General features: G+C 43.5%; 8 protein-coding genes across 11 annotated transcripts; 4 read left to right on the top strand and 4 right to left on the bottom strand.

The window, feature by feature from the left end:
* Positions 1-5,175: 5,175 nt before the first annotated feature.
* On the top strand, positions 5,176-8,846 carry GDF5 (growth differentiation factor 5). The gene is made up of 2 exons (XM_037402648.1): positions 5,176-5,809; positions 7,438-8,846. The coding sequence occupies exons 1-2, from the start codon at positions 5,176-5,178 to the stop codon at positions 8,304-8,306; spliced, it is 1,503 nt and encodes a 500-aa protein (XP_037258545.1). The 3' UTR covers positions 8,307-8,846.
* Positions 8,847-24,138: 15,292 nt separating this feature from the next.
* On the top strand, positions 24,139-71,082 carry LOC119154643 (ubiquinol-cytochrome-c reductase complex assembly factor 1). 2 transcript variants are annotated; one of them, XM_037402473.1, is made up of 10 exons: positions 24,139-24,222; positions 26,841-26,945; positions 28,492-28,596; positions 32,872-32,979; positions 35,865-35,937; positions 40,583-40,640; positions 47,017-47,125; positions 65,466-65,543; positions 66,950-67,063; positions 69,746-71,082. In XM_037402473.1, the coding sequence occupies exons 1-10, from the start codon at positions 24,199-24,201 to the stop codon at positions 69,878-69,880; spliced, it is 909 nt and encodes a 302-aa protein (XP_037258370.1). In that variant the 5' UTR covers positions 24,139-24,198; the 3' UTR covers positions 69,881-71,082. The 2 variants fall into 2 exon arrangements, with proteins under 2 accessions (XP_037258370.1, XP_037258371.1); XM_037402474.1 differs by lacking the exon at positions 28,492-28,596.
* A 7,421-nt stretch (positions 71,083-78,503) lies between these two features.
* Positions 78,504-99,716, top strand: FAM83C (family with sequence similarity 83 member C). Its single transcript, XM_037403315.1, has 4 exons — positions 78,504-79,434; positions 86,518-86,685; positions 91,046-91,170; positions 98,387-99,716. The coding sequence occupies exons 1-4, from the start codon at positions 78,757-78,759 to the stop codon at positions 99,318-99,320; spliced, it is 1,905 nt and encodes a 634-aa protein (XP_037259212.1). The 5' UTR covers positions 78,504-78,756; the 3' UTR covers positions 99,321-99,716.
* A 712-nt stretch (positions 99,717-100,428) lies between these two features.
* EIF6 (eukaryotic translation initiation factor 6) lies at positions 100,429-106,510 on the top strand. Its single transcript, XM_037402555.1, has 6 exons — positions 100,429-100,615; positions 100,689-100,774; positions 101,583-101,758; positions 103,031-103,207; positions 103,820-104,001; positions 105,124-106,510. Exons 1-6 carry the CDS (start codon positions 100,509-100,511, stop codon positions 105,131-105,133), a joined length of 738 nt encoding a protein of 245 aa, XP_037258452.1. The 5' UTR covers positions 100,429-100,508; the 3' UTR covers positions 105,134-106,510.
* A 1,171-nt stretch (positions 106,511-107,681) lies between these two features.
* MMP24 (matrix metallopeptidase 24) lies at positions 107,682-150,353 on the bottom strand. Of its 2 annotated transcripts, none has more exons than XM_037402553.1 (9): positions 150,199-150,353; positions 148,168-148,316; positions 143,119-143,235; positions 140,817-141,121; positions 125,552-125,713; positions 115,007-115,221; positions 113,682-113,820; positions 112,489-112,755; positions 107,682-111,781 (listed from the first exon to the last, which is right to left on the bottom strand). In XM_037402553.1, exons 1-9 carry the CDS (start codon positions 150,295-150,297, stop codon positions 111,444-111,446), a joined length of 1,791 nt encoding a protein of 596 aa, XP_037258450.1. In that variant the 5' UTR covers positions 150,298-150,353; the 3' UTR covers positions 107,682-111,443. The 2 variants fall into 2 exon arrangements, with proteins under 2 accessions (XP_037258450.1, XP_037258451.1); XM_037402554.1 differs by lacking the exon at positions 150,199-150,353 and adding an exon at positions 149,615-149,772.
* A 1,645-nt stretch (positions 150,354-151,998) lies between these two features.
* Positions 151,999-169,608, bottom strand: MAP1LC3A (microtubule associated protein 1 light chain 3 alpha). Its single transcript, XM_037402728.1, is given in 5 exon segments — positions 151,999-153,225; positions 153,755-153,861; positions 159,459-159,481; positions 159,484-159,513; positions 169,569-169,608. Coding segments are annotated over 5 exon segments (363 nt in total). The 3' UTR covers positions 151,999-153,062.
* Positions 169,609-174,689: 5,081 nt separating this feature from the next.
* On the bottom strand, positions 174,690-180,355 carry DYNLRB1 (dynein light chain roadblock-type 1). Its single transcript, XM_037402144.1, has 4 exons — positions 180,233-180,355; positions 177,852-177,927; positions 176,291-176,458; positions 174,690-175,215 (listed from the first exon to the last, which is right to left on the bottom strand). The coding sequence occupies exons 1-4, from the start codon at positions 180,233-180,235 to the stop codon at positions 175,172-175,174; spliced, it is 291 nt and encodes a 96-aa protein (XP_037258041.1). The 5' UTR covers positions 180,236-180,355; the 3' UTR covers positions 174,690-175,171.
* Positions 180,356-181,816: 1,461 nt separating this feature from the next.
* ITCH (itchy E3 ubiquitin protein ligase) lies at positions 181,817-240,723 on the bottom strand. 2 transcript variants are annotated; one of them, XM_037402142.1, is made up of 24 exons: positions 240,630-240,723; positions 216,596-216,686; positions 213,872-214,010; positions 211,296-211,420; positions 209,911-210,048; positions 207,663-207,705; positions 205,456-205,625; positions 204,015-204,249; positions 202,648-202,743; positions 201,190-201,364; positions 200,151-200,217; positions 198,534-198,618; positions 197,016-197,144; positions 196,287-196,359; positions 195,224-195,295; positions 194,200-194,288; positions 193,388-193,547; positions 192,972-193,105; positions 190,293-190,433; positions 188,383-188,503; positions 187,542-187,646; positions 186,380-186,476; positions 185,922-185,994; positions 181,817-185,261 (listed from the first exon to the last, which is right to left on the bottom strand). In XM_037402142.1, exons 2-24 carry the CDS (start codon positions 216,663-216,665, stop codon positions 185,162-185,164), a joined length of 2,637 nt encoding a protein of 878 aa, XP_037258039.1. In that variant the 5' UTR covers positions 216,666-216,686; positions 240,630-240,723; the 3' UTR covers positions 181,817-185,161. The 2 variants fall into 2 exon arrangements, with proteins under 2 accessions (XP_037258039.1, XP_037258040.1); XM_037402143.1 differs by lacking the exon at positions 240,630-240,723 and adding an exon at positions 239,883-239,955.
* Between the last annotated feature and the right edge of the window lie 645 nt (positions 240,724-241,368).

The following is a 241,368-nucleotide window of genomic DNA, read 5'->3' as shown; positions in this document are numbered from 1 at the left end:
CGGTGCTCGGTACCCGCAGAGCCTCCTCCCGCCCGGGGAGACGCACCGGTGCCGACGGCAATTTCTCTGAGGAGGACAGGGGTACTTCTCGGCTTCTCCAGAGAAGCCAGCCCAGCAAATGGCAGCAAAAGCAGCCACAGCTGCCGCAGCCCTCACAGTGCTTCGTGTGCAGGCATTTTCTTGCACACGGCTGGAAGTGTGGCAGCAGGGCAGTGGTGCAAGACAGCGGTGCAGCTGCCAGATCATCACTGTGAGGTGTGACTTTCTACAGGCCCAGTCTGTGTCTTGTTTTCCTCTCTTGACTACTAAGACTGCCTAGGTAATCCTCTCCGGTACTGTGGAAGCCTAAATGTAACTGAGATGGATTCAGCTCCATGTATTGTAACATAGCTGAAGCATCATTAGAAATCTAGGCAAAACCAAAAATATGCAGAACTGAGGGTAACATCTTGTGAAGCAGTGATTGCAAAAAAGGGTTTAGGGAATGAGTTCTAAAAACCTGTTTTATAGGAAGCAGCTGAAGTAGCTCCAGCTTATTGATCAGAATATGAAGAGAGCGGTTAATTTAAAGCTATACATTCCTTTCAAATGAGACAAAGATAGAAAGGAAATAAAATATCTGAAATATAATTTAATTTCTTATATTTAAAAATTATAATATAATTATAAAATAATATAACAAATTCAGTCTAAATACACAGCAGCGTTGGTGGGTGTCCCAGTGTTTTTTTATTTTCTTGAACTAAAATGCTGCTCTGTAAGAGCCCAGAGCCTCTGCTTGTGTCTAAGCACTGAGGACTTGGTCTCCAAAGGGACTCATTGTCAGTCACAGCAAGCAGCTGGATGGCTCCAAAGGTGTGTGCTGTCTCGCACCTCTCCGGGCCTGCTGTGCCTCGGGTGTGGGCCGTGGGGGGGACACCTTGGAGCTCTCTGAGGCTCTTGCGCCCTTGGATCTATCCTGGAAGCAAAGAGTTCTCCAGCCTTGCTAGCAAAATGCTGCAGCCTCAGCTGGGCTGTCATCGTGGGGCTTGATTCCCAGCAGCCTGGCTTTGCTCTTGCCTGTAGTGTTTCAGGTGAACTTCTTGCATAAATGAGCTTCTTTCTCGTACCAGATCTTCACTGTTTTGAGACTACTCAGATCCAAAGACAACTCCCTTTCCACTGATTCCAAGTGACATCCAAAAATGTTGTTTCCTTTTCGGGCTGTGCCTGGCTTTCTGGACCTACCACATAGGCATCATGGCAGCAGACAGGTTCTTTTTAGTACTAGTGTTCTTGAGACAGGACATGCAGTGGATAGTATCCCAGTGCTCTTCTCCAGGCTTGTCCCATCCGTAGCTGACTACTGTTCAGAGGCATAGCCAAGTCTCTTGGTAACCGATGACACAATTCTTTCTTTGGACTTCCAATATTTTATGTATCATCATGACATTGTAGTACAGCCTTTTATTATTATACCACACTTTCCCATGTTAGTAGGAACTTTATGATGTTTGGTTTGCTCTGGCCCAAGACAAGAGCAATTTTTAATTATAGCATCTTGGAATTTTCTGTCATTCTTTCCTTTCAAAAAGCACAGAGCTGTTAAGTTCCTTCCTAAAATTATCTTTTCATGCTTTTAAAAATCAGTCCCCAAAAAGGTATGATGCAGAGGTCTAAGTTCTCACAGAAATAGAATGTTAATTAGTTTCAATTAGCAAAAGCAATGTGACAGAAAATGGCTTAATATATGGAGTTAACTCAATCCTGTAAGTACTTTCTGGAAATCGGTTCACCTGGGAAAGGACAATGAAATAAATTCCTGATAGATCACTAAAATAAAGATTTCCACGTGAAGCTCAAACTTCAAGTTTGCAGCAGTGAACAGATTCTGACTTTTGGCATCACGTATTCAGTGGAGCCTCCTTGGAGCCACGTTGGGGTGACCAACTGTAGATGGTATATTTTAGAGTGCACCCTGGGAGTTCTGGGCTCAGTGGGAAAGCCTGGCATTTTCTGCTCAGCTCAGCCCTTGCCCTTATTCCACAGCATCCTCTGACAGATCAAGCAGGTGATCTGAGCTTTCCGTGAGAAGGACCCCGCTGCTGCCTTGCTGCAGCACTGGGTGGGACTTCAGCTGAGCAGTAGTGCTGCATCCAAATGGCAAACATCTACAGGTAGCAATATGATCACAAGGTGTGTGCTTCAGGGAGCACATCAGGTGTTGCTGTGTGCCTGTGCCCAAGCATTAAAGAAAAGTATAGACAGCATCTGGTATGCTGGAAGGGGCCTATGCACTGTGGCTCCAGGGTCTACTTGTACATGGAACATGCAAATACGTTGACCTGGATAGGACCTTCTATCCTCAGGGAAAGGCAACTTTTCAACACTGTGAAATGTTCCTTCAGGCCCCCAGAGTGATCCCATCCTCTAGCCCACTCTGGATTGTCCAGAGGAGTCACTGAAATTGTCTGTTTGAGAAGGTGGCACAGCTCATACAGGCATAATCTTAGGATCTGGAGAGCAGGAGGCAATGCATTTCCAAGGAGCAGGGACAAGGGTAGCCTTCCATTTTCAAATCCTTACATACACTGTGTGAGGAGCTGCCTTCACAGAAGGGACCAGAAAGGACAAGTGGGCTGTATGAACCAAGCTACTCGAGTGGTACACACAAACTTAGCTGGTGGTGAGAAGTAACAGGCCTCGAACACCTCTTCCACTGTGTCCTATAGCTGATCTAAAGCCTGTACCAGAGTGAGGGTTTCCATCTACATAGTGAAGATACCAGTTGCGTTTGAGCTTAGCCAGCTGGAATGACTCCACAGTAGTGTAGGGCCGTAAGACACCTGAGGCTATGGGTCTTATTCAAGGCCAATGTTTCACTCTGGGGGCCACTGTACTATGTTCCAAGCACCTAGATGGAGAGCTGCTCCAGAGAGCCTCCTTTAAAGACAAATAACAGTTTGCACACCTTGCTTTGCTTGGTTTTGCTCTTTTTTTTCTTTTTTCTCTAGGCCACCCAGCCCATTAAGATATATTAACCTCAGACATGTAAATATCATTTGAACATATGATTGATTGTTAATCTGATTTACTAAGAGACAAGGCCCATTAACCACATTGTCTTACTTCCTGCTTTTTCATGTCCATCTCCTAAATCATTTGTAAATCTGTTTGCAAATCTCAGCCAAGTTTCATAGAGCAACAGAGCTCTTAAAGATAATTAAATTCTTACAAGTGTTGTGAAAACTGGAGCTGGATAGATTAACATTGGGAACTCAATATTTAGCTGCTTCTGTGGCCTACTGGCAAGCTAATCAATACCCCATAGCGCAGAACCAGACACAGCACACCACCTCCTGCCCAGCAGGAAGGTGGGCAATATGAGAAGGATAAAAGGATGGCATGGTGGGGAGGGCCATGGAGACAGCGTGGAGTGACGGCTGGGGGGTGGTTTCATCAGAAGTAAGTCAGCAAAAAGCTGGTTTATTTTGATAGGGAATATTGAAACTACAACTGACATCAGAGGAAGGGCCATTAGGTCAGAATCAGGAGAGTGGGTTTTTGGATCTACTTGATTTGTGACATCTGTGAAATCAGTAAATTCTTCTATCCTTCAGTTCCTCCATCAGAACAAGGTAAAGCATTCAGAGCTCCTCATGCAGAAAGGGCTGCAGGTTATTTATGAAAGTAGTTTGGTAGTCAGGGTGGGAAATGCTACAGCACGCACAAATTGAGCTAAAAAGTTTTGTATCTTTTCCTTTTCTTCTTGCCCTCAGAAATGAGGGAGGAGGACTGGGCTTATTGTCAGTGCAAGATGAGAGAAGGGTCCCATTAATCCCTGTTCAATCCAACCCAGTGCCTCATTTCCCAAAGGCTCATTTTGAACAACAGTTCATTTTTTGCAGCTTATGAAAGACAATGTTTGCTCCACACTCTCTTTGCGGCTAAAAGCTGCAGGATAGCCTTGACATGTAAGTAACAGGGGTTTCTAACTACCAGCCTTCTTGTGGCTGTGCAGTAGGTGGCTCTTGAAAATTTTGCATCTAATTTTAAAACAAAGGCTGTCGTTGAACAGTCTCTGGAGGAAAGACAGGGGTTTCAGGGTGCCCCCAGCTCCCCAGGTGGCTCTGGCCAGGGGAGGCTGGCTGCCTGCAGGGTGCACTGCTGCCCTGCGCTGTGCCACCCCCGCCCCCCCCGCAGGGCATCCCCACCGCCAGAAGCTTCTTCTCCAACTGGGCTTACATGGATTTTTTAAAGCATAGCAATAAATACGCCAAAATACACTGACTGTGGGCACGGCCATGTTGTGTTTGTGAAAAATTAAACTTCATCCTTGTTAAGCGCCTGCGTTACCAGCTCAGCCCTTCAGTCACTGGAGGACAAAGTGAAGCCACTGTTACAGTTCTCTGGAAAAAGAGCTAAATGAATTACACTTAGCTGTTTTAATGTGTCCAGTGGACTGTATGACAGGTCTCAGTTGTTGATCTTGCAGTTTGTCCCGTTTAAACATGAAGTTCATCGAAGGCTAAGGTAGAGGTCGTATTGCCACTTGAAAAGGCATCTTCTGGAGTTTTGAGCCTGTGGAGCTGTTTCACATGAGGCAGAGTATGACTCATGCTAATGAAAAGGGTAAAGAAGATTTTTTTAAAGAAATATATCGCAGTTAAATTAGTTTAGACAGCATGACATCAGAGAGTAATTAAATAGGTTTGTTGGAATTCCGTTTCCAATTCCTGAGTTCAGGTTTGTAAAAGATTTCTGAGCACCTGCAGGTCTCTGTGTGTGAAATATTTTCACTGGAAAGGATTCAAAACTTTAAAAAAACCTTTTAACACAGAGGCAGCATTACGCCATTCTTCCTTCTTGGAAAAAAAACCCCTTGGATTTAAACAGGACTCCTTCAAGTTTTCAGTCAGTTTTACAGAAGAAAACGAGGTGGTAAACTTTCTCTTTTCAAGAACAAGTTCTTTACAGCTGCTAACTGAAGTCAGGGGAGATCATATCTGAGTACATGAGCATTTCCACTATGGGACTGGATACAAGTACTGAACAACGAGATTTGCAATGTTTTAATCTCAAACAAAAAACAATTTTTCTGACTTTCGTTTTTAATTTCTTTCATGTTTTCTTCTGCCAAACTGGAGGAACCTTTTCTGATTTTTTCTTTAGTGGCATTCAGAGGAAGACCAGAGGATGAAAATCCTGCATTTTCTCACTTTACTGCTTTGGCATTTGACTTGGCTGTCTCTGGATCTAGTTCCTGGAGCGCTGAGTAATTCTGAAGCAGGCCAGAGTAATCCAGGATCTAAACTAGGTTTTTTAAAAGCAGAAGGAAAAGAGAGGAATCCCTCAGCACGGGCAGGTACACTGAGGACTGCAAGCCATGGATATAGTACTGGGACCTCAAAGGCTAGGACTAAAAGCAGTGCTGGTCAGGCTGGAGCTCTGCTGCCCAAGAACGATGAATCAAAGAAGGTTCTCTCAAGAACAGCAGCCACGGAGGGCAAGGTAGGACATCTCCCCAGCAGACCTTCTGGAGTAAGGACAGTGACTCCAAAGGTTCAAAATCTTAGCAGCAAGGTGGCTTTGAAAAAAACTGGCACAAGCAGTACTGACACTGATTCTTTCAAAACCAAAAAGACTAAAGAGCCTGTAACCCCGAGGGAAACTAAGGAAACTTTCAGACATCCCCCTATAACGCCACATGAATACATGCTCTCTTTGTACAGGACTCTCTCAGATGCAGAAAGAAAAGGTGTTAATGGAAGTGTAAAACTGGAGGCTGGGCTTGCCAATACAATAACCAGCTTTATAGACAAAGGACAAGGTAAGAAAGCAGCTCGTGTGTGTGGGTGTGGGGGTGTGGGTGTGGGTGTGTGTGGACAGAGAGAGATGTCTGAGTGTCTTTATACATGTAGAGAGTATGAGAAAATAATAATACTTTGTTAAAGTCAAATAGCTCTTTTTAATGTAAATTAAATCATATGATACTGCTGCAGATTTTGTCCTCCTGCCTTATCTTGGAAAATTCATTTACAGGCAGAACAAGATGGTTGTGTGGCAGCCAAACAAAACATTTAGGAAATATTTTAGATGCATATTGTTGAAAATCAATCAGTCTTTGCATGCTTAGGTATTTAAAAACCTTTTAAATGTCTTATTTTCTTTCTGTAACTAGCTCCTGGAAACTGCTAACATTAGCTTTTATTGTACAGTGTATCTAAAAAACACATGATATGCTAAGAACAGGGCTATTCCATGAAAAAAACCACAAGTTTCAGTATCAAAGGGTCAGCCTGGTTTGTTCAGGGTAGAATCATGAGGAACTACACTGTGGACCCAGGAGTCATCATACCATAGGGTGGGTGTATCTGTACTAGCTCAAAGCTCATGCTTTCGGGTACTTCCAACCTTCTGTCCACACAGAAGCCCACAGCTAAGCACAGACTAACAAGAGCAGTAACTTCTGGGACTCCAGAACTTGCAGCTCAACATCCTGGTTCCAAAGTTTTTTGAAAATTTGGAATAGAGTCTGCTTTCATACAAGAAGTAACCAGGCTTCCAAAGAATGATGTTCACCTTACCACTCCGGTTGGAGAGCCCCATGTTGCTGCCAGTGACGTTACTAACAGTTTTGTCATGTACTTAAGGAAGCAACATGTGTGACAGCTGATAAAGTAATGGTGATGGAAGACTCAGCCAGGACTGGATTTGTTTGCCATTTAATTCTGAATAGCTTGGCTTCTGGGAAGAGATGATATGCTGCTCACAAGTGCTGCATTCAGGTTCTCAGCTTACCACTGGCAGGCATTGTTAATGTGATGTCACTAAAATGTTGGCTCAACCATATTCCTTGTTAGTGCTGCTCATGAGCTTAACCAAGAAAATGTAACGTCAGGTTAAAGGGAGGTATGTTTTTCTGCCCAATTTGAAAAAGTTGTGAATCATGTGGAGTTAAGTTAATAAGGCAATTATCCTTGTGTCTGGCAGTTCCTGGGGGATGTTGGTTTTAAAGGACTAATTCACTATTGTATTGTCTAAGGGTAAATTTGCTCATGTTTGGAACCAGCATGAGGCCTGGGCACCACTGAAGCTCTGTTTCAATGATTTAACTACAATATAAGTGGTGAATAGGCCCTGTGAGTGCTCAGCACTGAAAAAGAACTATTTTTCAATTGGTTAATTGTGACTTTGAAGTTAGAAAATGCCCGCCAGCCAAAGAAATGAGATTTCTACAAGGCAAACTCAGAAACTCTTTTCCCTGTTGAGTCACTGAGTTTTTCTGGGTCCCTGCACAGAGCTGATCCCTTTGAAAAAAATTGCTCTTTCTGTTTGGTGGGTTAATTAAGGAATCTTCTAGGCTTATGAGAAAACTTCAGGAAAACCATTAAGAACTGAATAACTGATACTAATCTGTGCTTGATATACATTTAAAAATGTGTGTGCTTTTTTTAGATGAGAGAGCGGCAACTATAAGAAAACAGAAATATATTTTTGACATCAGTGCATTAGAAAAAGATGGTTTGCTGGGAGCAGAGCTTCGAATATTGAGGAAAAAACCTTCTGATACGTGGAAGTCTCATTCTTCTGGAAAAACTTCCCAAGTGAAATTATTTAGTTGCTCTACAAACAGACAAGCAGCAACACTCCTGGACTCTCGTACTGTCAGTATCACAGATACACCAAAGTGGGAAGTGTTTGACATCTGGAAACTTTTCAGGAACTTTAAAAACTTGGTTAACTTGTGTTTTGAACTGGAAACTTTTGACAGGGGGAGAGCTGTTGATCTCAGGAGTGTGGGATTTAATAGAACAGGAAGACAGGTCAATGAAAAGGCTCTCTTCTTGGTATTTGGGAGGACAAAAAAAAGAGACTTATTCTTCAATGAAATCAAAGCTAGGTCTGGCCAAGATGACAAAACTGTTTATGAGTACTTATTCAATCAGAGGCGGAAGAGAAGAGCTCCTCTAGCAACACGGCAAGGGAAGAGGCCCACTAAGAATCTGAAGGCGAGGTGTAGCAGAAAAGCCCTCCATGTGAATTTTAAGGATATGGGCTGGGATGACTGGATAATAGCCCCTCTAGAGTATGAAGCATATCACTGCGAAGGGCTTTGTGAATTCCCCCTACGATCCCATCTGGAGCCCACCAATCACGCAGTTATCCAAACATTAATGAACTCAATGGACCCAGAATCGACACCCCCAACTTGCTGTGTCCCAACCAGGCTGAGTCCTATTAGCATTCTTTTCATTGACTCTGCAAACAACGTGGTCTACAAGCAGTATGAGGACATGGTGGTGGAGTCATGTGGTTGTAGGTAGCAGAACAGTTGCTCACGTGAATATGTTATGAAAGGCAATATGACATATTGAACATAACCTGTCCTCAAACAAGGTTAACTATATTTCTTACCTCCAGGGTAAGTGTGTTTACAAGGATGTAGCAATAAATCCAGAGCTCCTATAGGTATCTCCACCATGGTCATATTTCAGTATAGCATTTGGGTGCTGTCATGCAGCCTGATATAAGGCCTTGTGCTGGCGACATGAGACTGCCTGTAACTGAGGTCCATGATAGACAAGATTATACCTCCACACCTCTAGATTATCTTCTTTTAGCCTCACGGCAGTGGGTAAAGGTGCTGTCGGTGAGCTGTGGATATGACCTGTTTGATCCTTCGAACAATGTTCTTAAGACTGAATTTATGTCTGAGTCCCCTGTGCTTTGACCATTAAGAAATGTAAGGAAAGAATCCTGATGTCTGGAAGAGAACATTGCGTTCTGCTGTGTTCCCATCTTGGTGTAAATAGTTACACTGATATGATTTCTTTCTGATTAGCTCTTGAAACTATGCATATATAAAAAAGGAGTCATTAAATATAATATGTTGATTTAGTTTTAAGTTTTATGTGGAGATAGGTGATACAGGAGGTATTTGCTTCCATGTATGTTTTCCTCCAAGCTACATATCTTTCTTAAGTATCCACCTTTCCATTATTATGTAGCAAGATATATTACTCTGTATAAGGTCCAAGTTGTTCTCAAATGCTCATAGTAAAAGTGTTCAGTTATGGCATAAGATGTAATAAATTATTGACACAGTTCTACATTGTGTCTAGTTGTCCAGCTCTGCATAATTATAATGCTATTAGAAATTGTTTTTAATGTTTTTGTCTAATAAATACAAGCGAAAGGGACTTTTCAGTGCAGCAGAATGCCAGTGGTATGCAAAACACGTCCATGTATTTTGCTTGCCTCTAACTCTACTGCCACAGAGAGAAACTGGAAAGACTGGAAGAAAGATCTGAAAGTATGGCATGGTTTGATCTGGTGGGGAATGACACTATCACTTGATGTATCTAGGGCAAGAATGAGTTATGCAGATGACTGCAAAAGAGCTCTGGTATCCTTTCATTCCACCCTCCAAGGGCTGTGTGTTTGCATATCCCCTTCATCTGTTCCAGACATGGATCATAAATTTATTGTAGGATTATTCTGTGTATATTTCCACCTACAAAACTAGGTACCAGATGTTCAACTGTAGACGAATCAGAAAGGCCATAAGAACCACCAGAAATTGAAGTAGTTTATCAGTAGTATAAAATATTAATATTAAGGTTTGATATTGTTTCCTCACAGTTTAAACCATCAAGTCCCATGTTTTCCTGGATCTGAACTCTCCTCTGCACAGCATCACTGGTGTGGGTAGTGGCAAGGAGCTGAATATGGTCCCTGAGGTCCTCCTGGTCAGTACCCCAGACTGGATGTGCTCTAGCTCACAATAGTGGCAAACCATCCTAAATTCATGGTCAACAGCCATAGATAAACAGTGACAAAAGCTCTTCCCTTCCTCCTGCACTCTTTAGGTGGCTGACCCTTTAACCAGCTTAAATACCTGATTAAGCAGCTTTGCTGCCAGACACTTGGGGATCCCCTGTGCAGGCAGAGTTGTCATGTACCACAACCTACAGCATGGTGGTACAGAAAAAGCACTGCAGGGAGCTTTTGTATGTGTCATCTCTTTGCAATAGCTTAGCACCATGATGTCTCCCTGCAGGAATTGGTATTGCTTGGTGCATGTGGTAACACAAAATGAGGTGGGTCAGAATGCTGTACTTGACAGGAGGGCAAATCACTAACTAGTGTGTGGAGTGACAAGTACTTGAAGCTGCTTCTTAACATGTGCATGACAAATTCTGGCATCTTATGGATCTATTTTGTGGGTCAGGGCTGTCCCCAGAGCTCCTCTGTCTCCCTTCTGGACTCTCAGTGTGTGCACTTCCCAGGTCCTGCTCTTCCTCGTCCTAATGGAGTCTTAGGCCAAGACCAACGGGTTACTGTCCCCTGCACTAACTGCTTATCACCAGCCAGTCTCATACGACTTTCAAAACAAGGAATTTTTAATTCTAAGCTTTAATACAAGCTTATTTAGATATGATTTACCAATGCTACAGTAGGAGAGAAAACATTCTCCTGCCAATTTCACAGCCAAGACGGCATCTCAGGCTTTTTTTTGCCCATTCCGTTCAAAGAGTTCTTTTCTTGCTCCTGGCTGTTTTCTAGGTAACGGGCTTGCAGCTTTTAAGGATCCTTCTCTAGCACCAACCACAGCTACCTTCTGGAGAGGGTGGCTAGATGACCATGACAAAGGGTTGTCTGCTTTCCTCCTTGCATGAAAGCGTGCCATGCATATGCCTGTTTGCACGTTCCCAGCAAAGTCTCTGTTCTCATGTATGACAGACACAGCTGTGCCATGCCATTTATTAACCACATGGGTACAGCCCTCAATGGCTCAGTGTGATCAGTTTAAAATAGAAAATACTGCCTATTTAAATTCACTTGAAGCAAATCTAAGTTATTTTAACAGACGAGTTAACTCCTGGGATTATAAATGCCTGCAAGGGCAGTTTGCTTCAGTTCCAGCTGGATTCATGAGATGCTGCAACAGCTTTGGAGGAAGGTAACACTGGTGTTATTACATGCAATGCATGATAGTTTGGAAATCTGAGGAGGAAAATTGCTATACACTTCACACTGGAGAGCTGTTGATCAGCCTGAGGATCCTGGTGAGGCTGGTCACAATAAAAAGTTTTAAAAACACCTAAATTGAGTATATATCAGCATCTAAATGGAAAAAAATAGCTAAGATGTTACAATTATCGCAAAGCAAACAGTATGAACTGAGAAAAAGTAAAAGAAATACTGACAAACTAGAGTGTTAAAAAACACCCTTTAGTAATGGTTCAAAAACCAAAATTCTGCTAGGTAGTAGTTATACCTTGAAGGAAAAAGAAAAAAAACAACCACTTGTAGACCTTTATTATCAGTTTAAACAAATTTGAAACTACAGACACTAAAATGCTAGAATTATAACAGATTATTACCACATCAAAATTGCCAGATGCTGGGTTTGGTCCAGCTCAAAGTGATAGGTTTATAGTGGTGAGCATAGTAGATGGCAGGATTAGGGGTTTTTTCACTTTTAACTCTCAAATTGAATACACTTTTTAAATAACACTGGTTATAAAACAGTGCTGCGATGTCTACAGTATCCTTTTGCATTTATGTTACTGAAAGTGGTAACTCTGGGAATTCCAGTTCAATGCTGTTTGATCCTGGAGTGCTCTACTGACTTTCACCATGGTGTAAATGCATACCAGCCTATAGGTGCTTTTTGGTGCATTGTTTGAGCCACTGGGATCATCTGATACAGACTTCTGTCTCTGTAATTAATACAAGATATTTCCTGAATGCTTATGTTCACTTAAATCTACAGTGTTGAAGGGAGCAATCTCTTTCCCTGCTCTTCTCAAAACAGTTTCTGTTATTTTTAATTCACCTAAAATTTTCATAGCAACAAAAAGATACTGCCACAGTGAGCTGCCATTTTTTTTCTGAATGCCTCATATCCATTCAATTTCTACTCACAAACCACTGCAAATCTTGTCAAGACTCTACATGGAAATCTGCAGTTTCAGTTATCTCACATGAGAACAGAAACACTTACTGAAACTTCCCAAGATATGTGAATGTTTGCCATTACAAACATTCATTTTCACTGATAAGCACAAAAGCACAACTCAGGTGGACTTCACTCAACTCTCATTCCTATCGGAAAACAGGGGTTTAGGGATAGGGCACAGTCTGGGGCTTACACACAGCGAAGAAACTGGGAAGAAACAGAGGACCTTGAAACTGCAGAAGTTTGGCACTACTTTCTCTAGCCTGGTCATTATATAATGTGCAAAGATAGACACCCTAAATTATTGTTACGGCTTTATTCCCATGGGTGCATTGGTGTTAGCAACTGGATGGTAGAAACGCACAGAAACCTGAGCTGTAAAGCAATACAGGTTAAAAGTTCAGCTTTCCACCTTTATGATGGCAGGTTTCACTCTCTCACTGAGAATGCCTCATTTGTATTTACTTTTTAGGGTCATTATCTGTCCCATGAGAGTCTTTGTGAAGGTCCAAATTTCAAATAAACAGTACACTATAAGACAGGTATGTGTGGATAATTTTTGTTGTATTTGGCTAAAATATGGGTACTAAGCTCAATAGGTAAACATAAAAGTATGCCATTTAAAACAATGCATTCCCATTAGTGTTTGAATATGTGCCTAAACTCCATGTACACTTTTACATGGTTATGTCATTTCCTGTGTAAAATGTGCTTGTTTATACAGCAGCCATATGAAAGATGCAGTAACCCACTATGTGGGCTATTTGAAGCTTTCTTTAAGAAACATAAAAAACCCTTGACCCTTGTATAATAAAAGGTGTTAAAAGATACTGCTTTTATAACATCTTAGCCAAGACTAATAAGAATGTACAAAGCAAACAATTTTTTTTTACTCCATAGTCCTGGTCAATCATGTGTTATTTTATGAATTTACTGTTGCTGTTGGATAGTAAAATGAAATTTAAAAATAAAATTGCATGAGGTTTCATTGCTTCTCAACAAATTTAATAAACAAGGAAATCTTAACATTTTTTGAGAAACAGTAAGTACAGTGCAGTAAATACACTTTGCTGAGTGCTCAAATAGCCCATTTATTCTGTCAGTCCAGGTTCACTGATGTCCCTATTTTGCTGTTGTTGTTTGGTGGGGTTTTTTTTCAGAACTAGTTTCAACTTTCTGCAATGATCTGGCTAGCTGAAGTAATGCAAATGGATTCAGTTTTCCCTGATGTCATTTTGAAGGGCACAGCTGTCAAGAAAAAATGACTCGGTTCATAATAATAGTGATTAATTGGCTGACCCTCAGCTAGGGGACAGAAAATGCTCTTTTCACTGATTTTTCTCTTAAGAGCTTCCTTGCTATTGTATTTTGTGCCAGGCTTTGCCATCCAGGAATCCTGGCTGAGCAGACTCTGCCCATTGTACTGCCAGAGAAATGCTATTAAAATGAGGGTACTGCTTCTGCACATGCAGTTACTGTCTGCCTGTTTTTTAAAAGTAGCCATTTATCATGGCATAAAGTCAGAAAGAAGCCTTTTATTGATAAAACCAGACACATTTCATTTTGCTTATGCAAATGGCTTCAAAACATTAATCTTTCCCCAGCAATGTTGAAAGAGAAATACAACTCGAGTCCTCCACGGGCTTAGAGAAGGGGCTGTATATCTTCACGGGAGCTCTCTTTTCTGCAAAGGTGCAGTAAGACTCATAAACTTTAGATGGCAAAGTCGTCATTAACTCATAGGGTTAGTGATCAGATTACAGGAACCCAGCTAGAGGATAAAAGGCTAATGGCAGCATGGGGAGAAGCACATGCCACAGGAGGAGGTGCTCTAAAGAAACACTCAAGAGAATGTGGCTTGGGAGAAAGGACTGGGGGAGCAGCGGTTTTCAGGGGGAGCCAGATAGGCAGTCCCAGAGCAGTGGAAGACAGCAGGGGCTGAGGACTGGGTGAAAGATTGAATAATAAGATGGACTGAATGCAGGAGCAACTGTGGAGTGAATATACACCCAAATGGACCAAGAGATGGGTTGGGTGGCAGTGCTGCTGGTGCAAATGGACGTGTGTACATGCCTACAAGGAAAAAAACCTTTTTCTGAGCGCTTGGTATGAGTAATTCTTCTTTCCCTGTACTTGCCTGTCCTTTTCATGCTAGTGGTTTTCAGGGCTTTACTCAGACCTCTGGCCCAGAAGCTGCTGAAGGCTTAGTAGCATTGAACGGCCAGAAACAGTGGTAGCTTTAGCACAATACTGACTGTGGCCATGTGTGCTGCTGCGGAAAGTCCAAAGCAGAGCTGAGAAAACGAGTCTGGATAATAAGACACTTTCATTTACAAGATTTTCAGATGGATCACAAATTTCACTTCTGGGCCACAGACAGACAAACAGTCTGTCTTCTCCAAGCTGTTGTGAAGCCTGAGGTTAAAATCATGCAGTTCTGGACAGCTACTCTGAGTGCTTTTTGCAACAGCCCTTGGCTCCAGCAAGCTAATTCAGAGTATTAAAGTGGCTTCCCAGACCATCAGAGGGAAAATCCAGGCCCGGGGAGAACATTCTGAAGCATCTGTGTGCTGAGCGTGGAGCTGAGGAGCAACACCAGGCACAGTGCCCCAGAAGAGCTCCTCTCTGGGGACAGGTACCTGCAGATTAGGTCCCTGTGTCCTTTTGGGATTCAGTGGCAGGCATGTGAGGGTTTTACTGTCTAGGGGAAAAAAAACAACAGTGGAGAGGCTCCTGTTAAACATAATAGTCACTGGTTTTGATTTTTTACTTGCCCAGGGTGTGAAGGGCTTGGGCCCAGGTCCTTCTCCCTGCTGCACTTCTACCTGGCTGGAGACACCAGAACTCTTCATGTCTCCAACTGCGCAGCTACCTTTGGACCGTTCCTTGATAGTTACCTTCCTGCCCGTGCCCTACAATATGAAGCCAAACAGCTTGCAAAGGAGGGCTGAAACAGACATCTCCACAGCACACCTTGCAGGGAGTGTGCCCTTTGGAGAACAGGTGATCCAACTTAGATTTCTGATATAAATCACAGAGAGTAAGGACTTGTCTAAATGCTTCCACATTCAACTGATTCCTTTTACTGCTGGGTCCTTAGATAAACAGCTGTATTACAGACAGCCTGATATTTTAGGTACATTCTGAGAACAGCTGCTGGATGAGTCCTACAGGCAAGAAATACCAACTGTGAGGAGGGAGAGAGGAGAGAAAGAAAGGACTTGAGCAATTGGCAGCATCATCACTGATATTCAGGCTCTGGGCATGCATCCAAACAGCTACTCTCACACATGAATGTGTTTGCAAGAAGGTGTCACTGACACCAGTGATGATACATGTCACAGTATTTTTACAGTTCTTTGAGTTATAGCCTGGTGCCCAGGCTCAGTCAAGGCTGAGATGTTTGAACACCTGGTGTCTACAGTCCACGGATCTTCACTTCATAGCATCTACACTGAAATTTAAACCCACTTAGTAAGGGTCAGCGATAGAAGAAAAATCTCAGATCTACGCAGAAATATTACAGAAATGGGACAAGTTTATTGATAACTTCATTTTTTTTCCTATGGAATAATGTTGCATGAACAATACTTGCTCAATAAGTTCCAGAAAATATAAGCTGGAATCCTTCTGAGGCATACAGACTTTAAAAACAGATGGATTCTTTGGAGTTCTAAGAAAAATGTCTTGCTATTTACCTCAAAATATAAACACAGTGGAGCTATCTGTCTCCTAAAACATTATAATGTTTTTGGTAAAAGAAAAAGCCTTAAGAAATAATTCATTTCTTGCAACAGTAATGAAATATTCCCCATGCCAGTAAGATAAGAAAGTGATGAGGAGCATGTGCTGGCATTGTCAGAGTTCTGAACATTTAACCTGCACCAATAAGCGTACTGATTTTTAATAAATTTTGGAATTCTGGGGAAATTCCAGAGGTTTGGGAGACTCGGGAGAAAAGGAGTTTAATTCAGTACTATAAAGGGTCACTGTGCTGACCTGGCAATTATAAGCAAATTATGGGACTGTTGATACTGGCTGAATCTTATAATGTGATTGAAGGATGGTAGTTTAATTCATAGGCGATAAGAGCAGGAAGAACAATTAAGATCATTTAGCCTGATGAGCCCTGCTTACCCTACGTACAAAATTTTACCTGGGTCCCTGAAATGTCAGATCAGTTTTTACAGCAATCAAGGCAGCAAATGCAACTTTAGGAATGATTGGGAGAGAAGTAGAGAACAAATGAGAAAACATATGTAGGCACTCCAGAGATTTACAAAACTCTTGAACACTACGTGATACCATAGAGCTAGAGAAGGGCGAGAAGAACAACTGAAAGTATGAAACAGCTTCTGTGAGAGGAGTAACTAGACTGGAGCCCTTCAGCGAGAGGTGACTGGGGCAAGAAGTAAAAGTGATGAGGGCTAAGAATGTGAACTGGGAGTAATTTTTCTCCCAAACAAGAACCATAATTGTGCCAAATGAAACTGGCTCAGGACAGGTTTGAAACAAGCAGAAAGATACTGATTCCTACAGTGCAGCCCAGCAGCAGAACTCCTGACCACAGCCTGTTTTGGGTGCTGAAAGTCTACGTAAGTTTAAAAAAACTGAGTAAGTTCAGGGAGGAAAAATCCATGAAAAGCTGCTGAACATGAATGAGCCCATGGGACTTTCTGAGCCACTGGTAGCTGGAAGCTGACCAGTTGTACCAGAAGAACCTCGCTTCTGGTTCTTCTGGTAAAGAAAGAAGAAAGAACATTTTCCCTGTCCTTATTTTCCTTTTAGGGATCTGCTGTTGCCTATAGGAGATGGGCTAGATGGATCCATGGTCTTACTTGGCAAAACCATTCTTATTTTCTGTATGAAGCCCACAACTTGCTGTGAACTGGTACAGTGGGACCTCCTGACTTAATCTGTTGAGTAGGACTTAACAAGCCTTTGGCCCCTGTCCTGTTAGAGAAGCATGGATTTCTGATGTGGTCTCTCTTTCCCCACTAATTTTTCTTAAAAAGGAAGCCTATTTTTAAAGTTCCTTGGAATTAAATGACACTATGTAATAGCTGGGTATTATATATTTGGAAAGAGAAATCTAGGATTGATTTAAAGACCAAAAGTTTTAAAAAGCTCACCACATTTAGCTCTAAGCTAATTCCGCGAATATTAGCACTTCATTTTTTAATAAGCGGCTATTTCTACCTACTGTCCAGTTTCCACTTTGAATCAGTGAATTGGCTTCTTTGTCTGCTATGTGAAAAAACTTACTCCCATGGGCATTGTTCTACCTATGCAGACTGTGGTGAATTTTTTTCTTTTATTTTCTATGAAAGAAGTAGATCAACTTGATTATTCTTTTGCCTTGCACTTACGTAGCAGATTTTTTTCTTCTTGTATTTTTTTTCTTTAGACTCTAACTTCTCCAAATACTTTTTGTAGTGTGAATACCAGAACTCATATAATGTTGTAGGAACAGTCTCATCAATGCCACAGAGACATTACTAACTCTGTACTTTTACTGGATTTTGACTTTCGTTATATGGTCCAGGGTTCAGCTTTACCTCTCAGCTACAGCATCACATTAAGAGTTCAAACTCAGCCTTCTATTATGACCAATGCTGCTTTTCCACTTTCTAATCACTGCTTTCTAATGAAAAACTTTCCATTTTATAAGTTCTTGCCTCATATTTGAAAATCCTTGTTTACAGCTGAGTTAAAAAGCAGCTTAGTTCCAGTAAAAAATTCCTGCTTGAGATAATTTATATAATTCCTGTTACTCATTATGAAGTAAAAGCTACTTTGTCTTTTAGGGTGAGGCTTTGAGACAAGTAAAGGTTCAACCTTATGAGCCCTGTCAGTGCTAGACTTAGGAGCAATGACCTGTGTCCCAGGCTGGTGGGCTCACCACCTTCCTGTGTCTCCAGGAGTGAGCTTTTCAAGAAGTAACAGAAGAAAGATGCTGACAACAGTCTGTACTTCGTGAATGTTGAAGTGCTGGGCCTCAAGAGCTGGGCAGAGGACTGACAGACCCTCACATATTCACTAAATCCCTTTCATTCAGGACATTCTCCAGACATGCTGAGGATGTGAAGATCAAGATGTGCTCTCTCTGGCATGGATTTAAAGGTTACTTGAAAGCTGCTCTGGAGCAGATGCCTGATTCGTACAGATTCATACAGACTGTTGCTCAGTCCCTGAAGGATCCTTCAGAGCAGCAGGAGCCTTTTGCTGCCGCAGGAGAGGGCCACTATTCTGCCCTATTCACAGCATGTGGCCAACTCCCGTGGCTCTTGTTGGGAGCCACGTGAAGGAAGTGAAGAGCGAATGACTGCTGGTGGCGTGAGGGATGATGGGGATATTTCTTAGCGAAAATTGCTCAGTCTGTGGTAAGAGGACTGACAGCATGCTTCTGATAGATTATCCTGGATAGCCAAACCTTGCCCATATTATATGGTTTTCATCACAAACATAAATGTACTTGGTATAAAACAGAAGGTCAGGAAGGTTTAAGACATGGTATATGAGAAAACATTTTCCAGATTTCAGCTTCCTCCAAGGTAATATGCAAGTGTAATTAAAACAGAACCTGGAAATATAGAGTACAGTACCCTATTGAAAGTGTGTTGTATGAGCTGAACTCCCTTCATTGATAGTTTTCCAAAACACACAGCTGCAATAATCTTTATCCAGGAGAAGGGAATAAATTAAGTCTGAACACCTCTGTATATAGTACAGTACAGTGTATAGCACTGCACCCCATATAACCTCTTAGCGGTAATGGAAAGCTGAAGGAGGCGCAAGTGGAAAACCTCTCTGACCAGCAAACACTTTCTTTTTCAGAAAGCATACAGATGGGAAGAAAAGCTCATGAAGCAGAGGTGGCTTAAGTACTGGGATGTCTTGTTTCTGAAGCGGTCTGCTCAAGTCGTTGAGACTCAGCAATGGCAGGGTGCCAAAGCACACTCCAAGTTTGACAGGTGGGGAGGAAAACGTCCTGGGCTTGCCGCAGCAAACAGTGAGTACTGATGGCAAGCTAAAGGGAACAAACAAGAGTTTATCATATTTAGCAGTAGCAGCAGCCACTAGGATATAGAAGCTTGAAAAAAGTAATCGAGTCCTCTTTCTACTTCCCCTGAACAGTTCAGTCATGGAGTTCAGGTTTTGCTTGCTAGGCTTCACCAAACTCAGGGAGGTGCAGCACTGAGGAGCCTGTTCTGCTTCATGTCTGCTTTTCCTCCTGCAGCACTGGTACAGGAGAGGGGCAACTCCTTCCTGGAGACCAGAGCAAGGACCACTCTGCACCCCTAGCCAAGGAATTCCAGATCAGGGAATTATTCTCCATACTTGCCAAACCTTTCAGGGTCTTGTAAGGATTGTGCTTTTTTTGAAAAATTATCTTATTTTCATATTTTTAAATAGCATTTTTCCTGGGAAACAATGGTAGCAAATATATGCACGCTGACACCCCAAACTGAGTATTTGGTCTTACACAAAGGACTAAGCATTTTTAAGTTGCTAAAAATATAATTAGCTTCCATTACAAGTTCTTTTTCAGGTTGTAATGTCATCCTAAGGATGGACTTGGTCTCCACATGTCAATTGGTGCTTCTTATTTCTGAGGGAACTATAACAAGCTACTTCAAAAAAATCCAACCAAACCATCAAAATGGTTTAATTCTCTTTTATTATGAGGAAATATGTGTATAACCATTAACAGGGTGAAAAAAAAGTAATATGCTAAAGGTTGTACAAGAAAAAATTTGCAGAGCTGTGATAGGAAAGCTCATCTCCAGAACAACCAGCCAAGAGTTTCTCCACATCTCTGCAGTGCTTCTCACAGCAAATAGCCTGAGGCTGATTTATTCAAGTATTAGCCAAACTCTGCTCTTACCTAATACCTTTAGGAACTTGACATCAAAGGGAGAAGAATGGAGCTCACACTGAGCATCTTTATGTTAAGTATGAGAAGACTTTCACTGTGAAAGACTGGAAAGAGCTTTAAATGGAAATTAGGAATCCTCTTACTGAAATTTTTAGGTGCAGGTCGGAGAAACATACTCTAAGTACATTTAGTACTGGAAGTGGAAGATGGTCTACATAATCTTTTCAGCCCTATACCTCCAGGATTTGCAAATGTCTGTAATTAATTATGCCAACTAAAGATGTAACAACCCAGAATCAAAGTCTCAGTTAAACTCAAACTGAACCCAAAGCAGGCTCCGACACAGTGTCTGTTCTCGCACAGCTTCAGGAAAGTGTTTGTCATTCTCCGTATCTGGGCTAGAATGACCCCAAAAGGACTTGGGAAAGCATCCTGGGCCAGCCTGGATTCTGTTGTGAAATGCCAGCACAGGAGCTCATCAAGAGCAGTTCAAGTACCCTTGTCTCTCAAAATGGGCACCTGGGGAAAAGGTTTTTCCCTGTGCTTGCTTGTTTGGGGACAGGGCTTCAGGGTGATTTTTACTACCTCTCCCCTTATCCCTTTCTATTACCTGCAGCAAAGCAATCACTGCTGTCACAAAGACTACTGCTGACAGCAGCTGTAGTCAGGATGGCAGTTTGAAGCAACTTGACAATATGGCCAATACCAAAGAGCTGGCTGCTGCCAGACCAGTCAGTTTGCTCTCCCCCATCCTGTCCCCAGATACACATTCCTGGCATTCCTCTGGTCCCAAGGATAGCTGGTTCAGGTAGCTAAGCTCACAGAAAATTAATCCTACTAAATGCAACAAAATGACAATTTTCTGTTGGTCTCGCTCCTTCAACCAGCTCATTGGCTCAGCATTTATTACATGAATGCCAGTGCTACCACAGCCAGGTGCTAGACTTCTCCTTTCAGCAATTAGTAATTTTATCTGCTTAGTTGTACAGTCAAACTGTATTCTTACTTCACCCATCAGCCCCATCAAACCAGATATGCAGGAGCAAAGGGAGGCCTCTTCCACCATCCTGACCTGCACCCATTTGTATGGATGCAGCATGCAGGACTGCGCAGCATGCAGGACTGCACAGCTTGGCCCCAGTCACCAGAAGAAACCATTCCTGCTCTCACCAGGTGTTTCCTCCACCATACATCCTAAAGAGGGCTTTGTTGGTAGATTGTAGCAAGTCATCTCTCCACCTAGCTATCGCTTGCTTTCTGCACCCTGCTTCTCTGCATTAGCACACACTAGTCCCATATCCCTTCTTGGTCACACTTAAAAAATGGTAAACCACCTATTTGGAGGATTCTGCAATTCCTCACTCTCTCCCTTCTATGCCTCCCCAAACTCTGAGTCGGTGCTTATTGCTGTCTCCATGCACTAGTACCTGATTAGTGTTCTCATTCTCCACGCACACACACATCCAGACCCGTCACTGCTGTTCTCCAGCAACTTTTTAGCACATTCAGGGAAGGAAGTTTATCTGTCTTTGTTTTCCATTTGCCCTTCACTTAAACTCCTCTAGACTACTTCCTCTCAGCCCATGATTTGTGGCCCCCTTACCTCCTCCCTCTAACAGCTGCTCCCTCCAGCCACTTGGAACAGCATACTCAAAGCCAGCTGCCAGGCCTGCAAGTAAGAGAGAAGACAGGATTGAGACCAGAGCAGGAGGCCTATTACCTATAATCTTATTAATTATTATAATAATGTGAAACTTACTCTATAACTCATTATATAAATTAAATATAATCATGTCCTTTCTGATTTGTTTGCTGTTCAGTCACTTGGTTGCCAGCACACCCAAGGCCACCATTAATGTTGCCCAGCATGTTTTAGCTCATGAAAGCAAGTTTCTCTGCCACTGTCAGTGGCCTTGGATGAAAGAACACCAGCAGTTAGATAGGAACTTTGCTGCCCTGTCTCCAGGATTCTTGTTGTTGCTGGTTAAATGCTCCTCAGGAATAGTTCCAAACAGAAAATTTATTATGACTGAGATAACACCCACGCAGCTGTAGAGCTGCCCACTAAGCAGAGCTGAACAGTAGGAACTTGAGGACACCAAGGACCGTATACATAAAGGGGAATAAATTGCCAGTGCTCTGAAAGAGGAAATCCGCTTAGAGTTGAAACTGAAATCCAGATACACCTCCAACTCTCCTGCCTCCACGTCCCCTTTGGAGGCAGTCTGATGTGCTGTTCTGTGCCTATGAGGTAGCTGTGCTCAGCTACACTAACATCAAAAAGTCTTAGTGCTACATGGAGAATGACATAACAGTGATTGGCAGAGGAATCTTAGGTAAGAGAGTGATTTTCTCCAGCTGAAATGCGTCAAAATGTTCCTGTGCATCATTAGGTAAGATAACACAAACCCAGGTGAGTGTCAGGAACTGGCATACTCAGCATATTTATCAGACACAAGCTGAGTTACAAAGAATGCACTATGGTGGACAGAATGCTGCACGCGACTGTGAGACTCCTCTGCTACTGACAGAAGTCTTTTCCCTGCACAACTATACACTGTAGGGGTTCTTGAGTTTCATCACTTTTAATGACTCTAACTCATTAATGGCAAACAGGAGACTTCAGAACAGTGTAATCATGCCTTCTCACAAAAAATTTCTGTTAACAATGGTACTTAATATTGCTTTGAGTCTAATACACGGAAAAGAGCTAAGCAAATAGAAAGAAGCACAGCTAGCTAAAGTTTCCTCCCTAGAATTAGCTGCAAGTGTAAGAACGAAATTAAATGCAGCATAGCCCTGAAAGAGACCTGCAGCTGCCTGTGTTGTCTGACATCTAGCCCTGTGTCAGAACAACCTGTTCACTAAACACGTCAGATACAGTGAAAACCTATTTCAGCAGATAGCTGCAGTTAAGTCAGAACATCTCAGAAAAGACTGACTGCAGGCACAGGTATCTGGGATGCCTGTGGAAAGGGAAGTCCAAGCAGGTGATTCCATTGGCCCCTTGAGGCCTGACATTTAAGAACGTATGAAAGATTTCTAAGGACTACTGTGGAGTTGCAGGGCCATTAAAACAGCTGCTACTGCCCTCTTGAGAAGCTGACATCCCAGTAAATGTGGTGGGAAAGAGGGGAGTAGAATATTATAGTTCCCCAAGCCCTTTAAGCCAGTACTGCTGCTGAAAAGAGCAGCCTTGCTCTCTTCCCCAGCTGCTTTTCCTCACATCTGCACCAGCCTCCCATGTACCAGGACTAACATTTGTGAGGTGATGTGGATGTGATCCAGGTTAAGAGTAGCCTGGCAAAACAAGCCAGCTCATTTGAACTTTTCAGGCTGCTGCTTGCGTTCACCCTGCTGTAATAAGTAACTAAGGGTAATTTGCTGATCAAAGGGGTTTTTAACAAAAGGAATGATCTTGCTGCAACAGATCTGAGAATGTTTTGTCTGGTGAGAAAAGTTAACTCTTAACCATGAGGTTGTGAGATGTACCTTCTCAAGGCCAATGTTAAACCATAATCTCATGTTACTATGACAACCTTTGTCTTTGTCTAGACTTTAGTGTAAAAATAGATTAGTTTTGTAATACACAGCTTCTTGCTACGGGACTGAGAGCATAACTGTTTGCTTAAACCGGCCTTGAAGTTGAGAATAAAAGGGCTGTGTTACTTGTCGGAATTTGTGAGCCTGGATGGAGCTGCGACTCCCTGGCCGCCCAGCGCACTGTTTTTGCTTTCCTGCCTTAATAAATACTTAGTGAATTTATTTCGGACTCTAGTTATTTCAATTTCAACTATAACACTGCAGCCTCTGGAAGGCTGGTGCCAGCAGTGGCACGGAGCAGGCAATACGCACCAGGGACAGGTGGGATCGCTCGTGGCAGCAAGTGGCGGGCTCCAAGGCTCGTGGGGATGCTGTCGTGAGGGGCTCTGCCATGTGCTCCTGGCACCGTGAAGCCCCTGTGCTGGCACCTGCACAGGTTCACACAGAAGCTGCCTCCTGCATGGGGCAGCCAGCAGGGCCAGATCAACCTCAGCCTGAGGAAACCTGCTGCTTTTGCGCTGCTCTCCCTGCTGCCAGGCGGCACAGCGGAAGCGCGGCCACCGTCCCCACGTATGGGTCGGGCCTCCTAAGAGCAGAGAACTGACAAGGCCGGACAAGGCAGGGATTTGCCAGCTTTCCCCCTCCCGAAGCAAAGCCCGCCGCAGACCCGGCAGCACGCCCCCGTCCCCGCCTCACAGCCGTGCCTCAGCCGCGCCGCCGCCGCTCCCGCCCACCGCGCGCCGCCCCGCCCCCTGCAGGCCCGCGCATGCGCACGCGCGGGGCGGAAGGGGCCGCGCCGCTCGCCGGAAGCGGCGCTGAGGAGCCACTCATGGCGGCGCTGGGGCGAGCCCTGGTGAGTGGCGGCGGCGGCCACGGCCGTCTTCCCCGCCCCGGCAGCGAGCGGTGTGTGCGGCCGGCAGCGTCCCCGCGGGCTCGACCCAGCGCCGCTCGTGTGGTGCCTGCGCTGTGGCCCCGCCACTCCCTGCGGGCTGCCCTGTGCGCGGCCGGTCTGCGGCGCGGCCTCGCCCTAGTCAGCGGGCACCAGGCCGGGGCCGGGGGTGGGGGGCGAAGCCGTGCGGGCTCTGCGGGGGGTCGCGGCTCCCGCTGGCTGTTCCCGCCCCCACGTGACCCCTGCCCCGGCAGTGGGCCCTGCTGAAGGGGCGGGTCGAGCTTTTCCTTCAGAATTTGTGTCTACATAAGAGTTGTGCGAGGCTGGAGCAGCCCCGACCGGGGCCTGAGGGCGGGTGTTCGGCCTGGTGCTGCTGGTTGCTGAGGGCACGGTGCGTGTGCCCCTGGGCTGGAGGTTGCTGTGGGGTTCCCTCCTCGCTTTGGTGTTTGATAGCAAAGAGAATATAAAGATTCAGTGCTCACCGGAAGAGATCCAGTTCCTGTGAATGGGAGTGGATTGCTAGTGATGCAGCTCCTTTATTCTGTCTCATGCATTCCTGTATGGCGTTTTTCATTCTATTAGACTTTAAATTCTTTTCAGCAGAGTACTGCTTTTTAGCATATAGTCTAGGAAAGGGAAGTTTATGCATGGGTCTGATACTCTGTCAAAACATGAATACAGAGACGGGCAGAGCTGCTGTGTGGAGGTTTGTCAGAAAGATGAAAGACCTTTGGTCATGGGCAATATCCACTTATAAAATTAATCCACCAAATTCTTGGAACTGATGTCTCAGGGTGTGGTTTCTACAAGCACGGTGAGCCCAGCCCTTTCTGCTGTGAAGCTGAAAGCAACTGAGAGCAAGCCTGCCTGGGAGCAACTAAAGTGCAGTGAGCTTGAGTTCCTGCTGCCTCCTCCTGTTCCTGCTCTTTCTCCTTGCTCTTGTCTTTGCACTGTTGTCCACCATTGCTGCCTCCAGCATTTTTTTTGGCCCCCATGTTCCAAATGCTGGAGCAGCAGAACCATGGCGACATAAAAATAGTTACCCACAGTTTTAATGTGTTGAAGAGGAATCACTAGCAAAAAGGGAGGGCGAAACCAGGCAGGAGGGGAGCAGGGAGGGTGGCAGAGAAGCAGTGAGTCACTAGATGGGTTCAGCTGTCAGCGGAGCTGCACTCAGCGTGTGGTTTGCAATGAAAACCTGTGTGCAGAAGGTGAATGACTTGCCTCCTAGGCTCGCCTGTCCCTGGGCACCTCCTCTCCCAGTTGCTTCTGGCATTCATGTGGCAAAGTAAGCTGATTCAACTTTTTAGCCTGGCCAGAAAAAATTATCTTTGGAGTAGAGGAGAGGTAGTTGTTTGCCATTTTTGTGATCTGAAGTGCCTTACTTTGTAATCAGAGACTCACCTGAGCAGTTTCTAAGAACCCAGATCAATTCCCTTAATGGATTAGAATTGCAGCTCTGAGGAGTTGCGGAGGGACAGGCTGAGGAGGCTGTACACTGCCTCTGAGGGACGGCGGTGACTGCAGGTATAAGGAAGGGTGAGCGGAAACCCAGGCTGGTTTTATGTCTGCTGCTCCTAATCCTTGGGCAGATTTGCTAGTCTCATAGTTGTTTTTCTACTAAGGAGAGTTTGACTGTCCACTATAACAGGTATTTATACAAATTGGTAAGATTTCCTTGGAGTCTTCTGTTCTCAAAGCTAAACCTCTCCTCATATGTTGGAAGCTTCAATGTGTTAATTGTCTCTGTGGCCGATTGAAAATGAAGCTATTTTTATTAGAAAAAATCCATATCCATTCTAATAATATATACATTATTTCCAGTATTAATGTAGAACATGGATGAAGGAGGCAAAAATTGTACTAACCTGAATATTGCAGAAAATGAAAGGTGCAAAGAAAGGCCCTTCTCTTTTCTAAGTTACCTGACATTTTTATTACAGAAAATAATTATCTTCACTGAAATTTATTGGGACAATATACGCTTTCAAAATAGTACAATTCTTAGCTGTGTAAGTAAGGCAAAGATGCATAAAAGCTGAGACCTGGATGAGGGCTTTTTAGAGACCACTCAGCTAATTGAAGAATGCTTCTTAAGCATTTGAATTTATTGTATAGATACAAAAATTGTGGTGTAGTTTTATGATGTAGACCAGGGATCCTCAAACTACGGCCCACGCGGATACAGCCCCCCAGGGTCCTCAATCTGGTCCCCCGTATTTACACACACACACACACACACACACACACCCGCTGGGGTTTTTGGGGGGAACCAAGCAGCTGCAGATGACTGCCTGCCACTTCATCCGTGCGCTGCCCCCCTGTTTAAAAAGTTTGAGGACCCCTGATGTAGACAGGCCACCAGTTCCTTTGACTGATCTGTTTCTGCCATCAAACTTACGCTGCATGCTTGTACTGGACAGCACATTTTTTTAAAATCAAAATTTATGCTTCTGTCAAACGCAAGGTGGGAGTTTAATCTGGGGATTGTTGTAGAAATGAATAAAATTTGTGGAAGCAGGAGGACAAACTGTTTCTGAGTATTGGGGTGCTTTTCTCAATTACTAGTCTTTCTGTTCCAGAGCTGCCAGACTGGAGTAACTCAATGGATAGCAGCATGCAGTGGATTATTACGAATAACCTCAGTCCAAGGCCAGTGTAGACGAATGCTCTACAGTATTTTTCAGGTAGGCTATCAGAGTATGTTAAAGTGTGTAAAACGTGGGATAACTTTAAATTAGTAAGAAAAAGTTACAGTTTTTAAAGAAGGAGGCTTCCAAAAGTGTTGTCTTCACTGTCTGTGTATTGCTGAAATATCAAGGCAACTTAAAAGCTTTCTGCTGCTAAAAGGGTGAGCTCTGTCTTTATTACACAATTATCTTCATTCCAGCTATGCAGTCTTTTAATGGATCCAAATGATCTGCTGTGAATAGATTAAATGTAGGAGTCCAAACGTAGGTGTCATTTTTCCAAAGCAAGCTAGTCATGATTGCATGTGATTTCCAGCACTTTATTTTATAGAATGCCTCCACTGTACATTAGCCTTGGACTTTCTAGTTTGTTTACCTGGCACAGTACATTAAGTAGTGTTGTTTCAGTGGAAAGCAGTGCTTTGCAGTTTCCCTTCCAGTTCTGCAATAGCATGCTTAGTGTCAGTTTGTTTCTCCATAGTAAATTAACTAGAACATAATGTAATAGCAATTAATAATGGAGAGGTGGAAAATGGGAATAAATGCAAGCTATCTGAACAGAATTAGAGCGTATCTCTTGGCGTTTTCTTCTTGCATACAATGAAATGAGAGGAGATTAAGCTTCTTTGTCCTCCTACATATTACAGCTTTTATCATAGAGCCATGACTTACAGAATTAGAAACTTACCTGTAAGTTCCTTGGCTTGGATGTGTTCTCTCAGATAAAACATTCTGGACCAGGGAAAATTGCCTGTGATGTTGTGAAAAACCGTATTATTAAAGCACCAGTACATATTAAATAGCCTATGATATTGAGAGTAGAGAGGGAAATGAGCAGTTGCAAAATTGATTGATAGAGTTGGGCTTGCTCTGAGTCACCAGTAGATTCAGCAGACTTCTGGGGTTGACTGCTCTGAGCAAATCAGTATTTTTACTTGTCTGAATTTATTTATAAACAAGTTAGTGCTAATCAGGGTGTGCTGGGAAGCTATGATAGGTGTTCTGTTCAGTGTGCAGCTTCTTGCATGGAGATCCCACTCCTACTTGGTAGTTTTCTTTATTCTGCAGTAGCTTTTGTAATACAAATGTGCTGTGAAGTTGTAGTGGATGTAGTGATAGCTTTTACCCTGTAATTTGTTTTTCTCAGGTCCTGGCCACAGGCAGTTGAATGGACTGTAAAGCTGTAGATCAAAATAGCATACACTCTGTTTCTCTGTAAGGCCTGGAAAAATAATTATTCTTTATTAAGAGACAAAACTTATAATTACAAGTAGTGTTTGAGAAAATCAAAGTGGATAGCCTGAGCCATTCCATCAGTACATTTACAGAACACTAGAAAATGTGTGGTGTAGAGCATTAAGCATAGACAACCATATTGTTTGCAGCAGTTATGATAATAAATTTGTGCTTTTTGTGATACAAAGTTTTTCAGTATTAGACTGAACTGTAATTGACTTGGAAGCAAATTAAGGGTAATTGGTGTAAAGTTAAGTGTTTACTAGTCAGTGGTCTCTTCATGTTTTTCTTTTATCATTTTTACTAGAGACACAAGGCTGGCCAGCTCCGACTGTCTAAATCCTGTGGTGGATTGATTCAAGCCAATGGAGTCATTAGACAGCAAAACAGATCATTTTACAATACAAATAAGGTTAGAAGAGTTTGATGTTTTTATTGTCAGAGGGCACGTTGTTCTAGGGATTATACAGATACAGGTAACAAAACACTTTTCAAAACATGTAGATGATTCAACTTTCAGATACCGTGAACAATGGGTCCAATAATTTGAGTAGTGCTCTCTGTTCCTGTCCAGGAAATGAAATACTAGCATGGGAAGGTGTAGTTCCAGTTGGGTTGTCTGGGGTGAAAGTTCCAATTATAAGCCTGAAGGCATTTTTCCAGTGAGGAAAGAAACTTAAGGAGAGTAGTTATTGTCGTGGGAGGCAGATATTCCTTTCATATCTTTCAAGAAGGAAACACAGAAGTTGCTCATATGTATTAAAAGTGACAAGCTGTTTCTTGATTCTGTAGCTTGGGAATAATGTGTGATGGCAGTTTTGCTATCTACTAAACACTTGACAGTTGTCCTGCAGTCTACTAATAATGACTAATTATTGTGTAATAATTTATTTACTGTTAATCTGTACCATTTTTTTTTAATTTGCGGTCTCTGCATCTCTTACATTTGTTGTTTTTGTCTTGGAATAGATGTTTTCTGGAGTATGAAACATCTTCATAAGATTAGATTAGCACTTAATCCAAGGGAGTCAGTGTCTCTGAACTAATAAATATCCAGATCTTGTTAATGCATTGTGAGGAAAATGGAAAATTGAATGCATGCATGAGAAATGAGAGGACAGAAAGAAAAAGAAAGTTGTGGATTGATGGGTGAAACTTGCATAAAATCAACAATCCCAGTTTGCTGTCTGCCTAATTGTGTATTTTGATGGTGTAGAATTAGGTGTAAATGCTAACTAGCATTTTATATTGGTTGTTTTGACATGGATAGACAAAATGAAGGAAAACAAGGAAATCTGTGGAAGGAAAGAACACCTGGCTGCTGTTTGCATCTAGTGCTTAACTGGAGTTTTTCCTTTGTTTAGTCAATTTCTCAGTGTTTTTCAGCTGGTGAGGTAGACCAAACATTTTGCAGACAAAGAGATTGAGGCGTACAAAATGGCTTGTACAATTTACCATGGCTGGAGCTAAGAATAGAATCCAGATTCTCAAACATGGTGCATACCCCTAGACCCTGTGCCTGCCTGCAGTGCCCCTCTTCTGCCTGCACAGGCATCATTTGCAATGCGGATCTGGGAGAGCAGTGGGTGTGGAGATGGTAGATCTAACAAAACAGGAGTGGCATGAAGATCTTCAAGGCAGAGGTCAGAGACTCGCCTTTGATATATTGGAAAGGGCTAGGAGAGTTGTACAAAGGTTGAAAGAAGAATCGGGAAGCTTCCTGGTTAAAATAGCATTGGTGTAAGAAGCCAGGCAGGATTTATGACCAGAGAAGAAGTAGTTTACAGCAGTGTAGGTAAGGTTTGAGGTAGTTTTTTTGGACTGCAGCCTCATTATTTTGAATAGAGAACTACTTACTGAGCTTGACTATGCACTCCTGGTGGGAAAGTGGTTTAGAATTAATGATGAGCTCCAATTGTTTAATTTTTGTAGTTGGTGTCAAAATTAAGAGGCTTATTCACTTTGAGCACTGAATTTCAGGTATTGAGCAGAAAAGTCAGCCTGAGGTAGGCTTATGTCCCTTTCAGTGTATTGATGAGCTTGAGTGAGTTATAAAACATATTTTTGATGTTTCCTCTATATGTTTTTTATCTAGGTTTTCTACACCTGATTTTATATACACTTATAGGACTGTTTAATTGCATTTGGCTGCAGTCCTAGCATTGGCAGGATGTACTGCATACCTCTATCCATAGGTTGAATCAAACACTCACTGCTTAAATCCCCTCTCCATCTCCTGAGCTAGACCAGGCAGACTTGAAGAAGAATGAAGCAAGAATCATGGCATTTCTTAGAAAAAAGTTTTCCAGTCATTTTCTTGGTGGTGAACTAACAACAGTTGAATTGAGGTAATGTTGGTTTTTAACTTCCTACATATAGTGAAAAATCCATACTGAGGGAGAGTTCATAATGTGTTTGTAGATAAGAGGTATGTAGTAAAATTGATCTCCCTAGATCCTAGGGATTTAGTATGATTTTAATTCCTATGGAGAAGATGAAAGTTGATTTAGTGAGTTTGGTACAGCAGTGGTTATTAGGACACAAGTTCTGCATTGAGCATATCCTGCCATCGCCTGGCTGGAGTGGGGCTTATGGAGTTACCTTCTGATGTAAGGTTAGGTGCCATTTGTAGTGTAGAGAAAAGTGTTGCATGGGATAATCTTGAAGAGAAAGTACTAAAAATTGGTTTAAGTATTTGTGTACGGAAAAATTACTTAAATATTTGTGTCAGTAGACTCTCTGGGTCCATCATGCGTGGCAGAGGGTGGGAAAGTGCCCTTGCAGACTGTAGCCAACATTCAGAGCAAGGATCTGAGTATTAAAGGACGTCCTGAACAGTGTTACGATGTCTTGCTAGGTGACTGACAGTAGAATGGTGCTGAGCGTGTTTCTTCCTATTTTCCTGAATATTAGGCATGATGGGTTTTAAGAAATTAATAGCCATCTATAAGTAGTACACAAATGCAGAGCTTTTTCTCTGAAATGCTAAAGCTTGTGTGTAGATATATATAGGTATTGATTACATCTCAAAGCTACAGTTTTTGTCGCCTTTACAGTTAGTTTTTAGTTAAGTATAGCAACTTGTGGAAGATATGTGTCTGTATTTTAATATGTATTTATTTATCATTCATGCCATTTAAAAAATTACTATACTAGTGATAACAAAGCTATAGAGAATACAGCGAGAATGATCAGAAATATGAAAAGCCTTCAGTAGGAGAAGAGGCTATTTTAAGACCCTTCTAAACTAAGGAGAGGGAACTGATGGGCACATGTATGATATTGGCTATAAAAGACATAAAAGATACTGAAAAAGAGAATAGAGAGGGTTGTTGTGGCTTCTTACAGGCAAAATAGGGAGCATGCAATGAAATGGCAAGGTTGGATTTAAAACAGACACAAGGGAATTTTTTTTACATAACTATGAAGCTCATATACTACAACTCTGTCTGTTACGGAGCTTAAATAGTTTCTGCGAAGGTGCATCCATTTGTAGCTGCCAAAAATGAATGTGTGGATACATTTTCTAGTGCAGGATTGACTGTCAAAAACTGGGTGGGTACACCCCAGGAAGCTGCGGTGTATGTGCCGTATTTCTTTGCTTTTGTGTCTCGTCCAAGTATCTGCTGCTGGTACTTGTTGGAGATGGAGTCCTGGTCTAAGTGTTTGTTCTGGCCATGTATAGCGGTCCTTAAGTTGCTGATTTGCTTCCCTACTAAGAAAATTCTTTTCTTGGTATGTTCATGTCTTTGAAGGAAGTGTTTGGTTCCAGCAACTTAAAGCAATTTAACATTTCTTTGGTCAGGGAACTTTCTCATTATTCCTCAGTTATATGTAGGAGACTCACCTGCATTAATTTTGGTGAGATGGGTTAAAAGTAATGTAATTTGTTGGTAAAGAAATGTTTATACTGCATACTTAATTCATTAGGAATTATTTGCTGGAGTACAAATGGTAATTATTGATGGCTGGTTGCTACTGCCAGGATGCTTAGAGGCAGAATGCCATGAAGATTTCTTATCCATCCAATGGTGTTTAAAATGTGTAATTAATCTGGAAGAGAGCATTTTTCTTCATGTTTGCAGACACTGCAAATCACTGGAGACGATGTAGATTTTCCTGCAAGTACCATTTAACTGTAAGGAGAATAACATTATGGAGGAGCTTTTCAGGAAGAATGATGGGTTCATGTAGCTTCCATTAGTTTTAAGATGGAGCTAATTGATTTATATAATATATAATTACTTTAGAATATGATTCACCTGGGAGAGTAAGAGAGCAAATGTAAAAAGTTAGCTTTATTTACTGTGTTTGCTGTGATTTGTTTGCTCATTTTATCTGCAAATATTTAAGGCCAAGTAAAGACACACATCTAGAAGGAATATGGGAATGTGGAATGGGAGGCATATTTTGGAAAGCAGGTTTCTGTACAAACTATTTGAGCCTGAGCTTCTAATGGGATGCTTTTATCAAAACAGTTATGCAGTGTTTGCATTCATAAACAGAATAATGTCACATAGGAAAAACAGTGTAATAATATTTTGCAGAGACCTAAATATATATTTTTGTTGAACAAAAAGTAAACAGACCCCTTAAGATTCTGTATTTAACTTGCAGCTTTTCTAACTAAAATGATTTGTCAGATTTAATTGCTAAGACTGAAATATGTCATATTTCAATTTTACAGCATCTTTCTTCAAAGGATTCCTTGCAGCCATCTGAAGAGAAAGTGGGTACTTTCACAAGGATAATAGAAGCAATGGGTTTCACAGGACCACTAAAGTATAGCAGATGGGTAAAGCATTAATTTAATAATTCTTTTGGTTGTTTGATACTTTCAGAGTGCTAAAAAGCAAACACCCCCCCTCCCCCTTTTTTTTTCTTATGATAAGAACAGTACTTAGTGGAACAGTTCTAATTACTACCCATGTAAATTTCTCTTTTGTGATGTGAAGCATAATAATCCATAGCTTGAACCTCCCATGATCTATGAATTGGCGTCACTGACATAAGGAATATTGTATTTGGTTTGTAGAGTCTTAAGCCTTCTTGAATTTCTTCAGATATCTCATTTTTAACTTCATTTGTGCACCAAAGAACACAGTAACAGCTTTACTGTCCAAGTCAAACACCCTCATAGACCATCATCTTCTCTAATAATGAACAATTGCAGTTATCTAGATAGAATTTAGTTACAGAAAAAGCATATTATGATACTTGTCTCATATGCTCCTCCAGCCTACAACAGTTGTCTTTTTCAGGACTTTCTGCATGAAACTAGGCATTTTTCTGTAGTATCTACTGATGGTTTTTTCTTCTATGATTTTGTCTGTTTGTACTTTTAACTCTTGTAAGTTTATAGCATCCATAGCATTCAGTATCAGGGAGTTCCATAGCTTGAGTACCAGCTGGGGGAAGTACAGTTATTTTCAGTTGGTGCCTTTTAATTTTGTACATTTTTTTTTTTTTAAAAAAAGGTGATTATTCTTTCCTTGGAGTGTATGTTCACATTCTCCCTTCCACTGATGATATTATAGACTCATATACTCCACAGTATCTTAGTCTTTATCTGGGCTGAGGAGACTTAGTCTAACTCATTTCTGTTATTGAGGCTCTTTCATGTTTTGACTTTTATTGCTCTTCTCTGAACCTGAACAACAGTGTTGTGTATTTCTGTGACAGGAGGGTCTCCCAAACAAACAGTAGTGAGATATGATTACTGTTTGAGTCACTGTGCAGTAGTAGCTGACTAGGGCAGAGTCACAAATAGGTCATCCTCTTTCATATGTTTCAAATAGTCCTTTCATAAGGGAGTTGTTAACGTTGACTAAATGAGAGCAGTTCTGTAAGAGTGACTTTCAGTTCCTTATGCAAAAGGAAAAAGAGATGAAATTCATAATGTCTTTGTTGTGAACTAGGACACAGTATAAAGGAGTGAGAGGAAAAGGCAGCTAAAAGGAGGGGCTGAACCCAACTGTGTAGGAATTAAAATCTGTAAGGTGCTTCAAATATCTGCAAGGCAGAGTGGACCTCCTCTGAGACTAATCCAAAACTGTTGCTGGTTGCATCTGGCTCCTCGGAAAGAAAATACAAAGAAAAGATAATTGATACTTAAGGGAGTTGGGTATTTTGGTTAAAATCAGTTGCTTTTAATCAGGTGATGCTAAACTTTATGAGATGGTAGTGCATGTGTACATACTGTTATAATAAAGATTCTTATTAGCTAAAAGCATTGATTCAGAGTTCTCTTTAATGGCTACTGCCTGCTTTTGGCTAGGAAACTTGGGTTTGGAGAGAGTTATTTTGTGGTTAGGGCCCAAGAGACCTGAGTTCATTTTTGGCCTTGCCAGTGCTCTCTGTGAGATCTCAGGGAAGTTTCTTAATATTTTTCTGCTTTTTTCCATTTTCTTCTCTCTTCTCCCACACCTCTGCTACACCCTAAAACTTCCATGATTAAATTTCACCAGTTTCTCCTGTGTTACCTGCCTTATTTAAGGGCTGGATTGCAGAGAAATGTTCTTTACAATATGTTTTTAATGGCTATTAATGCCTAGTCTGGGGCAGTGGCTTTCACTGGGGAGATCTCTGCTCCCAGGCCAGGCAGCATTTCCTTTAAAAAGGAAACCTTCAGTACTCCAGTAAGCAGCATAAATTATTTTAGTGCAAGAAGCTTAGAGTTATACTTTATTTTTGACAGAAGCCTGAGATTATTGAATAAGAAAAATAATGGCTCCTGTGTTTCCACAGCAGGAGATCAGTTGCAACTTCCTCATTCTTCTTTGGGCTGCCGGAGACACAAATAATTACTTTGGTAATTTAAAGTGCCATTTGACAGGCGTAGTGCTCGTTTCTGTAGTACAGTGAGTACTGAGATGATCCCTAGTATATGTCACTAAAAATAAAAATAATTTTTTTAAAAAAAAACCGAATGCAAACCAAGCCAAGCCCAGTGCTGCTTGCTTCCTGTCTTAGGTAGGGGAGTGAGCTCTGGAGTTTTGAATTTTTTTTATTTTTCTCCCCTTGATATTAGTAAACGTGAGTGGCTAACAGGTCTTCTCTTTAAGATCTTTGCTGTCAGTTAATAGGCTCTTTGAAGCTTCAGCGCATGTTTTTCTGGTGCAGTGGCAGTCCAAGAACAAAATTAGAAGTGCCAAAACACCTGGGTATACTTCCTGTCATTCATCATTTGGGATTTCTTTCTTAGTTGTGAGGCTTAGTTGGTCAATTTTCATTTTTACTGGAAAAAACAGTATTTTAGGACATGTCTGGTATGCCACTTCTTTAGTATTTAAAATTTAGATTATACAAACACTTTGACTGGTGTACATCAATTAAAATTACTGGAGGAAACCGGGAATTATGAATTGGGATCTTTGGAGTCTCTGTAAGGAAAGCAATTTAATTTCTTTTTCTGTGCTGACAATATTATATGAAACTAGATTTGCAAGGGTATTCAAGAAGGCATTTAATCATACTTTTTTTGCCTCAAGGCAAGATTGATAATACTTGTGTCATTCCTGTGAGATAGAAAAGTTTAGTGTCCTCCTGAAAATCTTGAGAGATTGTGATTATGAAAAGAAGTCTTTTCAGAAAATGATAATGTATGTACTTAATAAAACAGTAGTGTTCACTAGCTCTGATGATGAATGTTTTTAACTATTGTCTTTTCTTTTTCTTCAGAAAATTAAGGTAGCAGCTTTGCGCATGTACACATGCTGTGTGGAGAAAACTGACTATGAGGAATTTTTTAACAGTAAGTAATGGACTTGATTGTATTTGGACTACTGCCCTGTTGACAGACCTTATGATAAAAATTCATTTGATATATTTATACCAATAAATACGACCGCAAAAAGACTAGTTAGACCCTAATAATGTGTGGTCAGCTAGAACCTGACTGCATTGCAGCGTTCCCTTATGCTCTGAAGTGGTAAGGGTTCAAGGGTAGACTGGAGCCTGGGAATGTTAAATTTTGACTGCTGCAATGGAGAGCAAGGGTGGCATAGTTAAACCCCAGAATATTCTGGACTTTGAAGGATATTGCCGTTTTTATTACCAGGGGTGGGATAAACTAAGAATCCAGCACTCTCTTCCCTTTTTACTGTCGTCAGATGGTCTCTGTGTCCTACCCTGTCCCATGACCAGTTGTGGGAAGGTCCAGTATAACGGGGATACAGGTATGAGAACCATCTCTGTCCACTGATGCACAATTTTTTTTTTTTATGATACAGGGTCAGTTAGATCACAGGGTCCTTCCTCCCTGTTTCTGTTCCTCATGCTGGGGCAGATTTGGCTAGAACTTGGAGACTTTCTGCATTTTACTGACCATATAGTAGACAGCATTAAACCAGGACACATCTCGACTGGCTAGAGAATATGACGCAAGTCCCTCCTTAAAATATATAGGAATAATATTGGCTTGAATTGGGATGCTTTTTTCATGTTGCACACAGTTTTTTAGCTATTAGCTAAAAAAATCTGTTACTGCTTTTATTAGTATCAAATCTGGCTGGTGAATGGGGAAGATGTGTTTTTGAGTTTGACATGAACTTCAGTAATACTTTATTGTCATGTGAATTATTTCCTATGTCAATGTGATTTAGCTGGTAGTAAACCCATTGTCTGAACATGGCCTGTCACCTGAATTCCTGAGCTGCCAAATGGTTGCTCATGGCTTTACAATGCATTAGCACAGATTGAGGCTTGAGAGATCAGCTGAAGGGACATCTTTGTGTGTTCATCTAGTGCAGAGCTTATTGAGGGTGGTTTGGTACATGGTGCTGCTGCTGGAGTGTTTTCCAGCGGTTTTCAGAAGGTTTTCCAAAACTGTGATGTGGTTTCAGTGGTTGTGGGAGTGAGAGAACTCTGAGCAATACGATTCATTAGCAATCGAAAAATTAGATCCTCTCTTACTGTGCACACATGTCTCCCCAGCTGTATGCCCTCTCAGGCTTTCCCAGGTAAGTTCTCTTCTGTTTGTCATATTTGCCTCTCAGGTAGAGGCTTTGATATTTTTAGCTGGTGTTTCACTATCTCTGCTTAGCATGTTAATTGTGCAAAGATATATTAATGTTGCCCTAGATTAAAATTTAAAGGAATTTCAAAACATGCCTGCAAAAAAGATGCTGGCATAGATTTTCAGGCTCAATACTGAGTATGACTTCAATTGTATTCTTGATATTGTTTTACTTTTTTAAAGAGAAAATCCCAAAGCTCTTCCGCACTTCAAACATATCACAAACAGCAGACAGCCTTTCCTTCCAGTTTCATCATTTTCTTCAGAATGTCTTTGTTGCTCCTTTTGTCCTACTGTCTTTGTAGCCAGTCCACCTCTGAATTGACACACAGGGACACCTGTGTTTGCATTGACTTGAGACCGTTGTTGCGTAAGGAACAAGACAGTTTGTTCTGCTGAGATTGACGGTGCGTGATGCACCTGTTGGTGTAATAGGAACGCATGTGGTGTTGGGGTCTGTGGTTTTGTGGTTCTAGAGAAACTGTTGCTTTCGTATGAAAACAGAGATATGTTTCTATTACTTCTATCTACTTACAGCTGCAGCTGTTTGGGAGATTAGTGCTAAAACTTAACAGGATGTTTAAAAAGTAGTTTCCCTGAAAGACAATATCTGCGGGGTAGGCAGGAACCTTTTAAATGGATACTGCCAATGAAGAAGCTTTAGGCTGTGGTTCCTTGGGCAGCTGAGTTGAAGCAGTGGCCAAAGGGAAAAGGCTCATTTCTCCATCTTCCTCTGCCTGTGTTCTGGACTGGACAGTTATGTCCTCTGGTGAACTGTTTTAGGTCACTGAAAGAAAATTGACCGATTTTTTTACTGACTTACTGTTCTGCTGTGTTAGTGAACTAAGTGGCATGTGGAAGGGTCTGATGGACTGCAGCTGTGGCATAAAGTAGGTGGTGAAGAATACACAATTAAGAGAGGGGAGCCTGACGTGAAGCAAGATACCCAACTTTCAGTTCAGTTCACCATGTCTTCATCAAACTCAGTCAGGAGCTATTTTTCTGTTCTGAATTGCTCATTTTTCAAATGAAGATGGGTGTCGCTTAAGCCAGGACTGCCACTCACTCCCCAAAAAGCAGCCTGGAGGACTAGTAAGAGCAGGAAGCAACTAACTCGTAAGTCATTCCCTCAGTGATGCAGCAAGCAGAGGTGTGCCTGAGACTATGCTGAAGTTGGTACTACACACCCACATGATGAATTGCACTGCTTGGGAATCCTGAGAGTAGAAATGAGGTTGCATGTGGCCCAGCTCAGGTCTGGGTCAGATGTTTTGCATCCCTTACCTGATGAATTTTAAGTGCAGAATATGACTGGAGGAAGAGGTATGTCCTCATAATCCTGAGCATTCATGTCTCTTACCGTACACAGACATGTGAACAGGATGTATTCTGTGGGCAGAATAGATTTATTCCCCAGCTGACAATAATCACAGTAATTTAATAGGTAGCTTCAACATCAGACTTTTTTCTGTATGTAACTGTATTCTGAAGGAGATAGTTTTCTCTTTAATTATAGTATGGCTCTTTCTTTTAGTTTCCCAGAATAAGGTGTTCCACAACCCCAAATTTTAGCATTGAATTCTTTTTAAAAAGCTGATATCTGAGGGCAAGCTTGTTACTTCAAAGGAGCCATCCCTCCTTTAAATTTATGATGTAGACATTCCTAATATAGAAGTTGAAAAATGAATTATAAAAATAGAAGTGCAACACTTGGAAAGTTACAGAAAAAATTCTTCCCTCCTGGGTACTGAAGAGGTCTTTTAAAACCTTTCCGTATTTCCAGTAGTAGAGGTGTTAGCTTTGCTTTCCACTGGAGAGTGATTTCTGTGGTGGCAGACTGATGCGTGGTAACTTCTACCTCAGAAACCTTGACTGTTGAAGTAAGTTTTTTATTCATAATCTTGCCTATGGAACCTTCATTTAATGAAATGGTTTGATTAATGCAAGCATTGTCTACTCTTGCCCTAGTTAGAGATGCCTTGGCCTGCCTTTAGGTCAAAGTAGTCATTTCTAGGCACGTGAACTATTTCTAATAGGAATGAGAGCGCCAAAAGGGGAAAAGGGTGAGGGAAACTTGTGTTTAATCTCCAAACACAGACTGTTAGTGCCTTTATAATATCTTATAGGTGGCATAGGTGATGTGTGGGCACTGATGCTGAAGCTTGGCACCTCCTAGGCACTGATGGAGTCACCTCTGTGAGGAGGGAAGAATCGTGATGATTTGCTTAGTTCTTCTAGTGGTTGCCTGACCATAGTTGGCATATAAAAAGATAGAGGTTTTGAAATTTATTGCTTCATGATCCAGGTGAATTCCTTGGTAATACTTGAGAGCCAAGAAGTATAGGAGTCATGAAGGAATATATTCAACACAGAAAAGATAAGGTTGACTTCCTTGGGGTATGTATGACTGGAGAGCCCATTTCTGAATATTCTCTGGCCTTCTTAAAGCTACATTTGAACAGTCCAGAGGACAAGAGCAAGTGCTGGATGGGCCAAGGTGACTGTCAGATCCTTCTCATTAGATACTCCTCTTAAAAACTTCTCTGGGAAACAGATGTGGAGGCAACTTTTTAGGACGAAGATTTGTGATTGACAGGAACCAAAGGACTTAATGTGCCCATAACCCAGAGGTCCATGCTTTTCAAGCATGAGGAAGAAGAATATGGTTTTCATGCCACACAGCCCAGATCTCCAGCCTCGCATCCTAATGGCCCATGCAGATCCATAACGTGGACATGCATATTGACAAAGCATCTCTGGGAAACCCAGTGGCTATTGGACTAGAGCTAAATCTGGAGACAGAAATTGTTTCTATGGTTGGTTTGTGGGTTTAATCCTAATGAAGAATGGTTAGAGGCAAGACAGACTTAGAGTGCGGTGGGTTGTACAGGCATGTAGTAAATCAGGAGAGTTGGAGCGAAGACCCAGCTAGCACAATATTCCGTCCCTGGCAGGAAGCAACAGCAGATGTTAGAGGAAGAGTGTAAGAACAGAGCAAAGCATCCATTGATACTTCCCTGTTACTCTCTACTGCTATGGGGTTTCCTGAGCTAGAAGCCACATTTGTCTAATTCTCCATTTTGGAATCCCCAGCACCCCACCACCGCCACCCATCCCCCTGGTAAATGTTATCTAAGTGACTTCTAAACACATGAACTCTTTTGGAATCTGTAGCATCCTGTGGCTGCATGTTCTAGAGTTCAAGCACAAGTGTGACAGTAAATGATGTTTGCTTCTGATGTGTGTGTACTGTTTAGGGCCAGAAATTAAATTACTTAAATGTATTTAGATTTTGTTTTTGTGAATTTGTGTTAGGCGCAACATGTGATGAAATTCATATTAATATTTAATTTTGGTTTTGTGTTTTTCCCCCTGCATCAAGGGTGCAAAATGCCTGATACTTTGAATTCATGGTTTCTAGTAGCCCAGCTTCATGTCTGGTAAGTGAAAAGTAAAATAGTAATGTAACTATTTTCAGGAAGTACTGATATGTACCTTATTGTGAGAAAAAGTAGATTTCATGGTTATTGATAATAGTAGTTATATTCAGTTTACTGATTATTAACTTTAGAGTTTTCTACTAAAGAACAGAAAGTCTCATAGAGAAGGTAATAACATCTTTTACATCTCTGAATTCCTCAGTAGTGGAATGATCTTTGCCATGAGTTTTCTAGAAGCCTTGCTCAGCCTGTGTGGAAAAATCTTACTTGAGTGTTTTAGGAAAAACTTAAATTTATGTAAAAGTAATTTAAAATGGGAGAATTTGTGGTGATTGAAGTTGCTGCTCATCAGAAGCATTTAACAAATTATAGCATTGGCATTTATTCTTGCACCTCTGAACCATACGTGCAGGTTAGTGAATGCCAGCTTGGCTACATGTAAAAATATTAAAACCCTTAAACATTATGTTTTTTTCCTTTTTTTTTTTCATTTGTGAAAATAGTAGCCAAAAAAAATCAGGTTTTCATCTAGCTTTACATACTTGTAAAGGTCAGAGGGATGCACAAGGGAGTACAGTAATTTTTGTTAAGTACCAGATCTTTCAGGAAACTGAAGTCCATAGACTTACATTTAGCTATCCAAAGGCTGAAAGGAAGTTTGTACTGAAATAGCTGCACTTTAAGCATAGGCCCCTTATTTCCTTGCCTCCTTTTTTTTCCCCTTGCCTCCTTTTAATTTCCTGTCTCCTCAATATATTGAAAGATGGGGCAGCTCATTTCACTAGAGAATTAATATATTAGTAGAAGCACTGAAATTATAATCAGTTAATGAAATCAGTGGAATCAATTAAGGAAGAACTTCGAAATTTGCAGTTTCTTTCTTACCATTCCCTGTGGAAAAAAGGTTTTAAAAATCAATTGATAAGCTAATCATTCATATAGATATTTGGAAAACTACTGCAATAAATATTCAAAACCAAACTGTTCGTAAGTATCTGGGGAAAACCAAAGAAGGGTGACATGAATCTGCAAAGAACACGCCTTTTTTCCACATCATCTTGATTTTGAATTTACAGGAAAATGTACACTGTGATACACAAAATCACATTCACGATACATAACCTTCTTTCATGACAGGCATAAAAACAAAAGAAGGGACTATGACGGAGATTGAACGAGTATGGGTTACACAGAAATTCTAAGATTAGAGCTACATTGGAGAAGGCCAAGAGTTGCCACACTTTAAGCCAGTGATGTTAAGGAGATATTTAATGAGGGAAATTGAAGTACTCTTAGGATATGGCAGACAGGTGGACAGCAATGTACTACATAATCAGGAAGGAACCAAATCGCCCCACTTCGTGTGACAGCAATGAAAATTCGAGTGTGGAGGTTAACACTAAAGGTTAATATTTCCAGGGTTTATGTGCCTTGCTCCTCCATGTTCCTGGCAGCTTGACCTAAGGAGCACTGTCATTCTGGACCATGAGTGAGAGATCCAGCTTGATATTCCAGGATGCAGAGAAGCTTGCAATGGGCCTACTCGCTACCTGGGTCATTGGGAAATGCTGCAGGCTTTGCTTGTGATTAGCTCAGTGACCAGGATACTGCCATGACATGGTTTTGCTTTAACAGTCAGGTTTATTGCTGTGCTCTCTGTGATTCTCTTTCTTTAATCAGTTTGACCTTGATAAAATGGGAGCAGGGCATTATTGATTCCGTTAGCTCTGGCAGGATCAAGAACATCCTATCCCTGTCTGAAGGCTCAAATACTTCTGTCTTCCCTGCTGGACCTTTTGCCTCAGAGGCTAGAAACCTTCCTGATTTGGTGGCCAATGACCTGACCATGTAGGTTCTGGTCACAGTCTTTCAAAGCGTTGCAGTCTAGATCATGTTTTGGTGTACGCACTTTTTCCTCTTTTCTTGAGAGCTTTAGTTTCAGCTGATGTAGACTGTCTTCTGGAGCTGGAGATGATGAGAATTTTTCCTAGTTTAGTAAACGCTGCCTCCTTTCTTGCTGTTGTTGCCCATTACATTCTAGTTAACTGTGTTTCTGTGCTTTTTGCATCCCACCTTTTATAGACTTAAGGTGCTTGTCAGAGCATACATTACGTTAACACATTCTGGTGGGTCCTCTCTTTGAATCTCTGGCTCTTATTTCTTCTTGTCTGTGAATACAGTTTCCCTACTTACCTCCAGTCAGAAAGGGGGCAAATTCAGGCTCTTGTGTTTAGCCTCTGCTTTTGCTAACTTATTTCAAGATAATGTTCCTTTAGACACATTCCAGTGCCTTCCAATGCAGTGCTAAAATTATATATTAGAAAATCAATCTGTTGGTATTCTTTCTTGAATGTCATGTTTTTATAGGCCATTTCTGTTACTTCACGGCTTTGGTGTCAGGAGGACTTTCTATGTTTTTAGAAGTCCAGACCTTTTAGAAAATCTGAAGCTGTTCATCTCCGCTGCTGGGTTTGCCTTTTTCCTTGCATTGGCAGTCCTAATGGAGTATTGGCTGTGTGCAGAGCTTTTATGCAACTGCCAAAGAGATGACTTTGACTGTACTAAGAAATGTCTTGGTACAGGATGTATCATGTTACATACCTAGAGTTCCCTTCATATTTTCACCACACCAAGTATGGTGACATCTCTAAAGTATTTAAGATTGAAATAGAGAGGTGCTACAATTCCTGTTCTGAAAGGCTCAAAGCTCTGTTGTGAGAATTCATCTGAGTGTTGTTTTTCATAAGGAAGTCTGCACTTGAGAAAGTGTTGATCAGTCTGAGAGAGTCCAGAGGAGAACAAGAACCACCAAGTATGTAGGAAACAGTTCCTGGAGGAAAAGATTTCTCAGGTTTGCATAGAGAAGACTGAGGATACCATACCATTTTGAAATGTGCTGCTTCAGAAGAAGGGGAATAAACTTTCTGTGTTTTGTGACAGAGAGGACAGGGAGAAAGGGGTTTAAATTACATCAGAGGAGTCTTGCTTGAGAGAGGTTTTAAGAGAAAGTTTATATGGAATGTCTCAGGCATCGAGTTGATCCTGCCTTTACATGAGGGAATGGGCTACGTGGCCTAGGCAGAGAGAGGCACCAGGGAAGAGGAAGACTGCACAGCCAGGCTTGCTGTTAGTTTGTGCCCCAGCAAAGACCTGTATGTGGCTGTAAATGCATACAGTACTTGGTGAGCTTGCTAGGCTGGGGCACAGGATAACATGCAGACCTAATTACGAAGAGTTCAGAATTTTGCTTATAACCATTTTTCATAGCATATGTCACAACATACAGCTGATCACAAACTCGATTTCAGAGCTTCCTTCTCCTGTCTCCCAAGTTGCTGGCCATTCATGAATGGGTTAAACAGAATACCCTTCCAAAATTACTGTTGATATAGTGTTGTTAGGCCAGAGTAATTTCTCTGGACAAGTTTAATGTAGCCCCAGTAGCTGGTCTGGAGCAACTGGGGAAGCAGGAATGAGTGGCCAGGTGGAGGCGATAGTGGGAAGCTCTGTGTGGGCTTTGCATTTGTCGTGCTTTAGAAGTATAATGCATCATCATACCTTGATTGCTTGGCACTGAGCTGCCTCACAACGGTTGACAGGGCAGTGTCGACTACTGCTTCTGGTGTTTAAGCCAGTCTTTTGGCACTATGGGAATAATGACAGAAGCATTTGTAGCTAAGGCTGTTGTAGAAAACTGCTACCCCTCATCTAAAATGGGTTGAGTTGATGCTCCTGTTCCTTTTCAGGCATCTTTTCATATAATTTTCTTACCTTAAATACAGCATAAATTATCCAACCCAACCAATGTCAGGTAGACAGCTTTCTAAAGATAGTGTGGAATAATTTTGCTTTCATGGTTTGATGAGGATGAGTCAGTATTTGACTAAACTACAGGACAGATTCTGTAGTGAAACGATAAAATGTTTCACACTGTGTTGATCTAATGAGAAGGCTTATAGTCTTTAAAGAGCCTGTGTCTTTTAAACCTCAGACGGCAGGTGTAGTAACAAACTACCAAATTTTCAAATAAACTGCAAAATTCCATGATCTCACTCGTGGTGCTGCAGAACAGCTCTGTGACAGCACTATGCATCCAAACACAGAGCCACCTTTTAGGCTTCGTGAGTAGCAGTTTTTACTCTGAGCACCACTGTAGTCCTGCTCATCAGTGACCAATTGTTAGTTGTTGGTCTGTGTGCTGCGCTCTCCTCCTGCTTCACCACCGCTGAAGGCAAACTGGATAGGAACCAGTATTTATGCTCAGGAGTAGGTTTTCTTGCCAAGCCACTCTTGAGGTTCCGCCCCCCCCCCCCGCCCCGAGCTTGCATATTCAGCAAGAGAAGCATAAAAATGGTTTTCTTAGCCCAAAATAGGGATACAGTAACTCTTACTAATTAACTTTTTTACGCAGCTGAATTATGTAAATGCACAAGGAACAAAGGTTTTTAAAATTGGTGAAAGTAAGACACAAAAGTTTTATGCTCCTTGTGCATTTGTTTTGTGGAAGGATTGGGAACTGGACAGCTGTTCTCTGGGTTCTGAACCACTGTTGTAGCAGAAAGCTTTGTCATCTTTCTGTGACCAAAATAAGCATTCATTTCTTGATACTGCCTTAATTGTGTTGTTTGCTGGGTCAGTGGTGTTGTTGGACAGATAACGAGTTGTCACTGCCACAGCATAAAGTTCGGGAATCCTTACACAGCTCTGCTTCCTGAGACAGAAATTGCCACCATCTTCCCTCTGTTCCCTTTGCTGACTGTTGCCCCTCTCCTTCTCTACCTGCCTCTGCCCAGATTCTCTGTCACTCCACCCTTTGATCATTGGTCTACTTGTCATGCCTCAGTCCATCTCTCGAGTCTTCTGACCTCGTTCCACCTGGCTTGTGTTGGAGCCTGAGCTGTCTTGTATGGCTGGTGTCATTTTCAGAAACTCTCCATCTAGAAATCAGATTCTGGTCCATGGGCATTTCTTCTTTCAGTTTTGGTGTCTCAGTTGGATGGCCCTTGTATGGGACTCAAATCTATGGTTCTAATCAGAAAAAAGAATATAGAAGTAATGCAGTTTGTTACCTTCAGTTTGTTTTGTCTCTGTGACTCATTGCTACCAATTAGTTTTGCTTCTGAAAAATACCTTTCCTTTACTAATCGGTAGAGAAGATAGAATCCATCATAAAGATTGGCATCTCCTGAGGTCAGCTCACAGTCAGGCTTCAAGTGTTTATGATTGTCCCTGTTGAGCTGGCATTTACACATCACCAAATACTTTGAATGCTTATAGGGAGGCACAAATCTTATGTCCACTGAAGAAACGAATGGACAAAAAAAAAAATAAATTCTAATTTTTAACTCTTGTGGCACATTCACTGTTGTTCGTATGCAGCTGCTTCAAAGTGGCCTCAGTCAGCTCTGCTCTGTTGTTTTTACATAAGCTGGAAGAATAATTTCCTGTGAGCAGTTTCCCATCTGTAGCACGTCTCTATGAAAAGCAGTAACGTCTTTGAGCTCCAGTGTTTGAGCATCACCTCGTCTACAGTAACTCAGTCAGTCATGGACAGGCGCTTCTGACTCGTAACACAGCAGCAGAGCTGATTAGTGAGGTAGAGAAGGTGGGACTGGTGATGGGACTCAGCTTAGTGAGGAATTGCCTGTATTTCAGTTCATGCTGTTTACAGATCTTGTAAAAGAGGCAAAATAAAATTTTTGTTCTGATGATTTATTTTTTAGACAGAACAGCAGCAATGACGTTCAAGTGGCTTCAGTGCTTTAAAAAAACCCTCAACCTGGTATCTCATTAAGATCCCACAGTGAACTTACAAACTTGTGAGTTCTTCTAGCAAGTACTGTGTGTAGGGGATTTTCTGAGTGGTTGGACGTGTATCCAAAGACCCACATAGCTGAAATAATTTAAGACATTGCTAATGCGAATTTGGGTGAAGTCTGTAACTTGCCTAAGCTTTCACAGCTTGGCTACCTCGGACTTTTACAGCACTTCAGTATACCATGCTGAGTTACAGCTAGCTTGTAGCCTAGGATTAGACAAGAGATTTGTTCCTGCTCCAAAGGGTGATATGTTCTTAAGGCTCAGGAATCTAGGTTGCAGTACTGTTTAACTAGATTACAGTACTGTCAGCCAGAATAGCTGTCACTCTTCTATAGCTGGACTGGCCAAAATATCATAGATACTGCTTTTGAGTACAGAATAGAAAAGTTTGTGATAGTTTATTTAAAAAATAAGTTAAAGTCTTTGTGGGTTTTTTTTCTGATCACAAGAATACATACTGTGAGGAGAATCTTAAATGAGCTGAAATATATTTAATTTACTCTTTACATTTGAAGAAAAACTAGAAGCTATGAATTTGATGTTTATTTTTTTGCAGGATGTGTCTGGTACGATTGAAGCAGGAGGGTCGCACAGGCAAATACATGTGTCGCTATATAGTTCACTGTATGTGGGAGGATGTTGAACAGCGTGGTAAGGTGATGGGGGTAAGTCATCTTTGGTGTTGATAATGATGATTTGTATCTTTCAGTGATTTTATAACTTTGCATATCTTAGAATGACTAAGAATCAACCTGTAGCTGCTTGTTTATTTCTTTATTAGCTTAAGCTGGTACATATAACCCTTACTCCTGACCATTCGTTCCTGCAGTTGTACTGTCTGTTGTATTGAGCCACTCACCTCATTTCTGAAATTGCACCATAGCCTGGATGAAGATACTGATTTGTCTGAAAGTAATTAATTTGCCATGTGGTTTGCCATGTGATTGCAGAAGTGGATGCTGCTGTAACAGAATGGGAATTTGTGGGTAGGAATAAGCAGGTGGTAATTTCTGGCTTTTAAGTCTGTAAGTGCGTTTCTCCAGCCTTCTGTTGGTGATAGTCTTCAGAGAAGGCAGTGCAGAAGCAGTGGAAGTAGGAGATAGTTTTCATAACCCCAGTATCACAGTGGTGACAGGAGACTTGATACACTTGAGGATGCCTGTGTTCAAGGAACTTCTATTGGGGGAATAGGGCTGGGGAAGTTTGCCTGTGTTGTAAAAAAAAAAGAAGAGAATTGTTCAGTGATTAAACAGAGGTTCGCCTGTGATTAAAATAAATTAGACTGTTAGAGAAGTGACATTTTTTGTATAGCAATAGTGGTATATTGTCAAGTCTTAGTTGTCAGCAGTATTTGGAGAGGCTGCTAGGGTATTCTTACTGGTGAACAAACAAGGGGAATTAGTGGGTTAGCATTTAGTATGTGATCACATTAGTAATTCAAGAGGCTTCTCTCTGATATTTTGTTTTGTATGTGGCTTTAGACAGTGTTGATTCTGGTGTAACTTCAGTTATTCCATCAGCAATGGTGGGTTTTTTCCCTAGCTGCTGGGAATTTCATAGCTTTACTGTGTTACAGCTTGCTTTTAAAGACAAGTCATCCTCTTAATTTTAGAATCACAGAATAATAAATCTTAATCTTAGAATCATTTAGGTTGGAGAAGACCTTTAAGATCATAAAGTCCAGCCATAAACCTAACACTGCCAAGTCCACAGCTAAACCATGTCCCTAAGCACCACATCTAGATGCCTTTTAAATACTTCCAGGGATGGTGACTCAACCACTTCCCTGGACAGCCTGTTCCAGTGCTTGATAACCCTTTCAGTGAAGAAATTTTTCATAATTTTGGGTTAAAAGTAAATTTGGGCATCTTATAATTTCTTGCTACGTTAATGTGCTTATATAAATTCCAGTATGGGAATCTCCTTTTTCCTGGTCAGATGCCATAAGGCAGTCAGTGTGAGTGAGCCTAGACAAATTAGATGATAGTATCAGAGAAAAAGATTGAATGAAGTAGCTTCTGCATTTTTGTCCTTATCCAGTGCCTTACATCAGTGGTTGATTCTACTTTCTGCAGGCACAGGAGACAGCTCAGACCTTTATTCTGGGTGTAAATTTAAGGCTGCTCTTCTTGAAAAGCAAAAAAAAAAAAACCCAACAAGAACAAAAACCCCAAACAAAACCCCACAAAAAAACATACACACAAAAAAAAAACGCTAACAAAAACAAAACAAACAAAAAAAACCACAAAAAAAACCCCAAATAAACACCATTACCTCCCAAAGCCCCCCAGAATCTCTTCAGATATCTCTTGATTCAGTCTCTGCACAGAGAGAGTGCTGCTTTGGAACAAAATTATTTCTCTGTTCCTTTTGACCCTAATTTTGCCTTAAATGAACTAACCTCAAATGCCATCTTGTAGCTGTCCTTGCAGGATTGGAAGCAGCAGCAAACAGCAAAGGGAAGCAAAGCTAGCTGTTTGCTACCCTTACAATTATGCAGAACTCAAAAGTATAGCATGGTGTAAGTTAGACCTGTATTGAGATCTTTTTTTCAGTGAACTTTAAGAGGATAAAAAACCCCAGTGTTTATAGTCGGTTCTTTGTAAAGGGAAACATGGGGTTTCCATTTCTGCAAACTAAATTATTCCCGGGCTCCCCAAAATTCCCCAGAGTGTAAAAAAAACCTCACCAGTGTCCTTATGTTTTTGTCCAGTCTGGAGTCTCAGGTGTTAATACATGCATATTATTATAATGGTATGGTTGCTGTATGATGCAACTGTAAGGAGGTCTTAAGTTGTTTGAATGCCATTCATTCTCTGCCTTAGCAGGTTAGGCATCTTTTCAGTTTGAATTTAAATTTCATAATCTTTGTTTGTAATAATGATCATGCAACGTAATAATGAGTATGTTTAACTTGCAATAATATGATTCCTATAATATACTTTTGACTGTAACCTAGTGTTAACGTAGCTTTTATGTGGCAATAGCTGATGCTTAAATGAAGTATGTACACATTTAAAAGCTTGATCTCGAAAACAGTTACATCTGTGTGTATATTTAACATAGTTTAGCTGCACAGAGGCCCACTGATTTTAATGAGACTCCTTCTGAGAGAACGTGAACTTTTGAGGTAACTGCTAACTAGACTAGGCACTAAGGGTGTGTAAGCAAGCATAGTGAGCTCTCCTAGATTGTAAACTTGGAGATTAGGACTGCTCTCTTCCCCATAGTGTTTGTGAAAGCATAAGGTTTTCATAATGTTTTAGTGATTTTTTTTTTCTTTCATCTTTTAATTATTCCTGATCTTTCAGTCATTATTTTTTCAAGGTGTATGAACTTTATTTAGCGTCTTCTGCTAGTATTTATTGTATGTTAGATGAAAACAATTTCTGCATTGGTGTCTGAAGAGATTAGCTATTCCCTTGTTCCTTATCATTGCTTTATTTTCCTTCCTTGGTGCTAGTGATGCTAGCTTAATGTACCACTTCACGCATGCCCCTGCATGGGCAGTTTCTGTTTATTCCATGCTCTTCACTTACTTCACATAGATGTGATGGAACTCTTTTTCTCACATCTCACCTTTAGCAATTACAAGGAGTCTTAAGAGTTTTAAGTGATAAGTAAAGGGCAGTTACCGTGCTAGGTTCTACTTACTGTCTTGATGTGTTTATCCCTAATAGTTCTTTAAAAAGGAGGCTGAGGTAATGACAAAGGGCTTATGAGCTGATCGAGGAGTATGTGTAACAGCTATTTCCGTCCAATGCTTTCAAATTTCAGAAGCTGAGCCTTTCTCAGAAGCAAGTTAAGTGAACAGAAACTTTCCTGAATACTTTTAGGGCACTAAAGTTATCATCTGCATAGCTCCTAGGAGGCTAGGAATTTTTTCCCCCTGCTTTTTCTCTCATGCAGGGTATCAAAGGTCAATATTTAATTCCAATCGGTACATTCCTGTATTATGGTATAAGTGACAGAGCACGTGTATGAAATTGCTAGTTGGATGCAATTAGTTTAACTTGTTGACAGACAGAGCTGTGGTTCTTCTACTCGTTTCCATATCTAGCAACAATTCCAACACTTAATGCAGAATATGGATACTATATTCCTGAACTGATATTGATGGTTTATTAAAATATGCCATCTGCCTTTGAATATGCAAGTTCATTGAAGCTGAGAGAATGTGAGGCATTTTAACTACTAATTTACATCAGCTCCCAGCTCCAAATGGAGTTTGTATTATTTCAAAACCTGGTTGTTAAAACTGCTGAGATCTAAATCTCAGCTACAAAGTTTTGGGACCTGTTAGCCTGAGCTCCTTCAGCACTCCCTGAATGTCGGCAAGAGTCAGAAACCAAAACTTGACACAGCTGTAAAAACACACAGAGAGCTTGTGGCCTCAGCAAATTCTACTGGTGCAGGCATATTTCAGATATAAATTTTACTCTGCTGTCCCTAGTACTAATGAAGTCAGTTTCTTTTGGTGGGTTTGCAGCCAGGTGTGTCCAGTTCTGTGGCTAACCAGTGCTCTTTACTTAATTTTTCCACTAGTGACATTTCTATCAAACTTTAAAAACAAACAGAAAAATTGGCTTGATGCAATGGCTCAAAGTGTTAATAGTAACATTAGGCTGGGTAAAAGACTTCCTTTCGATCCTACTTTGCCAGAGATCTCCACCTTGTGGCTTGCAGTGAGTAGATTTATACTATGCAAACTGGCAGCTGCCTAATCAGTTTGTAAGGGGAATTCACTCAGTACTAGAAATTGCTGCTATTTGTTTTCCTAACAGAGTTCTTTAGTAACCTGAATATTAACCTTACTGATCTGAGTGTTCTGTTTTAGTAACTGTGTGTATATAAAAGCAGTTGATACAAGTTTTCAGTGTATCTTAGATGCATCTTAGATGAAGCTGCAGAATTGATCAGAAGGACTTGTAGATGCTGGAGTTCCATGGAATGGGATTTCAGCTGATAAACAGACAATAGATATGAGGTTACAAAAAACCCCACACAAACACCACCCACCCCCACCCAAAAAAAAAAAAACCAAACCAACACACCTTGAACAAAACCCAAACAAACAACAAACTGCCACCAAAAAAAATGTACAGCCCTTACCTGCTTTGCTCCAAGAACCCCATACTAGTACTTCTGGGTGCAAATCACATGTTTTCTTACGAAGATCAATCAGGCTTCATTCAGATACCTGTAAATCGTTGTAGGCTCATTTTAGCAGTTAGTCTTGTGCGGTGTGGTGGCGTTCTGCTTCTGAAATGAGTAAGTAGGGTTTTTTCAGTGCAAAACAACGTTTCATAACCATACATGTTCTGAAAGCTGCAAAAGAGATAAGAATAGGGCTTAAGATAAGGAGGGTCTGTCAAGCCCGGTGTGCCAAATGTGTTTTAATTTATCTTAATCTCACTTTCCTGTTTTCCCACCAGACCACTTAGACCCTTGCCCCCTTTTTTTCCAGGAACACATCTAGGTGTCTTTTGAATTCATTTATTGGCTCTGCTGTGCATAGCACAATACAGTCTTTGTTACACTTTTAGCTAGAGCTGTTTATATACAGTGACCCATAATTTGCTCTCAGTTACGTTGGTGTACATCTGAAGTAATGCCATCAGAATCAATAACGTGGTTCACATCACTGTAACTGAGAGCAGAATTAAGTTCTGTGAACTTGAATGCCATTTTCTGTCTTGATACTATTTTCACAGCGAGAAGACTTCAGATGATTAAAAATGCCATTTTACCTTACAGTAACTACAAAACCTCCTAAACTTGATATAATTTGAGTTTGTTATTTGTATTGTGAAGAAAAAAAAGTCTGATGTTTCTAACTAAAGACTCAGAAATCATGGTCACAGTGAGACAAGTAAGATTCTAGAATTGCTTTAGATGAGAGGATAGGGTGTGTAAAATTGGTAGAATTTTTTAAAATGGAGCTTGATCTTTGTGTGAACTACTGCAGTTGATTCACTTGCAGTGGGAGCTACTGTACTCGAATACGCAGGGGGTCCTTTTCAGGCCTGTCTCTCAAATCTGGTGGGAAGTGGTGGACTCAGTTTGGGATGCACAGAACAGAAGCTGCATTACCATGGGAGAGCAGGATGTGAGCTGGGGCAGAAGGAAATAGTGTGCAGCATTCTGGCAGTGCAGTGGAGTGGGAAGTTGAATGGAGGAAGCGTACTCAAGTGAAATGTAGAGAAGGTAGCGATTTTGTTTGAGGAAACAGATTGGGATATGAGATGGAGGATAGTGTTTAGTATGGTTGAGAGAGGTTTTTGAAAACCTATAAAACTAGAGAGGAAAATACCTAGTTTCAGATGGTCTAGGTATATTTTGAAATGCGTAACTTTCCTAGGACATTTTAAGGACAGAAATGTTACCAGTTTTTAATGACTGTTTAGAAAACATGAGACATGAAATCTTACCAGTTTCTGGTGTTACCTTTTGTAAAAAAAACAAACAACTTGCTTTTGTTTAAAAAAACAAAAACATAGTGAGATACAAAATTGGTGTGTGTGGGTTTTGTGCTTTTTTTAATAGGATAGGCATTGGATACCATTGGATAATAGGATATCAGGCATTGTATATGTTTTAACTGAACTTAGTGTTGTAAGAATATCACAAAAGAAATAGTTTGTCAACCCTTGATCCTTTCTCAAAGAGCTCAAAAGTTCACAGCAAGTTTTCAGTATTTTGTCACTTCCTAAATGAATAATAGTATCAGGTATTGTTCCAGAGTAAATTTAGTAAATTTGATTCTGGAAATCTTAAATATGCAGAAAACGCATGTGTATAGAATGTTACCTGGAAAATATCTTGACTGTGGTGAGATCTGGAACAAACAGTATGCAGTGTGATGCAAATTTAGCTTTACCAGGTCATGGAGTTTTGAAATAGGGATCTCTTTCTCGTGTTGTTTTTAATGTAGTTGTTCTAGAACCAGTGTCTGTGGAATGAACGCACGTGGGTGTCTGAAATATAGGCACGTTTGGGGCATGCCAAAGATACCTGGTGTTGAAATCAAGTTATGATATATGCTTGGGTTCTTTTCAACTGGCCTGCCCTGTTTTTCTGTAGAGTCTGGCATAAAAAAATCAATTTAAATTTCCCAGATGTGTTGGATCTGGTTACTGTAAGGTAGTGTCCTTGGTCTGGTTTGTGCCTCCCTCTGGTGCCTGCAAGAAGTACGCTGGAAGCTGCTTTGTAGCACCTTTTCTAGAAATACCTTTCTCATTATTCCTCACTTTCTGCACCAGTGGGACTCACATGCCAAAATCGATTTTACCATGCAGTGCTCGTAGGTGTTAAGTGCTGCCCTGTGTTCCTCAGACTCTCCAGAACAGAGTGTAGTTGCCAAAATTCGAACGTTGAGCAATGCAGTTACTGCTCACCACAACTGCATAATTTTTATTTTGATAGCGTAGAGATGATTGAAACAGGAAAATGATCCTTACAGAACCTGCCAGTCTCCAGGCTCAGCAGAATGGGTAACACTATGTTGTCACTGTTGCCTGGCTCCTGCCAGTGCTTTGTGTATCACTTGGGATGCAGTTTGTGATTTGCCTGTGGTCAGTGCAGGGTTAAGTAACACGTTGTTATGTGACTCTTGGACATTTAAAGACCACTACCTCTTCTAAATAAGAATAATCAAATGAACCATTGAGAGGTTCTGTGGTTTTCCCGATATGTTTTGATCTTACTGTTGCTTGTGCTTTTTGCTGCCAGTAGAATATCACTAATATCTTATGCTTCCTCTTCAGGAAGGAATAACTAACTTTTCCTTACGTTTGTGCTGCCCGCCTGTCTTGAAGGACAATACCATAAGTATCAGTTAGGGTTCCGATATGGTGCAGGGGTGCTGCAAGGGTTTGAGGCAGTGCCTTCCCTTCCCCTTGCACAACTTGTTTTTGTGTCTCTGGCAGACTCAACAGCACCCGTGTGCTGTGGCTTTGATTAAAACAGTATGCAGTGGTTGTTGGCTCTCCCAGCTCACAAATTACTACTGCCACCTACTGCAGTGTCTCTGGCTGTTCCCTTCCTCCTGTATCAGGAGGCCCTGGTGGCAGTTATCAGATGGTGTTTGGTAACTGCTGCTGACAAGGAGAGGTCGGTTGGTTTTCTGTACGCATCTACCTTCCACTGAATGCTTCCAAATGCTAATTCTGGCTAAACTAAGGAGTGGTTGAAGTGCTTTATTTTGTACAAATTCTGGACTTTTCTTCAGGGGGCACAAATGGCGCATGTGAGGTCTGTTTGGTACTCTTCGTTTCGGAACTCTTCATTAAGCCTTATTTTGGAGAAGGATTAGTAACTTTTATTACTTTGTTTCTGAGAGCAAAATGTGAGTGCAGCTTTACAGACTACAGTGAGTGCTTCCAAGAGGGAGAGGCACAGTATGTGAGAGAAACTCTTTTCTGTTTTCTCTTTGACAGCAATTGCATTCAGGCTAATAGGATCTTCATCAAGCTTGTATCTGTACAACTGTGGTAATTAATCTTACTCTCTCTGTCATGCTAACCAGTTAGAAGAGCATCGTCCTGTTCTCTGGGTTGCCTTCCTTGCTTGTCACTTTTGTTTTGTCAGGTGTGGTGAAAGTTTACTTCCCCATTGGTTGCTGTGCTCTGTGGTGTGCTGACTATTACTGTTTTCATGTATGCCCAATTTTGGCATTTACATAAGCAATTACTTAAGGTCTTAATTCATCGCACCCATTCTGAATGGTTTTTTCCCCCTCCTTGTCCTTGGTCATTTTTCTGTTGCCCTAATGCCTGAACTCACTGGAGCTTGTATCTGATGCCTTTCTCAGGGTATGCACCTGTTTCCACCTTTCCCCCCTCTGTCAGTATGTCACATAGTTATCCCTTCCTACTTCCTATCTTGTAGAGATATTAGTTTATCTCTCTACCTTTTTTGTAAATTCTTTTTGTTTCCTTGCAGGACCCCTTTGTATGTGTCAGGCTGGCACCACCACCTCTCTCCCTCCTCTTGTGTTCCTTCATGTTTAACTAATCCTCTTACAACCATTAGTGCCAGTTGTGCCGGCTCTCCATCCGCGGCATGCTGCTTCACTGCTACAATGGGAGTTTCATGTTGCAAAGGCCCACAGTGGGAGCTCAGGATCTGTCCTCTTGTCTGCTTGCTTCAAACCCACCCTTGCAAGTTGAAGCATCTTCATGACTGCTTCTCTCAACTCGAGATTTGTCTTTTCTTCTCCAATTATTTTATTTCTTTTTCTGAACACTTTCTTTCCCATCCTAAATCCTAGTTGTGTATTTGCCATCATCAGCACTTTCCTCCACTAGTATGCTTGTGCCTCATCTCTTTCTCTCTCTGACCTAGATGTCACTCGTGTCTTCCAAAAACTGGTGCAATGATAATCTCCCTGGCTTGTTGCACACTGTGGCATTACATCTCCTGACTGTCTCCACTAGGGGTGGGGTTTTTTTTTTTTGTTTCAATAGCCTGTAGTATGTACTGGGGAGTGGGTTGTCCATCTGCCAGCACTGGCAGTCTGGATCAGCTTCTCCTGTGGGCAGCTCTATGCCACTTTAATTGTTGAGCTCCTTCGAAGGCCAGTCTTAAATTCTGCTGCAGACATAATGTCTTTATGTTTACAATGCACAGACCACAGTGCCTTGTAGCCTGGCTAGGTAAGTGGGTTGCAAATGTTTGTATTTTCCGGTTCGAACTTTATTTTGTTACTTTGTTTTCTTGACTTCTCTGGCCCATTTTATCCATTGATAAAACTGGCAGCTCTATGAAGCCCTTATTTTTGACTGCTTTTGGTAACAGCTCCCACAGTAGAATAAATGATAATCATCAGCAAGTGCAAATGCAATACATTCAATAATTCCAATGTTTGCTTTCATGCTTGCGTGCTTCTTTGATTTCTTTTGCTACTTTAGCATAAGCAGTGGCATATGATACATTTGTACCTGTCTAGGCAAACTGATGTGTGTGTTGTTTATTTTTTTTTCTATTCTGGTTTGGGAATCTCAGTAGCTTCTTCCTAGTCCCTTTTCTGTCCTCAGTTATTGTGTCTTCCTCTTCTGTTTCTGGTCATACACAGCACTTCTTGTATCTCTGTTGATGTTAACTGGATATTATGCTTCTGTAAGGACTTGAATATTGTTATTTCCATATTCAAAGGGCAGGAAAGAATGCAAAAGGTTAAAAGATTTGACCAACATACCACTGTGTCTGATCTTAGAGATCTCTCTTTGTTGCTAGCAAAGCGTACATCATGTTGATTTTCAAGTTAGTCAGATAGTCTTGGGGCCACAAGAATGACTGCACATGAAAAGTGAGATTCAGCTAGTGGTGTGGAAGTCATGGATGGAAGATGGGTCAATACAATCTTGGTGTGTGTGAAATGAGCCACAGTGATTGGAATTGATTTTCAGATGGCTTGGGCACGGATTCCATAACTCCAAATATATTTGGTAGGTAACAGAAGGATGGCAGGCCTGTGAATGACCAGTGCTTCTAGGGGGTGTCACCTGAACTGTATAGTCATTTGACTTGTTCATGCTAAAAAGCACTAGCAATTCCTTCTATTTGTGGTTGCTGTTTGAAGACTTAATTGTTTAGACATGAGGAAATGGCAGAGACCCTGTAATTGATGGAAGTCCATGGCAAAAGCCCCTGAAGACAGAGCTATGTACTGAGGAGCTTGAAAATAATGTTTCATTGAAAGCATCCTAAATTTGCCCATTTGCATTTCCTTTTTTATTATGTACTTGCAAGAGGGAAGATGGCCCCTATGTAAGTTTAATCTGTGTTATTCAGGAAACCGTGTAAAGAAATTTTTGGCTTCTTGAAATCCTTGCCCATGTTTTTAGGATCTTCTGGAAGTTTATTCACAGCAGCATGAAGTCTGAATGAAGTACAGAAGTAAGATGGAAAACTCACAGTATCTTACCATGCAGCTTTTTCATGGTTCGCTTTCCTCCTTTGCCTTTTACTTGAGGGCAGAACTAGGGTAGAGAAATAATTTTTGTTCGCTTCTGAAAGGTTACAGTAATAAAGAAACTCTTGTTAACATCAGAGTATATGGCAGGCAGGAGTTTTCACAGTCTGGCATTGTTTATTTTACCAGCAATTTGGAACCTTCTGCACTCTTAAAATATTGGCAAGAAAATATTTAGCTGTTAACTATTCTGTGGCATGTGTGTGTTTGAAGCCCTGGGGAGGAGGAGTGCTTGGGGAAATTGGGTTTTTCTCAGCTTATTATTGAAACCAGAAGGTGCAGAATATTGGTAGAAGGTGAAAGCAATGTGACTTCAAATTAGAATTTTACCCAAATGTATAACTGGTGGGAGAATGTCAAACAGGTCACGTATAAACAGGGCTGTGCTGGGAAATAGTGGGAAGTCTGATGGAGCAAATGCAAATAAGCCACTTTGCTAGGCACTACAAAAATTAATTTGGAAGTGAGATAGTGAGTATTTGCATTTGTCCTGGCCTCAATCACTGGATAAAGGTTGTAGCAGTACTAGGTGTTAGCATCGAGAATTAGCCTTGCTGATTGCTTACTAATTGCATGAGCTCTTGCAATTGTCACTCAATTTTTAAATGAAATAAACTCTCCACAAAAAAAGTTTAGGAGAGATGTGACTTGCTGTTCCTACCTGATAGAAACTTCTTCTGGTCCCAAATTCTTGGTGGAAGAATGGGGGTTTTAAATTATTTTTTCCCCTAGGAGAAGATCTATTTGGTGTGAGCAGCATCATTCTTGCTCTTATTTCTACATAAAGTGTAGCCTCTTCCCGTGAGGTTACTATGGTAAAGGTAGCAATATTTTTTTAATTGCACTAGCATACTCCAGGTGAAATTCCTATCAACAAAGTGACCTGATGACTGGCATCCAGGATCATCTAATGGGCTGTGGCTGTCTTGCTGCAAGTCAGGGCTGGAAGAGGTGCACAGACATAAGAGATAGCAGTCAATATCTGCAAAGATAAGCAAAAAATGAACAAAACTGAACATACTCAGAAGTTACTCTTCTAACGTCAGGTGAAGATCCAGTGTACTATTTCTAGCAATGACCAGAGATATTTGGGGAAAAAGTGTAAGAAACTGAATTGTGTATCGGTATTTCTTCAGTACGTTCTCTTGGCATTAACTAATGAGTAATATGAGAGTTGCGTGGGGACGATCACATTTAGTATCTACTAACAGAAATCCTCTGTGGATGTGAAGTCCCTTTTTTACCCTTATATATTTTTTGCTCTTTAATGTCCTGTGGCAATGACTTCTGCCATGTAACTGTGTTGCATGAGAAAGTACTTCTATTTTTGAAGCATTATTTGTTCATTTCGTCAGCTTTTCTACATCTTTTTTATAAGAAACAGTGAACAGTAATTTCTTGTTTACTTGCTCAATATCACTCATGATCCTACTTCTCCATCATCTTCCTCCTCATTTCTTCCTGAATATAACTAGTGTTTTCTCATGTGTCTAACCACCTTAGTCTTTTCTGTGTGTCTTCTAGTTTTTAGATTTGTTCTGAGATTAAAAGGTAATAAATATGTGCATCATTTTATATGTGGGCACACTATGGCTTTATGGCCGAATAGGGTTCCTCTTTTGTTCTGTATTCCTTTCATAAGTCCTCACATTTATTTGTCTTTTTCTTCAATATTGAATTGCTGAGCTGGATTTTTTTTGAGATTTATCCACAAAATCTCTTTATTTCTGGAATTGTAGCTGCTAAATGTATACACATGGTTATATAAACTTTATGTGGTTTGTTGTTTGGTTCTTTTAAACACCTACTACTAGTTCCTTTATCAGCACTGCATGTTACTGGTCATTCTCTGTGATTGTTGTTTCCATTTATTATTGTATTTTCTACTAATTTGTACTTACCTGGTTCTGCTGAAATACTTTTCAATATGGATGCCACCTTTCATGGCTCTGCAGTCCTGTTAAATGTTATTTTGTTTAGTACTTCATGATCCCAGGGATTTTGTTGCTTTTGACTTCTATTAAGTTATCTTAAGTCTTTTTCTACGGGCAGATCGTATCACACGGAGTATGATGGACTCTCAGAATCCTGAGTGCTGCAAGGAGGTGGTGGAGCAGTCTGTATTCACTGTCTCATCCAGTGTTAAAACTCGGCCACCAGATGAAACTAGTAGAAGCTAGTTTCAGAAGAAACAAACAGGAGGTGGTGGTTCTCCTTATGGGTAGTAGACCAGCGTACTTCTTGCTGGAGCGTGCTGTGGGTGCAGAAAGTTTACCAGACAAGTTGCTTGACACAGAGACCTGTTGAAGGTTGCCATATAAACAAACATCAAGGACTGAGAACTGGCCTGAGCTGAAGTTGGTTGGGAGAGTACTTGGAGGAAGCATATATGAGATTTGTAGCCTTTTTACTTTTCTCAGTGTATCTCGCTACTGTTAAGGCAAGACATGCCGTTAACTGGGCTCTTGGTCACATCCAGTGCAGTGTTTCTTGTGTCTTACACCCTCTGACAGTTACTGAGGTCTGGCTCAGTAAAGAGATTGAGTTTTACATGACCTAAGTGCTAATGGTGAATATCTACTTTATTTGCCTTTACTGCTGTCTTCTCCCAGTGTTTCTTTTGAACTTGGTTATGTAACTTCCTTTCCATTTATCAGACTGAATTCTTGATCCTGGTTTTGGTATGTTCAGAAACATGTTCATGATCAGTTTTGGGCAAGTAATTTTTTAAAAGAGGCATTACAGGAAAAACCTTCTACAGCCGCTCACCCTCACAGAAAATCAGCAACTCGACAGAGCCCAGGGATTTGACCTCTTTTCCCTGACCCCTCTTTGGGGAGGTTGTCAATGAGCTCTGCCAGCCACAAACTACAGAGAAAAAGGAATTTGGGACAAGCCACAGTACAATCCTGACTGTATTAAATATATGGGGATCTGCTCTGCATCTTCAGCTGTTACAATGGCAGAATTTTTGAATTGATAGACTGCAAGACAGAAACATATACCTCATTTTCTTGATAGGAGACAGCTAGGGGTGACCTTCTATTTTCGTTGAAATATGTAAATAATGTCTTGAAATAAACAAGCTCTAAGGAGTGTTATTGATGACTATGCAATTGTTACAAAGGTAGCAGAGCATGCAAAAGTCTTTTAACATTAACATGTTTTCATGGATTGAAGATTTTGGCAGGAACTTGTTCTGATGAAGTCTGGCATTCAGCTTTTGTCCAGGTTACTACAGTGTCGAAGTAGCTTGTCAGTGAACATTGAAGAAGGCTTTAAAGACCGTTCTGTGAATCTCTTTATCTACTGAGGCGGGTTACAAAATTACTTAATTTTAATTAGAAAATTAGAGAATTTATCAAAAAAGTTAGTATTTTAAGCTATATGGGAACTCACAGCTGTAGCTAATTATAAGCCAGTAAGCTTGTTTGTAGAGAAAGTAACAGTGATTAATAAAAGACTCAAAAAATCAAGATTGGAAAAATAATTTCTGCAATATCTTTGTCATTTCGCAACTATGTGAGATTGCCTGAAGGAACTGGCCTTTTTGGCTACTTGCTACAGAGATATTTTTAATCTGTTTTATTAATTTAATCATTTTGATCCTAGCTACAGTCTCAGTCATTTTCAAAATTACTGTCCTACGAGTAATAGTTATGTTATTGGAGGAAATAAGAGCCGTTTGCAGGTTTTCCCATTTAATGCCATGTGTGTTTATTAAAAGGGCAGCAAACACTTAAAAAGCTCATATATAACTATATGCAGTTGTAATATATGGTTTACATTAGTTACAAATAATATATAGGTCATTCTTTCCAAACGCAGCTTGGGAGAAAGTGCATAAAAAAGCCTAAATATTTGAGGAGTGACAGTTTTTATCATGAAAGATTTGTGCTGTTATCTCCTTCAGGACCTTCTGTCAATATTGAATGCTCCAGTAATCAATGGGAGTTGTCTGATGTTTATAGCAGTGTGGCTAACAGAAGTCCCCAGAGTAGACTCGGTACAAAAGAGTCTACAGCTCTAGAGTAGGCTGTACAACAAAAGTCTGCGCGTACCTGTGTAACTTGTTTTGCACAAGAGATGGATTAATTTTTACTGTATCAATATAAAACATTACTTTGCTATTACAACTTTGACCACTCCAGGAGTGTGCTGATGATGTAGTATATCCGTGCACCTAGTGTAAACATTGCCTTAAAGAGCCTAATCTTAGTTTGAAAAAATGACTGTGCTGACACATCTACTGTGTACAGGTACAGGACCTAATACATTGTACAGAAGAGGCTTTTTATTCTAGCAGGAATGGTAGAACGATGGGCTGGAAACTTAAGCCAGAAAATTAAAATATGAAATGAGATACACATGTTCAACTGTGAGGGTGATATGCTTTAGCCAAACACAACTTACTGAGCTTAATACAGAGGGAACTCAGTGAAATGTAATGGTCTGTGATACGCAGAGGGTCAGGTTCTATGATCTAATCATTTCTTCTGGCTGAAATCTCTTCATAAAAAAATCTAGCTCAACCATAACTTATGGCCTAAAGAGAGGAATTGCTGCATGAAATTCAATGACTAGTGCTTGTACAAGGTGCGGTTAGAAGTGTCCTTTCTGGCTTTATAGTCTATGGATGGATTAATGTGTTAAAGTAGCTTAAGGGTGCAACACGTGCTGGCAGAAGCTGTAGCAGAAAGAGACTCCTGTTAAAGTGCTCTCAAATAGTGCAGCCCGTGGACATCACAGCTGTGTCTACTCTAGCCTTTAGTGTGGCCTGACAGGGACACACATGTGGAGTTAAACAGTTGATGATCCAGCATCCCTGCTTTGCAGGGGTGATCTTTACACTGTGCTGGTTCTAGCCCGACCCTGTAGGCTGAATGCTTCATAGCAGGTAGGGAGCATGTTAGAGCACATTTTCCAGTTTGTGCGCACTGACACTTCTCTGCAGTGTCAGCCAAAGCATGACAAAGTGGAGATGAGGAGGAGATTCTATGAAAGAATGTTCTCGGTCCAACAAAGGACATTAATATGGACTAATCCTATAGCAGCTTTTGCTTTAAAAGCTGTGCCCATACGTAAGATACTTTCGTACATATTGAGCATACACAGTAAAGCAGTGTGCTCTTACTTTCCTAGGAATTATGTTAGAATTCAAAACCTTACATGAGACTTGATATTACAAATTGTCTGATACAGCAGTAAGCCTCACCAGGTGGCTGTTGAATTATGTATATTGAAGTCCTCGAGACTGAAGATTAGGTTTCTTACTGCAATATAGTAACACAAATGCAGTAGTTGTATGCTGTAGTTGTCTTGCAGGCAGAGCGTTGGGGTCATGGAGTCTTTCAATGAAAAATTGTGACATTTAGCAGGAAGATACATTAGCTCTACATTTCCTTTTTTTAAAGGTTTTGTAAATGTGAGAGATGTACCAAAACTGTATTCCTTGTTTTGAACTAAGATAGCTGTGTGTGTCAATTGAGGCAATGGTTTTTAAATTTATTCTGGTGACAGCTCTGCAGTGGGTTGTTCCAAAAAAGGCAAAGGGGCCAAGTCCCTAGAAGAGCTCCAGATGTTACTGATTTTTTCCTTGTTATTAATAATTGCTCACTTGGAATTGTCTAGCAGTTTTTCTTCATAATAACAAAGTGTGGAAGAGTCAGCAGAATCATGACCAGCCAGATCATGAAACTTGCCAGTGGTGAGAACATGTACAAGTTTAAAAAGAGGAAGCATTTCCAACAAATGCTGATTTACTCATTTTTCTTGTTTTATAAAGAAGGAATTTTTTCCCTACAGTGTTTGTACTTAACCAGTGTTGGTTGTATTCTTCAGAAACTGCAATATTCTTTTAAATGTAATTTTATTGCCTAAGATACAGCTCCATCCCCAAAGTCATATTTTATGTTTTAAACTGTTTGTCTTTTAAGATGTATTTATTGCCGTGTTTGTTTAACTTGGTTATCTCCTTCATCAATCTATTTCTTGCTAACTTAAAGCTGCTGCTCTTTGTTTTTAGTATAGAAAGCTGCTTCCCTAGGGACGTATAGTCCAGGACTTGTCTCTGTAATGGGACTATTTGTTTTCTTTGCCCCTTGCAGTTGCCTGCTGTAACATTTGTAGTATGTGTTAAGTAATCCTTGAGGTAACATTTTTATTATGTCATAAAAAGTGCGTGGCAAATATATAATAACTCATGGAATTTGTTTGTTTAAAATGGAAGGATAATTTATTGAGTGTGTTACATGAGACCTGCTCCCCCTTATTAGAGCTGTAGAAGTGCAGCTTATTTAGAAGTACGTTCTATTGAGAAAAACCACGATCTCTGACATGCATAGAAAGTTTGAGCATGGTTGGGTAGAAATGACATCATAGTTTATGTACTCAGTAAAAATTTAATTAAGTCATTACAGAAGTTGCAGTCATCATTTAACCCTCTGATTTCTTATGTTTAGTTCTTTTTTTAAACATTCAGTAATAACCAGTCTCCAAATCTTGATAGCCTATAAAATATCTGCATGAATTTTAATAGTTTATATTAATGGAAAAATATGAGTAACTGACATAAAAGGAATTTTCCTTGTATTTGCACTATATGCATTTCTATAAAAATCAACAGATGAAAAAAGATAGTGGTTTAATGGAAGACTGTTTGAACTGGGGATTCACTAGTGTGGCAAAAACTAATTAACAGCTTGATAGAAAAGCTGTTGCATAATTGCCAAGGTGAGTACTCTTAAGGATAGTAAGAAAGTATTTAGGACGTGGTTCACACTGTCGTGTGATAAGCTGTATGTCAAAGACAGCAGTGCGTATTCCGTAGTAGAACTGATACCCTGCCCTGCATTCCTGCTTGCAGTTTCCTTTTTTGTAAAACCTGTGTCCAAGATGCAGTCTCATACATAAATGTTCTGCTAGTATGGAATTATGAAGATAATTATCCTTGTCATCTATATTTACATTGGATGTGAGATCTGTGAAAAAAGAAATGCTTAGTACATCTTAGATCTCTCATGAGAGTCGATACAAAGAAGCAGCTTTACCAATTGAAGTGTAGCTTAGCGCTCAGGAGAACTGTTTATTAAATCATTTTGTTGATAGAAGTAAAAAGTACAGGCAAAAGGAATAGGCGTTTTGGATGGAGATGCACATGAGGTATTTCAGCCATCACTCTAGAGCTAGCAGTTGATCTCTTCTGATTTGTCTTAAGCTCACGTGGGATAAGTTCTGCAAGCCGATGGGTGGCTTAGGCCAAACCAGCAAATACTTAAGCAACTGTTAAATTTAGTTGAAAGTTAGTGTGGAACTTGGACCAAGTCACACTTACAGCATAGGGGGAATTAGTTGGATCATCACAAATAATGAAAGAAATTTAGTCATAGCCAAAAACTAGTATGTCTGAGCTTCTAGTGAGATGCTGTGGAAACAGAATCCATGTGATTCCTGAATGAGAAAGTCCGTATTGACAAGTAAGTGAGGAGTAGTGGCAAGGAAGGTGCCTATGTCTTTAGCGTTCCAGTAATAACAGTTACAGTTCTTTACTGTAATAGCATGTCTAGCTCTGGAGTCCATACTTCAGAAAAAATGTTGAAAAAACTGAATTTCTAAAACACCTGTGTGAATGAATCAAGGTCCAGAAAATCTGCTTAACAGTTAAAATACAGAGGAGTCTTCGTTATCTTAGCCTGTGCTGCCACTGAAAGGATAGCCTTGCTTTCACTCTTTTCCCCGGCTGCATTTTTTCCTCTGCTCATGTAGCTGGATGTCAGCACAGTTGGCTGAGGATTTTTCTGCCACTCATATGTTCTGAGCAGCACTGACTTTCATTTGTGTACAAAATTAACAGAGCTGCATTGCATGTTGTTCTAGAATGCCTAACATCGTTGGAGCCAAATCTTAACCTGTGTGGGCCAAGGCGCTGCTACTGCTTTGCCTCCTCAGAGTGAAACTGATAGTATTTTCTCATCACCTCCTCTTTAGAGCCTATGCAGATGGTTTTTCTGTTTTTTGGTTTTTTTTTTTAGGTTAATTCTGTTGTTCTAAAGGAAGATTTAAGAAGTATGGTAGAAAATTTCTATGCAGCTCTATTTGGATATGATGAGGTAAGAAGGGTGCTTTCAGAGAATCTGCAAGAACAAGTATACCATCTAATTCATTAACACAGAATATGCCAGATGAGTAAAATGTTTGCTGTACATGTCTTTGGAGAAATGTTATGTTACAGAAGCAGGCTTCTTAGTCATTGCCATCATCTTATTCCTTGAGTTAAAGTACTTCTAATAAACATGAAAGCACACAGCATATTGATTTAAATGATGGGACATGGAAGGAGGGATAGCCTTTGTACTGCTGCTCCGTCACTGTTTGACCTTCAATAAATCATTTCCTCCCTTTGAATCCCTTTGCACACAGCTGTAGTTCGAAAGCAAAGAGAGTATTTATAGAAAATACCAAATAATATGGGGAGACAAAGGTACCACTGTGCACAAGTGTCTGTAGGACTTTCAAGAAGAAAATACAATTACATCATCTCTTTTAATAGTTATTTTTTTGCTCTAGTGGGTGTTGCTCTTCAACTGCTCTTCTTATTCACACAGTGGGATTATTTTTTGCACAGTGATTTGCATTATTAATATCTTTTAAATTTAAACTTCTTAGAATTGTGGACAGTGTTATGCATGCAGGTCTTTAATCTAGCTTTAAGTATAGCCAGGATGTGTCTGCTTGTGTGTCTGTCTGTTTATTTTTCTTTTCTCTTTTTGTTGACACTCTTTTGGAAACAAAATGTCTAGTTAAATTAAAGACAAATGTTGACATTTTTATTTTTAGCTGAGTATTTTAAAGTCCTCTCTTGCTTTTGGCAAATGTGTCAGCAGAAGACGGGAGTTACGAGACTCTGCTAGTAACACCACATAATAAAAGACAATAAAAGTGGGAGAGAATTTAGACAAAAAGCACTCATGGATGTGGTTTTTTGTATAAGCCAAATTTAATATTAGATGTAACTGGAAAAATCTAAATAGTTCTTGATGAGTTCTCTCTCATTCAGAATGAAAAATGAAAAAGCAAAGGAAAATAGCAAAGTCCTGACTATTTTCTGCAATGTTGTATTAAATATCCTTTAATTTTTCTATTCCAAGTGTCATGGGCTTCACACAATTCTGTGAGGTGGTGCTGTCTTCTCTGTAAGGCCAAAATTTTTGTGGCAAAGATTTCATAATGTAGAAACGCAGTTATCAGCTCCTGCATTAGGAATTCCCTGATCCAGTTGTTTTCCAAATTAACTTGCCAGAATATTTGTTACGGGCTGCTCTGTAAATTAAATTAAGACCAGCGTTGTTTTTGCATTCTGGGAAAGAGTGGTGTTGATACAAACTGTATACGTGAAAAGGTAACAGCTGTGTGCTCTGAGACAGCTAATATTGTCAGTTGCCAAGTAGTGATGTGGTTGTCTTGTGTTCAGACCCTCATCATGTGCAGTTTTTAATCCCCCTTTTACTTCCTTTAGGGAATCTTGTCTGATGATCGTGTTCTGGCAGCAGCTCTTTGGAGAAACCTTTTTAACAGGAACTGTGAGGACCCTCGGCATCTAGAGTTACTCGTAGAATACGTGCGCAAACAGGTATGCTGCAGTTTGTGGTGTGGCTTCTCTTTATTCTGTTATTTAAAATATTAAATATTTATTGCTTGCACACCATATAGCTCAGTTCTCCTCATAAATATAACTGATGTTTATATTCAGTGATTATTTTTAAGGAGAAAAGGGTAAAAATATAAAAACAGGCTGATACTTATTGCAGATTGATGAAAAATGGCTGCAGAGAAATTCATGGAGTATTGAAAGCGATCGTGCTCATCTTTTTCTGGACCTATGCGATGGAGGGGCTTGACAAAATGGGCTACAACTTGTAGAATTACAATTGATGTTGCAGAGTTGGGATCCTCTTCATAATGAAGTAGCATGCAGAGCTTGAAAGTCTCCTGATGATCTTTGTGGGAAAAGTAAAAAAAGGTTACGTTTTCCAGAATTTTTTCTGTTTTGGTTATTAACTGGAGAAAACGATACTAAGTAGTGTTTGTCCTCTCAACCCTTAGGAGATTTGTGAACCAGATTTCTAGGAAATGTTGGTAGGATATAGTGGGTATCAAAGATTTAAAAAGGAGCAAGAGAGGTTCTGGAGGAGTGTAGGCTGTTGGATAGGGAACTGAAGACCAGAACCTCCACAACAGCATTCTCTGTAATGTTTCCAATACTGTATTCAGGACCAGATAGAGATTTGGAGAGACGGTATTTCAGAGTGTGGTCTGAAAAATGGTATGGGAAGCAAATGGCTGAACTTTATAGGAGTCTGAGGATGCTTTTGGAATGCCAAAGGGCTTCTCAGGAGGGACAGGCTTAATTTAATGCTTAAGGTTGCTGATGCTTAACTTCAGTGAGTCTGTAGGAAAGTTTAAAACTGAAGATTGGCAGGGAGCAAACGCATATAAAATGTAATTTGTGACAATTTGCTGCCAAGTGGGGAATTTGTTGCACTTGTGTATGTTCAAGCGAAGGATAGGACAGAAGCTATTAGCAGTTGTAATAGGAAGCAGTGATCACACAGATAAATGTGGCACACTGGGGGAGAATGAGCACAGCCTCTGAAGACAAGTCATTCCTGTAGACAACTCTAAAGTGGTGCACTTGAGGAAAAATATTTCCAGCTTTGCATATATATTGATGAGCTCTAAACTGTCTGTCACCACACAGGAATGAGTCCTTGAGATTATAATTGTATTATTGAAATGTCAGCTCAGCACTCTGTAGTGTTCTAAAAAAGTAAATCAAATACTCAGAACTACTAAGGAGGGAATAGAGAATAAAGTATTGTCAAGCCACTTTTCAAATTTGTGGTACTCTTGTGTTCTTGAATTACATGTGTGGTTTGGGTTCCAACCATCAAGAAAGATAAAAACCAAATGGAAGAAGGCTCAGAGAAGAGCAGTAGGGATGACATGAAACAGCGTTATTACTATCAGTGAGTAGGATCCTCTGTCTGAAAAACAGCTGAGAAAGAATATGAGACAGCTCTTGGGAAATCTTGAAGGCAAAAGGAAAGTGAGCAAGGAAAGGTGGTTCACTGGTACCAGGGTGTGGGGACATAAAGTTGCTACAGATTGTTTGGGATGCTACAGTTGCCCTTGGCTTCCAAAGCTACTGGCAAGGTTTATGGAAGGGAAGTCTGTCCAGGGATATTAAATCCACAACAACCACTTCAGGTTCAAACCTCCTGAACTAACAAATTTTGAGAGGGAGGGAAAATAAACAAGGAAAATAACATTGTATGCATGTGTTGTACTTAACTCCTGGGGCATCTGCTTTGTTGACTGTCAGAAACAGGATGTTGTGCTTAGGTGGCTCCGTGGCCCTTGGTGTATCCCTTTCTTGGTTGAGAAACTCCTTGTCCGGTTATCTTTGTTTCCAGTAAGCATTGTGCATGAGGTCTTTCCCACAACTTCTTGCTAATCCTGTCTTTAACAGTAGCTATTAGTGGATGCCAGAGGAGAATATAGTAACAGAACAAGCAAATGTACTGTGTCTTTGGTCAACTCTCCTTGCAATCTGCGTTCACAGACTTACCTGAGCCAGAGATGGTGTTTCTCACTGTTACTGACTCTTGATGGACTTTCCCTCCTCCACCACACTTACAGTGTCCTGTGGCAGCAAGCTAACACTGTGTTGTGTGACAAGAGTTGGTTGGCTTTTTTGCTTTCATTGCACCTTAAAACTTAATTTGATCCCAAGTATTTCTTGTATTGTGAGAATGAGTGTTCATTCCACGTTCATCTCCTCCAGCTCATGTGCTTTTGTATTATAAATCTCAGGTGTTCCTTGCTGGTCAGGCTTTTTTTCTATAGTGAGAAGCCTTAGTCTATGTGAAACCACTTTTGAGAGCAGTCAGTGTAGATGATGGTACTAGCAGTGTGTCATCTGAATTAACTGCTGAGAAGATAAAATGACTCATGTTAGCTTTGCTGGCTCTTCTTTGTCCTATTGCCAAACGTTCAGAGGAAGCATGAGCTAAGGTGTTAGTAGAAGACCTTACGAAGTTAACTCCAGTGGATCTGCAGATACTTATCTCGTAGCCTTTCCATGACGCTTCAGCAGTCCTCAATTATCTTTTTAGGTCTACCGCATACAAAGAGAGAAGTATGTTCAAATCTCCCTGTTCTGCTTACTTTCCGGAACGCAACGTGTTTGGGTAGCTCTTGAGAAACTTGAGTAGGTGATGGGACAGCTTGCACTAATGTCCTGTCCTTGCAGGTGCAGCACTTGGATGCACTGAGCGGGGAGGACCTGCTGCTGACGGGCGAAGTGAGCTGGCGGCCACTCATGGAGAGCAATGCCCGCAGCATCCTCAAGCCCCTTTCCCCTGTTTACAACGATGAAGGACTCTGAGAGCGCCGGAGCTGACGTGTCTGTCAGTTTGTCAGATCATCTTGGGAAGCATGCCTGAAATTGAACTGGGCTGAGGCTGTGGGTCAGGAAGGAAAATCTGCTGTTGGAAAGAAAATACTTAATTAGATGTCCTGTCTGTGGTGCCTCAGTAGTAGCAAATTGGACAGCCATACTCTTTTGAATATTCACTTGCAAATAAACGCTAGTTGGTTGGAGAACCTCTGTCCTTTTTATGGCACTGAGTGGTCCTTGCTGACAAATTGAAAGACCTGCCTTCTGTCTTTAGGAAACCAGGTATTTTACCATGACTTAGAGTTATCTCAAGAAGACGTTTCTAGACGTTTCTGTCCTTTGCCTCATTTGGAGAGCTGCTACCTAGTGACACAGCAGTGTTCCTCTGCTCACTGAATGGTTGTGAAGGCAAATCTGAGTTTTGCATATTAGATGTTAATGTATTTTAAAAGCTTGATATCAAGATGTAATGGTCTATTTTTGCTGTAGTGGTGTTAAGAATTGCTTTAAAAGATTCTAAAGGGTTTTCTGTGAAAATCCGTTTTAGGAACTCTCTGCTTTGTTGCACAAGGATAGGAGGATGCATAGAATAACGCACAGTCCCAAGTAATGCTCTACGAGTCTAGCCAATTTAATGAGAATAAAGTCCAAAATGTGGCTAGGCTGTCATTAAAGCTGCCTCAGAGTACTTGGTATTTCAGTCTGCCTTGCTGGTATTTCCATATTCTTTTTAGAGTTGTGGTTTAAGAATTTCTTTATGAAAAGAACATTCCTGGTTCTGTCCATGGCTCTTAATGGGACAGGACTATGCTGTCCTCCATCCCCCAAAGCAGTGGTCCAGGGCTTTTTAACAAGACCTGTCAACCCCAGTGAAAACTTTATATGGCTGTGCAGGCAAATTACACCAACATAGTAATTACAGGAGCAAGAGCTCCACTGATTAAATCAGCAGAGGCTGAGGTGTACTACGTAGGTGGATGGTTCGCCAGGCTATTTCCAGGTCAGTGAAAAAACAGTTTTAATTTCTCTCCTGTCTAAAATCTTACTCAATAATAAATGTCAGTCTGGGTAAATGTGATGTGTATGTGTTTTCTGTGCCACTTGTGCTTTTGATAAGAATTAAGCACTATAATATCGGGACTTATTCCTAATGAAACTATTAAATAAAAGTCAAAGGTGATAATCCTTAACTTGTGACATTAATCCTTAATTTGTGAATCCTTAATCTGGTTAAAGTGAGACTGTGCCTGGCTGTGACTATTCTTCCTTCTGAAGTTGTTCTCTTCGTATTGTGTGTTTTGGGAAATATTTGACATCCTTCTCTATGTAAAGAGCAGTGGGATGCAGAATATAGGCTCCCAAACACTGGCTTGCATTTTTTTTCCCCGGTCTTCTCTTAGGGAGCCTTCTGTGTATAAAAAAGGCATTTTGTTATTTTTTTTCCAAGGCGAACTTCCTCAGTTTAACTTGTTATAAAATGAGTCATGTAAAGAAACCCTCTATGTGTGAGGTGTATCCCTTCTCTGTGAAAACATTACAGACCAAACAACTTGCTTGCAGTTTATTTAAGATGCTTTTGTTGAAAGCTGAGCTAAGCAGAGAAACCTCTTATATGTGAAGTATTATACAGTGTGTGTGAGATAATAACACCTTGTAATTCATTACAGCTGGCTTGTATTTACATAAAAGAAGGCTGAGCTGTGTAGGAATTTGCTGATTAATTTATTTTTAATGAGAGTGAAGTATACCAAGTACCAAAATAAACTTTACTTTGTGTATCTTACTGCTCCTGAAATAGGTGGAAAAATTAATGGTAGATATTTTGGCTCAAAGCTACATACATTAATTCATATACAAAACAGTTATTTAAACTTTAACCCCTTTCCTGCTATGTAATTTAAACCTGTACTCATGTTATCCATGCCATGGGAACACAGGACTGCGAGTACACCACCATCCAACCTGGTGCTGTGCACAGGTCAGAGATCATGTGGTGGCTGTGGCACTGATGCTGCGAGGCCAGCGAGCTAGGAGAATTCATGGGACCACTAGTCCAGAGATGACAATACCTATGATACTCTGAATATGGGACAGCCACGTGGTCAAAATTGAACCCATTCTTATCTTTATGGGCAGGAGGCTCCAGAAATCATGGTGCCAGATTGTGGTCGCTGGCATCTGCTTTTGCACTTCCTATTATGTGAGAATAAAGGCCAATAATCATGGCGCTCTGCTGGTTCCATAAAATGCCTTTGACACCACCCCCCCCCACCACCGTTACAGAGCTGAACCAGCGCTCAGGCTGTGTTTTGGACACAAGTGTGTGAGGCCTGTTACAAGAATAAGGCAGAAACTGTCTGTGAATTAAAAGGGTAATCTGTTAGAAAGGAAGAAATATGCTGGAGGCTATGCAGGTCCCAGCTGTCAGTTACCTGCAGACAGGATCAGGCTGTAGAATATGGCCCCTCTTACTCCAGAGGTGCATGCCCGTAGGTGGTGGCATTGCCAACCTGCTATATATGTCATCTTTATAACCAGGATTTAGAGTCCTTGAGAGAGGATACTGTTCCAGTAGCAAAATCTGCACCTTGCAAGCATTACAGCAGCAGTGATTAGCAGTTTTTTAACTTTTAATCGCTTTTGCGATTCCTATGTGTAGTACCACTTCAATTGCAGCAGAACACAGGGGTTGTAACCAAATGTCAAGCCTGTATTTTCCCATTTTCAAGGATTTGCAGAGGGAATGCTTGAAGCTATTCTGCTTGTGGACAGTTTTTTGTTTATGCTACTGGAGTTTTTGAAAGTTGTCTCAGGGCGTTGGCTGGGGGACGCTTACTGTATTTGAAGTGAATGTATGCATGCACACTTCTTCTGGAAGGAGCCATGCTGAGCACTTTATCATCCAACCTGATCTCCTGTCTCATACACGGAATTTGGACATGGCTTATTATTCCAAAGGACTTGTTCTCCCAACTTTCCCAGGTGTTTTAAAATCAAGAGACATGACCCTGTAGGCAGCACTCGTTATTTCAGCTAGATCATGGGGGTTTTGTTTCTGTGAGTGGAAGGAAAGGGCCAATGTGCACTGTGTTCCCTTTCTGCTCTGCTGTTTTGCACCGGTAGGGGAGTAGGTGCACGTTTTGCCCCCAGAGTCAAACTTGGCAGTCTCTTGCTTCAGGCTGATGTTCTGCTACCCTTTTTTTTTTTTTTTTTTTGGGGGGGGGGGTGTGCGGAGGGGGGAGTTGTATGATCCTCTTTGACGCCTACTCTGTATTTTAGATGGTTAAATGGTTTTATCATCTTGGCTTCTGTGTTCACACCTCCTTTGGGTATTTCTAACAGGCTTTTTCTGCTTCTTCAGACAGCTGCGGTGCTAAGAGCACAGGCATCCTTGATCTTCACAGTTCCTGCACTGTCCACGTGCCTACCCTGTGAAAGTGCAGTTACCACTTCCCAGATTTCTGCCTCATATCCTCCTCAAAGTGAAGGTTTTAGCACTGCTGCTGCCACACCAAGCCCTTGGGTAAGAGTTGCTGCTCCTGACATAGCAGTTGGATTTAACCACTGACCTGCCTCACCCTGCCTTTGGCTTGGTAAATAAGGTAAGCAGAGATGGAGCAAGAGCAAATTTTTCCACCAGAGCTTTAAATTAGATGAACGTAGAGTAGATGAAGAATAGCAAAGCTGTGGGAGGGTGAGCAGGAGCTGGGAAGAGATGGTGGTTGCTTCTGTGAGCATGGCCCCTGTGATGTATACCACTGCAAGGCACCACACTGAGGCACTGTGGGAGCTATACCATAGCCTGTGAGCCACTCTTGTATTTTTTCCACGCTCTCTCACTTCCAAAACCCTGCAGAGGAGGTCTGTCTTCAGAAATTCAAATCAACGTATGCCTGCTGCAGTCTATTTGTAGCATTTCTGTGGGACCAGTTTAATGCTGAGCGTGCAGCAAAGGTGATCTGCATCCCAGAGATGTGTTGAATGCTGCTCAAGCATTTGGAGAAGTTTGCCGATTCCCTCTACAGGTGTGCTGAGCAATTCATTGCCTCCGGAACTGGACTGTGGGCTTTCTTCCAGGAAGGTGAAAATACCGATGTTGGGAGTCGTAGATGTTTACATTAATACTTAGAAATTACTGTGTGTCTTTCTAACTCTGATGGTAATAGAGTTGTGCCATGGATACAGCAGTCATCTGTTGTGGCGTTCTCCAGCTTCTCAGTCCCCAGTGCAGCTGTTTGGTTGTGGTCTTCACCTAGCACACAGGATTTGTTTGGATGATGCTGGTGGCAGCTGACTTTGTAGTAGGCACCCCCTGTACAGGCTGCTGCCCTCCCCATCTGCCTCTTCACACCTACCCTGCTTGGTCTGATCTCTGTTGTCTTGTATAATAAACTAACTGAGACTTTTTTGCTCTTTGGTTTTTTGGTTTTTTTTTTTCCTACAAGAGACTGTGATCAACCTGTGCACCATTCTCTCTGCTGAACAGTGCTTCATCAGGCTTGACTGTGCCTTTGGTGTCCTAGGGCTAGGTTAACACCTCTTCCAGCAGTCTGGGTGATGGTACTTCTACCACTCTGCGGCATGCCTTAGGAAGCAATATCTCCATCTTTTGGGCATGTTGTATCTGCACAGCCTGGCCCTCAGCACTGTCTGTCTTTTCCTGAAGGTCTGAGAAGCCAAGGAGAGGGCAACAGCTTACACAGGAGCCTGGGAAAGTTGGTGAGGACATAGGGAAGACCCTGAGGCTCACCATGGGTGAGTGGCAGGCTCTGCTGCTTAGGCAGTTGTGCTGTGCTTGTGAAGTATCCGCCTCTCTCCTCAGCCTGCAAAGGGAGCATCGCCCACTGGTGCTGTGGGCTGCCTGCGCTGTGATGGTGCAGTTGCAGTGATCCTTCCCAGGCTCCCCCGGTGAGCTTCTTTTTACTGCTGCCCCTTCCTCAGGTATTTAGGGCTGTCCTGTGCACCCTACATGTGTTTGTTCTTTCTGAAGTTGCTGAACATGTTGAGGGAGTACTTGTTTTGCTTGCAGTCATTCAACCTGCTTAACAGCTTGCTCTGCTCATTTGTGGGGCAGCAGAGATGGTTGGGCCTCATCCTTCCACAGGGAACACAGAGCAGGAGTTCACATGAGCATGAATCCATCTTCTGTGGTTACATCTCAGTGGCTGCTCCAGATGTGATATGCTGGGAGCAGCCAGGGAGTTTAGGTCAAGTGGCAATAGATCTGCTTGAGGGGCCTGGGGCAGGCTGCTGTCAATGTTTTCCTGCACACAAGTGCAGGAACCAGAAATATCTACTGTCCTGTTTTCACTGTCTCGTGAACCTGCAACATGTTGCGGAGACCAGATCCTGTTGGAGTTGGCGTGCTACTGCAGCTCTCACAGGAGTTAAGGGCTCCTTCACGCTGTTTTAAGAAGCAAGGAGTCTAGCGCACGCAAAGCCTTCATTAACGATTACATGGGTGACTAAAAGAGTGAGCTGGGCTTGTTCATTCCTCATCCCACCTGCAGCCTCCTGGGCTGCTCCACATCCTGTCAAAGCCAGGCATCTGATGAGGGTTTGCTCATTGTCCCACATCCTTCCCCTTCATACTGTCTTCCTGCCGGTAACTGGACCCGTTGCTGTTACAATGCCCGATTCTATTTCTGCGTATTTCCTTTGGAAGGAGGGAAGGTGTCTGAAAGCGCTTTTTCACATGTTCACTATGGGGCAGCAGCCTAGGGAAGAGGCACATCATGGTCCTTCTCATGACAGCTGCGAATTGGCACCCTGAGCAGCTAGGGGCTGGACCTCGAAGGGCCACCAGCGCGACTCAGTGGCCACACGTTGGCTTCCCTGCGTGGCACATGGGTGGTAGGGGCCTCAGAGCGGCAACTGGAAAGAGCCTGCATGCTGGGCACACCGCTGAGCAGGGACCGGTGGAGGAGGTGGGGTTGTCTGTTTCCCTGCCATCACTAGTGCTTAGATCGTTTGGCCTAGAGCTGGCAGCTGGTGTCCATTGCCCTCCTGCTGAGCGGGGGCAAAGCTATCTGCCCTGATTTGGAAGAGTCTTAACATATGCATGGGAAAAATGAAGCAAGGAATTTGTGTGCTGCCACTGTGTTTAGAAGAATGAATCTGTAATGCCGTGGTCGGGAACCTTGGACAAAACACTGGGAGACTTTGCACTGTTCTGTCTGTGAGTTCCGTGCTGACACAGATCTCAGTGCCGTAACTAAAATTTGGACTTTTCTCATCTAACTGTGCTTGCTGTTCATTACATCTGGCCGGTGAACGCTGCACTGTGGAACACTGCTATGCAGGTGCCTTCCAGAAACATCTGTAGATAAGTGTGTTTGAGCACCCTGATGTTTGTGGTGGAAGATGTGGATTTCAGTCTGAAATGAAGGGAAAAAAGCAAATCTGGCTTCTTGTGTGTGAGTGCTCCCAAAGAACTGTACCATCATGGAACAGGCTGGCGGGCTCCCTTCCGTTTGCCTTCAAAGAGGAAGCGGCAGGTACATTTTGTGGAAAGCCCAGGCGAGGTGTTCGTGTTTGGTGAGCTCCAAGAGCATCTGTAGTGGGACACAAGAATGAAGTGTTGCCTAATACCTGGGCCAGATTATAGCTGCCTGGGGACGTTGCCTTGGAAGTGGGACTTGGTGTGTGTGTTTAGCCAGAGGGAATTTTCCTCTTGCCTTTCTCTGTTGATTGCAGGAGGTGTGTGGACAACGCTTGCAGATAAGATCCTTGCTTTTATCTGGCAAGAATTGGCTGATGTGATTCCTACATCCCCTGTTGGCCAGTCAGTCTGTGAAGTGCCAATTATAGATGTTTATCTCTTTGCCAGACAGCAGGGATGGGATACTTCTCATCTAATTCTAGATGTCTGCATGGTAAACCTCTGTCAGTGGCAGCCTGAGCTCTCCTGCTCAGTGCAGAGAGATAAGTGCTTTCACCGTGCATTTCATCTACCCTGTTTCAGATGTCTGCTGCAGGGTGAGGTAACTGACTCCCTGGAAATCTCTGCATCTCCCCACCAGCGCTGCAGAAGCCCAGCCTGACAAGCTCAGCCAGAGATGTGTACGTTGTATGTACTTTCATATGCTGAGGTCCACGAGAAATTACTGGAGGAAGAGTAGATGGTTACCAAACACCAGTTGAAGACAGTGGAAATCACTTCACAGAATAAGCAGCAGTGTGTTATCTGGCAGAAAACACGTATTTGATGACTTTTTTAAAATTCACACTCTTTCCAACTCCTTAGGAAGGCAAAAAAGGGTGATGTTACCTCCTTTTATGTTATCACCATGGTGACGTTATCCCCCTGGCAAAGCAGCTCCAGACAAGGCTCGTCATGTTATAGCTCCTTCCCTTCTTTTTTTCCCCAAACTTCCTTACATTGTGTTTGGCTGTTCACACTTTAAATTAATGTTACTCTTTAAGCTGGTCTAACAGTTACACCTGAAACACTTCCATGCCAGCAGTTTTATTATAATTTTGTCCCCTATATATTGTCCACAGCTGCTAATTCTGCACCTGCTTGCTGCATTGCAGCATAGCTCTGGCAGGTGACTTCGATTTTCTGGGTAAATGTACTTTTGCATAGTCCTGGTCAGAGTTCCTTCAGACTTCAGGGACCTGAAGACTAGGCAGTTAATCTAAACTATTAATCCCACTCCAGCTGTAGCCCATGGAGAGTGACAGTCCCTTGGGGACGTGATTCATCCCAGCTGACTTAGAACTTTGTGTCTGAATGTGCTGGTTCACACTCGGGCATGGCTGTCTCTCCATTGACTCTAGCCTGGTGGTTACATTAAAGAGCAGACATTTAGCTTTTAGACGACTAAATTTAGCCTGGATGAATTTAATCTGCAGGGGTTTTGTAACTTCTAGATAAAAGGCTAGCTGATTAGATCAACTGTCCAGCCAGTTCTTCGTTCTCTGGTTAGCCTCTGTGGAGTTCAGTAGCTCCAGGGTAAGTCGGCTGAAGGGGGTGGGGGAGGTTGGCGTTGCAGTCTGGGGACACCCGGGTGCTTCTGCTGTGCAATTTTTCATGTCCTGCATTGTGTTCTGGGTGGTGTGTTCCTAACGTGGCATTTTCAATCACTTATTAATGTCTGCCTGTGTTGTTTCTCCAAAAATAGCTCCGTGGTGCTTTTGGGAAGCTGGAGTTAACTAATCCCAAAACACACAGCATGTGGACAGTGTTGTCATTCGTGTGGCACCAGACTCATAAGTCTGAAGGTCCCGTCCTAGAAGGATTTCCAGGGAGATGCTAGAAGGCCCCATGAGCTATTATTGCTCATGCCTGCGGTATCTAATGACGTGAGCTGTGCTAAGATTCCTGCTGTGCTTCGTATGCACACTGTGAGCCTGTGATATTAAAAAAGATGGTGTTTTGGCTTCTCTGCTGGGTGCCAGTCTAGCAGAGCCTGGGCTCCCCCAAAAATGTCAAGGAGGAGCATTAGCTATGGTTCAGGGATGATTAAGTTTCTTGGCCAAGTCTGATTACCCACTTGGGATATTTGTATTTCATTATAACTGACACTGAGACACATGTTTGATTTGGAACAAATTTCAAGCAGGAACAAGTTTCAGCATCTGCATTTCCACGGTGAGCACAGTGAGGGACAGAACAGGTTAGAGCCTGCTTGGCTGAGGGTGGGGAGCTCTCGGCAGGGAAGGGAGGGCAGGACCTGCATCAGGTACAGGGAGAGGGAAGGAGTACCTTGAGGAGCTGATCTTCCTCCCCTTGCAAAAGGGGTGCTCTGAGCTCCCAGTGTCAGGTGTGTGTCTGAGGGAGCCGGTAAGAGCCAGCTCCTCCCCAGAGTGGGAGGCTGTGCCTACCTGGTGATTAACTCCCCGGCGGAGGAGTGCAGCTCATGCTGAGTCCTGAAGGAACCAGCTGGGAGGAGCCCCGGAGCGCAAGAGGGCCAGAAGAGACCTGGAGTCAGACAGGACTAATCCGGGTGGAGAGGCACTTCTTAGCATCAACAGCTCTGGTCATGTTCAACTACCTGGCGGTAGAGGTGAGACCCCAGTTCCACCGTAGCTATGGGGGCCAGCAAGGGGTGTCTGGGCCACTGAAGAGCCGCCTGGAGCAGCTGAAGAAGCCGTGGTGGAGGGAGCCCACCCCACTGGTGCTCCAGCACAGTGAAACAGCCAGGCTTGCCATAGACGCCTTTCTTGAGCAGGGGGAACGCGGCTACCTGAGTGCCATCGCTGAGGAACGGGAGCTGCCTTTTCTTTCCACCCTGGACATGGAATATATGAGCCATCAGAGAAACCAAAGCTTTCCAGATCCCAGCTCAACGAAAGACAAAGAGGCTGACCCTGGCAGCGCGGACACTGGGGACGGGTCCTCCCTCAGCTCTGAACTAACATCTGGCACCTACTTTCCACTCATGTCTGATGTGCACCCTCCAGAGCTGGAGCTGGGGTGGCCAGGGGCACCACTGCTCACAGTGTCTGGCCAGACTCAAGCCACTGTGATTTTCCAAAGAAACAAAGCTAACAGCATTAAGGATTTGCTCCGTTCTCTGATCAGCCGGGCACGGACGGTACGTATAGAGCTGTGTCCCTTTAGTGGGGTCTTGTGCCGCAGCACCCAAGTGCTGGTGGCCGGTCCCACAGCTGTACTCCACATGCTCCAGGTTGTTGCTGCTCTCTAGATGTCTGGCATGATGCGATTGCTTTTTCTGTACCAGACCTGTAACTGTCACTGCTCCTTTCTTTTCCTGTAATTTCTTTCCGCCTGGGATTTCAGGTAGACAGGCAGTGCCCTGGGAGGCACCCTGGGTCTGTGTTTGCGGGAACGCTGAGCACGGGACGAAGCCCAGAGCGAGCGAGTGGCAGAGTGTGCAGCATTAACGCTCAGCGGTGCTCAGCGCCTGAGCGCCAGCCAGCCCTTCTGCCCCCGCCAGCCAGCCTGCTCCTCCAGGGCTTGTCTTGGCCCCTGGCCACCACGTTAAGCAGGACAAGAGGATACCACTGGTGAGGTGCTGTGGGAGAACATAGGACCTGAGTAAACTTGTGGGACTGAAAATCCCTGCCTGTGGTTTGAAGTAGGTTAGCATACATCATCCCATCTGCTAGACCTGGCGTCTGCATCTCTCTGAAGATGAGTAAGATCAGCCCGTTCTGCCCCATCGCACAGTTTCTGCCGGGTAGAGGTTGCTAACCCTCGGATGTAATAAAAATTGGACAACCACAATGGATTTACTCATTGTGCTCCTTCTTATTCCTTTTTGCTTTGATGCTATACTGGGTACTAAAGCAGCAGCTTGGACAACTGTTTCTCAGGTGCGTTTTCAGCTTTTATTGTCTTTGTCCTTTTTATTGTTCTTTGCATCTGTTCCATGTTTGTTTTCTTTTGTAGTATTTCATTTCAATAGTGTGACGATACTGAGTAAACTTCTAGTGCAAAGTCCACTTTTAGCCAGTGAACTTCTAGGCCATTTCTCTTATCATTCCAGTAGGGTTTTTTATTTATCTTTAAAGTCACTCCTTTTATTCATTACTGCCTAGTGCGGAAAGCAGGAGATAAAGAATTGTTAAGCCCAGACTTCAGCTGTGTCAAGAGCACAAGCTGTTTCCAGGTGGACTGAGCCAAAGTTTTATCTTCTGTCCCCATCTGCAGTGCTGAGCAAAGTTACATTGGCCTCAGCAGATGAAACTGCAGTCCTGCAACAGCTCAGCTTGCTGTGCAGCATCACAACATCATCGAAGAACCACATATCATTGAAATTTGGGTGTGATATGAGGCAAATGGGGATCTTTTACCCTTTTGTCAAAAAGACGACCGTTTTGCCACGTAAGCTGCTGCTCAGTTGTAACCAGCTATTGCCTAATGCCCATACTTCTACTGCACCTTTGTAGGCAAATAGGAGAAGTTTTGTCCAGGAAGTGACAAAAAGCTTTGTTTGTCCTTGCAGGCAGCTGATTTATGATATCTTAAATGGTCTGAGAAGTCCTGTGACAATTCCTGCATCCTTTTCAGCAATGGGCATTAAGACTTAGTCATGGCAGAATGCACAAAGTAAATGACTAGCAGGAAATGTCCCCTTGGCACTTAGCATGTGTCCCAAATCGCTGATAATATTATATTATAATCCTTTAAACCACATGAAAAACATCTTGCTGCTTTCTCAGTTCACGGGAGCTTCGCTGTTGCTGCAGGGAGGGTGCCCAGGCAGTAGGTGCTTTATTGTACTTTAAGTACGTTTTGAGTTTTTATGCTTTTTTTGCTTGGCCTGAAAAAGCACTGACAGTCTTCAGCCCTTTATGTTCAAGCTGGGGATTTTCACGCAGCGTTTTTGACTGTTGCATGAAACAGGAGAATGAGTTTTCAACCATCATATTGGTTTATTACTGGTGTTTTATTGGCTTCTAGGTTAGCAGCTCTGGCCAGGGCTTCCCATGATTCACTGTGTGATTGATGGCAGTTCCAGCTCATTTACAATCCCAGCTGCACACCTTTAAGTAGTTACTGAGTCATTTTGCTCATCAAACCATCAAAAAAAGATGCTACCTGTATGTTTTTTAATGACAAAAGAGCAACCAGAGGTAAAAACATCTTTTGCTTGAAGTACCAGTAGCAACTGTGTGGAGAACCACTTTTTTGCTTCTCAACAGCTGTTTCTGCATTTAAAATATTTTCTCCACTAGACTTTAAGTGCTCATCATATATCCCTCCTTTAGAGTGTTTTCCCTCCTGCATGCTTACAGCTAACATAGAAGGGGGCCGCAGTGCTGGTGGGATGTGGGAAGGATGTTGAGATCTCTGAATGCTTTTCCTGGGTCCTGTAGGCAGGAAGGCGTGTGCCTTGAAATGTTGTTTGCTGTTTTCTCCTGTACAGTCATACAGAACAACATCAGCTGACATATTTTGCAACAGCGTATTTGTACTGACAAATGAGCAAAAAGAGCATTTGTTTTATTGGTACCTTTTGCTTCTGTGGTTTATCTTTCTACTTTGCTGTATTTAACCAGCTGTCTTTGAAGATGTATTTTCAGATTTGAGCTTTTCTCTTTGCAGACATAAGAAGATGCAGCACAGCCACACCTTAGCCCTCATTTGATAATACTATTACTATTTTACTTTTCTTGGATGAGCTCCAATCAATTTTGAACCATGCTGCTTCTTTCACCCTTCTTGTACAACTCTTGACACTGGCTGGGGGTCTGCATTTATGTGCAATTGTAGAAGGGTTGCTGATGGTCCCCAAGAGAAGCATTGTATCGCTTCAAATGGCAACACTTAGGTAATGACCAAAACCACACTGCTATTGGCAAATACCAGTAAAACCAGCTGTGCTGGTTAGAAACCAGACAGATGGCAACCCCAATGGGGTGCTGGTAAGTGCTGTAATTCCCGAAGTGATGACTGCAGTAATTGCTGAATTGTGAGTTTCCAGAAGTGGATTTAGAAATGTCATGATTTAACCCTACAATGGCAAGGTGTGAATTTTCTAGAGCCTGTGGGGCAGCTGTGTCTGTGCAATGTCCTGACCCCCGAGGCTGTGCCATGGGCTCGGGGGCCGTGATTGGCATGGTGAGGAACAGGGATGCTCTGAGCCTGCCCCAGGCTTGCAGCTCCCACCACTGAGACCGAGGGGCTGGAGGCACTGGGTCTGTCACGCCAGGCTGCCGTAGATGCCTAAGGCTTTTGAATGTAGACATGAGCTGTCAGGAGCCTGCACTGGAGGTGGGCCTTGGGGTACCTAACTTTGCTGCTTTACAGAGCTGTTGGAAATTATGCTTGAGGCTTTAGCCCTCCCTTTTGTGACAGTATGTTCTTAGGAGGCTTCAAGGGGAAGGCTTCCAGGGCTGTCTTCCCCCAAAACCTCTTGGCTTTGAGGCTGAGCAGCTGTTACAGTAAGAGCTGCCTGCTTTGCTTACCGAGCAGATATGGTGACTGAGTGGCCCTTATGGCTGTCCCGTGGCACCCGTGCTTAGAGTGACCAGCCCCACCGTGGGCACCTGCACCTCTACCACGCAAGGCTGAGGCAGAGCACAACCTCCGCGCCCCCCGCCGCAGTGCCCCTCGCCGCAGGCTGCAGTGCGTGTGGGTTGCCAGCCTTCCTGCCCGACATCAGCTGTGGGTGCTTGGCAGCACCACCAGGAGCCAGATCCCCCAGATCTGCCCAGATATGGGGATCCTGGCAGCGAGGAGGCCGTGAGCAGCACTAGTCTGTTCTGCCTCCTGATGCCAAGCAAGTTTCAAAAAGTCTGAAAAACATGAGTCTGACTGTCCCCCAGAGCTCCACCCGGCCTGCACAAGCGGGCGTCCCTCTGCCTGGGCGCCTGCTGCCGTGCTGGCGCGGGGTGCCCCAGGGCTGCTGGGAGGTGCAGCTCTGCGCCCAGCCCAGGGCCGGCAGTGCCGGGGTGACGGGCACATGCCATGCACAGCCCTGTGCTGCCTGTCAGCCCCGTCGCCCTCAGCCAGCGCTTAGGTCAAGCAGCAGCCCGGGACTCTGCTAAAGCCTGTGAGCGCTGGTGGAGAACAGCAAGGGCGTGCAGAGCAGTGGGCGCCGGCAGTGCCTGTGAACACGTGGGGGCTGGGGACGCAGGAGCGTCAGTCTCTCTTGACTCCATCACACCGACCTCCCAAGCCAAGCTTAAATTGTCCTCAGGGCCAAGCCTGCCTAAGCATGGGATGAGCTGGAATATCGTGAGGCCAGTGTGGCCAAGAGGGACTTGCCCGAGGCCTTACGCAAGGTTTGGGCTATAGTGTTTTCTTGGTGCTTCATCATTAGAGGACGGGTGGCCCATCAGAGTCATTTGGCTAAATTTCCTTTGGTCTTTGGCTGAAGGCCAGTGTGGAGATGGTAAAGTCCTGCTTTTTTGTGGGGGTCTCAGCGGTACCTAATGCCGATACCCACACAGCAACATTGGTCTGGGAAGTTGAAGGTGCTTCTGACCGTTTCAGAGCTCTTCCAGTGCTGACTGCTGCCCGAGCCGGATAGGCACATCTCGGGACGGGAGAGGCGTCTGCCAGAGCTGCCTTCTGGGAAGACAACATTGATGAGGGCTACAAAAGAGGTGGCCTTCGGAGTCAGGCTCCGAAGCCTGTATCTCCCAGGACCAGGGTGAGAGGGTAGAGATGTGGGTTTGGCCTCGGGGCAGTAGGAATGTTTTTAGCCCTTGGTGACAGCTGCCTTGTGTCTCATGTGGACGTCTGGGACTAAACCAGCCTCCAGGAAGCTGGTGGGCTGGGCCTGGGGTCCTCTGCAAGATGTGGAGGACCAATGACACTGTGTAAGGCATCATTGCGGAGATGGTCTTGGGGGACAAATCAAGTGGAACCAAGAAATCTTCTCCACCTGCAAAAGGGATAAATGCCCAAGGGAGCAGGAAGCAGCCTGTGTTGGCACTGCTGCCCTCCTGTGCCACGGCTGCGGTGCAGAGGGTCTCCCATGGGGTGCACAGGCACCGGGCACCGACAGGAGCCAGCTTGCAGGCGAATGGCTGGGAGCAGAGCGCTGGGGAGCTAATGGGGCCCCGCTCTGCCCCTGCAGCTGCCTCTTCACTCAGCACCTCAGCCATGGGTATGAGCCTGGAAACAGGCAGTTTATTAAAGAAACAGCAGAAGAGCCACTGGGCAGCAGGCAGTCTGGGGCCAGCGTGCCAGGCTGGAGCAGAGATGCAAGCCTGTCCCTGCATCCAAGGACAGTGATACTTGGAGCTCCTCTATTCTTTTATGAAGCAATTCCAGGTCAGACCCGTGAATGTGATTCAGCCTGTTCCTATTTAAAGCTTGAACCACGGTGCACGTCAACCTCACTGCTGTCCTCTGCCCTTAACTCTTTGTTTGAAGGGAAGCAGCTGAGCAGACGCGGCAGAGGAAAGCTCACCCTGCGTGGTCTGTGCTGTACAGTGATGTGCACCGTGGAGAACTGTGTTCTGGCCATGCTCTACCACAGGCAGACCAGGTGTTTAAAAACAGGATTCCTATCTCATCACAGGGTGTATGATGAGAAGCAAAAGAAACTGTCACGCATTTTGAGTGCAAGATGTAGCGCAAGGCATGAACGTGGATAAAGTAGGCCATTGGAGCTTCACTCCAGCTCGCTGCTTTTTGGGCCATCTTTATTTGGGCATCCTCTACTAGACGCAGAAACTGAAAATTGGAGTAGTGCACAGAACCTTACAAGTACCAAACAGTTACCTTATTATATACACGCTTGCCTGATAAGATATGGTAAAGACTGACACTGAAGTGTTTGGACAGTAGCTCCATTACTTATGCAGCTTTTGCAGCGAAGCTGGCCTGTTGGTAAACCCTTCACTGCTTTACCTTTTCAGTCCCCCATGTGTTTGTATCCTCCGTGAGTTCTCCGTGCTAACTGTGAGTGGCTCAGGGTCTGAGTCACCAGGTTGCTCCGCAAGCACCCTTGAGGGAAGCGCGTCCGCCCTGACTCGTCACCCAGCTGGGCTGGTGCTCTCCTGCCTGCTCCGAGGTGTTCCCCCAACTTCTGTCACGAAGGGTGATGGCAGCAGATGGATCCCAGTGGTCTCTGCCAGCCCCAAATAATGGGCGCCTTGGTGTCTGCTGGCAGCCTCCCTCTGTGAGGGCAGTGACACAGCTTCTCCAGTCACAGCTTCATCTATTTATGGCTGATTTCCCCGCATCTGTTGTTCTCATTGCAGGTCATGCTGTACCTTGAATTTTCTAGTTCTGGGTCAGCTCACTTGTAGTAGGTACTGGTCATGACCTATCTTCCATTTTCTGTATTTTCCTTCCAGTTTTTGAAGAATTCATTTAGCCAAGAGGGTCTGCTGCCTCCCATCCCATCGCCACAGCAAGGAGGGTTGCCATGGCCGCCTTCAATCTCATTCTTTAAAAAACTGGCAATCTCTTTAAAATTCTTTTCCTTTTAAAAACCCCTCCCTTGCAGACCTTGCCTTGCAAGTCTTCAGTTTGAGGCAGATTTTCTTGAAAAAAAGATACTTTTTTCCCTGATAATGTTAGTGTTATTCCTTCTTCCTACTCTCAGTTTTCATTCCTGTCACTTGCATCCCAGGCTGCATCAGCAGGAGTGCTGCCCGCAGGGAAAGGGAAGGGATCCTTCCTGTACACGATGTTCTGCCGTTTTGCCTAGTCACCCCTGGGATGTAATCTTGGAACAAGGACATGTACATACTTGATCAGGATACCTTCTCCCTTACCTGGCAGTGTGTCCTTCCTGAAAAAAATGATACTTCTTTGTATTAACCTGCTAGTCATCTGCAGAGTCACTCATACTGATGGAATAATGATTTTGGTCGGTCTCAGCTCTTCTGTTTATGTGCTGTGTTTCTGGTGTATTTGCTTAAGGCAACACATACTTGTTGCAGCAGTGGTACTTGGAGCCTGTGCACATGCATTGCCCTCTCAGCTATTTGGTTGTACGAATGGCAGCTGAGATGGGAGGCTGCTGGATGGGGAATATCTTCGTAGTTATTAACACTAGTGTTACCTGCCATGGTGGGGGAAAGGCTGTTAAACACAAAGGTGTAGAAGCAATCTCCACTCATGTGGCCACAGACACTCAGTAACACAGATTTGAACACTTAACTCATAGCTGAAAGCACAATTCACTTGGGCATGAGATTTCAACAGTCTCTTATTCCCCCCTCCCCCTCCCTTTTCTCCTGACTAGGTGATAGCGATTGTGATGGACCTGTTTACAGACATGGAAATATTGTGTGACCTGCTGGAGGCCTCGAGCAGACGGCACGTCCCCGTTTACCTGATCCTGGATGAAGAGTACTTGAAGCATTTTGTGGAAATGTGCAACAAAATGGCTCTTACTCAGGACAATTTCCCAGTAAGTTTTCAGTCACACACTGGATATGATAAATGGGTCTTGGAATCGATAAAAAATGTGTACCCTTTGTTCTGTTCCCTCTGCCTGGTCCCTAGGACCTACCCCTTCTCCCAGTGTCCCAGGCTAAGAAACTGTGGCTGTTTGGTTTAGGAAATCGAGATCTGTCTGGAAGCGCAGAGGAAGGAGTGGAGAAGACTCCTAGTCCCGTATCTTCATGTTTTGTGGTCCTCATGTCAGTTTTACACACAAGAAGCGTGGGCTCAAGGCCAGTAAGATGCAGTGCGTTACTGAACGCTTTGCTGGTCTGGTGCAGGCAGAAACCAGAAAACTTAAGTTCATGTGGACCTGTATCGTCCCCTCTCCTTGTCCCCTCTCAGCCCTTGCTCTGGGACATAGGACTGCAAGACCTGAATTGCTCATTGTTCAGGTCCCTGAGCTCAGGTTAGGTTCTGGCCGGAGCCGCTGCAGTGCAATAGCTGGGTGGGGAAGGGGAGCGGCGATTCCCCTCCGATGTCCTGGTGAAAAACCTGCCGCGTCCTCCCCTGCTGCGCTGCCTTGGTGCAAACCAGGTGTCGGAAGCCTGAGGGTAAGATCTCCTGTTAGCCCTTGCGACTGAGTTGTGGGTTCATGAGGGGGTTGTGAAGAGCCCAGTTCCCCACTTGGTGGGGTGCTCATCAGCACTGGTGTGTGGTGCTCACAGCAGGTGAACAAAAACTAACGTGTCACTGTGACAAGCTCTCTTGGGAACGTGCAGACTCAGAAACACACCCCGGTACCTTGCCGCTGCCCACGCAGCCTTTGTGGGTACTGCCTGTCAGTGGGAGTTGGGGTTTTGTTGTCATTTGTTAGTCCTGCAAGGCCAGCAGTCTGTGCTCCTTCACTGGGTGCACAGGATTCCCTGGAGGACTGATTCTCTTCCAGCCACCGATTTCATAGATTTCCCCTTTATCTTAGTGGCAAATGCTTGGAAATTACCCAGTTACCTCAAAACCATTCTTAACTAAAAAACAGGCTAGAGAAGAGAACACACACACACACAAAAAAAAAAAGTTTTATGGCGTTCAGAAAAGATGCAGTTAAAAATGTCTTCATTTCCCCTCATTTTTAACCTCTCTACACAAAGATAATTTAGAGAGGCGTCCTTCCTCCCTCATGTTGCTGTTGCTCTGCCCTTTCTCGCTTCTCACAAGCCAGACCCATTTTATCCTGCCTCTTGAGATGGCAACTGTTAGGGAAAACTGCTTCACGCTGGTGCGTGTTTGCTTTCATGAAGAACTGCATCACTGAAGTCACCTGGTAGCTCCAGATTAATGCCACCTCCCCAAAATTTATTTTATTTGCTTCTTATCCAAGAGCCTGGCTATTGTTTTTAATTAAAATTAGAATGAGTTTGCGTCCATGGAGATGTCTATGTCTCTTTGTTAGACCTGATGTCATGTCTTGTGCTTGAATGGCTAATTAACACTTTGCCTCTGCCATTCAGTGACTCATTGGCAGGTCTCACTGTGAAGTGCCTCTTAAACTGATGCCTCTCGACCAGCACGTTAACGTATGTGCTTGATATTCACATCTAAGTGGAATGACTGTACATGTCTTGTTCCTGGCCCTGAGTTGTGACAGGATGTTATGGTAAATCTCCATTTGGAATAATTGGTGACAATTTGGGGCTTAGTGGGGAATTTGGGGCAATTGCCCCTCCAGCATCTTGCTCCTAAGAACATTGCGTGAGCCTGCTGGCGTCAAATCCTGGTGCTGAACTTCAGCAAACCCCGCTGTGGTGGTCGGGCGTTGGCAGCGGTCGCAGCAGAAGGCTTCGCTGTCAGGTATTTCCAAGTGGCCATCTGCTGAACTTAAATCTGCTGCCTAAATCGAGTGAGACCAGTACACAGTAGTCCGGCTTTTCTGCAAGGCTGCAGGATTCTCATCTTGTTTGGGCAATTCAGGGACTGGATTGCCAAGAGGAAGAAGAGGATGGAAAAAATGAGCCACATACCAGAAAGTCGCCCAGCCTCAGAAAGGACGAATGCAGTGATGCAATACTGTGGCAACGAATCTGTGGGATACCCCTTACCTGAAGTGTGTTTGACTTCCCTGGAGGGGGAGGTGAAGCTCCTCCCTGTGAGAACTAGTTTTACTGAAACCTCAGCACCGGAAGGAAAGAATCCCTGCACTGATTGGCAACAGGATTTGATGAACGCCTCCCCAGGCGTCCAGGGTATCTTGCTCTGTATCAGCAAATTGTGGTGGCATTTCAGGAGAATCATAGGTTAGTGCAGGTTGGCAGGGACCACAGGCAGTCTCATCCAACCTCCTGCTCAAAGCAGTGTCACCTGTGAGGTCAGAGGTAGTTGCTCAGGGCCCTGCCTGGTCTAGTCTTGAAAATCTCCAAGCACGGAGATGTCACAGCATCTTGTTCCAATGCATAACTGTCCTTACAGGGAAAGTTTCTCCCTTCTCCTAAGGGACAGATAAAGACACATCCTGGGACACAGAAGGCAACAAGTGAGATCTGCAGTGCAAGGATTGTGAACCTTCAGCTCTGTCCCTGCTAGAAGTTTCCATGAACTCAAGCCTGGACAAGTACTTGGAGAAGAGGTCCAGGTGGGCTTCCCGCTAAGACAGACCACAAGAGGCTCAGGAAATGCCCTGAGCAGAGAACAGGCAGCAGCAGCAGCGGGGGCAGCACCAAGAGGCGATCACCTTCATCCTGCTCTTCCCCCGCTGCCGGCTGTGAGCGAGGGACAGCAGGTCGGCGGGACCCGATCTGGAGGAGACCTGCTGCTGTGCTGAAGCCCTGAAGGCAATGGTGCCCCTTGCAGGGGTGGGGGGGCAATGGTGCCCCTTGCACAGGTGGAGGGGCTCCCTCAGCACAACGTGAGAGCCCAGCTCCCCCACCCTGCCACACTGAGCTCCGCAGATGTTTCTGGAAGACGCCTCCTGCCCGCGGGGGTGGAAGAGGAAAGCTGCCAGGAATGGAGCCTCCTGCCGCGGGGCAGCTGCCTCTGGCTCCTCAGGCCGAGGCACAACTTGGGTGCCGTGAGCCCCGCACGATGCCAGACCTAGGGTGAGCGTCGCTGGCTGCGTGCTCACCCGCCTGGGAGGCCAGTGGGAGAAGGGGCGGCAGCCGTGCCCTGGAGCAGCCCTGGGGGCGGCGGGGGCGGGGGTCTGCACCTTGCGGAGCTGTAGGCAAACCGCCACTATTCATGCTTGTCTTTTGTCTGCAGCACTGGCCATCACCCACCGCGCTGGCATGGTGGAGGGAAGCTGCCGCCCCCACCAGCAGCGCCCACTGGCCACAGATGGCCAGACGTCCTCGGCGGCCCGTGCAGCCCTACCGGTGGCCACGGCTCTTCATCCTTTACGGGGCTGATGCTAGGCAGGGGCGAGCTGCCCACCAAGGGACCTGTCGGGCCAAACACGGGCGGTGGCGGTTTGTGTTGCGCTTGGGGTGCCAGCGCCGCTGGTGATGGGAGCTGGCCCGGAGGGGCACCGGGGGTGGCAGCCCGGCGCAGGGGCTGCCTCAGGGGTGGTGATTTACACATGAGATGTTTTGTTTGGCACTCTGTCATATAGATCAGGCCAGTAACTGTCTCCGGTGGCTGTTCTCTTCTGCCTGCCCCAGCTGAGGTGCAAATAACTTTTATTAGGGGCAAACCCCTCAGATTACAAAAAAGGCTCCTGCTGGATACCGAGAGCCTTCTTTCCCTTTTTGTACTGGGGAGTCTGTTTTACAAGCTGAAGTTGTATCAGACCAGCTTTTTGCCATCTTTAAAACAGATGAGGATCAGCTCTGTTTCACCTGAGTACAGCAGATGAAAATTTTTATAAAATTCTTAAGTATACTGATAAAAGGCAATTCTTAAAATGTAGGCATACCTTTCTGTAAATCTTTTTTACTGAACGATATTTTAGTTTTAAGAAGCCTGTCACTGCATAAAAGCAGAACAGCACATTCCATTGATTAGAAACTGGCTAGTTGTTACGGGTCAAAATTTACTTTAAATGCAGACCCATAAGGTAGTACAGTTAGTTGAATATTATCAATGATCTGGAAGAAATTGTGTAGTCCTACATGCTTCAGAAATGATCTGTAGGCTCATAGGATTCTCCAGATTTTTTTCAAACCGATATTTGTACCTAAGTGCAACTTTTTAATATTTGTTGGCATTTTTATCTCATAACAGCAGAGAGTGTGACAAAATATTTGGTATGTAGAAGCCAAGAAATACCTGATGCCTTGCTGCGTTCTACCCCTGGGAGCAGAGCTCTGCTCAAGGGAGTCCATCAGTGGTGCATAAGGGAACATTTCAGTTTAGTTCAGTATGCGTCCCCTTGCCAACCCTGCTCTCTTTGGTTTCAGAACATGCGCATAAGATGTCTGAGCGGAGACACATACTACAGCAAAGCAGGCAAGAAATTTGCAGGCCAGGTTCTGCAGAAGTTTATCCTGATTGACTGTGACCAAGTTCTTGCTGGTACATACAGGTAAGAAAAAGTAGCAACTACTGTGACAAAGACTGGTGACACTGAGAAAATACTTATTACCGAAATACTGAATAATGTAGCTCATTATTTTTTTTCTCCACAATAATGATACACTGGTTTTCCTCTTCATTTCCCCTTATAAATGTCAGGTTTCCTTTTGGTGCTTTATGTTCTCCTGCTCCCCCCTTTTGCTCTTACCTTGTTTAGCTTTCAGATAGCATTAACTGCTCATCTGCCAGCATTGATGCTTCCTGGACACATCTGTCTGTGAGTACTGCTTCATTCCTTAAAAATGTAAAAAATGTTGGACCAGGTCAGGTGCTGCTCCACCTGGCCGAGGTTCCGGCTCCCGCTGATGCTGTGTAGGGTGAGCCACCCCAGCTGCTCCCCGTGGGCTCCTTCCCTCCACCGCATGCGCCGCTGTTGCATACATCCCCCTTACTCCCTTCAGCATCTGTTCGGTACTGATTGCCCCTGAATTAGCCCGAATTCATTGTCTGTTCTAAACCAATTTCCTACTAATTTCATGAACCACCCCTGGTTCTAGTGCTGCAGGCTGGTGCAACAGCTGCCCTACATCCAGCTAGGGTATTGCTTTCCCGATGTTCTAAGCCTCCACCTCAGCCACCCTCCCTGCCCTTTTCTTATCTAAAGCAAAGACCTCAGCCTTTTCAGTCTCCCCTCATATGGCAGCTCCTGCGTCTCTGGGTCATTTTAATTGTCTTTCCCTGCACCCTCTCTGACCTCACAGTGCCTTCGTGAGATGCCAGGACTGGAGCCCCATGCAGCCCCAAGAAGCGGCTGCACCAGCATGTTACAGGGGGTCAAACCGCCGCTCTCTGCACTGTTATTACCGTGGTGCTGGTGGTGGCCAGCGTTCATTGCATTGTTTAGCTGCCATTGCATGCTGAGCTGATGATTTCAGAGAACTGCTGACTGTGATTCTGAGCTTCTTCCTGAGCTGTTCCAGGTTTAGTGTCACACAGGCCTGACACAGAACATTTTCCCCTCTGGGTGCACCACATTTTCCTACCCTGAAGTTCATCTGCCACATATTTGTCCACTTGCTCAGTTGTGTAAGGTCCTTCTGGATTTCCTCTTTTTTTCGGCGAAGTATTCAGTCACCAGAAGGAATCTTGGCAGACGTGGGGATTTCACTGCACCCCCTCCATGCCTGGGTCACCGATGGATGAGAAACAGTCTCTGGAGCCTCATGCTGACTCTACCCATGCGGAAAAATTACCGTCAAGCGCTGATTTGCATTCTGTGCTTTCACCAGCTCTCGGTCCATAACAAGACCTTTCCTCCATGTCTGTGGCAAGTTAAGTTTGTTAAAAGGCTTTGGTGTAGCACCCTGTCAAAGGCTGTTTGAAACCCCCAAAAAAGGTATGTGCCCGGGTCCCTCACCTGTGTGCTCGCTGGCTCCCTGACCAAATGCCAGCGGGTCTGTGAGGCAGGGCTTGCCTTTATAGTAGCCCTGCCGGCTTTTTTCCAAGAGGCTGTGCTCCTCCATGCTGTCAGTAATCTTGTTCTTCATGGCACACTCTGCCATGTCCCAGGGTGGAGGTCAGCTCCAGTGCTATGTGGGCCTCAAGATCATGGCCAGAGCCCTCTCTGTAGATGGAACCATGCTGGGAACCTCCCAGTCCTCAGCAAAGGAGTCTAGAGTGGCCCTGGTACACGGGAGTGAAGCACGTCTCAGTGTCACCAGCATTAGCCATGGATGCAAAAAATTCATCGAGGTTCTCTGCTATGCTCTTGCCATCACCGAATGCCCCTTTTGACCTAGAGATCTCAAATGGACCCGCCAGTTCCTGAACTGCCAGTACAGCAGTTCTGAGCAACCTACAAGGTGTAGTCATCTTGGGGTTTTGGACTGCTCCTTTTCAGCTCTTTTTCACTAACTGCTGCGTTCTTACATAGTTACTTTTCTTAAAATGGAATATCCAGGTGCTGCATTTATTTAGATTGCTCTTTCCCACCACAGAGTTAAAATTGTGTTGTACGCTTTATTGCAATTGGGCTCTTCCCTTCTAACTCGGGAACAGTCTTATGCATCATTCCAGACCACATCCTGAATAGCATCTTTTCTTGTGGGTCTAACAATTTAGGCTAGTTAATTCTGGCAAGTAATCATTTATTGCTTCCACAAAGTTTTTCTCCACAGCTCATCTCAGTGAAGCATTAACCTAGTACGTATATGAGTGGATGAAATCTCCCGCTGTTACTACCGTTCCTAATTTTGCAGCCTCTGTAATCTCAGTCAACATTGTCTGATCACTGTCACTGTTCTGATCAGAGGGTCACGAGTACTATTGTTGCGCTATGTTTTTATTACTAGATTCTGAGTTTTTCACCTACAGATCTTCCCCAGAGTATTTTCATGCTGTTGCACATCATATTGTCTTTCACAAACAGTGTAACCCCCCAGGACAGACTGTTCTGATGTTTCTGTGAATTTTGTGCCCTGGCAATACTTTATTCTCCTTCCACCAGCTCTGCTTGAACACTGTTCTCCCTATCCCTTTTTCTCCCTTTTCCACCTCCCAGCCAGCCCATGCTGGACCCTCAATTTACTGGTGTCCTCATCAGTGCTGTCACTCCGAGCTGCACCTTGTCTTCTGCTTCCGAATCTCCCAGTGTGGAGGTCTCACCTTAGCAAATTCTGGCAGTGAAAAATGAAGTACCTGGTTGAAACTGGTTATGTAGGATCTCTGTCTAAACACTCGGAGAGCAGTGTCTGGTGGCATTTTGACCATCCTGAGACACGTATCTAAAAGCAATGGAGTGAGTCACTGCCTGGAAACATCTGTCCATCTCCACTGACGGCAGGCGTGGGGATGAGTTAACTGGCACCACTCGGTTTTGAGTGGCTAAAACTTGAGTGTGTGTCTGCTGGATTGAACACCACAGCTGGGGGAACATCTTATTCCCCTGTGGCCCAGAGTCAGGGTATTGCTTAAAATGCAGATTCGGGTCAGTTCCTCCGTCTGCTGTGCTGGGGCAGGGGTCTGGGTCTGCAGTGTGCTCTCTTCCTATAGAGCTCTGGGTAGCTGAAACTTCTTGAGTTCTGGAAGATCATTATTCAGTTGAACAGGGCCTTATATCTAATTCTCTGCTGTCGTAGTAAGTACATGATGTTCTGGACTAAAAGAAACAGTCTCTCATTGTGGAATTTGTTCAAAGCGGTCAGAAGCACTTCCACAGGTGAAAATCAGGGAATCTCTACTGGGCATACTGCAGCCTGGTCCTGTACCAGTACAGCAGATACAGGTCACAGTCTGCTGTTGGCCTTTTTGACTAGTGAAGCATGGAAGCGGTCAGTTTTTTGAACTGCCCATGGGAGCCCTGACCTCTTTCCTAGATGTTGATATCCGAGGACTCATCAATATACAGACACAGTCAGGGAGTTTGCAACAGTTTGCATTTATTGACATCGAATTTTGTCTGTTGTTTTGTCACTTATTCACCCCACACCGTAAGATGGTCTTGCAGCTTCTGATTATCCAGGTTTTTTCTGACCACCCACAGCAATTTTGCCATGAGCTCTGACATGGATTGTTTCTACCATTTCTCAGGACTTTCTGAATATGTTGAACAGCAGTGATCCTAGCACAAAACCTGTGGGATTTCAGTGGGTAAATGAAAATAATTGCTAGCATTTGTATCCTATCTTTAATAAACTGTTACTCCTCAGGAGAACAGTCTTTTGTACTCCATTTTTCTGAGAGTCCCTGCTGAATGACCATGTCAAAATCTCTTTGAAAATTCAAGTATCCAGCACCAAGCAGATCAGACGCATCTGTCTGCTGGCTGCCTCCTTCAAAGAAGCGCAAGAGGCTTTTGAGGTATGGCTTCCTTCCACAAAAATATGCTGAGTCTTCAGCATTATGATTATAGTTATTTATGCATCTAATCATTTTACTCTGTATTTGCTTCTACCAGTTTGTTCAGTATGGAAATAAGACTGGCTGGTTTGCAGTTTTCCAGGAGCTCTTAAAAAGGTTTACATTTACTACTTTCCATTCCTCTGCTACTGTGTTCTATTTTAAATGATAGGTTATTCACTGGTTAATAATTGGAAAACTGCTGACTTCCAGTTTTTGAAGGCTGTTTACTTTAATATTTTCCTTTAACTTTGCCTTTTAACTATGGTGACATTTTGGATGTTTTAAATGTCTTTCTTTTGATAGGTACATTTTCTCTGAGACTCTAATATAGCATCTTTAAACAAGCTCCATGCTGCCTCAAGCATTTAACCTTTTTGGTTACTCTTCTAAATTTCTTTTTAATAGCATTCCTCACTTTCTCTTTTAAGTTAAGTATTACTGTTGTGGATTATTTTGGTCCTGAAAGAATATTTCATATGGGTACCTCATGGTTATTTTTTTGCTGAGTGGCCTTGCCAAAGAAACCTTCTGAACTGGTAATGCTATTTCTCTTTTTGTTGGTTTTCTGGTTAGTTTCTCCAAAAAGCAGTCATTTATAGTGTCTAAAATGCAGTTTCTGCAACTCTGCTAGTAATGAGCCCATTCAACATGGCTATAACTGAATCTCCCTCTATTCCTCTGCTTTCTCTGCCACCTTAGCCTCTCAGCACTTCCTTAGCATGGCATATTTCCCACCAGCACTCTGCTCAGAAAGTTCACAGTATAGCCCTAATACTATGCTTTTCCTATTTGAGAGTGGAATTTTAATCCATCAGGAATATTTTTCATTTTTTGATGTATCGTTTACCTTACTTGTATTTTTTGTAACATATTGCACCAGTAACATATCCTCTGTTTGTCCTTTCTGTGTAATTTTTACCCCTGCAGTTATACTGTTCCTTGATTTTCTTGCACACAATAAGTTTCTGAGATGCCTTTTGTGTCAGTCATCATTTCAGCTCAGGTATTTCACAACATCTATCTGGTTTTTTAGCTCATAAAATTTATGTATGCATGTAAACATTTGTATCTGATCTGGTTGACCACCGTCCACTTTTCTAAATGCAGTTTTGTTTGTTCAGATTTTCTTCATTCGTTCTAATCTTTTACCTAAGTGTCATTGATTTCCATCCTGTCCTTACATCAGAATACCATTTTCTTGCTTTTATTGCTAAGGTAAAGTGGTCAATCTCAAACTGTGTGGCCTTCTACACATCACAGCTTTGCTCCAGATTCTGATTTAAAGCCTCCCTATATCTTCTACATTATATTGTGTACAGCAGTCAGGTTTCACGTAGGTTAAGATGGAACCCAGCTTTCTTTATAGAGTCACTATGTTCCTACGGTTTTCCACGTCCCTATGATTCTACCAGCCTTTCCCTAACAGAATTTCCATAACCATGTCCTGAAATGCTCTTTTACTTCTCTGTCCTATTTTATACCTGGGAGGATACACAGACATCGACTAGTGGCTTCTCTGTAGTGCTCCATAACTTAGATTCAAATGCCTCTGCTATCCTTCATCCCAGCGAGCAACTCCCTCTTCATTCTTTGCTGTCATCCTCCCTGAGCATTGAATCATGGAGGACTACATCTGTGTGCTGTCTGTCTCCTGTGGACATCCACACACTTTAGTACCTTCCATACAGCTTGGTTTGTACAGCCTGGGGACGGTGACCACGCGGAGTTACCGGACTCAACATCTCCAGTTCCTCAGAGGATTCAAGCTGAGTGAAAGGATTTTGCATGTCTCGCAGGCCACAATGGGGTTCACACACCCCCAGGATATTTTCTTTTTTCCCCCAATACTGTGACACTACGGATGTATGTTTTCCTTAAGACATACTCTAGCTCTCAGAGCTGCTGCCTACTCATTCTCCAGCCTGTATTTGTGACCTGATTGTGACTGCTTGGAATGTATTTTCTTTGAATATTTTCCTGTTGATCTGCACCCATTTTTTCCAGAACCTTTTTCAAACTCATAACTGTTCAGTCCCTCTCCATTGGACATGACTTGGGAATTTAATGAGTGCAGAGCCTTCCATTACTTACGCTGCTCATGAAGCTATTGCATAGCACCAGAGCCAAGATTCTAGGTCCCTCTGAAGTCTCAATGCATCCTTCCATGCTGACAGTGAATCCAGATGCCTTGTCTCTCCTCATCCTCTCTTCCAGAAGGGTATTTTCCTACTCTGTCTTGGTTATTCAGGTATTCAGTGTCTTTTAATTCTTCAGCTGTAAGAAGAGACTCTTTTTCTCCTCACATGCATGCTCAAATGATGCCCCAAATCCATTTTTAGTCTCTAGCTACATCTCTAGCCATCAGATTCTTTCTTCTTTAAATGCAGTATTACATGTGTGCAGCAAAGGTAGTGTACCTACTGACATTTTCATATGGAACCCCGTATGTTGATACTGTTGTTCTTTATGCTGACATTTTCCTTTATAGTTCTGTAAAAACCCTTCTTATTTTCCAAAATACTCTGGGCAAGCTGAACTCACATATTGCTGCCTATTGGTATGAATCAGGCATGCTTTGGGAGTTTTCTGAATGTTCAGCTCACTGCTCTCACCTGAAACAACTGTAGCAAATTGGTTTAGACCCCTCAACTCGTATGTGTTTATTGATTTAACTATTTCCCTGTAGCTTCCATCTTTAACAGTAAATTTCCTCTAAATGAAGACTAGGAGAAAACAGGATTCATTGAGATATCTAGAAAAAGCAATAATCTGAAATCCTAATTATAATAATATATAGTTATTTAATATTATTCTAGGCACCAGAATAAATAGTATGTTTCTTTGGGCACTTATTTAATGTAACAGAGTGACGGATTTGAAGACATTTACCAGTGCAGCAGGTGAGAGGAGCCTAAGGGCAGGTGGGGCTAGAGCTAAACAGGATCTCGAATAGGAAGCCTCGAGTAAACTTTTGCCAGGTTAGAGAAAAGAGTGCATTTCTAAATGCACTAGAGAAAAGAGGCAGCATTGTCAGCCTGGAAGGGAGTTATGTGGCTGTTCTGGTTGCCTTAGAGGAAATTAAATTTTGCAGCTCAGAATGGAAGATGGTCAAAGTATGACCATTTTAGGGTTGCTCTTCTGTAATTATCTAATGAGCATATTCATCTCTACAAGTAATCTCAGACTTGCATACTTCAGAGAAAGTTTTTAATGACATAAATTGAGTAGCAATACACCACTCAGATGTTAAAATCAGTGCTAGGTATCTTGGCACTCTGTGAGCTGAAGTTACATGTGGGTTTTTTTCTTTTGTTCTTTTTTTTCAGTTTCACCTGGCTTTGCAGCCAAGTCCACACCAGCCTGGTGACCCACTTCCGTGGTCAAATTGTTGCAGAATTTGACAAGGAATTCCGGTACTTGTACGCAGAGTCCAGAGCAGTGACTAGTTTCTGTGTACCAGATCCTGGAACATGCCCCTCTTCTCAGAATACCTCAAACATTGCCAGCTTCCTTTTAAAACCCCCACAGGTGAATGATGCTGAAACCTTGAGCCCCTCCAGCAGCCTTTCCAATGTAAGCATCAGAAGCATAAAAGTGTCTCCCTTTCTGAAAAACTCCAGCTGCAATGTACACCAGGAAAATCAAGATGCAAACTCTGATTCTGGTAATAAGAAGGGGAAGGAAGACACAGCTCTGAAGCCCACCTGCCAGAAGCAGCAAGGAGAACCGCCAGACGCACCAAACAATCCTCCAAATAAACCCACCCCAGCCTTGTATCACAAATCAAATCTCGTGACAGCAAGGACATTCTTGCAGCCAGAGCCTTCCCCTGCCTTGAGCTCCAATAAACCCAGTTATCAAGGGGACAACAGCGGCCACTGCTCCCCGCTAAGACAGGAGCAGATGTTGCAGTCCCTGTCAGAGGGTGCCAGCAGCAACGGGACAAGCACGAAGCAGAAAGGGTCTGCTGCTGCCTCCAGGGAACCGACAGCAGAGAACGACACCCCTTGTTATGGGATGGAAAAACGACAGAGTCCTGGACAAGGAAAATTGGACCTGCTGTCCCCATACAGCCAGCTAAAACGAGAGAAAAAGCCTGTCGTCCCTTGCTATGACAAGCTCCCTGAGGACATGCTGATGGAAAAGAACAGCGTGTATGGGGCTGAGAAGAGAATGACCCTCGGGCACAGTAAGCTGGATCTGATCACCAAGTACAACAAGTTAAAATCTAAACACGTACACAGTCGGTTCGAACTCTGACCTGGGCCTCGAGGTGTCCTTCGGTCTTATTTTCAAGCCGTTGGTTTTCCCCCCTAATCATCGTACCCGGGGCTCGAAATCACAATATGGGTGGCAATTAGTCTTGTTCCTATTAAAAGCTGTCCGTGCTGTTTCTAATATATGCAGATGACTGGTTCAGGTGAGATTAGCAAGCACAGCTCAAATTTTCAGTTACAAGAGTGTGGTGGGAGGCGGGAGATGACAGAAACATAATCCACACCTGTACCCGTGTGGGGAAGAACCATTTTGCCCAGGCTCACAGCAGAACTTGCTACAGCTTGGAGACCGGCCACCGGGGCTTCAGGGTGCCCCTGGGGCATACCGAGCACTCGCCCCCCTGTAGCCACATGCTGCAGGTGAGGTGACCAGAGGTGACACGGGGAGAAATAAAGGTGCTGTTCTGCCGGAAGGAGCTGCGCTGAGTCCCTGCTGGGGAAGTGGGCTGGGCCAGGGCCCCTCTGCACCAGGCTGGCAGCAGGTGGGCGGCACCATGGGGGGGTCACTGTGCGGGTGGCACCTGCACAAAGTGGGGGTCACTGCACGGGTGGTGCCTGCACAGCAGGGGGGTCACTGTGTGAGTGCTGCCTGCACGATGGGGGTCACCACGTGGATGGCACCTGCACAACGCTCCTGCGGGGCACCCGCCGGCACTGACACGGGTCACACCTGGCCACGGGTGGCCCCCAGGCGAGCGGTGTGCTGGGGCGGCACCCGGATGGTGGGGTGACACGTCTGCGGCCAGTGACGCTGCGGGCGGCCAGTGTCAGTGAGAAGGCGGCGCCTGGGCACGGCCCTGCCGCAACGGGACGGGTGTGGGCACGCGGTTGGCAGCGACCCTCGCCGCGCAGCGGGTGCGGGTGGCCTGCGGGGGCGCAGCGGTGGCGGCGGCCCGTACCGGTACCCGCAGGCACGTGGCGGCGGGCGGTGCCCCGGCACGTGCTGTGCCGCAGCGCCCGGGCCTCCCGTGCGGCTGCTCCCTCCCGCGTTCCCCCTCACTGCGGCGGCCCCTCCCGGCCGGCGGCGGCGCTGTGCCCGCCCGGCGCGGCCGGGGCCGCTCTACCCGCGCACTTCCGCCTGCCCGCCGCCGGAAGCGGACGTGCCGCGTGCGTCCGGCCGAGGCTGCGGCGCCCATTGCAGCGCGGCCCGTCCCCGCTGTGCTGCCCGGCTATGGCTGTCCGCGCCAGCTTCGAGAACAACAACGAGCTGGGCTGCTTCGCCAAGCTCACCAACGCCTACTGCTTGGTGGCCATCGGCGGCTCCGAGAACTTCTACAGGTGAGGAGGCCCCGCGGGCCCGGCCGGCCCCGCCGCCCCGCCGCCGCGCCCTGACCGCGCCCTCTCTTTGCAGCGTCTTCGAGGGGGAGCTCTTCGGGACCATCCCGGTGGTGCACGCCTCCATCGCCGGCTGCCGCATCATCGGCAGGATGTGTGTGGGTAGGTGCCGGCCGGCCGGGCCCCGGGGCAGGGGCTGGGGCCCCGGCGCTGCTGTGCGGACAGCGGATCGCCGCCTGGCGGGGGCGGCGCCCCTCGGCCGCGGAGGCCTTGGGGTCAGGCGTGGGGGGAGGGCGAGCTGAGAAGGGAAAAGCCCAAACGTGCCCGGTGACGGCGCTGGGGTAGTGGACATGTGTGCCACTCGGGGCCCGAGGACACCTGTAAGTCGCTCTGGGGAGCGGGGCGAGGGGCCGGAGCCGTTGGGGTTGGCGGCTCAGTGCCAGCGCTGGCGGGGCAGGGCCCGAGAGGGGCCAGGCGTTAGCAAATGTGAAAGGCAGAGAAAAGTCTTTAGTCGGTCTCTGGCCAGTGCGACCCTGTTCTGGCAGACAAACCTCTTGCCTGAGCTTTGTTCTTGTCAAAATCTTTGTCCGTGCCATCTTCCTGCTTTGCCGCAGTAAAGTAGTACAAACGGGCAGCATCGGGGGGTGCTGTAGGGTAATCGGCATCTGCAGGGAAATTTCTAGTCAGAGTGTTTCATTGAGAACCAACCTTTAGTTCTGTTGGAAAAGGGAAGTGGTTAAAGTTAGTGCCATTCACCCGTTTCTACTGTGAGATAAGTATGCTTCGTCCTGGTGTTCCTTACCTGTGGCGCAGGGTTTTAAATGGTAACGTTATTTCTCTTGGGCTGAGCTTGGGGCTTGGGAGGAGCGGATAGGGCAAGGACAATTCAAGCCTTTGTTTTATAAACATCAGGAAAGTGGGAAGCCTCGTGGAAATATTATTTTTTTCTTTTCTGTCTTTGTCATTATAGGAAACAGGCACGGACTGTTGGTGCCAAGCAGTACGACAGACCAAGAGCTTCAACATATCCGCAATAGTCTTCCAGATTCTGTGCGAATTCAGCGAGTAGAAGAGCGGCTCTCAGCGCTGGGCAATGTCACTACCTGCAATGATTATGTAGCTCTTGTACATCCAGATCTTGACAGGGTATATGGCTGTATAAAGCTTTTAAATTCATGCTGGATGCATGGGAAATGATTGCCAAGCTGCAGTTTGGGTTTATGGTTGTTGAGGATTTCTGTATGTAGCACAGGAATCAGAAGAGCTGTATTAACAGCTGAGCTAATGTCACTTAGGAGGCTGTGCTGCCTTGTGTTTCCTTTCTTTTCAAGACAGAAGTCTCAAAATGGGATTTTGGACTTCTGACTTGGTTTCACTTCATCTGCCTCTTTTTCTGTATTGGTGGATATGGATCCTGCCCTAAGTAGAGCGTGTGCCCTCTTGTTCAGCGTGCTGTAGTGAATGCCCTTTTGTAGAAGAGGAGGAGTGGGTTGTGGAAGTATATTGTCAGGTGCCATTTGCTTTGTGTATGTAAAATTGAATGAATGAAAGTGAGTATGCATGTGTGTAGTAAGGAGACCATAAAGAAGAGTTTAGTCAGGACTACAGCAGTAATTATAAGCTACTGCTGAGCTTGCTGAAATTTGTAATAGTTGAAAGAGGCCATGGATGCGATGGTGGTGCGTGCTTACAGAGGGGTGATAGAAAACTAGAAGGTTCTTGTATGGAAGTTTATAATAAGGCCAGAGGAGACAAAGCTGCTGCTGCTTTATGTTTGAGAACTGATATCTTAATAGCACTAGGGAGAGGGGTGTGGTGTGGCTGCAGGTGGTGAAGGTCCTTACAGTGCTTGCTTTCGGTTTGTGCTAAAGGTGATGAAGAAGTGGGACTTTGTGTTAGGAGTACAAAGGTTAAAAAAAAAAAGGGGGTGTGGATCTCTGCAGCATATTAGGTTTTAAATAAGTATAAAAGGTAAGGCAAGATGGCCAAAGAGGGAGGAAACAAAAGAATTCACAGTGCGAACCTGGAGGGGAAGGATTTTTTGAGAGTTATGCAGAAGGATAAGACAGTTTTGTCCCAGTGGCCTGGGACAAGAGAGGACTGGTTCACAGGGAATGCCCAGAGAACAGGCGTTGACACAACTGATGTGCTGCCAGCATCCTCCAGAAAGAGGGGACAAGAGCATTTCTCAGTAAAGGCGTGGTGTTGTGGTTAGTTATAGTGGCCCAGCTCAGTACACACAGGTAACTGGAAACATCTGGAGTATAGATGCTGAGTAAGTGATTGGATTGCAATGGATTGTGAGAGTGTGGGCAGGCTTTCAAAGGGGAGGATCCCAGCTGAAGGTTGCATGCAGCAATAGCTTGACTTTGGATTCTGTGATACTGTTTTGCTGAGGATTTTATTCTCTCCTTGCAGGAGACAGAAGAGATTTTGGCAGACGTACTGAAGGTTGAAGTTTTCAGACAAACAGTGGCAGATCAGGTGCTAGTAGGAAGTTACTGTGTTTTTAGTAACCAAGGAGGAATTGTGCACCCTAAAACCTCAATTGACGATCAGGATGAACTGTCTTCATTGCTCCAGGTCCCACTTGTGGTAAGGCGTTTGTGTTTTCTCTTGCCACTCCCTCCTAACCCAGTTCAGTTTTAATGTTTCTGTATCTTGGGGGCTCCTGGATACTGTTCCCTATGCGGAGCTATTCCAAGTGGGAGGTGAAGAGAAGACTTGAACAGGGCAAGTCTTCTGAGACATTCAGACTGAGAAAAGACAGGGAAAACAAGTTGCTTAGTGCCTTTAGTTTGCTTCTGAAACGTTGCTCTGCTGGGATTATGCAAATTGCGCCCATTGCTTCATACAGAATGTGTGTTGTCTGTGGTTTGGCCAAAGGCAGTGTTTAAAAAAATTAAGCCATAAAATCCTGTGCCTGCTCAGTTGGATTTGTGAGTTTCACAATTGCTGTGCCTTTATGCTTGCTATTTGTTAGATTTTATTTCACTGAATGTCATGCAATTTTCTCTCAAGAGATTAAGTGCTGTCCATTAATCTTTTTATCTGAAATCTTTATAACTTTGTTGATGGCCAAAGCCTTAATCTTTTCAGGAGCGTGAGTTTAGGCACTCCACTGAAGACTTGTAATAAGGAGACGTAATGAAACGTGCTGCTGTCAGCATACCCTGTTAACTCTGCCTGCTTTATTTTTTTGGCTAGGCTGGAACAGTGAACCGTGGCAGCGAGGTCATTGCAGCAGGAATGGTTGTAAATGACTGGTGTGCCTTCTGCGGGCTGGACACAACCAGCACTGAGCTCTCTGTCATCGAGAGTATCTTCAGGTTGAATGAAGCTCAGCCAAGTACCATTGCTACCAACATGAGAGATTCCTTGATTGACAGGTAAGGAGGACCCAGGTCTGTGTGTGATCATGATCAAAGCAGGCAAGATTTTACTATAAAGCTAGCTATTCTCACATCTGATTTTTTTTTTATTGTTTTTTTTTCTAGTATTTGATTTTTTTACTTCCTCTTTGGGTAACTGACAATTGCCTTGTTGCAGAAGAGTTTGTTTCCTTGTAACTAATGAGCCTTCTTAGACCTGTTACACCTTTTGTAAGAAATAGTATCCATTTCAACTTTCAGATACATTTTTTTTAATCTAACTGTTCAGTGCTTAGCTATGACATGAATGGAGCTTTTATAAACAAATTTTGTTTTAAAAGTTAAGATGCCAGTGGCTTTGCTTGGCCTTGTGGCCTATGATTGTTTTAACCCATAAAATTATTTCAGATGCCTGCTGCAACCATTTCTGGAGCCACGAAGACTTAGGAGCTTGTCTGCTGCTGCTTTAAATCTTTTTTTCAAACTTTGTTGTCAAGGCTTTGTCCAAGTTGCCTTTTAATGGGAGGTGGTTTTTCTTGTGTCGTGCCTGGAGAGTGGTAGTGATATAGGACCTTCCCCATTCATTAATGTATACAAACAAGGTTTAGGCATACATACAGATGAATGTCAAATGCAAACATTTGGGTTTTCATCTGATTACAACTCTTAAATCATTGCTGTGGTGCTAGAGGTGTGTTCTTGAGCTACTTAGGCCATTGTAGCTTAGTGGCTGTGTTCTCAGTTATTGTGAGAATGTATGGGAATGGTTTATGGCATAAGAAAAGACTAAGGAATTCCTTGAATGAAGAACCCTTTGAAAGAGTTCTCTGTTGCCCCTTTACAGTCCTTGTATAAAGGCTGGATGTCTGTGAACATAACAGAGCCATAATTAATCTTGCTCTGAGCTTTTGATAACTACCTAGGCCAGGCTGAGTGTACATTTTGCCTTTGCCAGCTTGACAAGTCTGTTCTCATGGCTGGCTGCTGGCCGGTCTGCTTCCCTCTTTTCAGTCTTGTGTTCTAGGAAGGGAAATTACTACTGGGCCTTTGTAATTGGAGGTTGAGAACTGACTGCTGGTGTTTTGAAATGCCTTCTCTGGCACTTGTCTGCTAAATCTCCTTTCTCTTTTGTCTTTTTAGCTTGACATGAGCAGTGTTGGTTCCTGCAATCCAGAAAGCTCCTAAGGAGTGAAGTGTCCTTTGGAAAGCTGCACTTTGGATTACAGACATCTAGACCTTCTGGTATTGTTTCTGCAGGCGTAGCCCAAGGAAGAGGCTACAAAACCAACTTTTTGTAGTGTTTTGTAAACTAAGTATTATTGCAAAAACTGATAAATAACGTACATAAATTACAAATAAGGAATGCTCTCTATCCCTTTGCTGACACTTTCCAGTTCTTCAGCTGTGCTTTCTCGTTTTGTGATGCTGACTGAGCCCCTCAGATAAGCCCACAATATTTACTCCTGTATATAATACTCTTGAGTATTGATCACTAGAGATTATTTTGCCTTAAATAATGCATTGGTGTCTGCTGCACAGCAGTCTGTTTCAGCACATACATGTCACTGATCTCTTTTCCTGCTCTTGCTAAAGAGCGATGTTTCTCATGTTGGTAGACTTAAGAGCCTCTTGTCTGTCCAATACCAAAACCATAGTAGTTTACTTGCAACAAAATAATTCAGAAGCCATCACCTGCTCTCTTGCCCTGACTGGCAGCTGTTCCCACAGGGCCAATGATTTTGAGTGATCAGCCCTGATTAAACCTGGAGTTTCTCAAAGCTAGTCCAGGAGCTTCTAACAGCAAAAATGTGTGACTGTCTGTGGAACAGACATTTGGTCTGTTGCCTGCAGATGCCTGGTGCCATGTGTGCTGCTTCGGAGGCACCCGCAAGAGAGCACCCTGCATGCTCTTGCCAGTGGGCTTTCATCTGTTCTATAGGAGTTAGCCACCTACCCTGGGAAACTCTTAGCAAATCGAAAAAGATGTAAACCACCTCATCTTGAGTTATTTTGGAGACATGTTAAGTCACACGGTTCTAACCAGTTACTCCATTCAGTCAGATGTTATAGATTTGGGAGCTTGCCAGTTAGGAGCTCTGCCCTTGCCAGGGAGTGATGGTGGTGAAAAGGACCTATAGGTACTGCTTTCAGGTAGAAGAGAGTCATTTCATTCTAAACAGAGCTGTTGCTCGCTGATCTCTTACTTCACTTGCTTTACTTCTGCTTGCCTGTTAACGGTGTCCTGAAGGCACAGAAATGTCTCCATTTCCCATCTTAAGGGTATGTGGAAGCTCCTCGCTTGCTTCCAAAGAGCTGCATTGCTCAGCTGGGTTCTCTTGAGGAATGCTGTCCTGAAGGCAGTGTGGGCAGAGCTCTTTTTTGGCCCTGGTGCTTCAGGCTTTGCAGAAAATTAAGTAAACTTCCTTTTTTGTTTTACTGCCTGGATGTTTACGGAAGGTTTTGTAAGTTTTGGTTGATTAAGGGTTGCTCCTTAATAAAGATTGCCACAGAATCTTCCCTGATCATAGCAGTCCTGCCGTCTGGGCTGTCTGTAATGGTAACCGAGCCAGGGGCTGCCATTTCCAGGCTGCTTGCCTTCCCTCTGCCATTCCGGGAAGCCTGTAAGCAGCTCATAGCTCCTTGCTGCTACAGCTAACAATTCTTGGTGTTTGTGGTGCCTTTGATAGGGTGGACTACCTTTCTAGACAATGACTCCAGGTCTCCTCCTCTTGGCATATCTCAGGATTGAGAGTGAGAAGCTGTTTTCCTTTGGCTGCCTTGCAGGGCTCTGTTCTCTGTTCTTGTTCTATAAATGGCAAACGGTCTGACTTCTGCTATTGGTGTTAGCATGTCATCAAGCGTGGAATGGGTAAGGCTGAAGTTTTTCCCTGCAACTTCTGTAACTCGTTTTTCACTCCAGTTGATGGGCAGGAATCCTGGTTTGTGTTGGTGATCTTGATGTGTGTTATGTGGTAAATAGTGCTTAGAGGTAAACAAGAAAAATAATCCACACTCTGTGTAATCCAGATTTTTAAATAAGAAAGATACTGGTACAGTGTTGGGGTTGTGGTATGACGAAGAGGGTTGGACACAGAGAGAAGAGGGCATTGCTAACTGGTGCGTGACCTTTTACAAAAGTCGCATTGAAGCTTGGGAACTGAAAGGTGGCAAAGATGATAGTCATTCTAAACAGGGGTTTGTGGGAATTTTGAACTAGTAAGAGGGACCTATGTACAAGGAAAACAGAAACTGTAATAAAGAATTAGTAGAAACATGGATACATGATATCATGAGAGAGTATAAACTTGGTGTTTTAATGGTGTCATGTCTTACAAGTCCACAGGGGTGTGGAGAAGGTCTGTTGTAACACTGTTTGTATGTGTGAAAGGCATTTGGCAGGTTTTTGTGCCAAAGGCTTTTAAGGACTGTGGGTTGAGTGATCCCATGGAATGAGAGGGAAGCCCTTTACAGGCTTGAGGATGGGGGAACAAGAGTAAAAGGTTAAATTTTACAGGAGTTTCACAGGGAGCAATGCTGGGAGCCACGACGTTCAGTGTTCTTGTGTTCTGTTTTGGAAAGGCGGTGGATTCGTGCAGGGAAGTTTGTCTGTACTAACTTATTCCGACTAGTAAGGATGAGGACAGACTGATGGGTCGATAGAACGGTAATTTCAGTCTGGCTGAATGTGAAATGAAGCATTCATTGACTGACCCTTTTGATGTGCTTTTCTCAAAGGCAGCGATCTGCAGTGGCGATGCCAAAAGGAGGTGTTGAGGAATAGTCAGTAAAATCAAGCTGTATGTCCCCAGTGCTGGGTATCACTCCTGCGGGTTCTGGGGATTCTTAAAAATGGAATTGCTGACCTGTGTGGCCGTGGGTTACGCCCATGGCTATAGACCGCCTTTGCTGTTGGGCAGTGGGAGGTAACGTGTGAATTCAGGTGTTACGAAGGGTTGCAGGAATGATGTGAGGAACTGTAGCTGATTCCAGCTGTGCTGGACACGGAAGTCTGATACTGTGAGAAAGGTTTGAGCCTTGTGAGGAACCTGGCAGGATGGAGAAGAGTTGTCCTGAGGTTTTGAGGGAGGAATGAACGTCTTGCAACTGCAGGTTCAGTGGAGAAGTCATAGCGTGTGTAGCTTTGGCTGCCATCGTGGGCTTTAATGTCCAAAACCTTTTGTCAGGATCCTGCACAGAGGTTTTTAAAAACCCGAGTCCTCGTGAATGGGAGATGGGAGATCCCCCTGAGGTTTGATGACTAATTGTGAGTTAGGAACAACTAATCCCTCCTACAGTGGAGGACCACCTCTGTTCTGACTGTAGCGATTGTGTGTCCCAGCACATTCCGAATGTACCTGGAAAAATGAGCATGCTTTACTGGCGATGAAATCATTCAAAGTAGTCAGAAACTGGAGGGGGGGAAAAAAGGCTGTTGAGTGCAGTGTGGTAGGCAGCTTGCCTGGGGGCTGCTGCGGCTCTGCTGGAGGTAAAGGTGCGCCAGGACTCCCCTGGCTGCAGGGTGGGATGTATGCCCAGGAGCGCACCTGGAAGAGCCTTTTGGTGGTGGGGTTAGAGCTGAGTGAGCAGTGCGGTCCCTGCTCCCCCGGTCCCTGCTCCCCATGGGGGCAATATGGCCTGGTGCTGCATTTCTGGACAGGAATGGGAACGCAACCGCCTGGCCCTGGGGTGCTCCAGCGAGCTGATGCTCTGCTGGTCACGTGCTGGTTTTAGCGTAATACCAAATCCCAGCAAAGAGCTTGGGTGTGGGAATACGAAGGAGTTATCCCTTACGTGAATACTGATGCTTGTGCCAGACTCGGGTCACCCCAGGACTGCGCAGGTGCTGATCTTTATCAGAGAGATGGCAGCAGCGTGAGTGCAGCTGTACTGGGGGAAGTGGGTCAACTGGGCGCCTTCCTGCCCCCGAGTCAGCACTTGTGACTGCAGAACGCTGCTTCTTGGCCCCTTAAACACCTACACAAATAGCTCATGGTGCTGGAAGGCTCAAATACCTAGCATCTGCACTGGGAGCTGGTCATGAAGCAGCTAGAAAAGGCACCCAGGTGTTCCTCTGGTTCTTTGAAGCAGCAGTTCTCTGCGGAAGGCTGACTTTAGGCAGCAGGGGCAGGCGGTGTGCCCTGGGGCAGCAGGTGCCTGGCCCCGCAAATGGCTCAGCTTGCTGCAGGCACAGGCAGCTTCTTACTCAGGACAGGGTTTTGAACAGAGCAAAAATCTACCTTTGGGCAGGAGGAAAAAATAGAAACAAAACCAGACATTTCTGTAGGTTGTAAATTTTTAATTTTTTTTAATGATGGCTGTTGGAAGTTGCTCAAAGGTTTGGGCTGTCACAGTCCCAGAAGAGATGGCAGCGTACAATGAGTTCGATGTGCCATGTGGCTGTGGCGTTTGTAGTCTGCATTCTACCACATATATAGTACACATAGCAATGTACGGAGTAGCATGTGGAGGGGTGTGTGTCTAATTAGTAGCTCCGATATCATTTGGTCCTTTGCACTCCTTCACCCATCATGAGATGTTATCATGTATTCTTCACTAAAATTCAAAGTTTTGCATCTACTAGCTTCTCACTTATTTTGTAATATGTGTGTAATATCTTTATGTTTAAACACAAACAGCTTGGCTATGGAAATCAATTATGGAGGACAAAATACAGTTTGGGACCACGTGTTATGCAGTGCTAGTGGGCTTTGCTAGAAATGTCTATTTGTCTATCCGGCTTCACATAGCAATATTGGAGCACTATTTAGAAATCCAGAGTGCTAACAAGCTTTCTGCTTCTTTGTTCCTCATCATTGTAATTAGGAATATTTTTAGCATGTTTTTCATCCTTGGGTTTTTTTTTCATAGCTGACATTATAAAGCTGTACTTTTTCTATACTAACTGGACATTCTGTGAATTGCACTTCCATTGCACTGAATAAAATTCAGTTATAGGCAGAGGGCTTACACTAATCACCTATTCCTTACCGTGAGCGTGCAAAGCAGTTCATATGCCTACATGAATGGCACTTCTGTACAGGGCTGGACTTCACCATTGCATTGCAAGAAACTCTTCTTCCACTCTTAACGTGGCAGAAATATCAGCATCAACAACAAAATGCACTAAGTTTGGGATTAGGACATAACATCCTAAACCGTTCACAACTGTAAGAGGGATAAGCAGAAGCTACTGTTGTAGGAAGAGAGCTGTGAGAAGTTACTAGCCAGAAGTTCAGATATTTATCTAGCCTTTACCTGATTTTTATGTCTCTGTCAAATGCAGCTAGTGATGAACTCATTCTACTGCGTGGCATGCTTCCTTTGGTCTTTGCCAAATATTTGCCTGTGAAGAAGTGAGCAAAACCAAAAGAACTTCGAAGGCATACAATGTTTATAACATCTACAGGGATTGGATTTAGTTTTATAAACAGGCCTAATTCTTACTGTATCTTGACTATTTCAGCAAAATATAAGGACGATCTCACTCCAAACAAACATTTCCATTCTTCTGAAACCCAACATATAAATTCCACGATCTAATTATACATGCCACATAACAACAATTCATCTTTTCTCAGCATCTTAACGGGGGCAGAGTGCAGTCTACGTCTATACGTATTTCTCAGTATATTGGTTCATTGTTTCTTGCTGACGGGAGCTTAACACAATGTATGATATTTAAATACTTCTTTTCATGAATGGCTCCCAAAACAAAAACATGTATTCCCATGATGGTATTTTAGATCCAATTACTTTGCCTTCAGATTGTCCCAATCTAGGGCTTGATGTTGCTGGGTTAACACTATGGTGTCTGGTTTGGTGCTTCTTGGGCTTCTGCTCTGCACTCATTTACCTCTTTGAGTGCTTAGTGGTTCCTCATGCACTGTGCTGAGTGGCAGCGTTGATTAGTTATGAATGTACAAAACATCTGACCAGCAGGTATTGGAAAATTGTATCCAGGTAATTCCCTGGATTTTGTAATAAACTAAGAAGATCTTTTAGAATGGTTCAGCATCAGAATGTCTTCTGCTTACGATACTGAATTGTTCCTGTTCATAGGTTTCATGATCATAATTCATTTATGAGACAGCTATTAAAAAAATGGTTCTGTTCAGAGGTGGTTTAGCTACACTGGAGAATGCTGGGTTTAACAGGGTGCAGGGAACTGAAGGAAGTTTCCCAGGTCAGTTGAAACCTGTCTTGAAGACTGAGGTTAGAGTGAGCCTGTGGAGGATGGCACACCAAGACTGACACGTGACTTGAGGCAGTAAGAAGGAAAGAGGCTCCACACTGCAAGGCTGCCTGTATTTTTTCCAGTTTTCCTGCTTCTTTCAGTCCCAGGCTGTCCAAAACTTGTAGGTCACTGAAGTAGTTTGGTAGGCTTCTGAATGCATTTGTTTTCTTTTTTTTTGTCCATAGTCCTCATCAGATCAATGAGTTGAGGTGTGCAGCGGGCTGTGTCATACCCATTCCTGGACAGGTCTTTTGTAATACACAACATTCTGCTGCACCTCTTTGTTTTTAAACTGGAAGATCGTGTATACCAAGACAAGGATACACAGAGACAAAATGCAAGGGATCACAACTGCGATCGCATTTACAGTGCTAGGCACATCGTTTATTGTCACCATAATATCCACATCGTCGTGGGGGAGGCGTCTGTCTTTGCTTCGTTCAACATCCTTCTGGTTACAGCCCATCCAGTCTTTGAGGATTGACCTGGGGTAGCCTGGCTCCACACTCAGCCTCTGGTTATCGAACTTCCAATACTCCTTCCCTTTATAAAAGTAGGTATAAACTAGGAGACAAAATAGAGAATATTTTCTCACCACACCATTTCCAACTTGATAAGCTGTGCTTGTGTGAGGATGTGCAGAGAGCCTGAGAGGCTGGCGGTGGGAGCTGCCTGGGCCAACAAAAATTCATCCAGGGCATCCTAAAACCATGGAAAAGTGAAGGTGGATTTGGAGCTAGGATTTAAAGGAGAAGCTGTAACCCTGGCTTGTCACTGCAGTGTTGTTGGTTCTTTCCCCAACTGGAAGAAGAGGAAGAAATCTTCAAATCGGAGAAAGAAATGTGCTGGAAGGAGCCTCTGGTGGTCCAACCCCCGGCTCAGAGCATGGCTGCCTTCAAAGTACGTCAGGCAGGCTGGAGCCTGTAACAGTGAGCTAGCTACAGGCAGGGAGCTACAAGGAAAATAAGTTTCAGCATCCTTGCAATCAGGGCCTGGGAAAACCTGGGTAGGGGCTTCTGTGGCATCAAACCCAGAAAAAGTCCCCTTGTTCCCCCTCCCAGAGCTGGCATTATGATAATGTGGTCTAGCAGCTGAGGAGGTACCTGGGCTGGGCTGAGGGTCAGGAAGGATCTCACGGCCGGGTGTGACCCTAGGACTTCTGAGCCTTGATTCCTATCTCAGGAAATAAACCACCCCACATCCCACCACCCGACTGCCAAGGCAGACAAGCCATTACCGGTCTGGTGGGTGTAACAACTGCAGATACATACAGCCTTCTTTGCTGATGAAAGCTCCCTGCGGAGCCTTGGGGATTCCTCTCCACACAGTGATGGGCTTTGGGTATCCTGGATCTGTTGCTCTCTTGTCCTCGTTGTACCTCCAGTACCTGTCGCCTTTGAAGAAGTAGGTTTTGCCCACCGGCTCCCAACGCAGAGCCGTGTCGATGCCTTCCCGGGGCAGACAGCTTCCCAGGTCCACCAGACTGTGTGGGTAGCCCGGCTCTGCTGTCACTTCTTTAAAAACCCAGTATTTATCTCCTAGAGATGAACAGGGACACACAAAGAACAAACAATTTGCCTCAGTAGTAGTTAAATCAATATAAACATAAAATAGCCACAATGAACCACAGCATGCGGAGGGCTTCCAGGCTTTACTGTATTACATGGAAGAGCTGCTCCTCCATTTTAAACCTGAAACCTCCCCATTTCATTTGCTGCTCCTCAGCTTTTGTTTTGGAAGAGATGTTAAACAACCCTGTCCCATCTGCCTCCTCCAGGCCAGCTGTGATTTCAAAGGCTTCTCTCCTACCCCGTCTCTGGCAGCCCTCGCCCAGGCCCAGGCGTTCCTTGCAGGAGCTCAGCCCATAGTTCTCAGTCCTTTCTGTTGCCTTTCCCTGAGCCTTCTCAGGTTCTAATACAGTTTATCAAGCTGAGGGACCGAAGCTGCAGACATGAATTCAGAAGACCAGGAACAATGTGTGTGGATGCCTGCTGAAGCTTTCCAGCTGCCCCTCCGTGCTCACGGTGCTGTCAGGTTAGAGGATCCTGCCCAGCCACTGGCACAGCGCAGGGAGCGCACGTGGGGCCCAGCATCGGGTGGGAATTTTGTCTCTTTAGGAGACACTTGTCCAGAAAGGTGGTTTGGGAGAGCCCTGTACCTGGAGAGGCCCTAATGCCCTGCTGAAACGTATTCGAGGAGTAGGCAGGAGACAGTAGGCAGTACTTCCCGGGGAAATGGGAGCTATTTCTTGTTACCACATGGAAGCCAACTTCCACTGATCAATATTAGCTTTACACAGACACTTCCTGGCAAGGCCAGCGCACATCAAACTATGTTTTAAGCATTAGCGGCTGCCTGAAGGAAAAGGACAAGGATGCAGCATAACTCTTTTCACTATCTCATGCCATAAAAGAGGAGTGCAGTGTGAGGCAGGTGGGTAGGCTGGCACGGAAAGGTACTGTACCTTTGAAGAAAACGAATTTTCCATCAGACCGCTCATAGGCCGCGTCGATCTTTGCAGGGAGGCCTTTCCAGAACTGCTCAATTTGCATGGGATATCCCTCCTGCACTCGGTTGTTGCGCAGACGCCAGAACCAGCGATCCTGAGAAAACCAGAAGCATCTTCAGACTGACTGTTTTTATCTTGCAGTCAAATCAGGCTGGGTGCCCAGCAGCAAGCATTACTAACCCCTGCCTAGGCCCCATAACCATTAAAGAAGTCCTGGTTCAGATGACAGCTCCAACGCAGCCCAACACTGTCTCCAGTGAGGGAAGCGCTTCGTGGGGAAGATGGCAGCCAAGAGGGCGAGAAGTTGATTGCTGGCACTGTGAAAAAGGCTGGAAAGGAGAGGAAAAAGGAGCAGGGGGAAGCAAGTCCACAGTTACATGCGTTACGAACTCATCTGCGAGTGACGTCTCTGTGTGTCTCGACACCAAGGTGTCACACTTGTGCTGGTACAACTGGTGCTCAGCTGTCAGACCCCAAGAGAGCCACACAACCTTAACGGTACCTGGTGACTGTGTGAAGCACACAGCGTCCAAAGGCACTATGGAATATCCCTTTAGATACAAGATCATTAGTTAACGCCATAGCGGATGCTCATGGATGAGTAAGAGCAGGACAGAGCCTGTGAGACTTCTCCCTGGTACTGTCCCAGCCTTCAACTATTTTCAGTTCAGGCATTTTCTGCCACTGATGTGGTTTGTCCATTTAATGACCTTCAGTATAATCCCTCTCCACATTCACACCCACTGGGCAGAGTGAAAGCCGCAGGTATTGTGGGATGGGACCATGGATTTCCATATTCAAGGCACTCTAATGCAGGTTATGAGCAAAGCCTCTCACTCCTCCCCGGCTGCACAAGCAAGGTCGGCTGAAAGGCCCCAACAGCTCCTGGTGGGCTGAGTGTGCCCAAAGCCCAGGATTCGAGCGTGCCACCTCCGGAGGTGAGGAGCCGTACCCCCTGGTTAGGCACTGCTGTTGCTTTCTGGCTTTACAGAGGGCTCCTCTCTGAGCCTGATGGTGCCTGAATTCTCTCTCCACTAGTGCGTCCAGTTCACATTTTGGTCCACTGGCTGCCTGGATATTTTGTGAATCCCATCAGCACTGTTTCCAAATATTACAGAGTCGATCTGCTTATATTTCCTTTTAATATTGCTCTCCCGTCAGCCTCAGAGGAACAGAGCTATTTCACAGACATTGCAAATCTCACTGTCTTACACTTCTATTAATTTTTTCCAGCAATAAAACCAAAGACAGACTCATGAGTAAGCAGGAATTCTTAGTACCTTGAAAACAAACATTTCTCCTCTAAAGAGAGCAACGGTGTTGAAGTTGCCATCACAGATGTTTGGTTTTGTGCCAGGAGGAGATGGCCTATCACCCAGAGGAGGACTGGGAGGTCTTGGCTGTCTCTCATGTTTTCTTTCCGAAGTGGAGTGAATTCTGCGAACAGGAAGAGTCGGTAAAGGCCTGGTTGGCTCCAGGGGCTCCACAGGAGGACCTAGAAGTGAAAAGAAAAATGTATAGCAAAGTGGAGAAGTTTGGCTTTTCTGTGCTTCCCTCGCAGGTTTTAAAAGGCAACAGGCTGGATGAATAGCATTGCGAGGAATGTACATACTCCTTGTGCAGAGATCATTCCCTAGAAACGGGGAGCAGAACAAGATTCATCCACATGTGAAAGATGTCCCAAAACAGATGAGCGATAGGAACTGAAGAGCAGTATGCTTTTGTAGGTCTTCCCAAGGAAGCTGGAGCTAAAAGGAAGGAGAACCCGTACCAACCATATTCCAAACTGAAATGAAAGGTAATAACCCTAGAAATGTTTAGTAGATCACACACAAAAAAAAACCCCACCACCAAACAAAAGACCAACACAAAAAACCCCAAAAAAACCCAAAGCCAAACTCAAAGCAAAACCAGAAAAAAATCAGAGTGTGAAAACCCATGCTACAATCTAAGGGGAACTGCAGGGCAACCCAGAAATTAGAAAGTAATTACTTTATTACAGTTTGGCCACCAGTCATTGCTTTCAGAACGCCACGGGAACGCTGATGAACAGCGGTGACAAGGGGCCATGCTCTCAGTCAGACTGTGCCCCCCACAAGCACAGCTCTCCCCTTCGATCCTTACCCATCTCAGCTCCGAGATCTGACAAGGCTGCAGGAATGTCAAGAGTTACAAAAATACAAGTGACCTAGACTTGGAGCAGAGGTCTGCTTTTAAACCGACTCTGCCATAGGGCAACTTCATTAACAGCAACAAAATCTGGACCAAATGTAAGAGACTCACAGATTTCTCGTTGTTTCTCAAAGAAGGCCACAAGTTAATACCTAATGTAATCAAATGGGATTTGATTATTTATTTGCCTGCATTTCGGTTTCAGTCTCTTCCTGAACAGTGCTTCTGAAGGGGCTACGTAGCCCTGCTACTGCAGGGCAAACCTCCAGGCGCGGCAAACCGGGGGCTTTCACGGCTGCTGACCCAGCCCCGCTGTTTCAAGGGCTCAGGAGCACTGCTGAGGGGCTGCACACCCGCTGGCACTGCTGAACGCTGGCACTGGGCACGGCTCATCCCCCCGGCTGTTACCCTGTGGGGTGACTGCCCTGCCATACCCGCCGGAGGGATTTACAAGTAAGGAATTAAGATAGCCACAGGGGCTACACCTGTGGGAGTAGGAAAGGGCTTTTGCAGATAAACATTTTGAACTATGCTACCTAAAATGACGGTTAGGTGCCCACATCCCCATGTCAACTCAGCTATTAAATGTTACATTTTTCAAATAGTTCCTATAATGAATCAGTGCTTAAGACGTCCTGGTAGAGTGACTGCATTAGTGAAAATCATCACAGCTAGCGACAAAGAAGTCATCAGAGAAAACCATCGCATTTAAATGTTAATAAGGTTGTTAATGTTAAGAACCCTGTGTGTAGGTTTAACATTCAGAGAGTACCATGGATGTTATGTTCAGAAAGTACCACCACCACGATCCTGCCCGACCCCCCGCAGCACCAGGCCAGCCACCTGCAAGTCCTCGGTGAGCCTGGTGCCAAGCATCCAGTGCAGATACAGCACATTTTCCAGATTTCAACCCACAGAAAATCTCTATGATGCACAACAAATTGTTCCAATGATTAAGCCCTGTCACTGCTAAAGTCCGTGCCTTACCTACTGTCTGAATTTATGCAGCTTTAGAATCAGGGGTTTTTTTTCTTATCTCTAGGATCTCAACATTTAATCATTTACAGATCTTGATGAGGATGCTTTTTAAGTTAGACCAGTTCCTTCTGTCTGTTGCTGCAATGCATTTTGGTTTTAAGATCTTGAGACTTACAACTCTTTTCTAAAGCTTTTCAGATGGATTATATTTCCTCACAGTGACTTGTCCTCATAACATGATATTTTGTGCCATATGCAATTTTTATTAGCAACTATTTTTATTTACTTTTATTCTAGAACTTTTATAAAAGAATGCAAATAGTGCTAACAGAAATCCTTTAGATGAGGATTCTCTGTTGATAATTATTCTTGGAAAGTGTCTACATGGAATGGATAAGAATATTACATTGATCCTGTGTATTTCTCATCCCCCTCCATTCAGAGCTGTTCAGTGCCCAGTATCTTAGCAGATCATAATTTTCTTTCGAATAAAATCCCTCAGCTGTGATACTGCTGCCGCTAGTGATCTCTGAATTTTCCCCAAATGCTGTGCAGCAAAGTCTCCAGACACAGCCTGTCACAGGAGCCTCAGGGCCGGTCCCCCTCCTTCGCCAGGCAGCACAGGCGCTCCACACTAGTGGTTCAGTTCAGCCCAGGAGCTGCTTTCGAAGAGCTGCCCCACCATTTACAATTTCTGTGCTTTGGTTCCCACTGAAGTTTATGAAACACATTCTTTTTGGACAAGGCTAAACTTGAAGATGCATCTGGAGTGCATCTAGGACATACTGCAGCTGCAAACAGGCATCGCAGGGCACAGCTAGAGCTAATCCACAGTAACCACCCCTTCCCCAAAATGCATACACAGTGGGTGGCCAAGTCCTGTTTTACTTAACATCATCCCTAAGTACTGCTGTATCTACAGATGTGCTATTACCCTTGCTAGCAGCCACAGACACTGTTTGCTAATACAGTCAGAGGCAACTTACTGCGGTGGGAAGCACATGGGCTGTGCAAAGACACCTCCTCTCACAAGCGGCACGCTACCTGGCACTTCTGGTTCAGGCTGGAAAGCTCATGGAGAAAGGATTGAGATGGTGCAGTGGGAAATGCTGCAGAGGAAAGGATGGGGATGGGGAAGGAGGCCCCAGACAGATCTTGCACAAAGAAAGCAGGTTACAGCCCACCCTGCCCTTGCGGCAGGGCAGCAGCCACGTGCAACTCTCTCACGTTCAACTTCAGTGCCCAAAGTCTGCCACAGTGGTCTGCAGATAAAAGGGAAGTTAAAATAGCACCTGCATCCCAGGGGACTGATGTAAAGGTTTTAATTAGCCCAAAGATGCCACTGGAACAGAATGCCGTAAAACTGCAAGGCAGGGGCAGTTGTACACTCTGCCGTCAGAACGATGCAAATCAGTAATGATGCAGGTGAACCAGAGACCTGCATTAACCGCATTAACATTTGCTGGAGCAGTGGAAAGAGGTCACAAGGTGGGACCAGCAATGCAAGCTGGGCACATACTCGCTGCTTGCAATGGCCAGATCAGTGCTGGCATCCTACTCCAGAGGGGGCACCTCGCACGGACAAGGCTTCCCGCACATTTTGCAGGTGATATTGCAACTTGACTGGATGCAGACTTTGTCATTTCACTTAAAATAGTCCTCTATCTTTCCCTCCCAGCCATGGATTTTTCCTTGCTATCTTTTGTTTCTCTTCTTGTTTTTATGCATTCTGGGCCTTCTAATTTATCCTGACTGAAGCTTTTTCTCCTTTTGTGGTTATACAAATTGCATTTTTATTTTTCAGTGCTGCCATTGCTTTGTCACCGAGCAAGGGTCGACTGGCAGCTAAGGTGGAAGGTAATCCTACAGTTATGCACATGCAAGAAGCAGAGGAGCACACATACAACATGAAAATCCTCAGATCCAAGTGCTAGGAAGGCGGAATTTGGTTTGCAGTTGCGAGGCTGGAAAGCAGAAGCACAGCCTGTCCACTGCTGAAGAAAGATGCTGTCTCATAAGACCGAAGCTGCTCCAGAGCACAACCTGGCATAAAACAGAATGAACAGACCCTACAGAGTTTGCCAGTCATTCCTATTTCCAGAATCTCGTCACAGTAACCTGCCTCCAAAACAGACAGCTAACAACAGGGTGTAACAGGCTTATCGGCAGCAGAGATGACTGTGCAAACAAAGAGTTACTTAAAGAGATGCTCGCACCTTGGTATGTGTTACAGGAACTGATCACACCCACCACTGACACAACTAACCAGGCAGCATCGCACACAAATCACAGCCTCTGTCACTACGTTTCAAGCAACTTCAGAGAATCAGTCAGAGCAAATCTCATTGAGAGGAAAATAGAGCGAGAAAGGCTATTGCATGAATCTGCAACCGAGCCTGAGCCCAGTCTCCTAGTTACTGCATGTGATGCCAGCACCGAGCCGAACCCACCCCCAGGGCTAAACCTGCAGCCGCTTCCAGATGGGAAGCAGGTAAGAAACCTCCTGGAGCTGGAAACCCTGTGTTCTGGGGGAAACAACTTGCTGGGACTTTACAGACAGACATGGTGTGGAGAAGAAGACTTTCTTCCTCTCTGTCACAACCAAAGCAAAGAATGTCAGAAAGCTTTTGGGTCACAGCAGATCACCTTCAGAGTATGACTTCCACCACTGGCACTTAGCCTCCTCCCTTCATGCTTCCTCTGTCGCAGACCATCTGAATACCAAGGTGACCTGTGAAGATAACACAGAGAGAGGAGGCATTTAGGAGCCACTGTGTCGATAGTTGAGGACAAAATATAATTATACTGTCCTCCTGGCTATTGACAGAGTGTTCCCTCAACTGCACAACACCTGCCTGCCTGGAGGCTCAGCATCTTGCGCGGCTCAGCACCCGCCAGAGCCAGCCCGTGCGGGCCAGGCTCTCCCAGCCTGGCTGCAGAGGATGCCCTTTGTTTCAGATCAGGGGAGATAACAATCCACCTGCAAACAAAGGCCTCTCTTTTATCTTCTTAATATTCACTCCAAAACTATCATCCAGACTACAGGCAGGCAGTTATGCTTCTGAATAACACACAGGAGTTTTTTGGCTGTGAAAAGCTGAGCTGCCTGCATGTTTCTGCAGGACTGTACCGGCTGTCCAGCTACACAAGGAAGGGCTCCTCAGTTTCAAATCAAAATGTATGATCCAAATGAGCCAGGGCGAGTGAGAGAAACCCACCTGGCTGCTCTGCGGACACCAAGCCAGTGGAGAGAGGATTCTATTCATATTAAATGAGCTAGCTGCCAACAAACTGTCTTCAGGACGAGAGACAGTGCACCCACAACAGCACAGAGCTCAGGAAGGATGCATCTCCCTCGCTCGCTTGGTAAACCTGTCGACAGAGCACTTTGCTTGTCCGGGGACAAACTTCAGCAGTGAAGTAAATTAGCTGTTTCTTTTAATTTGGGTGTTCTTGCCACAGGGCACTATAGTCTGCAGAACAAGCCCCAGCACCCACAGCGTACCCACTGGCTGGACAGCCAAGGCCCTCATGATCATCGCTGGGTGTCAGGAAAGGTTTCTTGAGCCCTTCCTGCACAGACATTCTCCTCCGAATGACCAACTGCCACCCAGGTGACAGAGCATTCACCCAGAAGGCAAGCATCCATGGCTGAAATCCTTGCTCTAAGCCAAAGGGAATGCTCTCCTGGGCTGTGTAATGAGGCAATTCACCTTACGGTTGGGTTCTCTGCTTTGGGTGCAAGAAAACTGTCCAGAATTCCCAGGCTTAGGCAGGCAAATGATGAGAGTTTGGGGGTCTGCAAGATGCTCCAGCTGTGGTGCTTGCAGCCCAGTTCCCCTCTGGAAAAACTTCAAGAAGCCTGACATCTGCTCCACTGCAAAACAGAACATTTTGTTTATACTCAGAAAGATCTGCAGGATGAGAGAAGTATTTCATGCCCGGCCATAATACAAAGCAGCGCTTCTTCATCAGCTGAGGAACCCCCCCAAAAAGAGGTGGGCTCCCCCTCAGCTCCCCCTGTGCCGGGAGGCAGCTGATCAGCATCATCAGCTCGCTCCTCTCACACCCACTGTGTGCAGCCCAGGGCTGAAGGGGGGTGCGGGCGAGTCCCTGTGTCAAGGCAGAGCCCTCCAGGTGCCAGGCGGACCCCAAAGACAGCACCGGGAACCACCCGGCTACTCCCTACCTGTTGTTCAGAGGAATGGGAATGGAGACATGGCATGTGGCAGGTGGGACTCAGCGGATGCATCAGAGGTGGTGTCTGGTATTTTCTGCTGGGTCCAAGAGAGTGTCTGGACAGGACGACTGGTGCAAATGAAGGGATGCAACACAGAGAGGGAGTCTGGCAGCTCTGCAGCATGCCAGAGATGTGGCACCAGGGCAGATCCCTCCAGCTCTCTTATTGCCAGACATTTTCCTTCCCCTGCCCTCCTACAAGCACAGCACCGTGGGGCACAGACCCAAAAGTCCCAGATCTTGCAGCTTCTACAGACAAGGTCTTGGAGTTACTCCAGTCCCACGTTCAAGAGGACGTTATCAGAAAACAGTCCTATGCCTCATGCCCACAGGTCCTGCACGACAGCAACGCTTGCTGACGGTCCCACTCACAATGCAGCATCACCATGTAGGCCATTTTACATCAGGTCTTTCTGCTGTTTCATCACAAGCCATCTCACACATACTGTAGGTTACAGGGATCTGGGATTGCTCTATGGACCACCACTGGGAAAAGGACAGGGAGGTTATGAAACCTGTGCTCCCCGCACAGGAATAATGATGCCAGCAGAAGGTGCTACTTGCTCATGGACGCTGTGCCCTGCCAATACCCTGTTCCTGGATGTCAGAGCTGGTGTCATCTAGTTCCTTGGCCGGGGGCTGGTGTGGTTTCATGACCACCCTGGACATCAGCCCTCATGGGATGCAGCATGGCTGGGAGCTCTTCTCTTGAGCTGCAGAAAAGATCTGCGCTGACCTCAGTGAGATTTGGGATGACCCAGATCCTTGAGATTGTCTCCAGGCTTAATGATGGGGTCTATCTTTGAGTGGTGAGGACACCTTTCCTTGGTGACCTTAGGCTTTGAAAGGGCCTTGAAGGTAATGGTCTGCCAGCTCCAAGCATCCGTGTGGACATGAGTTCTCCCTGCACCTCACGTCAGCCCCTCTGCTCCCCAGGCAGAGGACTCACTCCCAGACTACTGCAAAAGGGCACCTGGAGCCAGGCGTGAAGGACAGGAGCCCCAGCGCTGGAGGCTGGTCAGCTCAGCTGTGTGACCAGGCCAGGCTGAGCACGTCTCCTCTTTCCACCTGCGCTGCAGCTGCGTGCAGCTCTGGCTCCAACACTAGCCATCATTAAAAAAGGCAGCCAACAGGATCTCCAGGGGGCCTACGGGTTGGTATTCTTTCCAGTTTAATTCCTTCCTGGGCATGTCACTTAGGGCATGGGCACATAAGTACAGCGGGAGACAGCCTTCTGAAAAAGACAGGTAAAGAACAGTCATGATGCTTTCCTCATCTTGTCACGGGACATGCTACAAGAAGCACCTGCCAGAAGACGGGAATACTGCCAGAAGACGGGAATACTGCCGCCTTCCAGCCTACCCTGCCACACAGGGGGAGCTGCTGGCCTTTTCATCATTAGCTCCTACATGGAAATAACATTTTAAACGCTGACATTATACTAAGCAGCATGACGCACAAACAAGTTCACATCACCTACTGCCTCTTAGGCGAGTTTTGAAATAAATCCAGCAGAAAATAACTCAATAATTCACGAAATCATTATACGACAGATTTAGACACGTTTCTAATGGATAAACACAGACACAACATAAAAAGACATTTGAAATGCACCATTCACAAAAGGAGACAATGGACTTAACTTTAGTAGAGCCTCTGTTCTCTGTTCTAGCAACTTCTATGGAATGAAAAATGGGAAGTTTTAATCGAATTTATATTTTTAAAAGGGACACTACAGGCAAGGCAGTGGCTCTGGCTCTATGACTTATTTTGCATAGCAGGTTCCTAAATAATACATATTGAGCACACGCTGCTGCACTGTAGAGGATGTCAAAGCAGCAGAAAGCAAGAGGTTTTGATTTTTGGACAGATGCCCTGGTAGATGGGCTTTTTGGGGGGGGGCATTGCCAAGGCACAACAAAGCAGATTGGCACTGTGGAAATAAAACACATTAGTTGAATGTTCCTCTAAAGCTACAAGATGGGTATGGCAGCAGTCCCTCCTCAGTTGTAAGAAGCTCAGATGAAAGTATCTGTTCTCATATCGCCAGTGCCACAGAGAAACATAACCTGCATTTTCCATCTTCTCTTTGTGAGCCGTAAGAGTAAAACTTATTTGTAAGCTAAATTTTAGGTTTTAGAGTGTAACTCTGTGCTACGGGGCGAAATCTCTACTTGGGGAATCAAAATTGCGCCTTCTTCTCTCTGCAGGACTAGTTATCCCTACAGCCACTAACGCCACCCCCAATCCACGCCAGTTCAAAGGCCTCTGATAGAGCCTTGTGTGATTCCATGATAGTCAATCAACTAATACCTAATTACTACCTGCACCAGGCAGCAATTAATTCACACTCCTTTTTTCAAGCCAAGTTAAAATTTTAAGCATATTATACTGCATACAGAGAATCTTAACACAGAGCGTGGCTAAAGTTTAATATCACTGTATGAGTGAAAAAATAAGTGGAAGTGTAGCAGTCGTGCTGCCAAGCCACAGGCAGCACAGCACTGAGCAATCCTGTCCCAGCTGTGCACCGGTGCCGTGCAGGGCTCTCACAAACTGCCAGGGCCCTGACCAGCATCACCCGGTACCTCCATGCCCACCCAAGGGTCAGGAGCCCCATATCAGCTCCGCCCTGGGCACTGGGTCCCTGCCCAAGCTGGCTGGGGGAGTGCTGGTCCTCAGCTCAGCCACAGCTGGTATTTGCGTGAACCACAAGTACGAAGAAGCATGGCTGCCTATTCCTTATCTGCTCCCTTTCCAGAAAAGTATCTGAAAACAGAAGCCACTATTTTTTCTTGATTGCACTTTTACTGTCAGTGACAAATTATTTTTTTCTGACTAGTCAAAGTTCACAGGAACTAAATTAACATTTCAAAACAGAAACAGTATAATGACATTTTAGCAGCTTTCATAAATGAAAACTTAGGTGTATTATTTAATAAAAGTTCAATACTTACTACCCCAGAACTTTATTTCAAAACCATCCAGAGTCTCCTATTATCCTGAGTATTTGTATATATGCTATGTTAAAGTATGCACAATTAAATGATACCATAGGACAACCGCCAATGCAACTTCATCCTGGCAATGAACAAAAAAGAGAAATCTTCAGCTGCACTAATGGGAAGAGCCAGTTCCCCCTGGGTGTACTTCAAGCCACCTTATTTAAAATGTTGGACCTTACTTAGATATCTGCCTTACACTGAGGACGAATTGCACTCTACAAGTGCCTGTTTTTTCCCATTGCCCTGACAGGAGCCAGGGAAGCTAGCAAAGAAACAGATTTAGGCATCTACATTTGAACAAGTGAATCTCATTCCAGTCTCAAAAAAAACCAACAAACCCCAGACTCAAACGACACACAGTTTAGACCTCTAAAGTCTTGCTGTACTGCTTTAGAGTGTTACAGGTCTTGGCCCAGATTCTATTAGCAGCAATTTAAAATTCACTGGCAGATCACTGGTGCAAACATTGACTAGTGTCAGGTCTGCCACCGATCCCAGCAGTAATCCCTTAGAAACACCAGCTCTCCCACTGACAACCATCTTATAAAGTTTTTTTTCAGGTCTAGTTCATACAATATCTGCTCTGCTGCTACAGGGACACAATATCTGACTCCGGCTGTCAAGCAGCTGCAAACGTTGCATGGCTACACAGCACAGGTGCTCTATGCTATATTTATGAAGTAACTTCTCCATCCAATTTATACTTTCCTCAAAGAATGAAATCAGCATTGTTTGACAAAACCTGTTTTCCATGCGCTGTCACAGACTGTGGCCGTTAGCATCTTCTAGCTCAGCCTCCCCTTGGCTGTGGCTCCTAAAACCTGCATTTCCCTCTGCTCCCAGAGTCTCCTCCACCGAGGAATTCTCCGGGGGTCCCTGCCCTCACACCCCAGTACCCGTGATCCCACCACATGGTACCACATCATCGCTAACCCCTTGGTTGTCTGCCATAATCCCTCTGCCTCCTTTTCTCTCTTTCCCTTGAGCCCATCTCTGTGTGGCACATGATGCAGAACGATGCAAATAAGAAGTGTTCCCTAAGAAGATAAAACTTTTTTTTCCTGCCTTCTATATACAGAGAAAAAAAAACCTGAGCACATAAATACTTTTTACCTTTCCTTGACGTTCCTTGTTCTTCACATCCTTCCCTCAAACCCTGGGCACAGCGACTGCCTGTTGTTCCCTTTCTAGTGCTCCTTGATACTGGGAACAGCGAAGGATGGAGCGGCAGCGAGATCACAGGGGTCTAGTCACCCTGCCTTGTGCCACCCAGCCAGCCCTCTCGCTGCTCAAGGGCATTGAAAGGCTCCACATTCGGCCGTGGCAGGACACCCAGCCCAGCAGCAGCATCTGGTGGCCACCTCCTGTGGCTGTAAAAGCCTCACTAGACTCGAGCTCAGTGTAAAGAGATGAGTGGACAGGGCTGCTCACCATAGATTTTCTGAATTCCTTGGAGGTCATCCTGGGGCAGTTTGAAGTTGTGTGTTTCCATGTACTGGTAGAAAGGAGCCATGATAGCACTGGGATCATTGGAGTGTTCCAGTCCCAGCGCGTGACCCAGCTCATGGACCGCGACCAGGAAGAGATCGTTCCCTGTGGGAGGAAGGCACAGCCCGGTTAGCGCACAGCCACAGCCTGACGCAATCCCAAGCCCCGCTTACTCACAAAGCAAGAAGCAAATGCTTTGCTATCCCATTGCACAGCAGGTACCGTGACAGGGTCAGCTCCTGGAGACGGTTTGTCCTGAAACTCTGCACAGCTTTTACAGGCGGCGTCACAGAGTGGGCAGCAGGCTGCTAGCCCATGACCACCGGTGACCACGAGCACCCTCAGACCACCTAAAACAGGCAGCTGCCTGGAGCGAAAGGGCACTGGCTGTAGACTCCTTTGCAGGGAGTTTACAGAAAGCGGCCACCAGGCTGCTCCGTCCGACACCATCATGTCCTTATCCCAGTGCTGCCAGGAGAGGTGACAGTGCTGCCAGTCTGCTAATCAACAAGGGTACGTGGTGGGAAGGGAGCTTTGTCCCCACTTCTGGGGCCTCCGCTGCCACGCTCTGATCTGACCTGGACCACCAGATCCTAGGGGAGATCTGTAAGGCACCCGGCAAGGCAGAAGGACAGAGAAGACCAGGGCTAACACCCACTGTAGCATGTGTCGTACCTGGGACAAGCCCATCTCCTCTAGCACAGGCTCCTCAACGTGCTTTTACTTTGCTGGACTCCTGGCACTGCCGTGGCTGCGGGAGGTGACACAGGTAGCACCACCCTGCAGGAGGCAGAGCCGCATCGGGAAAGGCTGGGTCGGATCCCCGCGGCAGGAGGGAGGAGGTAGGAAGAGGGAAAGGACATGCTCCTGACAGGGTAACAGAGAGCTGAGGAGCCTTGTCTGGTCTGGAAGGCGGCAGGAGTGCGAAGCAGGGGTACCTTCAATGCTACGTTACAGGCATACACTCCTCTTCAGTCCCACGGATCTGGGACCTTCATCTCCTTGATCTGGTGTGGTCCCTGGATGTCCTACCTCGTGAGGGCACCTTGCCATGGGAGGTGACACAGGCCACGCTGTGTGAGGGATGACGACGCAGCCAACAAGGACAGATGTAAGACTCTCCCCATGCCAATAAAATGCCTGAGCCCTCAACTCCACCTGGATCAGGCTTCTCCTTTTTTTGGGCACTGCACAAACCAAGAGCACTTGCAACCCAGACATGGGAGAAAATTGCTGGCAGTGGCAGCTCAGCAGCTGCTTTGCAGCATCTTTAAGCAGCTCATCTCCATTCCTCACATCTCCAAAGCGCACCTAGCTTAACAAAGTTCAGTTTTCGTACACAGCTGAGCTCTCTGCTGTCACCCCTCAAAATGTGACAGCATAGGTTCAGGGGTCTGCAAGTCTTCACAGCAGGGTGCTTTGCCAGCATCTCCAGACACCTAAAGTCAGTAACAAAGAGTGCTCAACTGGTCATGATATACCACACCAAAATGGTTAAGTTGTCTGAACATTTCAGTTGGAGGGTCTAAGCACCTGAATATGCATGACAAGTTACAATATACCAATGCATTTCAAATGTTCAAATACAAATGTCCAAAACCATATGTGGGCTAAAATTTAGCCACGTGTGTTTAAAATTCCAGACTTTCTGTATTCAGGAAATCCAAATGGTGACTTACTGAATTTTTTTCTCATCTATTGCTGAAAAATCTGGTGTGTACAGAACAAGTCAATAAAATATCCAATAGCACAGTATAAAAATGCATTAAATAGTTTCATGGTAAAGTCTTAAGGACTGATCGCTCTTCATGGGTTTTCAAAAACACTAAGTTTAGAAGATGCACAGCCTGTTGCAAATTAAATGGACTTACTCTCATGTATCACTTAAATGCTCAAGAAAGCATAATTTTCACTGCTACTCACACATGAAAGTCCATAGGTGTCCTGGTTTCAGCTGGGATAGAGTTAATTTCCTTCTTAGATGAAGACTCATACCTGAAGAACTACGTCAACAACTGTGGTGGTCAGGCCAACCAGCTCTTCTGCTATTGACCAGAAACGCACCTTTTCCTAGTTATCCTTATGAAATACCTGTATCTGGAAACACAGACAAGTGTGGAAAACAGCTGCTGCTGTCCAGTTTTAAAACACCATTTTGACTGACAGCGATGCACGAGGATGCCACAGGACACAAAAAATTCTGGCTGGGGAGCTCTGCTTCTTCGCATCTGAAAGTAAGGGACTCACTCAGAAATGAACCTTCCCAGTACTAGCACAGCCACAGAGGACAGGCCAACGCTGGGGTGGAAAAGCTGTCCTCCCGTGGGAGGGTACATCGCTAGGAGGCCACTCAAACTGGAGGAGCAATGTGCTGGGAGGTGGCGGCTGGAACAGATGAAGCAGAGCTAAAGAGAATTTCTAGGAAATGAAGCGACTTCCACAGAAAGGACAAGAAGCTCCTTTGTTCCCAACAAATACTCTTGATTCTCAATGCTGTGGTTGCTTCTCATCTCAAAACATTTGCTGAAAGGCAGCAGGATGGTACTAGCAAACACAGCTTCCTCTCCTGCTCCCTGCTCTGGACAGATTTCTCACCGTTTCATCACCTCACCTTTTTTTTTGTTTTGTTCTAGCCTCCTCCCAGACACATCCATAGTTCTCATCCTTCCAACATGCCCATGTCATCTGCTTTCTCCACCCTGCTGTATTCCATGAGGGTCCCGACTCTGAAAGAGCTAAGTCATTCTCAGAGGGCAAATGGGCAGCATGCATTTTGTTGTAAGATGAGACAGGAGAAAAAAAAGTCTAAGATCATTCCGTAAGCAGAGTGCTTGAAAACCCAGCTCTGGATTCATCATCCTATTTCTCTTGAGAGGTCAGTTTTCACCAGTAACATTTTTAAACAAGAAGTTCCCTTTACTTTTGTAACTGGTACGGAGTTTCATAGCGTGGAGAAGAACACACTGTTCATTTTCTTTTCAAAGGCTGGCTAGGATTTGCTCTGAAAAGAAAACGTCAAGGTACAAAACTACTGCCTGACAGCATACTTATCTCCTCCCACAGCCCCTGGCTTGGAGCTGTGACAACTCTTTCTGTACCGTTACCCACTGCTGTTTGGCAGCTGTCCACTCAGCTGATCTACAGATCCTTTCAAGAGAAAGGAGCCTGGACCTCTCAAATTGTTTGTTAGTTCTTGAACATGCAATAAGGTCTCTGACCTTCATGTTCTCCACAGTTCTTGTCTGAGCAGCACTCTTAATAATGCCTGTCCCCTTGGAGCAAGATTCAGAAGAGAGAACTAACAGCCTCGCTCGATACCTTGCTACTCATCAGGAAACAAGGTCAGGCAATCAGATAAAGCTCCTTAACTTCCTCTTCAACCCTCTCTCCCAGGACCAAGACTGAAGTAAAACTTGTATGGCAGCTGCCTGGGTAGGACAGTAGGGTGAAGAAGGAACTGACTACCCTTGCTTTGCATGTGCAGGGAAAGGTCCCAAGAGAAATCCAACCATTTTTCCTCATTTGCACCACTGGTACAAAACAAACCAGTCTGGTCAAAGACCTGCCTGAGCTTTCTCCTTCCTGATTCTCAGGAGGCATCCAAAAAATCCACCAGTAAGTACCAGAGAGAGGATGACCCTGTAAAACTGGGGGTAGTTTTGCAAGTTGGCTCATTGAGTGAACTAGCTTGACGGGCTATGCTAAAACAAAGGAACACAGTTAATTTAGCTTTGAAGTTGCTGATGTGTTTTCCAAAACAATGTTATAATCCAAAGTTATAACTGAGGACACACCTGTAGCATTACAAAGCATCGCTCACTATCATGATGCCAAAGCAGGTGAATACACTGCTTACCTTACATTCAGTTTAATAGCTCTATACTCCCCATACACACACCAGACACAAAACACACAAAACCTGAAACATACTTTTTAGTTACATTTTCTTAATTAAAACTAATTTAAATTTGTGTTCAGAATAAACCTCCCGTTAGCTGATGTATTACCAATTGAGCTAACTTAGGATAAATTGCAATATAATCACATATCAAAACCAGCTCTATTTAGCATTCTCAAATTGTTTATAATATACTACTTTTTCCTGCAGAGAGAAGAAACACATGGTTTTGTTACAACACAGAGAACACGGTAGTCACAGATAAACTGATCTATATATGATCTTCCTTCTAGTCATACACTCCATCACTCATGCTTCTTTGATTTTCATCTTCAGCTGGAAAAGTGGCTGTTAAATCAGGTTAACAGACATCCTGAGAAAATTTCTTCTTTGTGAAATTGCTAGCACGTGCCTTGCACATTTTGTTCATTTTAATTATGAAAATCCATATAAAAACCTTTTCTTTATTTGGCTAAGCAACTCACTGCATAACAGGGTATCCAATTGCTACAGGTCAGCAAAACCACTCAAATGCCTATCAGTTTACAGCAATAGGTCACAGGGATGCTGTTATGGCAATGTTGTGACACTACTATTAGTATTTACCCCCAAGCATGACAGCTATATATATAGCTGTAATGAGCGTAGGTAGACTCTGTAGAGCACCTAGCACAGTGGAGCGTAAATCCAGGACGGAGCCCTAAGACAAGGGAAGTTTAAATAATACTGTATATCTGATTAATAATAGAAAAGTAACTGTGAATCACTGATCTTTCTTGTATTAGTTTCACACTTTATGAATTGGATTATTGTGCTAACACATCTATGTATTGCAATTTGCTCAGACATTACTGAAAAGACATATGAAGGTTAAAATTTGAGATTTTATTAAAGTAAGAATGATACTGAAGAAGTCAGATCATTGGTTGTGACAATAGCACGCCTAGGGTAATTACAGAAAAGATGGTGTGAACTAAACATGCTTTAAATACACTAAAATGATCCCTTCCGCTCTAACAGCCATGTAGAGACATTCATTTTCCAAGCACAACTTAAAGAAGCTTTAGGGCTACTCTAAGCTATGCCTTGGCTCCTTCATCTTCAGACCTGGTAGGTCTGAACCGTCAATCAGAAGAACATGCGATTAGTCTGTACTCCTCCATTCACCTCCACAACACTATAACATGCTCCGCTCAAGGAAAGTTTTTCAGTCTTCTGGAGATCCTGAAGAAGTGGTGATACTGCTTTTTTGCGTCAAATGAGATGTGGAAAACAGCTTCTCTATCTAGAAAGGAAGGAAATACATGTTAAAAAAATATAAGCTTCATTTTGTTCGTAAGCTATTATCGTTATAAATGTAGCAACGAATATGATGCATCTTGAGGACTTTACAAAAACTCTTAAGAGTGTCTTTAAACAACTTCACTAGAGAAAGAAGAATGAGTGATACACAGTCTTAACAAAAACTGTACCACAGCCACATTATTAAACTGATCTCCACGGGATCAAGTGACTGCAGAAGGACAAAGAACCGCATTATATTACCAGTCATCACGAAAGACAGGTAGCTTGCCATATTGTCCCCGAAAGGCAGCAGGCTAACTCGGTCTGTTACTTCTGCTACAGACCTATTAATGTTGCAAGCTGTGCTTTATCTGACATGGCACAGATGGCACTATGAGGACAACTTCCTGTAGAAAATCAGAGGAAAAGTATAAAATATTTTTCTGGAACGGTGAGACCAAAACTGACTGAGTGATGTGGAGGCAAGAGTGAGCAGCCAGACAGAGGGGAAGTCGTGACTGCTTCGTCTGGCTCAGCAGCCTGATGTTCAATGGAATAAGAGTGTTCTGCTGAAAAATCTTCCTGTATCTTTCACAAGTATAGGTTGCAAGTCAATACCAAAGAATTACCAATCCTAAAATTAAAACTCATATTTGCCTATATTAGCATATCATTCCTTTATTTGGTAGAACAGATGGTAAAGAAAAATACTCATAAAACCACGGAAAAATGTAGATATGACTTTCATTCCATCAATCTTGAACAGCTATGCTGGTGGTTTTATTTTTTAAAAGTACTAAAATACAGCAGGGTCTACAGACAGAATTTAATACTTGACCCAGCTGTGAAACAGCCAGAAGGCAACTACAAAACCAAACCAAAACCAGTATTTTGAAACAGTGAGAAGGCTGGCTCAGCATGTTCCAAACAGGTCCTGGCACAGGCAGTGCAGATACAAAGTTTGTGCTATTTGGGATTCTTTTTTGTCCGCCAGGTTGAAATTATATTCAACTCCTGGTACTGGCAACAGAGAAAGTGCTGTTCTGGAAGCTATGAGAGTAGCTCTTTGCCACAAAGAGGGTGCCTTCTACCTAGGACAGGAGATTTATTTCTGCCTAGGACAGGCGACTTACTGTCTGTCCTCCCCTGACACAGAAGGTTCCTCATGGGGCTGTAAGGACCGAGTAGGACTGAGAAGTAAGAGAACTGGCATGTAAGAGGCACTGCCCCCTCAAAGTAGTATTCTTGGTGGATTTGGGTAGAGAAGGCAATACTAGTTAAAAAACTCCGCTCTTCTTCACAAACGGAAGAGAAAAAAAATAAACAACTCCCAAGCTTGCTGCTTGGTTGTGATGTCAAGATCTAGAGTAGTGGGTGTCTGCTGATGCTGCAGTCCACCTCTGACTGCAATGACCAGCAAACTCTATTCACGAATTCATCTATTTTTCATTTTTTTCTCTTCCTCAGTGCCTGTTACTTTACTCCTCACCCTTTCAGCAAATGGAATACAGCAAGTTTATTAGAGATACTGCTGCGTTTTGGCTTGTTTCACATCATCTGTTTCTGCTTTACAAAGGAGGGCGGCAAAAAGAGACATTTTGGCTCACCTTGATTCTCGTGACCTGCCTTTTTTACAGTTGATTTTTTTCTCTTCTTTTTTAAGGGAACGACACATCATTTTGATTCTTACTGTCTCCTTCATATGAAACTCAACAGTATTTCATTCTCTGTGGAAAGAAGTAAAATATTTTACTTCGATTACACAGAAATCAATAGCATTCCAAATACCTACATAACTGTATTCATACTCTGTGTATTAAAGAATTACTGACAAAAGCAATGGAAAATAATTTCCCTTACAGAACATTGTGAACATCAGGTGTATTTTACAAGTACATTGTTTTGAAAGTGGAATTTGTAAGTGATCCTTATTAATGTAATTCATCAAAAACTAGCACTGTAAATACTGCAAAGCTTTAAAATCCAGACTGCACTAGCACAGCACTACTATAATGCCACTTCTATGTGTGTATGACGACAGCATATACAACAAGGGAAAGCACTACTTACAGAGATACTGTCCGGGAGTGAAGAAGAAGAATCTGAAGACAGAAGTCTGCCACGTGTGCCAGTGGGCTTTCTCTCTTCACTTCGCTTTTGTAAAAAGTTTTCATTTGCAAGGTCTCTATTTTTGGCCTTCAGTGTTTGGATTGACGTGACAGGGATATAATCTCAAACTGTTACTGATTTAAGCTACCTGATTTGATTTCTTTTTTACTCTCTTGAGACCATGTATCTATATGCTTGCTCAGATTTGGTTCAACATTAGTAAATTATTTTAGAGTACTCCGGGATTTTAGAGAACTCTGGCTTATGGGAACAAGTCTCTCAGGTAGTTACAGAATGAAACCAATGTTAAGTAGGTATGTTCTAGAGACTAAATACTGAACTGGTCTTCATTAATGAACAAAAGTACTGGCTAACATGATCTAGCATGATCTGATGGAGTGAAGTATCATAAAAAGGCCTGACAGAATAAATTGACATTTTAATACAATTTATGCCGCACTTGACTTCCAACATCTATATGAAAGTCTTTCATGTAACAGGTCTCTTGCGTTAAAGGACACATGAGTAACTTCAAAGCAGCTCTGATTTTCACTCTGAAAAATACTGATGCTCCTTTTCAACAACAGTGTCAGAAGCCTGAAAAATAATGATGGATTCAAAATGCCATTTGTTAGAACAAAACTCTTTAGATGTGGAGATGTTCTATACCTGAGAAATCAGAGAAAGAAAATTAAAAAAAGTGTTTAACAGCCAAATAGCACAAAGATTATGTGTGTACTGTGTTGTGAGTACATGCGCTGTCAAGTTGCTCATTATATTGATAGTTTGTAGATTGTCTTTGCTGGCCTCAGCATTTTGATAGAAAATGAAAATGAAAAGAAGTGGTAAAATAAGAAAGAAACAAGACCGAAAGCAAGGCAAAAGGTACAGGAAACGTGAATTAATTGAGGAGAAAAGACTACCAAGTTCTGGCAGTACGCTGGGTGAAGGCACAGAGGTTAAGGGAAAATGCATTTTCTCTTTCGGCAAGCATGCACTGTACCTGTACAAGTCAGGTAAGTGGGTTGTAAGTAAATAGTAGAGAGTCAGCCTAGAACAGCGGATACCAACACAAATCTCAAAGAAATAAACCAACCCAACAACTGATACTCTTCATTCCTCTTAGTCCCCTCCCTCCACCTGAAATATCACAACTGTAATCAAACAAATCAAACAGAAGAACGTTTAGTCAGCAATGTTTCCTAAGTGACTGGAAACATTTGGAAGTCTTTGATAATGAAGAACTACCTGACCAGGTAAAAAAATGCCAAACCTACTTACACATACTGCTTACTGTTAGGGGTCTGTTATATAATACATTCTAATGTACACACAATTTTTACATGATTAATCTAGTGATTAATGTACAAGCAACCTTGTACATTCTTGCAGTTAAAAATAGAGCAAACAGTAAGAGGTGGTACTCCAAAAGCTGGGGTGGCTCTAAGGTAAACCAGGTCAGAAGAAAGCAAGAGAAAAACGCTTGGCTACACCTGTTCCCTTACCTGGTTCACATTGGGGCCACTTCAACCTTCCCCTGGTTGAAAGGAGAAGAAAGAGGTGCTGGGAACACCATGACAGCGATGGGAGGAAGCACGTGCATAATCCCTTGTGTAAGAGTTTAAACTGAGCGAAAACCTAAAGCATCTAACTGGAGACCTAGAGCACTAGTCTGCAAACTAGTTTTCAGAAGCTGAGAAAGAAAAAGCATGGTACTTGAGTTCTGTTTCTCGTTCAAGGCCAAACTATTTAGGGCTCTGACAGACACTCATACCTCCAAGATTCGGGACTCTGAACGGGGAAAGCCACACACCTATTCCTTGAGATAGTCTGTAGAAGAACCTGTTCTAGCTAGACAGTCTATTAAGTATAATGCCATTGCTTAGTAACTGCATTTTTTGAGAAGAAACCTTCCATATTTTATCTCTAATGTCTTCTGGAGTATTCAAGACAAGTGAGCAGAATCAAGTACTTTGACGTGACCGTAAAGGCAACAAGTAACAGAAGCATGGGATATCCTCTGTAGGACACCCAAGATGCACCAAATGGATCAGGGCAAGAGTCAGTGATCTAAATGGGACAGACACCAAGCAGAGGCACTGCTGCAGCAGAAAATCTGTAGGTGTCTGGGCAATTTTAAGAACACTGTACTTATAGCAGAAATAAAAAGAATACCAGGACATTCAGGTTCAACCTCATGTTGATTTGGCACACCCGATTTCTAACAAGAACAGCCCAAGCTGTGACAGCAGAGTGGCTCTCAAAGCTTGGCTAAATGCCTTTGTTTGTGCAACTGGATTCCACTGTAAGCGTAGAGGTGAGAGACGATCCCACCTTTAGGAACAAATGTCAAAAGAATCCCCCTTTAGGGATACACATGTCAAAAGAATCAAGAAGGTCTGTGACATTAATACTGCTGTAAAACTCCAGTGAAGACACCACTTTGAACACACTGGCTGGCAGATCATACGTCAGCACAAAGCTGTGCGTGCCCCCTACCAACAGGCACAACTGGCTGTTGTGCTCACTGGCTATCAGTAAGACTCTTCTCCAAAATTAGCTACTCTAATCAAAACATTCTCCTTGAGATCCTTGCTGAACATTCACACGGGTCAGCTTAGACAGTATTTGGCTGTCCTGAAAAAAACACTCAGGTTCCTGAACATATGCGATGTCCAGATGGTGGCTTCAGGAGTGCTTGCTCTGTTGTCCAGATAGATGCCCACTGAAACAATGCCAGTCCTTGGGGCAGAAACACAAAGAAAAACTGTCCCGTTCCTCTCCTCTGTGGCTAACAGAAGCCTTCCCAGAAGGTGGTTCAGGCCCTTTTCCTCCAGAACTCCTGCAGAAGCTCCTGCACTGGTTTGGCACTGAAAGCGGCCCGTTAGCACCAGCACTAGTAAGACAGAGGGACGGCCATTCTCAGTGACAGTGGCAGGGCAGGTGGTGTCACTACCAACAGAGTACAGCCAACAGCTACATACTGCCATACGTACACAGCTATGCAGCCAGTATCTGCAGCGCGTTGGCCGGCACCACGTATTTAGTGGTATGGTGCTGACCACATGGATAACAGCAAGACTTTTACTTTTAAAAGACCACGAAGAAGATGTGCCTGGGATTATTATTGATCCTATTTAAAATGTTAAACCGGAGATTAAGATTTACTTCCTGTAATTAACCTGGTTTAAACAAATGTTAGAGTTGTCAGAGGAGTGAAAGAGAAGCCACGTGCAATGTGGATATCTAAACTGACAGAACTTACTTTCAGCCGCTCAGGATTCCTCTTCAACCTGTTGTTGGGAGATACACACACATATAACTATTATTTTCATACAAAGGCTAGGCAATACTGGATTTGGCCAGTTAATAGTGGGTTTCGTGCAGCACCTCTGTGCCCGAGCCAAGTGGAGACCCTGAGGCAGCCAAGAGATCCCAGCACAGCCAGGGCTGTTTGCCTCTTTCAGGCACAGGCTTTGCTGCCTACAGCGAGCAACATATGTCAGTGGCTGCGAGTCTTGAGATGGGTGGTTTAAAGTTTGCTTGGCTGTTCCTACAGCACATTTCAAGCAAAAAAAGTCCAAGACTTGAAGAAAGTAGAGCAAAGTCACCTTTGGTGTCCCTTCTGGTAATGCAAGCAGCTGGGACGCATGTCGATGCGGGCAGTCTCAGTAACTCGGTGACCACGTGCTGCGTCTAAGCAGCCAGGAGGGGCCGCTTGGCCTGCGACGGCTACACCACATACCGCTAAAAGACAACGACTCCAAAACCAGCTTCAGTTACCTCCCAGTGCCCATACATCAAAATCTAATAAGCTGGAGCCCTTGCTGCTACAAGTCTGGGATAAGCTAAAGGCCAAGAGCTGCCTTCATTTCTGCTGAGGAGCACCTTCCAACTGTGACCATGCCAGTTGCTCCTCATTGTGTGGTTGTATAGATGATTTATCTCTAAATGTAAAGCCACACTCCTCCTCTTTTTCAGTTGCATTGTTTGCCATATCACTTCTGATTTGCCTGGATCCCTCCAAATTCCAGTGCTCTGCTTCATGCTTCTAGCTGTTAGCACTTGCGCTCTCATCTGAAAACTTAACAAATGCATTCCATACCCCATGACCCCAGTTAACAAGGGCTGCTCCGGGAGTTCCAACTTCCTACCTGGTTCTACACATCTTCATCACAATACCATCTAAACTCATCTTACACAGCTTGCTTACAGGAATGACAGAGAAGGCAGTACAACGAAGATGATAAATCAGCTATCATGAATTGAAAGTACAGTATTACTCAGCTAAGGGAACTGTATGCATGAGCAGAACTGTAACCAATATCCAGGGGGAAGGAAGCTTTGCATTTACTTTGAAAGCCTAGGCAGGATCACTCTTCACAGCAGACAGTAACAGAAGTGTTGGTGCACGTGCTCCTATTACCATGGTCTCAGAAAGACAACAAACCGCATCACAGCTATTACAATTATACTAGTAATTTTAAAGGACGTGGTAATGGTCTTGCTGTCCACAAAGGGCAAAATCAGTATTATAACGATCATGCAAAACAATAATGAGTATATAAATCTCAACTAACTGTCCACTAGCTGGTGTGATAAAATTGCTACTGAACCACAGCAGATTACCACAAAGCATCTTTACAAGGCAGAAGTTTTCATCAACAGGATATATCACATTCTTGAGGTACAAATCAGAGATAGCTGTTTTCACAGAAAATCTGTTCAAATAATTCTTTCTTCCTGACTGGATGAAACGTCATGCGAAATGTTTCACTTTTATCCATATAATTTGCACTGCTAATGAAGACTCCAAAACAGTTCTTTTGTGGTGTGACAGCTGCATCCAAACATGGACTTACTGAAACTCCTCAGATGCCACAACACAGTAAGACAGATGTAGACCAACAAAAGAAAAGCTTCAGTTCATACTAGTTTGTAACAAAACTATATGGACTGAATAGATCAGCCAAATAACCTAAGGACCTACGGTGCCAGTCTCAGCATCCTACTCTGTTGAGCAGAGATTTACCTTCACAATTGTTGCAATGCTACGAGAGCTTTTAGGCTGATTGTTCGTATCTTCCTTTCAACCAATACACGTTCCTGTCCGGATGGAACATTTTACGTGGTGCTACTTTGCAGGTCGATGTAAAGATACTATTGTTACTTCATGACTATTTTAAGGTTTCTGTAATCAGTGTACAGATGCTCAATGGCCAAAACAATTCCTTATTTGTGTCTGAATGAGAATTTTGCTACTGAGCTCATGGTAGGGTATTTTTATTCTCTCACTGAGAGACTTCTTCAATTCCCGACTGAACAACCCCACTGCCCCACAAGACATATCACAAGGACAAGCAAGAGCACGTTTGAAGAAATACTTCCTGTTAAAAAGACAATACTGTCCTCGCTAACACCTTATTTCCAATTAAAAAAAAAAAAAAAAAAAAAAAAAAGGCAGTGAACTGGTCACAGTGCAGGAAACCTCTGACCAAGAAGAAACTCTTTGAGACCAGCTACAAGCACCTCAAGTAAAACACATCATAAACAAGAACCTGGAGCTAGCCAATAGCTTCAATGACAAGAAATAGTGAAAGAGAAGGAAAAACCCTCCTAAAAAGCCCTGGAGCATCCAGCGAGGAGACAGGACATTGTCATATTTGCATACCAAGGCTAAGAACACAAGCAAAACCAAATTCCTTGCATTTAACACTCATCTATAATGCTCTGATTACAGGCTTACCCCATCATACCCAAACCAAAATTCCCTTTCTGTCATCAGTGCTTCCCCCAGTGGAGGGGACAAATAAGACCCCACCATTCTCAACACCCTCACTGGTGACTTTTTTAAAAAGAGTTTTCAAATAACTGTGCCACCCAGTCTATGCAGCACTTTATCTGAAAACAAATACACAAATGGTGTTTATCGTCCAGAATGGAAATCTCAACCCTTCTATCAATTTTCACACTCAGAGTGCACACCAGCCCCATAAATACCAACTACATGCACTTTGAGGACATTACTCATGACAGTCACTCAGCATAGAGAAATATATCATGTTTCTGAAAGAGCCACATGGATACTCCATAAGAAATAGCTTTTATTAAAAAAAAAAAAAAAAAAAAAGACCCTCTACTCATTGTATACGTTGTTCTCAAATACCATCCTAAAAAACTATACCAGAAAAAACTTCAAAAAAGTGATTAACTGTGTTAGAACATCCCACCCAGTGGAAAATCCTCCCCAGAGCCATCCCTGCCAGTCTTTAAGCTACCTCCCAACCCTTCTAAGCTTATCATCAGAAGGAAGCCTTTTGTGCAGAAAAGGAGAAAAGAAAAAAAAACCCAAACATGTACAACTTGTCAAAACCCTCCCTTCCACCTTCCTGTAAGGACCTTCTATGCCAGACACCAGTGCTCCCAGGTGTCGCACACAGGCTTGCCTTGTCATACCCAGCCCACAAGCCGCCCTCACACCCCACAGTTGAGATCAAATAACTAAGACCAGAATGAACTCGCACAGACCACTGACCAAGCACAAACACACCTAACAGCTGCAAAAGCAGCTCTCACAAGGTAGTAACTCAGCCTTTGATTGTCAGTCCTGATCCTCAAAGGCTGCCCTCCAGCCGCAAACACAGGAATAAAAATTCGTAACGTTTCAAAACAGCAAGACACTGCTTCTCTCCCACACTCTCCACATTCTCCCCACTCTCCATCCCACAGGCTATAGCCTCTTTCTCTCTCTGTCTACATCCAATCTAGACATTTAAACCTGCCAGGAAGCATTACTTCCCTTTCCCCAAGAAGACAAGTATATAATTTCTGCCTTCCCACAAATTAGCATTCCCACATTGAACTTGCCAGCCCTGTTTCCTTTCAAAGATGACTTAATAAATACAGACTCAAAACTCTGAGGGATTTTCTCAATTTGCATTCCATTCTCAAAGAAAGCTGTCACCTTCAGGTCAGGCCTGAAGGTGGCTTGCATGCCCGAAAGCTTTTCTGCTTTTCAAATTATACCGATCTAATGAAAGACATTACCTCTGCGTATGTCCTTAGACATCACGGCCACAACAACACTACTATGGTTTTTACGCAGTTCAAAAATCAAGCCATATTTACATTCCAAGTAAATTTCTCATCTTTATAAACGTTTCAAAACGTGATTTTGAATCCCTAGAAGTTTAAAGATGTATTGTCCTTCCCAAATTACTAAGACTGTGGAAATTGGTGTGGTGTTTTATGAGGCCACTGTAAAACTCTGGTTTTCCAACTTGAACTTTTTACAAGCCATCACTATCCTCAAAGGTTTGACAATAGATCAGAAAGTGCTCATTGCCATTGGAGTAAGATAAAGCTGGAAAGATGCAGACTTCATTGCTTAATATGACAAAATCCAGTTGTCCTAATCATCAGTCTTCCTTAGTAATCAGCCAGCCCCAAATCTCTGATGGAAGGAATTATGACCATACCCAGACTGGGAAAACAAATATGGATCAAACCAACCTGACATTCAAATGTCTTCACTCTATCAACTTCCTAATCACCATTACAACTAACTGCCCTTGTTAAGTATTCCACGACATACGGAGTTCACATTTCAACACTCTTGTTCACCTTTTTCCTCCCAGAGCCATGATTTCTGTAGCAACTATGGTCGAAATCTTGAGATGTAAAAAGCCAGCACACACTTTTCTGTTCACTCCTCACCATTCACACAGAGGCATGCAGAGTCACAAGCTTACTAATAAAATTATTTCCCCACTTAAGACAGAATACACATTTTAGAAAATGTTTGAACCGCTATATGGGAGGGGAAAGCTCCATTACCCAAATACTTTCTAGTTGAGAGCCTGTCCATGTGTCTACATTCAACTCATCCTTGTTTTGAAAAACGACCTGCACTCTTACCATCATGATTAGAATTTCCCAGGGTCCATGGCTCATCTGAATCAAAGTGAGTATCTCCTCCTATTCCTGGTCCAGGAAAGTAAGCGTGAGCTAGGAATCCACCTTCTCCATCAAATGGAGAGCTGTCTCCATGGAAACCAGAAGCAAAAAATATCATAATATCTGCCTCCTTTCTGTCATTTTTAATTTCATGGTAAGGGACCTCTTCAAAGGTAAGTGGTGTCACTCTCTGCCAAACATCAAATGCCTGACGAATGGCTCTCCTTGTATCAATCTCTCCAACCTTGGGGGTATAGTTGTGTACACTGCGTGAATGAGAAAGAAGGGTGGTTTAAATTTGCAGAATATATTCATGACTTCATATTATAATTCCAATACATAGCTACACCTACATAGTTTCCATTTCCAAAGGGTCTTTATTTTTTGCAGACACTACTTTGTGCATGCAAAGTTTTGTTCTTACAAACAAAGTTACCAACAAAACTACAGCCCTGATCTGAAGGCTACATTTCTTAATAAGAATCTTCCCAATTCTTTAGTCAATCTTCTACCACTTTCTGAAAACCTGACAACCTTTAAAATCTTGGTGTAGACAGCTAAGTAACTCAGTTTAAAAATTCAGATTTTGTCTGAAATTATTACGCTAAAATGGAATCCAGTGTATGAAAAAGGCTTACTAAAATTCTTCTTGAGAAACAAACCTTTCAGTAAACTGCACAACCTTAGTTACATGAGCAGCTTCATTCTCAGGACTACTCAAAATACTTAAGAGCTCCCAGAAGTGATTGACCTACCAGTTTTGTGCAACCCAGTCCATGTCAGCTGATGATACAGAGTTTGGGGGTGGGTAAGGTGGAGTTTAACTGCACATAAATTTCCCATAATTGTAAACTTTAGCTTAGAAAGTGCTGTTCCTAGGGTGGTTTTTGTGCGTGCATATAACAGACTCAAGACCTATTAAGCTTAGCTTGGGGAATATGAAATACCTATGTCATAGAAACAACTTCCAGTCTTTAATGAAATTGGCTTAATTTAATATGACTGACAGCTGAAACACATCCAGTGGTAAAACAAGATACCTATCACTTCAATGGCAGGCTACAAATTCTGAAATTGGAAAGTTAAACAACTGCTAGTTTGACAATGGCAGAAGTGAAGCCACCTGACAACCTGCTTCCCGTGGTTACACATATGCTCAAGATATACTTGATTCATATGATTATAGACCAGTTTTCTCTAAGGTCCAGAACAGGTTAGAAGCAGGATCTGACTCTCAGATCTCTGCATAAAAGAACACGTCCCTTTACAATTTGAAGGAACTATTATTGGTGGAAGCTTTGAACTAGTCCTTCCTTCCAGTCTCTGCAAGTCCTTCACTGTTACCTGAAGAATCCCCTTCCTCCTATCTCAGAGCTCTCAGCAGAAGCAACAGAGTGCCCCAGCCCCCGATTCTTTCCCTTCACACCATCATATTTCTTCCCACACATTCTGGCACCCTCTCCATGCTGGTCACTCACATTTCAGCCTCTTCACCACAAACTCACTGTCTTAGCCTTGCTCACCCATATCTTCTCCTTAATGTCTACGTTCCTAATTTTTACTCCTCTGCAACCTCCCTTCCCCCTCCAAAAAAATTAAAAGGCTAGGCTAAACTTTCAGCTAGGGGGGGGTGTTAATTTTACTTTGAATTGACATTCTTATTGTCAGAAATTTCCACTGGCGTCATTTGGCAATTGCCTTTCAAAAGCTAAGGGCCTAAATGACTCAAAGAAAATACATCTCTGGGAAACAATCATCACCTGACACCTGGAGCCCACCTTCAGCGTATTGCCTCAGCAGGCCTAAGGCTGGACAAAAGCAAGATTTCTACTACATGAGCAAAAGTAAAACATCTGCAAAAATAAATATTCAGTAAAATGTTGCAAATCAGTAGAGGGAGAAAGCATCGCACCTCTAGACATGATGTTCCTTCTGCTTTAATGGTTTCTTAAAGACGACAAATGATCCAACAGCTACAGCATTAGATTTCCAAGGGAACAGAAAGGGGCTTACTAGGATTTTCCTGCCAAAATTACACAACTGATGGCTGGGATTTAGGCATCTTTACTGATCATTGAGAATAGACTCTTCAGTTACTCCAGTGCTCTGAAAGTATTCCCCCTCTCCATGTTCTGAGAATGAAAGCCTCAGCTCGGCATTACAGGGAAAATCCAGTTTTCAAAAGTACTTCCAAAATTTGCATACCACACAAGTACAGAACAATTTTTTCCCCAAATAAAAAGGGGCAGGGAAGGGGCTATACCTGTAGGTTATATGCTTCTGTCTCCACTTTTGTCCAGTTAGTGCGTACCGCTTTTTCCTCCGGCTGTGGCGCAGGTGGGGATGATCTGGAACTCCACATCGAGGTTTCTTCATCCACCTGGAAGGGAAAGAAAGAAAAAGCAACCTAACAAAGAGTTTTGAAAAGAGACTCAAAAGAACTCAGAGGGTGACTGGAAGACCTCGGAGGGATGACCAAGAAAGGCTCAGTCTTCTCTCTCTTGAGTTTAGGCTTTTTGCACAGAGCTGTACACCCCACCTCTGCTGGCAATGCACACACCTCAGCACACCAAAATGAATTCATTTTTCCTTTTGGAAACACAGATACAGATCGAGTAGCCCTTATGCTTGAAAAGAGCTTAATGATGATAATGCCACAAGAGACCCAGATCAAAACTGCACGTGCAGTGGGATCAAACTCTCCTACCACCTACTCTACCCACTCTCCATTTGTTAAAGTGCTCATGTGCCAGTAAAAAACCTCCAATTCATAACTCACTAGGTACGACTGAATCACTGCAGACACAACCCTCCCAGATAACGACAAAGGCTTTCACCTTTCACACAACGGCCAGAACAGATCACTCCAGTCTGTGGGTCACAGTCACCAAACCTTGTTAGGTCCCCCAGGAACACACTGCAGGACATGGGATGCAGAAACATGCCACTGCCTGGTCACACGCGAGAAGAGCACCGTAGCCAGTCCTGGCAGATTTCTCACACAGGACACCAAATTATCTCCTCAGCAGGGCTTCCCCCACATCCCTGGGCACCTGGAGGACAATTTTAGCCTCCAAATGCATGTTTTTCCTTCACCTGCAGCCAGCCAATGGCAAGTAGCACATGTGTGCCCACATGCTTGAGTCTAACAATGTACATATTATCCGTCAAAAATATTAGCTCCACAGCTTTAGGAAGGGAGTGTCTTTCCATCACCAGTGATGGTTTACAAGACCTCCTTCCAGGACACCTTTTAAATAAAAACCCAAACAGACACTTGTACAGCCTCACAAGAACATTCTCTCACAGCACACACACACACAGCAGCCAAGCAGCTGACCTTTCCTTAGTCCACTTCTGAGATGTAAAAACTACTGGTTCTTACAAATCTCAGTGCGGTCACCTGTCATCTCCTCTCCACCAAGAACAGAGCAAATGAAAACTGTTACACATATTGTACTGTACCTGACAAGAACCCAAGCTGCATATAATAAAACTAGCACAGATCTTCCCCACTTAGGTTACCTTACATTTATCAGTATGGCCTGTCTTTCAGAAATCTGAGCAACCTGTAGAAATCAGATCTGTCTTGCCCACACAACTGCTGCCACCTTCAAAGAAAAGCAGTTACATCTAAAGTCTGCTTTTAGAAAAACCATATTAATTCAACCTCAATACACTGTGGTTTTCCAAGTGTCCTTTTGCATTGCTTCTACCACTCTTCTAGGGAGACGTTAGGCTTATAGTAGCCTATATTCTCCTAGACATTTCCTGAGTATTTTTTAAAAAAAATTGCAGTTGTATCAAATGGTACAGAGGTTTTAGCATAACCTTACACAAACCTCAGTGTGAATTAGTTTTTCATCTCCTGAGCTTCATGAGGACTCCAGTACTCTGAACATCACCATCATCAGGCTCTGACTACAGTCATAAAATTACCTTCTGTTTTATCTTTATTAGTATCATCTAGAAGACAAAAAAGGTAACAGGGGAGAGAGCTACCAAACCTACATGGATGTGTAGGACAAGCCACCAGGACTTTCCAGGACAGTACTATCTATGCTGACACACCAGCAATACATCACCAGTTTCCTCACATCTCAACATCTGTGTCACATATGAAGACCACTGCCCTTCCCAACCCCTGCCCTATGCCAAGCAGGCCGCAGGAAATCAGCCCCCCCCATCAGTCCCACGCTATCAAAGCCAATCAGAACTGCACAGAGACCCGCCCAAAAGTTAATTCCCTCAAATACAGTCAACCCCTCTGTCCCTGTGCCAGCTCCATCATAATGCAGGGACACAGGGCTGTGCCAGCGGCAAGCTGCGATACCGGCATCCTGGGCTTTAAGGGCTTCTTGAGCCAAAGCTTCCAAGGTACCAGCATTTGCAGAGCTGCTGGTAGTTATGCTACGCACGGCTGCCCCACTCCTCTTTCAACTCCTTTACACTTGGGCCTGTCCAAATGCCCACATTCTACCACAGCTTGTTCCAGAGCTCAGCCACAGGCTTTCTGAAACAGACTCAGTAAAAAAGCCCAACTACCTGATGAGAGCTAGAGAGTACACAAGTTGTCAACAGCCTGTGCTAATATCAAGCTGAGAATGTTTATCTGGATCAGTTCCCTGATTCAACTTACTTCCCTGACATATGGGCTCTAGTCTGATCACATGGGCCAGGGTACAAGTCCAGCCACCTCTTTTTTCTCAGCAGGGCAGATCTACCACAAAATAATTACAAAGCTGCAGCTCGCTGCCGTTGACCTTCTTTAGCTGAGCTTTTTGACAGCCATTCTCTACTGAGTAGTCTGGATAACGCTTTCTGTGTTCCAGGGGATTTATGAAAACACATCACATCAGAAACAACAACAAAAGACAATTACATGAAGCAGGATTCAGGTACTTATGGTCGCTTCCTTCTTCCCACCCCACCCCGCTTTTTCTTTTTTAAATGGGGGCACCAATAATGCTGGATCACCAAAATTTATACTTGGCACTGTTTATGAGTAGACTATTGTGTTCCTCCAGTTGCTTGGCATGCAGAAAACAGGTAATGTCCAAAAGCAGTGACATCCAGACACACCTGCTTTCCCCAGTTCAGGCTCCAAGCTGTTCACAAGACTCCTAAATAGAGGAAGCTGTCACTCTCAATCACCTACTTCACACTTTGACTTATTCTAAAGTCGTTTTGAAGGGACAGGGCTCATGATGCTGACAGAAATGACAGAAAAAATCATAACTGCAATCTCAAAACTCTTAACAGACTGAAATAACAGCTTAGCAAATGCCTGAGCAATTCAGAGCGCTCTGAGCCAGCCTGCCTTGCCAGATCTTCTTTTGCTCAGCTTCTGCAACCAGGTCCGAGGAAGTGACAGCCCAGCCAGGCCTCGCCAGACGTGTCTCCAGCTCAAAATACAGGCTCAGGGCTAACAGCAACTAGGGCCTCTTCTTCCTTTCACGTAATTTCTAGGTAGGTACTCCTGCTCCACCCTGCCATACAACATATGGACCTACCGACTCAGGACAGATGGAGGCAGAGCAATCACGCCTACCTGCAAAGCACAGCCACATTTTGTTGCAGCTGAGGGCTCAAGCCTCTGCAGACATGAGTTTCAGAAGAGGGAACCATCTCGGTTATTCACCCATCAGCCTTTGGGAGTTCATGCACTATATAAACCCCTGCCCAAACATAAACTCAGTAAAACACGGGGCAACACCTTGCTTTCCTCCAGAAAAATACTTTCACTTAGTAAAGCAGGGACTCCCATATGCAGTTTGCTCCCTTCCCCATCACCCACAGGGCAGCAGAAGCAGCTCCCTAGCCTTCCAAACTAGCACCCAGATACCATAGGCCCTTCTTCCCCTGCCCCCTCCCAACTCTTAAGCATCCCAGCTGCAAACCTCTGTTGCGACGGAGGGAAGACACAGTCGCTCAATATGAGTGATCAGCAGACTTCGTTTATTGTCCCTTACAGTCACCTTTTATGCCTTCTTATAATTAGCTCATACATATTACAAAAGTTAAGCTCATTATTGGTTAGTTGCCTAAATACCAAGCCCGCCCCTAGTTTCTCTTCTGTAGTTATCTGTTCCCACCTGCAACATTCTTTTCCCACCAAAATCTTCCTGTTATTGTGTAACAAGAACAGCCAAAGACAGTTATTTTTGCTTTACTTCAGATAAGCTGAGAGCAACGTGCATTTTTGTCCAGCCAGCTGGACTATGTCTATGTGACCCTTTTCAGCTAGTCAGTTATCCACAAACCTCCACACACCAACTGCACATACACAACCTTGCTCTCTGGCTCCGCTTCAGCATTCACTTACAAACTGTGTTGCTATTAACAGCAAAGAGATCTTGGATGGAAAATCCCCACCTTTAAAAAGCATTTAATTTTCAACTCATTTGAAAAGGAAACAAACAGGTTTTTCTCTATCTGTCAATGGAGAACAAGGGGCTTTTCCTGTGAGCTAAAGGAGGGAATGTTACATTCACTAGAGAGGCACTCCTGGTCCAAGATGTCCCCCCTCCTGCCTAATTCACTAATTTCTTCTGTTTCTCCCTCTTTCTTGTACTGTGAAAGGTGCACAACCAAACCCCTTTGTTCTTCACACTATTTGACTTTGTGCCCCCTTCTTCTGTGCTGCTGGGTCCCTTTTGACAGCAGAGCGCCATAACAGCAGAGATTAAGAACTAGGCAGAGCACACTCTGAAAGGTCTCCTATAAGAAATGGTCAAGGCAAAACTCTCAGGCAGGGCCTAAGCAAGTTCTATTATTTGTCCTTTCTTTTTTTGCTCACCATGAGATGCTTCTTTCCCCCAGAAAGCATTAGTAAGACCTTATTGGCTTCTACTTCAGTCAATAGATGCTCCCCTAGTCCAGACCAACAGCGTACAGATTCAGCCAATACATGACATCCAGGCACTCAGACGCCTCAGAAGCCAGTCAGGTAGCAGCAACAACCACCACCTCCAGCCCAGACCCTGCAGTATACTGAAGAGCAAACTAAATGCAACATCTTGCAAAGAACAAAGTTTCTCCAGCCTAGGTGATTTAGACCAATGCTTCTGTGCTATCTGATCACAAACAACAAGTAACACATGGCCAACATACAGCAGAGAACATCTAATGTCCAACAAATGGCAACTATCGACAGCTACGTAGTCTTGACTATCATCATCAGACTACAACAACTGACTTCATGTTGGAACTATATCCCTTCTGAGGGCTTCTTGTAGCTGGAATAACTACCCAGGTGATAAGAAAATGCATTAAGAAAGGGAAAGACAAAATTGGCCCACGTTAATCTTACTCAATAGTTGTCTGGTCCAAAACTCCTGTTACTGGGATCCCATAAAACTGTTGCATAGTAGCAACTGCTGACTGCACAGCTTTTCCCGACTGCAAGGCAGACATTTGGCTGTCAGATGGAAGTAAGTAGCCGTAAGTTTTTAACCAACCCTGAAAAAGAAAGAAACAGATGGTAAGATGCCACAGTAAGTTTTCAACTTAACAGATCAGAACGCTTCCTCAAAAGAGAGTGACAAACTAGCCCCCAAAGAATCAACCACTTCTCTTTTTTTTGGTTAGCTTTGGTAATATCATCTGATCTCCGGGAAGGGATGAAGACCCAGCTTAATATCACCTGTCCTGACAGGACAATGCAGATCTGCCAATTAAAAATGGCCATCGTCCCTGCTGAGTAACTGGGGCAGACTTAGGTCTCCGAACACCAGAAACGCCCAAGAAGCTCTGTCCTCATTGCAGAGACCTGCGCACCCTGTCACCTTGCCAGTCCCACAGCAGCATGCTCCCAATAACCCACTGCCCACCACCTACTGCTGCCTCTGGACCATCACTCCAAGCAAACAGCTTAACAGGCCTGGGCAATCCCTGCAGACACAGGTCAGCTTTACGCTTGCACTGAGCACAGAGGTATTTATTTCAAAAACAACAAAAAAACCCCAATAAAAAAAACCCACACAGAAAATTTGCAGACTCTGGTTGGCCAGACTTTTCCTCTACTAACAGCAGATATCTAGAAAATTGTCAGAACAGGAAAGCAAGCCAAGTCTACTCAAGGAGCTTTGTCCCTTTTCCCCACCTCCCCCCTAAAATGCAGCCTTAGATAAAACCACATGTCAAACTTGTCAAAATCCTAAGGACAGCATTTTCAAAAACACCCATTAATTCAGGATTTTTTTCCTCCCCTCTCTTCCTCCGCCCCCCGCTTTGATACCACAAGAAAAAGGAATATTAATTGACCATTGGCAAATGGCAATAAAACCTGAACGAAGGCTTGCTTTCCTAAACTTCTCACCATAACTTCTCATGCACACACTCCCACGCTCCTTTCTTCTGGCCAATACCCTGGCTCTCTGATTCAATACTTAGGTCATGATTACTATGAGATTGACCTGTATCCCGTACGTTTCTTCCAGCCAGGAGGACAATCCACCCGACGCACAGGACACAGCCCTCAACACGCAAGTGCTGATGAGCCACCCGCCTGCGCTGCTCTCACACCAGCAGCCTGATCCCTCAGAGCTGGGGGCAGAGGAGCGGTATGTCCTCCCCCAACATAACACAGCAACGGGAAAGGGACTTGGGTCAGGAGGAACACAAGAAGGAGAACAATCTCCATTTCCTTGTGGCGACAAAAAGATACCAGAATCCACTGGAAAGAGAGAAAGGCCTTACTTCCAAAGCAGGAGAAAGAAGGTACAAGAAAGTACCTGGTCCGGGCACGTTAAACTCACCAAGTAAAGGGACACGCAGCGCTATTCAGGGTGGACATCGCCAGCAGGTCAAGGCAAAGCGAAGCTGCCAAACTGCCCGAGGGGCGGACATGTGCCACCCGCCCTGGCACCGCTGCCCCCGCCACGGGCCGCGGCTGAGCGGCATGAGCCGTCCTTGAGCGGCAAGGGCAGGCACCCTGCCCACGGCGGCCCCAGCCCGGGCCGCCCCGGCTGCCCCCGTCCCTCCCGGCCAGGCTGGGACGCGGCAGCGCGCAGGCGAAGGGCAGGCCGCTCGGGGCCCGCGCAGGCCCTCCGGGAAGCCGCTCCCGGGCGGCTGGTGCTGAGGAGCCACCGGAGCGACGCGGCTGCCCTCGCCTGCCGGCCCCCGGCCCGCCCAGGCCCGGCCGGAGAAGCTGCCGGCGGTGCGGCCGCGCACACCAGCCCGGCCCCAGCAACCGCGACCGGCCGCTTCGGAGGGGCCGGGCGCGGAGGAGCCGGGGAGCCGCTGCCCACCCAGCTCCCAGCGCGCCCCGGGCCAGCGCAGCGCCCAGCCCGCCCCGGCCCCCCCGCGACGCCCCCGGCCCCCCCGCCCCCGCCAGACCTACCCGGCCGGTGCCGGTGTCGGCGGCGGCGCGGAGCAGGGCGCAGAGCAGCGGCAGCAGGGAGCCCGCCGCGGCCAGGCCCCGGCGCCGCCTCGGCGCCATGGCAGCGCGGCGGGGCTCCAGCCCAGCGGCGTGGGCTGCGGCTGTGCGGGGCAGCCGGAAGCGGAAGAACGGCTGGAAGCGGAAAACAGGGCGGCCGGAAGCGGAAGGAAGCCGCGGCCACACGGCCAGTTCGTCGGCGGGTGGCGCCGGGGGCTGCAGTGTGGGTCCGGGAGGTGTGCCTGGCTGGCGGGGGGCCTGGCCGCCCTTCCCCGCGGGGAGGGCTCGCAGCCGGGCCCCGGCAGCCCCCCGCAGCCGCCGGTGGCTGCAGGCCGGGGCGAGCGCGGCGGGGCTGGCGGCGGCCCCGCGCCTGGCGCAGCACCGGAGCGGGAGGGCCGGGGCTGTTCCCTGCGGGCTGTTCTCTCCCGGCGGGGCCGTTCCCGTCCGCAGAGGCCCCGCTCCCGGCCAGGGCTGCCTTTGGCCGCACCCGAAGGTGTGCGGGAGCGCCGGGCTGGGGGGGGCTGCGCCTGGCAGCGGGCCCGAGGGGAGCAAGCGGGGCTGGCAGCCGGTCAGTCCCGGCCCTGCCCGGGGGCCCTCCCGGTCTGAGCAGCGGGGCGCTTCGGACGTGTGCGCCCGGGGGAGGCGTGGGATTCTGTGCGGCCTCAGCGAGGCCCGAGGTCACACTCCATTTCTCTCCTTCGTCTTCCTTGGGACCAAAAATGATGCCTCACGGTGAGAGGCTGAAGGAGGCGGCAGCCGCCCTGGCCCAGCCTCACTGAGTTCAGAGCGTTTGAAAGGGTAGTCGTCAGCCTGCGCTTTCACAAGAGCTTAATAAATTATTTTTATCAGGGATTTTGGTCAGGGGGAGATGCCATGACACCAGGCAAATCTCTTGCTCTGTCGTTGGCTTAACCAATGAATTTTGACCCTGAATTTCTTGACACTGAAACAGCACAGCCCCGTTTCCTGCAGGAGCCCATCCCACAGGGAGGTGGCCCGGAGACGTACCTCAGGAGCGACAGTTTAAATACACAAGGTGGGTGCTTAACAAGGGGCAACCCCTACCGCTGCTCCAGCTACCAAGAGCACTGAGGCAACTGTTCTCGCCCGGGCTCTGTTTCCAGCTGGCTTCCCACCATCTCTGTTCATTACATACCCACCTATGTGTGCTATGCTGGATCTGTCCCTTACGCCAGCTCCTTCCCTGGACAGAAGATTCCCTGCAGGCTTAGGACAAAACAAGACACAGAGCTGCAGCTCAGGCAAACAGTATCAAAACCCTTTTCTCCTGGGAAGTGCAAAGGAAGCAGAGTGAGTGAGGGGCAGGGAAACACATGGAAATGCTCAATGGCCATCAGCTTCTACTGATGGTTGGGGAAGTTTTGACAGTGCTTGGGGAGATTTCCTGCACTGCTCAAAGTTTCCTTTAAAAGCAGAGACTTTGCAAATGCCCTCCACCTCAATGCCCTCCCTCCCCCCCAAATGAGGAAACTTGGTCACAGGACAAGACACTTAACCTAACACAGTGCCACAGGTAGGGCAAGGATAGCCACATTTCCCACATACTATCCAGTGCTCTGTCCTCTAAACCAAGCTTCTGCCTTTGCCTCAACCCCAGCCAGCCACTTTTGCCATAGCTTGGACCAACCACTTCCAAAGCCCAAGCAGGCACACGATGCACCAGCACACAGGGGAAACATGCATCACTCTTACTTGATACTAGGGACATTAACATAGACAAATGAGATGGGAACAGAACATTCCTACAAGACACGACTTGAATTTTTTTATTTTATATATTTATATATATACCTTTGTATAGATTAAACTGGGTGGGATTTTATCGTACACATTTTTTGGTATAATACATGAGAAACGGGAACATAGCAAATATAAATCATTACATTCCTTGAGTGAACTCTGCCACACAGAGACTGAAAAATTGCATGCAATGGGGAGACAGAGAGAAGGGAAATTAATTTTATTAAAAAAAAAAAGAAACTAAGACAACCAAGTACAACTGTCAACAGAGGAGCAGCACTATATATGGCAAACCTGTATAAATTAAAAGTAAATTCCACTCTGACATCTACTATGCTTTAAAGTGCAACGAAGCCTGATTTACCTACAGAATACAGGAAAGATTACCTCCTCTCCCCATTCCAATCTATCCCTAAAAAAAAACAACCCCAAAACAACCAAACAAAAACCCTAATAAATCTAAAGGATATACATTATCCACAGTCCTACAGAGATGCCTACATCTACTCAGTAGCACCAAGAATCTGATATGGGTGTAATTAAAATCAATTAAAATTTGGGAGCAATGGTAACATCTGTTTGCTGCAGACCTCCTGCCCTTTATTGGTGTCTTGGAGGAGAGGTGGCTCTCCCTGTGCTGAAAGCGAAGGCGACAGTGTCCTGTCCTCTCTCCACCACCGGCCGAACTGTTTTGGCAGCAGGCTACAAACACGCACACGCAGGCACACACATGTACACAGCACAGTGAGAGCAGCTGAAGGTTACACGAAGGGGATGGGATGGGAAGCCGAGGCCCTGTTTGTGTGCGTGGGTGTCTGCATGTATGCGCACACGTGGGTGCGTGTGTGGAGGGAGTGGGACTGATCTACACAGAGTTGAAGGGTTGTGCGAGTCCAACACACGCCACGAGCCTCTTTGGTGACAGCATGATGGGAAGGGGAGGGAGGGAGAAAAAGGGAGCCAGCAGAGTCCCCCCTCTTGTGAGCCTCTGGTCTGTTTGTCTTCCAAGGACAGGGGGCCTGTGCGCCACAGTTCATCTGTCTCCACATGCCACCTCTCAGCACGCCTCAGTAGCCAAAGGTCTCCTGGGAAGCATAGACCATGTAGAGGAAGCCATCCTCATCCTTTTCCTGCTCGTAGATCTCCGAGATGGGGGTAGACACGCTCACCATGCTGTGCTGGTTCACCAGCAGGAAGAAGGCCTGGGTGGGATTCAGCTGCAAGCGACGCCTGTGGGGGCAAGGGCAGGAGGGCCTGGGTCAGCCCACCTGCGGCAGACTCTGCAACAGCAAGTTCTACCTCCCCCCAGCGATGCTGTTCACTGGGGGCCAGGCCTGCGCAGCTGGGACCTCCCCACCACGCTCAGGACATGGTCTCCTTGGGCCCAGCTGAGCTGCTTGGGGCTCCAAGGCCACCTCAGTCAGGACTCCGCACAGCCCCCTTCTCCAGGTGCTGCTGGCAAGGGCAGAGCAGAGAGGCCTCTTCCATCTGAGCTGGAGAATAAAAGAAGGGGACTGGAGCTCCCCCTCATGAACTTACAGTGTCCCTGTGAGGGACAGGTCACAGCCCCATCACCAGTTGCTAAGAACCTTCTCCCCCTGGACTCCCAGACAGTCTGTACCACAGCACAAGGATGCTGTGGCTGTCACATCCCCATCTCCGGCAGCCACCTCCACCTCATCCTCACCCACCACCCCGTGTTCAGGGCCTGGGGGTGCAGACAGGTTCGCAGCACGCCCACTGGGGCCACCCCACTCACCGGATGATTTTGACCAATTCACTCATGTTGACATGGTCTGGGACAAGGAACTTGGTCTTGTCCAGCACTGGCAACTGCTTCTCCCCTTTATAGCGTTCAATGATGACCTGGGGAGAAAGGCAATGGTAGGGTTAGCCACAGTTCACAGCACTGGCCTCCAGGGCAAACACAAATCAAATTAGCACAAGTGGAAAAGCTGAGGTAAGGCCACACTTTGCTTCACTCTCACAGGAAAACAAAACCAAGGACGTGAGCAGTGACCATCAGGTTGGCTGCAGACAGCTCTTCATCTGTTTGCCCGAGCCAGACAGTGGCGAGCATCCAAGCGAAACTAAACCACCAACTGCTTGGGCTGGCTGAGAACAGCAGGCATAGTGGATTTATGTAGCTACCTCCCCTGACAAGCAGGAGGTCCGAAAGAGGAGTGAAGTGTACTTTAACATCACTTTCAGGCTGACCAAAACCACAGGTTTTGCTGGTTTGATCTAAGGACTGAACTCACAGTGCACAGCAGGAGATGTTTTCCTTCCCTTCTGTGCCACTACTCTGAGCTGCTGCCGCTCAGCATCACCCTGCTTGCTCAGGAAGAACTGCAGATATTCCCAGACAAGCAGGTTTTAGAATTTGCTGCAGATATTCCCAAACAAGCAGGTTTTAGAAATCACTGCGAAGCCACCCAAGGCATTCCTTCAGAAAGGGGCAGTCTGGATTTCGCCAGTCCCACTCCTGTTGACACTCAAGACACACTGACTCCAAAAAGGCTCAGAAACCCATGGCCACTTCTCCCGTATGCCACACACAACTGTGTGGTGAGCTCCCAGGGCGCTTCAGCATGGTGCCACCACAGGGACAGCCCAGCCTGTCTTCGCCTGCAAGAGGTCTTGCCTGGGAAAGCTCTTACAGCATCTACTTTCTGTAACAGCTAAACAACGATTTCTGTTCAGTCTTCCTACTGTGATAATTAATGAGTATCTTCTGTTAAGGAGTGTCTGCTGATTGCTACAATCGCTGCTCTAAAACAGCCTGGAAATTTACTATTTGTATTCTAAGAAACAAGGTGGTAGGCAGTTAAAGTAAGTAATGATATTACTTAGAAAGCTCAATATGTTCCCATTACAGCGATACTCCGAATCTCGCATCTCTCCAGTACCTACTAGTTGTTTTCTCCGCAGGAAAGACACTTGCGTGTTTATCAGTTCATCGGGAGCTCCCGTAAATCGTTTTCCCCAGGTCATTCCAAAAATATATGGGAGGACTGCAAATGCCTTCGGTCAGTGGCGGGATGGAGCACGCGCCGAGATCCGGATGCCCAGAAGATGGCTCTGCGGAGCCAACCGGACCAGGCAACCTCTGGGCAGGCCGACTGGCCTTTCCCACCCTCATTTGTCAGCGGCAGCATCACCTCCTGCTGACTGTCTACACCACAGGTAACCAGCCCTCTGGCTGGGGTCTGCGGCACCACAGCGAGCTTGGCAGTGTCTGATGCGTTCCCCTGGCCGCAGGGCTTATCTCAGGGCCACCAGGGTGGGCAAAGCTGTGCTGCAGGTCAGCTCCTGGGTGAGGGAGGGGTGTGAAGCTCCTGGTGAGAGCTCTGCACCTAAATACCCTCTCAGAAGCGCATCCTGGACAAAGCTCACACCAGGGGAACCCAGGAGCTCAAGGGCCAGGCAAGCAGCAGATGAAGCCCCATGAGTCCACCCATGTATTCCTCACCTTGGCCATGTATCCTCTTGATACAGAGCAAAAGTGCCAGAGAAAAACATCAGGGAAAGCCACATATTGCTCCTTTGGCCCCTTCTGCAAGATGGGGACCTGATGAAAGAACAATTTTCTGCAAGAGACTAGATTATGCATCAGGGTGCCCCTACCAACCTGTTTAATGCCCCCTCCTCCCTCCAAGAGGAGGGCCAGAGGAGGGACAAGATAAGCACAACCACCCTGCTGTATTTAATTTGAGCCTTACTTGGACAGATGAGTATTTTGGCTACAGGGAGATAAATAGTCTCAAGGAGCTGAACACTCGCAAGTCACATACAAGGACAGTGCCTTGGCCACTGGAAAACACAGGGGCAACAGCAGGACCTCGAGGTTTTAAAGTAGCTTGCACAAAGAGGCAGCTACGCAGCAACTGTTTGTTTGTGCATATACCTTTACAGGCAGAGAGGCCCCCGTATACCTGGGCTGTGCCTCATTTCTCACTTAACGCCTACCACAAACTGGCACAGGCATCTCTAATTACCAGCCAGTTTCATGCCACAAAGAAAAGCCTCTCAATAGTCCCAGGATGGGCCGAGAAGGATATAGTGGCTGTTAAAGCAGCAGCTGTCTTGTGCCCTGAGCAGACAGAGGGCCTATCATGTAGAACAGCTCCAAGAGCTTCTGTTTCCAGAACATGAGCTGCTATTTGGGTAACCCAGTTATGGGAACAGGTGGCCAGTGGACAAAGCATTCTTGTCTAGCTTTGGAGGGAAATGCATGATCATATGCTAATATTACATCCCTTTGGCCACAGGGCTTGTATACAAAGCCACCTCCCCTCCGTGTCCACTTTCAAGCTGCTGCCTCAGACCAGGGGGTTCCTCACTGTGGGACACCTGCTCTTGCAGTGGGAACCCACCATAGATGGTCACTGCAAAACAGCACGAGCTGGGCACAGGCGGACGGTGTAGGGCACAAGCCTGGCGACCCAGTCCCTTCACAGAGGGTACTTGGGCAGCATTTATAAACTCAAGCCTTGCTCTGGGGCCAGTCTAAAGAGGTAGAAAGGGATTTTGGCAGGGAGTGGGGCCAGATCTGGGAGCCCAAAAGAGGCAAGGCTGCCACTGCTCCATGCCCCCAGGTCCAACCAGCAGCAAAGCTGAGAATGTATTCCCAGCAGGCACACACACATGAACACATACATACCTAGATACACGGCCAGCCACAGAGAGCAACCCAGACATGCAGAGCACTCACACAGAGGCAGCACCAGCAGCCTTATCCTGGTCCCCTGCGGCTGAGCAGGCAGGTGGTCCTTTAGTGGCAATATATACAGCAGCCCCCTTCAGTACAAAAGGTGCTCTGGTGCTGATCCATCTTTAGCTGCGTCAGCCCTGGACACTGGGCCTGCCGCTCCTCAGAACAGCCCTCACAGGAGCCCAGAGAAGGTTGTCCTTCCTCCAAGTCCATAATTTGGGTTCCACCCACCAATGTGCCAGGCCAGGGCATTATGTGGGCTCCCTCACCTGCCTAGCTCTCTGTGGGTGTGCAGAGGAGCTTTTTATCACATCACCTAACAGAGAGCTCTCTGCATGGCCCAAACAACCCACAGCCTTCCTTAACGGCACGAGGGGTGGCTCTCCCCAGCCCACCCTCTGCAGCAAGTACACAGCCTGTGACTCCCTAGGCCTCGCTGAATTTAGCATTACAGTGCTTTGGGAAATGGGTTTTCTTCCCGTCGCTGCCCAGCACAAAGCTGCACCCCAGTGATATCAGGCTCTCCAAGACTCACCGGAGCCAGCTGAAACTTGCAGCTGCTCCTCAACAGGCCCCAGAAAGAGAGCACTGGGGCCGTGTCCATGGTTTCACCCCAGCTGGCAAGTTGGCCCCATGCAGCTGGCTGGCGTCACGGTGGGGTGGGGGAGAGATCAGAAGACTCCAGTATATCTCAGGGGACTCGCTCAAGGGCTCTGAGGGAAACTGGAGATGGGAGAAGCGGGCAGCAGCTGCAGCACACTGTGCTTTCTGCCAGCAGTACGGGTGCGGCCTGCGCCATCTTCTCCCTAACGACCCCTGGGCTGTGGGCTCAACCCCCCTTGCCAATCCCAAGTCCTCTCCAGGTCCTGCCTTTCACAAAGGCCGAGACCTTTCTACAGCCCATTGGCCTGCACTCACTGCTCAGACCCATGGCTGCCCCACACCATGCTCTGCTCTGCAGCGCAAGGCTTTGCTCTCAGCCCTAGCGCTGAAAGCAACGTACATTGACTTTCAGGAACATTGCTACAAAAGGAGAAGGGACAGCATCAAACTTGGTGTCAAGGTCTAATGAGACCAGGCCTTCAGAGATACCAGTGACACAAACACAGCTGGACACCCGACGCCTTCAAACAGCCACCTCTCCTCCTAATGCTTTTTACTGCTCCAGCAAAACCTGCAGCTAAACATACCTTCCCCTGTTGTGTCAGTCAGGCCAGGAAAGCAAAGCAGCTGGAGCGTTAGCAGAGTCCCTCATCCCTCTCACGATGCTGGCACTCAGGACACTACCAAGGACAATACAGCACTGAACAGAGCTCACTGGAGCAGGTACGGGAGGCTCAGGTCTCTGCCATGGCTAAACCTCCCCGCACACACACAGCTCCACCAGACAACCACCCAGCAGCCAGGTCCGATGGCACCGCCGCCCTCTCCTGGGCACGTGGTGTCTGAACCCCAGCACAAACGGCACTCCAGCTATGGGAGCTCTCCCACCACGTTTCAGTAGTGCTGGTAAAATCTGCATGTGGATGCAGAGCTTGGCTCCTTCTGTTCCAATTTCCCAGGCAACACGCATTTGCATACAGGCACTTGATCGAGTGCATGTGCGCATATTTTATGTACAACTTATTTCTAGCCTGTCCTTATTGCTAGAGTCTTAAGGCACTGTAATTAGCTCTGCCACACGTCTAGAGAAATGCAGGGCCAGCTAATGCCATGAAAACAATGCTAAAGCTGGGGTCAATAAACGTGTAGATGACATGGCACACTGGTATTCAGTGTGCTGCAAGGGGCAAGTCCTGTTCTGCTGGGCTGACAACACGTGGACACCACAGTGGTGGTGAAAAGAAGGAAGAGAAAGATTTCTTCTTGCTAGAAAACACTGTGCTAAAATCAAAAGAAGAGTGAGGCAGAAATGGACTAGTACGTGCCAAGAGCAGTCTGAGACATTAAGCCCTGATGGCTAATACAGAAAGACGGTATGCAATTTTTTAAGACAAGGCTGATGTCATCCAATACTGAAAGCAAGCTGAAATAGGAACACATCCCATTTTTTGGTCATACATGCTGTGGTATTGCAAATACTAACTCAAGCAAGCCCTGAGCACATTATTTCTCTAAATTGTCCACCTCCTCAGGAAAGCAGCAAATACTCAGCTAGGTATCAGAAGCACACCCTCAGCCAAAGAGCAAGGCAGTATGGTCTGACATGGCAGAAAGAACTGGAAGCAATTCACGGAGTCTCACCTACCCGTCAACAAAGGGTGCTAGGAAAGCACAGAACAGGTGTGACACTTTGGCTGTCGTATGAATTACACTAACAGAGTCTCTCTGCTTTCAATACAGCAAAGATCAACTCACACATCTTTCTCCAGGCAGGTACAGAGAAATCCTTACCAGGTTATCCAGGAAAAGTCAGGTAGCTACTGCAACCAAAAAAAAAAAACCCAAAACCCAAAACTGTTTCCTCCTGTGCACTAGCTTGGAGGTGAAGACTTGACATCAAAATCAGTTCCTTGCCTCTAGGAAGGCATGAAGCTTAAGAGAAAGACTGTATTTCACACTGCTGAGAATGTGGCCTGCTGCTGAGCAGCTGGCATGTACAAGGCGCGGGAGGCTGCTGGACAGTGTCCTGTGTTCATTCTGGGGAGCAGTTTTGTAACCTCTGGGCTGGCTGGTGGAGGCTATCCAGCAGCACAGAGGGGTCATGAGAACAAAGTCTAATGTAGAACGGCAAGAAGTAGTAACTTACCGGAATTTTGTTTGGATGCTGCCTCGAATCTGCTGTACTTCTTTACAACGATCCGCTGGGAAGAAAGAAGTAAAGAAATGAAGTTAGAAACATCTGGCTGTGCTAGGTCAGGCAAAAACGAGGTAACTACCCTGCAAGCCACAAACCGACAAAGAGGGGACACTAGAAAAGAAATGTAAATTCTGTTCATCAGGGCCTTTTCTGAACATTTGCAGCAATGAGATGGTCAGCCAGATGTCAGCCTCTGTGACCAACCCTTCACAGCCTCCCACCACCCCAATCATCCCCGAGGTAGGGACACGTTCTCCTGCCTGGTAAAACTGGGCAACGCACATGGAAACCAAGTGACTTAATGGACCATAAGGATTATGAAATCGTATGCCTAAATCTGCCTTAAGCAAATGCAGCTCATGACCATCAGCACCAGGCAGCAGCACGGCTTTAGGGTCTCAGCTCTGCAAGTTCAGGCTCTTGGTGTCTTCTGGCTGCTTCCCCAGAGGAGACGACACTCCAGCTGGGGCTGGGTTTTAGCCATTTCCTTCTGCCTGTTGTGCACTTTCAAGCACTGTCTGGCACAGTGCCTCAGCCCCAAAGATACACCTTGCCAAGGAGGACTCCTTCACTATCACAGATCTACACAGTAGTTACAACAGCTATTGGCCTGACTGAAAGTATTCCTAGCCCTGCTGTGGAAACAGGAAGAAAAACTTAAGCAAGGAGATGACCTGTGTACTAAAAAGATTTTTTTCTGCAGTTGTCTTCACACTTCCTCACCCATTTCCTCCAGAGTTCATGTTTACTGACACACACCACAGGCAGCACATAAAAGCTCGCGTGCTCTTCAAGCTTATAGGAGAATTTCAATGCCCCCTCACCACTTTATCAGCAGCCCCTCCACTTTCACAATTCAAAGCCACAGAAAGGAGAGGAAGAAGCCATACCAGGGCCAGGTACAGCTCAGCATGCTCCTCCTGAGACACTACAGACCTATGCTCTTCCTTGCATTACCACTACTCTGGGAAGTGCTTCACAGCCTACAAAGACCCATCTGAAGTGCCCAGGGGCTGCAGTTTCATAGATTGCAGTAGGTAAGACAGGCAGTGAAGGCCAAGGACTAAGGACTGCTAGAAATGCAAGATCTGGGTAGCACAGGATCTGTCATGGGATCATCCTGCCACACACAGTCGCTGGCGCACCACCTGCTTCCAGTCTGACTCCCCTTACCTGCTTCACACAGCCCCAGTTTCTCAAGACCCACCAGAATTGTGTAGGGCAGGGTAAGTGGATGTGTTTGAGTGTGTTTTCTCCCCACATATGTTCAGGATTTCTCCTCTAACCATTCAATAAAACCTTACTGCATATAAATTTGGCTAGAGACTACTTTGGAAGAGTCTGAAGTTTCTTCAGAGGCCACAAGACTACAAAATCACCTGATCACAGAAGCATTTGAGCACCGTTCTGTCTCCTCCGAGGGGAAAACATCCCTCTGTCAGAAATTGCAAGACCTTTCTTCTGTAGACTCCATGGGCTAGCAGACAGAGCAGATTATCTGGATTTAATGGAAAATTTAGGCATATTTTTGGGGGTTTATGATTGAAGATGGAGTTCCTCACATCTCCTTTTCACCCAACCCAATGCTCCAGGGCATCCAGAGTTATCCTTGTGATACAGACCATTTTCCTCTGAGGTCCCAATCAGCAAGGAGTTACGCAGAAATCAGCACTGCATGCAACACTGGCACAGCAATGCCTCTTCGGGAACGCTGAAGCACACAGTGGCAGAAGCACCCAGCACACAAGCACCCCACCTGGGCAGCCAGCCAGAAGCATGTGCACCCCCTTCTGCAGAGCTCCGCTCTCAAGTGTTTGGTGCGTACAAGCTTCAGCAGGACAGGGCATCTGAAAGGCTGGAGACCCAGAGCGTGAGCAGACAACACTTACCAGCCTAAGTACTTTAGGCAGCTCGGCTGCAATCAACTCTGACTTGCTGGGTATTGACGAAGCCTACAGAAAGCTGTGCCCTCATGGCTAGCTAGTTTTTCCAGCTTCAGTATCCACCCCACACTGCATCCCTCTCCATGCCATCAGATGGCCACATGGATGAACTTCCTAGACATCATGTACTTCCCTGTAGGATCACAGAACTGTCTGCATAGGAAGCCCCAACAGTGCAGGTAGTTATGAGAAGGGTCTGAGAAGCAATTCACCAAAGGAAAATTTGCAGCCTCTGCATATTATGGCTAGTAACATAGATAATCTCAGAGCATCCAACCATCTATACTGCACGTGCCAAAGGGCAGTCACGTGCCTGATACCCGCTTCTTTGCTCCCTGGAAGCACCACCAACTTCAGCACAAGGCTGGCAGCCATCACCACCTTCGCTTTCACAGAGGAGCCAGAGGTGCTCCCTGCCCATCACACTGAGAAAGATGCCACACAGAGAATAAAACAGTAAATCATACACCCTGCTACACGTCACCATCTCAGGATCCCACCCCTGAAACCAAAGCCCTTTTTCCCCCAAGGGGTAGAAACTGCAGGTGTCTCTGACAGAAGCATGCCAGGCTGCTGCTGCTCCAGCACATTTCTTGCAGGTCTTGCTGACTCCATGCTCAGCAGGAATTAAGGGCATGAGCCACCAGTGATAAAGGTCTCAAAAGCATGGGACAAGGGAGCTGCTGCTGTAGCCTGAAGTCTGATGCACCACAGCAGCAGCTGCCCTGTCCCATGCTTGAAGACCTGCCGCGTGCCCAGGACCTGGCCCCTCTGCTCACATGGGTGCAGGGCCCAGGACCCCTCTGCTCACATGGGTGCAGGGCTTTTGCAGCCTTTCTGATCTCAGGGGACCCTGCAGGAGGTGCCCGATTTGCAGGTTACCACAATGCAGCGATAGTAGGTGCTGCAACTACAAGCACCTTAAGCACTGCACTTCTTCCTCTGGCCAGGAGACGCTCATTTTGGAAACTTAATTCAGGAAGGCAGCTAGGAGCAACCCACCCAAGCTGTTCAGGTGCCTGAAGATTCAAACAGAAGTTTCCAGGACATCTGAAGCTCGGCTAAGGAGCACACTCAGTTCTATCCTAGCCTTGGAGATCCAGCCAATCAGGCTCAGGAATCAGGAGAAAGTATCCTGCACCAAAGCCTGCACAAGGGTAATTTCTGTGCACGCAATAGTTCAGGGGCTAGAGATCTTCCACAAGAAATAGGTGATGGTCACCCACACCCTCCTCAGCCTGGAGTGGGAACTAGAGGTTGATCCTGTGTCTCATGAAAGCATCTTCAACATCACACAGCAACGAATGGCTATAAATACCACCTTTAATTTAATGTACATGTAGTCTAATTTAAGTCACAGGAATAAAGAGAAAACCATTAAAGGGCACTTCAGAGAGATGCCAACAGAGATGTCAGCCTAGCACCCAAGCTCACGCCACATACGGCACTGCTCCCTCCCCCCTTTCACTAGCAGTGTCTGCACGCTCACATTACATACATGACAGGTCTGATTTTACATGCCTTGTTCTTCTCGGGCAGCTCTCCGAAATTATAGCTGTGCAAAGTGAGGTTAAGACTTTCCCCTTTTCTGTAGCACCTGGCAACAGTTAATACTTAGCCTATATGTAAAGTGAACCAGAACCATTCACACAACCCAGTCTGTAGCTACATTTTTTCCCCTGGCCCCTCCTTACTGCAAGGAGAAGCAGGACCACCACACCTGATTCCAGCAGCTCAGGGATTCCAAGCAGGAGGGGATGAAGGGGCTACAGCAGCTGCTGTTCTGAAGGAGCTGAGCCAAGATTAATGAACTGCACCCAGAGGGAAGCACGTCGCCTCTGCTCCCAGCTGCGGGCACTGCACAGCTGCCATGAGAGAAGCCAGGCTCTTCCCCCATGCCAGTATGTGAGAGCTCAAGGTGGCATCAAGATAAACACACACACTTTTTATTGGTTATTCCTAGAAAAATTTCTCTGCTAGGGCCTATTGAAAGACAGGAGTATTTTGTAGCATTCCATATGCCTTTTCTCCTCCAACTGCTGTTTCAACTGTTAAGTACCAACAGCAAAGCCTGCAAATTGTCCAAAACACCAGAATCTCAGCTGTTCCTTGACTGAAGTCCTTCCCAAGCTGTTCTCTCAAAGATGTGGGCACACATCATATCCCATGGTAACACAGGATGAGATCGTTATGATGGTCAAAGAGAACAGTTGAAAATTTTAAGCCGAACTTTCCGACCATTAGCTTTTTTTTTTTTATCAGCAGTGCCCAGGAACTCTGGCAATGGGAGACGGGTCTCTGCTGTGCTGGGGGCTGTGCAGACACAGGACGAAAGGACAGCTCTGGATGCAAAAGAGCTTAATCAGACAAAAGATACAGATGGTGGAACAGAAGGAAAACACATGGCAAGTCCTCCAACAGTGCAGTTGCATAAGGGACAGCATTTTTCAGGAGACACTAGACAAACACTGGTCAAGCACTAGTGCTGCTGAGGGGCAGCAGACAGGCTCTACAACCAGCCCTGCTGCCTGCGATGACTAGAATGCTGTTAAGAAACACCATTAGAAAAAAACACCACCTGGAAACATCAGCAACATGCCATCAGTCAACAGCTCCTGAGCTAGCAAAAGCTGTGCATGGAAAGCAAAGCAGAGAGGAGAAATTCAGCCACAAGCAACTGCCTCTCCCCTGTAGTCCCACATCCCGGGGCTCCAGGTCCAGCTGCCCATGGCACGAAGGGAACATGCAGACATCCCTTCCACTTGCAGCAGGCTGCCAGCCCTGTGGCTTTCCCACTGCCATCCACAAGACACTCCGCTGGCCAGCTTGCGGGGGGATCTGCCTCAGATCTGAGGCAGATGCAAGAACGAACATGCTTCTTCAAGAAACTGCTGCGGCCAGTCCCAGGGCAGAGGGTTGCTAGAACATGGTCCTCTCTCCAAGAGATTTTCTGCAAGGAGAGGAGGAATTGGATGGTTTGAAATCAGGGTATGTCTGGATTAACCTGGCAACTACTGAAGACACAGGCAAGTTATGCAGGTCATTCCAGTTGAATGTCAATAAGTATTTTTGTAATATCACACCACCATAAGGCCAGACACCTCTAACCACCAGGAAATAAGCCCTTGCGTATGTGTCACAGCTCACACAACAGCTGACCTGACCCATCCTTGCCCAATACTGGAGAGCTCATTCTCAGGCCAGTGGCACTGCAGGAGGAGCAAGAGCAGACTCCCACACCCAGGGAGGGGGGCAGAGCTCATGAGGTGAGCCGTGCCCCGGAGAAGCTGCCCCCATTAGTAAGAAAGGGTTGTTGTCCCAGGCTTCGTAGGACAGCAGCACTGCAGAAACTTGACAGTGACTGTGATTGTTGGTTGTATTTTACTTCTGTCTGCAAAACTGGGGGGGCTCTGGACAGGATGAATGACTTGGGACAAAAAATACACTGTTTTGAACTTAGTGTCTGACAGAAAGCATGTCTCTGCAACATGGTGGAGGCAGAGCCTGATGCTCACTGCCACAGGAAGGTATTACCAGCATGACCGTGGAGCAATGCTGTTCCAGCCTCATTACAAGATTTAATGGGCGTAATGTACAAGGTGTAACGTTTGGAAGGATTTTTCAATGTCTAGGTCCTGGAGCCCAGTGACTGCAGAAGGATCTCAGCTGCCTTGTTCATTTGCGTAAGTTCCCAATCTTTCTGGCTCCAGAGTAAAGCTTGAAAATGGATTTTATAAGACAAGCAGGAACCACCTTCATTTTTTTTGAGCAGTTTCAAAATTTAACCGAGAACAATTTTGCACCTGGCTGCAGGCAAGAGTATTTGTATCTGGCAAATCCATGATAAGGGCTCCATACAACTGTGAAGTCTAAATTCATGTCAAGAGGCTCATTCTCTGGTTGCACAGTACCATGTAACCCTTGCTGTGGACCACGCAGGATGAGCACTGGGCCTCCACCATTCAAACAGCTTAAACAAGGGCTTCCTACTCACTAGACCTCCTGAGCACGGGGTGCAAACCGGGCAATACCTTCTGCGTCATGTCTGGATGGCATATGGAGTATTTACATCAGAGTTCCAGATAAGGAACTGTTGGTTTTTTTCTCAATGTTTAATCATAGCTTCACTAGCCCTGGAAAAAGAACAGCAGGTTCCCTCCGTAAGAGCGGTCAGGAGGCTGTCCTCTACAAGGGCTTCCCTCTAGCTTCTGTTTGACCTTTTCTTCTGTCTTAACAACCTTCACAATAACAAGCCTCCATGACAGCACAAATGCGCTCCGATTTCTCAGAACTACTCAGGACACTTCAAATTGCTCAAACAAAGAACTGTCTTTTAATGCAGAACACCACACACGTGCATGCACAAAGACTTTGCACAGCCCGGGTCGTTGCTATTTGTGCACAAACATGCCTGGACATGCATAGCCTATTCGGGGAGACGTGCCAGCCACAACAGTCTTGATTTTATTCCTTCATCATCTCTCGCAGTCTATTTCCAAACTGCCTTCTGAAAACAAAAGGCAGCAAACAACTGCATGGCCACAGACGGAGGTGTTTACACACTGCAGGTCAACCACAGAACGTCACAAGCAGGGTGACACATCAGAAGGCCTCCCAGTGACTCTCCTGACCGTAATCCCTACTGGGACTGACCGAGGAAGGAACAAAGAAGCCAAGGGAGATGACTTGTCTGTGGCTCATGGCTACTCAATGACAGAGGCTGCAAGAGTCTACCAGTCTTACAGATGGTAGATTCATCACTCCACCCTTCTGGCTCAAGGGGTTCTCCCAACTTTTTGTAGTGACGAAAGTATTAAGTAACAAAGTACATACAGGTTTTATTGTTCCTGGCTGCCATTCAGGACCTTTTGTTATATAAAAGAATAATAATAAACCAGTATTTGTGGACTACATGTCTAGTTGGCATTTGTTCTGGATGTTTATTCAGTTCTTCTTGTACCAGTATTTTCTTCAATGGTGATAATTAGCCCCACATCAAATCACATTCTCGGTAATTAATACAAGATGCAGCAAAGCATCAAGTTGCAACAGCAGCCTTGTTTCAAGGAATTCCAGCTCTTAAAGCACAACTGCTAGAGCATGGATATCCCAAGCACAGCGTTAACGACAAGCTGACCCACTAACCACCCTCAGCACAGCATTAACGACAAGCTGACCCACTAACCATCCTCAGGTCAAGATCAAGATGCTTTTTCAAGCCCTGAACAAGCAAAATTGTTACAAGCACAGGATGGTGCACCAGACGTACAATTCATGCACCGTTGATCTTTCAGCTGGTACAAGCATGGCTGGCTTACACTAGATGACTCCCTAGAGAAGGCAATGCTTCGCTTTTCCCCAGAGCCAAGGGGAGAGGGAGTTCAGCTCTATGTGCTGCCTTTCCTCTAAAGAGAAGCAGCTTCCCAGAACTAAAGTAGATCTCCCAGAGGACTGAACCTGGGATCGGAACACTCAGTCTAGAGGGGCTGCGGTCAAACCACTGTTTGTCACCTAGCCAGGGGCTCCAGCTGACCAACAGTGCACACACATCTGTGCCTTACTGCGGAGCGCCTCCATTTCGGCAGGATGCTGGGGCACGAGGCCAACTCACTTTCAGTTAGCTGACCGGTCTAGGTTTAAGGTCCGCGTCCGTAACCACACTGCCTAAGCACTGCATTGAAATCAAAGCTTGAAGCCTGCTGGCAGCCTTGCAACGGCAGAGCAGCCAATTCAAAACAATCTCTTCAAGAACAGTGGGAGGTGCAAGCACTACCCAATGCTCCAGAGGACTCACACTCTTTATGGGAAGTGCAATGGTGTCATCAGGCTGCTGCACACTCTCGCTACAGACAGAACACCCTGTTCCTTTGATACAAACCACAGCTTTGTTCTGGGAATTGTTTTGCACTCCTACAGTGACCTCACTCCACAGGAGACATCCACCTCAGCATCTACAGTCGAGTTCAGCACATGAAGGCAGAGGGTTACTGTCAGATCTTATCCCGTGCACCCAGACCAAAAATGCTCTGCTGCTGACGTGCCAAGGACCGGACCAGGTCACAGAGCATCACCCTCTCACCACTAATGGCACATCAGATCACGGGAGAAGTCAGCACTCAGTGCCCTCAACACACCTTGGCTCAAACCCCTGGCATTTCCCAGCCAGTCCCTTCTTCAAGTCCTCGACAACGATGAACAGAAATGCAGAAATTTTATTCAGAACAGACCCAACACAAAGCGAATAAACAAGCAGAGGCAATGAATGGAAAAACAGATCTCAAAAATACAAGGAGGAAAACATGCATTGAGGAAAGTAGAATCTTCAGCAAGGAGTGGCAGACCATGACCTAAGCAAGCCACTTACCATGAAACTGGAGCCTGGGTGCCTTTTGTAAACATTCGTATTCCTGACTGCCTTTTCTCTGTTTTTTAGGCACCATTCCACTTCTATAAAGTTTTGAAGCCTTAAAAATTACGCCATTCTGAGGGTACAGTGTCTCTGGCAACGTTTTCCATCAGCCCTTTCCAACTGCATTGTAAACAATCGCTTCCTGCTCCTGTTGTGTAATGATTTGAAGACGAAAACAAGCTGTATTTACTTTCTCTGACCGAGTAATTCCAGCCCTGACCCAAAGCAACTGCATGGGCTGCCAGGCCTCCTCCTCCTGGCTGAGCATTGCAGACCAGTCAGCTGAGAGAGCAAAAGGGCAAAGGAAAGTACACAGAAACAAGGAGCACTTGCAATTGCCGGCACCAAACTCCCTCACCCCCCTCTTTCCCTCCTGGGCTATTTTAATCCTGCTTTCTTTCAACTACTCAGAGCCTCGGATTTTGTTTTCCTTCTGGCTCATGCAAAGTCTGAGCAATCTGCAAAGGCAAACCAGACTCCTCCTGCCCATAGTAAGCCGATTCTCACCAGTTTAACAGTAGGTAGTTACTAAGGGTTTGATCTAGGACTTTGCTGCTTGTAATACGCAGCAGCTTAGGAGAACACAGCAGGGTCCCAAGCAAGTCTCCCAAGGCACCCCGGCTGCATTTTATTCTTGTTTGTGCATGTTCGCTTGGCTCAGTCACTGTGGCAGAAGGAGGCTGGGTGAGCATTCAAGGCCAGAAGGGTTGTACCAAGAAGTTACCAAATATTTACAGTTCCAAGAGAGCAGCAAGAGGCTGGATCAGTGGTTCAGTATGAAAAAGCTCCAGTTTTAAAACTCCTGTAGGAAACACACCCTCACCTGCTTTTGGACAGTATCCAACACAAATGAAGCCTTATTTGGCACAAGCACACAGATTTTGGCGTTATTCAGGCCATAAAGCTCAGGCCGTACGGCCCGCGGGACGCACCCCGCCAGCAGCAAGCACCTTCCCCGCGGCAAAGGCCAGGCCCAGCAGCACCCGGGGTCCCACCCGGCTCCGCCACCCGCTCGGGCAGCGAGATGCGGTGCCTGCCCCGGCAGCCGCCTCCACGGGAGCTCTCCCGCCGGGAACGCTCAGCAAAGGGGTGGGCACGATGCCAGCGCCGCCTCTGGGTGCCGAGCTGGGTCGGGGGGTATCCATGCTGGAACAAGAGGGTCGGGGGCGATCCGCGCTGGGATCCATGCTGGAACAGCAGCTGCCCCAGGCTAGCGCCGGGAGCGGGTCACTGCGCTCCGCCAGCACCGCGGAGCCGGACCCAGAAGCAACGCTCGCCCCGCGGCCGCCGCCCCCCGTGGATTTCCGAGCCCCGGCGGCCACCACCCCGCCCCGCCCGGCTCCGGGCCGGCACAGCCCGGCCCCGGCCGCCGCCCTCCCCGCCGGAAAGCCCCGTTAGCGCGGGCCCTGAGGAACTGGGCTCGCCGAGCGGCAGCGCCCGGGCTGACACCGCCGGCACAGAGAGCCCGCCGGGTGAGGGGCTGCCCGCGCGCCGGCGGCCAGGTCCCGGGGCGGGCACGGAGCCCACCCGCCTCCGGGGGGTGTGGGGGGGCGCCCGCCTCCCAGCCCGGCTCGGCCCCGCCGCCCGGTGCGGCCCACGCTGACATCCCCCGCCCCCGAGCCTCCGGCAGCCCCGCGGCCGGGGGGGCCAAGGTCGGCGCGGCGGGGAGGGAGCGGGGCCGGGGCAGCCCACCCCCGGCCGGCTCACCGAAGGTGCGGCGCTGCTTGAAGGGCCGGTCCGAGGGCATGGCGGCCGGGGCGCGGGGCCGGCGGGCGGCTCCGTCTGGCGGCGCGGCCTGCACTGGGGCTGCGGCGGAGCGGGCCGTGACGTCACTGCGGCACGCCCGGAAGGGGCGGGGCTTGGCCCGGGGCGTCCCGCCCCCCAGCGCTGCCGGGACGGGACGGGGCGCGGCGCGGCGACGGGAGGGGGACCGGGCCTCTCTGGCCCCACCGGCCACAGGAAGCGGCTTCTTTGTGCCCCCGCAGCGAGCGGGCCGCGGGGCAGCGCCGCCGCTCCCCTCGGGCGGCGGGAGGCGGGAAGGCCGTGGCGGGCTGCGGCGGCTCGGCCGGGATCCCCGAAGGACGGAGGTGCCGGCGGCTCCAGGCGCGGCGGCCGCCTCAGCAGCGCTCGGCCGGGCCGGCTCCCTGCGGCGACCCCCGGGGCTGCCCGGCCGGGACTGGGCGCCTGCCCGGCCGCTGCCCGCACGCCGGCGGCCTCCCGAGCTGACGCGGGCACTGAACGCGGCCGTAACCCGATCTCACCGAGATAACCAAGTATCTGCAATTCCCACACCTACCTCTATCGTTTCTCAACTAATAAGCCTGCCGTTCTCCCTGCGGCATTCAGAGCCACGTCCATGCTGAATATTTTAAAGACCACGGCATGACTACAAATAGGTCAGGCTATTTCTGGAGCTGCTGCAAAGGAATCGAGAAACAACAGCAAACAACATCTCCCTTTCACAGAGAACCCTGTCTAATATCCCGCCTTAACACATGCAGCAGCAAAAGCTATATTCTGCCAAAGCAATGTTTCATTGTTTACAGTGAACTGGTGTGAAACATGAACAAACACAAAATGTTAAAAATCTTAAGTACAACCTTAGTAAAAAAAAGACACGAAAGCTGCATCTCTTAAAAACCTGCTCCAATTATTCAAAGCGTCACAAATTAAAATATATTTAACTACAACCAAACAAATCCTTGGGTAAGCTCTACCAGGAGAAAAGAAAGGAAACAACTGCTTCCATGACTTAACATCACGGATTTTCCTTGACCAACCAGTACCAGTAGTCAATTACACACATACTGGTAAGGAAGTGTAAACTCTTCAGATTCACAAGTAAAGACCTTCGTTTGCCATGTAGGTCCTTTTAATCAGAAAATACATGAGGGAATGCAGCAATGTTGAATTAGACGTGGCAAGCTGATCAACTTTACAGACCACTTTATTTTTTATTACTGTTGTTATAAAGTGGTTTTAATGAGAGGCATTAGGAACTTTTTCTAATTTAGTGACTTGAACCCTGATTTTATCCATGCAGGACTGAGGCCATAATTCCAGAGATCATTCATACAGCCAGAGTGGGAGAAAAGACACTGGTTTGTGGAAGCTCTGTAACTTCTCAGCACGTTAATGTACTTGCATAAATGGGACACGGCTCAAGGAGATTTTACTTCTAATACAGCAGCGTAGGATGTATACAGCACATACTTCTTCCTTCAGCTTTCCTGAAAAATCTTGCACAGACTAATACTTCTCTTGCCTGTTCTTACAGATGTCATTGACAAAACTCCTTATTTAAGGAGGTGCATTTCAGATCCAAAAAATCCTGGATCAGTCAAAAATTTAAAGAAGATGGGAGGAACCAGCTGTATCAACCCAGCACCAGCAAGCTGTCTTAACATGACCTAGGATCAACAACAAGCTCTACACACGCCGTCACTCCTACAGGGTAAACACCATTGATAATAAGCAGCCCTGGATGCTTGCAAAACCATGCTAGCAGAGGGAAATCTCCCTGAAGGAACCCTGTAATGCTGGTAAAGGAAGTGTATTTTTGTCAACAGAAATTGTGTTGACACTCAGGCTTCTGCTGACATGGTAGCGTTTGTCAGAGCTCACCGCCCCTGCACACCCCAGCTGCCATAGCTTTTCCTGCAGATTATACTGGTTCCCAGAGGTGCTCTAGCTCTACTAATATAAGGCCAGCCTATAGTGGTATAACTATCTATGCCAGATTTTCATCCCCTATAGCTGTACCTATACATAACAGAAGTGTTAAGACAAGATCAAACATAAATGTCCTGTATGTGAAGAGGAGCGCTGCACAATGAGAGCTCAGCCATCTCGGGCAAAGAGTTGCTCTGGAGGGTGCTGGAGCAAACACAAGCTGCAGCAGCATAAAACAGCTGCCCTAAGACCTGTGGATTAGTTCCTGCAAGCCTAGCTTTTGCAGTATTAATGTGTTATCATCTCCATTTCTCTGCCAGAACTTTATCTCAGAGCAGAGTCAGCACAAGACAGCATGTCCTTGGGCCTCAAGTGCTGCTGTTCATAGCCCAGAGCCATACCTCAAACTTCCTTTCATTAGCTTGTTAATGCATCGGGGTCTGTTTTCCACATCTCAGCAGCAGATGTTTCCCCTGCCTTCAGAAAGGGATCCATCAAAACTGACTTCTCCAAGACAGCAAATTAGGCCAGTTTCCAGCCACAACACAAAGCATCTCTAAGGCACAGAGCGCAAAGGTTATTCAAGCCCTACTTTGAACCACCTCATCATGCTTTCTGCCTAGAAAGAAGGACTAGAACTGTAACATACATTTTTCTATTCTTCCTCAATTTGACAGTAATTTTACTGTATGAATGACCAGGCCCAGACTCAGCAACACTGGAAAGAAGCTAAGCTTCATCCCATCTCTCTTGACTCTCTTTAAGGTAACTTAAGACAAGCGAAATCCTCCCCTAACTTGCACATGGAGGAATTGCTTCTGGTCAGACCACTGTGACTCTCTGATGCTCCGATCCAAGTAAGACACTTCTTCTCCATGGTAAGCGCCGAAATGGAAGTTATTGTTGTTCTTCAGCTTCATCCACCCTTTCCCCTTTTTTTAAAAAAAAATTGAATTAACTTTAAATGTGAGCATAAAGGTAGTGCGAGCATGGCATAAGCAGAGTCCTGCCCTGACCAGATGGATTTAACAAGCTCCTCCAGACTGCAAAACCAACTTCTTCAAAGACTCCTTTATTCAAATTCCTGAGTATATTTCAAGCCAGACAGCTAACAGTCCTTGAAAAAAAACCAGCAAAAACCCCAAACCACCCCAAACAATCAGCATACAGCAGGAACTCAGTAAACTCACTGCAACGTTCTCAACACAATGCAGAAAACAAGCACAATCTTTGTTTTGCAATAGGGTTCCCAAACTCAGGTATGACACAAAATCACTGGTAGGATAGCTATCCTTAAGGAAGGGTCGAAAAGAATGCAGGACACTGAAGAAATTCTTCATTGTTCAAAAGTAACACTCCCACCTGCTAGGGAAAGCCAACATACATAAACAGGTCACCACCTCCAAGGAACTATGGCTATGAATAACAAAAGATAGAGGAGATAACTGAAGTCACATTTTTCTTCTGCTTTGTCTCACTATTCAGTTATTATCCAGAGACTTCTGCTTGCTGGAGAGAATTTTTTGGAGACAGCATTCAATAAAATGATGACAGATCACGTGCAGAGGCAGCAAGTTGCTGTGTAACAGGAACTATTCCAAACCCTATTCCTTGGTTTGATGGCATGGCTTAAACAAAGATTCAATAATAAAAGGGCCAGTGAATACATGCTATGCAAATTATCTGTCGGTTTGCTAACACTAGGAGATGGATGTTAACATCAGTCACTTCTTGGCACAAAATGTGATCCCAAGGCTACACCAATTTAGTGTGGTCAGAAATATGCTGATGGGAGAAACTGTTCATAAACTGAGTAACAGCCGACAGTGAGTCATGGTAACAGCTGAGATACCCAAAATACTGTAAAGCACCCTTGCCCAGATGCTGCAGGACTGACCACTTTACAGATCTCAATAAGCATTTCTGACCTTCACGGCCACAATCACTACCTAAAAAATTAGTCAGTACATTAATGCCCAAGCTTGAAAATGCACAGAAAACAAATGCCAAACATACAGGTTATCTCAGCTGTTTGAGTCACCACATACCCACCCCATCACTCTGTGCTGTGAAATCCATGAAAGCCTGCAAGTCAACACCAATTTTTGCTAAAGACTCCAAAACTGCACTGCAGCCAATTGCCTGGAATTCCTGCTAACCTGCTGAGATCACCCATAAACCCTTAGTCTGTTCCTCAGTGTAGAACTGGACTGTATCACATCTTCCTACTACTGATTGTAATTTTGAAAAAGCAGGGCTAAACATGGTTTATACACTTCTGGTAACAGAAATCCATGAGCCACAAGTGATCACTCACCAACACAAGAAACAGCATCCCCTAACAAAACTGCAGTCACTCAGTCCACGTTTTTTCTTTAATTGTAGAGTATGTTTCATGCCTGAGGCTCAGGTGCACTTCAGAAGAAATTCCTTTTCAGGCTGGTAACACTAACACAAGAGGATGCTGAAGCAGAAGCAGGCAGCTACACCACCTGCGCAAGCGCCCCCTTCTCTGCGGGACAGACGCTGGGGAAGGGAGCTGCTCTCGGCGGTTAGCTGCGTCGAGCTACCTGAGTACGCAAAGAAAACGCAGCACAAGACCATCGGCATAATTTCTGAATCTGGACTATGACGTTCAGCGCATCACCAGGACTCTTCAGTACAAGCCAGAGTTGTGTCTGTCACACACTTGACAAACAACTTCAAAAGGAAGACATTTTGCATAAATTCTTGAGCTCTGCATGCAATTACAAGGTGCTTTCAAGGCTAAAAAATAGCCGCTTTATTGTTTGGCACAACCAGAGAACCCTTTGTTTGTCCTTAATGGCCATCAATAAAAAAATTGCTAAAGGAAGACAGCAGATCAAATTGGCTACCGAACTGTGACCGTATGAGAGCTCCATCAGGCAGTCCCAATGGCCTGCCTGAGCCACAACACTCCTCTGTCTGAAACAAAAAGGAAGTGGTAGGAAAATGCTCCAACTTACAAGACAATTCCGAGCACATTGCACATGCACTGAGCCTAAATCTTTGTTTAGGGGAAGTAACAGACTAGTAAAATTAGTCCTAAGAAGGTTCTATGTTTTGAAGAAAAAACTCTGTCAGTCATGGGAATAATTAAAATCAGAAAGAAAACACGTAAGACAAAACCAGTCACCGATGACACTTTTTAATTTGATATGGTCAGACTTTTTCAAAGTAACTTGTAAAACCAACAGAGTAAGACAGAACTAGAGGACAGGCAAGTTTCATATTTACAGTCATTCAAAAGTAATAGCATAAAAGCATATCTCAAATAGTAGTGACAGAAGCATGGAAGCATACAAAGAATAATCTTTTTTAGAACATTATTAGAATTTTATTATATTATGTTCTTAACTGTTAAAAGGATCTGTAGCATGTGTTTACTGCTTGATTCTAATTCACCAACTTCTCCTCAGAACGAATTGTGATACAAAAAAAAAGCCACTTTTCTGTTTGTAAACAACAAAAACACCTGCTTTTGTTTTTCCAGACATTACTGAAGTGGTACAGCAGAGTTAACACTAATGCTCTATTCTTTAACATTAAATTAAAAAACAAAAAAAAACACCCCAAAAACAGGCAAAGGGAAAAAAAACCAGACCAAGTCAGTGTAATCATTCAGTTGGATTCTGGATGACAATCAGGAAGTAGTCTTTATCTGGAGGAAAAAAAGCGTAAGTTATTCTTTCATTGCTTGTATTTTTTCACAGCAACAGTAAATTTCAACATTTTTTTCACATCTCACTGACACACTGAGGGAACTATAGAGACCTGACATTCATCCTCAATGAGCAAAACATGCTTGGCATGTCAGGTCACTTGTTTTTATCAGCGTTACTGAGACAAAGGCTCAGCTCCAGAAACTGCATGCTCCCAGGTCAACTGAATTTAACTCAGTTTGTGCCTAGGAACTAACGGTAACCTCTCCCTCAGGCAGACTGCTGGGCTGCAGTGGCTGTAGCTGCACTTTTTCTGGACCAATACTTACTCCTCTCTTTTCATCCTTCACATGGAAATTAGAGGCTGCCTCAGCACAAGCCCCCAAGCCTGTCTTAAGATCTGCCTTGACCAGTCCCTGCAGAGCAGTCTGCTGCAACTGCAATCCTCCGCTCTCCCTGCCTCTCCACCAGCACGATCCCACCACAGAGCCAGTGCAGCATGAAGGAACAAAGGTGAGTTCCTGCCACATCAGTGAACTGCACTCATCTCACTGCTTCCCGTTTCATAATTCGATGAAATGTTGGGGATGTTTCCCGAAAAGAAGGTCGCTGCTGCTACATTCTACCACTCATGATTACAGCTACAATATGCTCTGTTACTTTTCTCTGAACTGACAAATCTGTTAGACTGCTTTGCTTTATCACTTGGTCTACAGGGCTGAACCGAAACCGCTCTCAAACCAGATTCCTTTACCAACTCTTGTGGTTTTATACGGAAAAACACAAAGCACGAGAGGCAGCAAGACACTTTCAAACACTGTTTAACACTTTCTACTTCAATGAACATGAAATGAGGAAAGTGATTTCCCACATTCAAACATGAAAAAGCGAACTTAGGTCAATGATAAAAGCTTTCGACTGAACAAAGTAAAACAGCTTCTTGGAAAATAAAAGATTATGTAATATGAATAAAGCAGCAGGCAGAACTTTTCTCTCAGGCTGACAGCATCAATCACATGAGAAAAGAATTCTGCTGGATTCCCTGACGTCTGCTTTCATCCCACTCACTATTACCTGGTGCAACCATGATTTCATTTTTCTTGGAGCGGATCCGCAGGAAGGTGAGGTCATTTTGGGGATCAATGTCTCGCACAGTGCTCCTTGCCTTCATGATGAAGCTGTGCATGAGGCCTGCATACTGAATCGTTGTGGAGTTGTCCATCGTGCTTTTGATAGGAATACCTGCAAGGAACAGGGGACAGCAAGGGTGGGTGACAAACTCCAGAACTAATTCTGCCTCGAGCATCACCAGGTTCAGCTGGGCTGGCTATTTAACCTAAGCAGGTGGTGTCGCTACAGCAGGATTAGAAACATTCTTTTGAAGGCTTAAAAGAACAACATGAACAGAAATAAGATGTGAAAAAGCTAAGATCTGGAACCACACGCATAGCTGAGAACAACTGTTCACTGCTAGTAGCATCAGTGCTTTACTTTTGCTTTTTCATTTATTTCTGACATTTAGAAACAAAAATAAATAATAACAAAACCAAGCATTTGAGGGGGGAGAGAGGAAATACCAATCTTTCAATTTTTTTCCTCTGACTGGGGACAGCTTTTCCTTTCAGAAAGGCTCCTGAACATCACAGTTAAATGATATTCAAGCAAGCTAGGCTGGGACCAGTGCTGCTTATAGAGGGCATCAGCTGCTGCACCATACAGTGGCAAAACTGAGGCTCCAATGTTTAGCTGCACGAGCTGATGCAGACTGTGAGGTCCCTGGTTCAGTTCCAGTGCACCAGCCAAGAGAGCACACACACTCCTTGGCCAGAGCTTGCCCTCCCTTATACTTCCACCACCCAGCAGACATGTTTCCTCACAGAAAGCCAGCCAAAATTCAGCTCACATGTCAGAGCAACACAGCAGCCAACTACTAACACTGGCACGGCAGAAAAACCGCTGCAGGTGTATGTACAGAGAAGCGCAGATTCAGCCTACAGAGCACAATCCATTATTCACTGCCATGAACAAGCAGCGAGCAGGAACACAAGCTGCATACAAGTATGCAGTGATCTGATCTTCCATAGATTCATATATAGCTATCTGTCACCTTTCCTAAGGATGTCACCTTCTTAAGAAGCTGGGCTGCTCACGGAGTATTTAGAGTGCTCTGAACAAGTCTGCTCCGTTGGACCCTTCAATCACTCCGAAAAGAGACAACTAGCTTGTGAGTCTCGTGAGGCCATGAGCACGCGATGGCTGCTAAGCTACCCGAGTCTGCCAAGACAGCAGCATTCTGGACATGCACAGCAGCAAGATTTCAGATGTCATGAGAGGTTTTAGTGCTACTGATAAAGGTTTTGACAGAACACAGTCTCAAGCACTGGCATAACTCAAATACTTCCAAGCTTTTGCAATTTATTTTACTTAATTTATTTTTTTAAATAATAAAGTGAGCTTGCAGAACAGCAGAAATGGGAATCTAGTTTTCTCTTGTAGTCAAACTGTTGTCTATCTGCTTTGGCTACAGGAAAACCTTTGCTAAAGACAGACTGTAATTTAAATGCAAGTAGCACAATCAGTGGTCCCTAAAGTGCGTGTTTAGAGTAAGTTATAGCTCAGAAAAATGAGACAGTACCTTCAGAATTAACAACAATGATCCCCTGCACTCCTTTTTGGCTCTGAATTCGCTTCAGCGTTTCTTCAACCTCAGCCTGCAAACAGAGAATCAATAGAAGACCACAGCTGCTATTTGCCTTCCACTAAAGCTCTGTAATCATGTGTCTGAAAATAAAGCTGTACAAAGATGATTCAAACAAACTACCCACACCGTTCTATACAGCAAAGTGACTGTCCTTGGGTACTACCTTTTCTGCATGACCTTTTCAGTTGCTCTCCATTGATTTTCACTCTTTACTCACCTGTGATTATAATCTTGTGAAAACTTGGAGGTCTCCTCAAATCTTTCCCTCTCTCCTCCTCCCCAACCCCTCCCCAACCTCCCGCGTCAGATCCTTACTGTAGCCTTGCAACTGGAAGACTGCTTAGTCAGACTACTACAATTTAGATGTTGAGCAAAAATCACGTATAACAATATGCATGGAATTTATGAAAAAAGTAGAAAATTATACGTTCTGGGTGCAAGGCTACCTTCCCTTTTGTCAAATGACTGCTAAAAGCAATTGCAAATAAGAAAAGTGAGGGAAACACCAATTAGAACACGCTATTTATTTATAATTACGATCTGTGCTGGGATAGCTACAAGATTATAACCACTAAAAACAATTTACAACTTTGAAAAATCAACTTAAAAAAAAGAAAAAATGCAAAATGAAGGCCAAGGTAAGTAGTCCCTCTGCCTTCTCTGTAAAAATCACCATAAACTTCAGAAGAGCTTTCAAACCCTTCTGCGCAATTCCCATTGCTACGAGACACCAGCCAAAATTTAACTATGGGTTCTCTAATAGGATCATAAAACCTCAGCACCTGAGCTGTTTTCCACAGCTTGGTGAGTATCTGGCAATTTTTTACTCCCATTAACGGAAACAGAGACACGCAGCATCTTTCAGATCCTGCAAGACAGTGTCCTACAGAAACCACCTGAACTGAGGGAAGGCGAGACCCAGATGGGGCGTTTGGCAAAGAGGACCGTGCTGCTCAGGCGCTGCAAATAACCCCCTCTCCACTTCCACCCTGCAGCACATGGGCACGGTCCTGTTAAAGCCCTGTTCCCTAGGAAGCAGACTTGTGCTAACAAAACATGGCCTCAACCTCAGAACTACCAGCAGACTTTCTGCAGAGTGCTGTTAGTGTAAGTGGCTTGGAGGAACATAAGCTGTTGCCAATAAGAGATAATTCCAGAACCATCACTGGTATTTATGAAGCAGTTTTTTGTCTTATCCAGCACAGAAAAATTCAGTCGTTTCAACACAGCTCTGGATTATTTCTGAATGCTGGACTATTTTCCAATGGAAGACAAGAAAAGTGAAACAAAGAACAAGGTACAAGGTGTAAAAATGCCGAGAGAAACATGGTGGCACACTGTTAAGTCTGAAATAATCTCCTGACTTCTTACAAGCATTTCAGTCCCGATGCATTAAATACTTTCCTTCACTGGACCTTAAGAAACCTATCTGGATGCAAAGAAGCATCCATATGGAACAACAGCATTTTCAAATTTCTTCTAACAACCAACAGATAATCTAAGTCACAAGGTGCGGTGATCTGTTCTAGCAGTTCACTGCTGGTGGCACGGGAGGGTCTTGCTCCTCCTGCTCTTACTCCCTGACACCCACGTACCACTTGGCACACGCCACCTCTGGTGCTTGTCCGACACCTCCGCAAGTCAGTTCAGCTCACCAAAGCAGAAAAAATATTACTGAGAAAAAAGTTGTAGATTTAACTCGTGAAATGGACAAAAAAGGCTGAATAACTACAAGAGACAGTATAGGGAGGAGAGATGCGCTTCGGTAAATGAACATAAATGCTGCGCCACCACCGATTTGCACATCTACGACGTCTGTTGCCCACCCAGCAGCAGCCTTCACCTCCCGGCCTCACCCGGAAAGCGTTAACCCCCACACCGTCTGACTGGACCGCTGCACCCTCCAGCTGCGGCTTAGGCCGGAATTTGCTTCTTTAGACTTTCCCCCACATTTTGATCCCCAAGTGTACAAACACGCGCCAGCCACCAACACCCGCACAGCCGGCCGCCTTCCGCACAACGGCACGGCCCCGGGCCCCGGCACAGCGGCCCAACCCGGCGGTTACGAGGAACCAGAGGGGTCAAACCGCCCGGCCTGGCCCCGCTCGCGCTCGGCGCAGGAGGCCGGTCCCGACCCCCCGCCCCAGCTTCCCCCGGCCTGCCCCTGCCGCGGGGCGGGCGCTGCCCGGGGCCGAGCTCGGCCGCTCCGCTCGCCGGGCCCCCGGAGGGAGGCCCAGGGGCCCAGGGCGGCGCTGAGGGGGCGCGCCACCCCCAGGCCCTGCGGAACGGAGCGGGCCCGGGCCCCCGGCACCCACCATCTCGAGCCGCCGCCTCTCCGCCCGGCCACGCCCCGCGCGTCCGCGCCGCCTGCCCCGGAAGCACTTGTGTCCCGGAAGCACTTGTGCCCGGCGGGGCGGGACCCGGCGCTGCCGCCGTGGAGCCCGACCCGGTGCGCCTCAGGGCGGCCCCGCCGCTGGCCCCGGGCGTCTGCTGAGGCCCGGAACAAACCCTTCGCTGGGACCCAGCAGAGACGGTCAGTGTCTCCTCCCGTGGGCCTGCGCAGCGCTGCAACCCCGTTAAAGTCAATTCTGCCCGCCGGCCCAGCAGTCCGGGTCAAGCCTTGGCCGCAGCAGGCGGTTCCGGCACAGGTCGGTTCCGCTGATGGGCACCGCCGGGGCGGCGGGACGGTCCCGGTAGCCGCCGTGCCCAGCTGCCCCCGGCGCCGAAACCAAACCGAATTTTGTGTGAATAAGCGCGTCCTGCGTGTGAATCCCACCGCGCACAAACCCACCGCTGTCCCCACCCACAACCTCATCGTAGAAGAAAAGAGCAAGGAGCTAACACGGTGGCGGCACCCAGTTGTGTATTTATCATGCACTGTGCTGCGATTCCTTCTTGGGTGTTTTGCCCTTTTTTTTTTTTTTAAAATACTTCAAATGTATGTGAAATACAGAATCACAGCTGTGCTACAAACTACCCCAAGCAGCGTCAGTTTTGGGGTTTACACAACTTACTAGCAAGCTTTTAAGTGATTTCAATGCAAAGCATGAAGGAAGCAGCAACTCAAAACTAACCTCCCTCACTACAGGAAAAGGGCAATTGTTACTGCATGTATTTACCTGGCATAGAAAAGCATACTTGGGATTTGCTGCCAACACAACTGCATTAACCCAGCCTGTGTGAACAGCTGAGAAAGTGAGCAGAGTGAAAGCAGGGCTGCAGCAAGGAAGATTGCCCTCAGTGGAGGAGGATCAGTTCAGGGAACATTTGAACAAAGCGTGAGACCTGATGGGATGTGCCCATGATGTCTGAGGGACCCGGCCCACATCACTGTAAAGCCAATCTCAACGATCTTCAAAAGGTCATGGTGATAAGGAGAGGTCCCTCATGACAGAAAGAATGTCAATACCACTTCTCCCTTCAGGGAGGGTCAGCCTCGTCTGAGCTTTTTTTCCCTTCTCCCTGTCACCCTGTCATTCCTGAACAGGAGACACAAATGTGCAGTGCCACCTCATTTCTGTTATTACTGCAGTAGCCGTACAAGAAAACGCTGAAGCTGCGGCTCCTGCAGAACCCATCTCCAGGCTTCTTGCCTCCCTCTGAGTACCACCCCAGCAGAGCAGCACCCCCTGCACCACGGGCACAGAACAGTCAGGAATTCTTTTAGCTGCAGTTTCTACCCAGTCACAAAGGCAGCCGGGTCCGAAATCCCCTAACGAACTTCCAGTGCAACCAACAATGGCAGCCGAGGGCTGGGGAAAGAACCATTCCTGAAGATCTTTGCTAGAAGGACTAACTGCCAGAACAGCCCGATCCCTCACCCCCAGGAGAGCAGACAGACCAGTTATTTGCATATGTATGCTCCATAACACAGAAGGAATAATGACGAGACTGCCAGCTTCTTTAAGTAGTTTTATAAAAGTATTTGACTTACTGAGATACTGTTACAGTTACCTGAGTATCTGAAATTACAATGCAAGGAAATTTCAACAATGAATTTCAGTACAGTATTTTACAATCCAGTGCTGCTGATCCCAGTTTATATACGAGTTCACTAGAGCACATATACACAAACAGGGATTCTTGAAGAAAATTAATAGACACCGCAAAAAGGGGGCTGGAGATACCAATATAGCTTGAGATTACAAATCCAGTGCAGCATGTAATAAAAATGGAAACAAAAAAAATTAAACAAGCTATTTTTTGTGATATTTTTCTCAGAATAATTAAAAAAAGCTTTTTTAAAAAAACACATGCAACTGGATTTAAAAAAAAAACAACCAACTTCCATACTAGATCTGATGAAGACATGACTCATTTACTGTGTATTTCATTAGTATATTAACATTTCCTGAGCTACCCAGAACAGTAAGGCTTTGTTAATTCTTAGATCAGCGGCTCATGTCATTCTCATAAGGGAAAATTCTAAGTGAATATTATTTTAATACTTGAAAATTAGTATCAATGGCCAGCTGCATACAGATATACATTTGCGACTACAATGAATTTATGCAGCTCAGGTTGCTAAAATCAGTTGAAGTAGTGGGAGACCAATTCATTAATCTCTGCTGCAAGTCTTGCTTGTAAGTCCAATTCATAACAACATATTTTCTGCGATAGTGGATGCTGTGGGCTCATCCACACTCTCACCAGATCCCCACAAAGAACAGAAAAGTGTACCAGTGGCTTATATTGATTCCTTTTTTATTTCTACACAACACGCTGTAAAAAGTTAACAGATCGGTTAGCATTCACAATGCTGAGGAAGTAAAATGCTTAAGTAATCTTAACCTCTGACTTCAGCAATATTGCCAATTTAACACAGTAAAGTTGCTTCAATTTTTTCATATTTTGGCCAAATCCAATCTTTCACCGATTATTCCCTACACACACACACACACACACTGAATTCTTTATTTGCAGTATTTAAAAACTGTATCTTGGGATATCCAGCCCCCTTTTCCCAATTCTAATACAGCAGAAAAGACATACAAACATGCCATTTAAATTAAAGAAAGAAAAATGGAATAAGTGGAATCCCGGACTGCAAAAATATATACAAGCATTTACCTTTTTCCCGAACTAAACATTTCAACCATAAAAATATTAAACAGCCATACCCTATAGAACTAGGGCTAAGGCTATTTCAATTATAACTATTCTTTTATTTTAAAAATATAGGGCTGAAAGCCTTTTGGGTGATATTTATACATTAACAATAGTTCTAGGTTCCCTACATGAATCATAAAGCATTATGCAGAACACAGACTATTTTTCATAGCTTAATCTTGCATTATCTTGCTTAATTTAATCCCTCTTGTAAATATGTTAGATAACTACATTTCATTGTAAGAATTAATATAAACAGAAAATATTTATAAGGCTTTTTTTCTCCTCATGAGCTGTATACTGTAATCTATCCATCAAATGTTTTGAAGTTGGCAGGTTTTTCTCCTAGTAAAACCATGAAGCCAGGTTAGTTCTCACCATCAATGAAGCTGTAAGAGGGTCATTTCTGTGTTGTCAGAAACTCCTTTGCACACCTTTCTTACAATGAGTGACGAAAGAGCTCTTCACACTGAAGCCTAATGATTCTGCCTTCCAATAAGCATTTACCACTTTGTATGCCCTGAAAAAACTCTCGTTCAAGTCAGTTAAAAACTTCAAAGTCTTGGTTCTTAGGCCTGAAAAAAATTATTCCCTCTTGGAGCTTAGCCAGAAGGGACGGCGGGAAAGAATTCTTCTCAAGACTGGAAGTTAGTTTTACAGTCTCCCACTGTCCTGTTTCAGCTCTGATACCCAGAAGCCTCTTAAAAACAGCTCCTGTCCCAACACTGTGAGCTGTGTTATGCTTTAATATGTGCTACATGCCATTTCAAGCGCCCTGTCTCTTACCATGGCTAACAGCTCACCTGCTGCAGGCTACTTCACACCCCTCGGATAGGGAAAGGGCTGACCATACCCAAAAAGTGCATTCAGTCTAAAGGAGCATCAAATGCAAAATGTTATTGTAAACCAGAAGTGAACTGAATATTAACAGATTCTAAAAGGAATTAAAAGATGTAATTAATCCAGTAGGTACTCACTACAAAAGTTACTAGCTATAAGCAGCTTAGGGTGAATTGGCTTAGAAACCTCTGCAAAAAACTAGTTTCAGTCTTCATAGAACTATTTACTGATGCTCCAGCTTTTCAAAGATCTGCAATCCATGTCTGAACTGTATAATCCTCTTAAGCCTTAGCCAGTATCGCTTATCACTTCATCAGCAAAAATAGTAATTCATTTTCTGAATCCAGTTGTTTTGTACCTCTTCCTGAGAACCCAATAAAGTCTTCCGAGCAAACTGACTGCAACATGTAAGAATAACACTGAGAATAATGTCCGCAAACACTGTTGACAAGAAACATCAGTCTGCAAACAGGAACCTAAATGGAATCAGTGCAATCCCAGGTGGCCTTGTCTTTTGCAATACAAGTGAAGTACCACAGTGTTAATCTTGATTTAAAAGTTAAACATGTTACACAGAAAAAGATCAGAATTCTTCTGAGGGCACACAGAAACGTTTGAACAACTTTGGGCGGGTGTCTGTTTTGCTGAAATTAGCAGGATTGGGAAAAAACAAAGCAAAGCTACGCCCTGGATTTGTGCCACGGTTTGACATCCCCTTAAGCAGCAGCTTGAGTCCAGCTGGCATGGGAGCAGGCTCCCGGCGGGGGAAAAACAGTCTAGCCACACTCAAGTTTAAAAAAGAAAAGCGCTTAAGCAATGAATTTGCTTGCGGTGCATGGAGGATGGTTAAAGGCTGTCTCTAGTCACACCGCTGTAAAGAGGCTTACGATGCTGCTGCAGCATTGCAGCTACCAATGAACTTCCCAGTGCATCAGTAGCAAAAAATGCTACTAAAAAGGAAAGACAAAACTATTGTTAAAAATCTGTCAGTCATTAAGGACACATTCTAATTAATGAATGGTAAAACAAAGCAGAGCCCAAAGCTGTATTAAACCTCTACTTAGGTCGTAATTCATTTGTAGCTGTATCTGATTGCTCATTTGATTTCTGAAAGTGCTCTGTAGAAATCCAGAGTTAATGTGGATAAAACCTCAGGGTAACATCCGTTTACTTACACATTAGTATTGTTAAATTAATCCAAGTCAAGTCTACTTTACAATGAAGTGTGCAACAAGCAGAAGAAGTGAAGAACATACATCGTGTTGAGTTCACATTCTTCAAGGTGCAAATTTTAGCTACTCTTGCCCAAATCCTTCTGTTTCTTCAATTGCGAACAACAGCTTTTCCTTCAACTGCTCATAATTCTTATAGGGTGGAAGGTCTAAGCGATTGAAACTGAAAATAAAGAAAAAACTTAAGAACTGAAAAATAATTAAACCATCCTAAAAAATCCATTATGAATATGGGTAATTAAACGTTTTGCAGTATAGACAGATACCTGGATTTATACCCTCTAAAAAGCTGGCTACTGACATAAATATATATATTTGACAGCAAAAGTTAAGAGTTCAAGCACTTGAACAGTGATAATTTTGTACTTGGTAAGAAGTTTTACTAATTTTCCTACTTGGTTAACTAGAGTAGTTGTTCACATTTGAAATTTTAAATGCGTCTTTTTACTAACCACTAACACCCCTGAGGAACTGAAGCGACCTTTTCCCTAGGGAAGAGGGAGTGTGAGCCTGCTACTTCACTACCAAGACAGAGCGTTGCGGTAACAGACATTCAATCCCAGCCTCTTTAGGCAGTATTGGTTATTACTTCAGATTTTCAGTAATACACAAATCCATGGAATTTACCATGTAATGTACCCCACGCCACAGGAGTTTCTCGAAGTTCAGCTATTATTCAACAACAAAGTTTATTGGCATAACTTAGTGTTTGCTTTCACAGTCTCAACCACTTAAGGATGTTACCCATTTACTAAAATCTCCAAGTAGATTGTTGTCAGCAAAACCAGAACAAGAGTAGTATCACGATTTGTTACGTACTCACCAGGTATGACTTCTAGGTAACCAGTTTTCCTTTCCAACTTTTTCAATACAGAATTTTTGGGGTCCGTTGCTCCCTGTAACAAATTCAAACAAACAAGGCATAGGTCTCGCTACCTTTGTACCAGAAGGTAACACACTGCAAGGTAAGAACAACAGGCTTAAGCAAAAGACGGGGTTACCATTACTTGCACAACCCCCCCCAGACATCTGTCTTTCACTATACAATGTCTAGATCAGAGTATGCATGTGGTGAAATGCTAAATCTGAAGTGATTTTGAAACTCAACACAACACGTGTAAATACTCCTTCCATGTCTTTTTCCATCATAGCTGAAGCATATGCAGGACTTACAAAACAGCATTCCATGTAAAATTAATGAAAAATGTCTGCAAACATAAAACTTGCTTCTTTTAAAAAAAAAAAAAAATCTACTGCATTAGAGGGATTATTAATGCATACCCATGAGGTCAGCAAATCCTCCCACTGGTAATCTGCAGGTTCCAGTAACAAACTGCAGGAGTCTCATTCTCTTCTCATTATCTATTTCTTTCACAAACTGAAAAACAGTAATTGAATAAACATTTAGGTACAGATTTGATGGTCAGATTTTCACATCATCCATACATTAACAAATTACCTGACTATTAGGAATAGTTGGATTGGCAACAATTTATATTTACACACTACAGATCTGTTCAGTAATTCTGATGATTGTTTACTTAGTGGGCTGTGCTCTGCAGCTTCAGACCCTGGCCTGGCTGACAGTCCCTGGGGGGCAGCCCTGAAGGGCCAGGGGCTCCAGGAAGGCCGGATGTCCTGCAAGAAGGAAATCTTAAAAGCACAGGAGCAGGCCATCCCCACATGCTGAAATGAGCTGGCAAGGAATAAGACTGGCCTGGCTGAACAGAGAGCTTTGGCTGGAATTCAGGGGGAAAAAAAAGAATTTACCACCTTTGGAAGAAGGGGCAGGCAACTCAGGAGACTACAAGGGAAGCGGCGCAGCCAGGTGGGCAGCCAGCTGAACATGAGCCAGCAGCGTGCCCAGGTGGCCAAGGTGGCCAAGAGCATCCTGGCTTGTATCTGAAAGTGTGGCCAGCACTGGTGCAGCCGCATCTGGAACCCTGTGTGCAGGATTGGGCCCCTCGCTGCAGGGGGGATGCTGAGGGGCTGGAGCATGTTCAGAGCTGGGCAGGGGGCTGGGGAAGGGTCTGAGGCACAAGGCTGATGGGGGGCAGCTGGGGGGGCTCAGGGGGGACCTTGTTGCTCCCCACAGGTGCCTGGCAAGGGCTGTGGGCAGGGGGGTCGGTCTCTGCTCCCAGGTAACAGGCGACAGGACAAGAGGAAACAGCCTCAAGCTGCACCAGGGAGGTTCAGATCGGGTATTAGAAAATATTCTCTAAAAAGGTGGCCAAGCACTGGAATGGGCTGCCCAGGGAGGTGGTGGAGTCCCCATCCTTGGAAGTGTTTAAAAAATGTGTAGCTGTGGTGCTCAGAGGCAGGGTTTAGTGATGGACTTGGCAGTGCTGGGTTAACGGTTCGACTTGATGATCTTAAAAGGTCTTTTCCAACTTAAATGATTCTGTGATTCTGTCAGTCCGAGACTAAAACAAAGGCTACAAACCTGCCAGAACCACACTATTTGTCTGCTGGTCCTAGTATAGTGCCGGTAGATGGCATGTCTCTGCCAGTCATTCAGATCAATTTCTTGCATTCCACACAGAAGCACCTTTAGGGGAGAAAAAGGGAAATAAACATATGAGTACAAGCTGCAGCTTTCCTTCTATGACTTCCCACATAGCAAAACAGAACATCAACTGCACCCATACTCAGAAGCATCTGCAATGACAGTATACTTGGTTTTAATTTTAAACTTTATCCAAAACTTCTACAACAAAGAATGACGACTGCTCATGAAGTGGATTTGGAGATGCCACAAAACAGAAAGCTCCTCTGTCATGAAAAATGGAATAATTGCTTGCATTTAGACATTCAAGCCAGGAACAGTTTATCATTGCCCAGGCATAAATTCTCCACTAGGAACAGGAGGTTTGGTTTTATGTTTTTACAAGTTGAAGAGATACTTCAGAAAGTGTAATTTTCAGATCAAAGCTATCTAGAACCTGGTCCGATCAATGTGCAATCACCCACTGCATATCTGGTTTTACCTCCCTTTCTGTCACCTATTCATTGAACACAGGCAAATCAAATCACTAAGGATTACAAAAGCCATTCGATCAGAAATTTCTACCAGTAGAATCTTAACCTTTAGAAACATGTAAATAGGCTGTACAGAGGAAAGTGAAGGGAAGCACACTAATGAAATGCTACTCTATAGAAGTTTCCCTCCTAACGCCCTATAAAACGGTGATGTCAGCCTTAGTTCTGCTCTTCAGACAATGACTGGAGTTTCAGTATTTTACGTGTAACTACTTGGATCTAGCAATAGCCAAACAATCCTTTACCTCTAGTTCCTTAGCATCAAAATACTGCAAATACTGTTGTGGCAGAATTTCATTGAAGCCTTCAAAGAAAGCCTGTGTCTGCTCCTCAACACCTCGGGAAAGTCGCCATTCTGCTACTAGCCTGTGAAAGAAGACACAGAAAGATAATTTAAATGGCTTATGGTAACCTAAGTCCACATCTTTGTTAGCCTATTTTGAGATGAACTGTAAGCTAAGTTAAAAAAATATGGAAAGTCTGGAAAGTTCTGGGGACAGAGCATTGTATAATTTTATTAGTAGCCTTTACTCTGTGCAAACAATTTTGTTTTTTCTTAAAGTTAAAACCCTATGTTTCCAACCATTCTGCTACGGAAAGTAGTTTAGACTCAAAGAGGAGGGAGGAGGCAGCATCTATTCACTGATTACATTAATGAGAGCACAGCAGTCCCTAGGTATTTGGAGAAGGAAAAAAAATGCAGAGCTGTATTTGTCTAATATTCTCCCCAGAAATCTCAGTCATTATCCAGGAAAAGGTAAAAACTAGGTCAAATTGTACTGGTGAAGATAAGTAGGACTGCTAGCTTACCAAGAAATGACTATGTCCATTTGGAAAGTTCCATATTTGTTTCTGTTAATCATGAAACTTTGCTCTGTGGCAGAAACTCCACTCTCCATTAATAAAAGGGTGAAAAGCAGGCAGGAGACCCGAAGAACCTGAACCCAGGGAGAAGCAGATATTATGCTGAATTCAAGCCTAACCTGTCAGGAGAACTGGAGTCTAAAGGAGAGATGGCTACTTTCTGATTTCAATCCTAGAAACTTCGGGGACTTAAAGCAGGACTCGGAGTAAAACTAAAGAGTATGAGTGAAACTGGAATCCGAACTCTCCCTGGGTTCCTAGAAACTGGAAGAGATGGTTTTCTGCAGATCTTCCCTATTTTCAACCCCAATATTAATACTTTGCAGAACTGCAAAATGTCAGCATGTTTGTTCTGCAAATACCACCCTTCCTGTGAAATTTCTTCAGATTACTTACACGATGCAAACAAAATCCACTCCCTTCTCCCTCACCCCTTCCCGTGAAAGAAACCTTCACACAACACATTGTAGGAAAGGGAGGAAACTTCTGTGATTCAGTTTATTTTGTGTGTGCACTGTATGACTTTTTTTTTGTTTTTGCAAGCACATCCTCCAAGCTTATAGGTTGAAGTTCACACCTTAAAGCAGAGCTTATGTACTGCTGCACATTGAGGAAAAAGGGAGTATTTCAAGGCAAAGCAGGTCACTGTTCATTTTTATTCTTTAATCACTCTTAGGCTCCCTCCCTCTTAACCTATTGCTTTAAAACATTCTGGTTCTGCAAACATAATCCTTCATTTATGACAACACAACTTACGACATCATTCACAACACTGTCCCGTTACAAATGCCAAGACCTCATTATACTGTAAGACCAGTTCAGATAAAACCAGTAGTGATCCCAAGTATCTTTAAAAAAATAATCATTACCACAAAAGCATCCAAAAACATTAAGTTTAAAAAAGCCCCCAAACATAAATGGCTGAGTAGAGCATCAGCAGACTATGAAGCAATATAATTCCAATAATAAACATATGCAAAAATTTCGTGAAATACCTGACAATCACATTTGTTGTCATGATGTTCTGCTTAACTTATATTTATCTCTAGGAAAACGTGGACCTTCTGCTAACTGTAGACTTTGGAAAAAGTGGATTCTAAAAACCCATTTCTATCAATATTCTTCTTTCAAATACGATATCAAAACAATTGCTACTTGTTGCCAACATCGGCAATTACTCAGAGACAGAATTTCAACAATACTTCAGATTATAGTTTGACAACCTTTTCTTGCTAGAACTAAAGAAAGAAAATGGAGAAAAGAGTATTTTAAAATCTTCATTTATTCTTACCTAATGTATTCTTCTTTATTTTCTTCTGTGACCAGAATGTTGCTACCATTTGGCTTCAAATCATGGCTTTTGATTTCACCTAGAATTTCTTTATCAACTGAGAAAAACATTTCCAAGCCACATTCTTCAATATCATTCTCTCTGTAAGAAAAAAATACCATTTTAAATAAGTGTGTCAAGACCTTATACTCTGTAGAGGAGATGAGTATGAAGAACCTTAAGAAAAAAGGTTTGGAACTAAATAATCAAGATAAAGCAACGTTCTTTACACAGTAATTACGGTTTTGCAAGACGTACTGACTCATTTTACAAATATGCATACATTAATTGTCTTCTTGGTCAGAGATTTTTGATCAGTAGTACCCTTAAATTTACCAATGACAAGGCTGACAAACCACCTGCCGCCTGTGACCTGTGGAATGTCTATGGAATACAAAAACTATTCAGGTAATGACATTTTTGCATATTTCATTGCCTGACTGCTTCTTCTAACAGGTAATGTAAGGACTGTGTGAAAATGTAGCTGTCACTTTGTCAGACAATAGCAGGTAGGCAACTAAGAAAGAAGTTGCATGTTTAATGAATTATCTTCAACTCCAATATATCTATGGGACTATCTTGTAAGCACACAGTAAAACGTCCCAAGCTCCTGACTTATCAGGGTACAAATACTCCTGCTGAAGTGAAGTCGTCTTAGCAGTTTCAGGACAGGTACGATCTGTGGCCAAGCAGCATTGCTCAGGTCAACTCCAGCCTCGTGACAGGTGTCAGCAGGCAGGAGCCACCCTAGCAGCCCAGCACTGACACCCAGGAACCTCTGAGCTCCCTTTTAGACCGTTATAAATCACACGTGCACCAAAAGCACCACACACAGAATAAACGTACCACACTCGGGCAGCACTGAAAGCCCTTGGAATTATGGGACGTTACAAAGCAAACCTATTGCTCTGCAACGTGAGAAGTAGCCAGCTTATATGCACAGACATGCAAAGATGCAACTATGTCTACAGATAAGGGCTTAAAATAACACCCTGCCACTCTAGACTTTCCACAAAACATTAAGGGATTGATGCTGTTCACAAGGTAAACACTGCTGTGGGTGCAACTTGCTACAATTCAGTCAGAATTGTAATACCTTCCCCCACGGTGTAATGCGAGTTTTTTCTCTGTAACTCCCATTTGCTTTGTCTCTGAAAGCCACAAGTCTCCATAAGCCACAAGACGACAAAAAAGGGCCCTTCTTTTAAAAACTGCATGTACATTTTCCGACTACAAAACAGGTAACAGGATTCCTTACCTACAGAAATCAGGACTGAAAAGCTTTGAGACCTTTTCTTCCCTTTCAGGTCCCAGTTTCATGGCACCTTTAATCAAATAGCAACTATTTTAAGTTTTCCTAACGGAATTTTAATTTGCTACACCTTTTAGCAGCACATATATTGGTTACAGAACATACTACTGTTCAAAAACCAAATCAAAATTCTTGTCTCAAGTTTGTAACCAGCTCATACAGCTGCTGTCCCCGCTCCCTGGTATTCAAGGTAGTGCTTCCAAGATTCACTGCTACAGGAATCTTTTGTCTTTTATATTTATTTCTGCATTTAAAAAACCAATCTACCCACACACCTTTTATGAATTTCTCAAAGCATTCTTAAAACTATTCTGGTTTTGTAAGACTCTTATGTACAATCTCCCTAGCTACAAAGAAAACTTTTTCTGCTAAATTGTTTTTACTATAGCAGAAGCAAAAAATGTTTTAACTGAATTTGTCTTTTCCTTCTGTTTTTTTTTAACTGTTGGAAAAGGAAAATCTGTGTACATCAACCATGCACTACAACGTTCTGGAGTCCTGCTATTAAGTACAGAATTACAGTGCTTTAGATCTAAGGGGTGGCTTTGAAAATATTTTCAGCTCATAATTCCAAATAGTTATGGTCCACAAACTCCAGATCGTTTTTACTTGTTGCTCTCTGGAGAGGAATCTGCAAAGGAGTGGAGAAGGAGGACTCAAAAAGTATGAATGTAGAATAGACAGATGACTGACAATGCATACATGGAAGGCTATACATAGGAATGGTCCTGAATCATTCAGCTGGGAGCGAAAGGAGCGTAAAAACAAGGACAGCTAGAAAAATGCATGAGCATTAACATCTTTAAACCATTAGATCTTCAATATTAACCTTTAAGTCAAATTTCAGGTATGGCTAACAGAAGAATTATGTGGTAGTAAATAATAAACTACATTTGTTAACTTCATGTTATCGTAGCACTAAACTTTTCGGTTTCTAACTAAATCAGGTACTAGATAAACATTGAGAGGATTTTTGATGATTTCTTCTAACCAGTTATCTGAGAAGTGTCAGTGGAATTTACTCAAGCCATTTATTTGTAAGTGTTCAAGACTGCCACATCTGTATAACGTCTAGCTAGATTTATCAAAAAACAGCAAAACTGCAACGCAAGATGCTGTGCAGAATATTCAATGAACCAGAAAGGCTTCTGCATTATCAAATTATTATTTGTGTACCTAAAATTACAGTATAAATTCCAGTACTGCTCTGAAATTAATAGATTATACTTTCCAGTGGGGTTTTTAGTAATTTACACCTACTTCCTGGCATAAGTGAAAATTAAAAACATTTTATTGCTATTGCAAGAACAAAATCAAGTCAAACTCACTTTACCCAGATGAGAGAGTTGTAAAACTCTGGGTCAACAGATTCTAAATCCTTGAGTCCTACTGGCTTGTTTAGGATACGTTTATAGAACGGCAGAGAGAAACCAGTGTCAATGAATTTCCCATGGAACAAAGCCTGAAGAACATGAAAACAGACAAAATAATGCAAAGGATGATTGAATACTTAATATGACAACATTCTGTACTTTGTACCAATGGAATTTGCCAGCCAAGGAATTAAAACAACCTAGAATATCATGATTGCTAATATGCTGAATTAACTTATACCAACAGTAGTTACATCCAAACACCTGATAGTAGTTTCAGTTGAAAAAATGAATTAATGATCCATCTGATGGTATAATATTTATTTATAGGAAAATTACATCAGAGAACCTCTTTCTACTTTTGAACTTACCATGGCAATGAATCTTCCAATAAATCGGAAGTATTTCAGATGGTCTGGATTAATATAAGAGGCTGGGTTTATCTGTAAGCAGTAGTTATCTTTTCCTGCATATTCAAACAGGCAATACATTGGGTTCAAAACTTCATGTGACAATAGAAAGAACCACTCCCTGAAATCACACAAACAACAAAAACACATTTCAAAATAAATCAACTTAAAAATTACTTCAGTTAACTCATGTTGACTTAGGAACTTGCTGGCACATAGGCAGTCATTCTGACTTCTTTACCAGAAAGTATGCTAAACCAAACCTGAACCAAACTGAAACTAACACAAATTACAAGTTAATATGCGAAGTTACAACATTATGCTGTCAGTAGTTTGGACAAAACCCTCCCTTATCTAAATGTGCAGATTAAAAGTCTACCACTGTTTTTAAGCTTTAGGGTTTTAGGGAATGCTGATGAATATATGCACTTCTTGGTTACATTCCAGTAAAGACCTCTGACTCCAAAGTAGATGTCTATTCAAATAAACCTCTACTTTGATATTAACAGTTGTGCCAAACGCTTACTGTAGTTCACTAAACTGCATCTCTTCAATCACTTTAATTCCTAATGCAAACTGTAAATAATTTTATACAGTTCTAAGACATGCATACATCCCTAAGGAACTGTCTTCCTCAGATATTCCAAGGAAAGATAAAGAATAAACTTCACTAATATTTTGAAAGCACTGCAGTTTAAGTATATAGTTTGGGATATTCTCCACACCAACAACTTGCAGAAAAAGCTACTATTTGCCATTTCAGTTTAGTTTACCTTGCAACACCTCCATAATCTAAGCCTTCTTCACCAGGGAAAATAACCCATAAACGTCTCCGTAGATCCTGAGGGCTGAAGCTCATTATCTTAGTAAAAGAAAAACAATCAATTCTTTTTAAGAAAACAGTTATAAGCACTGGCTAGGCTATCACTATTAGTCAGCGAGCGATACAGTGTTTAATAATTCAGACCATAAAATTAACTGTCCTGCTCATGGAACGTTCATGGAATTTGACGCGTTAGTGCAAACCTATTTCCATAGCTTAAGTAGTAAAACATGTAAAAGAAAAGGAAATAATAATTATGACATTAAAGACGAGATGCTTAGGCCAGCAGTCTGCCTGTAAGTATATGGCAGAAAGCCAGCCAATAAAGGGCCCAAAGTGAGCAAATTCAGTATTTCTTGAACACCACGCTAATGGTACCCCAGTTACAAATAATGAAGAGACATGATCAAGAACTCAAAGAAATTAGTTAGAAACAAAACAATAATAAACATACATCATATATTTCTTTATTTTATAGCTTCATCTCCTAAAGAGATAAAAATCAAAGTGCTTTGGTTGGTTGGTTTTTAAAAGTTAGAAAGAATCACAGATGCTAAGGAACTTTGCTAATGGTGGGTTTAATACAATGACCAAATTTGTAATTACGCTGATTTGGTCAATTGTCAGAGGTTTACATAAGAAATTTCACACAACACTTTTGCATGCCCAAGATACCTTAAGTTTTTGTTTGCAGTGAAAGGCACAGAATTTGGGTGAAGATTTGCATTTTAAAATCTTGTTAGATGTCTGTGGTAATCACCACACAAAACTTTATAACCCCAACAGAGCTATCTGCCGATGATGAACGACTAACAAGTACAAACAAAATGAACTCAGGTCTCTGTGATTATGTCTTCTAAATTATTGACAAGGCACTTCATTTTCCTACGGAAACCTACGTTTGCTGATGGTTACATAACTACTTATTTAACTCAAATTTTCATGCCCAGTACTAACATGTTTTAATACAATACCTGTTGAAATGAATCCTCAAATAACGTTTTTCTGCTCACTGTAATCTTTATGTGCTGTGGCATTGCCAGTTGCTGAAATGAAATTTTTCAGAGGTGAAATGTACAATCACTTAAAGTATCTAATACTGACTTTGGATGGTTATCTGTTGTATACATTGTTTTGAGAGGTACAGCTGAATTTCACTAATCCATATAAAACAAACCCAGTAATCAAGATACTTGAATTGTCATTTTCTCAATGACCAAATTACTTCCAACACTGATATCTACAGTGAGGTACACATGCCTCCAGATCCTGCTTAGAACAGGTTCAAATACAGTACACGCTAACAAGATATCAGAAAACTTTAACATTAATAACATTTGAACTCAGCAAGGTTTTCTACTCCAGAACTTAATTTTAAAAAAAAAAAAAAAAAAAACAAACAGGAAATTTAGGTTATTCTGCACAAATTTCGAAGTGAAAAATTAGGCTAGTGTCTCTGCACGTTTTCAAAGGATTATTCATTGACTCTTGAAAACTGGAACATTTAAACTTAAAACTTTTTCCTAAACACCAAGTTACTTAATCTTTTGACACACGTAGTGTTTAGAGGACCAAGAGTGACACACCGAAATTTGATATTAAGTTAGTGCACACTAATGTGCAACACTATTATTCTTCAGTGTTCAGACAGACACACTCTGTGTCAAATGCCCTGCATTTTCTTCCAGAAGTATGTATTTGTGCAGGAATTAGAACTTCTATTACCTATAAAAATACTATGCCTCCATATATTCCCTTATTAACAGCAGAAAGAAAACACTGTTCTGAAACCCACACTTAAAAAAATGGAGCTAAACTGATGTTTTCCTTTATTCTAAAAAGTTTTAAAGCCATAGCTTACCTGGCTTTAAAGCATACGTGGATTTATACAAGTCCTGTTTTTATCCCTTCTAATTTAACTCGCCTTTAATAAAGTGGTTTTATTACCTTTACTTGCAAGGCACTGAAGAGTTCATTTAAAGCACATAAGCAAAACTCAAAAATACAAATAAATACTGCCAAGGAATTAATCCGTACCTGACACCAGAATCTGAAATAATGGACCTTTGCCTTGAAATCACGCACATAAGCTATCTGGGGTCCATTGTCTCTGGAACCAAAAAGAGAAAAAAAAAATGAATTTCAAAAGCGTTTTTGTAATTTAAGTAAAAGCCTGTAAATGTATCAGTCATACAGCTGTTTGGTTTAGTTGGCTATCTAGTTGGAAGACAGTTATTCACGTTTTTCCATTTTGCGGTGCCATTTCCAAACAAAAAAAAAAAATCTTCCTTTGTAAATTGTGGACTGCATACATGGTACTTTTTAAATGGTATTGATTAACAACTGCAAAAAAACATTCTACCAATAAGGATGGGATGACATTCAGGTAATTTAAGCTGGGAGTTAAATTCTTGTTTTAACTCCAATCTGGTTCCTAAAAATCAAAGAAAGAAAGGGTTGAGTGTACTTTTCAAAAGAAAGAATAGTAACTGGACAGAGGGGATTTGGTCATCAACAGTGCTGATGAAGCTCCTCTACTACTCTCAAATCTTATATACTACTTGGCAAGAAGGATTCTAAAAATGTTCAAAACACCACGTTCTTCAGGGACAGTTATCAGCGCACGAGAAAACCCCAGGAAGTTAAGAAGGATTACTACATGTAAAGCTTTCTGCATAAAAAGCATACAAAGGAGAAAAAAAATGCAAAACCAATGCATACTAAACCTCACTTTTGAAAAACTAGTATAATGTTAAAAACACTTACAGAGCAGACTTGCCCGTGCGGGGATCTATATATGTAGTTGTTCTTCTATTGTGATCCACAAAATATGGAATACCATCCACAGTAAACCGCATTTCCCAGCCCTCTGGTAAGGGTTTCTCATTTAATTGACTACGGAAACAAGAGAACATATGGTAACTGACCAGCTTAAGGTATTAAGTCAACTGAACAATACCCGAGACAGTAAAAATTTTGGCAGATCTAGAAAACCTACAGATTGACAAAATTTCCATCCAGTATTTATTCTGCCTTTTATTCCTCTAAATTTTCATGTCAGCTCTCAATTAGCAGAAATGACTGTTTTAAATAAATATTAGCTCATTTGGTTGCACTACCTGGAATAACAGCAAACAGAAACATAAGGGAAAAATGTAAGCAAGGTTTATGGATGTTTCCCCCACTTGAACAACAGAATTTTATCCTCTAACTATTGGGTTTCTACTCTAAACACAACAGTTTTAATAAGTAGCTTTTGGTACCTCATGTATCATCACTGCAGCCAAAAAAAGAGCTCCAGAATCACAAAAATAAAAGAAAATGCAAATACCGATCTTATATAATTTTTCAACAACTCCCAACTCAATTTTAGTATAAACAAGAAAGATCTCAATGTATCTGGAAGGCCTGAGCAGCATCACCCTGACGTGCTGGCATAGTGACTTCCCACCATAAAACGCCACCGTAGGACCACGCTTCTAACTGGGAGGCCCGCACAGCTGGCTGCCAGATTGTATTAAGAGTAATAAGTGTTCTCCACGGTCAGCTGCTGCAAATGTGACTGGGATGGAAAATATGTCATCTCTGGCTACAGCTATCACCTCTCCATACATATTAGGCAATTCCTCTCCTCCTCTAGGGAGGACAGATGAAGCTGCTTCACCAAATGGAAATGTTCAGCTCCAACAGGAGGAGCCGAGCCTGATCACCCTTCATCCTCAATTTCCTGCCTGTGTTCCCTACCTCAAAGGGTCAGAGTGACCAGAGCCCAAAATAAGCAGTACTCTGTTACTTTTAGTAATGCCTCAAGTTCTTTCTGTCACTTTTTTTTTTATTCCCTTTTTTTAAAAGCTGTGAGGAGGAGTGCTGCTGTTATTCAAGTTTGTCTTCTTTCTGTCTCTTAGCTATTGACTGTCTAGAAAGTGATCAAATTCTTATTCAGGATCCAATGCACTACCCCATCAGCAGTACGAAAGAAATCCCTCCCGCAGTGACACAAATGTTTAGACATGCATATCTTATTTAGAAAAAGAGCAGGAGCTGCTGCTCTGGGGAGTGAACCTACTGATGTTGACCAAGACTTTCCCGGTAACTGTACTATTACTAAGTTGTGTTTTGACAGTTTCCATCTTGGCTAGTATCTTTTAATATTTTAACAGGCTGTCTGAAGTTTGCACAGGACAGTCCATGTTTCAGCTGTGGGCAGCATTTCCTAGCTCTCAGTTTCACTACTTTGTTACATTTTCATTCCAGACTTAGATGAAGCTGCAACTGATTTCTTACCCCTGACTCCTGGGATCTTCCCACTGAGTGATTCGTGTGTTGTGATTGACAAAATACACTCTGCCATTGCTGTCTGTTCTTTTTTCTGAAAAGACAAAAGGAAAAAAAAAACCCAAAAAAATCAAACCCTGCTTAATGTGTTGCTGAGACTACATCAAATAAAATAATTAAAATTAATCAACAGACCCTGTTACAGCCTCTACAGTCTTCAGGTTTTCTGTACCTTCTTTGATTCTTAGGGTCCTTTACTATGCTATTTATCTTTCAATTGTAGGAAAAGATCAATTTGAAGAAAGAAAAAAGTTAAGCTGTTTTCTCCACAGGGAATTCCAGCTGCTTCCATTACTGTGACATACCTTACAAGCAGTATAGACAGTAAACACAAAATAGGGATCAGAGATATACGCCAGTATCAAGAAAGCACAAAGGCACCATACTCAAGTTATGAGTAAGGAATAAAAAATCATCAATGTAGTTTTCAAGGAACTACAGTCATGTTTTCTCTCAGATAGTTTAGTGTATACCCATGACTGAATAAAACTTATCATAAATGGCCTGGCTTGGACTTCTGCGCCATTCTGCAGCTCTTTATGCAATTTTTATTCAATGTTGCAAAAGAAATACAGAATATAGACTACAAATTATGAAAAACAACCCAAAATCTGACTACTGCAGGTAAAAAGCTTCAGTTTACAAGAGAAGACTGGAAGTAGACACTTGTCTAAAGAGTTACACTGATAACAGAGTTCAATACGATGCGGAAACTCAGTTTTGTTGTTTCCTGGGTAATGCCAGCCTGGGGAACTTTCTTTGAAATGTTATATATGTAATGCAACAAAGCACAAGTGTGGGGAACAATAATTTCATGGCATGAAATTGCATCAATAGCAAAACTAAAAATCCAAATAGTTATATTTGAAAAACAGATGAGCCAAAATCCCAGGTTTAACTCTGCCAAGTAATTACTTGCTTTAAAATTATGTAATTCTGAGAACTTTACCTGTGTATCATGAAACTTGAATTCTTATATCTGCTTCATAGTCACACCAGAAATTAATTTTACACTTACATTTTTTTTTTTTTTTTACACACACACCCAATTATATTAACTGTAAATTATTAAACTGTAAAGTACAAAACCAAATTTACTCCAGAGAGAGGGACAAGTCGACAAGTGGTTAGTTGTCATTATCAAAAGCATTTTCAGACCAACAAAACTTTCCCAAGGATTGCTTGGAGAAGGAATTTGGCAGTCTGATTTAGAGGAGATTTGGGTCTGATTTGGCAAGAACAGGATGGGGGTGTGGGGGTGGTGTGATCCTGCCTAATGAAAGTGGTAAAAAAAGGATGACAGTACGAAGGAAGCTATTATCATAGTTACAGGGACTAAACCACAATACTTTACAGTTTTTAATCTACTTTGAAATATCTACTTTGGATATCCTTGTTGCAACTCTGTTTTAACGTCATATTTGATTACATTTAATGTTAGAAGATTTTTAATCTAGATTTTTATTTTATCAAACTAGTCTAGAACAGCTGACAAAATAATTTGGCAGAAGTATGCTTTAATGTTTAATTACACTGCATTACAAAACACTTTCAAGTCAGTCTTACCCCATCCATGTGGCAGAGGGCCAAGAGGATCAAACTCTTTGTTCTGTGTGGACGAAAAGTCCTGGTTCTGCAAGTCACACAAACAAATGGTGCATTAATGACTAGTCATTTGCTCTCCAGATGTTCTACCATAGCCATTACGAATTACTGGAATAAATACATTTTTGTTTATGTTACATATAAGCAAAGATACCAACAATTTATTTTTCTCCACAGAGAAGGCCTATTTTACAGACCTTGGCATGCTTCGTTAACTACAGTGCCAAGAAAATAATTATTCTTTGTTTAGTGCCCCTGCCTACACAGAAGGGAAATTAGTGCAGTAGCACCCAAAACAATCAGAAAGCAAACCACTTCATTCCTGCATTCAGTACACTTCTTCCTACCGCCATCTATGAGGTCCATTTTTGTTCTCTACACATACAGCAAATTTAGAATCTACACCATTCTTGATAAACAAGTAGGACAAGCTGGAGTTATCTAAAGTCTGCTATTCATCAGAGATAAACAATGGATTTAAAATTCTGGAACATTTATTTTCAATTTTCCTTTCATAACATTCACAGTGCATATTTCATTTTACCAACAGCAGAAATATATGTCCTGTGAGCTTGCTTTCCTTTCCGGTCTTTGGCCAAGCCAATACAAGTCACAGTACAAATAAAACAGCTTATTACTAAGCTGTAGTTTGTTGTGAACTAATGGCTTTTATCAATATTGTACATAAATTTTATGAAAGAACACCACCTACACGCAACTGACAAAACCCATCACACTGCCTGCAGTCATTGCAAGGACATGACCTAAGGTTACCAATTATTACTTCCTGTCATGCTACATATGCACAGATACTACATTATCGTAACGAAAAAACCATAAAAGTGTAGTATCTTTATGAGAAAAAGTTGCCCACGACCATGCCCAAAACCCAAACACACATATACATACCTTCAATATGCAGAAGAGAGACTAATGGGTTGACAATTTCAAAAAGATAGCTCTCTTATTTAACCTTTATAGTCATCATTATATGCCTTACCCCATATATAAATCTCTGATTAAACTGCTGCATAGCTCCTTGAAGCTGACTGCGCTGAAGCTGCCACTGCTCATAATTTCGGACAGACTCTAACGTTGGTCTCTGCCATGTTGTTGTTCTAGTGAAGTGGTCAACGTAATAAATTCTTCCCATGTTGTCAACTCGTCGCTCCCAGCTTTTAAAATTACAAGCAACAGTTCTCAATAGCACACAACTTTCAGGACTTGGAAGCACTTTCAGGCAAACAGGCATATATTGGAAGCAGATTATAAAGCATGAGCTCATCACCAGACTTTTTTTTTTTTTTTTTCCTCCTTTTACTCTCCACCAAAACTATGTAAGAGCTAAAATCGTTTGAGGAAAATCACTTTTACTTTGTTGCATACCGTATCAAGTCGGACCATTCCAAAATATAAGTTTTCAAGAGCTACACAAACCACTGTCAATATACACTGTCATTACTGCATTTATCCTGCCCAACCCGTAAGACAACAGCCTGCTGGTTTCTCCTAAAAAGACAGCAAAAACCCTGACGGTTTGGGCTGTAGAATGAAAGAGTTCCTCACCCTCTGATTTTGCAGAAAAGGAAGGTGTGGGCGCTGGGGTTTGGGCTGGGATTTTGCTTTGGTTTATTATTTTCAGTTCATGTGAAATCAGTAATATTTACAAAACCTGAATGAAAACACTACCATTCTAAGTTTATGTAATACACTAGTCAATCCCCTCAAAGAGTTAAAAATAAATTGAGTATGATAGCTGGGTTCCCATTTGTCAGACTGTCTGCCAGTTTTTGTTCTTTAGTATCAAGTTCCCTTTTCTATCCCCCATGTTTTTACTTTGTAAATCTGTATAGCATCTGAACCGCTTGAGAATGAAGTGCAACAGAAAAATTCTTAAGTTTTTCTTACATTTAAAAATAAAAAAGAAACATAGAACAAATGTGAACACCATTTCCATTTAGAGACTAACATCAGTGGCTGTTCAGATGCTAACAGCTGGAAAAGCACACTAACCAAAGCTGTTCTATAAGAGCATAGTAAATTGGCAGCTGGGAACCCTGAGACAAGATCAAAGGACTGCAAACAGTAACCTCAGGATAAAGAAGTAACCAAGGGCATTCTTGCTCAAGCTGATAAATTACCTCAATCCCAAAATACTTTTCAGTGGTTTTGGTTCTCTTTTACAGTTGGGAGTGCCTACTGTCTTTAACTTAAATCCGTTTCTCAGTAAAGATATACTTGTTTAATCATTGACAAGAAATTAAAATTCTGTTATTTTTGACATTCAACTCTTTACTATGTACTATGTATGCATTTTTGCAGAACTCCTTGGAGACAACCTGGAGCAACTGTTTGCATTTCTATTTACAAACATGCTTCCTAGCTTTAGTAAACTGACAGTCAATTTCTGAAAAATCCAGGCATATCCTAGGCAATCATATGACTTATCCTGGCTCACCTTGGAGGAAGAGGCTCTGGCCGATCCCATGTCGTTCTTTTTTCAACATGATCTACGTAATATACTCGACCATGTTGGTCTACTCGTTGCTCCCAACTGAAAAAAAAAAAAGGCTATTTTTATCTATCTTTCTTCAGATCTAACTACTTCAACTATTCATCTACAGTATAAAGGTGAGAAGTATTTGTTTCCATAAAATGCTTATTTCTAAATAAGATGTTTGAAACACTTGGTTCACAAGATGCACTAAAATGTTGTACAATATACTGGAGTACAATGTTCTTATTAACAATAATTCTACATTAACTAGAATACAAAAAACATTCTACATGACCACCTTCACTTTCTGGGAAACTGATGCTAAAATTCATGCCCACCTATATGATTTTAGCAAGCCATGAAGCTAAGTTTTGTGTTCAATATCAAGTATATCAATAACCTGTTGAACAATCATCTGCAGGGCATAATCCCCTTTTAGAGTAACATTTATTCAATTTAAATCCTTAAAATATACAAATTTTGCACATACCATGTTCATCATAAGGGCACATATTTTCTACTTATGCAGCATCTAGGATACTGACTTACCCCTGTATTTGCATCAACCTAAATGCAACATTGTTGGGAAAAAAGCATGCTAATTTGCCATTTCTGCTGAAATTAAAATGGTAAAGCAGCTACTAATGTTTTCAAGACAGCTTTTGTGTTTCAGAGTAATCCTATGAGTAAGCGAGGTAAATCAGACCCCTCCTACCTTTCGGTTCAGCTGCCTGCAAATTAAGGCAGATATTGCACCATTCACATTGGGAAGCTTTTGCTTTCCACTACTGAGAGTCCAGAAACTTCACCCTCCCCCCAGCGTTTAGAATCTAAATGAGAGCTTTGAGGCAACAGACCAACCACCTGGCAAATTCCACATGTGCCTGAAACACAATAGTGTGCCCATAGTACCCCCTGGAGCTGCAGTATGAAGGTCCAAAACTTCAGGACATACCGCAGATTATGTACCGCAATAGCAGCTTTTCTTCTGCTTACCTGTACCAGTATTTTACTACCTGACTTCATTCCAACTTGAAGACAGCAAGCTGCCACGCTATTTAAAACTTCTATGTTTTGCTTTCATGGGAAGATACGACAAGTATCAAAAATATCTCAAAGATTAATTCATCTCTTGAATAAACCATGCTTGAAGGCCTACCAGACAAAACAGTTATGAACACTTCCAACCTAGTATCAGGTGGGGGAGGACTTTGTTACGCAGCAAAAGGCAGATGTTATGAATGTTTTGTTACACCTACTGTAAATAAAAAAATAAAACCAGAAATGTCAGCATAAGAAAAAAAAAATATAAATCACTCAACTCGTACCCAGGTGGAAGAGGACCTTGACTGACTGTAGGAAGTGCCTGAGGTGGAGGATTTACTGGCTGGACTTGTCTTGATACAGGAGGAGTGGTGAGTGCAGCAGTTGCAGGAGCTGTTGTTGCAGCTGTTGCCCCCTCAGGGCTCTGTTCTGAAGATGTATTTGCAGCTGTACCTGCCAGTGATCCTGCACTGGCCCCATCGTTTTCCATGGATGTGGATGAAGGACCATTTACGCTTGCTATGATGTCACAGATATCAAAGACAGAAGGAAAAAAAGCCTTTAACCGATATTTACCACCAATGTATTTTAGAAGTCGTAAATCACAAAAGTAAACATGCAGTAAACTGGTATTTCAAAGTGCATGCAGTCACATTTTACAGTTTACACAAGAACTAGAAAGCAATTTTGTTTCACTTTGTAAAAATGCTTTAATCCAAGAACTGCCATCAACAGCACAATTTTGTGTTTTCTAATAGAATAAATCATATTAACCAAAGCAAGTTGTCTGCGTTCTGTAAACACTAAAAAATTATAAACAAAACCCTACTTTCTTGCACTGATGAGTTAATTGTTTCCCATTTATTATTTGGAATAATAATTTAAGAGATTATAAGCATACAATTTGCAAGAGATTTGACATCACACAGAAAGAAATTATCAGAATGAAAGAGGAATATATACATTCTCTAAATGTTTTCATTTTTTCTGAATGAAAAATTCCTATCATTTGATGGATAGGATTAAAAGTTGTACACAAGTCAGGCCTTATTATTGAACTACACTGGATTAACCTTTTAAAGCAATTACTGTGTCACAGTTTCCCATCCAGTCCCAGCATTTATCAGTAGTAATAATGGGACTACTGAAACAGACTGTAGTGTACTGAGGTAAAGGAGGTACAGCAACAAACTAAAACCACCAAAAACTTTTCAGGACTACTTCTCTTAAAGTTTTGTAGTTTTTAAATAACCAGACAAAATAAAAAAAATCATCTATCCACTTCCATGCAAGAGAGTAATGAATATTTTAAGTGCTTCTTTTTCACAGAATTTAACTAGAATCGCAGAAACAAATAACTAGTATTCCAAAACCCAGTATTATCAAGTTGAGACAGCTCTGCAAGTCCTTTAGTAGATTTCATCTCAAGCCTCAAACTCAGTGGATGTCTTAGTGCAGCAACAGCATTGTGTTCTTTTTGTCCCAGCTTCACTACACGCAGCAGTACCTCTGCAATCACTACTTAGCAGACATGGAAACAAAAAATTTCTAATAGGAAAAATGATTAAGCACACACTGAATGCTAAAAAAAAATATTACTCCTTCAAAAGTTATCTGCCAAAGGATTTACCATGAAAAAATGTAGTTAAAAATCAGCATCAGAAATGTCCACGTTCATTCAAAGAGCGCACAGCTTTGAAATGAGTGCCTGGCCCCAGAACATACCAGCTACGGATGCAGGTCTGCGGGGTGTGGGCGGAGGTGGTCTGGAAGGCCTGGGAGGTCTAGTAGGTTTGCAGTTTCCATTTGTGAGCAACGGAGAATCGCTGCCATTAACAGTCTTGTTTTCATTGGGAACAACGTCTTCACAGCTTTCGAGGCCATTTGAGTTAGTCCTTTTGCAGGAAAAGACAGAGGAGAACTGTTCTAACAGTGTACGGATGGCGTTAAGACTTTATGCAAGACACTGGAATGTAATAGTTATGGCTGGGTGACAGTCTTACATTCATAATAATTACAAAAACCTGTACATCTGTATAAACATACTAGAGTTTATCTCCTGAGGTGTATGATACCTCGATTGATGAAGAGGTTGTGAAATGGATGCATGTAATCTCTGTCACTGAGCTGTCCTCTTTCATTTCGCAACTCAGTACACCTGCCTCTAACCCGGGCTCTGGGTTTTGTGCTTGGCTATTTCTGCCCATGAACGACACGTACCTCTAACGAGATGGGAAGCTGACTAAGACCTGAGAACAGCCTAACAGCCTGTGTGTGTTTACTCCACAGGGTTAGCGTATGCTCAGAACAAAATGGTTCGTATTTTTAGAAAACTTAATTATGCATACATCAGTTTCACCCCTAAACTCAATTCTGGAAAGAGCTGGAGAACTTAGGACTAAGCATTAAAGTTCTGACCAACAGCTATGAATACAAACTTTTCAACTTCACAAGAATTAAGGCAGTAAACAGCAGTACTCACCCGTTCTGTACTGTTCAGTTATACCTAGCAGTGTATTATCCTGATATACTTGTAGCTCCTTGAGCAAAGTTACAGGTATCTACATCTACTTCTAAAGCATTTTATTTTCAGAATATATTGAGCAAAATAAGAATGTTGTCAACTAAAATTCTAGTGGATTGTCAGATCAAGTACATAGGCCATCAGTAATAAAACCACAAGTTACTGTTTCAGCCCAGTACCTCTAAAATTATATTCCTTTATATGTACACAAAACAAAAAACCAGTAAGCAAGCCCAAGTCATAGAGGATCAAGCAGAATCATGTACATTTGACCTCAGTATCATTGTCAAACACACTTTTGCTCTATACCAGGTGCGGTGCACATAATTCATACCACACCACACTAATCCCAAAGTAAATGGCTATGGAAGTATGTACAAATCATTAGTGATCAGAAGTTTCTATGAGCCATAGCCTAGGTTCTCCTCAGTCCCAGAAAGCATACTGCTGTTTGAACTTTAAAGTAAAAAATGTAACCTTTCGTCTTTAGTGTATTTGACCAGTTGGCTTACGGTATAACAGTGCATACCAAAACATTATTATACATGTAACAATAACCACCACTAGACATATTGCAGATCATTTACATGATCCTCAAAATGGACCTTTAATGGACACCAAAACCCCCACTGGTTCGTACTAAAACCAAATCAGCTATTATTACCATTATTATTGTACTATTACACGCTCAGGCATTCTGAATACCCATGCATGAAAGCACTCTTGTGAGCATGAAAAGGAAACAGAACAAAAATAAACTCTCAAAGGAAGACTTTAGACAACATAGCTAAGAAAGTTACTATCTATTGAAAAAAAAGTGAAATTTAACTTAGCTATTCCAGGTGTCATCCAAGAGTGTTATGCATAGTACAGACCATTAAAATACTTGTACAACACAGGTTAATCCACCATCAAGTATGGCCACACTTTTATCCTACCAAGCAGCAAGGTACATAATCCAGTATCGACCTTAAAACACTGCAATTGCTAGACAGCTTTGGGTATCTTCTTAACAAAGCTAAATATAATTCTGATACCTCCAAGCTATAAAGCAAAACAGTATAAAAATAACCAGTGCCATTTACTCACCAGTGGGGGTTTTTTTAAATGTATTTTACTTTGGTTAATCGCTGGGAGAAGGATGAGGAACACAAAGGGATAAAAACTAGAAGATCTAGGTTTTGTATGGAAGTAAACTGAAGCTAGAAGATGGGGCTCATACAGAAAACAATTTCAGATGTAAATGTACAGATATAGAGTACTTTTGTTTAGGACATGCTCAGATCTTAACAGGCACTGTTGCAGGGCATACTCAGAATTTCAAATTGTCTTCTTTATAAAACATACAATTCCTCTTTCAAAACCGTAAACACTAAAAGGCCATATAAAAAGAAGAAAAAAGTCTTACCGTGTATCATTCCTTATTTTGGAGCTATCATTCTGTGTAGGACCTTAAATACCAGAAAGAAAAAGACAATAAAAGTTTAAGCAACATTCTGTATCATTTCCAAGAAAAGAGGTAGCCTTTAATGTTCACGTTTCTTTCAAATGTGGAGGCAGTACACTATGCGCTGCTTATCTACTGTCTTACTTCAAAGCTATATAAATTTTGCATGTCTCTATATGCATGTGCATATGCTTTTTTTTTAAACCACTGTCACCATAATATTTTCACCTTATGGAAGTTATAACAGGATATCATATGACTGTATGAATATTCCCTAATACACACAGATCAATAACATTGCCTCCTGTCTTTGTAGCAGTATCAAGCAGTGTTATCCACTCTTCAAGTGGAGCTGGCTTTCTGTATTCTCTCCCTTATCAATGAAGACAGGCAAAGCAGGAAGGGCAACACCTTCCCTACAATCTTCTCTAGCTGGCTTGCAAGCAGCTGAGGGGCTTTGTTTTCTGGGGCACTCTAGCCTGGACCCTTCCCTTTCTCTGTAAATTAATTAGCATAAAGGCATTCAAGCAGGTATAAAATATGGCTGCACTCCAAATTATAGCAGCTCAGCCTAGATTTGCAAACATTTTGCAACTGTTTATCCTGCCAGCTTGGAAATACTTGCCTTTTGTGCCAGCATTTGCAATACTTGAATATGCAGCACAGAACCACTCATTCACGTAGACAGCACAAATACTTTATTTCCATAGAATTAAACAAATACCATTAACAAAGAAAACACTTATCAATTCTGATGGGAACTATGTACAGATCTATGCCAAAGACACGTATGTAGTCATGTAAAGGTTTATGATAATGTGCTGTTAGCGGGTTGTGCACAGCAGTGATTTTAAAACCAGAACCAGAAATCTTAACTTCAGAAGCTATTTAACAAACAATGTATTTGCCTGCAAGTACCTTTAGCCTGTACAGTAAGAATGTGTTAGACTAATATTAAACTCTTTCCTCATGTGCTCCAGTCCCCTGATTGTCTGGGAACCCTTGGCTGACCTGGCTCGGTATGTCAGGTCTGTGCGCACTGTCAGGCACAACGCTGCGTGCAGCCCGCAATGCCACCACCTGCATGCCGCTTCCTACTCGCCAGCAGCTTTTCCTCAGAAGGTGAATTTCAGGAAATGGCAGCAAGCACAGACGGAAACAAAGTATGGCATAAGATACTTGTTACTTTCACTACCTATTTCAATAAACACACCTCAGCCCTGCCCTACAAGCCCCACACAATCCCAGCACTAGGCTTTTATTTACAAAAAAATCCCACACCATCACATCATATGATTGATCCTTTTAACAAGATGCAAAGAAAGACAGATTAAAAGCTTTACAAAATAACAGTTACCAAGCTAGTGTGTTAATTCAGCATTCCTGTGGTACTTAGATGGAATCTCAAAGCAACTTCCTACAGTCCTCTAAAAAACCCAGCAAATCCAAAAGCCTAAAACCTGCCCGCTGACTGCTTAGCTAGCTGCTACAGCAGTCTCTCCAGTGCTGCCTTCTAGAGAAATAACATCTATTTCTAATCTTAATGTACAATACCCTCAAAAATGTTCCACCACCTGTCCTGCACCAACGGAATTAGACTCCCTTACTTTTTGTTTCAGTGTAATTACACATTTTACACATATTCAAGATTTTCAGCTAAAAATCATACTAGTTATCTGAAACTGAAGACACCAACTAAACAGAATAGTGGATCCCTCTCTGCAGCACTCCACAGGGAACAAGATCTATGAAAACATTTATTTAAATGAGATTTTAAGAAAAACTTAATATAAATCCATGTCTCCTAGTGAGCAGAATACTTAATTTGATATCATCATTAGCATCATAATAACTTATTGAACAGAATAACTGTTGTTATTAAACATTAACATTATTAAACATATGATGTTATTAAACATTCAGGGAAGCTAGAGGCTTTCATGAAAGTTTGAGATTGCTAGATATAAGTTCGCAAAGTCCAGAAAATAAAGATGTTGATTTTATTTTGTTACAATAAGGTTGAAAATCTTCACTGTGAACTATGACTCCACCTCAAATAAAAATGCATGAGTTCTAGTCTCTCCAAACAGAATGTTATAGAAACTGCTGTTATTATGATTATTAAAACATTGTGTTAAAGCTTTCAGACAAAAAAAGCTTTGTATATTAAACATACGTAGAGGGCACATTTGAACTGACAGGTACTTACTTCTTGTACTTGAGGCATCACCATTGGTTAGGAGCTCAGGATCTACCTGCATCCCATCTAGACAGACAGACAAATCTCCTACCACTTCTGCTGGTTCTCTGTCACCAACAAGATGCAATGTCACCACTACCTGCTCAACTGAAAAAGTACAGAAAAGAATGGGAGTTCATCTTACTACATGACAAAAAAGCTCTTTTTATTCAAGAAGCCAGTAACAGGCTACAGTGATCAAGGGGGAAAAAACACAAAACAAACCTCAGAGCTACAGCTCTGTCTTTCCATAATGTTTGATGTTTTATGTTTTTTACAGTAAAACTAATAATTTCCAGATGTCAGTAAAAAGTGACTAATTCTACAAAAAGGGGAAAACGGGAGCATAAGCTGGTTGCTGCCTAAAGAAAGGCTAATTACTACAGCAGAGATTGAGTCTCACGTTTCTGCCCACAATTCTAAAGCAATTAACAAATCTGTCCTCAAAAAAATATAGTTAGGAAATGTAATTCAACTTAATCTTCATACAAAGCAGATATCAATTCTATCTTCTGATTAAAATATTTCACTTATGTAATTAGAATGTGAAGACTTTGCATCACACTCCCAGATCAAAGGTATTTTCAGGGTAAATAACTGTTTTTCAGTGAAACAGAACTGTAAATAAATGTTCTTGATGAAATGTTTTGAAACAAAACCCAGTGAAACACTGCAGGGTATCTGGTGTCATACAGAGCCATGAGCTACCCAGAGGAATTTTCACCCAGATTCAGCAGGACAGTAACACTCTGTCAGGAGAACAGTTTATTACACTGCAATCAACACGCTGCATTTACAATGCCCACATCTGAAAGTCTGGAAGCAAACACTCTTGAAAGGACAAAACCTAAGTATGACAGCACAAAGCTACATGCTGTAGCAACATAAGTTCTGTAATGGCTGTGTAGAATTCCCTGTTTCTCTTTCAGCTTCATAGGATGCACATATTGCCTAAAGGCTAACTAGTTCCGAGATGCATGAAACAATACAACATAGCCCTGTAACACTATTTAGAACAAAAATAACTTCACACATTTCCTGGTCTAGCACCAGGAACATATCACAGTTTTCATTTTTAAGCTATATAAAAGGGAACACTCATTTCTTTAATTAGGCTTTCACTCTTGCACACACTAGCAAAATGATAAAATCCATCTTCTCAATGACACCGCGGCAGACTGTGTATAAGGAAAAAAAAGATTACACTGAAAAAGTAGAAGGAAGCTCATTAATGCAATCCATAGCAACAAAAGGAATTCTTGTGGGCCATCTAGAGAGTTACACACAGCAGTCATTAACAGACAATTATTGACAAATTCTGCAGCATTCCAAAGTACTGTTAATCTTATTCTTACGTTTCATACTGTTTGATTTCAAAGTCTCATGAATATCCAAAGCAGCACTTCCCAGAAGGACATCAGATTTTAATGTTTGATGGCTCCAGACTCGAAAATTTAATTTACTTACAGGAGTGACAATTCTGAAAAGAAAAAGTTAAGCACTGTGTAAGAGCATTTGTTGCCAGGGGAAGCAGATTAACTAAGAATTCTACTTCAACTGTCACTTAAAATTAATTAAAAATAAAGAAATAATGGTGGTAAAATCGAACCATTTGTAATTATCACATTCACGTATGCAGTCACATTTGTGTCATGTAAATCAAGACTGTTGCAAGACTGATCACAGACTGAGTACATTGTTTACTATTACCATTTTAAGGAAAACATCTATAGAAAAACTACCAGCTCACAATCAGCATCTGAGTGTAACCAGGATGAGAAGAAAAGACCGATTCTTGCAGGATCACATTTCATGAGTGTTCAGCATTTGTGCACCTTGATGTCAGATTCTTGCACACAGAGAGGGAAGACAAGCAAATTTTCTTTCTGAAGATGTTATCATAAATTTTTAAGACATCCCATACAAAGGGGAGTACTCAAAAATACTAAAAATTATTTCAAGGATTTTTAGAAGATGACTGTTCCCTAATAAGCTGGCACATACTTCCATCATATTATGACAAGACCCTCCACTCCCAGATCTATGCCAGCAGTTAGGAACTGGGAGAGCCCCTTGTTGGAGAAGAAACATGTGCAAACAGAAATATTTTCTGCCACAGCAGTGACTCAGTCTTCCTCCCCCTAGCTTCAAAACAAGCTGAATCAAACAATGCTCATTTCAAAACTGCCACATCTCACTAAACGTTTCGCAGCAAGATGATGACAGATGAGATAGTGTATGTGATGGGGCAAATCTTGGAGAATAATATAACATGTCCAATAACGCCTAATTTTTCTTCATTTTTAAAAGTATTCTGACAACAGCAGAAAGGTGAGCACCACAAAATAGCTGATACTACAACTAAGACCAGACTCACAAAACTTTTTTTCTGAGAAGTTGCTCTTATATTAAAATATTCACCTGCCCCTCATGTTCCCTTGAATTTTGAGAAGCCTTAGGACAGAGAAACAAATTTATACCAATATCAGTTGCTGATACTGTATGAACACATTTCTGGGTTGTTTTTTTACAAATCCCCAACAGCAATTTCAAAGTAATTTTTAATACTGATAATTCTTTTTCTATAAGGAGCATTCTAATATTTGTATATTTTTAAATTATTTTAACTGTATGAAACAAGTATTACAAATGACTGCTGATTTTCTCGGTGGATAATTTCAATGGTATATGGTTGCTAAGTTCCGACTTCCAGTGTCAGACAATCCCTTCAGAATATGCAGCTCACTTAACAGACTGCCTCGTAGAAGAAAAACCCACCCATACCCACCCTGCAGAAGCCATTACACTTTCCCTTTTTGTTCTGAATCTGAATGTAAGCACCTGTGTCAAAATACTTCCTAAAAAACAATGTACTCACTCCACTAAATTCCACACAGCATTAATGCAATCTTCAGTGAAATTGTTATGCATTGGGTGTCTTTGTTCAGCGCTTACTGAACAAGAGCAAAAATCACCCATCTATTATTGTGTGGACTCGCACAACACAAGCCACAGATATTTCAATTAAAAAAAAAAAGAAGGAAGGCAGGCTTTAAAAAGGTAGAATTATGCTTTTGCACATAGATAGGCATGTAAAGCACCAAGTTTTGTATTTCTTAAAATACTTCTTTGCAGTAGAAAGTAAGGTAAATAGTAATAACTAAAACTTCATAATAATCTGAAGAAAAGAACAGGCACAGAAACTGTTTTTATCAGGGAGGAATGTTCAAGGTGCCCTAAGAATAATAATCTAGAGTTTAAACACAAGTAAACCTGCTGGCACAAGACTGACCTCTATGCCAGCATTCCATGTGACACATTAAGAGAAAACTAAATTCTATAGAAGCTGCAGATCATCTCACAACAGAAATACTGGGCCAAGCAAACATCAACAGCTGTGTTCACCTTGAACTTAAATGTTAGTTTTGTACTCTGAAGGCACCAATTAATCAGAGATTTTGTACTTATGATTGAAATTAGACAGGCGCAACACAGAGCTAACTACCCATGCTATGGCATGACATACAACAATGGTACACAAAGAACAGCTGCACTTTTCAGCCGCAGTATTTCTAAAACACTATAACCTTAAACGTGACAACAAAAACATGCATGGGACTGTCAGTTTTAATATCAAATTACTTTACTTTCCTTACCACTCACAGAATTAAAGCTCCTTTCATATGCCACATACATTAATACAGAATATATTCCTTCGTAAGCACTGGGTCCTTTCCACAGGACATAATGCAATAGTTTGTAAATATGTATTCCAGATTGTAGTATATTTGCTCAAAAAATCACACAAATACCTACATATCATGTAACATCGAATGCCTTGCTTAAAATAAAAACACAACCCTTAAGTCCATTGTCAATTGCATTAATTTAGCTCAAATAAAAGGAAAAAAAACCCCAACGTCAAACCTACACTGTAAGATGCTGTTTCCACTTCGGACTATTTGTATTGTTGCATTTTTCTGTCTTCTTTGACTGTCCATCTACTGAGACTTCTACATAAGGGCTAGGTCCAAACCATTTATTTTTTTCTTTTAGTTTTGCTGAAATAACTGTTCAGAAAGAGAAAAACAATTATCTATTCAGTAAGATTTGAATTGCAAATAATATTTTTGAGTTGTGTGCTTCAGTATTCAAATATCAGGTCATTGATGACTGATAATAGCACTCAAGTAAAAAAAACCACATTAGATGGACAAAAATACTCTTGCATTCCAGATCATTTTATACAACGCTGTAGCTCACACAAATGCCTAAACCACACAACAGTACTTCTATAACATCAGACACCGTAATTAATAACATTCAGTATTATATCCACAAAAGCACTTAGGTGTTGAAAGTAGAAAAATATCCTCTAAATCTCCTTCTGTCTATCACCAGCCAAGAGAATTCCTGGAGTTTATTGCACTTGCTTGTTAAAAAGCTGAAAACATGATCTGTCTGTCTCATATAAGGAATCATGGAAAATTGCTACCACTGCTGGTGAAAAGAACATAAAAAAGCACTTTGTGTAAGTTTTCTGTATCAAAGCAAACTTACAGAAAAGCCAACTAAAGGCAAACTCTGAGTTCAATAACTACTTACTGTTCTAGAAAGAACAAAACCTGAACAGGACTTGCAGCTCCAGAGCTTTAATTTGGGTGGATGGGTGGGTATGTTTTGTTTTGGGTTTTGGTTTGGGTTTTTTTGTTGGTTTTGGGGGGTTTTTTTGTCATTTTTTTGTTTTTTGAACATTCACCATCAACTGCACTGCTCGTGTCCCAAACACCATGGCTATGTTGCCTCCATTTAGCCAAAGCAGCATGCACGAGCCTACCTCCAACATTTGACTCTTGGATTAGGAGTGTTCTTGGATCCCTTGGCAACACTACACTACAAAACAGTACTTAAGACAAAGATATTATCATTTCCAATTGGCCAGTGAACTCCACTCTGTTCTAACAAATAACAACTTTGTCTCCTGTGGTTTTGTCACTCACCTCAGCTGCACTACATCTTTAAAAAGACTAATTCAAGCCCATATGGCTAATCTACCTAGATTCCCTTTATAGTCTATGCTCCTTTAGAGATTTAGAGAAGTAGCTTAGTATAAACTGCTCTGAACTGCTTCCAAGGGAAACTCTTTCTCTCTACACTACAGACATCTTACAGAAATTAACTTCAGTTACCTAATGCTAATTTTAACAAAAAATAACAAACAAAAAATCCCCTTCCCTTCATGTCTCTAGTACTTGTATACTACAGCATCTCATGCCTCAATATCACTAATCGCCTCAAAGGCATCAAGACCCACTTTGAGGCAGCACAAATTTGCAGTCTTGTACCTATTTCCAAGGTTACTTACTCAGACAACCTGGAAGTTAATGCAGAAGTAACGAAGACAGCAGATCAGGGTGGCAAGGATAGGGCAGTTGGGGGGTGCTGTTTACAGAAATGCCCACAAAAAAGTAATGCCTGCTTGCACAGAAATCATTTACATGCAGGCTGTGACTGAACTTGTAAAGAAATCAAGAACCATTCAAGTATCTTAATAATCTCAATTCTAAACACTGACACATTTCTTCAATTTCACCTTCTCGATGTGAGCCACAGGCCCTGCACAGAGCGAGCCTCAGACAGCAGTCACCACTTCAACCCTTAGCTCTGTTCTCTGTAGCTGTGTGGAGGATGTACCTCCTTCCAAGCCCCTTCAATTATTCTTTCCAATATTTCTCTTAGTCTTATGGCCCACTGAGAAAAAACAAGCTTGTGAGCTCAGTGTGATAGCTAGAGCCAGTGTAACTTATTCCTCTGTAATTCCTCTCTAGTCTAAGGCTTTCCTGTCTATTTTTGACAACTCTTTTCACCTCCACCGTACCAGCTTTGTGGAACTTCTGCATATACCCGCAGATCTTTCACACTAAGGGTGCAAAATTTACCCTTGGTCTTTCTAAACATAGACCTGCACACATCCACAGATCCCCCATGCCCAGGCATCAGCTCTTATGCTTCAGTAAAAATTGTCAGAGAGCGAAAGTGAGTAAACCTTGGTAATTGTTTCAACAGCTGCCCTGTTGGTGGGGCACTACAAAAAGCAAAGCACGTAATGTCAATGCATTCCTATGCAATCTACAAGTGCCCAATTACAGTAATATTCTCTCTCCAACACTTTTAATAAAACTACTTTACAATGGTGGCCATAAAAAAATATGGAACAAAGGAGAAGCAGTAAATAAAATTTAATGAACAGCAGTTCAGATTCACTTTGCTTGAGGTGTAAAACTAATGTTAGGAGAAAGTGTTAGATTTGTGTCAAGTGTTAGTAACTGAAAGCAGTATCATAATACAATATTACATTTCAAAGAGGACTATTCTGTGCAATTTACTTAATGGCATTCAAAAAGAACTATTCCTTCCTTTTTTTAGACAAAAATGTATCATGACAAAATGCATTTTATCTAAAATTGTGAATAAAATAGCTATATTTCTGCCAAATAATGATGGCATAACACCATCAAATTTATTGTGAGACTTCTCTTGGGTTTTGTATAACTCAAAACTTCCTGAAATGCAACACACTTGCAACTTCCATTGAATTTTGCGAAAAACACTTACATTTCTAACCAGAAAAGATATAACCTTTCAAAATGCTTACCAGTGATTTGAAGCTGTGATTTCATGGAAAAGCCACTGGATGGTCCTGATCTGGACCCACTGCCAGCCATAATATGGGCTGGATCTTGAATCTGGATGAAGAGACAATGTAAACATTTGAATCCTCAGACACCCAAAAGTTAAATCATCTGTTTTTTGACATGTAGATACATTATACTGCAAACAAACCCACTACACTTCTTTTCTTTGTTTCCTTTCCATTTCCCAGAAAATGGTTTACAAAGGCCTTAGTCTCTACAATTACATGTTCTGTCAATACTCATGTCCTAGGCAAAAGATGTCTTTTGATTTTGTCCCTTCAATTTGCCAATTAACTGAGAGTGAATGATACACTAACACCACAGTTTGCTGTACCTCTTACACCTGAAAATATCTGCTTATCCCGATGTCCTAAGTCCTGGGCAACAACTTTATCTTCCCATGTTAAGTATTAGTTGGTTTATAAAAAAACCCCAAAAACACAACAACAAAACCACACCACAATCCACAGGTACAGAAAAAAGACTGAAAATGAACTAATAAATTAAAAAGTGAACTTCAAATGTAGAGAAACCTGCTTCTGTACATCTTTTCTTTTCACTTGATGTGCTGGTTCTGGCTGAGTTAATTTTCTTCGTGGCAGCCGGGATGGGCTGTGATTTGGAATTGTGCTGAGAACAGCGCTGATAGCAGGGGGGCGTTCTCCTCAGGGCTGAGCAGAGCTCACACAGGGCCAAGGGCTTTGCTGCTCCTCGCCCACCCCACAGCCAGCAGGCTGGGGGCACCAGGAGCTGGGAGGGGGCACGGCCGGGACAGCTGACCCCCACTGACCCCAGGGACACCCCAACCATGTGGCATCACGCAGCGCATAAACTGGGGGGACACTCGGAGTGACGCCGTTGGTCCCCCAGGTCCCCGTTACACAGGATGGAGCCCGGCTGTCCCGGGGGTGGCTGAGCACCGCCCCGCAACGGGCGGTGCAGAATGAACGCCTTGCCGGGCTTGGCTTGCGTGCACAGCTTTTATTAAACTGTCTTTATCTCAGCCTATGAGTTTTGTCACTTTTACTCTTCTGATTCTGCCCCCATCCAACCGAGGGGGCAGTGAGCGAGCAGCTGGGTGGGCCTGGGTTGCTGGCTGGGGTTAAACCAGGACACTTGATCAGATCAAGTCTACAGACTGCGGCTGTAATTCTACAAACCACTAAACTAGAAGAGGAAATACATCACTTCTGAAAGAGGGTAAACCAACCTTAATTTATAGCCCAATCTTCCCTCTTACCACACCCCAATACTTACACCTGTGCTAGCCTGATCTCCCAATACCAAAGCAAGCAGGTATTCCAGCTACTCTTGGAACTGTATTTAATTCAGTATTTGGTTTTGGGAGGCAGGGGAGTGAAAGTGGACAATATGCATCATTTAGCTTCAATATTAACAGACAAAAATGAAATAGTGTGCTATTATATTAAAACTAGGCATCGCTTTGGAAATATCCAGATATCCTTGTCTCCTCATTTTTGAAACACATTTTCAGCCCAACACCCCTTACCAGCTACATTAGATAGAAACCTCTACAGCAGATTACCCACTGGGAAATGAATGTGTTAATGAAGATTCCAAATTACTTGCTGGATACAACCTCCTGACTACTTACCGCATCCCTTTCATCCCGTGTTCCCTTCTTTGTGCCATTTCCTCACTGTCTTCTGCGGTCACAACCATTCAGCTTCCCACCTGTCTGACCTCTCTCTCCCTGGGCTCCCATCGGCCAAGGCTCGGCGGCCGGTGGGTTAGCTGATCTGCATGTGCCCATCTCCCACCCACTGCTGCATGGCCCTGGGCAGCCACCCAATCCGAATCCCAAAGCACATCAGATATCACGTGCCAGCTCTCAGGTCACCTTCTGCACACAACATTATTTCCAATAAGGAAATAACACATTAGCTTAAGCTGCTGATACCTGTATCTTGAGTATAAAAGGCTAAACATACGATTTTACCTACTGACAACACCACGAGCTGCCTAGACAAGTGCAGATCCTATCCTCCACACGCCATGGAAAAGAGAATTCATAAAAAGAGACTCGATCTGAACATTGCAGCTTTCTTTTTAGAGGCTGCAACCTGAAGCAAAAGTCTGTATACTGTGACAATTACTACAAAATTTGTAATTCCACAGATACTTTGAAAGTGGTAAAACAGGCAGTTCTTGCATCCTACAGCTTTCTGATGCTAGTGTTAACTACTGCAGAATATGACACCACTAAAAAAGGTACTAATGACTTGCTTAAAAATAGTATATAGTGTTATTAGAGGAGTTCAGTACTGTTAATTACTAGATTCCAGGTATGGATCACACAAATCCTGCTAGAGTGAAAAAATTTTAACATAAATATTTCAAAAGTAGTCTAAATTTAGAAGACTCTGAGGACAATCCTTTATTTTGATTCTGTGATTAGTTCTACCAAACTCACAAGGTATCCTTTATGCTTTAAGAAGGCAGTTTAATAGCATCTAGACCAATACAGACATATACTGGATAGCCTACAAGAGTTTGCATTTACAGAAGAGCTGCTATTTTCTACCTGGAGAAATAACACTGCACACAATACAAATGCAATTACTGAAGGTGGTAATTTTCCACTGTCATACAATAAGCATATACAGCATACAACACTCAGAAGCACATTAAAGCTAACCTTCATTTCTAAGTGTGCAAAATACATCCATTACTACAATTTTATGTTTATTTTCATTAAGAATATGCAGGAAAAAAAATCAAGCACCTTAATCACAATCGAAATTACTGTCCTGCACACATATGTGCGAGTGTGTATGTAGTGAGACATAGTTTTCACTAACTAGCTAAGTAAAATTTCTACTGCCTCCCAATACTTCTAAGAAAAAGAAACTACATTACACATTGTTTAGTTCTCTCAGCTGCCATAAAGTTTCTAAGTATTTTTAAATAATAAAACTGAAGCGTCTTACTTTATTGTACGCTTGCTAAAATCCAGAGGCTCTTCAATTAAAGCAAGCTCCATTGGTTAACCAGGAAAGAGGATGAAGAAGCAATCTACCTGTGCCCCACACTGCAATAGCTCTATTTCTCTCCTCATATTTTCAAATACCTCAACTCCAATGCCTCTTCTGCTCTCCTTAACTGCCAGCTGAAACACTCAGCAAGCAAAGTAGCTGGTTCCATGCCAGGCATCCAGCAAGGAATAATCACTGAAATCATGCTGCAGCTTTTCTCTCAGCTGGGTGCTAATTTAAGTCTCTTCCCTACCATGCATGTATATACTCCATCCAGGTTTTTCTTAACTCAGAAATTTAATCAACTTTGATATCTCTGTCTCCATCAATTTTTAGCTGGAATGTATTAGCAATTAAGAAAGTTTGTAGTGCAATACACAGCAAAAGAGGACAAAGAGTAGAGCAGGACTGGCAGCCGGAATTATATACACTTCATTTTCCTAGGAAAGAAGCCTAAAATACATTAATTAGTCAATAACAAACCATGATGATTAATGAATTACACTTTGAAGAAGTACAAAGATATTGCAGAAGATAATAACCCCATAAGTCTCACACATCCAGCCAATTTCTGTATTTAAAATTAATTTTTAGCATTTAACTCTTCTTTGTTTATATAAAATACACATACAAATTAAATTTGTTTGATAAGAAGCTACTATATTCACAGCTATTCTTAATGGTAACACTGCATATGATTTCAACTCAAAGCCTGCCTAGGGCTACTTATAAACTTAATCACAAAATAGGACAACATACACTCTTCAATCATAAATAAAATATTTCCATTTAGTTTTATTACAATAGAAACAATATTTAAGATTCTGTGAAAAGCAAATGTCTTAAGCAGTTCTGTCAGTGACTAGATTTGACGAGACCATCATGTGTGAACACCAACAAGCATTTTAACTGTTCTAGACCCTTAGACCCCTTGTCAGTAGAACGGAATATAACGATTGCTTTCAAACTATGTTACAAATAATAATTTAATGAACAAAAATATAATTTGTTAAATCATTATAAACTAGATATGTCTGCTTTATAAATTCATTGTAATGTAACGAGTACTTCCACAAGTAGAAATTGTCATTCCAAACAACTGAGAATGCATACTCAAGGTTTTTTACTTGCAGTAGAAAATTACACACATCTTCATAAATACTTAGAGATTTGGTTTGTTTTCCTTTGGGGTTTTTTTGTTCTAGTTTTGTTTTAAATTATAGTAAGCTTATATTGCAGTTTTTCCCCCTCAGATGCTGCTCCCCACTCCCAAGAAACCTGTAAGAATCTGAAATTTAAGAACATTAGTTGAAAGGTTTGAAAGCTGTGACAGAGAGAGCAGAGCAGTGTAACAGACACTCAGAGCACAATCACCTAAGTATAATTTTCTTAGAAAATTATTTGGCATATAAAAAGATATAATATAGAATACTACAGAATTATTATCTTGTTGATATTAAAAATAAACCATTCAAATGCTTGGCTGAATTTCTTTAGTAGCTGCATACCTATTCCCAGGTATCTTTGTTTGTTTTTATAACATGCTACCATAATGTATAGATTATTAGATACATTACGCTCAGCTTCATAATTGCACATGCCATTGTTTGTACTCCGGCAGGTTTGAACAAACACTGCTTCAAATAAGTCTGCCTCGCAGTAGGAAACAGTCCATGCATCCTTTTGGGATTTGGTTCTTTCCCCCTCTAACTGGAGTGCCTTCTCAGAATCTCCCCTACGGCACAACCTGATGCTGTTCGGCCAAATGTCATCATCTTCAGCAGCACTTTGATCCAAGACAGCAAGCTTCACCACCAGGTATTTTTTTTTTTTGCCAGTGTGGTGGGGAAGAAAGAATAAATTCTAGAGGAGCGCAGCCCAGATGCTACAAACACCTTCAGAAAAAGGAATGCAGAAAGGAAGGAGTCTCACTTATTTTTCTTTTAAGAAATCATGAGAAAGAACAGGGAGAAAAGCAGCTTTGAGCGTTTCTTGGTTAAAGCAAAAGGCAGATGTGGGAAGGACCTTCTTACCCCACAAAATCAGGGAGTAAAAACAGAAGAAAAATGTTATCAAAGGCTTGAGAGACTTTCAGAGTGTCAGACCAATTGAACTTATGGTGTGACTTTATTCAGTGATGTTATTAATCTGTTAAAGAACTGACTTATCGAAAAAGATAATTTTGTTTCATAGTTATTTGAAAGAACAGAAGACATCTAGGTCAGAATGAAATCCTGTGACTGTATATTATACGGACATAGCTTTGAAAATATGTTGGCACATGCTCTTTATAATTTAAAAACCACTGAAATAATCGCACATTGTTGGCTGCTATAAGCCTTATGTTTACTAATTAATTTTAAGAACAGGCTAAACTGCTCTTCACAGGTGTACCAATTCAGAGTGTATTTGCCATTTCAATAATCAAGTAAAAAAAAGAAATTGTATAGTGAAAAAATTTCTTTAACATACCTAGTAATTTTAACAATGGTTTTGAAAACCTCACTGTGTGTAACACAGGAATACAGACTTTTGGAAAAAGTGTACAAAACCCAAAGTTTTGTCTAAAAAACTGCCTGTGAGATGTTACATGTCCCCTTTACAACAGTTAATTATTTTTAATCAACAGGTATGCTAGTTAGACAATAAAGAGATTAGACTAGATATTTGCAAGTTCAAAGTCACCTGTTTACCTTAATACTGCACTTTCTTGTGTGTGAGAAATTAAATACAAATGCTTTCTCTCCCTCCCCCAAAGCACTGAAGCCTCTTTTTAATTGAAGGCATGCACATTAAAGTTATTTTCTCTTAAATGTTAAGATATAATTACCGAGTAAGCCTAGGCAGAGACAGCTAGTTTGGCAACTTACTTGTTTAGCAAATTTGCAGTTACTTTACCTGTTCAAGTTTCATCTTTAAAGTAAAAAGTGGTTTGACAAAGCTAGTTTTATTGTTTCATATTTTTGTCTTTTTCTCTAAAATAAGTTTTAAGGACATGGTCAGTTTTGCCCAAACAAGTAATAAGGCATACAGAAAGAAACAAACTGCTGAGTAATCAACCAGGAAGAAAAGAATAGATTAAAAGATTGTAAGAGTGTTGAGTCCACATTGGAAAGGGAAGCAATTATGAGGTTTGCACCAAGGGATATTTATATAAGGAATGGAAACAAAGAGGGTTTTAACAGCAGAATGCAGCTTAGCTCCCTTGGCCATTACTGCATGTGAGCAGCACTACACCTCTTTCCTGAAAATGCAGTAAAACCAAAGTAGTCTCTGCCATAATACATATGTTGAAATTTAAAATCCAGATGCCTAAACTGTTTTTGAACGAATGTGAAATACAGTGCATACCGGGTACAAACCCAGACTCTAGGCTGAATTACTGTGCTGTTGCTGTCACATCCCCACTGTCACCACCAGCTGTGCTCCCCCAGGCAGGAGCCAGCACCATAGGCACACCTCCCTTTTGCTACCCACGCTCAGTTTAACTATTTACAAAGCTAATGTACAGGCAGCTCTCCCCAGAAGAGTGAGATGCAAGCTCAAAGACAACATCTGTGCCAATTCAATATACTTGCTAAAAATATATTTGTGGGAAATACAATTTAATCAGTTTGGGAAACAATCCAAGTGGCATGACCTTCAGAGGCTGCAATGAGGGAAATGCAAGATATGTAACGCATGAAACAGAAGAGGTGCCCAACTTCTGTCCTTTCTCTACTATGGACTTACTAATGAGGCATTCTTGACATCGAAATCAAAACTTTATCCACTACGTTGTCTTAAGAACATGTATTTTAAGTTTTCCCCTATCTAATTCCTGTATACAATATGCAAGATTCATTTTACTTTTGGCTCCACACAGGAACCACTTTCCTGTTAATGTCTGCTTACAGACTATCATCTCCACACCCTTTCAAAACACAGTGGTATATCGGAGTCAGGAGTTAAATCTCCTTTAAATCAACATGTCTAAATATATTTTACAAGTGAGATTATCTGAATCTATTCTAGATAGCTACCATCCTGAATTTTTCTATCGGATGTTCTTCTGCTACAAGTAAGCATACCTTGTAGAGAATCATAATAGAGATGTTAAGATTGGTATGAACAAAGAGGGAATAGAAAAATGTGTGTATAAATCAGAAAAAAACCAGCAAAACAAAGGTTAAAAGAATGGCTTTTATTGATAACAAAGGACACTTCTTGCAACAATAGAACTGAGGAGTGTTTGTGTCAAGACCAGGATGTCTTCACTCTGATAAGACTATGGCACAGACGGCCAGCGAAAGAGCCTGTGCTTTAAAGAGGAGTGCCAAGAGGGTTACATCACATCACATACGTCATTCCTTTTCCCGTTAGCCCAACAGGAAAATATACTGCAGCTATAAAGATACGGATATTCCAAATAAGGAAAAAGCAACCAGCATTAGCCTTCGCTTCAGAGTTATGGAGGCTGGAGTAAGCCACATTCTAAAGCAAAGGATAAATATAAAACAAGTCTTGACCCCCAAAGGATATAAAATAATCATCTATAAAGTAGTAGCTTCACTAAAAGGAACCTGTGGCATGATCAACAGCTGACAGATACCATTAGTTCCTTCCTCCATGTTGCACATGAAAGACACTGGCTATACCAGCTCACCATGCAAAAACATCCCAGTGCTTGTGAGTACACGAGTGTGAGAGAAACAGTAAGTAAAATGTATGAGAGCATGAGTGTGAGTGGGTAAAATTGAGACTTTAAATACTACATTCTCTTCCTATAAAGCCTCACACTGAGTTTTGTTATAATAATTTCCTACAACCTCAGACACAACATGAATGACAGTCAGTGACACCATATTGACAGCCTACAACAGGATCAAACCACGGCTCTATTCTGCGTCACAAACAGATTTAAAATTACAGTAGCAATGACTATGGAACTACAGGCTAACAGCCTTAAACACTCTGCTAAAAAACACTCAGATAATTATTTATGCAACAGTAATCCTCAGCACTGATTCCTTGTTTTTCCTAAACATCTATCACTTAAAAAAGAGAACATAAAATGAACATGGGAACTCTTCTGAATCCAAAGTATCTAAGCTGGAAAATCTGAAAAACATTTAATCTGACAATCAAGACAAAGAGATCGCCCAAGGAAAGAGTAACTCCAGAAACGTTGGGGGCAGACACCCAGTGATATTCACACTGTAGCTTTTACGTCAATACTAGGGATCACCAGTGTTCCTTATACAAACTGCACAGATTAGAAAAACTGGTCCATCAACTTCAACTGCAGAGAAAAATGCTTCCAACAACACTGTTTGCAATCCAAATTAAACTATGTCTTCAGGCCTGCCAAACTGAAGACTCACGTCAAAATTATAGAGAATTCATTCATTAGCATTTCTACGCACCAAGAAGCCTGCTTGTATAACCTGCACCTCAGCAGAAATATTTCATATTACTTTTTTCTACATATAGTATTTGATAATGAATAAAAGAATTGGAAAAAAGACATGTACAGAAACAGTACTGCAATATACAAAATTCAAAGGAAAAAAAGCATGTAATTTGACAGGGTTTTTTTCCCCTTTCAGTAGTACATCAGTAATTCCTCAACCACAAGCTGTTCTTAAGACTAACACCATGGCAGGCAGGACAAAAGGGACAAAACAGGCTTTGCCACCAACTCAGATAACTCGCCAATGAATTTTCTTCCCAACTAAAAGGATGTTAGCTTTTACTAACTTCTAAGAAATACTCCAAGAGGGGAAAAAAGAAGTATACATGAACATCATATGCTTTTTGCTTGATTCCAAAAAGCCTGGCAAGAAAAGCTACTGCAGAGCTGCAAGAGATAATTAAAACCGTTTGTGAAAACAAAGAGATAGTTATTTTTATTTTAGCCATTTCCTTCTCATGGTACAATCCATTTCAAAGAGGACAATTCATATATGCAAACCACTAAGCTAAAACCGGTTCACTGCTGTAAACTTTGAAATAGAGTAATACTTTAAATGGCTGGTTCTTAAACAGCCCTGTTGGAAAACAGGATATATTGAAATTGGCATGCACACTAACCCACTGTAGAGAGAATTAAACTGGTACTAGAAAGACCAAGAAGACAGTAAAAACGGCATCGCTGTAACTACCACAAACTTAAACAGATTTTTAAATTGCTGGACTTACTGATATTAACTGGACATTAACTGGATTAACTCCTGCATTTTACAAACCACTGCTTTTAGAAATTAATTTTGGCTTTTAAAACTGTTTTTAAAAGATATTTTGTAATAGTATAGTTTCAACACAATCCTGCATTGACTCAGAACCGTTTCATCTTAATACTTCTGTGATGAGGTTTCAGGAAGTGTTTCGGTGGTAGTGCACAACTGGAACAACGTTACAACCTGTCACCTGGAAGGTAAGCAGTTACCTTGCTACTTGCAAAGCAAGACAAATCAAGAAACCAGATATTCAAGCCTATTTTTTATGGCTGAAAGTACCCAGGTGTTATCATGGGCTGACAATACACTCGCAAGGTAAGTTTGTTTGTAAGGGTTTGTGCTCTTCTATCCATTTCACGATGGGCAAAACTGTTTTCCTAGGCCCCCTCTTCTGGAAGCTTACCCTATAGGTCAAGATTTTAAAATCACTGTTGGTTGCCTTTTCTTGGTGGACTAACAAAACCCTAAGGTGTGAGTAAAGAATATTTTTACTTATCAAAGACAACTAATCAAATTTAGCCCCAAACCTGTCTCCATAGTAGGTGGTTGTATTGGATTTACATGGCAAGGCTTTAGTGGCGGGGCAGCCGCAGGGGTGGCCACTGTGAGAAGAGACCACAGGCTGCACCCATGTTGGCCAAAGCCGAGACCATCAGCGATGCTGGTAGCATCTCTCCAATAATGTATTTAACCCATCTCACTGAGCTACTGTGACCATCACATTTCAGTCGCATCACGTTTATTTTAGGATGGTTTAATGGAAGTTCAACTTCCAATGTACAAATTAAACTCACAATCTGAAAATTATGAGCTGACAGTATTATGATCAGAGAGTTTACGCCCTGAAGAGGTGAATGTACCAGAGCTGGGGATGACTGCCTATATAGTGATCCAGCTTCTCAGAAAGAGCAATATTCTTTCATAGGGAAATATCCTTTGAGCACCTGCAAATACCAAAGTTCCTCTGACCTTGCACAATTCCTGCTATTAGGACTGTTCGACTGTTATTATAGATCTCTGACAAAAAGGCATCAAGTTCTAGCAATTAGAACTCTCGTATCTTGTAGAAATTAATCACAGATTAGTTCTTCCATTTCCTCACACTGTGAACCATGTTCTATACAGACCTTTGTGGAAATACAGGTTAAACAAAACAGTAATTTGTGCTCCAACTTCAAGGACATTTTTCCTCTGAGAGGAAGAGAAGACAGTTACAAAGACCGAAGCAACGTAATCAACAGACATGTATTGACAAAGCCCTAATGGGCAGAAAACCCTTTTATATTTAACTTTCAAAAAACAACATTGTTTTATTCCCAGGTTTCTAAAAAGAACGTACCTAGAAAGCATAAGCAACATTTTCCAGTGGTAACCTTGGAAAAGAAATTTCTCAAGGGAAAAGCAGATAGTGCAGCCAGACAGTTACTAGCAGCCACTGAAACTGCACTAACAGGAAGCTGAGCAGGTATCTGGAAACATTCAGTGTTTACTTTGAATTGCAGCTGTTTCATAAACACAATATTCTCTAGCATGCAGCCTTGGTACCATTTACCTAAGTAAGACTGTATCCTAACTGCAGAAATACAGGCATTTGTTCTGTAATTTGGAGATTTTCTCGACACTACTCAGATTTTATCACAAAGGACAACTTTGAGCACAGAGAAACACTGAAGAGAATTCCAAGATAATTACAAAACAGAGTTACCAAAAGCAGCCATATTTTTTGTTCTGTCTGCCCCAAAAAATCTCATTTAGCCCTACAGCTACATTTACGCTTCAGCTGGCTCTGAGACTAAGAGGTTCCTACAAAGCAAAAATCCCAGTCTTGAGTATCTCAGTCAAATATTACTGTTGGTGTTAGCCACAGGTTATTTTAGACCTTGCCATGAAAGCAGGAAAAGGAAATTTTTAAAGAACTTTACCCAAAGTCTCCTCCTGCCTGTTGCTATGGGAAGGGGAAGGAAAGAAATTATTTGGAGGCCTCCACTTAGCAATGCTTTATCTACATGACACAGTAGTAAGAAGAGATGGTCACACAAATCCACAAGTTACTTATTCATGTTATTCAATTTTTAATTAGGGGAATTAAATAATCTTAATGTGATCACCCAGAACAAAAATATGAAGTCAAAATAGCAAGTTACTTTTTCTCCCTTTAAGCAATTTTCTTACTTGTAATCTATTAAGTGATGATTGCCTGGATATTTTAAATCACCACCCATCTTTTTGCAGTTTTAACAGTTTTCCTGAAATGCAAGAGGTTAGTAGAGATAGTTAGGAAAAAAAAAGAAATTGACATTTCCATATTTAAAACAAAGATATTGAAGGATTAGACGTTATTTCACATAAAACACAGAAACAAAACTTGAAAAAATAAAAATACACTGTAAAAATATTAAATTTTGCCTGTTACGAACTGCCCAGAAAATTAAGGACAGGGAAACAAAACAAATAGAACAGTCACTGACTTTACAGTCATAGCACAAAGCCTTGTGAAACATTTCACACACTATGAGAAAAGTTTGCTTGGTTTTACTCTCAGACATATCCGAACACAGTCCAAACAACTGTCAAGCAGCATTTATATTCTGTCTCTCAGAACCTTCCTATGTATATTTTTGTTTTCCCCTACCTATGCTGTGCATTTAAAAAAAAACCCTCACTAGCTAAAACTGACCTGAAAATAACAAATGAAAATGTGTTGCTGGAAAGAGCATGTGAGGAAACAAGTGTATCTTGAAATGAGACCACACTTCTATGAATTACTTTCTAATTTCCTCCCAAGTGCTGTTTTGCAGGTTTGTTTGGTTTTGTTTTTGTTTGGTTGTTTTTTTTTAATAGAACCACACAACAATGTTGGCTGGAAAGGACCTCTGGAGGTTGTCTTGTCCAACACCCTCCCAAAACAGGGCCAACTTCAAAGTCAGACCAAACTGCTCAGTGTCTCAGAAAAGTTCAGTACAGTAAACTAGTAGCAACATACAAGTTGTAATAAAGGTATCTCAATATATATATTCAAGTTTCCAGATACAATAACAACAAAGTAGAGTGGCTCTGTGGTTTTACATAAACACACATCCTGTTTTCCTAATGCATAAATGTGCAAATGCTTTACATTCTTAGCATTTCAAGCCTTTCACATATCCTTGCCATACTGCTACTAAAACGCATCAAGAGAAACAAAATTTATTTAACATGAAAGTTAAAATACAAAGTTACCTAAAGATGTGTTCCTTAGAAATTTTATTCCTCTTGATAACTGCAATAATATGGAGAAATACAGCAAATAAAATGAAACAGGTGAGCTCCAAAGACAACTGCCTCTTCTACCCTAAGCAGTCACCTTCCAACCAAGTTCAATTACAAGCCAGCTGTCATTTCATAAGAGATTTCTCACAATCAAGATAATTTACTTCTTTCAGGACTTCATGCAAACCGTAAATCAAACTGCTTTACTAAAACTGGAGGGCAAATCTAACAGTTCTAAAAAAACTGATTTTGATTAGTCAGCATTGATTATGAAGGGGAAATCATGCTTGACCAACCTGACAGCTTTCTTTGACAACTTGGTAGCTGAGAGGACAGCTGGTCATCTTTGACACTGTCCCCTACATCATCCTCATAGACAAGACTATGAGGTATGGGCCACATCGAGGACTGTGGCGTGGATGGAAAACCCGGCTGAGCTGCGGTTGTGATCAGCGGTATACGGTCCAGTTAGATGCCAGTCACAAGTGCTGTACCCCAGGGGTGCATACTTGGCCAGTACTGTTTAAATTCTTCAATTATGACCTGGACAATGGGCCCAAGCTCAGTCTCAGCAAATATGCTAATGAAACAAAAGTGCCACAAAGGGAAGTGCAAAGTTCTGCACCTGGGGAGGACTAAACCTACGCACCAGCAAAGGCTGGGGGGCAGCTGTACAGAAAGCAACTTTGCAGAAAACAAATACCTGTTGAACACAAACTAGTAATGCTTCCTTGGGGGGAGGGGGAGTGTCGCAAGCATCCTGGGCTCCATTAGAAAAGCATTACTAGCAGGATGAGGAAGGTGGTCCTTCCCTGCTACTCAACAGCAGTGAGACCACATATGATGTACTAGTGTGTCTAGTTTTGGGCTTCCCAAAACAAGCATGACACAGACATACTGGAGTGGCACCAGCAAAGGGCCATACCAACTATAAAGTGATTGGAACAAGACATATGGGGAGAGGCTGAGAGAACAAAAATTGTTAAGCCTGGAAAAGAGAACGCTTGGTAGGATCTTATCAGGGCGTATAAATACCTAAGGGAGGTATAAAGGGTTAAAAAAGATGAAGCCAGACTGTCTCCAGCAGTGCTCAGTGATAGGCAGTGGGCACAAATTAAAATTCAGGAAATTCCACTTAAAACCAGGAGATTTATCTATTTTACTGTGAGGTGGTTGAACAGTGGAGAAGCTTGCCAAGAAAGGTTAAGTTGCCATCCTCAGAGATATTCCAAACCCAACTGAACATGTTACTGACTGCTCTAACTGGCCTTGCTTTGAGCAGATGGATTTGGACCAATGTCCAGAAGCCCCTTCTAACCTCAATTATTCTGTGATTCTTTGACTTCCCTAAAACAAACTCAATAATTCCCATTGTACCTGGCCTGTTCTTCCTCTTATTCTCTTTAGGTCTTGGTCTTGATAGAGGTTTCTTTAGAGGAAGAATCTGCTACAAGTTGGTTATATGCTGCTTTTTTTTTTTTCCTGAACTGAGGTTTGCTTTCAGTGCCCAGTTATTGATTACAGCTTAAGTTTTACTAGTTTGAATAGAGAGGCACAGACTGCACAGGTCAACATGCACCTTCTTCAGGTTCAATCATCTTTATCTTGAGTGTCATGTTTAATTTCTACAGCTTTTCCCAAGTCCTGTACTAAAATCCAACGCACAAGTCTATACATTTTTTCTCACTTTCGAAAACTATTTCCCTTATTGCTGCTCTCTACTATAAAGAGCAAAGCACTGCAGCTTGAGTCCTTCTTCAACAATATGTTCAAGACCATACATACCAAAGCGTTAGCTAGCTTCAATTAATGACCATCAGGTAACATGATATTGAGAAACATGCAAAAATCAAGGCAGAGTTCAACTGCCCAAACAGAAAGAATGCTACTGTACACTTCATATGCACACTGCTTTCCTAGCTTATTTTAATTTTCTTTTGCCTTGATAAGAAATCTCATAACACATTCACACATCACTGCCTTGGAACCTGTGTATCCATCCCTTCATTATTTATGTAAAATCAGAAATAGGGAAGTCATTGAATATCATGTTCATTCAAAATGACATTTTACTTCGCTATTGGCTGGTGTTTAGCTGTTCATACCTTTAATAATTTCCTTCCTTTTAACTCATTTGATAACTTTCCAGAGCAAATCTGGACAGTTACCCATATGTTGCTTCATATCTCTCCCATGCATGTATAAAGCCTCTGTCCCAATCTCTGAAATACTTTCAAACCAATTACTCTATTTTACATGAAAAATTTTCCATGTGTGACAAATTTGGGCTAGAGAGTCACTTAAAGGATGCTGATCCTCTTAACAGTTTCTAGAAGTTTCTCCTAGGTATCTAAACAAATTAATCCAAACCTCAGAGGGCAAGAACGGCAATGGAGTTTAACCTATGATACTAAAACCAAATAAAAATTATGCTGCCAAAAATCCCAATGACATATACAGCTAATGTGACCGTGGAGGCATCATCTAGCTGCATAGCAAACTGACAAATTCACATCAACGTCCTGTTCTACCACTTCAGCCTTATTCTTTTAACACATCCATGAACCTTCGCTCATTTCACAGTTCCCAATGCATACATTTAGCTCCCCTATCTCATTATTACAAAAATAACCACATAGCATCACAGTTCAGATTAGTGTTTTATGCTATTTTCCAATTAAAGAGGCAGAAATCATTAACCTTCATGAGCAAATTTCGGAAACTGCAGAACTTAATTTGATGCTCATGGGAAGAGAGATAAAACACTGATATTAGTAGATACGTTGGAGAACCACTTGATCTTTAATTTGACTGCTTGTTTTGTGATTTGGCATCAAAAGAAAATGACTGGTTTTGTATTACAGCTATATTTAAATGTATTTCAAAGGCATTACTTTTGAAATGTCAATAAGAAACAATCTCTGTATTATAAACTCTCACAGTAAAGCACAATACAAGGCCACCACCTCCTGTTTCACCATCCACCTTGCAGCTTTTAAATAAGTCACTTCAGAAGCAGTTACATATTCAGTTATTAACAGAGGACAGCATCTACAGAGGATTTCGTAATCTCCAGCCATTAGTTCTTGTTTACAGCTCAGTGCTTGCTCCCACGCATTTCCCCATGCCATTCTCAGCACTACATTTCATTACCAATGGTTCACACACACCCTTATTCAAACAAACCTACATGAAGTTTCTAAGTCTGGGAGGAATGGAAAAAAAACATAGAGCTTGACCATTAAATTACGCTATTACCTGTATTCATTACCAAGTATGACAACTTCAGCCACTATTACAGTTGTTTTGAAGAATGTTTTTAGAAGTAGCCCCTTGAAAGGCTGTTGCTTACTAGCAGTCCCAGAACCAAAACCAGATCCTGTCACCTGGAGGACTCAAATCTAGCAGATACCAGCTTTATTATGCTTCTGAAAAATATATCTACATTAACCTAAACATGATTCTTTAGTATGTTCTGTACAGAACTGTACAGCACACAACACACCTTGTTTTAAGAGTGTTCAGTGGCACTGATGGAGTTTCACACGTGTACAGAGGTACCTCATTGTTACACCTTCTGGGGGTGTAACAATGAAGAGAGCTCCAGATACACCTCCACTTCTTTGCTCCCAAGAGCACTGATAAAATGGGCCATGGAGGTACGAGTAGAAAGTTTCCAGTAAATGATATCCCCTGACAAAAACTATCTTGCTAAACAGGTTGTCACTGTAGGTACCTGAGCAACAAACCAAATCAAAACAGACTGCACAAATCTGCAATCCAACCTGGCAAGGCTCATCAAAGAAACTGTGAGTCGTTCTCTACTACCCATGACAACTACAAATCTGAAATTGGCTGATTATTTGAAATCTCTTGAAATAGAAAGTTCTTTGTCACTTGCTGCCTGTATTTGCTTTAGCAGATTAGATGTTATAAAACACAGTTCCTCTTGATTAACTTTGACTTAGCTGTAAGAACAAGAACTACTGTTGTCAATGCACTGAAATTCTTACTTAACTTACATTAACTTAGAGTTAACTTACATTACCAAGATGTACATACATTGCCCCATAAGAAAAATAAGCTGCTCCTCTGAATACCTGTAAGCATTACAAGCAATCAAAGAAACTAGAACTAGAAATCTAGCATCTTCACCAAATGAAGTAATATTCCTGTGTGCTAAATTCAATGCCAGCCAGAAATAAAGGCTGCATCCTTCCAACCTAAATTATGCATTACTAAAGTAAAGCACACAAAACCGAAAGACGTAACGGAAATGAGAATTTCTGGTAAAAAAAAAAAAAAGAGAGAGATTAAGTAAACACAGAGGTATCTAAAAGTCTACTATGGGTAATTTTTTTAAAAAACTGCAAACTGCTGCAAGCTAAATCTTGAGTTCCAGAAGAACCACCTTCATATTTTCTAATTGCAACAGAAGTCCATTACCTGCTTCCTAGGAATCTTTTCTAAGTGACCAGATGGCAACATGAAAGCATAGCCAGGAATGGACAACATAACCATCCCAACCCTGCAAAATGCAACTGCTTGCTACATTCCAGCTCACGTCTCTCTGAAAAATAAAACAGAAACTACAGGAAAAAGATGGCTTAGAACTGCACCGCTATTCCTATATTCTCAGTGCTTTTCTTTAACTTGTTTTTTGTGGGGCTGCCCTAAAACCCTTTTTCCCTTTATCAGAAGGTAAAGTAGACTTCTCTTCTGAAATCCTGGGTTACCCAAGACTTCCAACAGTAGTAATAAATTAAAATCCTGAATTAAAGTTTCAGTCTTTACAGCCTAGATCTTCTATATGAAGAACTGACAATTGCACATTTAAAAAAACATCAGGATTATCTGCTAACAACAAACATTAATTGCATCCTTCAAGTTCAAGGGAACTGCCATACTGCAAGGATACAACTTAAAACCCACAGGTCTGTGATGAAGCTTAGAACTGTCTCAAACTAAAACTTGACGATAAGCCAGAGATAAGTGTGCAACAAGAGTGACGGTGGTACAGTTGTTGCAGCTATCAGTGGAGCACAGATGGTGAGTTCTGCTCTGGCAGCTTGATATTGCTGAAGGAGCAGCCCCATCTTCCCCTTACACTCCCCTCAGCCACACAGTCCTCCCCTGTCTTTGTGCCAATTCTAGTGCTAAATTGACATCCAATGACTTGGTTAAATGCAGTAAATCTTCAGGGGAAAAAAAGCCTAGGGCCCCTGATAACTGCAAAACAATATATATGTTTTTTGGTTTTTTTTAATAAAATAGGCATACATTGCATGCCCTGGCAAAGTATTCTGTGCAAGGAGTGTAACTCTGTGTGAGCAGTTTTTACACCATACATACACCCCTTCACGGCTTACCTGTCCCTGGATTGTGGCAAACCAAAAGGTACTCACATACTGGAGTAAAAGTATAGGCCCATAGGGTTGTAATACTATGTAATGACCTTTAACCAGCAAAGCATTCTTCAAGATATAAACCCTGAGTCTAAGTCACGTGAGGAGTTTCGACAACTGTTCTTCTAAATTTTGATCAGACCCTTTTTTATGTAGTTTGTAACGCATAATGAAGTCATGAAGGCAGAAACAGAAAATATAGTTTACTATTTTAAAAATCGGAAGTGAAATTCCAAAAAGCAGAGAAATCCCAGCTGTGGCACAGGCCTTCTCTCATAATAAATCCTATCGCTGTCATTACTGTCTACAAAGTCCCTCCCCTCTCAATTCCTGCATCATCCACCCTTAACAGGGAATTTCATTTCACTGGTATCTTCTACACTCAAACATATGGTTCATTGCAAAGTTCACAGCTGAACTTTGTTTACGTTCATCTGAAAGCATTTTCACCTCTAACATCACCATTACAACAGTACTATTTTGTTCAAGCATACACATCCCAGAGGAAAACAAGACCTTCTTAAATGTTATCTTTTGCTTTAATAACTCCTATTGTCACTAATGCCATAAAGGTCTTGTAGTTCTGAGGGCCTGATGAGGGGTAGGAAGGAAGGGGAAAAAAAAAAAGTATTGATGTGCCACACCTCAAAGGACTACATTTGAAACACTTAAACCCCTGAGAATACCTAAATAACCACCAGCAATGTCAACAGGTTTCCACACAGAGCAAACCCACCTGCCCAAACAAGATTTCAGAACAGGGGTTAAATATACGGATTCAATGGGTGCACAATAAGAACAACGAGAACACAGTTGCCTTGTGATAGCTTATTCATTGACCTGAACTAGATCTGGTTCAGGCAAATGTTTAACAAACGTAGCATCGCGCTGGAAATTGGTCAATCTAATATACAGCACATGCTGCATTTACAAAAGACAAAAAAGACATTCTAAGGTCTTACCAGTAAATTCAATTTAACAAGCACAAAATAGAGTGTGCCAATTGTCTGCAGAAGTACTGCCCACTGAACGTAAGTTTTCCTCTGCATCTTTAGATGGTGAACAGTTCTAAATGGAATTAGAAATGGTACATGTGGCAAGTGTTATTACACAATGTAAAAAACTTCTGAAAACAGAGGTGATAGCTATTTAGTTTATTTAGAATTTTTTTTGAAGTAGAATAAGGTGGTCAGCGTGTTTTCCTAAACTCTCAGCATTTCCCTCCTCTTTCCTGTTATCATTATACACACTATTCCCCTTCAAACAGCTGGAATAAGAATCTGCTTTTAAGACCGCATCTTTGCTGACAACACATGCACTGGCTGAATCCCATACATCCAAGAATAGAAGCTGACTTGCCATCCTTATACAAAAAACAAGGCAGTGTTACACTGTTACATTTTATCTCCTAAGCTCCTGTATTTCCTTTTTTCTCGCTTCCTTTATTCAGAGGATTTCAGAGGTGCCGTTGACCAGGGGTCTTGACTTGAACAGTTAGGAAAGGGTGTTCAAGTAAAATCTAGTGAAAAGGCGCAGCTCATCACTTTCACAGAAGTTTGCAAGCCTTGTTAAAGATTAGACCAAACACATTATCAACTTTTAGACATTTTTGTATATTAATCATCACTTTTTTTTTTACCTAGCCTCTGAAACAATATATTCACAGCAGTAGGAAATGCACACATACACACACAAGGGCACACACGCACTTCTCAATGAAGAAAAATTAGAGTGATCCACAGGTCAATTAATTCAGGCTCCAACAAGCAAAAGTAAAAAAAAAAATAAATCTTTAAAAGTTGAAGGAATCCTCATAAAGAATGAACTCACTCCATCTAGCTGCTTCTGCTTTGCAAATAAATCATGAGAAGAACAGCTCATGGCATGGGTAGAGCAAAAATTAAGGCGTCAGAAAAGTACAAATGCAGTATTTGGAGCAACAGATCTTAATCTACTCAAATGTTTATGAAACCAGAAGTGAAGAAATAAAAATGTAGTTTTCCGACTACTCTAACTGTCAAGCAAGAATAATGATTATTAATATATTATTAAAAGACAGCTAGCAATGTGGATAGGAGCAGGCACTAGGGATAGATACCAAAAAGTGTGCTAAAAATTAGGACGATTCACTCTGTCTCAATACGTACTCTTCAACTTGCTCAGCATCTAGTCTTCCTTAGCTTTTTTTACTGTATTGGACGATGCAAAGCTAAAAAGGGCAGTAACCACTTAGGAATGACTTGCACAGGCAGAAGTTCCATCGCAATCATGTGAAACTGAAGGAATCAAAGAGCCCACTTTCTTTTTACATAAATGAACATGCTTCCAGTCACAAATGTTATATTCTTGATGGATATTTCACTACAAATGGCTATCCATTTGATGAATTAATGAATAAATCAGAATTGGATTACAGACCTGTCTTTACTATGTCTTTTTCTATTCCAGATTGATTTAAACTTTAACTGATCTTTCTTTTCCTTAGTATTAAACTTCAAAGATTACCAGGTATCTAGCTAATACTAAGAGACAAAAAGTATGTCTAAAGGCTACCAGTGACAAAAAACTAGACCTATAAAGAACAGAAAACATACACATTTTATTGAGGTTGATATTAACACCCTCTTCTTGAAAGCTCCATTTCTGTATCACAACCTACCAATACAAAAGCCGAGATTGGCACATTTCGGGTAAAACGTGTCACCTAGCTTTCCCCGTTTATTGCTTAAAAACAGGGTTCCACATAATAAAACTTTAACAGTCCACCTGAAGAAAACAGGCCTTTTCTGCTCAACACCACCACCATTTGGGTTTAAGTTCTGAACTTCAAAATCAGTGCTCTAAATGCAAACATGTAAGTAGCTCCGTTCATCACTGAAACAACCGGCCTCTCCTAGCAGCACAGTTCAGAATAGCTCAGGCAGGTGGGTGGAAGGCAGGCATCATCAGTTTCTAAATGGGAGCACTGTAGCAAAACTTTAAAAAAAAAAAAAGCACAGCATATAAGCATACTGCCAAGTTTTAAAAAACTATTTGGATAACCAGCGTAACAAGATCCAGTATCGTGTTTCCTCAGAAGGGAAAAAAATAAATCTGCCTTTGATGTTTTACCAAGAAGTTTGTTCTATGGCCCAGTATAGTCGAAGTAGAAATTCCAGGCATAACTTAAGAGCTGGTCATATGAAACAGGGCCTTGGGTTCTTCAAAATGCTCTTTCACAGTTTATTATGATACTTTTTATTAAGTGTAACTTGTGGTTCTTCTGAAGAAGATCCTTAAACTCTGCACTACAGTAAAACCTGAGTGTCAGTCACAGAAAATGCTCAAGTCCTTACTGCTTTATTCTTCAGATGAAAGGAATGAAGAAGAAAAACTATCTGTCCCTCCCCAAAATGCAGACACAGAATTACCTCAGGTAACAGTCAAACCTAGCCCAAGAAGGATTGCCTAAAACCTTTAAAAATACTAAATTTATGAGACAGTAAAAAGTATCTAGAAAAACAGAATACTCCCAAGGTAGACTATAATCATGGCTCGTCTACTTCCTCTTCTGAGGTGAACACACACTTCAAAGTGCTTCTATAGCTGGGCAAAGTACGGTTACAGTAAGCAACCGAGGCAAATACTCTCCTCTAGATTATGCACATGTCTTCACTTTCTTTAGGTGTAAGGGCACAAAGTAGTTCCTTCAATTACATGCAGGTACAGCAGACTGTCAAAAAATTTGAGCATTACATGAACATAACTGGGTAGCCAAACAGAAAGGCTTAAAACTAAACAGCATCACTGACAGCATTCCCAGAAGCTTTACCACTACCATCTGCAAGGGTTTTTTTCTTCTCCTCTAACCCTATAGACTCTTTTCCTGGCTTTTGAGTAGAAAATCAAAATGGTTTTGCTGCAACATAAAAGCACTTCACTAGAGCTGAGTATGTTTACCATTTCCTTTAAACAGCTTAAACTTATAAAAGATATTTGTTTTGATGCTGTCATCAACTGATGCTGTTAAAAAGAGACTTATCCATTGCATATGCTGTAAAATAGAAAAGAAAAAGAAAAAGAGTAAATTTCTCATGAAACATTTTTCAAGCAGTCCAAAGTCAAGCTTTCTTAGAAACAATAATTCATTTAAACTCTACAAGAGAAACACCTACCACTTGTCTTCCTCTTAGTTTATTTATTTTGTAGTCAACTTCACCAAAATATTTTGAAACTTGGAAACAAAGAAACAAGACAACTTCCTATCTCAGCTCTGCTTCACCACAGAAGAAACAGGACTCTAAGAAGGGAGATAAAACTGAGGGAAGAAAACAAGGTGATGCTGCTTAACTAATAAATTCATATAAATAATCTTCTCTCAATCTCTCTTAGGCCCAAAAATAACTGTTTAATCTGTGAGAAGCTTTCAAAGTTAGCACTCGGAAGTCTCAGTTATTTTCCACTGCAACGTCACCTTTCACATGTACTGTATCAGTTCTTTGTTTTAAAGACAGGAAGATTCACTTTGGATCAGAATGCTGCCTTATTCCAATGATCACTTGGAGGTGAATGCATTCAGCATGGTGATCAAAACTGTCAGCCAAACCACAATTAAGGATGCACACTAGACCAAGTTCTGATTTAAACAGCTGTAGCAATGAGCAACGTAACTGTGATTAAATTAGAACTGCCTTGGACTTCCGCTATAAGAGGAGAAAAAAATAATTTAAATCTCCTTTTTCAAAGAAGATGTCTTTTTGAATATTATAAGTCCTCAGAACTGAAGACAGACAGCAGTTCATGTGCCTTTTATTCAGGTAAATACAAGCAAGCAATAGCTAGATCTACTGTCATTCTCTTGACACGGACTGTCGTCTTACAAAAATCAGTCTGCATTTCTCCTTTTCTCTTTGAAAAGCACAAGTGGCAGGGCAGCAGGTAGACAAAACGAAACAATGAGAAACTCACCAAAATAAGCAATAATATATTGGGGGAAATGGTCTAAAATACCCTAGTTTCTGACTTCAACTCTAAGTTTTGCTGGGGATATTTTCCAAAGCTTCAAGGGTAAAGGATGCCACGCGAATGACAGCAGACATCCCAAGTGCTACACCTGCCTTCCCCTCTGCATCACAGATCTGAAGTCCTTGTCAATTTCACATCGTCAACTATAGCTACTAAAACAAGCTGAAATTTTGGATACCAGAGCTAACGATATAAAGGCTCCCTCAAACACCCTCTTCTGCTGTTATCTGGATAATATCGCCACACAAGGTCAAAGCCACCCGGTTTGGGAGCGGGAGGGTTAACAGCTAGAACTTGTCCGTGTTTCCAAAATAAGCCGGTGGCACCAGCATTGCCATTCTGCCGTGTTTACGGGAGGAAAAGCTCGGCACAAACCTCCAGCTCCAGGCACGCGTTACCGCCGGGAAACGTTACTCCAAGGCACGGCCGTGCCCCGGCGGGGCGAAGGCAGCGACCGCTCGGGGAGCGGCTGCAGCAGCCACCGCGCCCGGGGGCGACCCCAGGCCGGGGCCCCACGCTCCGCGGGGGAGCGACGCCGGAGCTGGGCAGGGGGCTGCGCCGCGGCTGCGGGGAGCAAAGCCTCGGGCGGGGGCTCGGGGCGGGGAACCACCGGGAGGGGCGCGGGGTCCGGCCGGGGCGGGGCAGCCGGCGCTGCCGGGTAGCCCTAGGACAGGGAGCCGGAGCCGGGGGCGCGGGGCCCGGGCAGGCGCAGGGGCTCCGCAGCACCCGCCGGCAGCGCCGGAGAACGGGCGGCGCGGCCGAGCGGGGCCGAGCAGCCCCAGAGGGGCAGCGCCAGGGTCCCGGGACCGCCGCCCCGTCCCGCGGGGAAGGAACGATTCTGCCGTCCCAGCCCGGCCCCCGGCCCCGGAGCTGCCCCCGCCGGGGCCCGGGGAGGCAGCGCAGCGGGGAAGACCGCCCTCGGCGAAGCCCCCCCGGGGGCGAGGAGCCCCACCAGCCACCAGGCCTGCGCCCGCCGGGGTCCCCGCGCTTCGCTGCCCCCGCCGCCGCGCCACGGCCGCGCGGAGCCCCGGGCAGCGCCAGGGCCGCCGTGCGGCGCCCCACCGCCCCGCCGCGCCCCGGCCCCACCGTCCCGCCCGCCGCGCAGACCCCCGCTCCCCTCACCGGGTACGGCGGCGTAGCAGCTCCCCCGTCTCTCGGCCAAGATGGCAGCCGGTCCCAGCCCAACCTGAGGCAGCGACTTTACAAAGTCGGGCGGGATCTGCGCACGCGCCGAGTCGCCCGCCGCCACCGCGGCGCACGGACTGCAACTCCCGGCGTGCCCCGCGCGGGGCGCCGCGCCTGCTGGGGCGGCGGGCGAGCGGCGGTGGGGGCGGCAGACGCGTCGTTCGCCTGCCGGGGCCCTGCGCCAGGCTCGCGGCAGCGCGTCGCCGTAGCACTCGGTTCCCGGGTCGCGGCTGGGGTCTGCTGGGCTGTGCGCCGGCGGGGCTGCCCGGGGCAGCGGGGAGCCGTTCGGGCCTGGCCGTCCCCTCACGTCCCGCAGCAGCCTCCCGGGCCGCGCCCTGAGGAGAGTTACCCGTGTGCGGGTCCCCGAGGAGGTAGGTATGTGTATACACACAGTGTATCCACGCGGGTGTGTTTATGGGTATGTATACACACGCCACAGTAAAAGTCACGGATACCAAAGCAGCCCTGCAGGCTAGGCCAACGCTCCTCTGAAATCACCTTAGTGAACCTACGGCCGTCCCTGGCGTTACCCCGGTGGCACTGGTGACTGGAAATTTCAGATAGTGCCAAGGGATGTTCTGGGTGATCCCAGTTTCTAACAGTCAAGCAGCTGCAGTGCCACAGGTAGCAGTGCAGGCTTTGTGACACGCAATTAGGGTTTTGTGGGTTTAATGTA

The sequence above is a fragment of the Falco rusticolus genome, chromosome 10 (genome assembly GCF_015220075.1).
Source record: "Falco rusticolus isolate bFalRus1 chromosome 10, bFalRus1.pri, whole genome shotgun sequence".
NCBI lineage: Eukaryota > Metazoa > Chordata > Aves > Falconiformes > Falconidae > Falco > Falco rusticolus.
The sequence above is the reverse complement of the archived record's forward strand: the minus strand, read 5'-3'. Positions and strand labels throughout refer to the sequence as shown.

What these genes read in the sequence shown, in the direction of transcription:
- LOC119154643 (XM_037402473.1), top strand. Translation starts at nt 24,199, where the DNA reads ATGGCGGCGCTGGGGCGAGCCCTG. An exon ending in CTATGAGGAATTTTTTAACA is followed by an intron (nt 35,938 to 40,582) that starts GTAAGTAATGGA and finishes CCCTGCATCAAG; the next exon opens with GGTGCAAAATGCCTGATACT. An exon ending in CTCTATTTGGATATGATGAG is followed by an intron (nt 65,544 to 66,949) that starts GTAAGAAGGGTG and finishes TACTTCCTTTAG; the next exon opens with GGAATCTTGTCTGATGATCG.
- MMP24 (XM_037402553.1), bottom strand. Translation starts at nt 150,297, where the DNA reads ATGGCGCCGAGGCGGCGCCGGGGCCTGGCCGCGGCGGGCTCCCTGCTG. An exon ending in GAGAAATGTTTGTTTTCAAG is followed by an intron (nt 113,821 to 115,006) that starts GTACTAAGAATT and finishes TGGTTTTCTCAG; the next exon opens with GATCGCTGGTTCTGGCGTCT. An exon ending in AAAATTCGTTTTCTTCAAAG is followed by an intron (nt 112,756 to 113,681) that starts GTACAGTACCTT and finishes GTTCATCTCTAG; the next exon opens with GAGATAAATACTGGGTTTTT.
- GDF5 (XM_037402648.1), top strand. Translation starts at nt 5,176, where the DNA reads ATGAAAATCCTGCATTTTCTCACTTTACTGCTTTGGCATTTGACTTGG. An exon ending in CTTTATAGACAAAGGACAAG is followed by an intron (nt 5,810 to 7,437) that starts GTAAGAAAGCAG and finishes TGCTTTTTTTAG; the next exon opens with ATGAGAGAGCGGCAACTATA.
- EIF6 (XM_037402555.1), top strand. Translation starts at nt 100,509, where the DNA reads ATGGCTGTCCGCGCCAGCTTCGAGAACAACAACGAGCTGGGCTGCTTC. An exon ending in GGCTCCGAGAACTTCTACAG is followed by an intron (nt 100,616 to 100,688) that starts GTGAGGAGGCCC and finishes CTCTCTTTGCAG; the next exon opens with CGTCTTCGAGGGGGAGCTCT. An exon ending in TGCTCCAGGTCCCACTTGTG is followed by an intron (nt 103,208 to 103,819) that starts GTAAGGCGTTTG and finishes TTTTTTGGCTAG; the next exon opens with GCTGGAACAGTGAACCGTGG.
- FAM83C (XM_037403315.1), top strand. Translation starts at nt 78,757, where the DNA reads ATGCTGAGTCCTGAAGGAACCAGCTGGGAGGAGCCCCGGAGCGCAAGA. An exon ending in TGATCAGCCGGGCACGGACG is followed by an intron (nt 79,435 to 86,517) that starts GTACGTATAGAG and finishes TCTCCTGACTAG; the next exon opens with GTGATAGCGATTGTGATGGA. An exon ending in GTTCTTGCTGGTACATACAG is followed by an intron (nt 91,171 to 98,386) that starts GTAAGAAAAAGT and finishes CTTTTTTTTCAG; the next exon opens with TTTCACCTGGCTTTGCAGCC.
- DYNLRB1 (XM_037402144.1), bottom strand. An exon ending in CATTGTTGTTAATTCTGAAG is followed by an intron (nt 176,459 to 177,851) that starts GTACTGTCTCAT and finishes TGTTCCTTGCAG; the next exon opens with GTATTCCTATCAAAAGCACG. An exon ending in TGAAATCATGGTTGCACCAG is followed by an intron (nt 175,216 to 176,290) that starts GTAATAGTGAGT and finishes TTTTTCCTCCAG; the next exon opens with ATAAAGACTACTTCCTGATT.
- ITCH (XM_037402142.1), bottom strand. Translation starts at nt 216,665, where the DNA reads ATGGCTGGCAGTGGGTCCAGATCAGGACCATCCAGTGGCTTTTCCATG. An exon ending in CAAGGTCCTCTTCCACCTGG is followed by an intron (nt 202,744 to 204,014) that starts GTACGAGTTGAG and finishes TTTTTTTTTCAG; the next exon opens with TTGGGAGCAACGAGTAGACC. An exon ending in GAAGATCCCAGGAGTCAGGG is followed by an intron (nt 197,145 to 198,533) that starts GTAAGAAATCAG and finishes TTGTTTCCGTAG; the next exon opens with TCAATTAAATGAGAAACCCT.